The following is a 225,950-nucleotide window of genomic DNA, read 5'->3' on the forward strand; positions in this document are numbered from 1 at the left end:
CTTTTAATTTAAACGCAGCGTTGGGTTTAAGCCCATCCAGCAGTCCTCATAAGAGCAAAATGAACTAGAAGAATGAGGAGACTAAACCCCCTACGAGAAACCAACCTAGTTCTTGCAAATTTTTCAAAAAAAAAAAAAATTCCAATCCAAAGACTCAACCCCAAAAAAAGGTAGAAACAGAAACACAAGGCTCTTTCCTTGATAAACCAACGTACTAACCAGTTGGATTGCAGGCCGTCCATTGGAACATATAACATTCTTTACTAACTAGTCACGCAATGCCTTACTAACAAGTCACGCAATACCTTAATAACAAGTCACGCAATACCTATCAATTAGTCACGCAATGCCTTATCAAAAACTAGTCACACAATTCTCAAAGTAAGTCACGCAATATCTTATCAGAAACTAGTCACGCAATGCCTTATCAAAAACTAGTCACACAATGCCCAAAGTTAGTCACGCAATGCCCAAAGTCAATCACGCAATGCCTATCAACTAGTCACGCAATGCCTTATCAAAAACTAGTCATGCAATGACTTATCAAAAACTAGTCACGCAATACCTTATAAAAACCAAACACAAAGAAGATGGCCATGTCTTGACGGTATCATGGATTTGGCAATGCTAGGTACGAGTTCTGCTGCTTTCAGCATTTCTAATTGGATAGAACTTGAAAACTATTTGATTACCCATATTTTGTTGAGGGAATAAAAACCAAAAATTGCAACACCAAAAATTACAACCAAACACGCAGCGTTTTATTTCATCACAATTACCTATGCCTCTTGTTAAAGATTAGCTCAGAAATCCAACCTCTCTTGCCGATCAAGGGCCAAATTGTTTCAGTGATAAACCCTAAAATATAAATATGAAGAAAACCCAAATTAACAGAAAAAAGTCAGATTAAAGAATACAAGAAGAAGATAAAAAAAAGGAGAAAGAAAAAGAAGAATAGGAGATTTCAACCCACAATTTCAAATGATGAAGAAGCAGAGCTAGAAGAAGGAGGAGCGATTTTAGTAACATGGAGAAGAAGCAGCAAACCCTCAACCCCAAAAACGATGCTTTGCTTCGAATTGTGAGTAATTTTTTAAAAAGATGATGGGCAAAAATGTTCTTAAAGCTCTTTTGTTCCCCAAGGAACCTTTTCCTGGTTTCTATAATGAAATCCTATTAATTTTCAAAAAAAAAAAATTCTTAAAGACATTGTGGAGTGCAATATAATGTGATTGCATTGGTTTTGGACTGCAATCATATTACATCAATTGACTACAATGTGATTGCATTGCAATCTTATATTGCAGTGGTCTGTTATAAAACAAACACTGCAATGTAATTTAATTAGGTACATTGCAGGAAATGTGACTTTACATCCCTTATACCAAACGCACCCTAACATCTTAGCTTCTCACAGAGACATGTTCATCAGTAGATGCTGCTATTTCATCCTTGTGTTAACATTTTTTATATTTTTAGAATGATGAGCCATATATCATATTTAAAGTGAAAATGTCTATTGCCAGGCTCCAAATACTTGTAATTTACAATCGGTATAAACATAGTTTTACTGAATTTTTCCTTGCCAGAAACAAATTTGATCCTTGCTTTTTGGAAAACTGTTACTTATGTAATAGACAACAATGACCAAAAACGAGAACCGGCGAGCTAATTCAGAGCTGACTTGCTGATCATCAATGGACTCGGATCGAACATAGCCAATCTGAGAAGCTCCTCATCACGTTCAAGTATTGCCATGTCTTGTTCATCCAAGGTCACCCATGCTTCTATGCCATCGCCAAATCGTGTGTCGACCAGAATGATGAGATTCATGTACACCGAATTTTCCATCCCAAAGCTACTGACCCATGCAGGTTTTCCCCACCCAAAGTCAGCTTCGTAAAACCCAAACTTACACCAACTGCTAAATCCAAAATGGTCCAACCCCTCTTTGGAGACTAGATCTCCTATTTCTCTGAGAGTTTCACACATCAGAGATTTCCCTTTATCATCTCCTAGCTTCTTTAGAAAATCACCATCAACTCTTGATATTGCTTCCCTCACCCGTCCTACCAAGTCAGGCAAATCCGACTTGTTCTCAACCTTGCTTTTAGCAGATGCTATCCAGAGGAGATTTCCAGTAGAATTCTCCGTGGGCTGCACCATTCTTCTCCGTAGATTTACAAGGTGGGTTAATAAAGAAGGCCTCTGAAAACCATTTTTTCCTTTGGAGGCATCCATGGTGCACTTCCATAAGAAAGCTGAAACAGCCTCAACTCGAGTAGGGCACTGGCGGCCTGGGATGGTAGCTTGGGCCTTGAGAGCGGCTATTGATGAAGTACCGAATATCATTCTCCGAGTAATGCTCTTACCTTTCCTAAACAAAGAACCCCACATGACCAGTGATGAATCTCTAAGCCACAAATCATCTGTGGGGAAGAGAGACGTAGCGATGAAGTTGGGATATATGGCTTCCTTACAGCCACGAGCTGTTGCAGTCCATGCTTTGAGGAAGGTGCTCAGGGCAGCACCGTCAAGAATCTTATGTGAAATGCATATGCCAATAGCAATACCACCACACTCGAACATGTTCACTTGAATATTGGTTACATAAGTTCCTGCAGTTGGCTCGTCCAAAATGAACTCACGGGGAAGGAATCGAGGTAAAAAGAGGAGGTCAGGTTGATTAAGAAACTCGTTGAGACGACAGTTTACTCCAGCTTCAACATAATAAGCTCCTTGATCGCTACACTCGATGGAAAGATCATTTCTGATCTTTCCTGCAAGAGGGTAAAAGCTTGTTAAGGTGTTTGATAAAGATTTCTTCAGCAGCTCTAATCTTCTAGGAATCTCAAGATGGCTAGTTGACTCATCCGTAGGATAAAACAGGATGATTGGAGCATATGGAGAAGGAATAAACTGGTCCAAAAGCGAGAGCTTGAAGATTTTAAGGTGTTGAGGTGTCAGAGAGGATGGTTTTATGTGTTGTGTGGAAATGATTTCCACTTCCATTTCACAATATTTTACCTTACTCCCACTTTGATGAAAGGTTAAACAGGTTCAACCTGCTTTATATCTCCGAAGAGGAAAGCTTTTTTAGTGTCAGATTAAGCACTCACTGGAAAGATTCTTCTGTTGTCGTCTACTCTAATTTTGTAGTCGAGGCGAATCCTTCAGTGCTAGATACCGCTCCTTCAGAAATTGGCATATTGGGATGATCCTTTCCTACCCTTACTCATTAGCATTCTTAATGCGACTGAGGATTAAAAACTTGTAGTCGAACTTATCAAATAAAAAAAAAACTAGAACTACCTCAAAAGCTGATCCCATAGGCTTTTATAGTTTGATGGAAATGAGGATGAGATCAAGGCTGCCGACCGGACACCAACATGCTGACAGAAGCGTATGACTCTTACTCAAATTTGCGGTTACCTACCGGTGATAGAGACCCTTTGATTATCATAAACTGTCACCCTCAGACTCTGAAGCTGTTGCATTGAGCAGTGCCAGTTGTTATATGACAAATGTACCGTCCGAATTTGAGAGCATTATAATAGCAATGGCTATCAAGGGATATTTTAACAGCAAATTTTATTTCGTTGTGGAAAGAAAAGGCACTAAAATGTCTTTTTTTTTTTTCTTTCATATAAAGATGAATTAATTCCTTATTCTGAAATAACAAGGCAACTAAGATAGTTTATTGAAAAGTTACTGATTGATGCTTTCTTTCCCCACCATTTGTTGTTACGAGCATCTTTATCCATAAAAGAATTATGCTTGAGAACTCAATTTCCTAGAGGACTTTGTCCTAGACCGATGATAACAACTTGGCTATCATCATGCATGAGATATTATATTTGCCATGTGAAAAAATAGAAAAGAAAAGGCGCTTTGATTATTGGACTTACTGTTGTCTTGGTGCAAGGCCTAGCAATCAAATTGCCACATGATTTTTATTGTTCTGTTCGGTACAAAATTGGTAGGTGATTTCGAGAAAATTAACCATCCTAGTTTTACCTGCTATAGGAGCAAATAACTCAGTAGGAGCTGATTGGAAGTAAGTGCATGTCTTTGCTCAGTCTCAGACAGCTCAAAGTGAACAAACTGCCACGGTTGATGCATTATCTATCAGTACAATATTGGTTCCCCCAAACGGCTTCATAGTCCCTAGGACCATAAGCTACAAATAGCTCTGCAAGAAACCAGTTTTTCCTTCTAGAATTGCATCCCATGTCTTTGCATAGTTGATCATTACAGTATATTTGTAGTGATGTACTCACACAAGATCTTCTATAGATCTCTTTCGCATCACTTCTCTTGCATTTTTCCCACTCCATAACCTCCTCTTCCATCTTGCTTATCCTCGGTAACCTGAAGTATCCAGCAAGAAAATGTGCTAGTCACTTGCTTCTCATTTCAGTGGAATACAGGATTGAAGCACTATCTGCATATCCAAGTATTGCTAGGTGTGGGATTTGAGGATGAATGCACTCCCTGAAAGAACAAAAATCTATGTGATATCTTCAATATTTTTTAAACAAAGAGATTTACTTTGTATACTACACGATTTCCTAGGGAGTAGGGAGTGTCCTAGCTGCAAAGTAAGAAAAAAAGATACCCGTAGAATGGAGCTGATGACCGAGCAATACATTTCTGGTAGAAAGTTGACTTGAAAATGCTCTTAAGCTTTTCGTCAACCTTATATCCAGTTGCAAAAATTACAATATCAGACAGCAGAGGACGTCTAAACTCGCCTTCTACCATCAAACCATTTTCGCAAAAGCTGAAGCTCTGTGATTTCTTCAGGAAAAGACTACCATCTTGACTCTGTCATAGAAATTAGCTGGCAAAACTGTGAACATACATGAAGAAATTTGTTTGACGAATTTATGCACTGGTACCATGTTGTATTTCTTCAATGGATACACCCAATTGAGATAGCACTCGATTAATGTTGAAAATATTCAAAGCTGGAATGAACATAACAAGGATCAATTGCATGATTGCTAATGATTACTTAATAATTTTCTCAAAGCTCTAACTATGGTTTCGAATTTCAATTGCTTTTTTTTTTTGTTTTTTTGTTTAAGTGGTATGTATAGTTAAAAACTTAATCAATTTCACTTGAAAAAGCTATATGCAAGTTTTGCTAAAGGAGTATCAAAGAGAGAATATTACCAGAGGTGAAAGCAACAGGGCTAGGAGCCAAAGGAAGAATCCTTCTCCTTGTTTGTGGACCATTAACTCTGTAAATCGGTTCAAACCTCGGAAGGCAAGTGAGAGTAAATGTTCAGGAACAGTCCAGTGGACCGTCTTAAACAGCAGCGTACATGGGTGACTTGCTCCTGATAGCAACAAAAATAAGATTAAATGCCAAAACATCATGCTTTGGGGGTAAAGAAAAAGGATTCCATCTCTTGCTCATCTACTACTTTCAAATAGTTACATAATTGTTTGATCCTCGTGCCACAAGTATTCAAAGTTCAAACATCGACATGTTTCATATTCGGTTAATTAATTGCATGGGAAATCTGGAGTTCCGTAGACCATGATTAGCAAATTTAACTCATCCTGTATTCAGGTTGGCGTAATTTAAGAATGCAAATACTTTAGTATTCCTAGAGAAAGAGGCAAAAGCTTGCACCGTTTTTACTAGCAACTTCTGCTGCTATATCCACTGCTGATTTCTGAAATACAACGACCGTGACTCGCTTTTCTTTGATTAGTTCAGCGGCAACATCATTATCCATTGCAACATAATCCATGGAATGCAACACCTTGTCATTAAACACTTCGGGTCCTTTGTTCAATGGAAAATCAGGATTGTTTGGCAAGTCACTGTACTTTCCTATGCATAAAATCACAAAATCCACTTGGTACACCTGCTTGGCAGTTACTACGTGAGCGAGTGTTAGACTTTTCCAATTAATTAAGTTGCAGAAAAAAGGAATTGTTTCGATCTTCTTGTACAAAACTGTGATTATTTAATCTATCTGCTTTATATGCAAAGCCAATTTTAACTAGGAAATAGGATTTGAATTGATTCTATTTTCTAGTTTTCTACCTGTTGGAAACTATTATAAAAGAAGATTAATAGAAATACCCAGAATAAAAAATTTGGAAGAATTTAATTGAAAATCTAGCTAGTAGATGCATCTTTTCCTCTGCTTGTTTGGATTTTTATTCATGTTTGATTCATTAATTACTAGTATTTCGTCTAAATTCCATCCACTTGAAATAAAGCCTGAGCAATTGTTACCATACTTATACATAAAGTTGACACATACGACAATCCTGCCACAAGGCCCTACAATCCAATCAATGGCGACCTACAATTTGCTCTTGCTTTTGGAAATGCTTCCCATTGCCTTGGCCTTCTCCCGCAGAAGATATTTCTGCGTCTTTCCAGTTGAAGTCTTTGGCAAATCCTGGAAAATCACAGTTCGAGGAGCCATGTAATGGGGCAAATGGCTCCGACAGTAGTTGATAATTTCTGCGGCACTGGCATTGCATCCATCCTTCAACTTCACAAATGCACAAGGTGTCTCCCCCCAGTAATCATCTGGTCTTGCCACCACAGCTGCCTCAAGCACAGCTGGATGGCTAAAAAGCGTTGATTCCACTTCAATTGAGCTGATATTTTCTCCCCCAGAAATGATTATGTCCTTGGAGCGGTCCTTGAGTTCTATATAGCCATCCGGGTGTCTCACTCCCAAGTCCCCACTTCGAAACCATCCACCGTGGAAAGCCTCCTCTGTTGCTTTGACATTTTTAAGGTATCCATTCATGATAGTGTTGCCTCGAAACACAACCTCTCCTACACTCTTTGCATCATGCGGGACACTCTTCATGGTAACAGGATCTTTGACATCAACTTCCTCCATACCGAGATGATTCAACCCCTGCCGAGCCTTCATCTTGGCCTGTACATCTCGAGGAAGGGAATTCCATTCTGGTTTCCAACTGCCAATTGTTCCTGGACCATAGGTTTCTGTCAAGCCATATGAGTGAACCACTCTGAATCCCAGTTCTTCCATTTTGTAAAGTACAGGTGCTGGTGGTGGTGCGGCACCTGTCATGACCACAACCTTCCCTGGAAGACACCTTTGGTCACTGGCTGGAGCATTTATTATCATGTTCAAAACCGTAGGTGCACCACCCATGTGGGTCACCTTGTGCTCAGCAATGTTGTGAAATATTCCTCCTGCAGAGACATTTCTTAAGCATACATTTGTACCGCCTTGAGCAGCAACGCCCCATGTAAGACACCATCCATTGCAGTGAAACATGGGGACGGCCCATAAATATACAGGCATTGAGGTCATCTCATTGAGAAGAACTGTTGCTAGAGAATTAAGATAGGCACCTCTATGACTATATATAACACCTTTTGGGCTTGATGTAGTGCCAGAAGTATAATTAATTGAGATAGGTTCCCACTCATCTTCCGGTCTTCTGATCTCAAAATCTAGTTTCCCCATTGCTAAAAGACCATCATAGTCCAAGTTTGCAGATATTGGGTTGCTGTTGCTAGTGGTGGGAATTTGCTGATTAGACTCTTGGATTAAGACTAGATGGGGCAGCTTAGACCTTGTATTGGATAGTATTTTCATTGCTCCCTGAGCAATATGGAGAAATTGGTAATCTACAAAAAGCACTTTGGCTTCCGAATGCTTCAGTAGCACTGCCACCATAGCGGAGTCATGGCGTATATTGAGCGTACATAGAACTGCACCGGCCATTGGAACGCCAAAATGTAGCTCGTACATTGCTGGAATATTTGGGGCTAATACTGCAACCTGCTCAAACAAGCAAAGATTGGCCATAAGCCAAAAAGAAAGTCGAATGCATTCAGGCAGGAGATTCACAATACCTTGGCATCTAGAAAGAGAAAATGAAGTCAAGTTTGAACAGTAAAGTGGGCTAAAATATTTAAGCAAATCCATTTATAACAAATTATACTAAAATTCTCAGCTTTTCCTTTGTATATTTTAACTGATAAATGAGTTCATTAAGAATAATTTCATAAATCTCTGCAGTCTTTGGTTGTTTCAAATAACAAGTTAGATAACAATGGAGAAAGTCGACCTCATTGCCCATTCGCCCCGGCTCTTTGATTAGGTGTGCAATTATTAAACAAAATTTAAAAGCATAGGGCACTACAAAGACTAATAGAAAGTAGCCATGATCCTAATGAACATGAAGGTTCCCCTCTATTTACCAAAACATAAAGATCTCCCTCTACCATCATTCTAGCTCATTAATAGCCACCACAAAAAAGTTAAGACTTGATTCCTCGGTTCTCTGGTCTCATTAGGAGCCAACTCGTTACACACATGTCTGTAGACTGCTGGTGCAGACTCAAGTTATGTAACAAGGGACCCACTCTAAGAGTAAGTATGACTATTGACCATCAAACTGAAGAAGAGCTATCGTACAAGTATTCATTTTTTGCCTTTTCGGGATGCATGGAAGCTTTTCTTCTCTCTTTTAGGTTCTTCAGCAATTTCTGCCTCTTGGGAGCAAACAAAAATTTTGTACTATAACCTGCAGAGCGAATCCGAATGTCCCTCTTCATGTTTGGTAGTAACATTTACACTTTCTCTGAGATTATTTGAACGCCGAGAATCCAAGCTTAGAAAGTACAGAAACTTTTTTCAAAGGACTATTCCATACATCCTATTCAGAGACTAGGCCAACACCTCCAAAAGCAAGTCAATCTGAATATAAAAGGACAAATCACCATTGAACTTGGATTCTTGGGAGGCATGAAGACGACGAAATGGGAATGCAATTTCCCAACTTTGGTTCTGAAAATAAATGCCAAAGACCATGCATTTAACTATTTTTAAGTCATGGGGCTACACAAATTATTCTGAAAATAGCACAACAATACCAGAAAGAAAGCCAAATGATGAAGAAAACTAAGCTCACAAAGGAGGAGAAAATCAAAGTAACTCGAAAAAGACAGCAAAGACAGAATTACTAGGAAAAAAAAAAGTAATATACTATCAGACAGAAAATTAAACGAGAGTAGAGAAAGAAATGCGAGAGTCAGTACCACATCTCGACGGGAAATCCCAAGGTGGGCAAGCGCAGAAGCGAGACGGACGCACCTCTCGCGTGTCTGTTTCCAGGTGTGCTTGACATCACCGTGGACAACAGAGAGTCCGTCACTGTAGACAACCGCGGAGCGCTCCAAGAAGCTGATCGGAGTCAAAGGGACGTAATTGGCAGAGCACTTTATCATACCCTCCATCTTCAACGACTCCGTTGCTGTGAGGGATTGCAATATGACAAGATTAGATTTAGGCTTGCGATAAGAGAGGGCATCCAATTTGTTCTTTTACTATTCTAACATGAAACTGACAGCTAGACTGCCAAGAGCATTGATGCTAAGTTTACCACGCTTAAAGCCAAAGCAACGTGCCCATGTGTCTGTAAAGTGTAGCAAAAAAATTGTAGCAGCTAGCCAGCTACTAATGCGAAGCAATACCCAAAAACAGAAATTACGTTCAATTCAATCTGAACTTTGAAGCACAGCCATACACATCTCAGCTGAAATTTGAATTTAGAATCTTGCAAAACTACAAGTTCAGAAGCTTTAATAATATTCAAAACCTTATCTTGTTTTTCCATAAAAAGACTCTTTTGACGTGGAACTTATCTTCAATTTTCTTCCTTTAAAGGGTTGGTGAGGTGTAAAACTGGTTACTTCAAATGCCTGTTTTGGTCTGATTCTTTTTTTCATTTATTTATCCTTACAAGTTAAAATCAAATTAAATAAAATTTTTGAAAAAATTATAAAAAAAAAGCTTAAAGAAAATTTTTTAGAAAATATACCAGTTTTTTAGAAAATATCTATTTCTCTCAATCAATCTCCCTCACTTCTCTTTTTTTTTACAAATTATCATTCTCCAATGAAAAATCATAATCTTCCTCTTTTCTATCTCTCTCTACAAAAACTACTAAAAAAATAAAAAATTTAACAATAAAATAGTAAAATCTAAGATTTTTTTATTTTTACAAAGATTAAGAGAAAAAAAATAAAAAATTTAAAACTGTATTTAAGTACTATTTAAAAGTTTTTTTTATCGAAAAATTAATGCTATTATTATACAAATTTGAAAGTTGTTTCATTTTTTTATGAATTTTTTTTTATTTTTAACATTTAAAATCGTATATAAACTCGAAATAGATTTGTTTCACTTTAATTTTTTAAGTGATTGAAGATAGTAAAAATATAAGTTATGATAATTTTAATCAAAATTAAAATTTTTATAATTTATTTTAACAAATAATTTATCAAATAGTTTTAATTTTATTTTAAATATTATTTTTTTATAAGAACTTTTAATGATTTTTTAGTAAAAAAAAAAATTAGACCAAGCGTCAAATATGAGCAGATAAAAAGCATCAAATATGAACGGATAAAAAGACGTGAAATTTTGTTGGGTTTGTTTCCAGGGTGAGTGGGAGAGTCAAACCGATGGCTTTTTCAACAAATGGGTTCACTCCTGCAGCTCAAGCCCAAGGAGACTGCTTGAATAAGCCCGGATTAAACGGCCCAAACAGGTATGAAGATAGAATTTACTCTCTCCATTCCAAAGAGGGCCAACGCGTCGCCTTTCTAGTGGATTGTATTCAACGTACTAATTTTACTGGGGTATTTTTAAAAATAAAATGTTTTTAAAAATAATTTTTAAAGATAAAATGTTTTTAAAAATAATCATTTTTATAATTTTAATTATTTTTAATTAAGTTGAACAAAATTACTTTTAATAAAATTACACGTTATGATGTTACACGTCATGTACAAAAATATATTACACGTCATGATTAAGTTGTTATACGTCATGTGCAAAAACATATGATATGCCATGGTTAAGTTGTTACAAATCATGTACAGAAACATGTGACACGTCATGTACAAAAACATGTGACATGCCATGATTAGGTTGTTACACATCATGTACAGAAACATGTGACACATCACGTACAGAAACATGTGACACGTCATGTACAGAAACATGTGACACGTCATAGTTAGGTTGTTACACACCATGTACAGAAACATGTGACACGCCATGGTTAGGTTGTTACACACCATGTACAAAAACATGTGACACGTCATGTACAGAAACATGTGACACGTCATGGTTAGGTTGTTACACACCATGTACAGAAACATGTGACACGCCATGGTTAGGTTGTTACACACTATGTACAGAAACATGTGACACGTCATGGTTAGGTTGTTACACACCATGTACAGAAACATGTGACACGCTATGGTTAGGTTGTTACACACCATGTACAGAAACATGTGACACGACATGTACAGAAATATGTAACATGTAATGGTTAGGTTGTTACACACCATGTACAGAAACATATGACACGTCATGTACAAAAACATGTGACATATCATGATTAGGTTGTTACACGTTATGTTGAAAAAAATACTGTTGTTACACGTCATGTATAAAAACATGTTATACGTCATGGTTAAAAAAAGTTGTTACACGTCATGTTGAAAAAAAAATATTATTGTTACACGTCATGTTGAAAAAATATTATTGTTACACGTCATATTCAAAAACATTTTGTTACACTTTAATATCTAAAATATTATTGTTACTTACGAATCAAAACTTCAAATCCTCTCAACTCTTTTCATTTCTTTTTGTTTTTTTGATAATTTGACACCGATTAAAGTGTTTTTAACATATTTTCATAAATCAAAACATAAATTGTTTTATCCAAAACACCTATTTCAATTAAAAATATAAAAAAAATTCTTTTAAAAACTTAGGTTTATAAATTTCAATTTTTTAGTTTATTAGTGTCTAGGTCTCGAATTAATTCAATTAAAAACTATTTCAAACATCTATGATCATTTCTATCGTTTTAATTTTACCCAAAATATTTAAAAATCAAAATTTCCAAATAGACACCCACTCAAGCACATCAAAATCATTGCTTAGTGTTTTGAAAGCATAAGAAAAAGAAATCTGAAAATGTAAAAGAGAGAAATCGAAAGCATAGTAAATAAATGCTGAAGAGAGAAATCAATAAAATTTGAAAGACTGAAATGGTGAGAGAGAAATCAGAAACACAAATGGAGAGAAATTGTGATAAATTGTTTAATTTATTTAAAATAATTTCAAGAATATTTTTATCAAGTCATGACTAAATATAGTTAAAAACAGTTATATTTATTTTGATGATTATTTTTAAAATATTCTTATCAAAAAGGACTATTCTTCATAATTTCCTCAACTTTAACTTTAATTTACTAACACTTAAGAAAGGTCCAAACGTGGCCAAAGGCATGTATTTGAGATCCCATCCATAACATCTATGACATAAACCTTTCTGCTTAGTTTCCACGGAGGAAACTCCTGGTTTCTGTTTCATTGTGGTTGCAGCTGAGGCTGCTTGTGAGATATCTTAATTACACTATCTTTTAACTATATATTATTCTGTCTTTACCTATGAAAAAAATATGTAAAGAGTAAAACTACTTTGTTTCATCAAGCAAAACAGGCCGTTCAACCATGAGGACTGAGGAGGTTCTTGAAATAAATGCAAGCCAATCCACACACATACTATTTAGACCATTGTTCCATCAATGAATCAGATAGATCATTCAAAACTTTCAATAATCCAGGTGCCATGAAAATGAAAAGAAGAAACCCATATATATATATATATATATATATATAGTCATATTGAGAATATGTACCAAAAAGAAGATATTGAGATCTGCTGGACGGGAATTGTGTTAAATGGTCCTGTCACAGGCCATATCAAAGGGGATTCTGTCAAAAATTAAGTTCATAGTCATAGAGCAAGGTGTCTGGCAGATTCATAGGAATTCTAGAGCCAACTAAATACTTGTTATTTTCCTTAAATCTCTCTCTGTACATAAACTTTATTTCCTTTTATGTATTACTGATGTAATGTACAGGGACGCAATACAACAATGCTGTATGCTTTTGAGCCCAAGAATAACCCTTCATTCTCTTTATATATACACCAGTATATGGAGTAGTATATTTTGCCACTCTTATTGGTGTTATATTTTTATGTCACCGTACGTATATATATTAGATATTCAATGCTCAAGTAGTTATATTGATCATTGAAAGTGAACACCTAGCCGAACTATGCAGAGAGAGAATTAATATTTAGATAACTAATATTTACAGGATAGTACAGTCAGGCGTTAATAGCAGCGGAAGAAGATAACAAGGCTAAACCCCCCCACGAAATGCTCTAGTACTTACATGCTCATCCGTACAAAATATATTCAAGGACAGAAAAAATGCGTTATAATTAATCAATATATTTATATATTTTATTTTATATCAAATGATTTCTACAAGCTGAAAAACTGTTGAAAGTCACACACCAACAGTTGATATGATCACCAACTTGACTGCGGTACTTAAAACACAAATTCCTAATATTTATAGCAGGCGAATCAGTTCTACTTAAGACAGTGAACTCTGGGATGTCCACTTTATTCTTCTACATCGAATGTCTAACCAAGTTATGCTTGTTTTTCTGAAACTTTAATGTAGAAACCATTGGTAAATCCCAGAACCGGTGCACGAACCACATCTCCTCCCTTGATCTTTGACCACCTAGCCAAAGTTCTACAATTCTTTTGTTGTCGGTTTCAGGCTGATATGCAATTAAATTGCTCTTTAATGTGTGTGAAAGTGAAAGCGAGACAAACATTTAAGAACGGACCTGTATTTGGTGACCAAGACATGTAAAAATACCGCCATCATGACCTTGCTGAACTCCGCTCCTGCACATGTCCTATTGCCTCCTCCAAATGCTATTGCTGTTACATTGCTTCCATTATTCTTTAATTAAAGATCAGCAGCAGAATATCAGAATAGAAATGTCAAGCAAGTCAAAGTCAATCAACTGTAGCAGAAAATTCTTTTGTTGTTTCTATGATTTAGGATCGAGTGCTTATGGCGGTTGTTCTCATTTATCTGGACTTCCTCTTTTGTGCTGGTTTTTTTATCTTTAATTTAAACTAATTAAGGATTACGTGCCTAAGATACTTGTGCACGTAGGCCGTAGCCTTTTGCTGCTGTTGTTTCCGTGCGAAACAGCTCGGCGAAGGAATCCAGGTACCACAGCTCAACAAATTTTCCATCTTGTTTCAACAAGAAATAAATGAAGTCAGGGTCCGACGTTATCACAATCTAACTTGTTTTGAACAACGGACAATACATATAACACAACCGTTTGAAAGATCAAGACCTTAATCTTTTTTTTTATGTTTCTCTTTCAGCATGTTCTGGATGATGGTATTGATCGTATATCCTTACCTTTTCATTCTTTCCTTAACAAAAGGATGGATGTCTATATATGGACTTGGCTGGGACAAGAAAACTAAGGGTCTCCCCTAGAAGTGGGAGTCCCATCGAACCTGGCGGAAGAATGCCTTTACATTCAGGGTTCCACCACCTGTAAATAAACTTTGTCACACCTATGGCAAGCAAGGAGATGGCACAAAGCCAAACAGACCACATCATCTCCATCATCAACTCAAATAGGAAACTCCTTGCACTATGGGATTCCTGTGTCCTCTTCCATTGTCTATATCTAAAAAGAAAAAAAGTAAAAGCCTTTGATATTTTCTCACTATCTATAATCTAAAACAGAAAGAGAAGAATAATTAATTAGCACTACCACATTACTATATGTAAATGTTACGTTTTTTTTTTTTTTTATCAGAACTCCTTTAGGAGAGAGAACAAGCTTTTTCGGAGAGAGCGAGGAACCTGGGGCTGGGTGAGTCATGAGTTGGGCTTAGCTACCTATTTCTTTGGAACCTTTTTGTTTAGTTGTACTTTGGATGTGGGCTAGTTGGGTCCAATATGGGGCATTCTGTATAACAAGTAAAAGTTCAGTACCAATACTTAAAAAAAGGTTAACTAAAGAAGATTTTCTTTGACCATAAAAAAGGGGAAAGATTTAACTAGGAAAAGATTCAACAAAATTCTGGACTGATAATTGGTTGAGCTGTGGACCTTTAATAAACTATGTTAGTGCAGAGATTTAAGCTCTTGAAGCAAAATTACCTGTAGCAAGTTTTTTGCAATGAGGCTGGCAATTGGGATTTTGATATACTTACGCTTTTGCTTCTTCTAGGAATTGTCTCCATGATCGCTGCTATCCTTATATATACAACTAGTGAGGAAGAAGACGTTGGCTTTTGGTTGGAAACAAGTAATGGAGTTTTCTTTGTTAAGTCAACCTATACTCTTCAAATGAAGAACAATAAATCTGATATGAATTTTTGAAAACAAGTATGGCAGATCAAAAGTTCTAGTAAGGTCGAGTTTTTCTATGGAGAGTACTTCATGACTCTTTACCAACTTCCTCGTGGTTAGCTAAATGGAACTTGTATTCATCTGTTGGTTGCATCCGTTGTGGTAGCTCTAATGAAGATATACTGCATGTGTTAAGGGACTGCAATATTTCCATAAATGTTTGGTTGCAGTTAAGAGGAATTTATCTAGTTTTGATTTTTTCAGTCACAACTTACAGCAATGGTTAGTGAAGAATATGCAAGATAATGTTGTTATTGATGTGTTGCCGTGGAGTTCTATCTTTGTGTATATCACATGGCTACCTTGGTATTGGAGGAATCTTCCCATCTTTGATATCTCTTTTACATAGCCTCATAATTCACAGCGGCAAATCTGGACAAAAACTAAATAGGCCTTTGACATCCTAAGCAAAACTCAACAAAGGGTGAAACATGAAGTGTTGATTACTTAGAAAAAACCGAGCAAGACATTTGTTAAACTAAATGTCGATGGGAGTGCCAGAGGCCAACCTGGTGAAGCAGCGGCAGGTGGAATTATCCATGATGACAAGGGAGAATGGATACTGGGATTCATTCATAAATTCGGTATAACTTCTTCGCTAAATGCTGAGCTATGGGCATTATTCTAGGGCTTAAATTTGTGTTGGAGAAGGAGATTTAGGAAGGTTTAAGTAGAGTCTGACTCCCTCCTTCCTATACAAAAGTTGTCGATGAAAAGTAATATTTTAGACCTGAATGTGCATTTGTTAAAGAACATTAAAGAACTACTCTTACAAGATTGGGATTATAGAATATTTCACATACCTCGTAAAACGAACTAATGTGCCGATTAGATGACCACACATCATGATAATCTACCTTTAAGATTTAGTGTTTTTGAGTCTCCTCCTTCTAGCATTCCTTCCCTTTTACTAGATGGTGTTTTAGGCGTTACTTGACTTAGAATGCTGTAATAAATTATTGTATTTTCACTATATATATAAAAAAATCGAATGAATTCATTTAATTTAGTTGAATTTGTTCGATTTTAATTTATATTGATTATTTTAATTAATTTTTTGATATATTATGTATTTCATATGATAAAACCGATTAAACATATCAAGTATAAAACGATTTCAATTATTTTGAGTTTGGGTTATAATTTAATTAATTTAATTATTTCTTACATAGAAATTTAATCAATTAATTCGATTAATTTTTTGAAAAATTCGATTGATTTGATTTTTAAAATTTTAAAACCAAGCCAATCGACTGCTTTGACAACTTACACAAGATAAACCCGTAAATGTAATCCCTCAATTAAGTAGAAAATCTGGGCCTTTCATGGAAATTGGAAAGGTTGTGCTGTCAATGAGACCTAACCTACCATTTAAATCTGAATTAATCGTAGACCGTCGGATCAAAGATATGACCGTTTGAAACGCTCCCCTCCTCTCTCCTCTGCAAATTCAAAGTTTCAAACCTTACATCGTTGTCTCATAATAAAATAGACAACATTCTGAAAAAGTTGAAAAAAGCCGAGCAACCAAACCTATGCCAAACAAAACAAAAGTAGAAACAGTCACAACAATTCAAACGTAGGTTGCTCTCTAAATCTTTATCCTTAATCTTTTTCAACAACATTCTTCGTTAATACTCTGTTTCTCTATCTTTGAACCTCCGCAGTTCTCTTTAAGAACAAAAAGGAAGAAAAACTGAGATATCATGTCTAAGATGAAATCTGATCGTAAGCCTCCGCTTGCTAAATCGCCTATCCGCCTACGACCCCGTCGCGTCCTTCGATCAAACTCAACCTCCCTGCAAACCCCACCAGGTATATCGGGTTATAAATTCATAACAACTTTCGATTTTTATCGTAAACAGTGAAATAAATCTTTTCAGTTTGTATTTTTTTGTTGTTGTTTAGTTTGTTTTTTTTTTTTTTTGTTGTTTAAAGGTTCTTTGACGAAATCCCAGAAGCCTATCCGTACTTGGGCCGTTGAAGAATCTGAGATTCGACCAGAGTATCGCTCTATTTCTTGCGAGTTACGGGCTCTGGCGAAGATGGTCAGAGATGAACTCGGAAACGGGGAACCCGAAAAGGCTGGTTTTGGTGAGACTAGTCTCAGCGCCAACTCCACTCCTCTGTTTGAGAGGGGCCGGTTTTACGATGAGTACTCAGCCAGGAGAAACGAGAGGCTTAAGAGAAAGAAAGGAGGCGAAACCGGCGATGACTCAAAGGCTGGGCACCATCTTGGAGTTACAGTTGAATCTTCGAAGAGAAGAGACTCGAAGAAGCTCTCGAGCTTGAGGAAGTCAGTGTCTGCTGCTTATTCCGCGGAGATGAACGAGACTCAGACTCCTAGGTACATGCTCAGAAGTATGAGCAAAGAGAACAAGAAACCTCCTCTTGCTGTCAACAATAACAAGTCGTCTGTGATTGGCAGTGAAAGGAAAACTGGGGCTAGAAGGGGTAAGAGGATCTGAGAATTGGAAATTGGGTTTTCTATGCAAGTTTTTTTTCTTGGATATTTCTTTTTAATTTAGGAAAATTGGGACTCTGTTTCATTTTTAATGCATTTTTATCATTATGTTTCGTTCTGGTTACTCTACCAGACGTTTGATGCTGCACAGTATACATTGCCCTGTCTTGTTTTTGTTTCTCAATATATAGATAAACATGAGAATGGTCAAGTATTCTCGTATTCAGCTTTTACATTTTCTTTGTTCAACTATAGAAAGCAAAAAGAGTTTGCTGAATGAATGAAGTTTCCTACTTCATTATTCGTCTGAATATTCAGTCTCCTGTCGTCTCCTTCTTCTTCATTTGACAAGACCAAAGTAAGTACAAGTTACTGTCTTTTGGTTTAGTAAACTGCCTAAACTAACCAAAAATGACTACAACTGGCAAATTTACAGAAGAAAAAGACAGTTGGCAAACAAGCTTTTGCCTCTTCATTTCCAGTGACAAACATTCCCTAAGTAAAATACTTTTTGAGTTCTTCAACCAAATTTGCCATCAAAAGTCAGGTTACATAAGGTAACTTCTAAGAGCAAGCCATAAAAATTGTGTACCGTGCAGAGTCACCACTGCAAATCTCAAGCAGTCACTTCTTGTTATCATGTTGGCTATATTTGTAGGAAGGTGTCATGTTGTGACCAAAAGATATGCAAGGCCTTTTAGATACTCTACAATTTCAGATCCTCCGAGCTTTGAACTTCCAAATACTCTATCAACAAAAGTTATTGGAACCTGTAGACAATAGAAAAAACCAAATCAACATAAATGTGAAGGATATAAATTGTTTAGCTACATGAAAAATTGATGTTTGAACAGCACACAGCTTAAAGATGAAGTAGGGGATGAGAAGAAACCATATGATCAAAACACCGATCCATATAATTTCTGTACAATAAATGCAGGATAGAACATTCAACTGTAAGGGTTCAATGTATTCTCCACCACAAAATCCCATTCACAAAGCAAAATAGGAAAATTATCTTCACAGAGATTAAGTTGAAAGAATAATTTGGGTACAACAAACTCAGCATTCAAGTTAGGTGTGGAGGTTGCAAAGGCAGTAGCACTGAAGTCCAATTTGTAGTCTTGGGTTTTTAAAATGAATTTTATCGGTATTTAAAGAGATAACAAGAACTTTGACTCTTACATGTCATTTACCAAGTACTCAGCCTAGCACAAACAAGTCAAAGATAACAACAGTTGACTTAAGGTTAAAATATCTATCAGTTTATTCATATGCAACTATAGAAATGAATTATACCTCTTCAATGTGGTAGCCTTTTCTTGAAGCCCTAACAATCATCTCCATTTGAAAGACATATCCCTTGCTAACACAGGAGCTAATGACATCTTCAAGCACTGATTTCCTATAAAGCCTTTACAAGAGAAGGAAAAGGAAACATTAGCCCTAAAGCTATGACAGTCTGAAATAGCCCACTTCTATTAATTAGTTCTTATACCTGAAAGATCCCGTTAAGTCCGACACACCAGGCCACAAAAGGGTCTGTGCAAGAACATTGGCTCCCCTACTTGTTAGCTTGCGCATCAGATTCCATCCATGCACGCCCCCACCTTTAACATACCGTGTTCCAGTAACTATGCTGGCATCAGTTTCCAGCTGTTTCCTAATAAAGATGTCAATGATCAAAACATTATGAGGATTTAAGTAAATCAGGCATAATTGTACACCCTACAGAATCAACCAGAAGATATCTTACTTGATGAAGCTTGGCAAATATTTTGGCTGCAAAACAAGATGAAGAGATCATATAAGTGAGAGAAAACAGGAAGTGAAGTGTTGTGATTTAACTGGCAGAAATAGGCTACAAAAACACCATCACACTTACATGATGTGATAGATCAGCATCCATGATTACAACAAAATTTCCAGAAGCATGCTTCAAACCATGTACGTAAGCAGTTCCTGAAACCAATAACAGTTCAAAGGCCAGCACCATCTATTATTCCTGACAGGGAATAATTTATACTTACCCAATCCAAGCTTCTTAGGTCTAGGTCTTAATAGCTGCATCATCAAAGAGACAGAAGTATAGGTAAGCATAGGCATTGATCAGCAAAACAGATTACATATAGATCCAATTTTGTAGGTATATTAGCATGGAACTTACGATACGATCTTCACCATACAGTTTCTGCAGTTGTTTCACAACTTCTTGAGTACCATCAGGGCTCCCATCATCCACCACAATTATTTCAAAATCTACCTCCCTACTCCAAGCACAAAAAATTACAACAGCTTACACAAGCCAACATATTGGGAGATATCACAATATCAAAGGAATTGGTTTTCAAGAAAGGAAACTCGAAACTTATCTATGTTAAACTTATCATGCCCCCTATTTAACTCAGAATTTGTTGAGTGTAAGGCAGTTACATTTTGATGAAAAGACCTATACTAAGCATCATGATCGACATGAAGCAAAATCACATTGCAGGAGAAGTGGAATGAATCATATATTTTCCCTTCCAAGATATCAACTCATTAGTGGTTAGAATTTTGCTTCCAACAACACCATATATGTGGAATTTTAACATACAGGTATTTGAACTTACAAAGACTCAAGAAAACTGCTAAATGGACAAAGACAGGATCATTGACTAAACTCTGAGGTTCAATTTCACACAGTTGGATTAAGTATGTAAAGAACAAGAGTTTTTTCAAAAACAACATATGCTTCAATTTATTTCTCGATAATTATTCCAGAATAACGGAGGTCTACTTTCTAAAACAGATTTACAAACTTTATCTAGATTCATCCAATTCAAAACATTTTCATAATAAGAAAACTATACGATAAATGAAAACAGACAATTCTAATACCGTATCAGACGCACATCATAAATTCGATCAGGACAAAGGGGGCACAAAGAAAAGAACGCGAATTCAAGAAAAGCAATCAGATCTCGACGGAGCACCTCCAGATACTAAAATTACGAGTTCAGCGATCAAAGAAAAACATAAATATCATGTACAAAAACAAAAGACAAAGAGAGATTTGGAGTTGGAAATACCGAAGATGCTTGAAGATGAGATAGACGATGAGAGCAATGTTGAGGCGTTCGTTATAAGTTGGTACTATCACGCTGTACTTATTCTTCTCCTTCTTCTGCTCCATTTTTCTCTTTCTGCCTCCCCCGTTTCTCCTTCTATGGGAACAGCAAGTGTTTTTCGACGCAAAAGACCAAGCTGATTCTCTTTCCCCTCGCCTTCCTTCTTAATTTTTCATTTTTGATTTTTCAACGATGCTTCCTTAAAATTGGGCCAAGAGCGAAGCAGGCCGCTTCGATCGAGGTCGCTGTGTAAACTCAATTGGGCGAAAGTCATAGCAGGCCTCGCAAGCAGGATAAAAACAACTGGACTAATCCAAGACAAGACATCCAAGGTTGGGACCGAGGTAGGGATAATTTAATTATGCAAGATTAGTCTAGCTCAGGTAGACCTGATAATTTTATATACAATACAATAATATTATATAAACATGATACAAGTTTAATTGAGTTTGAATTTAAGTTAATTGTGTTGCGTGTATTAATCATGTCGACACATTAAGACACAAATAAATCACATTTTAATCGTTCATGTCTTAACCGTGTTAAATCTGCTTAACCCATTTAAGATATAATTAGTTAATCATGTTATAGTGTATTCGTATAACCTATAACCCGTTTATTACCTATTTATTTAATCATGTTCACGCGTAGTGTAAACACGTTTAGCATACGGTTAAGACTTATTTATTGATCTATATAAATGTTAACATTTTTATGATGATTTATATTTAGTATATATTATAATATTTATAATTTTTTGTTGTAAATTTGAATAATAAAATCATATTTTACTTGTACATATTTCAATTTAATTATTCTAATTGTGTTAATCATATAAATTGTATATTAATTATATAAATTGTGAAAACAAATCATAAATCAAATAAATTTTAATCGTGTTAATTGTGTCGTGTCGTATAAAATTTATTTTGACACGTTTAATAAAAGTGTTAGTTGTATCGTGTTGTATTACATATTTATTAAATATATCTATATACGTGTTCAAAAACCTGACATGATTAATTAATCATGTCATGTTTGTGTTTATTCGTATAACTATTAATACTTTATATTTACACGACACGATCAAAACACGAATACACAAATTGTTAAGTCTAAGCTCAAGTTGGTTTTTAGATTATTTTTAAAAAAGTTTTAGGGTTTCAATTAATTCAAGGTTTTAGCCTACTTTTGGGTTTCACTCTATTTTAGGGTTTTAATTGGTTTTAAGGATTTAGCTAGTTTAGGGTTTTGACCAATTTAGAGTTTCGGCCGATTTCAGAATTCCAAAAATTCCGGTTTTAGGGTTTAGGGCTCCCAAAACCCCGGTATCACAAATTCTGGTTAAAGAATGCACAAAAGAAAAGGAGAATAAATGAGGGCACAACGCCCCAAGGACACCGTTTGGCGCTAAGAAGAGAGACGAGATGGAAAAGGGCGTGGGCTACAGAAAGAAGAGGAAAGAGATGAAAATGGAAGTGGGCTATTGGTGGGTAGACCTAATAGATTGATAGGGCTATGTTCATCAAGATCGGATGAGATGATGCTACATGCTGAAATTTTCTCTACAAACTATTTAACCACGGCAACTGCTGCCATGGGAAAAACAAATAGCACCCACAGTGGATTTTTTATTGAGGGAAGGGTATTAAAACATAGAGATCATGTACATCAACAAGTCAAATGCTCAGATGCACTTACTGTAGACTAGATCTTCACAACTCTACAGATCTTATTGCCTACGATCAGTGGACTTCGGTCTTCCTACAGTGATGACTAGCACCTAAGCAGACTATATTATTCTCTGCCTGAAATCTACAAACAAATACAAAATTCCCTGGTCACTCCTCACACTACTATTATTCACAAAACAAGCTAACACGAATAGGCTTATACTCTGTTTGATTTGCACCGGAGCTGAAAAGCTTAGTCGTCCAATGTTCCATCCTCCCTCTCTTCCACTTCAGGAGTATCTAGCTTAGCAGCAAAACTTCTATCTACCACAGAAGCTCGTTCTTCAATATTTTCCTGCTTTGCTCCTTCTATTGGCAACCTCTCATCAACACCGGCCAAATTGTCGTCGTTTGTTTCTCCTGGACTTTCTTCCACTCCTGGACTTTCTATAGATACAGGCAGAGATTTGGTCTCCATGACATCTACCACTGAAGCTGATTCTTCAGTATTCTCCTGCTTTACTGCATCTACTTGTAATGTCTCATTGGCACTGGTTAAGTTGCCGTCATTAATGTCTTCTGGATTTTCTTCCACTCTATAATAAACCTGGGAAAAGTTTGTAAGAAATCTGTAAATCCTTGCTTTAACTTCGAAGAAAGGTTCAAGGACTATAGAAACAGGCAGAGATTTGTGATGCCACCCAAAGTTCCAAAAGCTATAAGCCTAAGGGCTCAAAAATAGAAGGAAAAAAAATACCAAATCACAATTATCAATGTCAAGCAGTGGTTAAGTAGGAACTTGGGTACATTTCCATGCCTATAAAGAAAAAGTGACAAAAAGTACCATATCAGTTGCACTAGAGAAATTACATCATCAGAAAGACCAGGACGAGATGTCATACCACACACGTGCGAGCTGGCGAGAGTACTATGAAAGAATTAGGACGATTGTTGAAATTAGTTTCAGGCACACCTGGTATTCCTTCGGGAGATGTGAAATGATCCACATCATGACCCACCTACCAGAAGAATTAATTATAGCGTTACCAGGAGAGTAAAACAATTCATAGAAGAGGAAGATAGGCTTTTAGATGCAATTGACTTCATTAGTTCCCAGTATCAGGTAAATACACTGAAGTTACCAACTTAGAGGACCAGTGGCCACTCCGAGACCTAAGGAAACAATCAGCTGTTTGTTTTTTGTCATTAAGTCCCGAGAAAACTCATAAAAAGTAGCTGTAAAACCCCAATTATATTGCAAGAAATCTAGCCAGAAAACAACATCATTCTTTCATCAATAGCAAAAGGCAAGCATAATAACAAAAGCAGGAGTTCCTTACTCTTCCATGCCCACCAAATTCCCAAGCATCACTATCCAGAGCAACTCTATACTTCCCTGGCAAGTCACACCCCACTTTGTACCTGTATGTTTTACACAATAGTCACTCAAAAAGTTTTAAAGCGCAGGTAATTAATTACAATGTCACATAGGCCTTAGCTGATTTCATTTAAACTTTCTAGCATATTTTCACAATTTACAGCATACATACCCATCATATGTATTCTTGGGGTGAAAGTTGAACACAAAAACCAGATCTCCCCGCTCAAAGACAACAACCTAAATTGAGAAAACATTAATCAAAGCCTTGGTGATTGTTCTTAAAGGAAACTGTTAAAACTACATCCACCAAAACTAAAGTGGTTAAAGCCACTACAAGGGAAGGTTATAAGGCAGAGGACAACAAAACAACGGTGGGGTTCATTATCTCTATCAGTTTGGGGATAAAGGGAAGAAAGAAAAGTACACTAGCATGATGAAAAGTACAAAGAACCTTCAAAACAATTTACCATACATGTTTGAAATTCAAAGGAAACACGTATATCTTGTTTGCTAGCCACTGTGGTCTTTCGGTTTTTGGATAACCATACAAAAGAGTGATGGATGAACAATTTATTATTTCTAATAATAAAAGTTTCAACTATAACAATGTCAAATAACTTTCATTATTAACAATATGCATGCATGTTGCATCACGAATTAGAGGAAAAGGGGCAATGCTCTAACTCTAACAGCCAACTGCCATTGTAGATTTACCTGGTCTTCTTCACTACAGCTGCTCAGTATCTGTTTTGTTGATGAAAGGAATGAAAATTTATCATCAAGTGCATTCATAGCTCTGTCAAATGCATTCATGAACTGTAAAGCTCAAACACGAAGAGAAAAAACTATGTAAGGAATTGCATATCAGGAGCAAACCCTCCTCAATAGAGAAAGATGAAAATAAAATAAAACAAAGATTAGGATGCAAAAATAGAGAAGGAAAATTATATCCAGTTTTTGTAAAATAGATTATACAGGTGCCTTCAAAGTTAAAAATGCAGCTGAGCATTATCAGTGTGGTCGCTTGGCCCATATTCACAAACTTATGTCCTAACGTTAAAAGTTCAAACAATAGCAAATACTCCAGTTGCCCACAGGATTAATAAGAGATGGGTCGGGGATAGAATAAAGCAAAGTAACTTTAACAAATACTTAAAAATAAAAAAGACCTCAGACCTTGTATCTCAAGTGTTCAGTATCCACCAGGCTCCACTGTCTTCTGCATTTTTCATAACTCCACCCGTTGCCTTCTCTTGGGAAGTCAATCCATTCAGGATGTCCAAACTGTACAAACATGCAGAAGAGATATCAAAAGAAACAGGAGACAGTACTTGCCCTTCCAGAGATGGCTCTCTTGTAACCTTATTTGTTAAAAGAGAGAACAAACCCTTATTTAGAAAATTGCCTCCAGGCAGATATAGCCAATCACCTCTTTACTTTTTAATGCCTTCTACCTAGTTATTGAACATATTCATGTATTTGTGACTTAAAGTGCCTTGGCTGATCTTCATCCATACGAATATTCTAACAGTCAAAATCTTCTTGCTTTCTAGACTTCAAATTTTCTCTAATATCCATCCAAACAAAATCTTAATGCACTGTGCAGTACGATCAGTCAGCACTGATTGCTTACCTCGTTTCCCATAAAATTAAGGTAGCCCTCTCCTCCTAATGCCATAGTAATAAAATGTATCATCTGCAAAAGTAATTTAAATACAAAAAAACAAAAAAGAATGTGAGAGAGAGTGAGAGAGAAACAATGAGAATAATGACTGAATAAATAAAGATGATCTATGCAGAGGCCAAACAAGAAGGCTAAATAAAATAATCCAAGTTCCGTATGTGCTGTTATTTTAAAGCAAAAGCAGTTTCCAAGCTTACAGAGAGAGAGAGAGAGAGATTCATGGTTGCTGTCATGCCATCAACAAAGTAAGAAATTAAGGAAACCACGAAGAGAGGAGCCTCTAAGATTTGAGTTAGCACCAACCTTGTGAAGTGCAATCCCTCGCTCAACTGTAGGAGAAGCATCTGTTAAACATGACATGCCAGAGTACATTTCTTTATCCATTATCAAGAATGCAATTGTTTTATCACCTACAATAGCCTGCACAAACAAACAGTAAAATCCATGAAGCATGACAAATAGCAAATATACAAAGGTTAAAGGGAGAAGGCAAGATTAAGAAGTATTAATATGATATTGGATTCGGGAAAGGAGCTCTGCCATGATATTAACCATTTAACAAGTATGTCCTCTTATTCTTTGCGAAGGGATGGGGGAGACAGGAAGAGGATAGTAGGCATTTTATTAATCGAGCTTTCTTTATGCTATATCTCTTTCTGTCATCATCCGAAAGTGAGTTACCAAGCCAAAATTGAGACATTTCCAAGCAGAACAATTTCTCAGTGCCAGAAAGAAATGATTTAACCAAATTAAGAAATAAATTGGTGAGAAAAATAACTTTTCATAGTTTATACCTGATCATGACTCTCAGCATAGGATATGCACTTCTCAGTTTGTCTCCTATTTGTCAAGCTCCGGGATATATCCTTCATTGACCACTCTTCATCGTTCTTATTTTTCAAGTAATCAATCCACTTGTCAGGGATAGCCATCGCCAGGCGGTAGTCAAAACCAGTCCCCCCTTCAGAGACAGGCCTACCAAGTCCAGGCATACCGGAAACATCTTCAGCAATTACAGTTGCATCCGGCAAGATGCTATGTATCAGAGAATTGGCCAGCATTAAATAAACAACAGCATCAACATCAGTTGCTTCACTGAAATACTCATTATAATCCCCTGTGAATCCCATGTTGATACCATGGTGATGATATAACATTGACGTCACTCCATCAAACCTAAAGCCATCAAATTTGAACGCCTCAAGCCACCACCTCAAGTTTGAAAGAAGGAAGCGAAGGACTTCCCAATTACCATAATTAAACAGTCGGCTATCCCATAACTTGTGGTAACCGCTTTCTCCAGAGTGAAAATATGAGTCTTGTGAACTTTGGCCAACATCAAAGCCATTGAGTCCATCAGTGACATTGTTACTTGCATGGCTGTGAACAACATCCATCAAGACCTGTAGACCTAAGCTGTGGGCTTTATCAATTAAATATTTGAGGTCCTCAGGAGTTCCAGATCTACTGCTTACAGCAAAAAAGTTTGTAACATGATATCCAAATGATGCATAATAAGAATGCTCCATTACAGCCATCAATTGAACAGTAGTATAGTTATTTGCCCAAATACGAGGTAAAACATCATCAGCAAATTCTCTGTATGAATTAATGCACGGTTCTGAGCTGCTCATTCCAACATGAGCTTCATATATTCTTGGGGCTTTGGGTTTTGGAGGACAAGGGTACTTAAATTCATACCTGCATTATCAATGAAAGAATACATTAAAAGTCACAATTTCCCAATCATATATACTAAAAGCAGAAAATTACCATTGCTTTAATTTTGATGAAACTGCAGTGGATAGTGGCAGCAAGTTCCCATCTCAAGCAATATCAAACTAATTTTTTAATTAACATGTTCCAAAATGATGAGAGAAATTGTAATTCTGGATAAAAAAATGAGTAAAGATTAAGATACCCGAAACCCTGCACCGTACAATTGTTGACTAAATATATTTTTTCTACATTTGTGGAAATATCATCACTATAAAAATAAATCAAGTAAAATATGAACAAATTGCACCTTTCTGAAGGTGGAGGGTCCCAATGCACAGCATCATATGGTGCTCCAAATCTAGTAGAGTCTACAGTGGCATACTTAATCCAAGCAGGAATCCTATCTACCCAAACTCCATCACCATGCTTGAATCTGAACTTGACTCTTGAATTATGAGGAATAGCTGGATTTCCCCCAGAATCGGGAATTTTAATACTCCAAACGCCAAATTGATTCTTTTCCATCTTGTGGTTGGAGCCATCCCATCCGTTAAAGTCTCCAATAACTTGAGCTTCCCTACATGATTCAAAAGACTCTGTCTAAGCAATTATAGGATGACAAAGTTAGTGAACTTGTATTTCAGAAACCCAAACTTACTGAGCAGCAGGAGCCCACTCACGGTAGACAATTCCACCTTCTTCTCTGTTGAATCCAAATTTCAAATAACCTATAAAAGAGGGTAAAAGACAGATTGTTAAAAAAGGGTTGGAAAAAGAAAAAAACTTATCTCCTTTGAGCATCGTCATATAAATATCGATTTTACTCTTTAGCTCCTGAGGAGCAAGCAATTTCATCATTGAAGCAGCCTTTGATGTCAGAACATACAAGCAAATTCAGAAGCGGGTAGCATTGATGATAATGAGAAATGAAAGTCACCTTTAGCAAATTCCTCTAGGCCTCCCTCATGCTTTTCAAAGAGATTTTTCTGATCCACGTATTTCTTAACTCTATATAGGAAGTGATCCTTAAATGGTTCGAGGGCAGAATCAACACCCAAGATGCCGATGTTTTCAGCGTCTTCCTCAGACGATGTCATTGTTGAACTATCATCAACCAGAACAGCTGAGATTAGGGAACCATGACTGACCTGGAAGGGAAAAATGAAGCAGAGAAGATGACTCAGTCAATACCAAAAATACTTACAAATTCATATTTAACACCAAACATAGCGAAGATTTCAACGAATATTATATCTGATCGTGTAAGAAATATCTTCAAAAGAAAAATTTTAAAAATTCATACCTTTCCATACACTGAGTTGAACGGAAATACATATCGCCCGAGCAACTTTCGGGATCCACGTCTAGATTCAACTGCTAGTTGTTTGGCAAGTTGATGATTACTTGTGGAACTCTGATGATTAAGAAATTCATCAGAATCTTTCGTTCGAAGCTAAACGACCAACCCAACAAGTAGAAACAGAATGCATGCAGATTCATCATCAAGAAATTTGATTAGAAGTTCGAATTACCAAAGTGCGGGCCTTGTTCGATGAAGGCGAGAAAGAATCGAAAGCAAAAGGCGTGGCGAGGAGACCCAACGAACTCAGCATCTTCCTTTCCCGGATTCAGCTTCTCAGCTCCATTTTCCTCTTCCAGCAAGCAAGACATTTTAAACACGGAGGGAGTGAGCTACTGATTGTCCTCTAAAAATGATTAGCGCCATCTATCAAGAAATCTAGGCCGTCGGACGCTGGGCCCACTTTTCATTTCAAAATTATGTGCTCTTAACTTTAATTTTTTCTTTTTCGCTGTGAATTTGATTGCCTTTGGAAAAAAACAAAGCAGATGCCCCTCGTTATGACCCAGCTGCCCGTTAAAATTCGGGCATTAATAATTTGTGAAAAAGCATGAAGATAAATCAGATTATTCCGCTTTTCTACTGAAGCCAAGAGCAAAGATGATCTGACGGTTGTCAATCGATGTTACAAGCGTCTCGAAATCAATCAAAAATATGTTCCCCGTGACAACTCAACCGCTTTATCCCTACTTAACCTCATCCACACGTCAATGTTGCTTTTTTTTTTTTTTTAAATTATACATTCTAATATCTCTTATCGGGTAATTATACATTTATAAAGTTTTTCTAAAGGAAAACTTCCATATGTCTTGTGAACGAGAAGAAAGGAAAAGTTTGTTAAATAATAGGTTTTGGTCTTTTCATATGATAAGATTAATGTTTGCTTCTTATTCGGAATAAACTTGAAAACATTTGATATCACTAGTAATTACTACTTTTTATTTAATTTATATGTTTTGTTTAATTATACGCTCTAAATTCTGACCTTGCAAAGTGAGACAAGTAAAAAATAAATGATTTCTTTTAGTACCTTAATAAATGAGCACAAGATTTGGTGGTGATTGAAGTGAAATATGAAACACTCAAAAGATTTAATTAATTAATAAAATAAAATTACAAATCTTATGTATTTTTTAATGAAATTAAAAGTATAAATATAAATGATAATCAATTACATCTCATATGTACATTGAATAGACAAATTAACCAATCAACAAATTAGAATATAATTAAAAAAATCAAACATGAAAATAAACTAAATTCAATTTATATAAAATTTCAAAGTTTCAGAGTCTCTTTTGTTATTAAAATAAAATCTCATTAACTAAAAGTTTCATATTAATATAAAAAAATACACATTACATTTAAAGTTGAAAGAATCACGTTATCTCTTTATATTAGTATTACTATTTATAAATTTCATAAACCAATCACATTTAATAATCATCCTCTATCTATAGAACTTATAAAATAAGTAAATATGATGAAAAACCAAACTAAGTTGATATATAATTGTGACACATTTTTATCTCGAGATGTAGATTATTATAATTAAATAATCTCTTACTCAGATCTTCGGATTTGATTAGAAAAATTAATACTCTACATCATTTGAAAGTTTGGGAACATCAACTATTTAATGTGTATGTCTCTTAGCTTACTGAATGATAATTATACCTTACATTTGCCATAAAAAAGGTACTCGTAGCAATTTTTGTGATTTTGAGGGGGGAAAAAAAACCAGTTCTCCCCCGGCCACGGTCCGCAAATTCACGGAGTCGAGTATTCAACCAATACATAGAAGTCAAATAATCCAACGGCACAGGATTGATCATAAAAAGAAGGAAGGGCCCTGATTTATTCATAACTAGCGATGGAATTCTCCGAAGTTGTCCTTACTATATGTAGAGAATTACAAATATACCCTGATGATTTGATTGTGAAATTTTATATACAACTTGAATTTGGTCGAGCACTAGGGTTTTAGGATTTGTACGAGAAGCATAGCGGGCGAGCGAGCAAGAAAGGAGGAAAAACAACAGAGAAAAGGAAAGAAGGGAGGGAAACAATGAGCCGGAGCTTGGGCATACCGGTGAAGCTGCTACACGAGGCGTCGGGTCACGTGGTAACGGTGGAGCTCAAGAGCGGAGAGCTTTACAGAGGAAGCATGGTCGAATGCGAAGATAACTGGAATTGCCAGCTCGAGAACATCACCTACACTGCTAAAGTACCTCTCTATTTCCGACTTTCCCCCCTTTTTCTCTATCTTTAACTGCTGAGTAATGAGTTTGATTTGTCCAATTCTTCTTGGATCCGAGGAATTTAGGGTTTATGGTTCATGCGCAGTTAGTGATAAACCCTAACATGCTTCAATATTTGATGTTATAGTTTAGGCAGTGGATGCCGGAACTTTGGACTTAAGTTTATGAACGGGCTAATAGGAGAGAAAGGAAGAGATGGATGGGGTTTAGTGTTTGAATTTCAGGATATGACTCAGCAATCACTCGCTGCTATATCTGAATTTGTTCTTGGTTTGGATGTTTTATTTATTGTTGTGTCTTCCTAGTTAGGTTATATGTATTTTTGTGTCTATTCCAATCAAATTTAGGCCTGAAACCACAATTTACTACAAATGTCAGGTACAGACCCTAGTCGATGAAGTATTTCTCAGACTTATTGTATCATGATTCTTTATTTAATATATCTAATTTCCTCGCCATTAAAAGATGAGAAATCAGAATGCCACTCAGTTTTGTATATTCTGATTTTATTTCTGAGAAAATTCATTCTGATATTAAGTGAATATTCCTCTCATCCCCATTTTAAGAAGTAGATATGTTTTTGAAAAGCATGCTCAGTTCCCTTTTGGCTCTAGCTTCTCTGTCTTTCCTCTCATTTACTTGCAGTTGTAACTGATTTTAAGATGATTGGTTTGGCTTGGCTTCAGGATGGAAAGGTATCACTGCTTGAGCATGTTTTCATTCGAGGCAGTAAAGTCAGGTATTGCGTCTCTCTTTCCACCCTGTCTCCTTATTTTTAATGGGGTTGATAGGTGGTACTTATTTGCTGGTAGTAGGGTGTGGTTATGTTTAGATCAGACATTCTTTGTTTGTATGTTGAAAGATTGTATTGTTTTGACAGGTTTATGGTCATACCTGACATGTTGAAGAATGCTCCTATGTTTAAGCGTCTGGATGCTAAAATCAAAGTATGTATCTTTTTGCAAGTTATCAGTTTCGTAGATTATGCACTTGTTAGACAATGTCTGACTTCCTTTCGTAACTTCTTGAAGGGTAAGAGCTCATCTTTAGGAGTTGGCAGAGGTAGAGCTGTTGCAATGCGAGCTAAAGTAAGTTCACCTATCCTGTAATTAAGATGGAACCCAAAGAATGTTGCTTTTGTTTGCTTATTTATTTATGCCCTTAACTTGTTTGTGAGCATCGGTTCCTAATTTTTAAATTCATTTTTTTGTTTTACAGGCTCAAGCTGCTGGCCGGGGCACAACAGCCGGTAGAGGTGGTGTGCCATCTGTTCGTAGGTAACTTTGTCCTGTCAAATGGTTTCTAGTATCTTATGTCAGGAGCAGCATTCATCATTGTAGGCCACCTGAGAGGCCTTGAGTTTAGTAACCGAGCTTGTAGTCCTCATATTTGATGTAAAAGGTTCGACTCTTTTGTTATGTTGAGGAAAAAGAAATTAGATGGAGGTGAAGTTATTTGGCCTGGATCCAAGGGACTGCTTAGTTTATGAATTCATGTATTGAAATGCCAAAATGATCTTATTATTTCTACTGGCCTTTTATTCATGATGCACGTACTTTGTGGGAACATGATAAGCATGCACTTATGATCCTAGAACTAATAGTTTGGTTTTTTTGAATTTTATACCTGTATTGCTGTTTTGTGTTTGTACGGAAATGCAAGTACACCTCCCACGCCATAGGCCGTTTGGAATCCGTATTCCTCTGTGCTCAACAGCCTTTTATATTCATTTGACATTGGTAAAGTTAACAATGATAACCGTAGTAGTCTTAAACCTACACAAACTTACAGAACTGTACCTCAGACGGGTATGATCCTAGGTTACATCATTGGTGTTTTTGTATTCAGTTTGTAGATGCATTTGCCTTGTGCATAGAAGGTATGGGAGTTATGGTCCTGTGGACAGTGACCAACACGTATATTCTTGAGCTAAATAAGTTATACTAAATAATTCAGGGTCTCTAACTTATCTTCTTTTAAGGGGTGAGACCGAGATTATAGAGCAATCAAGTTTTTCATCTAAGCGGCATGAATTGGATGAGGCAAATTCTGTCCTCAACTTCATGAGTTTATTGATGACACTGTACATGGAGGTTAAACAAAATCAACTTGAAGGAAATGATACTAATCCTATTCAGCGGTAGTAACCATACAGCTCCAGGAAGCAAATGCAGAAGTTCCAGGGGTGAGAAGAATCTGTTGTTGGACCAGTAAGTAGAACCCTGAAGAATCTAAATGGAAGCAGAGCATTTGTTCCAGTTACAGGCCATGATGCAAACTGACCGGGCTTGCACATTGTTTGGTCATTCTCGTGTACTCTCAAATCTATCCAAGATCTTCCATCCACAGAACCCTGGAAAGTTGAGGAGTGTTACTTTAGAGTTTGCTTCCATTGTTAGAATTCACTAATTCCAGCACAAATATCTAAGAAACAATTAACTCAATATCTTCTTTACCTGAATTTTCCAACACCTTATGTAGGCCCTGGAGCCATCCTGTCTCAATGTGTAGTAGTTGCAAATAAGCTGCATTAATCACATTTGCTCATCAGAAGACTGGTATCAGATTTCACTGAAAGTAACACTTAAACTGAAATTTTTAATACAGCTTAGGACAGAACGAAATTATACTCAAACATGCTATGACTGGAAGAGACAAGCAGACATGAAAACTCAATTGCACCTGAAACTTCTTTGCTACTGAAGTCATAGACCATATTTTCTTCCAAAGACACTTAAAAGTTGGATGCATATGATGCTAACATCATTTATGGTTATCGACAACTAATTTAACCAAATTAAAGTTTCATTAGTATAAGAAGGTAGCAGGGAGTCCTGAGCAGATACCTGATGATCTTGGCCAATGTCAATCATCCACCATGCACAGATACGTCCGCCTTCCATACGAGGCCCAGCAAAACATGTTCCCTGAAATGGGACATCATTTGATTGTCACTTAGTTCAGCTAATAATGCATTAGACTTTAGATATATTATATAGAACTTTGAAAGGTTTCGATTCATCATACCTGGTAAGTTCTTGATACCAAAACCTTGGGATCAGTGTATCTTGAAGTGGGGCTACTAGCTGTAATAGCAATTCTCTGAAGCATGTAGTTAAAGGGGGGTAAGGAAAAGGTAATTGGATTATGAATGAATAAAGAAAGAGGATTGAGAATTTCACCTTAGACAGTACAGGGTTAACCCATGGATGTTCCCCATATGATGTCCCAGCAAAGTACAGAATTCCATTGCTATCCCCATCACATATATACTGGAGCTCCTTATAACTAGAACGTCTATGTTGAAATTTTACACTAAACCAAGACAAAACAATGTTAGCCAATTCATTGCTCAAGAACATTGCACATCTTTGGAAATGCATTTCAAGCAGAATGCAGATATATCTAAAAGATCTTCCATTAAATAAGTCTAGCATCATTCGGCAAGATCTAGATTAGCTCTTTTAGACGAAAAAAATGAAAGATGACAAAGGAACTGCCCTGATGGTCAGAGCAGTATTTGTATCAATGATGAGAGGTTAAAGGCAAGCAAGCTAAACCCTAAGAAAGCGAGGAGATTATGGAGGGCTTGGTTTCTCTTCACTACAAGTATCGGATTTTCAATTTTAACTGCCATTTTCTAAGTAGTGAAAATGACATTTCAATTCAGAATGCAAGCCCCTTACGAGCAAGATATCAAGATGTATAAGCGCAAAAGAACAAACACTTACTTCTGGTCATTTCCATGTATCGTCACTGTGCATTCTTTATAATTAATGGCTTCCGTAACCTATTTCATTAACATAAAGACATTAGTGTTGCACGAAACAATAAGTAATCTGTGTTCAAACACATTTCCAAAAGGTTTCTTGAAGAGAAACAACAAACTTACAAGATCACCAAAAGCAGAAATGTGCCTGCTTAGACTGGTATTTTCCAACTGCAACATCATTGAAAATAATAGACGTTGATAGTTGGACTATAGTCCTTTTCTTAGCATTCTGCTTGATAGATATCTGTATATGCAGGGATTTCTTACCTTCTTAATCAGGGGATATGGCAATAAAGAAAACCGCACTGATGGAAGCAAGTCATCAACTGACTGAAGCCTTTCCTTGAACAGACTTTCTGAAGTTGAATTTATCATTAGCTCATTCACCAACTCCCACCCACACAATTTCTCTGCTTTCATGCACCACATCAAAATTGCATCGAGAACTCTTTCTTCGGATGTTACTGTTAGATCTGGATGCTGCGAGGAATTCATAATTTATCATAAGAGATAAGAAAACTTATCATGCGGGACACTTCATATGTAACTCTAAATCTAAATTATAACTTGCATAAACCAACCAAAAGATAGGTCTGATTTATGATTGCCCCAAATCCAGCAATCAAATAAGCGAAAGAACCATTGACCAGCAATATAGATAACTTCAGCATACATCTTTAAGTTTCTCCATCTCTATCTATATAACTGATTTGCCACTTTGGTCCAATTTATTAAATAAAAAAACACTAGAATGTAGCAGCATAAACCACTGCTCATCACTGAACAGCTTCTCACTATTCAAGTTGGAAGTTATACTATTCGCATAGAGCACTTGAGCCCCATCCTAGTTAAGAATTATTGGAGAATTTGTGGTTTTAAAACGAGAACACACTGTAGTGTATTTATACTACCCCATCCACTCAGTTATTAGCCCCAAAACAAGTTAGCCAAATAAGCATATGAATTTGACAAGTGGAAACCCACCTGAATAATATTCCTAAAAGTTGTCTCGTCTAAAGAGATGAAATCAAGGCTTGCAGTTGTGCAGTAGTCAAAGTGCATTGCAAATTTCCTTTCGCAAGTTTCTTCGATAAGTTTACATGATGGGATTGATGCAACCACTTGGAGGATTGGACAGACAGAGCCCTGCAACAAAGTTCAACAGTTAGCTTCACAAGCAACAGCCCAATTACTTTGCCAAATTTGTCTGCTTCCTCGTCCATTAAACTTGTGCATAATAGAAAAACTCTTGTTGTATGACCCTCTTCCACTAGGAGAACTCCATCCCTGCATGTAATATGTACACGAAAGGTATCAATATTTAAAATTCATTACTATAAAAGGGGTCTCTTCTTTTGTTTTCAGAACTCCGATACCGCAAGTCACTTCCCCGTTCTTTTAATTCTATTCATACAAAAATCATAATGAGACAGTGGCGACAAAAATATATGCATGGCTCGAACAAAAACCACCAAATCAAATAATTTCAAAAGCTATAGATTACTAAAACTACCTCTGAGAGGCATTCTAAAAGCATTTTGCAGCATTCCTGATGAAGAAGAGAGATTCCAAATTTGTCAGACAATAGAAGAAGCTGGAGTAACAAGGTACCAAAGTCCTCAGTATCCTCAATACGGAGCTCCCCACTGTACATGAATTCAAGCATAGCCTTCAATGCTTCTGAAGACACATCTTTTAAACAGACCTCAGGCGTGTTGCTCTCACACATTCCATTTGTGAACATCTGCATGACAACTGATTATATTAGAGGCAAATCTTGTCGACACAACCAAACTGAGAACCAAAAAATTGATGAAATTGAAGAGAAGACATGAGCCCCCAATAATAACTTCCTTTTATACATAAACTTGAAGCTATTTGAACTATGGCAAAGCAGAAAAAGCCAAACAAGAAAAATTCTTTAACCAATAACTTCAACCTTAAATAAATAATAATGAAAAGAAACAGATCCTAGTACAAGTTCAGTCAAGTTTTGATAATATATTCAATTTGAAACTAAAATTTATTTCATTTAATAGACTTCAATTTCTTGTGGTGAGATCTCATAGCTGCAGAAGAGAATTGTCTATAGTTTTAATTTTTGTTGTACAATTTTCTACAGCATAATCCATAGGAGGCATGAGGTGCTCACCTTTGCAAATGGGACACTATAGAAGCCAAGAATAACTTTATGAGCCCGAGCAATGAGACCTTGACCTTCAATGTAAATGTTAATGTCACTGTACTCGCCTGTTGAATGCAATTGTTGGAGCCTCTGCATGTTTATCGGGTGCCCTGAGGAGAAGGTTCCCCCAGAATGGGGCTGAGAACTTGCATATGATAACTCCACATTCTTTCCTGAGTCAAACAACTTTTTATTTACTTTAAACCGCTCCATTGCTTCCTCACATTGCTTCACTAATGGCATCACTTCAAACTGTAAGCTCAGAGCCCACAAGGGCCAAAGTTGTGCCTCTGAAATCTATGTCAAACAGAAGCAAGAAATCAGAAAAACTGTGACAAGAGAAACTGGAATAAATCTTTTGAACTGATAGTGAATGCCAATAACAGTGGACTCCATAGAGGAAAAAATAAAAGATACCTGTGTTTGGCCTGCATATACATATTGAAGAAGCGCATGAAGAATTGGATAAGCTACATGCTGTAGCTGAACTACATCTCCATCTGATGAGCTCAGAGAAAAGTTTCCAGATGCTTGCAATATAACCTTATGAGCAGGGACAGCCCTTTCCTCCTCACCAACAATGAAGAACATATCAGATAATTCCCAACTCTCAAGAAAATTTTCAAGTCCCCACTTCTCATAGCCCATTTTTTCATTTTCCAACTCCTCATCACCATCATCCTCGCCATTATATTCACCACAATCCACTTGCTTCCACAGCAACAAATGATTTTGCATCAAGGGCAACACATTAACATTTCTATAGCCTACATGTTTATCCCAGCTACTAAGGCCAACATACTGAACACTACAATTTGGATTTGAATCTAGCCACTGGAACACAAGATTCTGAAAAGGGTATCTTCCTTTACCGATACTAATCAATCCATCATAGATACTAATCCAATAACTCTGAAATGCTGAAGAACAACATAGGCCAACACCTGCTGCATCAACCACAGTTTTCCCATCCACCTCAATTTTCAATCTACGATTCCGATGGCTACCAATGATTACAGTATAATGAGGACTGTTATCCCTCTTATAATGGTAGTGTTGACTTCCTACATTCTCCCTAAACACCACTGTAACATCATTGTGTGCAAACGCATCAAATGCTACACACCCTCTGCCAGCTTCCCGGAATTTCAAATCCTTTCTCCAAGCACACTCAAAAGGAGCTACCGTGAGGAACTTTTTTTCTTTCTTTTCCATAATCTTTCCTAATAGAAAACCAAAACTTTTCACTCACTTGAAACTCAAGCTAATAAATCAGCCGTATTTATAGGAACCTGAGAGAGTGAGGGAGATATCACCACCTTCTTTTTATCTGACAAAAATACAAAAAAGGAGAAGCTTACATCAAAGCAAGAAAATAACAATCTTAGGTTGTAATTAATCAAACTAAAGCACATTAGAATACAAATTCGAGACTTGAATTCCTCCAAAAAAGATGCTGACAATTAATAAACTTTGGGGGTTAAAAGTTAAAACTAAATCAGTGAAGGTTCAACCATCCCTATCGGAGAGGTACCCAGAAACTGCTGGAATCGTCCAACTTGACAAAAAATCCAAACCCACCAGCTGCTTTGAGGTCGCAATCAATCCTACACCACATACTTATCCAAGTATAAGACCAATACGCAAAAATATCTCCAAAGATAACCTTAAAAATAAGCCCACCCACGAAAGTCCAAAGAACAGACAAATACAGGACATTATGAGATGGGAAGCGACGGTAACAGCTTTAGCTTTCAACAGAAAAATATCAGGTTTTTACAACGTATTCACGGTGGGTATTTTTTTTCTGTTATTTAATTTACCTGCAAGAATATTCGCAGGACCATAAAACGAAGGGAGATACTTTGGATCAAATGAAAATGAAAGCTGATCGTTTAAAAAATTCGTAGGGGGCTGTTCTTAATCTGGCAAGTTGGTCTTTTGAGGATCTGATCTTGTTTCCAAGGATTTGGAAATGAATTGAATTTATGGCTCAAATTTGGGGTTGGTGATGGATGTTGAAACGTGGCAAAGAGTGCGTGGCAGCTGTGGATGTTCTGTGACATCGACAACAAGATTTTTTTTATCTGTCTGTCTGCTGACGACGTCAGACCACATTAGGATCGTTGCTTTCTTTTTCACTTTTTTCTTTTCTCATTCGTTGTTTTCTGGTAGTAAGAGATTTTATAGGTATAGTTTGTAGTTTCAATTTGTGGACCAATAAACTGTTTTCATCCAATTTTTTCCCACTTTTAATTTAATGTCACTTCTTTTGTTTAATCAGAAAGTATTTTGATTTGAATAAAAAACTACTCATTTCATGATAGATAAAAGGTATATAAATACGTTATTAAAATTGAAGCAAGGGAAGGTTACTAGCACATTGAAGCATCTGGTTTTATGGATTAGTGTATGAGAAATCAATTAATAAAGCATCGGCATACAATTTCAAGTCCGTTGTAGTCTAGGTGGTTAGGATACTCGGCTCTCACCCGAGAGACCCGGGTTCAAGTCCCGGCAACGGAATATGTTTTTTTTATCAATTTTAATTTCCTTAGTGCAACATTTTGCTTTTGGAAAGTAGTTGTTTTCCAATATTTACAACTAAAAGAAATAAGTGCAACTAAAAAGCTGCTTTACCATCAAAAGAAATCCAACAAATGAAATATATATAGATTTGGATGGAACAGTTTTACAATTATTTTACTCTACAGGTAGGAGAAAAAGAAACAAACATCCTCCTCCTGCTATGTTCAAATAAAATGTAAATCGAAAGGCAGAATTCAAAGGGCAAACACCAAGTCAGTATTTATATATCCCAGGGGCAACTTTGTGTTGCTCAATGGCATCCCTCCCCCCCTCAGGTTCCTAGTTAGTAGGATTTGATCAATCATTGCCTTTTCAGCAGTGCTAGAATCTAGCCTCCAAGAGAAAAGTTGCTGGCTCAGTTTTTGCAGCATAACCATACTTAGATGTACTGTACTTCCTGTGTACACCTGTAAGTTTCCCTGTCCCGGCCTTCTGATGGAAAGTAACCATCATTCTTGAGCAATCCCTTCACAAACACAAGAAACAACAGTAAGTTTTAACTGGGAACAAAACATTTGCTGCAAATTCAGCAGAACAAAGAAACTAAAAGACTTACGTAAGCTGCTCTTCCGAGTAGGCAGTATACCACTCACTGGTCTTGGTCCAATTCTTAGACCCACTAATAGTACACTGAGCAGTGAAAATAGCAGCAGCAGCTAATAAAGAAGGTGGAAACTTGAGCATTTCATATTCAACTAGGCAAAGCTCGATCATGAAGAATGACAGAAGCTCAAGCTGGTTCAAAGTCACAATTACCGTCATCTCAGATTCATTTAACAATATTGCTGGATAATAAAGACAAGATGGCAATGTTTTGTTGTCACAAACCTTCTTGTTAGATTGAGCGGCTTTGAGAAATCTCCTCATAAACACATACGGTGTAGGAAAAGATAGATTGAATTGTAAGGTATTGATCATCAGTTTCTCCTGCAAATCAAGAGGCAATACATGTCATTCCTATTTCTGATTGAGTGATGTTAAAAAAATATGGGTGAAATTATGAAAACTCAATGTTGAATTGCAAACCATATCAAGCACTTCTTTCCTGCTGTAGGCCTTGTCAGAAATCAGAATCAGATCCTCTACAACAGGAACAGAAACTTCTTCATATTTGCAGGCAAGAAGCATGGCTGTTACTCCAACCAGCTGAAGTTTCTTTCTCACTACTTGTTGAACTGCTAAAAATCTATCGATTAGATTTACTGTCAGATATAAGGTCTCCTCCATCAGTTCAAACTTGTAGTGTACCTGTCATTCCATAATGCTCATTAACGATGGATTTTCAATTACCAGGATTCTACCTAATTCACTTCCTAACCCAGATGCAAGTCAATCAATGCAACAGTTTGCATACCTCTATCAGCCAGTCAATAAGGATACCTCTCATCCTCTCGTTAATGTCACATTGCAGCGCCATATAATTTGGAGGAACACAACCAGTACACTGCAAAAATTACACATACAGGTTCAGAAAATCAACCCTCCAAAAGAATTGACGAATAAATGTTTGCAATTGAGCATCAAATTAGGTAGAACTAAAAATATTAACTAGCAAAAAGAAGGCTTCATCTCTCCCTCTTTCTGTTCAAATAAAACAATGAAAATAGAAAGCTAGTCACCTCTGCTTTCCTGTAGAATTTGTATAAATCATCAATGTACTCAACAACTGCAAGGGGATTCTTTTTGTCACAAATATCAATGTCCAAAAAAGGCTCTTCATCCACGTCTTCCATCTCAACCTCCTCCTGCAGGGGAGACAAAGAATCAGTGCAATTCCGAAGAAAAGCATGAGATTGATTGATGGATGAGTTTACAGTAAAGGGGGGTGTCCTATACCATCCGGTCAATCTCCTCCAGCATAGCTTCTGTGTGTTGCACAAACATTGGCACATCGGAGTCACTACTTGCCTTAGGGTCGTCCACATCTATAATGGTGCAATCTTCAGATTCATTTGAAACTGGTACTGACTGGAGTGACTTCTTTACTTCCTGTTAATGTAATTAACCAATAATTTAATGTTACTGAATAATTGAGGATAACACCAAATTCTTTCATTGTAAAAAGCGGTACCTCAGGTTTGTTTTGCTGCTTGTTAGCCATCTGGGCAGCAAACTTTCTGAATAGAAAAAATCATAAGCAAACGGATCATGAAGAAGACATATTTTGGCATTCAGAGCAAACATCATAAAACTAAAGAAAAAAGTTACCGACCTAGTAATTGGTCTATGCGCAGGTATGGGTGGGATCTTATTACAGACTGCATTTCTTCTGAATTCAAAGAGAAAAAAAATGGAAAAAGAATATCAAAACTTTGCCTTAATAATAAATCTTCAATTTCTTGCTGCTGAGAAAGAGAGAAATAGAAATCTATTTTTAAAAAATGAAGAAAAAAGTCTCTTTTTTGGACCCATAAATACCAAGACAAACCCCACTCTTCATACACATAATTTATTCAATCTCATTCAGGAATCAGAAACAAAACCAACAATAGCTAACTCAAAAAGATCTACTTTCTTTTCTTTTCTTTTCTCAGCAACCAAACAGAGAGAGGATTTAAGAAAGTACGCACTCAGATAAAGGTCTCTTGTTCACTGCACAAGGGTAAGATGGAGCTCCAATTACGTTCCGATTAATGGTGCTCAATGCTCTTCGATTCTGCCCAGACGCCGCCACAAACTTCCCACCTTCTCTGGCACGCAAACCCCCTTTCATTGCAAATTACAAAGAAAAAACATTTCTTTAATACTTAAATTTCAAAAATTTATCTAAATATAAAAAGAGGGGTTACAGAGATGGGTTTGAATTAAGCACCTTGAAGATGTGAGGGTCCGATGACTCCAGGATTGTTCTCATCCGATCCAGCCATTTCTCCCGTATCTACAAACAACAGCTATAAACAATAAGAATCCACTTGATATAGACATCCCTGAACTTCAGACAAAGATCATCAAGACCGCCCTTCAATCAAAATTAAAAATTAAAAAAAAAAAACCATTTTTTAAAAATTTTTAAATTGAAAGAATTGGCAAAGACCCAATAAAGAAAGACGATCAACAGATCATTAAATTAGGATAATTTTCAAGAACCTTTCACAAAAGAGTTTCCCCGTTGATCTCTCCCCGCTCCCAGATTCCAAAACCCCGTTTCCTTGGATGTTTCACTTCACTGAAAAAGGAAATCGAACAGAGAGATTACTCAAGAGAATGACATTTGAGGCTTGAGCAGCGATCGAGTGATCTCTCTGTCTCCCTCTCTCTCTTTCTCTTCTTGTTCAGGCTTTTTGGGGGGTTTTGCACAGAAAAAGACGAAATTATGAAGGGAAAATTGAGACGCAAAGAGCGGATATATGTCCGCACATGGCCTTTCTTCATTTTTAAAACTAACGGCTAGTAAATCCTAGCCGTCCGATCTTATAGATGGAAAGTCGCGTTCTTCTGTGTGCGCTTAACGGCTACCTTACCATGTGCTTTCAAAATTTTCCTTTTTTATTTCTATTTTCTTTTCTAGTAGGAATAACATTTTCCCTTCTACCTAAAAAGCTACCCCTTTGTCGCTTGATTACTAGTCTTATTCAATTCTTACGGATAACATTACCACTGCTTGCTTTACCTTACTTCTCTATGACGTACCAGTAACATTCTGCCACGTTGCCTGGAAGTGTATATCAACACTATTCTTCTCCACCGTTTGATGATTTGATTTTGTTATTATCAGGGCTACACTTCCTTCTATCCATGATGGGAAATCCATGATCATCAATCAGGGTCCAATCAAGAAACCCACAAAACCCTCCCACATGTTATTATAGAGTTGACTTTAGAGCTAAGCAGAGAATTCAGTTGAATTTGAAATAATCGATTCAATAAGTTTTGGTTCTTAAATTGATTAGAGAAATCGATTTTTTTTTCAATTTATTTTATTGATTTTTTATATTCAAAATTTACTATTGAATCGATTGAACAAATCAATAATTAATAATATACTTTTTTATTATATATTTTAATATTTTAAAACAATAATATTTTTGTAAGTTAAATTTATTTATATTAAAATGTAGAGATAAGTAATCTTACTTATTTTTTTTAAAAAAATCGTTATTGTAAATATTGTTGAAAATTATTAAAAAAAGTAATGATAAATATTATAATCAACGGGTATTAATTGATTTCTATTATTTTATTTTTAACATACATTTTGATTAATTTAATTATTTTTTGTGAAAATTTGGTTTGTTTGATTTTACAAATGCGAACCCATTCAATACACGTCGAAACAATAGTTGAATCAGACGGACAAGAGATAAAAAGAGTAGGAGATTTTGTATGTGATGAGAAACAGTGAAAAGGAAAGACTCGTGATTATGCTGAATGATTTGGTCTTCAATAATCTGAACAGTCATCCGACAATGAGGAGGGATGGCAGCCTGGCACTGGCAAATTTTAGCAGTCCCAGTCCAGTGCTTATTGTTTCACAAACAAATAAACAGAGATTTATTAATTATAAAATGGAAATAATCGAGAAAGCCGTTGGCCTTGCCCAAAACCCTACAAAAGTTTCCATTTAATAGGAGGGGTGAGCAATAATTTATATGCGCCTTAAGGAACTTCAACTTTGAATGATCAACCTTATTTTTATTTAAATTAATATTTAGGTAGTGTTTGGTATTTTATAATATTATGTAATTATAGATAATGTAATTATAAATAATACAATTATAAATAATGTGATTACAGAAAAAATAATATTACAGTGTTTTGTATACAAGTAAAATAATGATTAAAATATAAAAAAGTTAACATAATAGAGTTTGTTTACAAATATTTTATTAGGAATGTAATGTTAATTTTCAGAATTACCCTTATTTATTAAAATGCAAGTTTAATATACTTGTATTTTTTATTGTTAATTTTTATATAATATCATCTCTTAAATATATTTTTATTGTCATATATTTTATATTTATTTGTTATTATAATTTTATATATTTTATTTTTATTTTTAATATAATTTTTATATTATATATTTTATTTTAATTTCTTTAACCTATATTATATAAATTTTAATTTCTTATATTTTATTTCAATTTTTAATTCTTATATTATATATTTTCTTTTAATATTTTTTATTTTAATTATAATATTACAAAATATTTTTAACAAAATAATAAAATTGAAGGGTAAAAATATATTTAATAACATTACAGAGTGCAATGTAATGTGATTGCATTAGTTTTGGACTGCAATCACATTACATCCCTTAGCTGCAATATAATTGCATTGTAATCTTACATTACAGTGGTCTGTTGCAAAACAAACACTGCAATGTAATTTAATTGGACGCATTACAGAAAATGTGCTTCCACTTCCCTTATATAAACGCTACCTTATATATATATTTAAACTGAGCATTTGGTTTTTGGAGGGGGTACAGATGGCAAGAATATTTTAAGCCTAATTAAATACTATATATGTTTATTCCTTTGTTTGAGGAACAAAAAAACTACATATTCTATTATAGGTTAATAGTCATTAATATTTGATATTTTGACTCAATACAAGCTTTTTTTTTTTTTGTTTTTTTTTGCCTTTTACTAATTACATTTAACATGGGTGTTTAATTTTTAATATTTGATATTTTGATGTATATATATAATTGTGATACCAAATTATTATAGGTAAAATATATGGAACAAAAGGTGTATATATATAATATAAGTATCGATATCTTATGTCATAATTTGTTTCTTTTCGTGTTGTATGTTGTATAATTTTTCCTTCTAAACTCATCACTCTCCCTTTTTTTATTTTTTGATTTTTATTGACTGAAGTTGGAAGTAATTAATAGTAAAGGAGTCATTGAACACCAATTGACTAATTATCTCCTAGCTAATTTGAATTGGAAAAAAGGGTCATGGAGGTTCTTCAACAATGTTGCTATTCTCTTTGTTTTTGTCAAACATAAACAAATTGAACAAAGGAAAGATGAAGCTACCAGTTTTGTTGACGATATGCGCCATATCATGCTGTAGCTTATCGTATAACTTAATTAAGCTTTGCATGCAGAGATGAATTTGGAAATGATTCGATCATGAATTTTTTTTTATGATGTATTAATTTGAGTAATAGATGTGAAATTGATTTGTAATGAAAGGGGAAAGAAAGGATTTCAATAGTTAAAATATGTGAAAATGAAGAAGAAAGAATCTTGGTTTTCATATTTGGCGAAGGTTGTAGGAACGTTGAATGATTTACATGTGTGATTCTCTGAGATCAAAGCAAACTATGGCTGTCCATGAAAGGGTAACAAACTTTCAAAAGGGTTTCTATTTTAAGAACCAAAACCCCGCGAAGTTTATTGTAACAGACCCGGAAAGCACGCAAAGAGAGTACAGGGACCAAGAAACACAGGGAACACCAGCATTCATGGAAACCGGGGTTAGGGTTTTATGTTTCTCTGATTTCCCCCAACCCTCTTCATTTCTGCAGATGATTCACGTTTAACATTTTTCTTTTTTGAAGCCATAACTGGAAATATCTAGTCTGCAAACAAACATCTTGCAAAGAGAAAAGCCATAGACAGTCCCTCTAGTTGTCCAGGGAGGGGGACAAACTGCAGATGGCGATGGACGGAGAGAGAGATGGAGATGGTGAAGATGGAGGCGCGGAGACCATGGAGGAAGAGAATGAACCGAATTCACCAAACGCGCGAGAGGAAACTGTTGATTTGGTTCAGGAATCAGTGAGCCTGATTGAATATGCTGCTCGGTTTGGAGATTACCGAAGGACGCAGAGAAGAGAATGTTACAACCTCGTCAGGCGTATGAAGATTTTGTTGCCATTATTCGATGAGATTCGGGACCTTGGTTCCCCGATTACCCAGAACGGCATCGTTTCTTTGTCAAAGTTGAATAAAGCACTTCGTTTGGCAAGGAAACTACTGAAAACTTGCAATGAGGGTAGCAAGATTTATCTGGTGAGGACCTATGTTTGTACATTTGATATCAAGATAAAGCAACCTATCCACTTCAAAGAGCTCAAGATTCAATTCAAAACCAAAAACCTTGATTCCTTATTTTTGTTATTTCTTAACTTTATATCAAATAAGAGATGTTGATGATAAACTACAATTAATTTAAATTTTAAACAAATTCAATGGATAAGCTAATTTAATAATTTCGTTTTGAATCTTGAGCTTTTGAAGTAAATAGGTTGCTTTATGTTTCACATTTGGAGTCTCATTTTTTATATATGAAGAACTCAGAAATTCTCATTAATTGTTGCTTATTTTAAGACTTTTCCTTTGTCATTAAGGCGTTGGAGACTGAGACTATGATGATCAAATTTCACACTGTTTATGAAAAATTAAGCCAGGCTTTGGATGAGTTGCCTTTCGATGAACTTGAGGTTTCTGACGAAGTGAGGGAACAGGTACGAAAATTTCCTCTTTTCTTGTCTTCGAATGATTTTTCTGACAGGAAAACTGTATTTGATGCCTTCAGCCATCTTAATCTCATAGCTAAAAAAGATAGACGCAACAACAGTTGCCCACAGTTGGCATTTGAAGTATAAACAAGTCAGGGACTCAACTGTGTACGGTTGGATCAATTAAGTATCTAATAACATAACATTCGGGAACACAGGAAAGTTGGCAAGGCCTTCTGCCATTCCAAATCTTATTTCATCAGCAGGTTTTGGAACGAAACTGGGGCGTTGACATGTATGTAATATAGACGAAGATGTTAATTTGAGAGCCCTATAATCCTGATGGGAAAATTTGATAGGATAGGTTAAATTTTTTTTCTTTTGAAAAACCAAATTTCTTTATAAAAAGAATAAGATAGTGCTGGATGGTACAAAACAATGAACAAAAACCACTAAAGATGAAAATGGCTCCAAAAGTAACCAATTGCCAGCATCATATCTTGTTGTCTTTTAATGTCAGCTTTGACTGTCTGAGGATGAGTTGAATTTGTCATCTTTTCACGCTTTTAGGGTTTCAATGTGTAAGATAACATCACTTAGCCTCCACGGAATAAGATAAGTTACTATTCAGGGTTTTAAAGATTTTAATTAATGACTTTTTGCTCTATTCAAACATCATGTTTATTTAGAATTTATTAATTACTCTAAGAATTTTTGTCTTGCGGTTGTTATTCAGGTTGAGCTAATGCAAACACAATTAAGTCGAGCTAGAAAGAGAACAGATACACAGGATATAGAACTTGCAGTAGATTTGATGGTGGTATCCTCAAAAACTGATGAAACGAATGCTGCTGATATAGCCATAATAGAAAGGCTGGCCAAAAAGCTAGATCTGCATTCCGTGGAGGACTTGAAGATAGAAAGTATATCTGTGAGGAATCTTGCTAAAGAAAGAGGCCAAACTTCAGAGTCTACACAGCAAATCATAGAACTTCTCAACAAATTCAAGCAAATATTAGGCATGGAAGTGACAAATATCCTTGATGATCCTGTCATGCCTAAAATGTTGGTGAAGTCCCAATCTTTAATAATTCCTCCTGAGTTCCTCTGTCCAATCACACTTGAATTAATGTCAGATCCTGTTGTTGTTGCAAGTGGACAGGTAATGTGATATCCATGCGCTAAATTCAAATTTGTACACTGGTTCTGGGGGACTAAAGGAAAATTCACTTAAGATATGAATCACACACGGAAAAGAATTATATACATACGATCTGTACAGAAAGATACGTACAAGACAACCCACATGAAAAGGGTCCAATATCTTAAGTTAATTCTCCTTTATCTTGTATTTTTTAGAACATAAGTGAGCTCTTTTATAGTTTCCCTTAATGTTCTTTTATCCTGAATTTCTTTATGTCATTCACCTTACCAGATCATGATGTTATGCGATTGAAAAACTGGTTAATTTACTCTTGTTTCATTGTTTTCCATCCAAATTCAGACATTTGAAAGAGAAAGCATACAGAAGTGGTTTGATTCTAACCATCGCACCTGCCCAAAGACCAGGCAGACTCTAGATCACTTGTCACTGGCGCCAAATTATGCCCTCAAGAACCTTATCACCGAATGGTGTGAGAAGAACAATTTCAAGGTCCCCAAGAAAGAGGATCTTGCATCTTCCGAGGGCTCGTCTGCAGAACACATAGAGAAAATCACATTTTTGGTTGGGGAACTATCTTCCAGTCAATTAGAAGTGCAGAGAACGGCAGTAAAGGATATTCGTATGCTTTCCAAAGAGAACCCAGAGAACAGAATTTTGTTTGCTAAATGTGGAGCGATTCCACCACTGGTGCAGCTGCTGTCCTATCCAGATTCTATAATACAAGAGCATGCTGTGACAGCCTTGTTGAATCTATCCATCGATGAGTCTAATAGGAAGCTCATAACTAATGAAGAAGCAATACCAGCTATAATCGAAATCTTGCAAAATGGAAGTATGGAGTCAAGAGAGAACTCTGCAGCAGCTTTATTCAGCTTGTCAATGCTTCCCGAAAACAAAGTAACAATAGCTCTGGCAGGTGGCATTCCCCCACTGGTAGATTTGTTGCAGAACGGGACGATTAGAGGTAAAAGAGATGCTGCCACCGCACTGTTCAACTTATCTCTCAACCATGCAAACAAGGCCAGGGCCATTGATGCTGGTATTGTACCACCTTTACTGCTGTTTCTCGAGGACAGGAACCTGGACATGGTTGATGAGGCCCTCTCCATCTTCTTAACTCTTGCAGAGCACCCGGAAGGGCGACATGAGATCGGTCAGCTTTCATTCATTGAAACTCTGGTTGACTTCATCAAAGATGGCACCCCTAAGAACAAGGAGTGTGCAACCTCGCTTCTTCTTTCGTTGGGTTCGAGTAATTCATCTCACACTCTTGCAGCCCTTCAGTTTGGTGTGTACGAGCATTTGATTGAGATCTCCCAGAGTGGAACAATAAGAGCACGGAGGAAAGCAAATGCGCTTTTACAGCTTATGAGCAAGTCTGAACAAATTCCATAAATTTTTACCACTGCAATCTAAATTCTCAATTAATTGTTGATTATGCTTTTCATTTCATTTTGGGGTCAATTCGCTTTGCTCATGTTGAACAACTACGGAGATGATGGTATCTGTTCATTGATATCAATTCACTGTGGTCGGTACGTAATTTGGAGCAAGTATCCTTTGCTTGTACTTGCTGCGTATTAGTCTTTGATTTTCCTAAATTTTTCCCATTAGTTTCTAGTTAACGTTAGAGTCGTAAACACATCTTATCGCTGAATTACTAACGCTTATTACAACTTTTTTTTGGGTAATTATCTCAAAATTATATTTATAAATTTATTTTCATGATTTCGTTTTCTTTCATATTAAAAAATTTAATCAAAATTTAAATTATAAAAAATTTAAATTTAAATATAAAATATATCAAAATCAAAATTTTTATCATAATTTCCATAAAAATATAAAATAAATATTTTTTAAATACGGAAATTTAATATTGAAATTGGTTGAAATGAGTATTGGCTAGTCTAAAGTTTTGAACTTTGAAGTACAGTGACGTGCACAATCTGCTCATTTATCAATTAGAAAACTCCCTTCAAAAGGGTAAGATTTTGTACTTCTTTTTCCATATCAGAGCATTACAGGTCATCAAAATATATCGAAAATAGGTGTATTTTGGTTGTTCAAACCTAATCGAAAGGGAAAAAAAAATTAATTTGCATTCCCACATCGGAAACCTTCTGGACTTCTCTGAAGAATGATCACAAATCGAAAAATATCAAGCATCATTTAAGGAAAACAATGCACAAAATATCAAGCATTGATAAAAACCCAATCCCCTTTCCTCTTTTCTTTTTTCACTTAAAAGGCGCCAAAAAAAAGTGTGATTCTTTCAATTACACGTGGCATAAAAGCATGTAAAAATTTGTAAATGACACAAAATCTTATGGATATGTTTATGAATGTTTAACAAAACTTTCTTTTCTTATTTCTTTTTTTCCGAAATTCTTTGGTTTAAATAACAAAACAACTCCCTAATTATATCAACTTATGTAACTGAAATTCTTTATTTTTATTATACTCAAAAAAATCTTTATTTCTTTATTTATATCTCTAACTCTTTTTTTATTATACCATATAAGCTCTTAATCTGTAATAAAAAATTATCGAATGTCAATTAGTAATTTTTTATCTGATTAGATTACGTAATCACGTGATAACTAAGGTGAAAATTTCACCTTTCATACTTGCCATGTCATATGCTACATAAATAGAAAAATGTCAATTAAGATAGAGTTTAATGATCTATTATTTTATTTAAAATTAAGAATTTATACGAATATGATAAATAATAAAAAGCTTTTTGTATATAAATCAATATGTAAAATATTTTTAAATATAATAAAAATATAAAAATTCAGTTACATGAACGGACATCATTTTGATTTTTTTTTTGTTATTTAAACTAAATTCTTTTTTTTTCTATTATATGTGGGCCCATAGAGGCAGTCTTGTGGCTAAGATGAGCTCAAAGGCCCAGTGAAATCTTATCAGCATATTAGCAAAGCTTAGCAGCTTCCACACTCTCGTAAAAACCTCCAAAAAAACCACACAACTCTTACAAAACTCTATCCGGGCACTTGGGGGGGCTTCAAGGCTTTTAAGGCAGAGGGCACACGTTTCAAGGACTTCATTGCAGACGTGTCATCATGCAGTGGTCATGTCACCTTCTGCCACAAGTGGTTGCGCATTGGCTCTAGGAAAAATCCAATCCCTGGATAAGGATCCATCAATTCCGGACGTTCTCAATTATTTAATTATTTTTTTTTACTTTTCTTGCATTTCTTGCCATAAATAAATTCAATGATATCTCTCTCCGGGCCCCAGCTTCTCCATCTTCATACCATAAATATCGGCGGGGATTCCAATTTCTCGGCCGCTCACGATAATTTGTCTTGTCCCAAATGTTTGAAAATATCTCAAGATTTTTTTAAATATTACTATAATTATATTTTAGTTACATTTTGACAAATTAAAATTTGATGGTATTAATATTTGATTGAAATGGAATTTGTTCAAAACTTATGTTAGAATAATAAAGAATATTTAAAAGTCAATTATATTAGCTTAATTTTTTATGATAAAAAATATAAATATATAAAAACATTTAAGAGATGAAAGTTTTTAATTAAATTCAATTCTTTTTTTTGGAAAAAATCATACATAATTTTCTATTTAGGTAATATTAAACTTATATGCAAGTTTGTTATAATATAAGTAATAGAAAAGTTTAAGAATCTATTTGTTCACGAAAAATGATTATGAATCTATACAATTATTAATATCAATTATGAAATTTAATAATTTATTTTTTTAAATATGAATATTTATTTTTTCTTTTATCAAGATAATGAGTATCAAATTTTAATTATATCTAGAAAGAGATAAAAGTCAATGAGTATTTATAGACATTTGGTAAGGTGATATTTATAAGAAAAAATTTATAATTAATGCATCATTCATTTTTTTAATTGATAAAAATAACATATTAAATAAAAAATTAACTATTTTTAACAAAATCCATAACTAGGTGTTAACAATACGATTATATTTAGAAGGAGATAAAAATCCAATAACTATTTATAGACATTTGTTAAGGCAATATTATAATTAATGTATCATTTATTTTTTAATTGATGAAAATAATATACAAAATAAAATATATTTTTTAAAATAAAAAATTTTAACTAATCTTAACAATATCCGTAAACACATGTTAAAGATAAGATTATATTTAAAAAGAGATAAACATCAATGACTATTTACAGGCATGGTTAAGGCGTGATTATATTATTTTTTAATTAATAAAAATAATATATTTATAAAATAAAATTTTAACAAACCTTAAAAAATATCCATAAGTACACGCTAACAATAAGATTATATTTCGAAAGAGATAAACATCGCCGACTATTTAAGGCGAGACGTGAAACTGGGTGAGAACATTGTAAGAATATCGCGTGGCAAAATAAGCACTGCATTTCCAGATGACGGGGGAGAAAAAATAGAATCGCGAGCCACGAACGCCTATAAATAATCGCCGAATTTAACCGGTCTGCCTCTCCGATTGGCGCACACAAACGCTTCTCTTTTCCTTCTTTTTCGTACCAAACTCTCTCTTCCTCCTGCCGCTGCATTTCCCTTCACTAATGGATCCCTACAAGGTACTCTTTCTCTTCTCCGATTCTAATTATAATTAATAATCGTTTGCTGGATTTAATTCGACTTTGTATTTGTTTTTGACGAATTATTTTCTTCTTTCAATCAAATCTTGCTGAGGTTCGTTTTTGATTGATTCTGTTTCCTTCTTCTTCTTTTTTCCTTTTTTGTTAATTGGATTTCTGTAACGTGGCCTTGTTTGCTTCGATTAAAGTTTTCTTCAGGATGTTCCTAATCGTTTCTTACCTTAAGCTATTAGATGAGAAATCGCTTTTTAGGGAGAAAATTATTTTTGACTTCCGAAGACTGAAGTACTAAAAAGCCATTTCAAATAAGTCTCTTTATAATAATAATTTTGATGAATCGAGTTGAATTTCTTTCTTTTGGTTTTTTTCATTTTTCTCTGCGATTACAGTTCGTTAGTGAATAATCATTCTTTTTGGGTATTCTAAATTGGATGATGCAGTACCGCCCATCAAGTGCTTTCAATTCCCCATTCTGGACAACTAATTCTGGTGCTCCAGTTTGGAACAACAACTCATCACTCACTGTCGGACCCAGAGGTATATGATTTTCTCCCCCTTTTTCTTTTGTTTTTATAGAAATACTACTTGTGTAACTATAATGAAAATCATCCGCTACTGACTGCCAGATTATTAGTCATGATTTTTCTTGAGCACTTTCCTCTTGAGTTGATATTCATTTTGGCAATACTTATGATTATCAAGAGCACTTTATCATTATAATTTGTGCCGCGATCAGCATTTTGTTGTTATAGTTTGCTTAGGTTGTTCCTATTTGATTATATATCACTATCACTAATATAGTAGTCTTATGCAATGCATTCCTGTAACTATTAGACTGAAAACCATCTTTTCCCATTTTTTTTATTAGCTGGGTGGGGGGCTGGGGTTTGCACTTGGCATTTTGTGTCAATCAAATTGTAAAACTTGAAGACTATGTTAATATTCTTTGCGGGAACAATTTTCTTTTAACAAATGTTGTTGATAATTTGGAACCTACATTTCTATTTGACAGGTCCAATTCTCCTTGAGGACTATCATCTGGTGGAGAAGCTTGCCAACTTTGATAGGGAGCGGATTCCAGAACGTGTTGTCCATGCTAGGGGAGCCAGTGCAAAGGGTTTCTTTGAGGTCACCCATGACATTTCTCACCTTACATGTGCAGATTTTCTGCGAGCCCCTGGAGTTCAGACCCCTGTTATTGTACGTTTCTCAACTGTCATCCATGAGCGTGGAAGCCCCGAAACCCTGAGGGACCCTCGTGGTTTTGCAGTGAAGTTTTACACCCGAGAGGTGAGAGTTTACCTGCCACCTCCTCTGTGTCACTAATCTGGTTAGATAATTTGATGGATGCATTTGGTGCCTTCTAATTTTAAAAGGAAGAAGTTTAGAGCACCTGTAACTTTGGTAAAGTCGTTAAAACTTGCTTTGAAGATTTTTTTACTCAAAATTGTATGATCATACTTTTTTATTGGGTTTAAGGTTTATTCATGAATATAATCCTGAGTTTATTATGCATTACTTTGTTGAAATATTGGTTTGATTTTAAACTTGTTGGTCTCTTCATATTCTAAACTTTTCATGTGAACTCAGGGTAATTTTGATCTTGTCGGAAACAATTTCCCTGTCTTCTTTGTTCGTGATGGAATGAAATTCCCTGATATGGTCCATGCTCTTAAACCCAACCCTAAGTCTCACATCCAGGAGAACTGGAGGATCCTTGATTTCTTCTCGCACCATCCTGAGAGCTTGCACATGTTTACTTTCCTCTTTGATGATTTGGGTGTTCCACAAGATTACAGACACATGGAAGGTTCTGGTGTGAACACCTATACTCTGATCAACAAGGCTGGAAAAGCACAATATGTGAAATTCCATTGGAAACCCACTTGTGGGGTCAAATGCTTGCTGGAAGAAGAGGCAATCAAGGTTGGAGGAGCTAATCACAGCCACGCCACTCAGGATCTCTATGACTCAATTGCAGCTGGAAACTATCCTGAGTGGAAGCTTTTCATCCAGACAATGGATCCTGACCATGAAGACAGATTCGACTTTGACCCACTTGATGTGACCAAGACCTGGCCTGAGGACATCTTGCCCCTGCAGCCTGTTGGGCGCTTGGTGTTGAATAAGAACATTGACAACTTCTTTGCCGAAAATGAACAGCTTGCATTTTGCCCTGCCATTGTGGTTCCTGGAATCTACTACTCAGATGATAAGTTGCTTCAGACTCGTATTTTCTCCTACGCTGATACCCAGAGGCACAGGCTTGGACCAAACTATCTGCAACTCCCACCCAATGCTCCCAAGTGTGCTCATCACAACAATCACCATGAAGGTTTTATGAATTTCATGCACAGGGATGAGGAGGTACTGCACCGATTTTCTATTAATCTCTCCTAGCATGACAATTGGTTCCTGATTGTGTAAATGGGTTGAACTAAATGTATATGTTTGTTTTCAAGACACGCATAGATTAAGACATGCATGCTTTAAGTCATGGTGGCCAGTGTTCTGATCAGATGCTATGATGCTGTTTTTCAGATCAATTACTTCCCTTCAAGGTATGATCCTGTTCGTCATGCTGAGAGGTTCCCTATCCCTCCTGCTGTTTGCAGTGGAAGGCGTGAGAAGGTCAGTTCCTGTTACTTCTTCTGTCTGATTTTCAAAGTGATGTTTGTAGTTTCAACCAAGTTTAGCAATGCAGTTCATGTTTGTCCAATTACATGAGCTTATATGTATGTTTTTGCACAATCCAGATCTAGACAACCATTTGCTTGATTTTGACATTTAAATTTTGATATAAAAGCTGCAAAAGAAGCATTTGAAGTAATTATTAATTTCCCACCATCCAATGTTGAAGCAATAGTAAACAGCATGTTTGTCTGATTGCTATGTATAGGGAAGAGGGTAGGGGATGATATTTACTCTCTTTCTTTATGGTTTCTATTTAGGTTTTCAAGCTTTGCGGTGTCTTGTCTCCTTTAAGTTTAGCACACAGCTTCCAAGATTATCTACAAATCGGTATATCTTTGGTTGGTGAGAGTAATGTACTTACTAAGTCTTTTGGTTGATGCAGTGCATTATTGAGAAGGAGAACAACTTTAAACAGCCAGGAGAGAGATACCGATCCTGGGCACCAGACAGGTATCATTGGGTTCTAAGCTATTTTTAAGTTTTAAATTAAAATAAATGGATAAATCAAAATATCAGTCTCATTTTTCCTTTTATTTTGCTTTGTCTTACTGCAACCAGGCAAGAACGATTCATCTGCCGTTGGGTTGATGCCTTGTCTGATCCACGTGTCACTCATGAAATCCGCAGCATATGGATCACATACTGGTCTCAGGTTAAACTCTCTTCCTCTCAATACTTCTCAAATCATATCAGTGTGAGCTTTATAGGTCTGATCTTTGGAATTAACTTACTCATGTGGTATCAATGACTGACATGTGATACAGGCTTGCAAATCTTTGGGTCAGAAGCTAGCATCTCGTCTCAATGTGAAGCCAAACATTTGAATAGACTATCGACCTGGATGCTTGGAGTTGCAGAGGGTGATGAGCGAGGACCGAAATATATTGGTTGTTTGGGAACCATAAACTTACTGTTGATCCTTTTGTTCTCTGCCATATTGTAATATGTACTAAACAAACCTGCATGTATGTATGTGAGTTTTAACCTGATCGTCCTATTTAATAAATGCTGTATGCATAATATGTACTATTTATTGTCTGACCTGTTCGAATTGAAATTGCACTGCTGCATTGCTTGAGTACCATGCATATTGATAGATGCATGCTTGTCGCTGTGGTATCTTGGCCCTACCTCACGCATTACTTAGCATATTGTCTCAGTCATATCTGGCTTCATGCAGCCAGAAACGGCAATGTCCGAGCGGCAGTGCGGCACTAAACCAAAACTAGAAATAAAAAACAAAATACTACCACTAGCACATTTCTCTTTCAACTCTGTGGGCTTTGCGTCCGCTTTGTTTACTCATATGCATGAATCAAGGCCCGTATGATGGAATCTTCTGCTTATTCTGATCTGAAAGCTTGGCTATCTTCCGAACTTTTAAGAGGCCTGAACTTGAGCATATTGGACCAGAAACGAGTTCGACATCTACTAATCAGATAAACTGATCGAACGACAAATCGGACGCCAGATTCTTTTGTTATGGATAAGTTCATAAAAAAAGAGAGAATAAGAAAATAAAAAAAAAATCAATGGACAATGAACCCTGAAAAAACCGAGGCAAGATCCATTCGGCCCGTGTCCTGAAACCGAGGGTTGTTGCTTGCAGTGGCCAGCCTCGGGTATCTCATTGGAACCAAGGGCTATCTGTCACCCTCCCATCTCGCGCTCGGAGCGTTGCTTCCAAGTTGCTCCTCTCAACTCAACTGGTCGGCTACTCCCTTCCTTTCTCGTCCCCAATCACAAATATGCTGTCCTTGCCAATTATTTTAATTCCTTATCTCTTGGCAAATGTTAATAAATAGTATTTTCTTCGTATTTCAATTTTTTTTTTATAAATTTTATAAAAAAAATTAAAATTGTAATTTTGAAATTTATTAGAATATATATTTAATACTTTTTAATATGAAAAAAATTTATAAAAAATAAAAATATTAAGTGTGAAAAGAGAGAGAGAGAGAGAGAGAGAGACGGAAGGACCAATGGCTTTTAGAAAAAGTTTCCCTTGAACAATCTTTTTGTCATTTTTGGTGGCTTTTGTTAACAATAGTTTTCAGGATTTTCAAACTAATGATGTGAGACAAAGTGCTTAGAAAACTCTCCCCTTCTTGTACAACGTGATTTCAATTTGAATTTTGTTTCTTTGTTTCTAATTCAAACTTATGGCATTTTAAGTTTAACTGCTCCTGAAGTGTTTCCACTAAACACCGAAAGAAGTGAAAGGCAAATCACAATTTCTTTTCCTCCACTCTGTTTTTTTTTTCCTTCCAATCCTTTGCATTCAAACACAGAATTAAAGTAATATTAATGTAAAGGTATACAGATTAGAACCGTGCTATCACCAACGTTGATGAATTAAGATTAAAAATCCTACAACATGCTAGCATTAAATGAATTTAATAATGAAACTAGAATCTTCTTACCTCATAATCAATCCCACCATTACCTTTCAATCCCTTTTATGCACTGTCTGTTTTACACATAAATCTTAAGTCATAACCTTACCTAAACTAAAGATTGCGTACGTGCACACGTTATAAATACTATCCTCTCCGTCTCTATCTCTTTTTTTAGATATCCGAAAGTAAAATTATTTTTAAAACACTTAATATTCTTTTTTTTATGTTATAAATGTATTTTTTTATGATTTTTATACATTTTTTTATTAAAAATGATTGAATATCGTTTATTTTAATTTTTGTGAAAGTCAAAGGAGAAAATATGAAAACGGACAGGAGGATTAATATTTATTTTTTAATTACCTAATGTATTTTGTTTTTTGTGAATTAAATCTTATCAAGTTCTGAGGTTGATATCGGTAATAATGTATTCACATTTCTCTTGGCCCTCAAATTTTGGTCTATATTAAAAGGTCTTGCATGATTGAAACGGTTGGTGCTGGCAGTACACTTTTAATTTTTTTTCAAAGGCGGAGAAACAGTTTTCGGGGGAAAAAACAGGGAGAAATGAAAGAGGAAAAGGTCTACCTACTTTGCGTGGAACGTTGTTGAAATGATTGAGGTTTGTCAAGTTAATGGAGAGGCTGCGGCTCACACTGCCCACCCTTGGCCTCTTGACCAGCGTGGTTTCCTCACGCCAACTTGCCTTGCAACTAAACGTCAACTGTTCTTGACAACAGCCTTTTTTTTTCTACATTAGAATATGCCATTTTACGTTGTTCACATCACAATTTTGATTGTTTGTAAGGCCTAAATAGCAAGAAAAATTCTTGAATTATGATCATCTTTTCAACTAAATTTTTTATCTTTTGCTGTATTCAACCGAATTCTTAATTTATATTTAAATAAATTTTTAATAAAAAATTAATCATCATATTTAATATTTGTTGATATTTTCTATTTATTTTATATAAAAATATGAATTTATATTCGATAGAATGATAATTAATTTTCATTAAAGCGAAAATGGGGAATATAGTCGTACTAGCATTGAACGATTTGGCACTTTTGGAACGTTGTTAAAGAAATGGGGAATATAGCAGAAAATAAGGTACACAGCAGCATGGGGAACACAGAATGATTGACAGACACAAAATCGTTAGAATCAAAGGATCCAGCAGGCAGAAAAAAAAAAAAAGAAAAAGACTTTTAACTTGTGTAAAAATTAAAAAACTGAAGATTTAACTTTTAAAGTGAAGGGGGGAAGGTACCTGTCTGAGTCTGACTCAGGCTGGCTTGGAGCCGGCCATCGTGCACCAGTTGTTTGTTGAATATTATAAATAAAAATAAATAAAATAAAATAAGATTTGTTTGTACTTGTGGAATAAATTAATAGAGAGAGAGAGAGAGAGAGAAGGGAGGGAGGTGGGGTGTGTGGAAGCTGCTGTTGCCGAGGAGTGTGAGTGATGGGGGGGGGGAGAGAAGAGCATCTCGAGACTTTCTTCAAGTGGCACACACTCAAGAAAGCAACCCCATTTTTTTTACCACTTGAAGAAACCTGATTCCACTTATCATTTTAGTAATATTAGTATTACGTAATACAGCAATACCTACCATATTTATATAACAAAGCACAGCAACAGCAAGGCAGATAAATTTGCCTGGTTCTTTATCCAGGTGGGCTGCAAATAGTTGACTTTGTCCACCTAGAATTTCCAAGCCCAAGGAAGGGAGTTGTTTATGCGTGGCGTGGGGCCAATGCTTGAAAGGCAGAATCTTCATTCTCAGTAACCTGGAATCATAAAAGTCTGAGTTTTTCTAGAGTGGGCGCTGATAATAACTATGAGAAGCAACTGGTCATATCCTGTGGAGTTGTGAAGAGAGACAGCCTGTTTCAAGCTTTTATGAGATCTGTCTTTGTTGCTCACGTTCTTGTTCCTGCTTCAGGTTTTTTTTTTTTTCTCTTTGAGCTATTTCAACTTTCAAGAAAAAAAAGTATAATAAAATAAATACAAGGAGAAACATAAAACATAATATAGGTATAGTACCGGTTTCAGATTTGGGGTATCTTCAAGAATCTCCACATAGTACATAGTGAGGTGCTGTCTTTTTTTTTTTTTTTTTGAAAGAAAATGAAAATCTCTTGCGTTTAATGATTAGTGTTTTGGTTTATATTAGTACATAAACCAGATTAGTTAGCTCTGGTAATAGGGATACTTACTTTCATTTAAGCGTATTTTCTTTATTCCTTCTGTTAAAACGAGAATCTTGAATCACAGGTGGTAAAGGTATCAGCTGACCAACTTGGGAAGAATCTGTGGAAAGTGGGATTTTATTTGTTTGTTCTTTTGTTTTCGTTTTCAATTTGTACCGTGAAAATATGGTGCTTCTCAAATTGAGATTTATCCATTGATTGATTCTCGTCTTCCTTGCTGGTGATTTGCATCTTTTCTTTTTCTTCTTTTGACTCATATTTGATGCGGAATAGCGAACGGGAAGCCTAATCTTTATATGATACTCGTTATTTATTCCCTATCCTTTGCCTTGAGCTTTTAGTCGATTGGCTTTGCTGTTTCCGATTCTCTGTGGAATTTCATTATATTCTCATGATCTTATCCAAGTTGGTGTTCCTAACGAATTTGATCCGCCTTGTTTGGTCAATATGGGCAGATTATCTTTTGAAGACTGGAATTCATCCTAGAAGTTATTCTTGTCAAATTTATAGTTGACATTAGATCATCCTGAGGGACCTTGGATTTCTAAATTCAGTGGGAATAAGGCCACCATGGAAGATACCGTTTTCTCACCAGGCGCCATCCTGGGCGGGCCTTCATATTCAGCAATGGACTTTGATTACATGGATGAATTGTTTTTAGATGGATGCTGGTTGGAGACAGCAGAGGGATCCGAATTCCTTACTCTTAGTCCGTCCAGTTCAAATGCTTTCTTTGATCCTGCATTCATGTGGCCTACTTCAGAGTCTAACACTGGTGATTTGGGTGCTGGCCTCTCTCAAATACATAATCAAGGAGAGAACCAGAGATCGTTGTTGCCTGGGAATTCACATATGAATGGGACTCAAGCTGAAAGTTTGGTCAGTCCTCAATTTAGCCACATGGCTGATGTTGACAAAAGTCACAGTCCACATGGTTATTGTATAACTGAAGGTTCTGAGCTGAGCAAAAGGTGGTGGATTGGACCCAGAACTAGTCCAGGTCCCGCAACTTCTGTAATGCAGAGGTTAATTCAGGCACTTGATTACATTAAAGATTTCGCAAAAGAAAAAGATGTCCTTGTACAACTATGGGTACCTGTAAATAGAGGAGGTAGACGTGTTCTAACTACCAGTGAACAACCCTTTTCACTCGATCCCAACAGCCAAAGGCTTGCAAGTTACAGGAACATCTCCGTCAAATATCAATTCCCAGCAGAGGAGGATTCCAAGGACGCAGCAGGACTGCCTGGTCGGGTTTTCCTGAGTAAGGTTCCAGAGTGGACTCCTGATGTCCGATTCTTTAGAAGTGATGAATACCCACGGTTAGGTCATGCTCAACAACATGATGTCCGTGGAACCTTTGCCCTTCCTGTTTTTGAACAAGGTAGCAGAACTTGCTTGGGTGTTATTGAAGTTGTGATGACTACCGAGAAAATCAAGATTCGTCCCGAGCTCGAAAGTGTTTGCAAAGCATTAGAGGTTCTTTTCTTTGCCTGTTTTATGTTTTCCTTTTTGAGAGGTGACGGAATTATGTACTTTTTTCTTGTTCAACAAGTTTATTATTATAGACAGGAATTCTTAATGAATATTAATTTACCTTTGGTGCAAGTCTTGGTAAATAATTACTTGAAATTGCATTTGGAACATGGTCAATCTCATGCATGGAACTAATGATTAATTCATAATGAAACTTTTCTCTTTTTGCTTGAAGAAACATGTTGAGTTTTTAGTGGTTGTCTCATATTAAACTTGTCATTCCTTGTGTAAGTTTGCTTATTGATGTTTTCTTCTATTCTTATTATCTCTTTGGCTATCACATATGAGTAATTGCAAATATTGTTGATGCTGCCACGTTGTTAAATGCATCAGTTTTAAACTAGCTATTGGTAGGAATCTTGTGCTAACACACTACCCAATTTAAGGACAACAAATATTTAAAAGTTCTATTTATTTCTATTCTTGTTTTCATGATTTTTCATTTATATTGAAATAGGAACTACGATTTATACTCTGTCATAGGCAGTTTTGATTAACTTTGTGCTTATAGTTGCATTTTGGAGCAAGCAGTTTGCCAATCAAGTCTTGAGAATGCTCATTAATCCTGTTTTTCTTTACAAGCAGGCTGTCAATCTTAGGAGTTCTATAGCTTCCAGCACTCAAAATGTAAAGGTAAATTCTCTCAGCTATGGAATAAATTCAATTGCTAAGGAGTTCAAAACTTGTTCTTGCACTTATGGGTTAGACTCCCGCTTTATCAGGCATGCAATAAATCCTACCAAGCTGGCTTACACGAGATCAAAGAAGTTTTAAGATGTGCTTGCGACACGCACGGATTACCCCTGGCTCAGACTTGGGTTTCTTGTATCGAGCAAGGTAAAGAGGGCTGCCGGCATTCCACTGATAACTATGTTCATTGTGTGTCTACTGTGGATGATGCTTGCCATATAGGTGATCCTAATATCCTGGGTTTTCATGAGGCTTGCTCCGAGCATCACTTGTTAAAAGGTCAGGGTGTTGCTGGACGAGCATTTATGACTAACCAACCATGCTTCTCAGCTGACATAACTTCCTTTAAAAGGACTGAATATCCTCTTGCTCACCATGCAATGATGTTTAACTTACATGCTGCTGTTTCAATTCGTCTGCGATGCATCCACACTGGTAATGCGGACTTTGTATTGGAGTTCTTCTTACCTACAGACTGCAGAGATCCCGAAGGACAGAAGAAGATGCTTAATTCACTATCCATCATTATACAACAAGTATGCTGTAGCTTACGGGTTGTAACAGATAAAGAGCTAGATGAAGAAACAGATTTGGCACTTAGCGAAGTTATAGCCCCTTCGGATGGCATACCTAGTAGAGATCAGTTATCAAAGGAGCAGTGCACTCATCGTTCACAAAAGCGTTCTTCAGAAAATTCATCTTGGACTGCCAGTCTCACTGAGGTTCAACAGAGCACTAATGCTGCCTTGGGACTTGGAAAGGAAAAACCAAGGGCAATGTTGGATGAAGAATTGTCTGAGTTGAAGCAGCATCATGAACAAGTTGGCCTAAGAGAAAGTGTTGAATGTGGAGATTCCACTTTCAATGAGATTAGCTTTACAAGTTTGGCTATGGGAAAAACAGGAGAGAAAAGGCGTACCAAGGCAGAAAAAACAATCACTTTGCAAGTTCTCCGCCAACATTTTGCTGGAAGCCTCAAAGATGCTGCAAAAAGCATTGGTGGTAAGTTTTATTGCAATAAAGATAAAATTCATTGAATGTTTTGGCTGAATTGTAAGTTTGGTAGATATATAGTCTAATACTGTTTTCTGAAAAGAAGTTATTGTTGAAAAATGGAGAAAGAAAAAGGTTAAATGTTTGAACTAAAGAGGTCTGTCTGTTACTGTAATGGCTACTATCTTTCTGGTTCATGGTATGTGTTTCAGAAAGTATCCTTGCTATATAGCATGGTATGCTAATGAAGATAAATGTATATTTTTCTCTATTATTTCTCTATAATTGATGTCATTTCCTAATTTTCTTCTATTTTCAGTGTGCCCCACAACCTTGAAAAGAATCTGTAGGCAACATGGAATAAAACGCTGGCCTTCTCGAAAAATCAAGAAAGTAGGACATTCCTTACAGAAACTCCAAAACGTCATTGACTCAGTACAAGGTGCCTCTGGTGCATTTCATATTAGTTCCTTCTATTCAAACTTTCCAGAGCTGGCCTCTCCAAAATTATCAGGAACCAGTACATTATCAACCACAAGGCTGAATGATCAGCCAAAGCAAACAAGCATACAGCCTGAGGGTGATAATTTCCTGCCCCAAGCTGCTACTTCAAATTCACCTTCATCCTCATGTAGTCAAAGTTCCAGTTCAAGTCAATGCTACTCCAGTGGAACACATCAACCTTCTAAAATTTCTGGTAATGAAGATCTAACAATCGGAGAAAGCTCTGGGGATTGTGAGCTGAAAAGGGTCAGAAGTGACGCGGAGCTGCATGCTGTAAGTAAAGAAGGACCAAAGCTGTTCCCAAGATCCCAGAGCCTTCGATCTCTCAATGAACAGCTTATTTCTGACAGTCTTCAACCCATATCGAAGAATACTAGCCAGATTGCTCAAGATTTGGATGCTCAAAGGATCAAGGTCACATATGGAGATGAGAAGATCCGACTTCGCATGAAGAATAAATGGCTGTTTAAAGATTTATTGCATGAAATTACACGACGATTTAATATAGATGACATAAGTAGATTTGATCTCAAGTACTTAGATGATGATTCTGAGTGGGTCTTATTAACTTGTGATGCGGATTTGAAGGAATGTATTGATGTATGTCAATCATCTCAGGGCAACACAATTAAACTCTCACTGCAAGTTTCTCATCATCACTTGGACCGTTCTTCAGGTAGCACTGGTCCTTTGTGATCTAAAGTTGTGATGCCAGTGGGTAGTATTCGTAGGAATGCTTTCTCTCATTGATTCAGATTTCAATATTCTCAGGCAACACAATTAAACTCTCATTGCAAGTTTCTCATCATCACTTGGGACAGGTCTTCAGGAAGCACTGGTCTTTCATGATCTAAAGTTGTAGTAACAGCGGGTAGTATTCATATGTATGCTTTCTCCCATTGATACAGATCATGGCTCAAATCTTGCTTGGTAAGTAATGAGAAAATCGATCCTGGCAGCAATCTGTGAAGCAATGTTTTTGAGAGCAGAAATCTTAATCCTCCGTGGTAACAATTACTGTTGTTGGAATGCTGTGTCGAATGAAACAATCGTTTCTTGGCCTAGCTGAAGAAGTTAACTAAAAAGAGAAAAGAAAAATTTGGAAGGAAATAATTCTGACAGGATTCAGGGAAGTAGAGTTTGACGACTGTTTTCTACTGGAGGAACCAGAGGTGGTTTTAAGTTTTAAAAGTTTCATTCAATACCATGAACGCCATCTTAAGCTACCTCTCTGTTTCTGAGGCAGAGGCTTGAGTACATGAAATTGGTGCACTTGGAATCTGTTTCTCTTTTTCTAGATGAGATTTGCTGTATATTTAGTCAAAACTAGAGCAGTAAACTGCTATGTCAAGTGAATTAATCGGAAAAAAAGAAGAGATTTGCTTTCCCAGTTTTTGATTCTTTAGAATATGCCTTACAGATATAAATGTATATATTATCTGTAAGTTAGCTTTTATTTTCTTGATAACAGAGTTTCACTGTAGGCGGTCGGAGCCCAGGGAGTTCATTTCCCTCCATGTGTATTTGTTTTTTTACAGTAACTAGAAAAATAGTAACGGTATTACGAAATGAAGCAAAGAAAGGAGACAATGATTAAGTACTTGTGGAGAGAAACAGTAATCTATGCTGTGTGTATAGCTGTTTCTCTCGGTAAACAAGTTATTAATCATAGTACGAGTGCAGAAAGAGATACGAGTTTGAGATGGAAAATAATGAATCAGATTGTTGGCAGTGAGTAAGAGTGGGAGCTAGAGGCTTTCTGTATTTACAAATCCCCATTCCTCTGCAAAACCCACATACAAACATTGCCTGAAAATATCCTTTTCTGGTCTTTGATTACTAAAATGCACTTCTATATGAACTCAATATGTCCTCGTGATCATCATCATCAGTTTCATCAGACTTAAAAGTACTACGGTCTTCAGCAACATCTGCTTGTTGATCTCCAACTGCTTCATCCTCATCCTGCTCAGCTTTTGTTGCTTTCCCCTGCAATCACATATGCCAATGAAGATGCAAAATTCAATTAGATAGCTACAAAAGGGGTAGGCAGTACGTACCCAAATGTTCATCCATCTATAGTTCCCTTATCAAACAATCATGACAGTAATTATCCACCACCATCCAAAGAAAACAGAAAAACATGGTTGCGGTTAGCATAGCATGCAAGACAAATGTGAGGCATGGTGTGAAATACATGAAGAGACTCAGACTGAGTCCAGTTTCAAAGATTTCTCCAAGCATCAACATAGTTGGATAGTTTTGGATTGTTTTATTGTTTATGACCTATTAATTTCTCAACAATTCAGTAATAGGTAAATATTCCCAATGCATGTAGCAATTCCCACACAGATTTATGTCCTTATGCAGGAGACGTCTCCTCATCAACATGTTCACCACATGTTATGTGATCAACATTGCACCATGGCAAATTATCAACAATATTGAAAACAAAAAATAAGAAAAGAAAACATACATTAGCTTCAGGAGTCAACTCTGCCTCTTCACGTGTCAAATCCATTGAAACATCTCCAGTAGACTCCCGCTCTGCCTGTCCAGCAACTTGCTGCAACTGTTCAATCACCTTCTCAAAATAGGAATGATCTGCAGGATAGTAAAATGATATTACACCTAAGTGTGGCACGGCTCACAATAAGTAGACCAGTGGAGCTTCTGATAGCAAACACAATAAAAACGGAATCCACCTTTGGTACGACTTGCTAAAGCCTCAGAAAGCCTCAATGGATATCGACGCTCTTCATTCTTGAATTTCAACTTAATCTGATGACGACTTCTTCCAGGAAAAAGTTGTTGTATCAATGAAAAATCAGGCCCAAACTGCCGAATGGCCTAAAACACATTAGAGCATACATCAATTGAAAATCAGACCATAAACTCACTGTAGAAAGTGGTGAAAGAGTCCTAAGATGCTAACCCCTCTCTTCATAATACTAAAATAAGATTCACATTAATTTTACCACATCAATTCATTGACACATCCACCGGACACACATGCAAACTAAGATCCGGACAGAACAATTTTTGCAGTACTAGAAAAGATATTTTATGCATTTTTCTTCGACCACATTGCAGATATAAAGAATACTTGGTTTCCAATTGAAAGAAAAAAGATTTAAAATTCTTCATGCACATACCCCATAAAACAATTCTGTATCTTGTTTTGTCCATTTTGCTCTGGGTTCTTTGTCCATGTAAGACTGGTAATTTAAGAAGAAGGAACTCGATTGAGCCCCACCACTCATTTGATCATCTGTAAATCCTTGGTCTTGTTCTGAAGCAATAGAGCTTTCTTCATTATGAGCATTTTCCTCAGGAAAAGTGTTTTTGGTACTGCACAGAAGATTATATAACCAAAAACATAAATCAGTGGACTGCACATTATGTCAAAAATGAGAAATTATTACAAAAATGACAAACTCACAAGCGAGCCAGTACACTCAGTGATGCAGTGCGGAAGTAGAAACAATAAAAAGTAAACTAAAAAAGTGAAATAAAACTAACAAAGGTTAAAATTGATGTAAAATCAAAGTTGGAACAAAATAACTAGATAACTAGGGTTTAGGGTAGTAAAACCTCTAACCAAATATATTCCAATATAATATGGCTAACAAATGTGTCTCAAAGACTATTTATACTAGGTTTACAGCAGCTCTTAATCCTAGCCCTTCATAAAAATTAAAAGATCACATGCTAATCATATGACCATATAAAAAAAATAAAAACATAAACTAACCATAAACCAAAGACAGTAAAAACAAAATAACATATCAAAATAACTAATTTAAATAAGTTCTAGAATGCTCCTGCATTACTCTGTTTAGTATGTGTTGTCAACAAAAGAAATATCATAACCTCAATGGAAGCAATTGCTACCCAAAGCATGGTTAGGTTTTGACAGCATAATTTCAACCTACTCTAACAACACTTCCACAGAGACTAGCATATGAGAAGTAACCTATTGGGTGAGAGGGAGAGAGAGAAAAGTGTGCCATTAAGATGCCAAAACATAAGTTCACAATAAAAAATGCAACGTATTGATTGAATTGAGAAGCATTACATGAAAAGTATTGAAAATGGAAGAAAATAAACACAGTTTTACCAGGATGCAATTATAGTTAAAAGATTCACATACCTTTGATTGGTCAATGGTATTTTTGATGCTTTTGCCTCTTTCTTCTGCATTATATGAACATTTAGGTCAGGGAATGGCAATAGAAATGGATAATCAAACATAGTATAAATGACTATTCTAATGTAAAAGTCCTTTGCATAGTTGGGGTGGAAGCAAGGTAACTTCTATAGAAAAACAGAATAATTACTGCTATTCGCTCCTTATAATCTGCAAGCAGAATAATATCCTTCAAGGCCACCTTTGCAAAGTCAATTTCATCCTCTGGGGTGTGAAGCAAAGACTCATCCACTACAAAAGAAAAAGGAAATGATTAAAAAATAGATAAAGAATAATGTCTCACAAACTTTAATTTGTAGTAGTAACAACCAAATCTTCTCTTTCTACGAGTTGAATGAGAAAACTTCCGGGGCTGTTCTTCTGTTGGCTGATCTGATGCTTCATTCACTTTCTTTTGCTTTTCAACTTGTTTTTCTTTAGCTGTCTTACGCTTTCGAGGAGGTTTTTCATTTTCAGCCATCGGTTTCTTTGACCTCCTAGAAGTTCTCCTCTTTGAAAATGCACTCTCCGCATTATATTCATCATCGTCATCACCATCATCTCTATCCTCATCTATAGCAGAACTAGTGGGAGGTTCAGTGGCTAGGCCCTCATCATTACAAGTCCCATCCTCATGATCATCAACAAGCTTAGGACTAGTTACCTGCTTTCTCAACCGCTTTGTTGCTTTACCATTTTCATTCCCCCCATCACTAGCAGAAGATTGTTTGGACTTTTGAGAAGGATTTGGTATCGGAGAGGCCTCCCTTTTCCTGCTATTAGAGCTCTAAGAACCAACAGGAGAACATAATCAGGATAGCATCAGATAATGCAATTTCAGAAAGAGTTTTATCCAAGTCAAAGATTAAATACAGGAGAAAGTTATGCATAAACAGATTTACCAGTTTTCCAGGCATGCTAGGAAAATCTCCAGAAAGTGTAACACCTGGGTTAGAAGCTTCTGTGAGGTTTGTCAATTCCTCATTCACTGGGAACTCAGAGGTAGAAGGATCTGGAGGAATAAAAGCACCTAAATCCATGGGTGAGAGATCAGGAATGGAGTTCTCCACGCTCATAGTTTCAGAAGGAACAAACGGAGAGTTTGGAGGATGCATAACAATATCAACCACAGCAGGTTGAGATGGGACCACACTAGTTTGTAACCTGGTCTTGGGTTTGAATTTTCCAGCATGCCGTCCTAAAAGTAAAAATGTATTTGAAATACACACAAAAAAACACCTTGAGATTAATATAGGAGCTACTCTAGCACATACCAGAAGCAATGGTTGCACCAGACATGATATCTTGAGTCTCCACATCAGGGAAAGCCCCTGCTTCCTGAAATTAATCAATATTAAACACAACTATATAAGGTGGCAAATAAAAACAAGAAATTCAGTAATTTTTATGGAAGTACTAATCTTCACCTGTGCTCCTGTTCCTTCATCATCAATCTGAATACCTCCATTATTATTAGAAGATTGAGTAAGAAATTGGTCGAGACATTCCAACCCAGAAAATATATCTGCATTCTGAAAGTAACATCAATGTGTTAACTTTTCTTTTGCTTTTTTCTTCCTTTGGATGGAACCAATTTGTCAAATTGTACTGAATGATCTGTAGCCAACAAAGAAAAATGTACTGCATACACCAATACCATGAAGGAGATATAACATTTTTTCTTTTACCTCCCCAACTGATCTTCCAAAACTAGAATGTGAATCATGACAACCATTGGAAACGGCAACCTCTGAAAGCAAAGAATCTGTGACAGCAACTTGAGAAGAGGTCATTACTTCTGAGCTCCCACAGTCATCTACAACGCCATCAGGGTCTACAATACAAGCTGCATTGGAGCCCATTAATGCTAGAATAACAGTCTCTTCCTTCTTAACATTAGAGAGTTCTGAAGGTATTGAAGTAGAAGAACCTACTTTACCTTTAGGTCTAGTCTTGGGTTCAAACTTGCCACCAGCTCGACCTGCTACAGAAATTAATGTCACTACTCTGTCACTCAAGTATAATTCTCTGAACAATATGAAGTAATGACAAGAATCAACTCACCATTATTTGTGACTTGGTTTGCAACATCATCAAAGGGATCCAAATCAAAATCTACCTAAAACCAAAAAAAATTCAGAAGCCAATAGCACTTATCAATATATAGCTTGTCATAAAGAAACTCAAACACAAAAATCAAAGACCATTACATCTTTTGCCCATATATTAGGAACAGAATGGCTATCATGATCATTGACAGTCACCGGAATATCAGATCTAGGTGCATCAATGAAACCAACATCATCTGCTTTGTTAACAGCAATTTGGGATAAATCCTCATAATTGGTTTTCAAGGATTCTTCAGTTCCAGATGTTGTTGATGTATCTACAGACAAACCTCTTGGACTTGTCAATCTATTGTCCAAACTAGACAAGGATTGTGTAACGACCTCTTCCTTTTTATTACAAGGAATTGATGCAACATTTTCCTTTCTAGACTTTAGTTTGGCTCTGGGTTGAAACTTAGCACCAGCACGAGCTGTCAAACAATTCAATATTTAATTTAAACAGCCACAAAAATAGAACAACTCAGGGAAAAGAAAGAAAAAAGAAATTTCTGAAGCTTTCCTTACCTTGGGTTACTAGAGACTTATCTGAAAATATATCAAAATCGTCCATATCAAAATCTTGATTGAAATTTCAGGATTATTCCTTTGAAACACTCGTCCCTAGTTTAGAAGATGTTGACACAGTAACACCGTCTAGATGCCTACAAAAAAATGAAATAGGATAAAGAAAATTTTAAAATCACATAAATGAGCTTCCACTACATTCAACCAAACAGAGAACAACGAACAGCTGAAGATTTAACAGTAAGAACAGATAAGACGAACAAAGGCAATGGTGCTGTCGGAAGAAACTGCAGTCAGCACGGCAACAAGGGGCAACAAGGGGCAAGGACTTTGGTGGCAGGAGCGACGCCTCTAAAAACTGAAAAGATGGGAAAAGAACAAGGGACCAAGGGCCACGAAACACCAACAAGATTTTGGTCGCGTAGTATTGAAAGTATTTTATATATTAATTCGATTCTTTGTATTTTACCCTAGTCATATGCTTTGTGATTTAGTTTGTATTGGACCTTTATATTCACATAATATGCATTAATAAGAATTTCATGAATTAATTTACAAAAAATAAAGAGTTTCTAACAATTTTAAAAGAAGGGAAAGAGTATGCTATGCAACATTCACAAAAAATAATAAAATGTTTTAATTTGATATGAGTAAATCTAAATAGAATATATGTAAATGGTCATCTTCTAATATTGACGTGATGCCTAAGCCAAAATGAACTTACATGTCATGCCGCCATCATCACAAGAAGATTTTGTAATCCCCACTCTAGGGCGAATTTCACAAGAAGGCTAATTTTACTATAAGGTCAATTAATATAACTTAAAAATAATAATAATAATAATTTGTTTAACAGGTAAACAACACAATTAATTTATAAACTTATCCATTTTATGTTAACAATAAGTTTTAAATTTATCTATTTTATTTTAAATGATATTTAATTTATTTGTATTCTATTTTTACCCTAAAATATAAGAATGTTATTCTTTTGGATATGAGCATTATATTTAACTAATTTAATTCAATTAAATTTATTATTATGACTTGATATTTTAAATCTCACATATTTATGTCAATAGTTTAACCATGTTTGTTTCATCTTTATAATTTTTATATTAATTCTTATAGATTTATATCAAGATTTTTCAACTACTTTCACTATAATTATTCTTAACCTTACTTTATTCATTTAATGATTCTTATATATTTATGTTAACATTTTAACAATACTTATTTCATTTTTATAATTTTTTACATTAATTCTTATATATTTACGTTAAAACTTTTCAACTTTTGAAAGTTTTTTATAAAAGAGTTTGTCAAAACTTCAAGGGCTTTTTCGAGGGTTTAATCTTGGAATTGCCATTTCCTTTCACCATATTTCATTGAATTGCATTTCCTTTCAACATATTGCTATATAATCTTGTGAGAATACTAAAAATAAGTTCATAAAAGATTGATCTATTTTGTTTAGAAAGTCTTTCTGCCTTTATTCACACGGATTATAGCCGACCATTCTGACAATGTGAATCTTTAAATTAAAACAAAGAAAATCGGAAAGAAAATAGAAAACGAAGATTACATAGGACAGGGTCAAATTCTTGTATCCCCCGAACATGTCTCTAGAGACAGACAGTCCTCAGAGAGTGCGACTATCATTCCATCACAAGTATTAAACTTAGACGAATCAGCTACCTTAGAATATTGACAACAACAGCTGGCTAAATGATTTTCCTATTTGCTGTTTCCTCCTTTCTTTCTCTAAATAAAGCTTTACATGTTGGGGTGGAAGCTATTCTGTTTCGCCGTCTGTTTTTCCGTTTTTTTTTCATTTTGGTGGGTGATTTGCTCTGGTTGTACATGCGGTTTCTCTCTGTCAGGAAGCAGAAACAAAAAGAGTTATGTATTGTGATGAATTATCAGGGCTGCGATGAGACTGAAGGCCGCTCGTCTTGCTTATCAGCCTGCACACATCTCGAAGGTGGACCGAACATGCTCAACACCACCTGGAAACAGAACAAAAGCCATGTCAACGCCACGAGATCGCCAATGTATACATAATTAAATTTGAGTGTTTCCCTTGCAAGGGTTTCTTGTGTTGGAAGGACTAGATGTTGAGAAGCATAAGAACAAGTTCGTGAAACAAATCAAAGACAATATCAATACTGCAATTATAAATATCAAGTGACTGATGGTGGATATGAAAGCAGCATATTACTAACCAAAATCTTAAATTCAAGATTCTCGTGAATCACCATAGATGGTTAGTGCTTTTCTGATGAAAGTAGTAACTTACTGGTCCTTGGCTTGCTTCATTATTTCATTGTCCTCCGTAAAAAAGGAAAATGGAATAGTTAAGGAATCACTATTTTGACTTACCGGTAAAAATACAAGTCCATGTAAGAAACCGAGGAGGACTAACGCTAGGTACATCTGGAAGTAATAGACCTACGAAACACAAGAGGGCTCTGAATATAAAATTATTGGAAAATTAATGCTTCCATAATTGACAAGTCAGTGTACGAACAGAGACCACAAAAACTTCTGTCCTTGAGAAGCAAAGAACCAGCACCCCAACTAGCTTTGTCAATGTGATTCCACTGCACAAATTACATCAGATAATGACAGTTAAGCAGGATAGATGCTCATAGATGGTGTTTCTTTTTTCATTTATCACCACGACATAAAGGGAAGGGAGTGGGGTGGGGCTCATAAGAGAAGCAAAAAAACCTGAAGACGGAAGCTCCCATTGTACCCAGAGCCTCCTTTACCCGTTCATCTTTATTTCCACTGCTTACCTGCTAAGAAACTTGTAAGCATATAATACAGCAAAAACACTGATGAATATGGTAAATGTCCACACAACAAAGCACTATGGTCTAAATTATTTATAGGTGTATACTATTTGTGTTGTTGTGGTGGTCCAAAAATCCATATGACCACCTTCAGAAAAGGAGGGAAGGAGGGGGGGAAGAGGAGATGTACACCCCATCAATTAATTCTGAGGCCAAAAACATAGATCAAAGGAAGAGTTGAGTGACACTAACTGAAAAAACATGTGTTATATGCACACAGAACTCAACAGCAATGCCCACTGCCATAACAAGATTAACAACAGAGACTGCATTCAGTTGGATTCCGAGAATTGCCATCACACCCTGCAGAGTTTAATTTTGTAAGAGGGAATAACATACGGAAATAGAACACCAACGTGAAATTAGTTCAAATGAAAGAAGTTTTGTAGTAACTGTCCTAGAATAAAATACCATGAGATCGACAACAATCATTGCCAACACCAGCAAAATGATTGCTGAGCTCCACAAACTACATTTGAGGGAAAAAGTGTCAAGTAATTAGTATTTTGGAACAGTTGAACCCATCACCTCACATCTACTTCTAAAAAAACAGGATAATGAAGACTAATTTAAATCAAGGGACAAAATTAGAAAGCTAACCTGCATGTAATAACTAAACAAACAATAAATACCGCACCTGGTGGCAATCAAATAGAAGAGAATAGGATTGACAATTAGATATAACTAAAAAATGACAAGCCATCAATAAAATGCTGCTAAATACCAAGTCAACTACAAATCTCAAATTTGGGTACAACAAAAATCACAGAATAGAATTAAATAACATCAGTAGATATCTCTCAATCACTGATGTCCTGTGAACCCAAATTTTGACATGAATCACAGATCTGAGCTCACTCAGGATTGCTACTTTTTAATATTGGTAATCATTTTTTTATTCAGTTTAAAAACAAATGATGCAGAAATATTGACATCAACTCAGAGGGATCTTGCAAATTTAGAACAAATCAAAATGGCACTGGATGAGATATTGATGTTCCAACTGCCACTTTGAGTTACAAAGAAATAAATTATGTAATATGTTAAGAAAGCAGCGTTGTCACCAAGATCTATCAGGGGTCAATGTTTAACATTACACATGTACCAGAAAAGCAATCAAAACAAATGTTTCCTGGAAAAAATGTGTGTATTATGACACCTATTGAGTAGGTTTTTGCAAATTACTAACCAATAGCTATTGCAAGGTTGATCAGTGCAGTCCTCCATATATCAAGGTATTGCTCAAAGAACATATAAAACACAGAATATGGGAAGATCTCCATCTGCACCAGAAAAGATCATGTTAAAGACAGACATTATCACATCACTTGCGTACAGTAATTCTCCAACCATCACAAAACTGCTTGCATGAAAAGCTCAACAAGTTCTCATGCCATGCTGTTGTAGGATAATTGATGAGGATCATAAAGTTGTAAGATAAGGACTAATAACTTATGCCATGAACCAGAAGAGAAAGATAAGGATACCAAATTAGGCATAAAAATCATGTTTTTCTACTAAAGTATAAATTCTATAGGAGCGAAATCATTTAGACGGGCAATCAACATTGATTTCTTACCTTTAAAGAACCCGAAACCCTCGAAGCAAATTCTCGAGCAGCTCTCATTGAGTTAACATAATCAATCTAGGACAATTCACAACCAATTAGTGTGCAAATTGCTGCCATACAAAATAAGATAGACAAGAAAAAATAATTAACAATCGCCACCACACGAGCAGTAGTTCTACCTGCTTATTGAGGGGTGTATGGTAGGTACGGAATGATGATGCCCGAATAACACCATTTTCATAGCCTGATAACAAAAATAAAAATACATATTATTGTGGAATCTATCCCAAAGTAAAACAGGCAAGTGAAAACTGCGTAAAAACACGAAATTGGAAACTATAATAAAAGATCCATTCTTAAAAACCTTTCAGTTCCACACTGCTAGTGTAAGCACCATGTCCCCCTTTAGAACAATCTGCAGAGGGCAAAGCATCAAGGAACCATGGAAGTTTCTCCTTAAATTGGGCTGTAGATGGGCGATCGTTATGTAAATCTGAGTGACGGAAGCACTGAAACATTCCATTAATTGTTAGTTGCTAGAACTGCTTAACTTCACATTTGACAAATACTACTGCAGTGCCAAAATATCAGGCAGAAAATTCAATTGTATAAGGGTGTACATTACCGTGGTGCAATCCTTGCAGACTTCACTCAGGCCACAAGAACTGTCACCGGCAGAGCAACAAGGAGGCTGGAAGAAAAAATATTTAACTTCAGTGAACCGAATAGCATTACATTTACCAATAGACCAACATATTGGAAAACTTCAAGCTAATGTAGGTGAGATATTCAGGAATAATATGAGAAACAAGGCAATGAATTCATTGCGATCTTCTCTACAAATGACAACTGTTAAGCATAGCTAAGTATGAAAAGGGAAAATAGAGAAATCTGTTTGTTCCACCCAACAATGGAGGTGCATTACCAGAAAATGCTAAGCTGTGAAGGAATTAGATCCATTGTCTTGAAATTAGTTATAGCAGTATACTGCTTTTACAGAAACTCTAATTTGAGGCTCAAGTGTTTCTTTTTTTTTTTTACAAGCAAAATATAAACGAGGCCCAACAGATGAAGTAAGCCCATAGCTATTAGAAACCACAATTAGGAGGGGATAACTTATTGTTGGAAATGAGATCTTTTTTTTTTCATTATAAAAAGTTGCTTCATTTAACAGACTCAAATAGTATAATAGCATATTCCAGTTGGGACTGAAATAACCCATAATCTAACTTGATTTGCAATGCAATCCAAGTTGGAAATGAGATCTTTGGCATATTATCAGGCATTATTGAAGTCTAACAATAAATACCAAGAATAAAAAGATCATAACCTGATCATCAGGGGGGCAATAAGTCCCATTAGTAAACTTTCGACAGCAACCAAATGCTTCTGGAGATATCCATACAAGAAAGTCATCAAGCCATGAAGCAGCTGGCTTAGCAATATAGCTTAATTCTGGTGTCAAGGATGCTCTTGCTATCTACAGAGGCAACAAGATTAAACGGTCATATTAAATGAACTCCAAATAGCAACAACTGAGGGTAAGAAGTAGCAAGAGGCATAGATTTGTTGATCTAATATTGAAGCAGTTCAGAACAGAAAGGGGACTTAAGTTCACTAATAAGAAAAATCCTTCTGACTTTATCCTCAATGAAAGGCTTGCATGTATGAATGTGCATTTCATGAAACTGACAAATTGTGGATTTAAAGGACTTTTTCGACAAAAGCATGCTCAGGTTATTTACTCATCTTGGTCCAAAGACTTTGCCGATGCAATTGACAGCCATTTTGATGAACACACTAATCTCTAAGCACACTAATATATTGAGCTAATTATGACATCAAAAGATCTTGCACATCACTGAGCTTTTCCTCCCACATGTTCTGCAACCGCTAGATAGAAGCATAACTTAGCATAAAACATACATGTAGGTTTTAACCAATAGTGCCATAATCATATCAAAAGAAGTTACTGGTGTTTATATAGGAGATCTATACACTGGATAAAGCCACATAGCATTCATTCATCTTAAACGCATTGATCACTAGATGCCAATAAGACCTATAGTTTTTTTATCTACTTATAAAAGATCAGTTCAAAGGAGAGGGAATATGAAAATAACAAGCCATAGAGGCAAAACGAAAGAGAAATAGATCTGATTAAGTAGACAGAACAGGCTGAAAACCAGTAGAAACACCAAAATCAAACTTAAAAATGCAACCATGCTTCAAACTGAACAGAAGAGCAAAATTCATTAAGAAAAATCTAATATCATGAATGGATACTGAGTTTACAAAAAAAAAAAAAAAATTTACCTCATTCAAAAGAGAGTCTGAATTACATTGGCTTATGGAGCACAGCTGATTCGTATCTATTGATTCAGAACTGAGAGATAGAAAAACATCCGAATGAAAAGCATCTTTATCAACAAAATCAATTAAGATAAAAACTTGAATAACTCCACCTTTCTTTTCCGACTGACCAAAAAAGCTTCACATACTTCTTGGAAAGCAAGTTTTTCCTTCTTAAATGATAACACATAATAATACCTATTGTTATGTAAAATACTTAAAAGATAATTATACGTGGAGTTCTGATAGAATGTCAAGCTACCTATTATAGCTTCTTTTTTAGATCAGAAGAAAATAACTCAATCTCATATTACATCGTTGCACATTTTCTTGTTCAGATGTTGAAAATCATTCAAGATACATTTTAGAAAAGAAAAATCTAAGCTTCTAGAATGCATATGGCTCACCATGTACCCTGGCAACATAACAAGAATGACAACAACCAATACTAGAAGCACAAGTGCATATCTCTTCATACTTTTGACCAGTTAAATGTCCTTTTAAGTATCAATCAAAAAGCCAACACAAGCATCGATCAAGTGATAAACAGAAGACGAAAAAAACATAGATAGTCTAACAAGTAATTTAAGCCTTTACTATTTTTCTTGTTTAGTTAGGAGTCCCTCATAGGAATCATAGGTATAATAGAATTTTCTTTTATTTAATTTACTTGTACTAGGACTTTAAGATAGTCATGTTCTAATTAGGAATAGAACATTTATTTTATTTAAATCTCTTGTTTACTACTCTAGTTGTATTAGACAATCTAAAGTAAAGTTTTAGTAAGACTTGGGCCCATAATGCTATAAATAGAACCCTTAAACTTAGTTTTTTAATCATCAAATAACATTACAGATTTCTTCTCTCAACTTGAGTTTAAGTTTCTGCATTTGAAATTGGGTTATCAACCATAAAGGGTCATTCAAGTGCTAGCTGTGTTTCCACGCTAACTCACCATATCAAAAGGAAAGTGAAAATAACATGGAAATACCTATAATTATAGTTCTTCACAACAAAATACAGTGGCGGTCCAATTCTGAGATAGTCTGAAACATTATTGAAATAGCCCTGCAGGAAAACTATGCAACAATGACACACTGATAAAAGAGGATATCAAACAATTCAATTCTCCATTTAGAAAAAGTGAAACAAAAAATTGAACCTGAAGATATGAGTCTTGGGGAAGAACAATCTTTTGTTCCAAACCAGGCTCAATTCGGGTGGACAATGCCTAACAAATTTGCAAGCATAAGAAGTTTACTTCAAGTGATAGGCAAAAACAGATCAAATAGATCAACTAAACAAAGCTAAAGCAACTTACAATGCTAGCCAATGCAAAAGCAACAAACGTGGAAACCACTATGATTTTCACTCCCCAAAGATTGAGAATGGGTGCATGCACCTCCTAAAAGTGAAAAAAAAAAAAGAAAAAAAAAAGCAAAACGCATGAAGATTGTTTACAAAAAAGTACAAATCACCTTGTTAAGAGTTAGCAAATACAAATGACTTAAATACTAAAGAAAGTAAAAACAATTACCTTCATATATCGAGCCAACAGTCCAGGTTTTCTCCCACCAATGCCTAAACTTCCAAAAGAAATTCTTAGTAAGACTTCATGACAGCTTTACAAATAAATGAGAAAGAGGTTTCAAAGTATTAAATGACTATGAAAATTAGTTCTAACTCGATTGGTACAATGAATCAAGATTATGCATTTAAAAGTTTATAATAGATGGTTCATCAATCATACTACTCCACCAATTATACCTTTCTCAGATTCAGCATATGTCGAAGATACTTTTATACACGGAAAACAATCAATTCTTCTACTATCAGCTCGCAAAAAGTCGAAAACTATCAGAGAAACAAAAGCAGTGACCTGGAGAAGGAAGTCCAACAGAACGGCCAGTGCTGCAAAAGAATGCATGAATGTTAGGTCAATGACAGAAGTAACATAAAAGAAGAAGCCTTTTTCTCAGTATATCAATACAAAATGGATAAACGGATAGACCTGCAAACATGGAGAACACTCGGCAGGCTGGCATAGGAATGAAACTTCCAACTGCAAAAGCTAAAACCTCAGATAGACTAGCCAGGGTTATGGATGGTCCAACTTCCACAAGTGCATTGCTTATTCTTCCTTCTAGAGGTAAATCCAAAGCTTGCCGCTTAACAGCGTGCACCAATATGCACATATTATCCACCCCAACCTATTACAGGAAAAAGACTTCAGAATGGTGAGCCACAACAGAGCTTGATGACAGAGAGATGATACTTGCAAACCAAAATGCTCGGTGTAATTGTAATATTAAACATCAAGTCAAGAATATGATAGTCGCAAGTTAGCAAAAACATCACATGAAATTTAAAATATGTTAAAGGAGGGCACTTACTGCAAGAACAAGAAAAGGAATAACTTCCATTATGATTAAGGTAGATTTTACTCCAATAGCACTGAAAAATCCTACTGATCCAAGAACTGAGAGCATGACAAGAAGAACACCAGCAAGGCCAAGCAATACCTGGAATTCAATCAATCATACAACACAGAAAGAATGAAGATAAGTAACATAAATGTTTCGGACATTCATCCAACCCCTGGAAGGGCACTTGATCTTGTTAACACAACCATGGCAGTCCAAGTACCATAAGTGTGTTTATTTATTGCTCCATCAAAGCATAACCTCAATTCATCAGATAAAAGCATGAATTGAAAATTTTCAAAACCAAGTGAAGCATGTTTATAAGATATGGTCCCCTAAAAGCAGGAATAGCGACACTTTTGCTTAGGTAAAAAGCAAGGTTTGAAAGAAGTTTCTGAAAATTGGAAATAAGATATAACAGGGGTTCTAGGAAAAATTTCATTCATATAAGTTGGAGGGAAACTAGGATTTTCTAAATATATAACCTCTCTATCTCATTTGCTTTGTCCTTTCCATTCTGATGTTAGTCCACTACATAAGTAGGAAAGCCTCTACTGTTAATAAAAACAATCATCATTAAAGGTAAACTTCAAAAGTTGTTAAAGTAAAAATGCATTTATGACTGTTTGCTATAACTTGTGAAGTTAAATATGTCAAGAATCAGCCAACCTAAAAGGTTAAGATGTTATGTGAGAGTCCAAGAATAGTTTTTCTTCACAAGCATGCCCCATCAGGCACAAGCCAGAGGGTAGAAAGTGTGGACAAAGAACAAGCCATTACATACCTTCTTCTAAAAGTTTTAAAATTTAACAGCATAGAAACAGCCAGATCTGAACTCTGGACCACTTGATCAAAGAAGTTGTTACAAAAATGTCCAGAACCCCTCAACATAAGAGCTTAAGCTACAAGATGAGGTTCCAAGAATACACACCCAAAGAAAAATCATAGTTTCTGTAAAGAATAATCATGAATGAGATCATTACCTTCGATGTAATGTAAAAGGACGGTAATCGAGGTGTATCACCCAAAGTCAGAGATATGTAAGCAAACATCACAAGATAGCTTATCTGAAATGAATTAAGGCAGAAGACACAAGAAAGCAGTGTGAGTAAACCTACAGTGAAAAAAAAAAGTTTCAAATGTTAAACGATAATAATTTTATTTTAAAACAAAGCAATGGCTGGGCTTCTTAGAAATTTCATTTGTCACAAAGGTTAGGATTCTTGATGCAGGACTCAAATATCAAGTGCACACCATCAAAGAAAAACCTTACCAATATGGTTATTACATCTGCAGTGCTTTCTCTTTTCAACTCTTCCTCAATGGAGCTTTCCGACGAAAAAGAAAATGTCAAATTTTTAGATTGAACCATAGGCAACAACTCATCCTGTTCCATGGCATAGGATTGCATATTAAACTCCCTTATATGAGAGAAATGCCAAGACAAGTACAATCACAAGACAATAAACAATCATTGACATGATGCAGGTACAAATACCAAACCTTTGCTAATCGAATAAAGGCCTTCTCCCAAGCCACTGCCTTTTCAGTTTCATTCCCTTCTTTGTCAATAGCATTGTTTACTGGGTAAGTTATTATAAATGCAGAAGCCTGTATAATAAATACCATTTTAGGTTACTACATGCAATGATCTGACTGGATTGGCAGCTTAGAAAAGTAAAATTACCTCAGTATAATTGGTCCCAGAGAAACCTCCCAATATAGTGCTTGGATCTAGTGGGGCTTTAAAAGCACTCATACACGATTCTGCAGAGGTATAATGCTGAGAAAATACACAGGATGTAAACATTAAAAGGTCAATTCAGGCAACAAAAAGATTGAGAGTGAAAGAGAGGAAGAAATGTGAGACAAAAAAGAAAAGAATTAATATTCAAATTCTTCTCATCAAGATTTATAACAAACATACTTGTAATAGAGGCAATTAGTATTCAAATTCTTCTCATCAAGATTTATAACAACTATACTTATAATAGACGCAGATCAATAAAGTAGAATTCTAAAGAATTTAATTACCTTTAAACCACATGAACATGGAGGGATTAGAATATACCTGAAAACAATACTTCACATGTTCCAGTCGATCATCAGCATTGTAACTCGGATCCATTTTGAAATACTATCAACAGAAACATAATAAAATTAAAAAAGAAGAAAAAAAAGGATTAGATAGGAAAAAATGTGTAAGGTGCTCTAGCCATTCATCGATGAGTTACTTAGTCGTGAAAAATAAAACACAATGAAAATAACAGATATAATTATCAATAACAGAGAGATGTCAAAAATAACAAAAGAAGCATGGATTATCATAATAGTAACAAAAAATTAAGATATTCATATCAGAAACGTTTTTAATACTTAAATATGCATATAAAAATCATGAATTGTCTATATGAATAATTATGAGGCACATAGATTTTTGGTTGATATTCAGAGGTCCATGAAGATAAACAATTCCAGTTCTACTTCCACACTTTTATATTTCAATTGGAAAACTATATGCCTCAGTCAATTGCAGAGGCCAGCCAAGCAAGCTACCTGCATAACACTCTGTGTAGCACAATCCTGCCCCATTGGCTTCATGCAAATATCAGTCAAAGTTATCATTGAGCCAGAATAATTTGCCCGGATTGCATCAATCTGTTAAGTAAACTAAAATTGTTTAAGTAAGACCTTTCAAAGAGAAGGTACTATAAAAATACAAATATATCATAAGCCAACCTGATAAACCAAAGCAGAATCAATACCTTCTTTTGAATTTCAAATAATAACTTAATATTTTCCTCTGTCACAATGCTGGGTGATTTATCATGCAAGGCATCTGGAATTGTTGCTAATATTAGCTGAAGGACAAACGTAACATTAGTAATACCGAAGTAATATAATAAGACACGTAAAACTACAAAATCAAATTCTTTGCTCAACCTAATGGAGATGAATTAAAACCACTGGTTCATACATAATAACTCATTCTTGAATTCTAGAATAAAGAAAAAACAGAAAGGAGAAAATGATGCTATGAGGAAGAGAGTTACATAAACCTAATTTCATTTGAATACACAGGGAAAAGGAGATTGGAGAAGATAAATAAATGTTAGAAAGAGTGCTATTAAATATGGAAATTATGCTTTTAACTGATGGTAGATCCCTTAGGGAAACAAGAACACACTCCCAAAAATACTTAGCTGGAACATTTTACTCCAAAAAAGCATGTAAAATAACAAAAATAAACAATTTGAATCACAAAATGGTATGCCATATAACGAGAAAAGTTTACTGAGCGGACCTCAAAATCATTCTATCCCATTCTCCCTCATAACAATCAGTCAACAAGAAGGGAACCACATAAACTGACAAATAAGGAAAAAATAGAATACGATAGGGCAAACCTGCTCAATTCTGTAAAAAGGAGCTAAGTGGCTGTCAAAAAACCGTTTCTCTTCTGCAGCTTTACTCCCAGGTCCTACCCATAGCTGACATTGTAACAGATATTTAGATAAACAAAAAACGAACAAAAAGGAGCATGCAGTTATGAACATCAAATTCAATGCTCTGATCTCAAAATGCTTGACAGATAATAATGAACATCAAGTGGGCAAGCAAAGCTTATTGGTGTCCTTGATAACATTAACTATAGGACATGATCTGAATTTTAAACATCCAATCATACAAAGTTATGTTCTGCTCAATTTTATGGCATAACCATTATGATAAGTTTTGCCATACATCATGCTATAAGGAAATGAAGACAAGCAGACAGAACAAAGCATCATATACCTTAATAGTTCACAACAATGAGCAATGATAAGTATGGATAGGTTCAGTTTATATAAGATACATCTAGCTATGTAGCAATCAAATGATACCTTCTCTGGTCGTGTTTCCACCTTGAAATGGATTAGACCCAAGCAAAGTAGAAGAACCATTCCCACTGACAAACTCAATACAAGGGTCGGATTTCTAGCAACCCATCGTCCATACTTCCTGATCATAAGTATGTTAGCACAAAATCAGAGACCTTTGCGTTCAAGTGATGTAAGCCTTAAAGACATGGACAGTTAACCTGTAAAAGTTTGACATGTATCCTTGCACAATAGAAAGTTGAACCCCACTGCTATTTTGATTAGCATCGTCTAGCCTCTGATACAAACCATGAAGCATAAAGAAACTCATGTGACAAATTACTTAGTAGAAAAATTATATAACTACACTTATAACAAGTAGAAGATAATGAAAAAAACCAAAGTGAAAATAATCCAAAAGAAATATATTGTGGAATAAGAAAAAATTTTGTAAGGCTCTTCAAAGCCAGACATGAAGACAATAGTATAACCAAAAAGATCAAGTACGAAATTGAAGGTCAGTTAATTTAACTATGAGATGACATGCCAAAACTGGCAGTACGTATGACTAGATAACGTACTATTTCTTCATATATGCATCTTAGTTTCGACTGGAAAACTAGAAAAACTTAAAGAATTATTTTGTGAAAGCAAAACTGTTTAATACATGAGAAGTGCTGAACTAATCCAAAGGTGAAGATATTTGATTGGAGTCATTTAACTCACAAAGGCACAGCTCTGCTCAAATAAACAGAATCAAGCTTCAACTCTAAAGTTGAAGGTTAGATTAACACAAGCAAGCTTCACCTCTAAAATTGAATAGTTAGGTTAAGGTGAAATTTATTTTTTGTGCATAGAATGCACGCATACATACACACAAATTTAAGTACTAGACAGGGATGGCAAATTGGTATGCACCTGCATAGGGAGGTTCTCAGCTTTTTGCATATTTACAGAAGATTCACCACCATCTGCTGTATTCAAAAATGGTTTCATTCGAAAAGACCTTCTTTTTCTTGTCCGATGAAACAAGCCCCATCCAAAAAACATAGAAACCAATACAATATAGAGGATTGCTAAAGCTAAGTCGACACATTTGGCCTGTAGATTTTCAACATTGAAACTAAATTAGCAAAAACTGTATTGTGGCTCAAATTAGAAAACCAACTGCGCTTTGGTATGCCTTAAAACAGCTAAAACTGAAACAAAGCAAAACAAATCCCTAACCTTCAGAGATCCAATTCGAACTGAACATTTATCCCCTTCATGAGGAGGTGGAGCTGTATTAGAGCAGACAGGAGATGAAGGGCAATCACCACAAGAACAGCCTAGTGAAACATCTCCACATGAATAAGTAGATACATTCATAGGTCTCATCCCAAGCGATTCAGGAGCAGTTGGCTGGAACTGAATGGCATATGGTGAACCTGGCAGGTCAGGTTCTGCTTGCTTACCAATAAAAGCAAACCACTCTGCCAGAACAAATCAGGCACACGATGAGATTGAGACATGCGCACACAAATCATATAATGCAAACTTAGAATTATCAATTCACCTTTAAAATTTTTAGCACCAGAACCAATTAATTCCAGAGCACGCATATTCATAGTACCAAACTTGACATCCTTGCATGATTCATACAACCCCTCACCAAATGCATCAGTTATGTAAAAGTCAATTCCATCCACAGTCAAGTTGTTTTTAACCTGCAAAAGGAATTAAATATCTTAAGCAATTTATTTTCTTTGATATAAATAACTATATCTCCTATAATAAGTGCAGGACCACCTGTTTCAAGCTTAAGATATTGAGCACTGACTATAGTGAATTCAATTTCACATCTATCGCGATATTATTTGAAATGAGAATACGATGAAAGAGCTAGTTCTGATATACAAGGCAATGTATTGCATGCATATAACTTCCAATGCATAAGAAGAATATCACAAACCCTAAGCTATATCCTAACCCAATGTTGCAGATCAACCCTCAAATTTTAAAAGGGATACATTCATTCTTCTTGCAAATCAAAATAAAAGGGAAAAACAACAAAAAGATAGATTCTTCCTTTCCAAATATCAACCAATAGAATTTCTCAGTTTTTAGAAGGCAGACACAAATCCACAATCATATGACAAGATATAAAATTCTCTTAGAACATGACTGTAGAGGATTAGTCAGGATTCCTGACCTTGGATACAGAAGTCACATTGATGAACAAACTTTGGTTTGGAGAGCAGGAAAGCTCACAGAACAGATTTAAAAAGTTTCTCAAGCATGCTGGACAGCCTACAAGGAAAGGAATTGCCTGCACAATGTACACAAAAAAATAAACCATATTAGGAAAAGATAAAATTAAGGAGCATCAATCAAGTAGCACCAACTGATCAGAGCCAACAGAATAGGCCCAATGTTCAAATGAAAACAGCAAAATAAGTGACCAGTTGGCTCATTGCATAAAAGAGAACAGGGAAAAACAAACAAAATATTTCAAAGGAAGTATCAAAGCATGACATTGACAAGCATATTATACAACAGAGACCATTCATTGTTTAAAAAAGTTATAAACTTCCTAGGTAAGTAACAATTATATGCTTCTGATCAAACTAAAACGACATACACAGTCATAAAATCAATTATGAGATATGAAGAAAATAAGTAACTATGCCAAATAACAATATAATGATATCAAATGCCACACCTAGCATAAGAAAAGCAGTAATCATTCAACCTCACCCTAAGAAATAAATGTCTCACAACACAAGTCAGCATACCAATAGTAGAGGTCAGCTACAATGCTTACTTGCTGGACTTGTGTCCGTAGTGTATCAAATTGAGCTTCTGTACAACAAACATTTTCCGTAATTGTCGGGCACAAACTTTGAATCTTTGATGAAAGTAACTCATCTGGCTGAGAAGCATAATAAGATGTAGACGTCAGATAAAAACAGATATAATTTAAAACAGATTCTTCAAATACTTCAAATTCAAAATTACACCATGAAATACGATGAACAGCAGAAGAAAGCAGCAAATAATTTTAAAATTCTTAAAATAAAAAGAGAGAAAAAGTTCTGGATATATGATTCATACCATATGACAGTCACTGCTGGATATAATTACTATTAACCATAATTAGTACAAAATTTACGTGAAACAGTTAAGAGCAATACTACCTTTACAGCTGGAGAACCATAAGGACAGTTCAACACTTTTCCATCACTTCGATTTCCACAAATATCATACATTGCACAATATCCTTCAGAATGTCTCTGCCTAAACATAACAAAAAAAAATGATTAATTTTTTAAACAAGATTAAGAAAGTTAACATATCTCATTAGTTATCATGTAGGTATAGGCAGAAAGAGCAAATTCAACCGCTGAACTTGGCGCTATTAATGTCCACAAGAAAAAAAGTACAATTCACAGTATTAAATGATGGAAACGTACCCGATTAGCGGTAAATGACACATCAAAACAATAAATTGAGTTGCATTGAAATTTATTATATTTGTATTCTGCGGAAAAGCAGATAAGCATCGACAAAAGTCTTACCTCAGTTCATTATTTGTCGTTTGTGCAACCACCACTGGCACAATAAATAAAACCTGCGTACAAAGAAAACTGCAAAAGTCAGCTGAAATTAACAAGAACTATAATCTCAAACGATGACACTGTACATGACGTCCATGGCTATGAACAATTAAAATATGCACATTAATTGTGATCTTTTTTTTCTTTTCTTATGAAAGATTATGACCCAAAAAAATGCAAAATCCTTCAAGTTTCATTTTGATTATAAGAAGCAGAGGCAAAATATAACTTGTATTCTACATTTTCTAGCTTGGGTTTGTTTTAATTTTTCAAAATGGGAAAAAAAAAAACTTCGTCAAGTGAAGCATGACAAGTTTTTGACCAAAACAAGAAGAATGAAACCCAGGATTTGTTTCTCTCTTTTGTTGTTCTCCCAGAATTCAAGCGTCGAGAAAAGAAAGAAAGCGACATGTATTTTCTTTTAAAATCAAAAGGAGAAATCGAACGCCTAAACAAGTCAGAAGGAAGTGCAGATAAAAAGAAAGAAAGAAAAAGAAAAAAAAGAGCGGGAGCAGAGGACAAAAGCGACGGAGCCGCCTGCCTGAAACAAAGAAATGGATGAAAGAAACAGTAAAGGAAGCCCCATTCTTCGGCGAGAGACGTCCATTTCTACTTGCCAAAAAGCTCTGCAGCTTTGAGGGGGAGTTCGAGAGAGGAAAGCCTAAAATCTAAAGCTGAAGGCCTGAGGCTGAGCCCCTGAAGCCGTTACGCTTTTGTATAAAGTGATGAGTGCGTGAGGGAGAGTCAAAAAAGAAAAACTCTATTTATAGTTACTGAGCAGTGAGTTCAGATCCTCTTGACACTGCCTGCTTTACGCTTTTCAAGGGCAATTAAATTCCCTTCTCAAACAACAAAAATGGAAAAAGGAAAAGCAACTAAACCCAGGGACGCTTAGGGAGACGCATTCATCGTATTTACGACAACACCCTCACTTTCGGTTGGCTTCATGCTTAGGAATTTGTCGGGTGGTTCCTTAATACAGAAAAAAATCAAATTTTCTCGTTGAAAGTTTATATAGACTAAATTCTCCCTGTATTTTTTTATCATTTTAATTTTTTTATTCAATTTTTTAATTAAATTTTACGAATAAGTTCTACTTAAAAAAAATTATTTAATTTTATACAATAAATTTATCAAAATATTTTTAATTTAAAAATTAGTTTATTTGTTTATATTTAAAAGTGTTTTGATAATTTTATTATAAATCATATAGTCCATTTGGAAAATAAAACTTATCCATAAAAAATTAATTGAAAAATACAATAATTTTTATCTAACAAAACTATCAAAATATCCTTAATTCAAAAATGAATAATTTTATTTTAAAAATAGCAATATAATCATTTTAAAAGTAAAATTTATTGAAAATTTTACAAAATGTTACGTTCAAAATATTAAAAATTGAAATTACAACAAAAATTGACCAAATTTATCCTAATTATATTTATATTATGGGGATGAGGGTGTTATTGGAAACTGAAGGTGTCTAATTGATAATGATGGGGTGCAATTTGATTTGGTGAATGAGCCTAATTAGGTTGGGGCCCAGAGGGAACAGAGAAATATCCCATACGGTTGTGGCCAGTGGGAACTGGCTTCCCCTCCTGAGCTTGGTGTAGGATTCAGACGAGGTTCCACTGACAAGGAAAAACGCTTCTTCTTTGGAAGGTTTTACATTTTTTGAAGAGTGTGGACCACCGCGGCGCACGAGGACCATAGGGGGAGGCGTCAATGTTAGCGTAAGTTGTTGAGCGAAAACGACTCAACTCTTAATCCATCACTCCAATTTTATACCTAAAAAACATTTTTTTCCCTTTCTTATTTTGCAATTTTCTACTGGATTCTTCTTTAATAATAGAATAGAAATCTTTCTATCTCACTCTTCCGTGATGTTTTGTTTTATATTCTTACATTACATGTCGATTCTATGAATAAAAACAAAACACAAAATAGTTTTGATTCAAATATTCTTTCCTTAGTTAGATTAATTTGGTGCCCGTGGGAGAAAAAGACTCCACGGGTCCATACCAATTGCATGAGATGAGTCCAAAATTAAGATTAAAAACCTTGGTGCCACTGAAAGTCTTGAAACTCAAGCCTTTTATCTTAGGATTACAGCGAGTTATGGCGGAGGGAATGGGTCAGTAGGCATCTAGTTTTTTTTTTTTTAATTTTAAAATTTTATAATATATTTAAAATTTTTATTTTTATTATTTTTTTTATTTGATGAAATGTTCGCAACAATTAATTAATAATTAATTTAAGTAAATTTAGAGACTAAAGATATCTCATCTCAATATAAGCAAGAAAGGGGGCTAGTAAAGGCCATTATCCGAAAGTTTTTAAAATTTATAATTTTTTCTTGTTTTGTTTTAAAATTTTATAATATTACTTTAATTTTTTAAAAAAATTTATAATTTTACCCCCAAATATTGAACTTCTTATTTTTCCTCCCTCAAATATGAAATTTTGACTTTCTTATTACACCTGAACTTGTAATAATTGTTAAAAACTGTTTCTATTTTATATTTATCATGTAGTTGAAATTATTAAATATTTTTACATTATTTTTGTTAAACATTAAACCTATAATAAGACTATTTTATAAATATTATTTTTATTTCAAAACGTGAAATATAATTCCATCATTAATGATTAGGGAATATCTAAAATAATAAAAAGACTAAGAATTTGCCCCTAGCCTCGTGCATGTATTACATGGCAGAGGGATTAGAGACGAAGTAGGTCACGTTGTCGTAATTCCCATTTATCGGAGAAGTCGGGGAAAGGTACAAACTTCCCAACCACTCCACTAAATCGTGTTAGGAATTGTAGGAGAGAAAAATATTGGAAGAAGTAAGAACATGTACACTCGTTTTAACTTACAAAAAGAAATATATTTTTCCTTTGTTTAATATTTTTTTAAATGAAGTTTTTTTTAGATGTTTAGTATTCTTTCTTCTTTTAAAAAAAATATTAAACATTTATATTATAAAAAATTCAAATTTCAATATAAAATATATTAAAGTCAAAAATTTTATTTTAATTTTTGTAATTAAATAATTCTCAATATAGTAACATTTTGGAACAATTACATTTAGAAAAAGGTACAATATATACATTAATATTATCTAACTTTCTCTAAAAATTTAGGGTGACATGTATCATTGCCATTCATATTTAGCATCGTGTAATTTAGAACAAAAATAAAGTTGTACTTTGGGATTTTTATACCAGTTGAAAAGCCGACGAAGCACTTAAACCCTACCGTATGTGTAAAATCAAATGTCAAAAGAAAAATCATTCGTCGTTGTCTTGGTCTTCGAAAGGATTTAACTCTGATTAGACCATTTGGACTTGCGTTGTAATAAAAGATTCTGGTTAGTATATCTCTGGATGTGACAATGTTGACTTGAAATGCCACTTAATGAACATCACTTGCACGCAACCATAAAATTGCCTCATCAATTTGGAAGAAGGACGTTGGAGACGGGCAGACAGTGCTAGATATCGTTGCAACACCCCCACCCCCACCTCCATCTCTATTTTTTATTTTTATTGTTATTATTATTATTATACAGTTTTATTGATATTAAGATATAAATTTTGACTTTAATATAATTTATGTTAAAAATTTTAAATTTTTGATAATATATATGCGATTCTTTTTTAATTTAAAAAATAAGAAAAAAAATTATAATATAAAAATAAGAATATTTAGTATTTAAAATAACTTTTATTTTGAAATATTTTTAAAGAAAATGAAAAAAAAAGATGGAAAAAGTATTCTTATTATTTATTGTCATTATCAAGGAAATCAAATAGAAATAGACATTAAACAATTAAAGAAAATTGTATTTATAATTTAATTATCATTTATATAAAATATTAAAAAAATAAAAATGAATATATAAAAATATACATTAATAATAATAATGATGTTATTTATATATATGACTGAAAAGAAAATAAAAGTAGTTACTCTCACTCTTTGCACTCGAGAGTAAAAAGAGAAAACAAATTTTCAAGTTTAAATGAATTGTTTTTTTATTTTATGTGTTTTAACTCTCTTATTATTTTTGATTTACCTCTTTAATTGCTAATTAACATATTAACTTATTAAATTGAACTATTAAGATATAATATGTTATGATAAACAATTAAGTTAGACGGTTAATATATAATATATTATGATAGGCTTAAATTTATATTAAAACTTAAAGAATTTAGATTAATAGACTCACTTTTATATTTTTTTTAATTTTATAAGGTTAACATATTAGTTTAGAATTTATTTGTTGGACTTAATTAACAATATGCTAACCATAATAACAATGATTTAATCAAATAGTTTGAAGAATAAAATTAATTATTAAATAAAAAAATTATTTTGAAAGTCATTAAAAAATATATAATAAATAAAATTATATTTTAAAAAATACAATTATTTAATTATATCAATTTATATATATATATATATATATATATAGCATTGTTATTTAAAATTTGTAACATACATGCTAGAATGTATTGATTATTTTGAATAAAAAATGATATATTGATAAAATTATAAGCAACAGTGTAATACTGTAATTTATATTTAAAAATTATATAATAATTTATTTATTTTTAAAAATTAAAATTATAAAAAATAAAATTTACATAACAAAAAAAAAATGACAAGTAGAACATGAAATTTACATATGACATAATAAAAAAATATGATTTATAATTCGTAAAAATTTATAAAATAAAATCTATAAAGATTTAGAACATGTAAAGAAATAAAATATAAATAAATAAATATAATATAAATTAAAAAATTTTAAAAATTGAATCAAGTATATAAAATTATTTTTTATTATTTATTTATATTAATTATTAAATAAAAAATTATTTTAGAAATTATTAAAAAATTTATATAATATGTAAAAATTTTGGTGGGACCATGCCATAGGAGGCTCCGCCCCTGGTCGTGTGTCTATACCTGCCTTCATCTCTCTCTTCTTAACTGCACCTAACTGCGTTCAAGTCGTTGCAGAATATGTACCAATAATAAGAAACATAATGTTTCTAACATCATTTCCAAGAATTCTTCAATGAAACTCGTTGAGAAAAAAAATTTAAAAAATGTATTTAATTGAAAAACGAATTAAATAGAATCTTAAATTGCAAGCAAGAGTTGAAAATTAATTAGCTAATAAACATAAAAAAATAAATTGGAAAAACAAGATAATTGCCATACTTTTTTTGTTAAATACTTAAATTCAAATAAAATACAAATATTCAATCGTTAAAAAATAAACAAGAATCATTTTTAATTGAAAATTTGACGAAATTCCAGAAAGAAAGAGTTTCATATACGAATAACTGCCCGGAATTTCGGAAAAACTCAATGACGAATCTCACAAAAACAAAATGTCAAAGCAAGAATTATCATAGCACGATCATGATTCGTGACAGCTTTTGCTCGATCAGGCGCTTTGTGATTCCAGCAATGTATCCTTTTCATTCTCGCCATGCTCAGGAGAAACAATTATTCGCATTAACCATTTCTTGGTAGCAATTTTAAAAAACCAAAGGTAAACTTTCCGTTGAGATCTAATCCAAGAGAGGTTTGTGTGGTCACGGATAATAATTATTAATTTGGAGAAATTTGGCGGGTCCACATTTTCTTTATCAGTAAAAAGATAAAAGGTAAATTTTATCTAATTTTTTTATGGTTTTTTTTTAATTAGTGGATAATTTTTTTTCATGAAAAATTAAAACTGTTAATTTTGTTCTTATCAAGATGTCAATTAAACATTTAGAGTATTTTTATAGTTTTACTAAATAAAATTATTAATTTAATTTTTTATAAAAACACTAGTTATTCATAGAATAATACTAATTAAGAAAAATATATTTTGAGTGTTATATGAAAAAAATTGATATCATAAAATATATATTTATTTAAAGAAAATAAAGACAAACTCTAGTTAATATACAATTATTATTATTGCCTTAATTACAAAATAGAGGTATATTCAATTATGGTCGATGGGTAATGCTTTGTTTAGATTCGTGCAAATTAATTCATCATCAATGTGCACCTCACTTTTTTCTCCTTCATCTGTCTACAAAAGTACGAAAGAAATTAAAAAAAAAAAAAAAGAAGAAAGGTGAATGCAGCTCCATAAATGATCTGATTGACTCAATTGACAAGTTAAAGATTAACTGGCAGCCGGGCCCAGCTTGGTGCAGCCGTTGAGGGTAGTCTACACTAGAGTATTTGGTCAAATTAGTCCCTACATCATAATCACAGTCATCCACACCGCAAAAGATACTGCTGGCTTGAGCTTGCATGGTGGTGATTGGTGATGGTGGGCATTTCCGTGAAAGAAAGGGTTGATATATGGCATTTTGGTACAGGAGTACTTGTGGCGGTGTTTTGAGAGAGAAAGGTCAGGGTTTAATGCAATGAGCAGTCGGGGAGGGGAGGGGTGTGGGAGTAATGATGTGAGGGCGACTGTGGGGGGCCCCCTGCGGAGTCATCGAGCAAGAGATTCTAGAGACGTGGGGCCAGACCTCACAACAGTTTCACCAAGAAACACCAGCGATGGAAACAAACGCCAGGGCACAAGGGGCAACTTTTGAAATTAAGGCCCCATTCTGGGCAATGATTGCTGCTCGTCTGAGGTAATCATCACCCTCGGCGCCACGCCTCGATCATGCAAAATGCAAATTACCCACACGCCACACGGACATGGGGGAACTCCTCCCTCCCCCCCCGATCTTAACCCCAAACATGCCCTCACAAGCTCAGAAGCCAAAAGCAGATTCCTTAAACTCAAAATTTAGTAAGCTTTCACACAGGGAAAGTCAAAAAGTGCTAATTGCCGGGTGGATTGTTGTACGTTATTCTTTTGTTTATTTTGGGCTTTCCCATGCGGATCGTCAATTGTGTCTGCGTGAGCAACCCCTGTGGCCCCGTGCCCCAACCTCAGCTTTCAAGTTCCACGTGAATTTGACGACAATAGAACTTTGATACTGCGCTTTTAGTGGTTCGATAATGTACTATTAGCATTTGGCAATCAGTTAATGTTTTAAGCTAAATGATTCATTCACTTTCTACCTATCACTCTTTATCATTTTAACTATAGAACTTCACGAAATGCTTTGCTTGTGAACGAGTGAATCTATACAAATTTTTATGTTTTGGGTGACAAAATCTGCTACCAAATGTGGTCCATTCTTCACTGGCGGGCGGGGGGGCCCAGGGTAGGTCCAAAGTCTCTACTGGAAACAGCGTCCCCGTCCATCGCGGTTGGATGATATGAAACAGGAGCAGCAGGCTCTCATGAACGGGAGCAGCCTTCCTTCGTTTTCAAGCGTTCAGCTCCTTTGCAGCCCACTTGACAATCAGTTCCGCTTTTGGTAACGATTGAAAGTTGAAACATATCCTAGCAAAAGGTTCCTCTGTGATTTTTGACAATACATATCTCTTAATCTTTGTCCAATTCTTGATGATTACATCCGAGTTGATTTTTAAGCACTGAGAAGGATTTTATAATAAAGAAATTATTAGAAAGACATGGTCTGTAATTAACAGTTCTTTTTTCTATTTTTGCTCATATATGTACAATATCAGAACTCTCATCAAATGATACAAAACTATTCATCCCCTTTTCTCTCACAAGGAAATACTAGTTATAATATATGGAGCCCAATTTGATGGGGTACAGTCACATCAAAGAAAAGAACAAGTAGTAGTAGTATTAAAATTGGTATGATCCCATTAAATTTTTAGCTCTGGAATCTGGATCAGTAAAGCGTGCTTGCTATCAGAAAGAGTGCAAAGGAGTGGGCCTAGTCTAAGCAGACTCTACAAATGTTTGTTTTTTAAAGTTTTAGCTAGGGAGGGTGTGGTCCTGGGAGAGTTTACAGTAGATCATGTGTTTGTTCTCTGCAGAACTCTGCATGATGCTGTTTCTAGGGATCGAAGAAGTGGGATCTTGTGTCTCAAAAGTTTTTGAGATGGGATGGGATGGGATGGGCCTCCTGTACTTCTCGAGCCTTCATCCCATTTCATTACAACAGTTGCAGAGGGGGCGGGGGGGAGGGCTCAAAGCTATTTCACAGTGATCCATCTTGAATTCTTGAATGCCCCTCTTTAACACTCCTTGCAGATGATTGTTTCTGTCCAATCCCAAAAAGCAGAAAACAACGTAAATTGCTTTCATGTTTTTGGGTTCATCATTTAACTGTAAATATATATATATATATATATATATATGATGTAAAAAAAACTCATTTGAAGAAACTTTTTAATGATTTATGATTATGCATTTGACTGCATTGTCTGATAAAGATACCATCCATTTCATGAAATATTATGGCAGCTCCAAAAGTGAACTTAGGAATGATCAGGGATTGCATTTAAATATGCAAAACAAGAAAAAATATAAAATGTTAAAAGGAAACAGAAGTTTCAATTAAAAAGCATACTCCATTTCCATGGCAACTTCAGCATCATTTTATGAGCCAATATGCTTCAAGGCTTTCAAGAATTATGTCATTCCTTCTTAATTATTCTAAAGAACAACCAGCCTAGAAGTCTGAACCCAATCAAAACACCCATCAAAAACTTTTCCTACTGATCGAGTACTGAACAAATCGCCGCGCCTGTGTATGTACTGTCAACACATTGTTCAAATTCAGCAGAGAGGGTGAAATCTACAGAAAAAGAAAACCAGGGGAAAAAGAACTCTTGTTGCCATTCTAAATATAATATATGGTGCCATCAATTCTTCATGATACAATCATGATTAGTATGCAATGCGCCGCCCAGTGGTTCCAGTGTTGAGCCACCCGATGGGTCCACATCAGCCAGCCCACTAGGAAGATCATCAAGATCTTTCAAACTCCATTGGGCATCAGGCATAAAGAAAAAAAACATTCTTCTAAAAAAGTTGGTCAGCAGTGGAGAGCGTGCACCATGTGGAATCATATTCCTAAACTGTAATTAAACCTGTTTTAATCATAATTGGGTTTGAAAATAGCTTGCGTAATCTATTCATCACTTGCAGCTTTTGGCCTTAAAACTCAACAATCCATTTACTGCTATTATAGTATAATAAATTTAGAGGGATTTTTTTTTTTTAACATATGGCTTTAACAGAATATATCAATTAGTATTAGATTTCAGGGCTGTTAATATTTCGTTGAAGTATCTTATTTGTATGAATAGCAATTAAAAAAATTATTTGAATTAAGAAAGACTTGGTCGCAAGTAAACAAGTATCAGAAGCTTTTTTTATTCATGTGCTGTCTAAGGGTTGTACGCTTTTTGTCCTTCTTTATTCTTTAAATCATTGAATTTTCTTAGGTGGAACCATGGAAGCATGAAACTGAAGGAGACATGGTCATAACTCATAAATTCCGCCCGGCATTATTGTTTTGCATACCTATACGGTTAGGGTCTGGTGGGGTAAAGCAATCCATTGTCTGCAATTTAAAAATGAACCCAACTGTCGCCATCAGCTCACGTAGCATGTTAATAAATCCACGAATCCTTTTCTTCTCCATTTGACGGATCTTCTTTTTCATTACTACCAGTACTAAAAGATATCCAGAGAATTGCCCAAGTTTTTCCCCATTAGATAGAGAAGTACAGACAGGAGAAAATAGGCATTTGATCGTAACTTGATTGCCCCAGGCCAGTAGGTGGTCATGAATTTTCTATAAGTTTTGACATGGCCAGCCTAAATCATGGGCTGCCATTTTGATCCACGAGAAACTCGATGCTCTATCATTGCAGTTGACAATAATCTTTTCATTAGTATCTTTTAAATAGTTCCCAGTGTCTGTTAATTATCAAGAACAAACGGTTTCGAATCAGTGAAAGGTGGGCTTGCCACTTATTGTAAAGATCAACAGATGATGGTCCATTTTGGTTCAGGGATGGTCTGGCTTGGTATGACCTGCGGTGAACAGGATGGCTTTGGTTTTCAAATAAATAATTTCTATCCAGATAGAGATAGGGTGTTGGCCTGTCTTTAGTTGGAGTCAGTTGTATGATTTCGGCCTGATTAGGTTTGGATCAAATTTGTTACTGAATTTAAGAGCGAGTATTAATGGGCTTGTATGTAAAACATCATTTAAATTGATTGAATTCGATGTTGATTTTTTCGGTTCCAGAAATAAAATTAAGTTACCTTTAGTCGGACTCAATTATGATTTCGACTGACTTAGTTATGTTTGGGCCAAATATTTTAATAAATTTAAAAGTGAATATTAATCTGTTCAAATTGAAATAATCAAAATAATAAAAATTATTAAATTCTCAAAATTTTTAAATGAGGTTACCGGTGGCTCGATACCGCACCTATTCGAAGCCCAAAACACTTCTTGGGTTATAAGTATTCCCTGGTGCATAAGGCCCAACTCAGGAACGTGAGTTAACTGGTGAATTTTTGCTTGGAGAATGAAGGCAGGACATTTCTCGTTGTGATTAACAAGGTTACAAACATACATGCTCCTAATTTTGGCATCAAACTGGGCCTCAAGTAAATCCGTATTATACATATTCTTAGCTGCCAGTGAGTCCAAAAATAGTGTACAGAGATATAGTGGGAAAAATTTGATTGAAGTTAAGCTTTATCGGAGTAGGAATGATAACAATATGTTACATGCACATTTGTGGAACCATTATTACCGGCGTGACCTAGCTGTAGCTGTGGAGGGGCGTTGGTTTTTTTGGATTCCTGTGCCAGCACCACCGTGCCTTGAATGAACCGGAGACCGATGATTGTAATGGCTTTGTTGTTCCTCTTGGCATATAGCGTTTCGGTGCGACGTGCTAGCTTTGCTATCTTTAGGCTTTTCATTGATGGCACTGATCTTTTCTAACGTCTCCAACACCTCTTCCATGGATGGACGATTCTTGGGATCAGATTCCAGACACCTCAAAATGAGCTCACCAGCTTGCAATGCGGCTTTGAGAGGGTATCGTTCTTCTAGCCTTGGGTCCATTATTTTCTTGAGCTTTTTCTTCTGAGTCAGGGAGTACTTGGCCCATTCCACCAAATTGTGCTCTCCGCTCGGACGATTTGTATCCAGGGCCCTTAGGCCTGTTAACATCTCCAGCAGCACAACCCCGAAACCATACACATCACTTTTCACATACAAATGACCTGCAAATTTGTGTGCAATCTATTGTGTCAGTCTCTCATGTTTCTCTAACTCCCATTCGTGGTAAACATATTCTACTGGGATATTGGTAGTTTTACCATTTTCGATCACAAATTGTTTTAGGAGGAAAGGATTGATTTGATTGCTAATAACTACCTGTGGCAACATATTCAGGAGCTGCATAACCGTAAGTGCCCATGACCCGTGTGGTGACATGCGAGTTGCCATTTATAGGACCCAACTTTGCTAACCCGAAGTCAGAAAGTTTAGCATTGTAAGCCTGGAAAAAAAGAAAACGGAAGACAAGCAGCTTGTTTAAATAGTAGCAAGTTGATACTACGTGCAAAAACAATACAGTTGGAGAATGATTGATGCACTAAATATGTAAGTAGTCCCTGGAAAGCTAAAGCCATGAAAAAAATTTAGAGAGGAGCCTTTGTTTTACCCCATCCAGCAAAATATTGGAGGCTTTGAAGTCCCTGTAGATTACACTCTTCTCTGATGTATGCAAAAAAGCCAAGCCCTGAGCAGCCCCGATGGCTATTTTGAGCCGAGTTTCCCATGTCAGAGGTTCTGCTCCTCCCACTGCAAGAATAAATTTATATACGGCCTTAAGTTTTCTTGGGTTCCGACTAAAATTGAAAGAAGGCATAAGATTTTTGTTTCCGAAATGATACGTTTCTTACTTCTGAAGAGGTGGTTTTCCAAGCTCCCCTTTTGCATGTATTCATAGACAAGGAGGAACTGGTTCTCCTCCCAACAGTATCCCAAGAGCTTCACGAGATTCGGATGGCAGAACTTGCCCAAGAATTTAACCTCTGCCTGAGCTCACAGATTCACGAAATGTTTAGCTTTCGGCGCGGATTCATAAGATTATTATACATACGCAATACCAAAATGACGAATGTTGAAAAATCCTATGTAAAATGCAAACGTCTTAATTATGTCAGCCTAGATGTCATGAACCTTCAGAAATTAATGTCAAAAAAATACTACTAAAAAACAATAGTTCTCCACCAATATGATTTGTTAGGTGTACTGGAAGAAAAAGAAGGGCAGAAATTATAAATTTATTTCCAAAACATAATCGTATGTAGCGGGCTGTAGCCAGAAAATAAACGTAGAAAAAGTATTCATGCATGACAGCAGATAGATATAAATACGGCGCCGTATAGTTGGAAAACGTATGCACTTTGGATTCTCTGCAGCGCCGCCAGTGCGTAGACCATCATGGAATTGAACTCTTCAATCTATAATGAAAAATTTTGAAACATTCCCAAGATGCTACCAGCTTAAGTTATTACCTGCCATTCCTGCAACCCTTGAGAGCTATCTGGATTTGATTTCTTGACGGCGACAGCCATGCCAACCCCGACCTTTGAGGGAGCGTATGTTTTCTCATCAACCCAACCCTTGAAGACTCTACCAAAACCTCCCTCCCCTAGCACCGTGTCAGGCCTGAAATTCCTGGTGGCGGCCTTGAGTTCAGCTAGAGTGAATATTTTTAAGGTCGTGCTGACAATCTTTCCGCTTGCGGGCATTGTTTCTTGCTCCTTGCTTCTTCCTTCCCTTGCAGTCCCGTTATCTTCAGCACTCTCGTTGTTTCTTGTAGGTAGCAATCCATTTGGTTTGCTGTCTTTCAATTTTTTCGTTTCTTCTGCATATGTGTATAATCAATCACATACGATACAATTAAGTTAAGATTGGGAATTTGGTTATTCATCTTCAAGTGAAACTACTGGCAAAAGTTTCTTAAAAGAGAGAACTAAACAAGAAAAATCATGATCAGGGTCCTGTAGGAAATTCCAAAGAAAGTTTCAGGATACGTACCTGGGCTGGAGGGCTTGCTGGTGCATTGGCTATTGTGATCAACTGGAGTTCCAAAGCAGTTCCCCATATCTGATAACTCTGTCTTTTGCAACTTACGATCTTTGGCAATGAAAAGGCTATATAGATGAAGATATTGATATTGACTTTTTAAGTTTTTTTTTCCAGGTTCCAGGAAGGAGAGAAGAAAGAGCAAAGAAACAACCAGCCAGGAAGAGTAAATAGTAATAAGAGACTTGTTTGCTTGGACTTTTTCCTTGTTTTTTCTTTCAAATAATAATCCTCTCTCCCCTGTCTCTCTCTTCTCTCTCGTTAACGTCGCTTCTTTTTCATTCTCCTCCTCTATATTCCAAACTCCCTTTTTGTACTCTTTTCTTGCCCTTAAGATGTGCTAAATAATTGAAGCAAACAAGGTGTAAAATGTGGAACAAAACAAGAGCTAATTTTCTTTCTTTTTCTTCTCTGGTGAATTAAGATTCTTAAAACAGCAATATAAAAATGGATGAGAAAATGAAGACCCAAGAAAGTCAACGGTAGCTTCCCCACCGCCTTGAGCTTCTGGGACCCTCATTCAAGTTGCAGACTGATAGATAGAATTTCGTTTTCCATAACATAATGATTTTTTTTTTTTTGCTCAATTCAACAGAAATTCCAGGGGCAGGGATCATAAATTTTGATAGACAGAGATAGGCTTTTATTTCCCATATTTCCATGAGAAAACAAGACCGGCCTGACTGCATTTATTAGAACGAGAATCACTTGGGACCAGTCCAGTGCCTTTGATCGTGGAATACAAGTTCTTTCTGATTCACACTCGTGTGAAAAAGCATACTTCGGACAGAAGACACAAGTTCTTGCACTTGAAGAAAACTTTCGTAGTTTATCTCCTTGGTTTCGTATATATATACGTCTAAATGATGTGTTTAGCTAATAATTCTTCAGGGTTTCTTTCCTTTTTGCCTTTTAGTTAAGTTGTTTGGAAGCTGAGAAAAAGATTCCAAGACCCTGCATGGTTCGATATCACACACCATTTTCTGGTAATTGCCCAATGATCAAACTGATTTTTTGCTATTGAGTATTGATGGATGACAAAAGTAAAAAAGGCGAAATAGACCACAACCATGAGTAAGTATCCAATTAGTAATGAACAACCGAATGATATCCTTTTGATGAATATTATTTTTTTTTTGTTTTCTAAAAAATGGGTGCCTCTTTTTGTCACTAAGAGCCATGCAATTGATTAACATAGATGGGGAGCGAAGCTAATAATTAGTCAACATAAGCTGTGCAAATTCACGTTGCGAATCCCAATCTGGATCTTGGGCGTCTACCTTTTCATACGAGAAAGCAAAGAAAAGGAACAGCACCAAGGACACGGTATCCATGACCCGGTCTTACTAAGACTAATTCCATTTTGTCTATTATATAAAGCAGTAAAGTAAATCCTGCTACAAAATATGATACAATCTTGTTGTTTAAAAATTAGAACTATAAGATAAAAGAAAATGTAGCATAATCATCACATAAAGGAAATCAAAATAATGCCCCACTGAAGACATAAAGAAGAATTTGCTGAAGCAGAATCTTAGTACCATCCTCCATATTTTCTGCTATTGCGTTCCCTGCAAACAGCATAATTAGAAAGCACATCGCCAGCACACTTTTAACCCAAGATTTCTGCAAAATAGCACTCCATATTTGCTTTAGTAAAAGGACAAGTAAAGATGATATAATTCCTACAATCTTCATCGCTTTCCACAGACAAAAAACAGTTTATATTTTGCAAAGGAATTCCTAACGGTTCAATCTTACCAAAGTGGGGAGCTTGTCCAGTACACATAGCCAAGCAATGATAGTATGCCTGGAAATATGTAGTCGAAACCTAAGTAACTTATGCCCATTCAACCGTAGATTGTTTGTGCCTAAGCAACTTCCATGTATCAGCGACCTTACATTTACTAGAGCCAAAGAATAGTATCTGCCTACAGGGATTAGGACTAACAATACCATCAACAGCTGCAATAATATCCAAAATGGCCCTTGGTCTAGTCTTGGGCCAATCCTTGACTTTTTTATGAAGTCCAGATGCCATTATAATACTACTAGAAAAACGGTTCAAGAGCGGTCCATGAGGGTGACGGTAGTCAAGCCAGAGGAAAGTATTCCTCCTATCTCTAATTTCATGCTTATTAAGTGCTAAGGCAGAGTCCCTTAGTCTTAAAATGTTTCTCCAACACCAACTACAATTTTTGAGGGACAGGTATATGACAAAAGTTCCTGCCTCTAATCAAATATTCATGAACTCAGGCAACCCAAATAATTGCAGGTTTAAAATAAACAGTCCGAAGTTGTTTGACTACACAGGCCCTATTCCAAATGGCCATATCCTGTAAGCCTAAGCCACCTTCAGCCTTAGGATGACCAGAGATAATGCCAACTAACTTTGGCATCCTTTCCGTTGCTCTCCTTACCTTTTGATGAGAAACCAGAGCATGGTTGATTAAACTTGTGAATAACCCTCTTAGGCAATAGAAATATATCACACCAAAAGTTGAGGATGCTAAACTAAACAGATTCAATAAGTTGCAAACAGCCAGCATAAGATGGATTTCTAGAATCCTATCCATTGATTCTACTAGAAATATTCTGAAACAAAAGGAAAACAATTTTTATCATTCAGCTTGCAGGAAATTATGAGGTACTCCCGAATACCCAACAGGAAGCTGACCAACAGAAAAGCAAATATCCATTATAATTTCAACAACAACATCATCATGGGACAAACCAGCACAAACTAGCTCACTTTTTAGCCTGATTAAGATGCAAACTAGAAATAGAACAAAAGCTTTGCAGAACATTCTGTATACACAAAATGGATCTCTTAGTGCCATCATCAAAAAAGACCATCAAGGTCATCTGCAAAACATGAGTGCCACCTTGGAGCAAAACGACACCCTACAAGTGTTCGGAAATTTACTAGTGTTATAGAAAAGGGTTTCAAAATGCAATTAAAATCACATGTGTAATATCATCAAACATATGGGTTGAAAAAAAGGAAATACTAGCATGCGGAGCGAAATTCACGGCAATCTATGCCATAGAATTTCTATGACAATTGACATGGCTACCTTCGTAGTTGACAAATACACTAAAACTTGGAATGCAAAAACAGAAGATTGGGGTATCTCATATATGAATAAAATAAATCACCCGACCCCAGTTCTTAATTGTATAACTTTCGCTGCACCCAATGGCAGGGCCGAAGACTTCGTAAAGTATAAACCTCTTAAATCATATACGAACCGGGCTTCATATTATCATAAAAAGTGAAATTATGACAGTCAAACCTTGCTTGATGACTCCGAAATTTGTTTTGCTCGGTCAAGATATAGGATATCCAATTTGTGCCGCCGGCCTGGAATTACAAATAAAAAAACGTTTAGGGTTACAATGGAGAAAATAGGGGAGGGGGGAAAAGGGGGACACCTTCTGCTCTGAGCAGGTTAGATTTTGCTTCCTTCCTCTCATGGATGACGTGACGTTGACAGCCGCTAAAGACAGTCTCGAGGATGACTATAAACAAATAAACGATGGAGAAATGACGTGGGTTCTTCGCTATTCTCTGGACTGTAGAAAGGGTGCAGGATTGGGGTGGGAGGGGGTCCATTTCCATTGAATCTTGAAAACAAAAGGATTGAAAATTGGGGTAAGTTTTTCAACGAGAGATATTCCGAGTATCCTTCCCAAAAGATGAAACAAGTCCCTTTTGACGTTTACAGCATTTGCTATAACATTTCCAAATGCATGCCAGCTGTTCAGTTTCTTCCAAGGTGAGGCCTTGACTCTTGAGAACTGGTTAGGAACGAACCTAACGGCTTAAAGTTGGTCGGCGACTTGCCAACAAGACTTTTAACAGTTTCAATCGTCCCGCCAAATCCGAAATGTGTTCATCGTGTGGGCCACTAGCCAAAACACGAACGACTCAAGCGCACATCTTGCTTGACGTTTTTCTCGGTTCTCAAACAAGAGAGCATCCATGGCAACTGATTTCCTTCATTTCTTTCTGAATTGGGCAACTTTTTCTAGTTACGTTTCTGATCGAATTCTTACAGTATATTTGGTTCGTGAAATAAAATTATTATTATGTGAAAATAAAATAAAATAAAAATAGAATAAAATAGTTATTATTTTATTTGATATTGTGAATGAAATAGAATAAAAATTATTATTATGACTTATTAAAGTATTTGGTTGGTAAAAATATGATTAGAATAAGAAAGAAATAGGTGGTAAAAAAATAAAAATACCCTTGACCATATTAATAATTATTTTCATAAAAAAATAAAATTATATTTATTATCTTTTAAATACACATTTATCTCAAAAGATAATTATCTATCATAATTATATTTTTTTTTAATTATTAAAAATAATTATAATTCAGTCACATATTTTTATAAATAGATAATTATTTAAAAATATAATTTAATTATATTATATTTTATTCATCATAATCAATTAAATTTATGTATAGATGTTTATTTTTAGTCAATTCTTCACATATTATGAATCATTTACACTTGTGTTTAGAAAAATATTGAAAAAAAAAATATTTAGGAAAAAAATAAAAAAACAAGTAGAAATAGAAAATCATGTTTTTTGATATATTAAATAAATGCTTGTCTTTGAAATTAAAAAGATAGTCTTTCATTTTTTTTAAAAAAAAAAGTAAATTATGTCTTTTGATATATTAAATAAAAAATCATATTTCTGAAAATAGAAAGATGACCTTCAATTTTTTCTTAAAAAAAAAATAAATTATGTCTTTTGATAAATTAAATACAAATTCATATTACCTTTTAAAAAAAGAAAAATCATTTCTTTGAACCCAACATGTAATAAAATAGGGAAGGAATTACTCTAAATGATTTATTTTAATGTTTGATTGATGAGAATAACTTTGAAATAATCTAGGAATAAATGATAAAATGACAAAACTATCATTTTTTATAATAAAGTTTATTTTCATAAAAAACAAAAATAAATTATATTTTCGTTATATATAAATAATTTATTATTAATTATTAACATAAATTATTAATATTTTTAATTTATTATTAAATTAGTTGTATGATTTTTAATTTTAACAATTTGACCCATTTTTCTCTATTTGTATTTTTCATGTCTTAATCTTTTAATTTATTACATTTTCATTAATCATCAATAATTTATTATTAAATTATTTTTTAATCTTTTAATTTATATTTTCATTAAAAATTAATAATTTATTAATTGATATAATTTTTATTTTATTTTTTTTCTCATCTTTCCTTTTTCTCTTCGGACGTTTGAGAGCTAATTTGGCGTTGGCCCTAGCTATATCTAGCCGTTGAAGCACCGACCTGGCCAATGGAGCCACCAGATTTGGCACTTCCTGTGACCAAATTAGCTCTCCAATGGCTAGATTTGGCTACAACCATCATCAAATCAACACTCCAACATCACCGTGGTTTATTTGATGGCCGACAATAGATAACTTGATGATGACAACAGTGGAGGACAATAGTGGCTGTGGAGGAGGACGGTTGCAAACTTGCTGAGAGAGAAGGGAAGACGAACGGGTGAGAGAGAGAAGGGGTAGACAGGGGAAGACGGACGGGTGGGAGCGAGGGGAAGACCCATGACTGAGAGAGAGGAAGACGACCAGTTGAGAGAGGAGATGAAGACGGAGGAAAGACGGCTAGCTGAGAGAAGAGATGAACACGGGGGAAGGGCGGTTGACAGAGGAGAGGAAGACGGTGGGCTGAGAGAGAACAGGCTTTTTGGGGGAAGGCTAAAACTGTTGAGGAAGATGGGGAAGGAGGAAGAGAGAGAAAAAAATTACTTTTTATAAGGATAAAGTGGTGATTTTATTAAACAGTTGAAAATATTTTAGTCAAATTACAATTTAAACTTATTCCCCCGATCACGGAATAGATAATACCGAGGAGGGGACGGGTATTAGCCATTCCCACCCCAAAACCATATTTGAGGAATTTCTATTCTTCCGGAATACCTATCCCGCCTCCTTGTTTGACAACCAAACAAGGAAAACGAAATGGCATAGGAATAGAGGGGGAATAGCATAGTTATTCCCCCAACCAAACGCGCTGTTAGAGAAACCTAAAGACAAGGATCATGAAACAAAATCCCATGAAAGAAAATATGTTAAAATCCAATGCAAGACAACTTCTGATGATGAAAACTAAGACTATTATCTTTTCCAAAATTAATCTGCTATACTTGTACATGTGCTTGAAAATTTGCTGCTTAAAACACAGATGGTCACTTTTATTTACCAGAAATTAACAACGATGGGACAATAGCTATTCCCACTTGGCCTTTCCGCAGTGCAGATGATTGGACAATGCTGGGATCGGGATGCAAAGGAATATCCCTACAACATCCATGTGACAAAATAATGTTTCCCTGCTTGGATCGGAATCTTAATGGCTAAACTCCAAAGTGAGTGGGGGTGGGGGCAGGAGACAAACACTGGTCTAGAATTAATATGCGAAAACTGCATATTATGCCCCACATTACATATATATATATATATAGAAAAATTAATTTAACGGAAGACTCGACCAAAGCAGAGTTCATCTAAGTAAGGAGAAAACTTGTGCATTCCATGAGTGTTCTAAATAAAGATGACAAGCGTCCACAGTGCTTCCCACACAATGCAATAACTTATAACTTTTGGCAGTTCTACCATGTTTTCATGGAAGAAATGCCAATCCTTCAATACCCTAATTTACATATTAAAATGTACCCACATATGTACGCATTTGTTGGTGTCTATAGAGTTTGGCAAGTCTTCCTTCTACACTCCATGAGGTAACTGCAATCATACGAAAATCCATCTCAGTCAAAATGCTAATTCTATCATTCTTTTCCGTTTGATTAAATCAAATGAAGAAAAAAGTTAAAAACTATAAAACACCAACTTTCAAAGAGAAAAGAATCTAAAAGGAATCAAACCAGCTCTCTACTATGTTTCAGAAAACATATCCTCAAAAAACCATATGAAAAAGAAAAGAAAAAAAAAAACGAGTTTTGTGTGTTTCTCTTGACAATGAGAAAGAAGAGAAGCAAACTGCAGAAAGATAGCATTCTTTCCTAAATACTTTAAAATTCTGACTGCAAATTGCACTCACACCACCTGTTGTCTGATACCAATCACCAACCTAATTCAAAATCTAAACTAAAAAGGAATGTGGAAAACTACTAATTGTCCAAATTATTTGAATTAACAAGGCCACCAGTTCACAAGCGAAATCTGCCTTCCGAGCTTACTTCCAAATAACAAATACTTAAATAGTGTTTGAATTTAACTTTTTATTAATTATTTTTTTTTCAAATTTGACCACTATATATTTATAAATCATGATTAATTATTTTAAAAAATTTTGAATAAAGTAGTTTTCAAATATATATTTACTAAAATTTGATTTAATCAAATATTTAAAATAATTAAGGTCAAAGTTAAAAAATTTGACTAAAAAAAGTCGAATTAGGACAGCATTTATGTGATGGAAAGAGCAGATCTTTTGCCAATTACCAACAAATATGAGTTCTCCCCTCATCCATTATAACAAAACAAAGCAAATATGCATCTCCAATAAAAAATGAGTTGTAGCTTACATGATTGAAGTCTCTTGACAGCTCTTATCGAACAACTTCAAACATAGGCCAAACTCCTTCTGGAATTAGATTGATGATGGGTACCTTTCCCTGTTTGCATTGGTGAGGTTTGTGAGGCACTGCGAACCTCAACATTGCGTGATTCAGGGCTCCAATTCTGACTCTGAGAAGCCAAATATTCAAGAGCCACAGCAATATCACCAATAAGGGGGCGGAAGTTGGCTTCTTCATTGAGACACATAGCAGTAATTGCAATTGCATAGTTCAAGCAACGGCGAGGATAACATCCTCGAATTAAAGGATCAACCAATAGGCCAAACTTCTTCTGGTCTTTCAAAAGCGGACGGGACTGCAACACACAAAATTGTAAAAAAAAAGAAAGAAAGAAAGAAGACTTCAAAATGCGGTGATAGAAATACAAATTCCACTATTCGTTGTTACTTATTAAAGACTGAAGATATTCTACAGGTCTAAAGGGAAATACAAACTTCGAAGGAAAGGAACAAAAGGGATGGTGCAAGAAAAATAGCATAAATATGAGATACAGCCCCATGGAGGAAAGGAGAGGGAGGTAAAGGGAAATGAAAGGAAAGAAGTCAAACTGCATTGAAACAGTAAAACTCAAAGGGGAAAAGAGATATAAATCAAACGATAAATTACCCATGAAACCAAGTTCTGCTCTGCATGCTTCTTATTGGTATCTATTGCCTTTCGTCCAGTTATCAACTCCAAAAGCACCACCCCAAAACTATATATGTCAGACTTAAGAGTTAATTTACCACTCATAGCATATTCTGGGGCACAGTATCCATATGTTCCCATTACCCTGGTTGAAACATGAGTATTGTCACCCACAGGACCCAATTTTGCTAAGCCAAAATCTGAGAGTTTTGGGTTGAAATCATTATCCAGCAAAATATTTGCAGACTTCAAGTCACGATAAATGACAGGTGGATTGGCCTTGCAGTGTAGATATTCGAGTCCTCGAGCAGCACCAACAGCAATCTTTATTCGTTTATTCCAACTCAGAGGCTCTTGACCAGGTTCTAGATCTGAAAACATATTTAATTTGTTGGCACTTGAGACATGAGGAATAGTTACAACATTTGGAAGAATTATTATTAGGAAACAAAGAAAAATCATTCAATGCTTTTTTAGACTAACATAGTGACCCTCAATTGACCGTCTGGAATCATAATGAAACCTAATTTCAGTATTATTAATAGTAGAATCTCCCAAGTCCTAGATCAAAGTACAAAAGATGAAATCTAGAATGCGATAAACAAGAGGCTTGTTAAAGTTGAGCATACTATAAAACAAAAGGAAATGAGCATCTGTGAATAAATGTTCAGAGATTTACAGCACAGAATTTTCACATACAAAACTATCAGAATCTTTCCCTTATATACAAGAATGGTCTGATTAACACTACATGAAATCATATGAATAAAGTGGTACACGACCAAGCATTCAAGTAAAAATACATTGAGAAAAACAAGGTGGAATACATCCCACTTGGTGCCAAATTATGAATATTTACATTTCCAAGTGCTATGCATATTTAATAGGAAATATGAACACTATTCCAGCAAGCAAATACACATCATTTATCAGCTCATTTAGACAATTGCTTGATCCACAGCCATGCAAAGCACAAATTAGCTTTAGGAGTTATAAAATTTTCAAGAATGAAAATAAAAATTGGCTGTCATCAATTCATCTAATAAGTGGAAACTTCATGGACCAAAAGGGTAAAACGCTTAAACAAATTATGGGCAATATTACAATTAAAACAATACCTAGTGCCAAGAACTTAATAAGTAATCAGGGAAGCAAAAATTATTAGTTAATTTGAATTTCTCCTGACATAGCTCCAAGATCAACAGCAAAATCCTTACGTGCAAATTAGAATTCTGCGTCATTAGTAAGTAAAGCATGCCCTAAAGACGTATTGTAAAGCAAAAAGTCTACAAACATAACAAGGGACACTATTAACGAAAGGAAACAAGAAACAATAGATAAGGTGGAAGTAAAACCGCTATTCAACAGAATTCAGCACTTAATAGATATTACCAAAAAGATGATCTTCCAAACTGCCCATCGGCATGTATTCATAAACCAAGAGCCTCTGATCTCCAGCAGTGCAGTAGCCAATCAAGGTGACCAGATTAACATGGTGTAACAAGCTCAGCATAAGAACCTCAACAATGAATTCCTGATAGCCCTGAAGACCGTCATGATTAAGTTGTTTAACAGCAACAATCTGCTTACAAGAATCAAATTACCCAAGTCAAATTTGAAATGTCCAAAGAGATATATAAAATGCGAAATTTATACAATTTAAGTGATAAAGGCAGACAAAGATAAGGAATAGTGAAACGCAGCAACTTGCCTCCCCTGTCTCCAATCGACCTTTGAAAACTCTTCCAAATCCTCCTTCCCCCAACAAATTGGTTTCTCTGAAATTGCTTGTTGCTGTTGCCAACTCTCGAAATGTGAAACTACGGGCCCCGCTGCCTTTGGAGTCCTTCCTTTGATCACCTCCTTTCTTATGCTCTGTACCGAAATTTCACAAAGAAGAAAGAAAAAAAGTTTGGGGTCAGGATTAGCAGTTCAGCACCAGCGAAAACAATCAAATCCAGAGTTTAAACAAAAAGAAAGAAGCTTTCTACGAAATTGGGTGTCAAAATCTTAGCATTACCATCTAGACTTGCCTTTCCCCTCGTACCGCCGGAAACTGGTTAAAAAAAACAAAGAATTTAACAAAAATGCAAATTATACAAAAATAAAAAGAAAAAAATTACAATGAGAACCGAGAAAATAAAAGAGAACCTGAGGAATCAGCGGAATGGCGAGAAGTCGTTCGACTTCCATTATCAATGTCGATCCTTATATCCTTAGAACGAGGATTTAAGCAAGGAAAACAACTCATCCTCTTTCTGCTTAACCCCACAATTATTGCAATTAAACAACCAAATTTGAACACTCGCAAACAACGCTACTTGTAATCCATCAACCAAAATCTCCCATTGTCTCTTTCCTTGAACCAACTCCACCTTTCTACATGTACAGAAACTTTTTTTTCTTTAAGAGAAAACAGATTCCTAAAACCAAGCTGCGGAGGAAAGAAGAGAGAAGAAACAGAAAGTCTCTTCCTTTCTCTCCAAACAAACCACTAGCTCTGCCCGCAGCCTAATGCCTTTCAGATCCTAATCAGCAAAACGCGCCGCAATAACTGTAATCTCTATATAAAAAAGACCCAGAAAGGAAAAAAAAAAAACAAACCCCGAGAATTCAACCAATAAAAAAAAACCCAAATATCTAGTACGAAAATCAATAAGAGGAAGAGAAAATAATGTACCCCAAATGAAAATTTTAATAATTGAACAAGAAATTACTGCCGCTACAAGTCTGCCAGAGACAGAGGAAATTTGAAAAAATGGGAAGGAAGGGTAAAAGAGAAAAAAGAAGCGAGGTGGAGCATTAATGTGTTAAATTTAGTGAGAGAGAGGAAGAAATTAAGCGCCAGATTTAGCGGCAAACAATAATGAGTTTGCCTTTTTGTTTCCTCCTTTAATGTTTCTTTTTCTCCTTTTAATTTCGCAAAAAAGGAAAAGAAAAGAAAGGGAAAGGAAAGAAAAATGGATTGGAGAAGGGAGTGTGTGGGCCTGTTTTGTTTCTGTTTTTATGGATTTTTCTTTGCATTAATGTTGGTGCATGATTGTTGCAGGTCGCTCTCCATCCTCCTCTCTCTCTCTCTCTCTCTCTCTCTCCCTGTGCTCCTCTCTTTTGCGCTTCTCCTCCTCTTGCCTTATTTAAACGTTGCGCTCCGGGTGGCCCCATCTTTACCGTTTTGCCCTGCCTCTCCTCCCCTTATTACGGCTTCTGACACTGGTGATGAAGTTGTCACGTGTCCATTAATTAGTTTCAAGAATTCTAAAAATGATAATTTAATTCATTAAAATATATTTGAAAATTCAAATACTCGAAATAGAATTATATTTATATTTATAAGTATTTTTTATCACTGTATTCTATAATTTTCAATTTCACAATGATATTACTGTTAAAAATATTAAAATATATATAACATATTTTGATCGATTGAATCAATCAATTAAAAATTTAAAATATAAAAATTAGATTATATAAATAAAAAAAATTATACTTTTAATTAATTTAAAACTAAAATTAAAATAATGAAACAAATCAATTAAGTAAACAGCTTTAATCGATTATGCACTTAACTAATTTAAAATTAAAATCAAAATAACTGAATCGTACAATTAATTCAATCGATTCGATCAATTATTTCGATTTAATCTATTATTTCGATTTGGGTCGAATTCAACTAAAACTCTAATTACTGTTAATTGTCCGGTGATGGGACCCGAGGCAACGCGTTTGGCAATTAGGGAAACGGCCCTGGATTCGTTCAATCACCGGGGCCCCATTTTGCATCCCGCGTGACGGGCTGAACCCCTTTGTCTTATGCACTTTAATCCGGTTTTAGTTTATTAATTAGTCAACAGATGATGATCATTTAGTACTAGTTTATTTTGGGAGCGTTTTGACCGCAAAAAACGACAAATTTTGGGACAAATGAAACGGAGCATTATGTGGCGTTTCGGGAACAAGGAGATTGTCCCTGCCTTGTTTTGGTCTTTGGGTGTGTCATGTGTGAGTTTGTTTAGGAACTTGGCAAGCTCAAAAACTTGTGTTAGAAAAAGAAAGTGCATCATGCGATGTTTCTAAATGAGACAAAATCTCTCCATGAATTTAGTTCCAAATCCAATCTCACGCAAACTCTCATTTTTTCCTCTTTTCTTATTTTTTTCTCTTTTTTTTTGAAAGGATATTTTAGATTACTACTTTTTCAGATCCAATTCAAAAATTCACTCCTATTTAATATCATTAATTAATGGAATTTTTTTCCTTTGAGACAAAATAATTAATTTATTAAAAAAAAGAGTCAAAGAGAGGGGAATTTAATAAATAAAATTAATAAAAATCAAAAACAAAAAAAAACTCTCCAAAATCAGAGCCATTGACTTCCGGAACAAAGCAACGGTGGGAAATGGATTCCGTCAACTATTTTCCATTCATTTGTGTGAACACAGGAAAAAAAAAAGGTGCAGCTGTATCTTGACCAAGATCCCAAGAGCGTGAGGAAAGCTGAATCTATGACACCCTGATCCACACTCTTCAATTTTATTTTATTTTTTATCATCGTAATTTATGTTTGGCCTCCGAGAATTACTGCTGGCAATGTTTCGAAATAATACGTGGAGGAATTTTCTTTCTGCTGTGCAAAAAATAAGCTAAGAAGGCCCCAACTTTTCTTTCTCTCCAAAAAGGAGGCCCAACTCTCATTGGTTCTGGGTTGGATTTTTGTTCTCTCTCTCTGTTTCTTTGGTTCGGATTAAAGTTTAGTCCAGGATTTGTTTGGGCCACTGGTTAGAATGAAGACCAGATACACTTTCACTTAGATGCTTCCTTCGAACACAGCTGATAAGCCCATATAAATTGATTGCCCTTGTTATTTTAACTTCAGTCTAAGTTAGGAGTCCGTTAGTTCTTAAGTATTTGAATTCGAATCTTATTAAAATTAAATTTTTTTATTTTTTATTTAAATTTGATTAAAAATCAACTCTTAATATTTGAATTTGATTATTAATACTTTTAAAAATATTCAAACTTGAAATATAAAAAAATGAATTTATATATATGCTATTAATAAAAATTAAATTAAAAAATTAAAGTTTAAATTATATTTAAAATACTAATAAATTTTAGTAAATGGAAAATTAATTATAAGTAATTTATAAAACAAATTCATAATTTTTTAACTTAAAACCTAATAAAATATAATATAATATAATATAATTCAAGTAAATAATTATTATTTGAACTCGTGGCAGATAATAATTATACCACTCAAATCTTGTTTGATCTCGATTATAATCCCCCTTAACATTCTTAATATTTTATTCTCCCTTTTCCTTTTCCGGTACCTGAATACATGGCCTAAATGTTACTCATGTCTATGGACAGAATTTATAGAATATAGAAGTATGCGTGTTTCATTGACTTGATGGCATCAACGTGTTAGCTTTGAGATCAACACGTTAGCTAACCGTGGCGTGTTAGCCAACTATAAAAATTAGTTTTTATTTACTTTTATAATTATTTACATGATTTTTCTTTTTTTGAGTAAAAAGAGATTCAAACCTTACTCTGTTTACACACCAATCAAAAAGGCTAATGTTCAAGTGCATTCAATTATTTACTTATAAATTAATTAATCAGAAGATATAAATCTAATTATATTGAAAAGAATGTGGATTAAATTTCCTCTACTCATTAAACATTTGTTAGTCAACAGATATCTAACTTCAAATTATATATATATATATATATATATATATATATATATAAACTAGTATTATATATTATTAATTTTTCTCATTAATCATTTAATATATTTTACATTAAAATTTAAAATTTTTTATAATATAGATGTTTAATATATTTTCATATGAAAAATGAAAAATAAATTTATAGTATAGAAAAAGTAAGAATTAGGTCTTTAAAAAAGAAAAAGAAAACTGCATTTTGGGATATCTTAAAAAAATAAATATAAAAAAGGGACGGATATAATATATTTTTTCTTTCTTTTTGGAAATATATTATATACTACAAATTCTAGATATAGAACAATATATATAGTTAATTAATAAATATGACCTATCTTCCATCTTTCAATATATATATATATATATATATATATATATATATATATATATATATATATATATTCTAAATACATTCATGGCTTTGGTTAGATTCCTAAAAGATAAAAAACAAATAATTGCTTAATTAAAAATAAAACAAATTGGGGGGAAAAAAGGCAAACACGTGAGCTAACTTTTGAAGCAATCAAAGGATATAATAAATTGGCAAACAGAGAAAATGTGCAATGGGGGCATAAAGTTGAGAGAATTGAGAGCAAAGAATGCAACTTTGTGTGCAATTGAAGTACAACCTTGGCTTACAAAAGTGCATGAGATGTTTATAGCTGTAAAGCCATGCCCTTGGCTTCTCTCCTCAATCCTCACTTGTATTATTGCTAACTCATTTTCTAAATTAAGAAAAAAGAATTTGCATTTAAGAGTTAATTATCATTTCAAGAAAAGGAAACAATTATACAATCTTAAATTCGGCTAATTTTTTTCCCTTACATAAGTATTTTATTTAATTAGTTTCTTTATCACCGACCATGCCAAATTTTAAAATTTTTATCTAAATTTCACTCGATTTTAAGTTCAAATGAGAATATTTTAGTAGACATAAACTACTCGTAACCCAAGATGGATTAATGATTAAGTGGTTAATTAATTATGATCATTATAAAAAAGAAAAAAAGAAAGATGTTTTGATTAAGGAAAGAATAACGATAACACATGATTGATATATATAGTTGATTTGTTACTAACAATGTACTATGATTGTTTTTCTTTTTATTTTAATTTTGAGATCACTCAATTTTTTTCTAAAAAAAATTTGCATTTGTTAGTTTGTAGATTTATTTTTTTGTCTGAAAAAACACTTGTTAGAATGTTAATATTAATATAATATGATAACATCATAGTACAAGTAAAATTCATACAAAATAGGTAATTAATTAATTTAGATAGAGCATCCTTCAAGATAAAATTAATTTAACTAGTTAACCAAAAAAAAATCAGATTTTGGTAGTGAATATTGGGATTTGGGCAAGCTTTTTTTGTGAATAACAATTTTTAAGCCTTTTCCCCTCAGTTAAATATTTAATTATAAATTAAAAAAATTCTGAAAATCACTAACCTAATAACATGAGCAAAGTTAACTCAATTGGCTATGGGAGAAATTGGTAATATTGTCGCGATAAAACGGATTTTACTCACTGAGTCGCATCTTCTACTCCTTAATTTACCTATGGCAACCTGTTTGACCGTAATTGTTGACTGTTTAGTTCTCTGGGAAACAAGTTTCCACAAATTACATGAGGTATTAACTGAGTCATTAAACCAAGTTTGACGGTAATTAATGAAATACGGAGCCAACCCAGTAATTAACTTGCATGGAAAACTTCAAACTGCATAATCAAAGAAGAATCCCGTAACAAGTTAGAAATCTCAGTTCTCTTAGTAGTATCTTTCAATATCTAAAAACCCTTTAAAATCGAGACTTTCCTCCCAACAAAGTAGCCTTCGTGGAAATATACGCAGACTTGAAGAACAAGTGAAGGGAAAGAGTTGATCAAAACCCCGTCGTCCCATGTTTCAAGCTCTGAACCATAGCAAATACCATTGATATTCTTCCGGTTTCGATTCCATTCATGGTAAATGAATCAGAGATTCACAGCTCTGTTTCCGTATATTGGAGAAGGTGAGAGCTACCAAAGCTTTAATTTGCTGTTGACAGCTGAAACGTTCCATATACAGGTATGCTCCAAATTGTTTTTGTTCCTTTTTGGGGACAAAACACAAACCTAAAATAACCGATGAGTTTTCCTATAAAGAAATCCCCATCTTCCCCTTCCCTTTGTTTACTTTCTTTCCCTTTAAGTTTCAGTTCCAGCTTGAGCGAAACCATGCGTCGCAAAGCACCCACCACCCTCCTTCTTGTTTTCTTTTGCGTTCTTCTCTCCGCTTTCTATTCTCTCCATCTCTCCCGCGATGCCATATCCCATTCCCTTACGGAGCTCCGGTTTTATCCCAAAAACCTCACCGCCTCACTCAAGGACCCGGGTTCTTACAACCATGTCATCAGAGAAGAAATCAAGGAGCTCACTCACCGGACTCGACGCGTGTCCTCCATTCAAGGACCCGTCGATTCGGTTTCGGTTCTTTTGCCTAACTGGGAGGTCCTCGTCCTCGTCTCGGCCGGCAACCCCTTGACCTCACCTTCCGAGGAGAGTTTGTATTGCCTTTTCCCCAACGGCGAGGCTTCTCCAGCCAATTTCTCGGGGGTCTTACCTTTCAGTAATGCGACTGCGTTCAAGTGCATTCTTCCTAAGGGAAACCGCAGACGCCAGCCGTTTCACCGGCCTGTGCTGACCAGTTCGCTGGAGAAGGAATCGGCAGTTATCACTCCGGCGCCAGTGATGCCACGTTGGGGCTTCTTGGTTTACGAGTCGTTCTCAACTGAGACCGACGTGATTCTGTTCGTCAAAGGCGTTAACAACCGTCAGGGTATCAACAGGCCTCCAGAGGAATTCAGTTGCGTGTTCGGTGACGAAGAAAACAGCGCCGTTAGAACCCCTGTTACCAGCTCAATGCAGGAGGTGTTCAGGTGCCAACATCCGAATTTAACGGCGGTAAATATTCCTATCGCAACAGCCGAAAGAATCAAAGTGTCCCTCGAAATCAACAGACAAAAGGTGGTCATCCCTTCGGTTGCATATTACAGTCCGAGTTCCAGGCGGACGCCGGCGAACCCAAAGCCGAAATCGCTCTTGTGCGCCACCACCATGGTTTACAACGTGGCGAAGTTCTTGAGAGAATGGGTGATGTACCATTCCAAGATTGGTGTCGACAAGTTCTTCATATACGATAACGAAAGCGATGATGATCTAAAGAGGGTGATAAAGGAGCTTAACGAAGAAGATTATAACATCGAAAGGATTTTCTGGGTATGGCCGAAGACTCAAGAAGCCGGATTCTCTCACAGCGCGGTTTACGGCAAAGATTCATGCACGTGGATGATGTATGTCGATGTCGATGAGTTTATATTTTCACCGTCATGGCTTAAAAATTCTTCTCAACCATCCAAAGCCATGCTTCCATCTCTGTTGCCATCGTCCACCAACCCACCGATCGGACAAGTTTCGATCAAGTGCAACGATTTCGGACCGTCGGAACAAAAGGAGCATCCGGCGGAAGGGGTGATACAAGGTTACAACTGTCGTAGACGAGTCGAGCAAAGGCACAAATCGATAGTTCTGTTAGACGCCATTGATTATTCGTTGCTTAACGTCATCCATCACTTCGGTTTGAACAACAGTTACTACAGCTGGCAAGACTTGCCACTGGACGTGGCCGCGTTGAACCATTACAAGTACCAAGCTTGGCCTGAATTCATGACCAAGTTTCGACGAAGGGTTTCAGCTTTCGTTGCGGATTGGAGGACAGGGGTGAATCCAAACTCTAAGGACCGGACCCCGGGGTTAGGGTTCCAACCCATCAAACCAGAAAACTGGGAAAATATGTTCTGTGATGTGAAAGATGAACGGTTAAAACTTTTGACCCAAAGATGGTTCACTTCTCAAACGCCCGAGGGGTTAAAAATGGCATGGCAAAGATGAACAATTTAGAGCCATGGTGATAGAGAGAGCCACACAGCCATAGCAGTAGATTCAAAATTTTCCTTCTTTTTGGCGTAGATTTGATTGGGGGGGAGGGGGCGGGGGGGGTGACAAACAGTGTAAAATTGTTGTTAATAGTTTGAGGCTTGAACCAAGTTGGTTTTTTTTTTTTTTTACTCAATTTTTTATTCCTTTCAAGGTAATAATAAGATCAGAGAAAGGAGTTTTTTCCCCCTTTTTTGGGGACAGATAGGCGCTTCGATTTTGTTACTTTTCTGATTGACCCGAACAGATCAAAAGAATTTCTTTTCTTGAGGATGTCTACTTGCTTTCATTTCATAGTTAATTAATTTAAATATTAATTGTACGCAAAGAATCTGGCTTGATTGATACTGCATCCCCATTGGATTAAGCTCATCCATCGATCATGATTTAATGATGGTGGAAAGGGCAAAGCTCTTAATGAGTGTTGATTTTCAATTAAGATAAAAATTTTAAGTTTGATACGTTTTATATTAAAATTTAATTTTTTAATATTATATACATATTAGATATTTTTTAATTTGAAAAAAAAATTAAAAATTAAAAATATGAAGTATTAAGAAAGAAAAATTCATTTTGAGACATCTCAAAAAGAAAAGTACAGAATACTAAGTAGGAAAAACAAATCGAGTGTATTGGAGATGGAAGCTTAATGTTACCTTGAATCGAAAAATTTGTATTAGAAATTATTGTAATGTAGGATAAAAAACGGGAAGGCGTTGGTTGGCTTCCATTGCTGCAAATTAATTTGAATGCTACTATCAATTTAACTTAGTTTATAAAGCATGATAACCACTCCCCGATGTTGTTCTCAATGTGATTGGAAAGAGGTGACCTGCAAATATTGACCCAAGTAATTGGAAAATGAGATATGTGGAGGTCTTTTCCCACCTTATCAAGACGGTGGATGATGATAACGTTATTAATCAGGCTGGACGGAGTCATGTCCTTGGGGGAAAATTGGAATGAGATTACGAGTTGAAAGCTAAGCCAAAAAATGATGTTCCATCAGGCTTTTCAATTTGGGTAGCATTTATTTTTCATTGGAATTGGAACGGAAGACATGGATGGATGCAACCGCAAGACCTCCAGATTGGGCATTAACGATGGTGCTTTCAACGTCCACGACTGTTTTGCTTTTAAATCATTTCCTCAAGTTTAAACTAAATTTTACGTTTTTTTTTTTTTGTTTGAATTTAAAAATTATATTCGAAAAAATAAAGAACACTGCAATCACCTTATGTCAAATCATATGGAAATAATGCTGCCAATTATCAGAGTTGCAATGCTAAATCTGGGTGCTGGGGTGAACCATTTGGTACACTAGAACTAGGTGAACCTGGTGCCAGGAATCTCACATTAAGATCCGGGGTAAATGGAAGGAAATCTTGTTTATTATAGGATTTCCGCAGAAGCCCAACATTAGTTGCCGTATGTGAGGCCAGGTCAGGGCCTACAGCCATTGTATTTCCAGAATGTATAGTACCTGAACTACCTGCAAACTTAGCCTCGTTTGAAAGAAAATCACTTGCAGGCATCGGGCACATGGCGGAGCTGCTACCCGAAACCATGCCATGTGTTGGATAAGGCACTGAAGTCTTTTCAGACAAGGGATTCCCAGGCTGTGTTACCAATCCCATTTGAGGAGGATAACCAATCCCGAATCCACCAATAGAACCATTAATACCCGAGTGCGATAAAGGTCTGTGCTGAAACTGATGAGGAGGTGCAGACTTAATGCCACCAACTTTGGTATAAAGTGAAGTGAGGTCATTTTGCGAACTTAGTCCTCTGACAGTTTCTGCGTCTTCTCTACCTTGCAAAGGAAATCTACTTCCAGCAATAGAGTTTGAACCAGAAGTAGCTGGAGGAGAAAAAGGCCTGCTAGAATGGTGATCAGAAAGAGAATTTGAAGATTTCTGCTTTTCAGAAAATGAAAAAAGTTGTGGCTGCTCTACTGTCCTGTTTTCTCCTACCCATCCAGGACCAAACTTCAGTCCACTAGGCAAAACACTTTCGATTTTCTTTGAAGCAATTTTCCAAAGAACAGGTCCAAGATATGCAGCAAAACGTGCCAAGCTTGCAGCATAACCATTTTCTACACTCAGACCAACCTGATACACATTGGAAAAGGGGAAAAGAAAAGGTTATCAATGGGTAAATTTTGTCATTGATAAAGAAGTTAACCAAGAAAATAAAATTGAGGAGATAAAAACCATTAGTCAGTGAGATTGCCATGATTATACAAGGTATCAAGTAATATATTCTACCCATGTGATCCTGATTGTTTGCTATCATTACGCAATTATCCTGATTTTTTTCTTTCCAATCAATATGATATGTTAGAATGTTCAAAACCATTTTGGCTTTATATATAGAACATAAAATAGGGTCAAATTTACCCACACAAATCTAGTTATTCTTGCACCAGAATTCCTTATACAATTTATTATTCATAAAAGTAATATTAGGATTCTTTTATTCATACTTGACGAATTTAAGGTTGATCAGACATTCCATCTATACAACTCTTTATATTAATGTAATCTTTTAACTAATGCATTAATGGCAATAATTGCAGCATAAACACACACAAAACACACCGGAATAAGTTGCTTTAATTCTTCATCCAAGGTGAAAAAGATAGGCTGCTCAAGTTCGCAAGTTGATGAAGGGTTGTAGGTGTCACGCCTGTTCTCGTCTAATGGAAAAAGTTTCTTCCCATACTTCATCACAGCCTTGACAACAGAAGCTGCAAAGTGAGAGAAAATTAGCTCCATATGCATAAAAAATATGTACCAACTAGATTTTACTTTAAAAAGTAAAGAATGAAGAATATATTTAATGTAACAGACTATTAAACACAAACCTGGAAATTCGTTCCCCCATTCAGGTGACCAGCTGGCATGATTTTCATTGCTATGAGAACCCCAGGAGGGCCTGACTAATGTATCGGCAGGCCGGAGCTTAAGTGAACTAGTTCCTTTCCTTAAATTGTATGTGTTTGAAAGGCTTGAAGCATCTGGTCCTGTAGCTAGAGTTGCACCTGAAGAAAACTCAGAACCAACACGGTTAAAAGAAGATGACTCCGATGACTTTTTGAGGCTCTTTCCAGGTGGTCGTCCTCTCCTCGCGACCTTCAGTTGTGGTTCACCCTCATCTCTATCTTGCCTCAAATTCTCAAAGTCCTTTTTAGCTAGCTCTTGCATTGATCGTGCCTAACCAACCAGCCCAGATGATTAAAATAACAGAAGCCAGAGTACCAAAACAAAGGAATTAATACAATGGGGACCTAGCCAAACCTGTCGAAAGTAAATAGTATCTGGTGCATTAAACTTCATTGCATTTGAGCATATCAGAAAAACATCTTTCTGCATGAATCAAAGTCACGAGTTTCAGATTCCAGTTGTAGCAACATCAAGTATCCTTGGAGAAAAAGCATATGCAGGAAACTAAATCCCATATAACAAAGTTTTGTCATTACAGTGTTTGTGAAATTAAAGCACTATCCTGACTGGTCAAGTCCAAAGCATACATATCCACTTGAAAATAATATCATCAGGATTTTAATCTTCCCAGTTAACCTCAAAAAGCAACTCATGGCATATAAAGTTGTCCGCTAGGAAATGAGTACACTGTTATGATCCCAAACTAAACAAAACAAGTGTCACTATCAAATTCCACAAATCCAGGGCAAATCATTGGCAGCAGAAATGAACTATATGTTATATGTAAAAGAAGAATTAAAAAAGTCAAGGGCAAGTAGAAACATGATCCATCTTCCCAAAACCAAATTAAAAAGTCTTTCACACTTAACAGGCCAAATGGCTACCCAATGATGATTAACCCTACTGGACTTAATATGAAGTACTAAAACATTGTAGTCAACATCACCACAGTAATCTCAAAAGTCATAGTGTACCTCCCTATTCTCCTAAGACTTGTTTGATCGGCAGCAAAAACATGACTGGGTTTATACAACATTTTTGTGAAAACACACAAACCAACAAGATAGATCCAGAAAATATGAACAGAAACTTAATCGTCATTGAAGCTTAAGCAGTCAAACAACTTAATCAACTGTCCTGTCCACTTTGTCCCAGGGTAGACAGACTGATGGACATTGGATGCACATAGCAAAGAGAAAGCTTGCAAAACACACCTCAAATTGTTCCAAGGTTGTATAAGCTCCCCCATCAAGTTTTTTCCTGACTGTCTGAAAGTCCATTGGGTGTGCAATAATGTCAGAGTAATCAGGAAGCTGTATCAAATCAATCCAACATCATCTCATGAACTGGGATTTCACTTTTCATTAATCTACATTTATGCAATAATTAAAAAGAAAGTGCACCTCTTCAGGATCCACTGGCTCAGAGAAAACCCCGTAAGTGTCCTTCCTGCAAGATTAAAGAGAAACAATCAAAACCCAATAAAAAGAAGATATGATAAAAAAAAAAAAAAAAGAAAGGAGAAATCGAATGAAGCGAAAATAACACATACTTTTGCAGCTTGTCAAGAATGAACACCAACAACTTTTTGTCTGGCAAAGGTGTCGTGGAGCCAGAATCCACCGGTGACCCTGTCCACGTATAAATGACATAAAATTAATTTAATTACCAAAACCCAACACTTATTTTAAGAATTCCCAGAAATGTCTTTTCATGAAAACCGAGATTGATTTATACCATGAAGAGTCTCTGTCGCTTTCGATACCTTTTCTCCCTGTATGCAAGATAAACTCTCTTATCAATTACAAACATGTACTATATATTTATTTAACTCCCAAAATAAAAATTCTAGGTGGAGATATTTGCTTTGGATTTCGAAGAATCAGTGAGGAAAGTTACAGTAAAAAGTTACAACAACGCAAAGCGAGTACAAGAGAAAAAATAAATAAACTTTGAATTATTATTATTAAAGAAAATAAAAGACAAATTAAAGCTTTTCAGACATGATGGTCTGTGCATCCATTATTTTGCACATAAATAAAGGTCAGATTAAACACAAGACAACAAAAACAAAATAATAATGGAAAATTCCTAAATTAGGAAATAAAGAAAGCAGAACTGTGTTGAACACAATTTCAAGGTTCCCAAAAATCCAAAAAGTTAAAATAAATATCCAATAACCCAAAACAAAAAAAAGCACATGACTTAGTCAAACTCGGCCATCCATCTCCGATCCCATCACAAATATTCAATTGACGCACGAAATCCAAAAGTTCAATTTCAAAAAATAAATAAATCAATATCCGAGTACAAGGAAAAACTTTTTTCTTTCTGTTTCTAAAAAAAATTCACTTTCAAAAACCCACGAAAAGCTATTTCGACTCCAAAAACTTATATATTAATGGATAATGAATCACCATTTGATCAGATCCAGGACGGAAGGAGGCAACTTTGCGGCGCTTGAGGGGCACCTCAGGATCCTCACTATCCGCATTCGAATCAGAACTGTAGGAGGCCGTTTTGGGCGCCGAAGAATTCGGATAATGCTGACGATTACGAGAAGAATTGAGGCCAAGCAATAACTTATGCTTCTTCTGTTGGCGCTCGTCGTCGTCATCTTCCCCTCCGTCAATCCATTCGGGCAACGGGGAGCCTCCATCAAGATTGGGGTTCCGTCGAGTGGATCGGCGGCTCGAATTGGTAGAAAAATTAGGGTTTATGAGATTAGGGTTTTTTTGTTGGTGCGATTGCTGCTGCTCCTCATCCTGTTGTTGTTGTTTGATAGAGCGTTTCTGGAGTTCTAAGTGAGAGGGTAGTCCCTCCTTTTTCTTCTTCTTCGTCATTGTCCCTGCTGCTATCTCCCCTCCCATTTGCTTTTTCTCCTTTATTTTTTTTCCCCATTGTTTTTTTTCTTCTTTTTCTAAACAACCTTTGAATTTTTTTTATTATATATGGTTTTTTTATAATATCTTAAAATTTTTTAAATAAAAAGTATAAATTTTATGAATGTAATAAAAAATAAAATTTTATTTAAATTTTTGAAAATTATATTTTTTTTTATTGAAAGGACTACAGTGGGGAGTCGCGGGGAATATTGTCCAAGCATAATTTATTTGGCTTAATTATAGCAATTTATTTTCCCTTTTACTGACTATACAGGCAATGGATTCAAAGTTCAGCCATATCTATAGAAGAAACTGACCTTTGTGTAAAAGCAAGATTCCAATGGATCCCTGTTATGTTGCATTTCCCTTTAATTGAACAAAATCAGAACTATGCCTTCATTAATTAACAGAGGGTATGATTCGTCAACATCAGTTTACTTTATCATTTGATTTGATCGTAAATTATTATTGATTGATTTCTGACCTAATTTGGGTTTATCAATAAATTTTTGAAAAAAATCTGTCAATAATACATTTGAAAAAAGAAATGGTTTTGATAAAAGATTCTTTCAACCAAAAAAATATTGTTTTCTTGTATTAATTATTGAGAAGACAAGCTAAGTTTGTAATTATACTCTTAAAACTAAATTAGCTAACATATTGTAGTCTTAATTTTGAACCCATTTTCTGCAACATCGAGGTAAGTCTGGATTAATTATGAACATGATATTATATTTAATTAATGGGATGTTGTTGTAACAAGATTTTGGAAGGTCGGGGTATCCACAATTAAGGCCCAATGGATGAAATAAATACAGAGGCCCCCCCTTGTATATGGAATGTGATGTGATCCAATGCTTGCGTGTGTTAATTTGAGGGATTAGTATTTCAGCCGGCTATTAATTTTTTTGAGGTCATATTTGGAAAAAGATAAAAATAAAATTATGTAACTATATCGACCTGATTTCATAACTTGTGTAAAAATCGAAATATGATAAGATTTTGTATAATTAGATAAGATAGAATATTATGTATCTCACATTAGTAAAATATGGTGTGAATCATGAATTTATTAATAAAAATATTCTTCCTTTGGTCATAAAGGACCGTAAACGTAGAAGGCAAAATAAGGTTTACCAATGAGAATGTTCTGTGACATTAAAATAGGGACCGTGGCCAAAAAAAAAATTATTGTAGTTATATCTTTACTTTAAAAAGGTAAAATGATTACTATCTAAATATAAAATAATAGATAGATCATAGAAAGTTAGGGCGTGGACGTATCTCTAGTCACTAGCTCCTAACGCCGCCCTGCCAACTTAAGGTACAATTTCGAAGCCTCCAAAATGGTTGGCCGAGTAATTAATTACTTTTTTTTATCCTCATTTGCCATAAAACTAAAAGGCTACCATTACTCTTATTATTTTTTAATTATATTTAAAATAAATTCTTATTTTAATTTAAACCAAAATAAACTTTTATTTTAATAAAAAATTAATCATCGATAAATAAGAACCCCAAATATTAGACTAATTCAATTCAACATGTTACAAAAAAAATTATTACTGGTCAAATTTTAAACCCAATCTTATGTGATTTAAAATTTTAAAAATTGAATTTAAGTAACCTTATAAATCTCGAGTTTATGTTTTTAACTTAAAAAACATATATCATTAATAATAATAAATTAATATTTGTATTCTTAATATACATCTCATCTCTTATTGATTTAAAATTTTTTTAAATGAAGAATGCATGCTCCTAGCTTACTTACTAGTACATTTTTTTCATTTTTATGAAATATTTTAAAATAATTATTTTTAGATTTTTTATGATAAAATGTATGGAATAATTACATGATAAAAATATTTAAATTTTAATATAAAATATATCAAAATCAAAAAAAAAATTTAAACATTTATAAAAATTTTAAAAAATAAGAAGAAAAAAACAGTAGAAATAAACACTACTAACTCCCCTGTTCAGGCCCAGGCCCTATAGCTATTGCCATTGTAGAACTAGGTTTATATTTACTACCCACTACCTAGGAAGCCGGTCACCGCTCTCTCTTAAATGCTGTCAGACGTGTAAAACCATTAAAGATGCAGTAAGAGTTTCTTAACGCTAACCCTGCAATTTGATTGGAGGAAATATCAGTGCTTTCTCTTCGCTCTTTTCCGTTGCAATAATTTCCATTCATACTAATGTTCCAAACATTGATCGCCAGATCGGGCATTCACCGGGCTTAATATTTGATATGCGGGTCCAAAAAATGTATATTCCAAGTTAAGTAGAAACTATAGATAGAGATCAGTCAATCAGAACAAAAAGAAAGATAATAACATATAGAAATTGAAAAACAGTCGAAAGCTGATAAAAAAGTTAATTTTTTTTTTCCAGTCGAAAATAAAGTAAAAAATGCTATGCTAATATTAACTTGTAAGGAGTCATTTACTATTGCCGTTCGAGTTTAATTTTAGCACTTAAGTATGGAAAGGCATGGTTTGCATCCATTCAGAGTAGGCTTCGAATGAACATTTAGATGCTTGGAACCCCGTATCCATGGCTAAATTTCATTATAGAAGAAGGCTATGACTTGATATTTACCAAACCAATTTGTGAACAAAAGTTTTTTTTTTTTTTTTTTTTTAAAAAAGCTTTATGGTTATGAGAATAAAATCAAAGGTCATGCCAGATTACGATCTAAACAGAACGAAGACCGTAAGCCTTTTCTCTGATATACAACATCAATTTTGTGCACCTTGAACGACCCCCAAAGAATTCCAATGAACATCTCACTGACATACATCTTCAACAAATGCAAATAAACAGTGGGAATCATCAAGTTAACAAATTAACAGTCTGCTCCACTTTTCTATTTTTGAGCTACTATATTTTCATGTTCCTGTTTTCAACTGAACAACTCAGAATATCTAAACATCGAGTCAGATGTCACATATAAATCTGTTGATTTTTTTTTTTTTACCTTTTGAAAAATTTTGATATATCAATCTGTACAAATTTTTCCTACCATCTGATCTTACGACTTCTTGAGGAACTCCTACTCAGTGAACCATCCAATGAAAAATGTGATAAATTCGGCTCCATATTTTCATTCATATACAGGCGAAGACCTAACACTGCAATTACCTTATGTCAAATCATATGGAAATAATGCCGCCAATTATCAGAGTTGCAATGCTAAATCTGGGTGCTGGGGTGAACCAATTGGTACACTAGAACTAGGTGAACCTGGTGCCAGGAATCTCACATTAAGATCCGGGGGAAATGGAAGGAAATCTTGTTGATTATAGGATTTCTGCAGAAGCCCAACATTAGTTGCTGCATGTGATGCCAGGTCAGGACCTACAGCCATTGTATTTCCAGAATGTAAAGTAGTTGAACTATCTGCAAACTTAGCCTCGCTGGAAAGAAAATCACTTGCAGGCATCGGGCACATGGCGGTGCTGCTACCTGAAACCATGCCATGTGTTTGAGAAGTCACTGAAGTCTTTTCAGACAAGGGATTCCCAGGCTGTGTTACCAATCTCATTTGAGGAGGATAACCAATCCCGAATCCACCAATAGAACCATTGATACCCGAGTGCAGTAAAGGTCTTTGCTGAAACTGATGAAGAGGTGCAGACTTGATGTCACCAACTTTGCTATATGGTGAAGTAAAGTCATTTTGAGAACCTAGTCCTCTGACAGTTTCTGCATCTTCTCTACCTTGCGAAGGAACTCTACTTCCGGCAATTGAGTTTGAACCTGAAGTAGCTGGAGGAGAAAAAAGCCTGCTAGAATGGTGATCAGAAAGAGAATTTGAAGATTTCTGCTTTTCAGAAAATGAAAGTTGTGGCTGCTCTATTGTCCTGTTTTCTCCTACCCATCCAGGACCAAACTTCAGTCCACTAGGCAAAACACTTTCAATTTTCTTTGAAGCGATTTTCCAAACAACAGGTCCAAGATCAGCAGCAAAACGTGCCAAGCTTGTAGCATAACCATTTTCTGCACTCAGACCAACCTGATACACATTAGAAAAGGAAAAATGAGAAGGTTTCCAATGGGTAAACATTTTATAATTGACATAGAAATTAACCAAGAAAATAAAATTGAGATAAAAACCATTAGTCAGTGAGATTGCCATGATTATATAAGGGATCAAGTAATATATTCTACCGACGTGATCCTGATTGTTTACTATCATCAGCCAATTATCCTCATTTTTTTCCTTTTTTCTTAGCAATCAATAATTGGTATGTCAGAATGTTCAAAGACCATTTTGGCATAATATATAAACATAAAATAGGGTCAAATTTACCAGCACAAATCCAGTTATTCTTACACCAGAATTCTTTACACCATTTATTATTCACAAAAGTAATATTAGGATTCTTTTATTCGTACTTGACAAATTTAAGGTTGATCAGGCATTCCATCTATGCAACTCATTAGATTAATCTTTTAACTAATGCATTAATGATTGAAGCATAAACACACACAAAACACACCGGAATCAGTTGCTTCAATTCTTCATCCAATGTGGAAAAGATAGGCTGCTCATGTCTGCAAGTCGATGAAGGGTTGTAGGTGTCACGCTTGTTCTCATCTACTGGAAAATGTTTCTTCCCATACTTCATCACAGCCTTCACAACAGAAGCTGCAAAGTGAGAGAAAATTAGCTCCATACGCATAAAAAATATACCAAACTAGATTTTACATTAAAGAGTATAGAATGAAGAATATATTTAATGTCACAGACTGTTAAAGCCAAACCTGGAAATTCGTTCTCCCATTCAGATGACCAGCTGGCATGATTTTCATTGCTATGAGAAACCCAGGAGGGCCTGACTGATGTATCAGCAGGCCGGAGCTTATGTGAACTAGGTCCTTTCCTTAAATTGTAAGTGTTTGAAAGGCTGGAAGCATCTGGTCCTGTAGCTAGAGTTGCACCTGAAGAAAACTCAGAACCAACACGGTCTAAAGAAGATGACTCCAATGACTTTTTGAGGCTCTTTCCAGGTGGCCGTCCTCTCCTCACGACCTTTGGTTGTGGTTCACCCTCATCGCTATCTTGCCTCAAGTTCTCAAAGTCCTTTTTAGCCAGCTCTTGCATTGATCGTGCCTAACCAACCAGCCCAGATGATTAAAATAACAGAAACCAGAGTACCAAAACAAAGGAATTAATACAAATGGGGACCTAGCCAAACCTGTCGAAAGTAAATAGTATCCGGTGCATTATACTTCATTGCATTCGAGCATATCAGAAGAACATCTTTCTGCATGAATCAAAGTTACAGGTTTTAGATTACAGTCATAGCAACATCAAGTATCATATGCAGGAAACCGTTTTCCCTTAAAACAAAGTTTTGTCATTACAATGTTTATGAAATTAATGCACTATCTGGACTGGTCAAGTCCAAAACATGCATATTGACTTGAAAATAATATCATCAGGATTTTAATCTTCCCAGTTAACCTCAAAAAGCAACTCATGGCATATAAAGTTGTCTGCTGGGAAATGAGTACACTGTTATGATCCCAAACTAAACAAAACAAAACAAGTTTTACTATCAAATTCCATAAATCCAGGACAAATCATTGGTAGCACAAATGAACTTCTATATTTTATATGTAAAAGAAGAATTAAAAAGTCAAGGGCAAGTAGAAACATGATCCATATTCCCAAACCAAATTAAAAAGTCCTTCACACTTAACAGGCCAAACAGCTAGCCAATGATGATTATACCTGCTGGACTTAATATGAAGAACTAAAACATCATAGTCAACATCACCACAGTAATCTCAAAAGTCATAGTGTACCTCCCTATTCTACTAAGACTTGTTTGATCAGCAGCAAAAACATGACTGGGTGTATACAACATTTTTGTGAAAACACACAAATCAACAAGATAGATCCAGAAAATATGAACAGAAACTTAATCACCATCGAAGCTTAAGCAGTCAAAACAACTTAATCAACTGTCCTGTCCACTTTGTCCCAGGGTAGACAGACTGATGGAAATTAGATCCGCATAGCAAAGAGAAAGCTTGCAAAACAAACCTCAAATTGTTCCAAGGTTGTATAAGCTCCCCCGTCAAGTTTTTTCCTGACTGTCTGAAAGTCCATTGGGTGTGCAATAATGTCAAGGTAATCAGGCAGCTGTATCAAATCAATCCAACATCATCTCATGAACTGGGATTTCACTTTTCATTAATCTACATTTATGCAATAATGAAAAAGAAGATGCACCTCTTCAGGATCCACTGGCTCAGAGTAAGCCCCATACGTGTCCTTCCTGGAAGATTAAGCAGAAAAAATAAAAACCCAATAAAAAGAAGATAGGATAAAAAAAAAAGAAAGGAAAAATCGAATAGAGCAAAAATAACACATACTTTTGAAGCCTGTCAAGAATGAACACCAACAACTTTTTGTCTGGCAAAGGTGTCGTGGGGCCAGACTCCACCGGTGACCCTGTCCACATATAAATAACATAAAATTAATTTAATTACCAAAACCCAACACTTATTTTAAGAATTCCCAGAAATGCCTTTTCATGAAAACCGAGATTGATTTATACCATGAAGAGTGTCCGTCGCTTTCGAAACCTTTTCCCCCTGCATCCAAGATAAACTCTCTTATCAATTACAAACATATACTATATCTTTATTTAACTCCCAAAATAAAAACTCTAGGTGGAGATATTAGCTTTGGATTTTGAAGAATCAGTGAGGAAAGTTACAGTAAAAGGCTACAACAATGCAATGCAAGTACAAGAGAAAAAAAAAAACTTTGAATTATTATTATTAAAGAAAAGAAAAGACAAATTGAAGCTTTTCAGACATGATGGTCTGTGCATCTATTATTTTGCACATAAATAAAGGTCAGATTAAACACAAGACAACAAAGAATAATAATAATGGAAAATTCGTGAATTAGGAAATAAAGAAAGCAGAACTGTGTTCAAAACAATTTCAAGATTTCCAAAAATCCAAAAAGTTAAAATAAATATCCAATAACCCAAAAAAAAAAAAAAGCACATGACTTAGTCAAACTCGGTCATTCATCTCCGATCCAATCACAAAAATTCAATTCACGCGCGAAATCCAAAATTTCAATTTCAAAATATAAATAAATCAATATCCAAACGTACAAGGAAAAACTTTTTTGTTTCTGTTTCTAAAAAAATTCACTTTCAAAAACCCACGAAAAGCTATTTCGACGCCAAAATATATATATTAATGGATAATTAATCACCATTTGATCAGATCCAGGACGGAGTGAGGCAACTTTGCCGCGCTTGAGGGACGCCTCAGGATCCTCACCATCCGCATTCGAATCGGATCCGTAGGAGGCCGAATTGGGCGCCGAGGAATTTGGATAATGCTGACGATTACGAGAAGAATTGAGGCCAAGCAATAGCTTATGCTTTTTCTGTTGGCGCTCGTCGTCGTCGTCGTCTCCTCCGTCAATCCATTCGGGCACCGGGGAGCCTCCATCCAGATTGGGGTTCCGGCGAGTGGATCGGCGGTTCGAATTGGTAGAAAAATTAGGGTTTATGAGATTAGGGTTTTTTTGTCGTTGCAATTGCTGCTGCTCCTGTTGTTGTTGTTGTTTGAGAGAGCGTTTTTGGAGTTCTAAGAGAGACGGTCGTCCCTTCTTCTTCTTCTTCTTCGTCATTGTCTCTGCTGCTATCTCCCCTCTCATTTGCTTTTTCTTCTTTATTTTGTTTCCCCTTTGTTATCTTTTTTCTTTTTCTAAACAGCCCTTGGATTTTTTTCCTTTTCTTTTCTTTATTATTTAATTTATTCTTTTTTTAATGAGAATATTGGGGAATGGGGTCGGTACGTGCGAGTCGCGGGGCTAGGATGCCAGCGTGGAGGGAAAGTCACGTGAAATGGATGGATGTGCCGAGCTCTCACGCGATGTGACACGTGACACGAATTCGCTTCATTGCTTGTGTGAGATATATTATTATCTATATTCAAATTTCACAAATATAATTTCATTTACCACATACATTAATTTACCCGCTAATTTTTTTTTTTATTTTTCAATATCTTATGAGATAAATAAGAATCTTTATAATTAACTTATGAAAGTTTAACTTTAGTCAATTATTTGAAGAAACCAATAATACTAAATTTGTCTCACACAACAAAACAAATAAAGGTAAAAGTAGTCAAAACAATCTTATCCTAGTTGAATAATGTCAAAATTTTCATTATAAAATACTCCTAAAGGTAAGAAGAATTCTTCCACATAAAAAAATTCTCAAAGGTTCTTATTTATGTCTTACTAGTACTATTATAAATTTAAACTAATTACGCGAATTTACTCAATGCTTAACTCGTTCGATTATTGGAATTTTAGATAACCTTTTCGAAACATCTAATTAAAAACAAAATATTAATTAATATATATATATAACCAAGAAAATTACTAATAGAATAATTTTGCAACACTCAAACAAATTTTATTTAGAAAAAGGCTTTGGATTGAAGCATATGCATGTTTTTCATGCACCCACAACAGGCTTGGCAATTGGAATCCCAAAACCCAACTTTATTCTTTTCTTGTCTGAACCCAAAGTTACTTTTCCTCGTTTTTCTACTTTATTTTAACACACACACACACACAAACCAAAAAAAGAAAATACTACTATTGCAAAAATATATTGTCAAAGCATAATTTCTTTGACTTAATTAGAGCAATTTATTTTCCCTTTTAGTGACTATATATGTAATGCATGCAAAGTCAAGCTATATGTCTACAAGAACCTTACCTTTGTATAAAAGCAAGATTCCAATGGATCCCTTTTAGTCTGTTTGGTTAAAATCTTTAGTGGCATGAGGAGCTTGGTATGGGTAAGATTACTAAACATTTACACAAAATATCGTTGCAACAATGTAACATTAGAACTCTAGGATCCTAATTAAGCCACCACTAAATGAGAACTATACCTTCATTAATTAACAGAGGGTCTGGTTGGTGAACATCGGTTTAATTTATCATTTGATTTGACAATAAATTATTATTAATGGATTTTCGATTCAATTTACGATTTAAATTAATTTTTTTTGTAAAAATTTGGTCGACAATACATTTGCAAAAAAAAATCGTTTTTATAAAAGATTCTTTCATCCAAAAAATCCTTGTTTTCTTGTATTAATTATTGAAAAGAGAAGGTAAGTTTGTAATTATACTGTTAAAACTAAATTAGCTAACGTATTGTGCTCTCAATTTTGAACCCATTTTCTGCAACATCGAGGTATGTCTGGATTAATTATGAACATGATATAGTATTTTCATTAATGGGGTGTTGTAGTAGTAAGATTTTGGAAGGTTGGGTTATCCGCAAATAAGGCCAAATTGATGAAATAAATACAGAGGCCTCCAGCTATGTACGGAATGTGATGTGATGCCATGCTTGCATGTGTTACTTTGCGGGGTTAGAATTTGAGCCGGCTATTAAATTTTTGGAGGCAATTTTTGTAAAAAACAAAATAAAATTATGTAGCTATATCCACGTGATTTCATAATTTTTTTTTACAAAAATTCATACCTTCTTTAATATGTGAAATATTTTTTGTGAGACAAAACTATAAGACTCAACGAGTTAAAATGAAAAATACTTAATGTAGACCATAAGAGTTGATATTATAATATATTTAATTTTTTATTGATGTGGAAGCCACTATAAGAGATATTAAAATTGAGGTAAATTTATACTAAGGTACGATCTCTCACCTCTATGAGTAAAAGAATTAGTGCAACCAAAACATTGTATAATTAGGCAAGATAGAATGAGTAAAATCCAAACCCCCCCCCTCAAAACACTTCAAAAGAATACGTTGGTCCATCTTGCTTCAAAATGATGTTTTTAGTCCATTAACTGTTAACACCATTACTCAACAATTAAAAAATATTATACTTAATATTACATAAATTTTTAGAATACCAATACCTTCTTAAAAAAAAACTATTTATATTTCCTTTCAAAACTTAAGAGTGAGTAAAACTAAACCAAACCAATTATACACTCAAACCAAATGTGATTTAGATAAAATGGTTCAATTTAATTTGTCCATTAGATCAATTGGTCTAAAATTTTTGATCCGGTTTTTTGGTCAATTCTCAATTTTAAAATTTTTATATAAATCCACCCAAAAAATCAACATAATTTTACATATATATATATTTATATATTATTATATATAATATTTTTTATACATATTAAGAAGAATTGATAGTAAACTTAATTAATAATATACTTAAAATATATTAGTTTATTATATATATGTATACAAATTATAATCATAGTAATTTAATTTTAATGATATATATTTATTTATTTATAAATCTGAATTAATATAAAATTATAAGTTATATATTTTAAACAATATAGCTTATATGTTAATATTATAAAATATGATAGTAAATATCCAACACATTAGTATATTATAATTATTACACTTTGGTGTTGTTTCGTAATATAAAATGTTATAAATATATGTATAATTGTATAAATATTTTTTATATATATTTAATTTATATATAAACATTACTATAACTTACAAAAAACCTTATTTATATGATTACATTTAGTAACTTTATTAATTATCACCTAAGTTTTTATAACATATCGTTTATAATTACTTATTATTTATGCAAACTTTGATATAAAACATTGTAACATATAAGTTGTGTTATTAATTTCGTATATACGGATAGGGTAGGGTTCTGTCTATGGGGTGATACATATAGAACCCTTCTCTTGTTTCTATCCTGTTTTTGAGGGGCAGACTTTTGTTAACTTTCTTCTTGAATACAATTCCTACTTTTCAAAAAAAAAATTCATATATACATAATAAAATAATATTATATATATATATATAAGCATTACTGTAACTTACAATGAACTTTATTTATATGATTACACTTAATAATTTTATTAGCTATCACCTTAATTATTTATAATTAGTTATTATTTATACAAATTTTGATATAAAAATTAAAACATTATAACATATAAATTGCATCATTAATTTCATATATTTAATAAAGTAATGTATTATATATATGCATATATTTAATTTATACATAATTTGTATATTTTATAATTATGAATGAAGTTTATAAGTTCTCATATTGTAATTTGTAAAAAAAAGTGATAAAATTTTAATCAATTGTTTCAAAACCAAACCGATCAAACCAACTTTATATTTGGTTGGTTTGGTTTTTCTTTATATTTGGTCAATTTTTTGAAAATGTTCGGTTCATTTGGTCTTTAGGTATGACATATCAAACTACTTAATCCACTTATTTACTCAGCCTTACAAGTTAGAACTCCACCAATATATGCGGTACACAATTTAATTAGGTGAATTAGGAATTTTGATGTACTTGTTGTCACAAGTTCATGTTTTCCATCCAAACAACATGTTTGTTAAATGGATGAATGTTTGTTTCTTACTCATCTTTTACTGATACGAGATACATAACATTCTATCTTATGTAAAATCCAAAAGATTGTCTCAAAACACTTAAAAATGACACTTTGATCTTGTTTCAAAATGATATTAATATATATTAAAATTTAATTTAATTTTTTTGGTGAATTGGTTTAAAAATTTTAAAATCAATAACTGATTAAAAAATCAATTAGACCAAACATTTTGAACTAATTGATTTAATGAACTAATTAGATCGAACCGTTTTACTTAAATAGTATTTAACTTGAATGAATAATCAGTTTGATTTGATTTTACTTACCTCTATTAATTTGTGCATTTAGCTTTTGCATACTATTAAATTTGAGTATGTCTACATCAATGTACATTATTTATCTTTAAATAAAGAAACAAACAAATGGAATCCGATTGAAAGTTGGGGTTAGCACTTTATAGATAAGGGTAGATCTGATAATTTTGAATACGACACGTTAACACGACATAAGAAGATACGGGTTAAATATGTTTTGGGTTTAGTCTTAACCTGTTTCGTGTCTAATCATGTCAGACACGACAAACACGTTTAAAACACATTTAAATACGTTTACTTAATCGTGTTATCGTATTTAAGCGTGTATACGTGACACTTTATTAACATATTAAAAATTAATAATTAAAAACTATTTTAACCTTATATAAGTAATTTTAAATAATTATTTTAATAATTTTTTTTAATTTAATAAAGATATAATGTAATTATACATGCTCAATTCTAATTTTTAACTTTTGATGATTATTTGATATTATTATTATTTTTGTTTTGTTATAATTATTTTTATAATTATAGATTTTAAATTTAAATAATACAATTATATTTAATTGTAAATATTTTTATTTAATCGTGTTAATCGTGTTAAACGTGTTATTAATTGTGTTGTGTAGTATATTGACATGTTTAATAAATGTGTTAATCGTGTCGTGTCGTGTTACACGTATATTAAACGTATATGTATACGTATTTTAAATTTAAAATATGAATATTAAATGTATCGTGTTGTGTTACACGTATATTAAACGTATACGTGTATATATTTTAAATTTAAGACACGAATATTAAACGTGTCGTGTTCGTGTTTAACTTTAACGTGTTTTATATCTAATCGTATCTGACACATTCACAACATGTTAACACGAATTGTCAGATCTAGATAAGGGGTTTAATCCTTATATATGCATATATATAAACCTTCCTCAATGCTTGTTAATGAGTGGTTGATTCCTTAAAAATTAATGGAACTCAGGCAGAAGTTGATCACAATTTGTTTCAATCTTAAGCTAGCTAGCTTTGAAAGATGGTAAAATTCAAGTTCAACGTTATTAAACGAACAAAATTTAATTCGAGCTCATTAGCTAATATGAGTATATTTTCAATACAAGAAAATGTTTCATAATAAATGAACATAATCAACCATAGACCTGCAAACATAAAATAAAAAAAATTAATTAACAAAATCATACTCCATCAGTGTCCTTTTCTAAAACCCATAAAACTCTTACTTTTTTTATATTAATTAAATTATTTATTCATTATTTTATTATTTTTCATACAAAAAATTTGAACATCTATATTATAATTTTTTAAAAATTTTTAATATACATCAAAATCTAAATATATTGTCCAAATTCAAATATATTTAACTTAATACTATTTCTTTGGACACTTTTAACTATACAGATATATATTTATTATAACACAGAAATGGCATAAGAGACCGAAAACGTAAAAGGCAAAACAAGGTTCCAATGTCTACCAATATCAAATACCAATGGGACTGGGAATGTTATGTGACATTAAATTAGGGACTGTGGCCAAAAACAAAAACAATCATTGAAGTTATATCTTTACATTAAAAGGTAAAAATGATTATTATCTAAATATAAAATAATAGATAGATCATAGCAAGATAAGACGTGGACAAACCTCTAGTCACTTGCTCTTACGCCGCCCTGCCAAATGAAGGTACAATTCGTAAGCCTCCAAAACGGTTGGCCGCTATTGCTGAGGTTCGAGTAATTAATTCCCATAATTAATTACTTTTTTTTATCCTCATTTCCCAAAAAAATAAAATGACTACTATTATTATTTAATTAAATTCTTAATTTTTTACTGTATTTAAATGAGTTATTATTTTTTAATTTATACCAAAATAAACTTTGTTTTAATAAAAAATTATTCCTCGATAAACATGAACAAATTGTGGACTAATGGTCTAATTCACTTCAGCACGCAAACAAAGCTCCTATTTTTACAATGGCGGCGCCTACGGTTTCTAAATAGAGAATGCATGCTACAGGCCTACTTACTACATTTTTCTCATTTTTTGGAAATATTTTAAATAATTAATTTTAGAATTTTTATAATAAAAAGTATCAAGTATTTATCTCATCAAAAATTTAAATTTTAATACATAATATATCAAAATTGGAATTTTTATTTTAATATTTATAAAATTTTTAAAAAATAACTGAAAAAAAAAACACTATAAATAAATAGTACAACCCTCTGCTCCGGCCCAAAAGCTAGAGCTATTGTAGAACCGGGATTGTATTTACTACCCACACTACCTACGAAGCCGGTCACCTGCTCTCTCTTAAATGCCGTCACACGTGTAAAACCATTACAGGTGTTGTAATGCTAACCGTGGAATTTGATTGGAGGAAATATTATTCCTTTCTCTTCACTCTTCCTGTTGTAATAATACCATAATAATTTCAATCATACTTATGTTGCAAACTTTGATCTTTATCAATATTATTTAATGTCATCCTCTGCGTCTGCTTTCTAAGGACGAGTAATACATCAATTTAATTTTAAAATTTTAAAAATCAAATTAATTGAACTGTTATTAAAAATAATTCAAAATCGATTAAATTATATTGTAAAATTCATCTCGATCAATTTTAACTATTAATAATATTAAAATTCATTCAGTTTCGATCAATTAATGTTTCCAATCTATCTAGTCTTCCTTTCTTACTTTATATGGTCTAGGAAGGAGTCTGCGTCACAAACCCAAAAACCCAAAAAGGGCATAAGAAATACCGAGGAAGAAAATTTTAAAATCTGTAAAAAAAAAAAAAAAAGAAAAATGAAAGAAAAAGAACTATAGATGGTTCAGCTTTGGCGGCCAGTTAAAGATTTCTATCCTTGAAGCAGAAAGGTTTCTTGCAGGGGATATTTAACCATTTAACATCCTTATCAACAAGCAACCATTGTTGGGTTCGGCCACTTGTTTCTTTGAACCACCAACGCGTATCAATTTGATAGCTTCCTTTCCATATTGTTATCCAAAAAAGAAGACATGAAAAAGGGGAAAGGAGAAAGGATAAAGACAGGGTGATGTAGAGTCTGTGTGCGTGTATATATATACAGTCAGTCCGACCCTGACAATTGTCAAAGCAAACCGCATGCAAAATGCAGTTCTAATCTGGCTTCTCTTCTCTGCTCATTTGACAGTCTTCCATCGTTTTTGAGTTTCAGAACAAGCCAAATCCTTGAATTGAATTCTCTTTTCTTTGGGAATAGGAACCATGTGTATTGCTGCCTTTGTTTGGCAAGCTCATCCGCTCTATCCTCTTCTTCTGCTACACAACAGAGATGAATACCACAACAGGCAAGTTTTCATTTCACTTGAATTCTCTTCTTTTCTTTTTTCTTTGTTTAACTTGCCTTGTTAATCGATGGGGATTTGTTATGGTATTCTTTCAAGGCCTACAACGCCAGTGGCATGGTGGGATGATGGTAGCGGGATTTTGGGAGGAAGAGATGAGGTTGCAGGAGGGACATGGTTGGCATGTTCAAAACAAGGCAGGGTAGCTTTTCTTACCAATGTGTTGGAGCTTCATACCCTACCTGAAGCAAAGAGCCGCGGGGATCTTCCTGTACTTTTCTTGGAGGTAATGCAATCTTTGTGAGGTTTGTTCAAGTTCACCTGACAAAAAAAGGGGTTGCGTAAATCCAATGCGGTCTTTGTTATTTCAGAGCACAAAGAGCCCGATGGAATTTGCAGAGGAACTAGTGAAAGAGGCTCATCAGTACAACGGATTTAACCTGATATTGGCTGACATTCCTTCCAAATCAATGGTTTATGCCTCCAATAGACCAAAGGGGGAGCCCGTTAGCATCCAACAGGTTTCTCCAGGCCTTCACGTTCTTTCAAATGCGAAGATCGACTCACCCTGGCATAAGGTAGATATTATACATATCATTTTACGTAGAAAACAACAATGAGAGTGTTGATCCTTTTCTTCCCCCCTCTGCATGCAGGCTCAGCGGCTGGGTAAAAACTTCAAACAAATGCTCAATAAACTTGGTAAAAATGAAGTAATCGTGAAAGAGATGGTTGAAAAACTTATGAAGGACAAAGTTAAAGCTGATAAAAGCAAGTTACCTGGGATTTGTGCTCTTGACTGGGAGTTCAATCTTAGCTCCATATTTGTCGAAGTGGACACCCCACTGGTAAAAATTTCAACTATAAATTCTACTCAAAATGTGGAAATTTGGGTAGTTTTACTTATCCATCTGTTTTCTGGAATATAGGGGCTTTATGGCACAAGAAGCACCGCAGCATTGACCATACATGCTGGTGGGGAAGTTGCCTTTTACGAGAAATATCTTGAAAAGGATATGTGGAAAGAGAGAACCATCAATTATCATATCCAGAAGGTCAAGTAGATTGAGGTGGTAAACCATCCTTTCCAAAAAGAAGAGATTTAATCGTCACAACTTTTATCTATTTTTGTGTGATATCAAGAATTTTAAGCTTATGTACTTAGACTAATTTAATGATGCAGGCCTGATAAGGCACAATCAATAAAACAATGGATGAACATGTATCTAGTAATTATACTTGGCAACTGCAAAATTTCCTTCCACAGGGAATTACCATGATTGATCATGCTCTATGTTATTGCCACTGCAGAAGGTGCAGTTGGATAGAAAATGACAGCATTTAACTAGAATACCCAAGAAATCAACCAAATAAATACTTCCAATCTCATTCAAAGAGATCGTCTCGATCAAGAAATCCTCCGAAACAAGGAGAAAAAAAAACAATACAAGACGTCCAACTTGAAAATCCTAAGTACTAGAATGATACCAGTTACGGAACCTTCCGTTTAAGGTGTAAGTTTAAATTAGGTAAATGCATCTGGCAATCACAGGAGGCTGAAAAATTAAAAAGGTTTATGGAACCTCCCTGTATGGTGTAGGTTTGTTTTTTCATTTTCAAATCCTTTCATGTCCAAAACACAGGTTGCCGGCAAGGGCATGTGTGTTATGTCTTGAGCTTCATTGGATTTAAATCACTATATACAATACAGTTAAAAAGATTAGATCTTTAAATTGGATATAAAGAGACTAATAACTCTAGATATCAACATGACAATGGTGAAGCAAACACCTCCTATTCATAAACCTAACCTCATTTCTTTCTCAAGTCGTGACAGTTGTGCTAAGGTATGTTTGTCCAATGAAAATCCTGCCATCTCTGCCTCCTTGCAAACCTCCTTACACTTGGCCAGTCTCCCGGAAACCATATAAATACTAATCAAGTCCCGATAGATGTCATATGTTGGAGAGAAACCTGCTTCCTTCAGTTTCGAAAAATATCTCACAGCTCTAGAGAGATCATTCAGAGCAACAAAAACCTTTATTGCTACACGATAAGCTGGAAGATCAAGGAGACATTCCGAGGCCTCCATTTCCCAAACCAGAGCTAATGCCTCCCTGTATTTCTTCTCAGAATAACGACTATGAAGCAGGGTTGTGTACATAACCACAGTCGTGTCACGCCCAGATTGTTTGAACCAGTTAAACAAGCTCTCCACTGTCTCGAATTTCCCAAGCCTAATGCAAATCTTCATGATGGCAGTACAGTCTTGCTGACTTAAATTCAAATTCTCCCTTTCTCCGAGATCATCCAGTAAGTCCTCTACAAGCGTGTGCTTATCTGGATTCTTACCAAGCTCCAATATTAGCTTTGCATAAATGCTTGGATGCAGCATTCTTTTACTTTGCTTAGCAACTGAAAGAAGCTTCCAAGCAAGGTTCAAGTTTCCACCTTTGATGAACCCCTTCACCATCGCCTCAATCAGACTCCGATTACTCAAGCTAGCGAACTTCTCCAAGTTGACTGGCAATTTTAGTTCTCGGTTCCTTGCCAAGACCTCAACAGTTGAAGTCAAAACCCTATCATCCGGGAATAATTGAGGCTGCTTCTGAGCCCAACAGAAAGTTTGCAGAGCTCGTTGTGGAAGACCCATGTGACCCAATTCCCGAATTGTCATTGACAACGAACCCTTGCGCAAAAAACGAGCCCACTTATCGAGAACTGCAGACACATCTTCATCGGAATCAAGGTCTTTAATCTCTCTGGCTAAGCCGATAAGAAAGCTTGGGTTCTTGTATAACCGTTTTGATACAGACGCCCTAGAAGAGATTACCCCAGGAGAAGTCAATTTAACGTGTTTCTTTGGCGTAGGAGATCCCAGTGGCCGTAGCTTGTAAGGAAGTGGGAGAGGTAGAGGCCTCTTTCTGCCTAATTTTCCTGGCTTCTGAGGAATTCTTCCCTGAAAGAGTGACGATATGGCTTCGACCTCATCTGATTCCCAAACAACATAATTCCCTTGATCTTCTACTTCTTCCTCCTTCCCCTCACTTTCTTCTTCTTCTTCATTGCTGCGACTGGGAATTGAATCCATTTGTTGAGTGTCAGGGGCGGTGTCGGTTCCAGTTCTAGGCTCCTGCAAGAATAAGTTGACGCCAAAGTCAGGAGGAAGCTTGGTGCGACGCGGATAACGGTGGTTCTTCTTGGGTAGCTTTCTATAGCAAATTCTTGTGTTGGGATGTGCCATGGAAGTTACAGAAATGCTCTTTACTACTTTTCTTTTCAACGGTATGACAGGATGTAGGCTAAAGGATGAGACCATGCAATCCATTTTTTGTTTTAACCGTTCTGGAATGGAACTTGCGCAGCATGAAGGGATGGTCATATGATTCAATGTCTAACACGAATTTCCTCAAACAGTTTATCTCCGTCAGCGGTTATTACCTGACAACTTGTTTTGGATGTACGATTGTCTGTCACTTGAAAGTTGAACGAAGGAATCAATCAGGAAAGCTATTAAGGAGGAGCCCACCAACCAATCATCTAGGCCTCGCCAAGAGCCTTAAGATGTAAAAGCCACTTCCAACACCCTACGTCCTACTCGTCATTGGGCTGCAACTCTTTTTTCTTTTGGCAATGATTGGGCTACAATTTGGTAAAACAAAGTCGACAATTGGTTTGGATGCCCCTGCTTGAAGGAACCCGAAAACCATTGAAGAAATCCCAAGATTGTACGTTGTTACTACACCAAATACAAAGCCGTGATATAAATACATCATCGAAGGAATCCACAAACCATTTAGTTTTACCTTTTTAAATTATGTATTCATTTGACTTCCATGTAGCAGGTAATCATATGCATAAGGTAGCCAAATAGAGAAACGTTGAACAAAAGAATTATTGCTATCTGAATATCATTCATCTTATGTACAATCCCTTACTTTCCCCAACGCCTTATATACACATCTCTCCCCCATCCGCAAGGGAAAAAAGCAAGAAACTGTAGTGCGCCCTACCTAGCCAATAAATTTTTAATATGCTGAGTCCTCAGAACTATACATCATCTGCGACAAATATTCCTTGCGCTCCTCAGCTGGGCAACCAAACAAGGCTCTCACCCTCGCTGCGTTTGCAATAAGGAAAGTGTAAGCCTTATGGCGTAACTGTGTATCCACACCTATGTTCACTAATTCTGCAAAAACTTCCTGCTCCGAGTAGTAAACACGTGGTCGTCCTCTCTCAGCTATATAACATTTCCCTCACTAATTGCACCTGCAACATCTTTAATTGCTTCCCTTATGCTTTTAAACTCTCTCTGAAATACTTGCAACTCCTGGAGCCTTTCATTTTTTCCCTTTAAACGATGTTGCAGACTGGGATGGCACTTGAGAAACGACTTGACTGGTATCATTCATGTCATTGTCCTCCATGGTCAGACCAACTACATCTTGCAAAGGAATACCATCAAACAATACTCCGCCAATTGAGCTGGTCCATTGACCCCCTTTAGCTCCATCCTCCTTTTCTCTATCGTTTGCAAAAAGCATCAACAACTTATCGTAATTAGAAATTCTAGTAGTCATCCATTTTTTTGAATCAGGTTTTGACTGAGATACAAAAAAACCACAATACAAGATGGAGATTAGTTCCATTAATATAAACATGCTCAGATGGCAGATAATTTAAACAGGAATATATTGGAAGGGGGGAAAAAGAAAAACCAACCTTTGCCAGAGCTTTCCATAATTCAGGCTTAGCAGTCCACATTTTAGTGTCCAGACCCCAAGCAAAACCGCCTCTGCCCTTGAAAAGGTTATAAAACTTGTTAAAATTATGCTTCAGAGTTTTTATACAATTTTTCAGGTGACCTTTTCAATTGGCATCCCAATCTTTTCATGCAATTCATTCACCATATTCTCATATGCCATCGTAGTGAAAACCTTATCAACCCTGTTTCCCAAGCTCTGTTGGTGCAAGAGCACATCAATGACGACATCATCCATAGGCTGTGTCCACTTCAAAACATCCCTGCACATTATCAATAAGATGCTAGCAATGATAGTAATCGAATGTGTTATGCTTACCTAAAGATTGGAAAGAATCAACTGTAACCAAGGACTTAACAAGGGCCTAAGATCAGTCATTCAGTTTAAATAGTTATTCACTAAATAAAAAAACGAAAACGTAATCGAAAATAGCAACTGGTGGACGCATATGAATCAAAAAAGAGAATGACCCAGATGGCTATTCACATTGCCTAGTTGCCCTTTAACATAAACTAAAGTGCACCCTTAGAAACAGGCAATTCCAGGATGTGTATTCTGTGTATTTGCAATCAACGTTTTTGCTCATGAATGGCTCTCACCCTTTCCATCTTTCAGCAAATCTACATATTTACATAGTGAATGGTGGCACACATGCACTTTGTATAGCACAAGTTGAACAACAGTCATTTGTAGCTTCATTCCGCACTCCATGTATCTAGCAAAAGCGTATAATATGCTACTGGAGAAAATAATTAATATACACAAACAAAATCTGAGTGACCTAGCAATCTTTTATATGATTATTTAGATATCAGGGTAAACATCAGATAAACCACAGCCTATCAGGCCCCCAACAAATTCTACCAAACATAGACGAAAAAGCTCCTCCTATGCATGCGTATAAATGATATAGGGGTCATCTTCCTCATCATTTAGACAGCTCAAGGGTTCAGGTTTTGCACAACAAGGCACACACCAGGGCACAAAAGAGATCATCCAACTTATTTCTCTTAAAAAGAAGAAAACAAAAAGACTAGAAAGACAAAGGAAAATGTTATCTTGTAATACAAGGTGCAATGAAAAGGGCATCAGCACATAAACTTGTCAACAGGTGAACTTACCTGAAGTTCAGAGATCAAGTGTATAACATCATGTGTCCTAACTTTGCACCGCAATTTAAAAAGCCATAACAACATTTTATATGGACTCCACCGAAAAACTACATGGAAAAAGTCCCAAAACAATCATGACAATCAAAAGATGGCATTACTGAAAGCCAGAAGCCAGAAAATATGAAAAAGACTGACCAATTACATGGTAAGATTGTGAAAAAAGGCAGTTCAATAAACAACACAAGGTTCATGACGGGCACTATTCAAACATCGAAACTTCCTTCCTCCCAATCTTTCTTTCTTGCGAACCAAAAGGAAGAAGCCCAAATCATAAGCATTTAGAGATTTCCCTAATTCCCAGAACACATAAAAGAACCCTAAACCTAGACATAAAACTTACTGAGAGCAATGCCCTGATGAATAAAACAAATTCAGTAATAAACAAAGAAACAGCAAAACATAAAAATAATAATAAAAAAAGGATTAATTTATAAAAAGGAAACCTGTTGAGGAGATTGCTTGGATATCATCGGTCTCGTCTTCGTCGATTGGAAATCGAAGCCGGGCACCCGTTTAGAACCGGTTAACTGTCCATTACGGGCCTTTCTATCAAGGAAGGAAATATCATGACGGCCCCTTGTATGCTTCTTTGCTTCCCTTTCCCCGGCCCATTACTCTCAACCCATTTTGACGATTTTGTCTTGCTACTGAAAATTCCAAAATTTGTTTTTTCAATAATTAAATTAATAATACTCCTCCTTTCTTAAATAGTTAGCGTTTAATATAAATACTTCATATTTTTAATTTAAAAATAAATTTGCACTGTTAAAAAAAAAAGAAAATTCGTTATGAGTAATCTTAAAAAAAAAAAAAGATAAATGGGAAAGAAACTAAGAAAGAGTTAAATACAACAATTGAGATATTAATGCTATACATTTTTTACTCTCTTTTTTTCTATAAGTTCAATTATTACCAGAAAAAATATTTATTATACAGTCGAATACTACGATAAAATACCATTTAAAAATTTCAATTGACTTTTTCAAGGAAACGTGATAATCGAAATGCTATATGCTTAACATGAGAATATAGCAAGAATCAATAATGTATGCTTTCAACATTAACAAATATTAAACCAATTCAGTTCGATACGTTGAGTTTTACTAAATTATTATTATATTTAACCCTTTTGTGCTTACCATAGCGTAATTTACTAATTCAATTGACTCACTCCTCCAACGCTACATTGCCCCGGTAGGGAGGGACTCGACTGCCTTTTCAAAACCAATTGAGTAATTATAATAGGATTGGAGGGCATATTGGAACCATTTGTCCTTTTGGGTTCGTATCAGTCTCAACACTTTATTGTAACTTTAACCAAGCATGAAATCTAACTTCAATCTTTGACCAATATCCAATTGTCTAAGCATCTGGATATTTAAATACAATTATCACCAACAATTCAACATGAACCATATCCAAAAGGTCAGCAGTCAAAAACCCCTTTCATAGTCCAAGATGTGAATTGTCATTAGAGATTTCAGCTCAAAATTCGATGGCAAATTTGGAGACAACAGCATGACTCGGATACGAAGGAATTTTGAATTACAGCGTCAGGATTTACAGCTGATTTAATATTAAAACCTATAGTATTGCCACTGTTATTTGCTAAATAACAATCAACACATGGAAAAGAAAGCTTGAAAACTTGAATTCAGCAACCAGAATTACAAACCCAAACAGCCAAATCATCACTAGCGCGACCTCAATCTTGTCCACGTTCATCCATTATTATTATTATCGTTGTTGCCCAAAACTAAAGAAAAACAATTAGGCAGGTGAGCTGTTCAAGGTCGAACATCTACAGAATTCAGAATTTCAGATGCTTTGTCACAGGAATTAATGAACCAGAAGCATTGAAGCAAACAGTGAAAGCATACCAACATGCACGTTAGGCTAAAAAGGCTATAGGGTGGACTAATTCTCTACAAAGATTTATCTAAGCCATTCAACTTTAAATCAAAAGTACATTATAGCAGCAGCAGCAAATCTCCCATCTACAACTAATAATTTCTGAAGGTCAAAAGAAACCAACAGGATTCAGAGGTACATTTCCCTTAGATGACATGTGCATCTAAAAGAATAACATGGAAACATCAAAGCATTAACATAAGATGATCAAACACTATCACAGCCTACATTGATTATGCTATCCTCCGTCGAACTTCCTACTCGTCATCGTCTTCCTGCAAAAAATGAGAGAACCAATTCAATAAGATCCCCACAATAAGCAATAAGATCAGTTACATGTAACCGAAACACTGCATCATACCTCCCCACTGCCTTCTTCATCATCCTCCTCATCGTTAACCTCAGACACAGACTTTTCAGACTCCTCTTCATCATCAGCTTTGGGACCCTCAGCCTAGTATCAACAAAAAAAAAAACAAGCTCGTGCTGTTAACAATCCAAATTGAAATTGTCTCTGCTCATTAAATAAAGACAGTTAAATCAATTACCTGTCTCTTATTGTAGGCTTTCATGTTCTTCTCATACTCCACCTTTCGCTTCTCTGCCTTAGCAACAAAAGGTGCTTTTTCCTAAAACCATATGTTTGAAATCAATAAGAAAAACATAATGGCATGTAATTTACAGAGATTTTTAACTCTTAAAACAGCCAAATACTTACAGCTTCAGACATGCTTTTCCACTTATCTCCACCAGCTTTGCCAACCTAAACAACCCGAAAGAGATATACGAATAACAAAATCAAATTAAACTAAAAGGAAAGGAACCTAATAACAAACAACAAAAGACATTGCTACTACTTACAGCAGCAACGGATTTGTTTTTAGGATGATCCTTCTTGTATTGCTCACGGAACTCCTCCCTTGGATCACAAAAACAACATTAACAAATTAGATTGAACATGAAAAGTAAATCTACAAAATGATTCCTGGAAGCTCAATTTTTCTTTGACCATAAAAAGATACGTTCAATTCACCTCTTCAATTGTGGTTTTTACGAAGAATATAAACGCCAGAGTTTTCCACGGAGCAAACAGAACAAACCAAAAAATTAAAGAAAAACCCACAAATACAGGAGAGATTCGTGAGTGATTACATGAAAACGAAGAAGGCACTGGCTGGCCTCTTTGGCTTGTTTGGATCCTTGACAGCCTTCCCCGATTTCCTTCCACCTTTCGTGGCTGGTTTCTTATTCACAGAGAGCCTATCAACACAAATCACACAATCAAGTCAAACAAAACATACATAAATCCTAATCTAGATCTGAGATCCTAGAACACGCGATCTGAACAAGCTTTCCAAAATACCGAACAGAAAATGATGAGAAAAACTTACTTGGCGCTCTTAGTATCTGACTTGGATTTACCTCCCTTCATGTCGAATCCTGACATTAAAATCGCAGATCAGCCAAAAATACAGAAGAAATCGATAGAAAAACGCGAAAAATCGCGGAAAAACGATGAAAATCAATGGAAAATACCTGGTTGGTGAGCTAGGGTTAGGGTTAGTGTTACAGAGAGAGAAAGGGAAAAAAGGAAAAGAGAGAGAGAGAGAGAGAGGAAAGATATGTGTGAGATTGAGGGGTGAGCTTAGACGCCGAAAGGCGGAGATATTAAGTTGGGGAAATTGAAATTCAATTGCGCACGAAATGAAAATTGGGGGGTTTAGGCGGGATTTGGAAATTTCATGCCAGGTCAGCGATCTGTGTGCTTTTACACCATTGGCTGCGTGACTTCTAAGCTTGGCCTTTCATCTCCCTTTTGTGTTTCCTTTGTGCTTCTTCGCTCTCACTGGGGAGATTGGTTCTCTTTTCTCCTTCCCTTTTGTCAACGTGTAAGTTTACATTTTCCGCAATACTGTCTCACAGCTGGGTTGGCCATTGGGCTATATAGGTAAATTCCTTCCCCCCCACAAGATTGAGATTCAATGGGCCGGTTTCCACTCGATCTAAGCCCAATCCATTTAAAACAAAAAAAAATTATAATGGGCCAATGAGCCTTTAAGTTTTTGTCCATTACCAAAAATTAAAAGAAAAACTTGGCCCAAACCATTTCCATTTTCTTTTTGTAATGAATAAATTAAACAATAGATTATAAATTTTCTATTAAATATAACAATTTTTTATCCTATAGTTTTTCTCCATAAAATAGAGAAGAAAATAGCATGTACCTATATATTAAGAGTCGTTTACAAAAAGAAAATTTAATTCCTAATTTGTAATAGTTAAACATTTTTCTCTTTTTTTATCCAAAAATTGGAATAATAAAAATACAATGTGAACTTAAGTGCACAATATGGTTCCAAATTAATTATCAAGATTATTGAAAAATTATAGACAGCTTTAATAATATTTCGTGGATATCTTATCATCCCATATTTCTTATCAGTTTTGATAAATAAATACTCCATTTGTTCCATTTTCTTTTATTTATTTTTAGTTCGAAAAGTTCCAAATGGAAGGTAAATATTTTTACATTTTCTATATTACAAATATAATTTTCATATTTTTAATTTGTTTCATATTAAAAAATATTAAATATTTATATTATAAAAAAATCACATTTTAATATGAAATATATCAAAATCAAAACTTTTATCTTAACATCCGTAAAAATCAAATAAATACAAACATTTAGAGATGGAAAGCAACAATTGAACGTGATGTAGAACCACATGTTTTCTGAAAATGAATAATAGTTATTGCAATTTGCACCAATGGAGTTTCTTTCCATAGTACATTATTGGTTATTGTCTATAAAAAGAAATTAAATGGTTTAGTTATCAGTTTCAAGAAATGGATAGTCTGTGTAACCAACAACAGGATCATGCGTGTAAAAGGTGTTTCTATCATACTTGTTAAGCACAGCATCGAGCTCAAATCTCCTTGGTAAGTCAGGGTTAGCCAGGAACAAGCGTCCGAATGCAACAAGGTCAGCACCATCCCTGGCAACCACAGCATTCCCGTCTTCTCTGTTGTATCCACCGGCCACGATAAACGTTCCTTTGAAAGCCTTTCTCATCGGCAAGAGACTGTCCTTGGTGTTTTGGCTATCAAATTGGGTGACCATCCTCGGCTCTATCACATGGCAGTACAAAATTCCGAGTTTGTTCAGGGACTGCGCCATGTAAAGGCCGAGGGCTTCAGGGTCTGAGTCGCCACAGTCATTGTAATCAGCAAACGGGGAGAGTCTTAGGCCGACTCTGTCAGCTCCAATCTCATCAGCAACTGCTTTAACTACTTCTAAAGGGAAGAGGCAACGATTTTCCAAGCTCCCTCCATACTCATCTGTTCTATCATTCACTTGGTCCTTCAAGAACTGATCGATCAGATAGCCATTAGCTCCATGAATCTCTACTCCATCAAAACCTGTAACTTCGAATCATTAATTCCCAGGACATCGATATGATAGCCAGCTGAATCCATAACTATTGCAATCCGGGTAGGCAAATTTTTGCAACGGGTAGATCAAAATGAGCGAATGACGGGGAAAAAATTGATAGTTCTATGATAGGAAAGAGTTGGCCCTGGATGCCCGGGCTCATGCAAAATGTGTAATCCAAAGTCAAGCTGCAAAGAAATATTACCAGCTTCCATAGCATTTCGAGCTGCCTTTCTGTAGTCATCTACGACTTGGGTTATCTCATCGACTGTCAATCGGCGAGGAGCTGGAAAAGCTGCAGGCGTTGTGCCATCGATGTGAGTCTTAGCTTGGATTGGTTTGGACGTACAGGAGATCGGGGGCTGACCATTAGGTTGGAAAGCTGTGAAACAAGCAATTGAATTTTCAGTACTGCACGAAACTATTCAGAATTGATTCTGCTCTCGGAGATGAGGAAAAAGCAAAGAATTACAATGATCAGAAGCCCTGCCAGCGTGCCATAATTGACAAAAGAATATTCCCCCCTTCTCATGAACAGCATGCACAATCGGTTTCCATGCATCCACTTGTTCTTCTGTCCAGATGCCGGGAGTATTTGGGTAACTTCAACCAGATGCCAGGGAAAAATGAAAAAACAAACCAAGAATCAGAGGATGACTGTGATTGGATACAGCCTCTTCTCTCTCGCTCTCACTCCAGAAAGTAGACATTGTTAATTAACAATATGAAAGTGTAGAATTTTTATTTGAAACAGAGTAGCAGAGGTTGAACTCTAGCAGAAATCATAAGATTTTCTACAAAAAAGATGATTTCGAAATCCTGTAGGAAGGTCTAACATGTACCCTTGAGCAGTTTCTGAAATACCGGAGGCTTCTCCAATCAAGAAACCACCTTGGGTTGTTCTCTGGGAGTAATATAAAACAGCATGAGTTTGAGAAACAAACTCGTAAGATCGCAGTCTGGACATTGGTGCCAAAACTATCCTACACAACAATCAAAAGAATGTACCAATTATTAACATATATGCTATCTAAATCGAATATCCATAGAAATATCATAGCATCTTAATCAGATAGATTGAAAGTTTTTAACATTTAACTATGTCCTGATCAACCTGCATGCATCCCTTGTGGAGATCATCAGAGACTTGGAAAACAAAAGTCTCTAGAATTATAATAGTAAAAATCACTTAGAAGTTATATCCAAATTCATATACAGAACGTTGGACATGGCACACTCAACTCCTCCGTACGTTTAAGCTCATGGCATTCCGTAACTAATCTTCCATTTTAAAGGTTAGCTGAATCTGATTCGACATTGGAGACTTCTTATTCGATTACAAGAGCTTGTGCCCTTTGTGATCCATGTTGATACTGAATATATATAGCTGGAAGGAGGAGTATTCCGAAGCATGAAATTTAGAGTTCAATTTTTTGGCGACCCCTGTATATGTGTGGGATATGCCCACAACCTTAAAACGAGGTATACCCCAGCCAGTATCCCTTTGAAACATATAACCCTGTCTGCCATCAACCCAGCTCCCAATCATAGAGCAAAACAGAAAAAACCCAAGATCAACCCGAAAGACTTCTTTCCTGCTTACAAAAAGCATGCAGGAGTAACAAGATCGAGGATTCAAATTAAAGTTTGTGATTTGAGACTTGGAAATCATACTACTACTTAATGAAGAAGTTCCGATATCAGAATAAATACTACTGGTCATTGTGTCCTGTTCTGTACTTTGAAAAGTGAATGTTCCACTCCATTTCTCTAATGAAATCTCATGAATGCTTTTAAAAAAAAAGTCTAGTTCTAGTACTATATATATAACTTGAGGGAAATCAAGGTACGTGGGTTCAAACAGACCTGTGAGAGAGACTAAAACTTCCCATCTTGTACGGAGTGAGGAGGGGAATAACCTCCATCTTCTCGTCTGCAGTCATGCCTTCCCTCTTATTCCCTTCCAAATAAGCTTTGTAGCAAGGACATGGGAACAGAGAAGCTTGTGTTGTTTTAGACTTATACGACCAAAAACAGAGTAGATACCATGAACCACAAGCGAAGGATACGAGGAAAAATAACAACTAGTTTACGAATTATCCTTGGTCAATGAAAAAGACTTGTGTTTAAAAATTCACATTTAGCCCAATCATGGACGAAAAAGGCAACCCAATGTAGAATCGTGTTTGGGTTTGTTTTGTCTTTCATTCTTACTTCTGAGAAAAATTTGTCTTTTATTGAGGCAGTTGACATTAGCATGGCACGCAACTCAAAATTATAAGATAATAACCTTATTCTCAACTTTTATTTTTCTTGTTTTGGTTGGTGATGAGAAGTTTTTAATTGTTGGTTGCGTAGGAAACTTGAGGATCTCAATAATTGATAAATGGCAAAGGGTGGGGTTCAAAGAGCCCAGAATCTGTTGTGGATTAATTGGTCTGAGGCTTAATTGTTTTAGCTTGCTTCGTTTTTTTGTGGAAAGAAGTTGATTCCTTGGCTTTTTGTCAAAGCCTGGCATAGCAGGCGTTGAGTCATTTTTTTAGTACGGGCTTGTCCTCTGCCCAGTATGTGCTGGACCTAAACGGGGGCTTTTCTTGCTGTTTGTAGGCAGCTCTTTTTTTGTTCATTAATAAGGGACTTCCGTGTGAATCCCTTGCTTGTGAGTGAATATTTATTTATTTTTAAATAATTGATTCTCTATCTAATTAATTAATAAAGAGACTTGGCACCCGAATATTTAACTAATTTATTGATGTATAATCTCTATTTAAAGAGTATGATTAGAATTTTTTTTTCTCAATTAAAAAAAATTAATAAAAAATCTTGAAATGGTATTAAAATTACCTTAATTTAATTAATTGTTGATGTACATATTTATACACAATCGCAATCTTTGACATTACTTACCAGAGATACATGGAATCAAATAAGACACCAAGAGTTGATTTGGAAATCATAAAATGTTTTCGAAATGCTATCAAAGTTTGATTGAGGGGATCAAGTGTGATTGTATCACTGTTAACTTGATCTTCAATTGAGATTCTCTCCACACCTTGTTGAAGTTTCTGCTACTGATGTGTCTGCAATTGCTGTTGCTCGAATTGCTGCTGATGTTGTGGATGTTAGCTGCTGTGCATTGCTTGTCTGCTTCTATTATCTGAACAGGACTCAGGAGACTTGGCTAGCTGCAGGTTTAGCAACTCGTTTGAGTTGGCTGCACACCTTGTTGAAGTTTTCGCTTCTGTTATGGATGTTAGCTGCTGTTGCTTGAGTTGCTGCTCTTGTGCTTTGCTTCGAGCAGCTTCTGCTGTAGATGTTAGCAATTCGTTCGAGCATTGCATGTCCGAAATCAATGGTCTTTGTTTCCTCTCAAAGCTCGCATTGTAGAAACACATTACCTCCAAATAATACTCTAAACAAAATGCTAGGCCACGACGAATCATATCGTTCGTTACACTCACAAGGAGACAACCAATCCTTGCAGAAAATGATAAGCCATACATTTTCACCCAATCATATCCATGAATACAGTGGAATTGCAAAACCAAATCATGGAAGATTTCATTCCAACGAAACATTTTGTCGTTGGCTAAGTGGTCTGATTAGGCGTACCAACTTTTGGCTTTGACCTCCAACAAGATTCGAAGAATGTCCCCCTTTCTTTTCCTATGCTTGTCTCGCCACTGTGAATCAATCTGGATCCATTCATCAGGACCCAAGTCTTTGTTTAACTCGCTTGTTTGCTGCCCTGAAATCAGCTAATCAACTCTACAAAAGTGAATACAACCCCCTCTAAATTAAGCTTGCAGTCTCTCTATGTTTTTAGTCGATAATTATATGGAATTTTCATAAATTAAGATAAACGAATTATTTTATTATTTTTATTAATTTTTTATATTTAAAATTTATAAATAAACGGATCGAATCGACTACCTAGTGGAGTTATCCTTTTTTATTTCATGGGTGTTTTAATTAAATCAAGTTACCAAAAAGTTAAAAGAAAATTCAAATTTCAAAGCCCAAAGGCCTCGTTCGTCATTTAATTTTACTCGGAAATTGAAATTCAATTTCAAACGTAGTTGACGGAAATACCCTTCAACGGCTACCAAGAGTCGTGATTAGGCAACTGAAATCCAAAAAGAAGATAAAAAAGTTCAATAATCAGGCACAAAGTTACCCGCGCGACCCGGCACTCAAATGCGCTGGGGCTATGCCAATGACGACGACCCTTCTCTGCTAATTTACGCATTTTTTTGCTCCCTTAATTTCTCGGTTACTACTTTCCAGTCAATTACTATTGCATATACAAGCTACTTGCCATCTTTGCTGCTGGTTTCTTCCTCCATAAATTGGAAGATAGATTCGAAGGGTATGACTCTTTGTAGAGAAAAAGTGATTTGGTGAAGGCAAAAAAGCCTGACAGGATAGGGGAGAGGAAATGGAGTGGCAAAATCAAGAAATGCAACAGCAAGAAGAAGGGTATCTGCAGTATCAATTTCAGAATGGGGTTTGTGGGAAGGTGATGACTGATGAACAGATGGAGGAGCTGAGGAAACAGATCGTTGCCTATGCGGTTATTTCTGAGCAGCTGGCTGAGATGCACAAAGCCATGTCTGCCCATCAGGATTTTACTGGTGGGTTGTCCCTTTTCTTTGCTCTCCCTCCTTTTTATGTGACTCTCATCCCTGTTTGTGGTTCGATTGATGTTTCTGTTCATCGACTTTCATCAGATTGCGTTAAAGGTGTTTCTGTGTGTGTGTGTGTATCATACATATAAGATTTTATGTATGAAAAAAAATTGTTGGCATGGCTCTATCTTTATGGATGAATAATCAATTTATTTATGCAACATAAGACAACAGAAATGATGCTTATTTACCCGAAATGATTTATAAACTGCGAGTGCTTCTCAATTCTCACTGCTTCTAGATGTTACATTGATTTCCCTTTGTTTCAGGAATAAGGTTGGGAAATTTCTACTGTGATCCCATAGTAGCCTCGATTGGCCACAATATCACTGCTAGACAGCGATGGACTCCAACATCATTGCAGCTGCAAATCCTGGAGAGTATATATGATCTAGGAAATGGGACTCCGAGCAAGCAAAAGATCAAAGAGATAACAGTTGAACTGGCACAACATGGCCAAATTTCTGAAACAAATGTCTATAACTGGTTTCAGAACCGGCGTGCTCGTTCAAAAAGGAAGCAGCAGTCCTCTGGTTCAATCAATGCAGAACCAGAAGCGGATGCAGAAGGTTTGGGTACAAAAGAGAAGAGGACCAAACCAGAAAGTCTGAAATTTATTGATATCCCTGCACAAGGAGTTGAAAGCTTCTATTTCCAAAATCCTGATACAGGTGCTTAAATGATCATTCTCTTTTGAATACTTAAGATAGTGGTTTTGGGAAGATGAAGCAGGTGGTTGTAGATCAATACTGTGTTACTTCAGCTTTGTTTTTACATTTTTTTTTTCTTTGTGAGCAGGGATTGATCAGTTTACTGGTAAAGTGGAATCGTCAGGAGGCTACGATCCTTATAATAATCTAGTCGAACAATTTGGCTTGCTCGGATGATGCCTTGGCAATCTCTTGCCATGCTTAGACTGAAGCTGCTGGAATTGATAAAATAGATATACGTTTGGGAGGTCCTTTTAGAAAGAAGTGTATAACCCGCAGAGAATGCTCGACTTGATCTAATTACAGTATATTTTCTTTTTCTAAGCAAGGAAAAGTTGTGCTTGTTTTAGGAGTTCCATGTTGATTTCACCTAACGACAGAGTTCATATACTAGACGACATTCTCTTTTCAAAAAATTATAAACGCAAGATTCTTCTCTTATTGTACTTATCCAATGTGAAATTTCATAATATTCTCTTAATCATATTTCTCATTTCTGATCACCTGTTGCAGCGCCTGACATGACATTAGAATCGGATCCAAATTATTCTAACATCACTGTCATAACCATTACCATTTCCCTGTAACAATTAATTTTTGGTTTCTGGGATTGTTCCCCGCCTGGTAGGAAGCATTTAACCATAGCAACACAGCCTGTTGATTAATCTAATCGAACATTTTTACCGACTCCATTTATCAATTAATTAGTTTCACAAGAAAACATAAGCAAATACTTTGATTTCAAATGACATTTACACCTTCAGTTGATGAAACAATTCATCTTGCATTCTAGTGGCCTTGTAAATCATTTCTATATATACAAAACAAAAAACCCCTTACAGAAATATACAGGTCATATCCATTCTGGAACTACAAAACTATGAGAACAAAACCAAAACACAACAAATGTCCTATCAACAGCCTATCAACAGATAGCAACCTCAGCTTCATAAATTAGGCCGGGAAGAATACCTCTGTTGCTGCAGGTGGTTTTGCTCTAAGGTATCAAAATTGGACTGAGATGGTCAATCCACCAAAATGTACATCTTGCAAGAACCAACATCTCATTAAGTGAGGCTTTACCAAAAACAGAAGAGTTTAGTATGGTAAAGCTATCATTAACCCCTCCTCTTAGAAAGTTTTAGCTGCGAGATGATGTAAACAGAAATGTTAGGTTTTGGAGTGGACAGAATGTCTTGTGATTAAAAGCTCAAATCATTTCTTTGTGTCTAACCTTTGATTTTGTAGTCCTCCACCCTCCCAAGTCTGGCTGTTTAGGGGAATATGCAAACTTATCAATGGAATTTAAAATGGCAGTCTTGTCCATGGTTGAGGCATCAACCTGCGACAAATCCTATAACCATGTGCTAATGTTACTGTTTTTAAATAAAATAACAGCAAAAGCAACTTCCGTAATTGAAAATAACCTTCAGTTCAATCCTATAATCCTATGGAACAATTGTAGCAAGTCCAGTCAGTAGAATTTTAGCATTCAAAATTTTGGAAAGTATGTAATATAGGCCCTGAATTGAAAAGTTCTTGTCAAATGTATAAGTAGGTCCTCTTTTGCATGACAGTTAAGTGGATAAAGGAAAAATATAAAATTTCTCCATTCTATTATTAACTTTCAGCATTATAACAAAAAGGGGAAGCTGTCTTAGTGTCATGACATGTGGAGAAAAAACAAGGAATCAACAGAAGAATCATTATGCCTAATATTACAACTTACCTTATCCTTTGCTGCCTTGTCCTCTGCTGCTTCAGAATTTCTAATTTCCACACAATCAGTGAAAAGCAGTATCTGCAGATGAAAAAGTCAGTCGCAGATAAGCCTTTTTAAAATACAAAAAGGGGTAAGGCATTATTAGAGGAATCACAAAAATGCAAAGTTCTGAGACACTAAGGTTTAAATAACCAACCTTGTTTAGCCACTTAACATTGTTTTCATCAGCCGCTTTGATTTGCACACCAAGACAATTGTTACGGCTACTGCAGAAGGGGCAAAAGACATTTTTGAATACACACCCATCATCTTCATGCCAAATGCCCTGTCCTGTGTCACCTTCAAGAGTTCTATTGCAGAGTCTTGGATCAACTGATGAAATGTCAGTTATTATAACTGGTACGGTTGTTAGTGTATTTGAAGAACAACAAATGAATTTCTCTTTTATAAGAGATAACAGGTAAACTTTTGATGACACAGTCAACGAGCAACTGAGATACAGATGATTTTCAGGGCGGCCTAAAGGGCTTCTGCAGAGTAAACAAGAAATTTGTAATCTCTTATCCATAGCAGGACAAGAATTGTGAGTTGCCAACGACTGAGGAACATTTGATTTCTTCTGTTTGTTTTCTACTGAACAAGGCTCAAAACCAAATTCAATTCTGCGCCTGTTCGCTAGTAAGTTATCCTTGAAACTCATAGAACCAGGAATTTGCGCAGGAGTATCAGATCCTTCTTCATTAACAAGGTTAATGAAAGGTGAACCCATGGATTCCCTCCTTTTATGAATATAAGAACAAACACTAAGATTCGAAGGTGATTCTATTTTTGGTATCAGGCTGGAGGTGTTTTGATTGACGTCTTTTTCAGGGGTGAACATTGTCACAGATTCATAAGAGGAAGGAACTTCGTTCAGGCTTGTTGAAGACATTGGATGAATTAAAAATTGATCCAAAGACTTAGTTGAGGCCTGAATTATAGTTGAACCAGAGTTCCCATCCTTAGATAACGAACCAGGACTAGCTAGAGAGATACTGGAATCCACAAGAGGTGTTTCCTTGACCATGAGTAAATCTGGATCTTCATTGGAATATGTCATAGATAAAGTCTCCAAACACCTGCAAGAAGATGCTTCCAAGCCAATTACACCAGTTTGATATTTCAAGTTAAAAAAAAGAAAAAAACCTAGTTAGGTACTGCTAGATATAAGAAAGAATATAAAAAATTCCAGAAGCAAGCAAATAATCCAAACACAAATCTCCAAAAGGATGCGGCCAGATATTACTATATCATGATTCACAAATGAAGTGACATGCAAGCATAAAGTTTCCTTTCATTACACTCACAGTTTCAGCTTCATACATTATAGAATAGAGGTGTTGGTCATTTACCGGGAATCTTTTGGAGAGCTACATTCTAGATCAATATATTCCTTGCATGTCTTCTGGTCCTTATCTACTTGCACACTTGTTTGAATTGCAAGATCAATTTGAGGCTTCATCTGGGGAAAGGTGGCATCATATTTTGCCAAAGGAAGTAGTTGCTGTCCACAATGATCAGACTGTTTAAGTTTCAAATTTTCATTTCAGTAATCCTTAGCTTTGATACATAGAAGGGGCCTCATTAGAGTTATTCAAGTTCAAGTTACAAACCTTGTTCTTGCTAACCAGGTCCTGCAAACAGGTGAAGCAAGAGAAAAGACCTTATTTAACACCATTCAACCACAGCCCACACACGAAAATGAACAGTTTAAAGAAAAGGAACATATGCTAATAAAGGAATTCAAACGGACCTTGACATCTCTGAAAAAGGATCTTAGCTCCTCTAATGACTTCTCAAAACTTTCGTAGCTTCTAACGGATGGCCTTAGCCACTTTGAAATGTAAGCTCTATTCTTTTCTTCTTGAAAACGTGAATCTGATAACCAAAAATATTTTCAATTCTATGAGCATTAAAAAAAATGTGAAGAAATTACTATCTACAATATTATGAAAAATACAATCTCAAATGCAGCAAAATGCCACAAGCCAAATTGTAGTTATACAATTAAATGGTATCAGATCTTACATCGCTCACCTTTAGTAGGAAAGCATCTAGTAAAAGACTGCAGAATCACGGCTATTAAGTAATAGTAACATCTTCACAGGTGTAGGAGCATTGTTTCACATATTTAACATAAAAGTTTGATGCAGTAGTGTTACGAAGTGTAGTTAACAAAATTCTCCTCACAGGATAGAAAATTGACAATTCTACTCCGAAGATAAAGAGTTGTTTTGCTTGCCTTGCGAACCTCATCCTTTTCACAAAATGCACAAAAAGACCCAAAACTCGGTGGGAATAATACGGACCTTTTATTATCCATGAAGTACCTATCTAGCAATTAGATATCCAGATGCTTAAAGCATTTCAGTCAAGGCAAAGCAATAAACCATCAATTGGCACTCTGTTTGTGACATAGATTTTCCTAGTCAACATCCTATCCTAGCCATCAACATTTTCAGGATAAGATCATAGCTAACTTTCAAATCTCCTCAGTTACCATGACTAATAGCTTTCTAGATGCATTTTTAGACTCACTTTGAAAAGCCTAGATGTATAAAAGCCAAAGAAACTAGAACTAACACAAATTCATGGCACCATATGCAGTTGCATCAATAATTTTCTGAAGACAAAAACAATCTATAGGAATGATGACATGTAACTCCTATAGACCACACAATATTGCTAATTTAGCTAGTTATGTGTATATAAAGATTTTCCCTTCCTCTTTTCATGGTTCATTTATGTCATGTTAGCATCCACTATTCATAAACTTGTGTAATAATTAAAACCTAGAAACATTTTCACAAAAGAAATAGAATATAAGAAAATGAGATTCTATACCACAGGAAACCACATGGATCACCAAATTCAAAATATTACCTAATAGGATGATGGCTCCATAATCAAATTTATGACGTATACAGCGTCCTGCATAGTAAAAGGCAGTTATCAAATAGTACCACTTTGAAGTACATAAGGATTAGGAAGGTTTTTTTTTTTTTAATAGGAGATTTAGGGAGAATATATGCTTAAATTACATAATCAACCATATGTATAAAATAAAAATATTTTGCAGATACTTGAACTTACTGTATATCAAATCACCTAAGAAACAAGTACCAGAAGAATGAGCAAATATATAATTCTCAAGGTTGGAAATACACAGGGCATACCAAGAGCTTGATTTAGAGCTCTGAAGGCTTGGTGGCAGTACCACTCACTTCCACTGAGAAGGTTTTTAGATGATTTGTAAGTGTTATTATATTTCTTCTTTAAAGCAATCTGAATATCATTTCTGCAAAGACCAGAGGGGTCAGAAATCATGACAAATGACTTATTTATGTTTGAAAACATCATCAACAGGTAAGAGCACATACATATTTGGAAAGGGAATGCCAACAACTATCTTCGATAGTCAAGAACTCACAATTAACAGTTAAGAGTCATACAATGGAGTGCTCTTAGAGGAGTAAGCAAATAGCAGTTATTTAGAAGGAAAATAAACACAGCTGATATATCCAGAGCTACGAACTTCCAATTTTCCATAACAGATTTTTTATGGCCTCAAAAGCACCAAGTTAATTACTGAAATGTAAGAAAAGAGGCACAAAAACTTCAAAGTGAGCAAAAGGATACCACCACTCTAGCATTATCATCAGAAAAATCTATGCCTTCTGAGACCTGCAAGGAAAATGTAGGAATCAACTTTTAGTGAAGCACATAAATGTATTTCCACCATTAGAAGTACCACAAAGTGAGAAGGAAAACATTGATGCAAACCTTTCCTCGGAAAACTGCAAGAAAAGCAGCACCTTCATGGTTAGTAACTTCTGTGGACTCAATTGCATTGTGATCTGCTTTTTTAATCCTTTTCTTTCTCCCAAGACCAGGTTCCTTGCCTCCAGATACTGAATCATAATAACCTTTCAGAACAGTGTCAAATTCTTCCTGATTACCTCCTCTTGGCTCTGCACAAATACCACCAATCAGAATTTCAATCCAACAAGAAATATCCAAGCATGAACAATATGAGTTATAAATACTGAGCAAATCAGGCCATCTTCAACATCAATACAAAAGTCCAGCCAAATATGCATAGAAACATAAGTTTTAAATAGCATTTCTGACAAGAAAATCAACGATATGCTCAACCACATGAGATCTAGGAAAGAGGCATAAAGTGTCTTACCAACAAAAAGGCGCTTTCTTGCATTAAGCCGCAACCATTGGCCTGTTTCACGCCAACGCTTGCAAAGTTTCTCCATCAGCTTGTAACTAGGGAAGAAAATCAGAGAGCCTCCTGGAACAATCTTGCAAATTTCTTCTAAGGATTTGCCGAGTGCATCCTTCAGAACGACAAATACATATATGCAAAGGTCAAATAATAATTAATTCTTGATGAAACAAAAAAAATGACTCAAAATACAACATACCTGGAAAGCATATGTATCTGCTGTTTTGTAACTTGCATCCAATCGATAATTACCTGGACCATGGGAGATTATAGCAGACCACACCTGCAATAGAAAAGTTGATACTCATAACCAAAAAAACAGTGGAATTAAGAATTGATGAGCATCATAGGCATGAGGAAAATAAAATTTGTACCTGGGATTTAACATCAATAACATGAGGAGCCTCCAAACAGTTTCCAAACTGAACTCCAAGTTCAGATGAGAAGGAATTCATTGGTGACAATGTCCTAGATTACAGAAAATTGTTAATGAAATTACTAGTCAAAAACACTATATGGAAATGCAAGTGAGCCATAGAAACCAGTGAATGGAAAAGGACATAAGCAAAAATATGAAAACCTTCACTTAAGTGCAGCTCAGTATCAGACATCATAAATGGCAACTTTCTTCTTAAAGGTTGGCACACTGATGGGATAGCAGAATATATTATGTGCTATCAATCAGATTACAAGGGTACTTTCAGGAAAAGATATCCATCCAGATAGCTAGAAGTAGTTAATGGCTTTATTACTTTGACTTGGTTAATGTGACTTGCTAGAAAAGTTTTGGATACAAGATAATAACAGCTTGCACAAAGCTGCAAATACTTCTTTATGATGTAGAGAAGGTTCATTGATGCAAGGCCAGCAACTGAAGTATTCAAATAAGGACCATTCTTACCCAGATGTTAAAATGACAGACAATGAAAGTTCAGCAATGTCTCTGAAAACAACCGCTGGATTCAAGCACCACAAACTTAAAGAACATGTCCAATTGCCAAAAGCATTTTCTGTATGCAAAACACTATCAATAACCTTTCTAGTTTAATCAAAAGAACAGAAAACACTATGGCAATAACCAAAAACTGAGTTCTATAGTGAAACTATTTTACTCATAGCAATGAAAGGGAAAAAATAACAATTGAAACCAATAGCTAAAATGCCAACCTATTGTTATCATATCCAAATTCTTTGTAAGCTAAGCAACTTAAATCTGATTAGATGTTGAAAGCCCAAATATCACCTATCTCATACACTAATATTAACACGGCTAAAATTTTCTTTGAAAGTTTACTCACAGAACGAGAAAGGCACTGTCTACATGAAAATGACAGAATAAAAAATAGTAATAAATTCATTAACCACTCACCGCCATCCTTTTTAACATATCTTTGTAGAGCAAGCTGATAATCAAATATATGAGAACCATTCCTTGAGAAGAAATATGTCAGTGAAGAGAACAGCCCTGTAATGCATTTGTTGATGTAGTCAATCACAATATTAAGACTTCAAGGGTTATTAATTAGCTTGGAGTACATACATCAAAAAAATTATGATTGTACCTTCCAATGTTATGACAGACATGCCACTTAAATGAGGTGCATCTGACTCTGTATCTGAAGCAGCTTTGATTGCCTTGAATATAATGTGGTTCATAATCAGTATAAAACGGTAAGAATCAAGACTCAAAATATTGTTGAGTATGGTACCTTTGTTGCACAATCTAGCAAGATGGGGAAGCATTGCTGTGAAATGTTAGCTTCTTGGAGTTGTCTTAATGCCTTGTCACCGGTCCAGCTGTAAGATATGATTATAGAAACATAAAAGACCATGGAAATCAAATGCTAACAGGAACAAACATAAGAGTCACACCTAACAAAAATTACTTTAAAACTTTCAATATTGTTTGCAGGAAATAAGGTGAAAACTGCCATAGTTCCCTTGATTTCTTTATTATAAAGAAAACATAACGTGTCATAAGAGGAAAAACATATATCATCCCCAAAACTGTTATCTTACGAAGACGGTGTCTTCCATTTAAATAGTATAAAAATGAAAAAAAAAAACTTCATTAGTGGGAAGAACAGAGAAAAGAACAAATAGAAAAAGGTTCCTGTACACAAGAACAGTGACTATAAGAAAGTATAATTTACCAATCTAGTTTCAATGTTGATTGCAGAAATAATGCAATTTACAGAGTACATCAAGCTTAGAAAAGCTCAGGCATTACATAAAATTAGTCCAAGACTGTCAGATCTTAGAGTAGATGTTACCAAGAATGTAAAGAGTGCTAAACGGAAAGATAAAGGTTATTTAATTATCTTTGGCCAAAATGGCACTCCCACAAGGAGAGATAAGAATAACTACAACATAAAGAAGCTCTTTGCAAAACTTACGAGGAGAAGTAGTGCCGAAATTCATGCTTTTCTAACGTGCTTTTCCTCTGCTCAATCCAACCCATTAGGTCCTACACTTCCACAACACCAATTATTGTAAATGAAAATTAACTAATGTTATGTCAGACCTGATTGTTGCACAAGAAATGACGTTCCTTACCTGTATCATTTCATACAGTGGTTGGTAAATTGTGGCATCAATCATGTAGAGCTGCTCTAGCTCCGTCTGCAATTCTTCCATAATGTATAACTGCTATAAGAATTAGAATCCTCATATGATAAATTAGAAGCAAAAGTTTCTTAACGTACTGAGCAAAGCATCTTCTTCAAGATCCACACTACCAGCATCACGAGCAATATCCTCTATATTGCTGTAACGGGAGAAACTTTTTTGATATCAGATCTTGCCAAACAATTCATATACACAAGGAAATAAAATCTCAGTCAGTCATCCAAGATGGGATGAGAGTTCATTTCTAAACTACCTGACTTTATTTACACATCTAATTTGGCAAGCAAATAGGCATCCACTGACTTTTATAGACAAATCATTCTCCAAAACTTCAACGATGCTAGCACTCTAAAGAGATCTTTAGAACGTGCCTTGGGCTAAACAAAATCAAATCTATTACATCTTTTTATTTAGATGTCAAAAATGAAACACAACATCAACTGCAGCATGAATTATTCACCACATAATCATCAGGAAATCATAAACTTTAACTAACTGATTTTTTGCTAGTGGCACTGAGATTGCAGATTCTGGAGGAGTTTGTGTACTACAATAAGAGAAAGCAAGGGGAAATAAGGAGAACCTTCATCTACCTTATATTCCCACCAAGAAAGAAGTCTATGACTGGATAATTTGGATATCACCCACCACCTCAGTTCCTAGGCTGAGGAATTAGCAACCTTTCTTTTTTATTGGAAACAGTTGCATGATCACTGCTCTGTTAGGAAATTATAGAAGAAAGATCTACTACCGATACGGTTACTACAAAAGAAGTAAAAATGAAATGTTGACATACTTGAGCCTTTCCTTAACCATATAAAAGCACTGAAAGGTCAGAGATAATGTAACTTTATGGTACATCAAATGCTTTCAACCCACAAAAAACGGAAATTCAACTACCCCAACTCAGCCAAATTCAAGTGCAGAGCAAATTCATAGAAATAATTAATTGTTTTCCTTATTCAAAAACTAAATTGATAATCTAGAATGTTTGCTTCTGCCAAAATTTATCAGAACTCAAAGAGATGTTCATCAGAAAACGAATGAGGAAGTTAGCAGAGACATACTGAGCTTCATCAAGAACTATAATGGCTCCTTTAATGTCTACATCCATTGCTCCTCGAATAACAGGATTGATGATGTAGCTATACGGGCAAAAAACTAATTGCGCATCATCAGCCATGGAACGTGCAGCATAGTATGCACATCCTGGGAAATGAAGAGAACCCTCAGAATGATTTTGAAGAGTGACATAATGGCAGAAACATCTCTTTAAAAAAAGAAAAGAAAAGAAAAACCTTTAACAATTTGTCCAACTTTGACAAGATCTTCAATATCATGGGCCTCGTGACAGCCTCCTTTCTGAAGTGAGGGATGACATTTGACTTTATGCATATTTCTGCTTGTAATGGGTAATTTCTTATGGTTATACTCTTACTTCAAGATTGACAGTGAAATCATGGACAAACAAGGCCAAGTCACAATAAATGGATATTGAACGGAGAAACAACTCACTTAAATTCAAAACATCCTTCCTCTCGATTGCTCAAAAGCAGCTTGCTGCCAAATTCAAGTAGCATCTTTAGTAGGAAAAGTAATGGAAATCATAGTGGGAGAAGAAAAAGAGAAACCAAAAGGAGAAAATAAAAAGAAATTTTAAGGTCCAAAAACTGCACCATTCTTCATCAATATTCTGCTTCCCAAGAACATGTGGATTTGTGCAATAATTTTTCCTTGAGGCCTGAGAAATTTTTAAATGAATGGAAAGTCAACAAAAATTTCCATAAGTTTGAATTATAATGCCTAGAATAATGGCATATACATAGAAAGTTTTTTTGAAACATGACAACTAAAATCATGTTTGAAAAAAAACCTCTATCGATGAAAATTTTTTCCTACTAAAAAAAAGAAGAAAAAGTCAATGAAGATTGGGTAAAACATACCAATACCGCCATTTGCACTCGGTAAGAAGTTTTCCTGTATTCACGAATCACTTGAGAAATTTGTGAATGTGTCCTCCTGATATTAATGGGAAACCACAGTATTTAAGTACCAATTCCACATCCAATTGTACAAGTTCCTGTAGCTCTTTATATTGATCAGTGCATTAAGAATGTTGGCTCAGTTATCAGAGATTATAAGAGCTTAAACCATCAAAAAGTCCAAACATAATACCAACTCCAAAATTAACATTTTATATCACAAAAAATGAATGAAATAATCTATAGTATCCCGTTTACTCGACATACACCATCTATCTTTATTCCGTTACTGCTGCTAGGTAACAAATTTTGACAACAAGTACTAATTCAGATTATTTGAGAGCCATATTCATATTTGAATGATGGCTTGATACCAAGAAATGAAAAGAAAGAGAGCTTAAATGGCAATGGCCTCGGAGAGAAACCATTTTAAGACAAATAAAATAAAATAAAACTTACGAAGCATAATATATCGTAGGAGCCAACTTTTTCTTCTTATTCTTGCTATTTGCTGATTGTTGAGGTGGCTCTGAAATCCCTGATGGAGGAACGCCTAAGACATAATCAAGGTCCATCATGCAATGTTCAATATTAACGAACACTACTGATTATCCGAATTCAAAACCTGAGCAACACCGGAGATCATGCTGAGAAAAGAATGCAAAACTTACTTGAAGGTTGCGTTTCAGGGATAAAACCACCGCCGTGACCGAGAGGATCGGTGATGGCCTCCGGTGCAGGTGTGGAGTGAGACAAACAGCCTTGGAGATTCTTGAGCTTATACTTCTGTTGCCAGGCCAGAGTGGAGCAAAGAAGCGATAGCGATTTGCCGGTACCGGTGGGCGACTCGAGTAAGGTGTGACAATGACCGTCTTTCTGAGCTCGATCCAGGGTTGATATGACTCTGTACATGAAGGTGAACTGCGTCCCGTACGGCTTGTAGGGGAATTCCACCGGAATTCCCGCAATATGATACACAGTTTTAGGATTGATGTTGGCCCCGGTTGCTGCAGACGTCATTTCTTTTGGTTCCAGAGAGAGTGGATGGAAACGTACATGGACGTTTAAGACTAGGGATTTTGAAGTGGGAAATGAGTTTTTGGCGGGAGTTTTCGGCGAATTGCTTTCGATAGTGGCGCTTTCTCTTTTTTCATTCCTGCTGCTTTTTGAACAAAATAAAAAGGGACAGAAATAAAATCACCCTTCGCCAGTCAGCCCGTGGTAAGCAGAAGCCCATCGGGTAGTGAAAAGAGCCTAATTTGGAACTGGACCTGGAGAGGTGGGAGCACTAGCTTTTTCATCACGCTCAATTCTTCGCCACGTGTCGTTATAAATGTTTAGGCCTCTTCTGAATTAAAGATCGGCCTATATTTTTTCTCTCTTAAAAAAAACTATATTATATTATATTATATATTTATACATATTGATCTTCTGCGTGTTGAAAGTGGTTTTTTTCAAAATAAAAGTCATAAATAAAGGTTAAATTAATTTTGGTTGCTAGATAATAACATTTTCATAACACAATGAAAAATATAATAAGTTTTTTTTATCTTACAAATAGAATAAGCATAGAAATAATTATAGACATAATTCGTAAAGAAATCCTTAAATTATTTAAAAAAATTTAAATGAATATTTTTTATTATATTTAATCAAGTTATTATATTTTTATTTAAATTAAATAAAATATTACAATTAATTATTATTAATTAGAATGTCATTTGTTATTTTGTACTATATAATATTATTATAATATATTAATATGTTATAATAAATAATAACATAACATATTAATATGAGATAATGACATGATCATATGATATTTTTTATTTTTTACGTAAATATTATATAGATATAAAATGACAAATGATATTTTAAATAACGATAATTAATTACTTATTAGTTACAATGACTCATTTAATCAAAATTAAAAATATATGAGCTTGATTAAACATGATAAAAATTTAAAAATTTATTTAAAACTTTTTAAATAAATTTAAAATTTGTTCCAACCATTATGTTATAAATATACTGACATATTATATATGGAACATAATACAAATTGGATGGCTAGATGTAGAAAATCAAATAGGAAGTTAGATGTATGGTAAAGTAAAGAAATTTTAAGAGAGAGAAAAATAAAAAGAAAGGTCATAGAACCTAAAAAATTTATTACCAGAAAAGAGAAAAAAGAAAAAGAAAAAAAAAAAGGGTCGGTTGGCTAAATATGCCACGCTCAACCTCGTCTGGTGGGTGCTGTATGGCTATCAAGACTTATGGGCGACATAATTTGTGGAACTCGGGTTGGCTCGCTTGGCCGACCATTTAAAAAAAAAAAAAAAAATAGAGAACATTGACTGGAATGAAAATATATTGAAATTGAAAGTAGCATATGGTGCATGCCAACTGCAGGAGTAGGCCAACATTGAGCAGATGAAAACTCATATGAATGGAATTTCACAAATAGAGCCATTCCAATTACACGCCATGTGTTATGCAATTGACAAATTCGGATGGTACTTAATTGAAGCCCATAGGGAAGATTTTTCTTATAAAGCTATAGATGGAATAAGAAATTGATAATTTTTAGTAAAATACCATTGTCTTTCAAGAAAAAGGAAGGAAGGTGGTTTGAGCCTTTAATTTCGACTTAATTGAACTAGTTTCGGTCAAACTATGTCCGTTCTGACATAGTGGGAGCGAAGGAGAAAATAGGAAAATGATTTTTTGGGTTGAGCGTACAAATGCACGTAAAATAGATGTGGATCTTATCCACCCTGTTAAACCCCTTTGCCATACTCCAACCAAGCACGAAAGGTGAGGATCCTTTCAAACTTTTAGCTACAGAACAAATATAAAGGCCAATTTTGCACAATTTCCTACCACATTTTTGCAACCTCTACCTTGTTACTCCTTTGCCATGACTCTCATCCCAAGTTCTGTCCGTTTTGACTACTCCTACTCTAAAATATGGTCATGGTTAAGCAAGAATACCAACGGAATTGATGATTTCTCACGCCTCTTCTTCACCCTTGTTGGTGTTTTTGCAATTTTTTGGTATACATGGATGTACATCAAATCTAACAACAAGGGGAAGCCAACATCCCCACCAGGCCCTCGCGGCCTCCCCTTGGTGGGAAACCTTCCCTTCCTTCAACCTGACCTTCACTCCTACTTCGCCGAACTAGCTCGTACCTATGGGCCTGTCGTGAAACTCCAGCTTGGGTGCAAGATTGGGATCCTGGTGACCTCCCCATCCACCGCCCGGGAAGTACTTAGAGACCAAGACATCGTGTTTGCCAACCGTGATGTGCCTGCGGCTGCTATGTTAGTAACGGGCGGGCGTGATATAGCGTGGAACCCCTACGGTCCTGAATGGAGGATGTTGAGAAAGATTTGTGTACTCAAGATGCTTAGCAATGCTACTTTGGACAAAGTGTATTCGCTTCGCCGTAGAGAAGTACGAGAAACCGTGGGTTATATACACAGTAAGACCGGATCGCCTGTAAACGTCGGTGAGCAAATGTTTTTAACTATATTGAATGTGGTCACCAGTATGTTATGGGGTGGGACGGTGGAGGGTGACGCCAGGGCGAGCCTCGGTGCGGAGTTCAGGCACGTCATCTCAGAAGTGACAGAGATATTTGGTCTGCCGAATATTTCGGACTTTTTCCCAGTCCTGGCCCCCCTTGATTTGCAAGGTCTAATCAAACGTATGGGAAAGTCAGTGGAGAAGTTGAATGGGATCGTTGATAAAATAATTGATCAACGGCTGAAGGTTGAGAGAGAAAGTGGGAGCACAACAGTGGAATTTAAGGACTTTTTACAGTTTCTATTACAGTTGAAGGATGAGGAAGATTCCAAGACACCAATGACCATGGACCATATCAAAGCATTGCTCTTGGTGAGTATTAGACATTTCTAGTTCTTACTATGAACTGTTAGTTGTTGACTGTACACCATCTGATATATCGAATTATTCACATTTTAAAGTGACTTTTTTATAATGGAATTTTTTGTAAGAAATGCCTTTTTCCAATAGAATTTTCACAAAAAATTTTATAGAAATTTTTTTTTGTAAATATCTAAATTGATAATACCTTTTCTTTAAAATGAAAAAATTTTAGTAATCATCGAATGTTTATCAATGAAAAACTATTCTTAATTGAAATTTTTTTTTCAAAAATGAATTTGGTATTCTAGGTGTTATAAATTTATAATATTACGATAACTGCAAAGTTTATTGACAATTTGTCGAAATTTTTTAATTTTATTTTATTTTTAATATTTTTTCTAATTTATTTATTTATTTTTAAACTAATTAGATAAAAATTAAAATATACCTAAATAGATAAAATTCTCTATTTCATTGGTACAAGTAATATTTTAGAAAAAAAAAATCATGATTTTTAATTACATGTGAAAACAAAAAAATAGATACAATAATACAACTTTCCTAGTATAAAACCACAGTGATCATAGTACAACTTCCTCAGTATGATCTCCTATATTAATGTTGTATATACCAAAGAAGGGATGAAAAAAACAAAGCCAGCTTATTGAATTTTTTATTTGTCAATTTTCATTCTCAATTTTTTTTAAAAAAACTAACTTGTCTGTGACATTCAGTCTCATTCTCTCATTTCTAGATGAATGGGTAATGATGAAAGTGAGAGCTAGAATCGAGGAATGGCTGTGAAAATATCAAAGCCCATTAATGTAAACTTGGAAAGGTGGGGGACATAGCAATATATAGACTTTTTAATACTTTGGAGTTTGGACAGGATATGGTGGTGGGAGGATCAGACACATCCTCTAACTCGATTGAGTTTACACTAGCTGAAGTCATGAACAAGCCAGAAGTCATGAGAAAAGCACAGCAAGAATTGGATGAAGCAGTTGGCAAGGAGAACATTGTGGAAGAAACCCACGTTCACAAGTTACCATATCTACTTGCAATTATGAAAGAATCATTGCGTTTGCACCCAGTCCTCCCTCTCCTAGTCCCTCACAGCCCGAGTGAAGACTGCACAGTTGGCGGGACGCTATCCCTAAGGGTTGTAGGGTGTTCGTCAACGCCTGGGCAATTCACAGGGACCCTTCTGTCTGGGAAAATCCGTTGGAGTTCAACCCTGACAGGTTTTTGAACAGCAAATGGGATTTTAGTGGGAGTGACTTCAATTATTTTCCATTCGGGTCTGGCAGAAGAAGCTGTGCTGGAATAGCAATGGCTGAGAGGATGGTTTTATATTCAATTGCCACGCTCTTGCATTCTTTTGATTGGAAAGTGCCAGAGGGTAAGAAGTTAGATACTACAGAGAAGTTTGGGATTGTTTTGAAGTTGAAGAATCCACTGGTTGCAATTCCAACGCCAAGGTTACCGAATCCAGCTCTTTATGAATAAAAATTTTAGATTGGAACCCTTCACTTCTTGTACTAATAAAAAAGAAAGTAAAGTTAATGCTAAATATGTATAAAATAAAAGTGCTGTTCAACATAATATATTATACTATCTATAGCTTCTCATCATTAGCCTTGAGTCCTTGATTATTGGCCAAGTTAAGGTTGATTAATTGTTATAATTATGATATGAATTGTAACTTAATTAATATGATATCTTTGTGAAATTATACACATGTACCTTATAGAAATCTGCCTACCATTGACAAATGAAAAATCCAATACCTTTAATTGCATATTAATTTGAAATTATCGATTTTTCGTTCACAACTTAACATACACATGGCATGTTTAATTTATTCCAAAACTGAAGATTGAATGTTTTTGTATGGTAAAGTCTTTTTGTTGCACACAAGTTTATTTTTTAATCAACAAACAGCATCGAAATTGTTGCATTGGCAAAATAAATTTTTTATTGTAACTAGTAATTTTTCATAAAATATATTTGTTGATAGGATATGGTATAAGAATTAAATAATTTTCTCTTTTTTTTTTTTTATGAATGAATTTGAGAATTTTGTGTCGATGAAGGGTTTTTATAAAAGAGCCCAATACATCGGGGGGCCTAACCGACCCAATGACTACTAGGAAAGCTGCTATTTTTTGAAACTATATGTGGAAAGGGCCTCACGAAGTTTTCGGCAAATGAACCAAATGGCCCAAATTAATCTGGCTGGACTCTGGAACTTTGACTATCAATAAAAGGGTCAAAATAAAAAGGAGAAGGAATTGAGAGAAAAAATTTCTTAGGTGAAGTATGTAAAGTTTATATTTTTGAAAGATTGAATTAAAAATTGAAACTAAAAACTGATAAATTGACAATATAACATGTAATAAGTAGATTAATAATACAAAAAAGAAGCAATTAGTTATGTCCAATATGGGAAATTTTGAATATATATATATATATATATCAATTGTCAAGTAGGCTTTCAAAAACAAAAAATTTATCAAGTTTTTTAAATTTTAAGTGCTTTCAAAAAACATTTTAAATTGGGAGTCCGTAATCGGCCTGGTACACTTATTTATTTATTACTTTATATATTTTTAATATTTTAAATTTATTTTAAAGCTGAAATAAATTGTTAGTTATATAATAATTTAATAGAGATTATGATTTAAAATCAATTTTCCATTTCGGCCCCAAATTGGGCTGGACTTGTGGGCGTGGGACGGTAGTCCATTGGACCCCTATAAGTCATGGTGGCAAAGAAAAAAAGGTGATTTTTTTTTGTTATTTTTTATTTTTGAGACAAAAAAAAAAAAAAAGAACTGGAAGAATTTGTTTGTCAGACGATCAAAACCAGCAACTCTGATTCTCTGAAGAGGTTTTCCATGGCGTTTCATTTCCATCACCTCCACGGGGTGTCTTTGAGTTTTAACAGAGCCAGGAACCATTTGCCCTGCATTAATTCGTTCTCTTCTGCATTTTCATTTTCAACTCTCTCAGATTCCTCCATAAAGGAACCGTCGTTTAATCAAATAAGCAACCAGTCTACCGTCGACGAGCGTCGCGTTCTTGGTGAACTCTCCGACTTGTTTCAATTTTCTCATAGCAACGCGACCGTTCCATATCCGTACAGGGAGAGTTATCCGCCGAAACAAATAGAAAGTGGAGCTGTTGATGAATATTTATTGCCTGAAGAGAAATTGCGAGGGGTTTTTCTTCAAAAATTGAGGGGTAAGACTGCAATTGAACATGCATTATCAAATGTTCCCGTGGAATTAAGCATCGATATAATCGCTAAGGTCGTGAATATAGGAAATTTAGGCGGTGAAGCTATGGTTTTGTTTTTCAATTGGGCAATGAAGCAGCCGGGAATAGCAAGAGACATCCACAGTTACTACATAATCATTAAAGCACTAGGTAGAAGGAAATTTTTTAAGTTTATGATTGAAACTTTGCATGATATGGTGAAAGAAGGCATAAAACCTGATGTGGAGACACTGTCAATTGTAATGGACAGTTTCATCAGGGCTCAGCGTGTGCAAAAAGCTATAGAAACGTTCGAGAACTTGGAAGAGCTTGGATTGAAGCGTGATACTAAGTCTTTGAATGTGCTTTTACAGTGTTTGTGTCGACGAGCTCATGTAGGTGCTGCAAATTCGTTGTTCAATGCTGTAAATGGGAAGGTAAAGTTCAATTGTGATACATACAATATCATGATAAGTGGGTGGTCAAAATTAGGTAGAGTTAGTAAGATAGAGAGGATATTGAAAGCAATGATAGCAGATGAATTTACTCCAGACTGTTCAACTTTCAGTTATCTTATTGAGGGCTTAGGAAGAGCAGGAAGGATTGATGATGCTGTTGAGATTTTTGATCATATGAAGGAGAAAGGATGCATTCCAGACACTAGAGTTTACAATGCAATGATTTCTAATTTTATTTCTGTTGGGAATTTTGATGAATGTATGAAGTATTACAAGGGTTTATTAAATAGTAACTCTGACCCTGATGTGGATACCTACACGAAATTGATTTCTGCTTTTCTTAAAGCTCAAAATGTGGCTGATGCTCTTGAAATTTTTGACGAGATGTTAGTTCAAGGGATTGTTCCCACTACAGGGACTTTAACCTCTTTTGTTGAACCTTTATGCAGCTATGGTCCGCCCTACGCTGCTATGATGTTCTATAAGAAAGCAAGGAAATTTGGCTGTAAAATATCACTTAGTGCCTATAAGTTATTGCTCATGCGGCTATCCAGATTTGGTAAATGTGGAATGCTGTTAAATATATGGGATGAGATGCAAGAAAGCGGTCATACTTCTGATATGGAAGTTTATGAGCATGTCATTAATGGACTTTGCAACATAGGGCACCTTGAAAATGCAGTGCTTGTTATGGAGGAGGCTTTGCGCAAGGGGTTTTGCCCAAGCAGAGTTTTATATAGCAAATTAAATAACAAACTACTTGCTTCAAACGAAGTAGAGAAGGCTTACAAGTTATTTTTGAAGATTAAAAATGCTCGCCGTGATGAAAATGCTCGAAGATATTGGCGTGCTAACGGCTGGCATTTTTAAGTTGGCACATTTATCCGTGACTAGGGCAAGTAAAGTCTGCCTTTGTGCTTATCCTATATTATTCAACTAGTTTGTATCACTTAGTGGTATTCTTATAGTCTGTATCTGAGGTTTCTCAAACTATTCTATTGAGTGCAGGTACATGTATTGATTCTATGATTTTTTGGTTTGCATGCGGATTATCCAAAAAGCTTGTGAGCTCCTTGGTTTCATGATGGCTAAACTCAAGTTTGCCAAAGCAAGATATATATATATGCATGATTCTGTGACGGGCCTGGTAAGATAACACCATATTTCATTGGAAGGAGTAAATGGCTTTATTTATCTTCTATTTCTACTCGGTAAGGATAGTTGACCCCTCAATTTGTTGCGTTCTCTCTGGATTTATTTCCTTCAACTTTACAGTGTTCATTCTCTAGATTGAAGATAATTGGTCTTGGTAGCACTATCTGCTGATTCTTGCTGCTTATTTAGCATGTTGTCCTTGTAAATTTCTGGGTTTCAGAACCCACTTAAGTCATTGGCATTGTGAAGTATTGTGTTACTAGGGAGAATTACACCTGATATCTTCACCAAGTTGGCTGCTAGGTTTGCCATTCATTTGCAATGCCATTTCTGAAGTCCTTGTTCAGTTTATGAGGCCTTTCTAGAATCCTTGCTTGCTCTCTCTCTTTTTCAATTTTTTAGACTTTGTCCTTTAAGCATCCTGTTAACTTTAGTACTTTGATTTTATGATAGTAATAATTATTAAAGTTTTTTGGTTCCTATCATTGCATCGACAGTTAATATCTCAAATTGTGTTTTTCTGGTTAATGTGCTGGATAGTATGTAGTTTCACGGTATTAAAATGCTGGACGATAATTCTGAAATTCGAAATTGCTTTAAAATGTCACTTTTATTAGCACATTTGATCTATGAGGAATGTACTTTATAGAATGCTTCATCCCACATTTTATTTGTCATTTTATAGTTGTATATTTGTTTATACACCTAGTCTTTTCTCCTCAATGTAGAATCTGTTGTGTCTACCTGCATTTGGAGTTCAACTTGAAATTCACTATTGGGAAGCGTTTCCTTTATCTTTATGTGAGTAGTTCATCTCATGAGAAAAATTTCCATTTTCATAGTTTGGAATTAATACAAGGGAATTGTTACTATATTTTCAATATACTTGCATTGAAAGCTTAATATGTAGTAGTTAAATTATGTTTGAAGAAACAATCTCTTGGAAGTATCCAGATAAAATGTTCTGTTTCTTACCTGTTACGTCTGCCCAAAGAAACAGTCAGAAGAGTTAAAGCAGCTTAAGAATTGAAATGTTTGTAATTGCTTTCTTCACTTGCATGAATGAATAATTTTTGGTAATTTATGGGGAATAATGCATATTTTGGCCACTGAGCTGTCTTCAAAATTTGTTTTCTAGTCACAAAACTTTTATTATGTACGAACAACACCCATTGGATTTTAATGAGATAAACTTTAGCTCTTTTCTGGCATTTTCCCGTTTCATTTCATTCGTTTAATACTTTTCAAAATGATTGTTCTTAGTCTGCAGTGAGGGATATGTTCGCAGCTTTGTTCCTGGACAAAATCTTGATACCTATTCTGATTGAGCATGTGACTCCATTCATGCATGCGATACTGGAGCCTGGCTTTGGTTATTTGTTGCAGAGGAGGTAACATCCGCGGGTGAATGTCTACTATAAATGGATTTTAGCATCTAAATTAGATAGAGCATGATAGGCTTGTTCCACGAGAACATGATTCTTGAATGGCTGTACTTTTAAGGAGCTGCAGTAACAATCCTGTAAATTGGAAATAGTTGAAACACTTAAATTACTTGCTAGATGATCCATGGGCTTCTAGCAAATGAACGTTAACAAGAATTCTGAAGGGAAAAATACATGACAGCCAACAGAGAAAAAAAGACGGCTGAAGGAGTAGTTAGTAGTTACCACTGTCAAATCCCTTGTCCCAACTTCTCTTGATTGCTTTGGGGAACTTATTTTTTCGCAGGAAGCACAAATTAGTGTTGGATTCCATTTTCCAAGGCCTTGTCTGCTGCAATTGGAATAGTCAAGCCTCGTTATCGGTCTTTTTGAAGATGAGAATTTAGCACTATTTAGAGTTTTTGATTTAAGGGATGTTTGGGTCATGATGTAATGCAACAGTGTTGTAAAGAGAAACTAAATTAGTTTTTAGCAAGCTTAATTGCGAAAAGTGTTGTAAGATGTAGAAAACTATTTGATAATATTTTAATTTATTTTAATAAATAAAAAAATAACTTTATAAACCAAATCATAAGTTTTAAAATGAAAATAAAATAAAATAAAATATTTTTTTATTCATTAAAAAATAAAATATAAAAATCAAATCAAATAAAAAAGATGTATGTGAAAAAAATATAATTATTTGTTAAAATTTTATGAATTATTTAAGGATGAGCTGAGAGTATGAAAAAATCTCATTAAATATTCGTTATCACAAATGAGAACTTTTTTAAAAAAAATTTGTCTAGAAACTCAAATAAACTTTCGGTATAAATTAAAAATTTTAAAAGTTCTATCGTTACAATAGAAAAATTTCTCCACACGGCTAAATAGCGAATGAGTGGCAATTGGAGGATGGGCCTTTCAGGTGGGATCTTGGGTTTTGATCCTAAATATTTTGGGCCACACGCCTGACCCAAAATCCGCCCCAAAAGAAACTGGAGCGCTTCTGTAGCAGTCTCAGTTCCTGGCGATCGAGCGAGAGGGAGAGCCCACATACTCATATTTGGAGGAGAACAAAAGCTTCGTCATCATCTCTGTCTCTCCGATCCCCGTATCTCGAACTTCATCTCTCAGTGCTATTCCTTCCATGGCCTCACCCTCCTCGATCTAACCACCAAAAAGCCAAATTCCCAATTTGTCCCGACTGTCTCATTTTTCTTTACCGACTAAATTCTTTATACCTTTTGTTGTATTTCCTTTTTGTTTTTTTTAGCATCAATTGTTTCGATTCTTTTATAACCTGTTGTGATAAATGATATACTTGTAGAATTCCTGTGCATTTGAGTTTGTGATCTGCATCTGGATTTGATTTCCTTGTCTGATCTAGGAGAGTGAGATAGCTAGTTTAGAATTCGCTTGATTCTTTGTTTGGGGCGTTGAAATGGCGGGGCCAAATCAGGATCAATTCGAAGTGTACTTCAGGAGAGCAGATTTGGATGGAGATGGCAGGATTAGTGGAGCTGAGGCTGTTGCTTTCTTTCAAGGATCCGGTTTGCCCAAACCAGTCCTCGCCCAGGTTCCTCTCTCTCTCTCTTGCAGTTCATTTCTTATTAGAATCGGAATTCCACAAACTCACTTTTTCCCAATATAGTTTAGATTGAATTTGGTTGTAGCATGGTGAAATGTCTCAATAACTCAAATGTAATTTGCCGGTGTTTTTCTTTTGTACTATTGTCACTGTCCTACTTTAGGTGTCTCTTAACGAACTTGTCCTTTGCTCTTGTGGATTTTGTTCCTTGCACGTCAAGGATTTATCAAGTAGTTAGGTTTTCGATAGTCTCCTTTTGGACGGTGTTACTATTAAGCTTGGAAAGTATTGAAATACATGTCCTGTTGGCTCTAGTTGCACTTGAGAGCACAATGTTATATATCCTGAAAGTGGTACTTATCTGGTGTTTGTGACTATGTTTCTTATGGATGCTTTAAGTGGTTAAACTCACCTTTGTAAGCTTCTGAACCAGTCCCAGTTATTTTGTTCTAGATTCTGTTAATGCACTGTCTGTTACTCTGAAACAAAGCTGGTGTAAAACAGGCTACATGTTGATGAATAGTAGATCACTATATTTATAGTTTCATAGAGAAGAAAAAGTGATTTGATTTTGTGATACACTAAGAGATGCCATGCCTGCGGCCTTGGGGGTACTTTCAGTAGCATTTGGTGGCTGATGGTGGATTTCATACGAGGAATGTGGTGGTGTTAGGGGATTGGAAATTTTGATTTTCGGGCCTTGGAGTTGGCTTGCTACAGATGTGACTTGTTATATGTTCTTTGTTGTGACTCATGTTTCCTTTACACTATCTTTTTTTATTCTGTTTGTCTACTTGTAACCATGTAGGATCTTCTTTTAGTATGGTAATATGACACTGCATTAATTGAGTACACAGGCGTTTCCTAGTGAAAAAGTTATTATGCTGCCTCTGCAATGTTGTTTGATTATGTGTAGTGTCCTTACATTATGAGGTATCAATTGGGAGGTAAGTCCTGTTGGATATTTAGTTCATTTTTGGGTCTTTTGCTTAGTGTGTGTGCTAGGGGAGAGGGGGTTCTTTGGTGAGTGGGAGAAAACGGAGAACTTAATTAAGCAAGGCATTTGATGTTACGGATCCATTTAGATCAATTCATCCTATGACTGCAGATATGGATGCATGCTGATCAGAGCCATAGTGGTTTCCTCAGTAAGCAAGAATTTTATAACGCTCTCAAGCTCGTGACTGTAGCACAAAGGCGTGAATTGACACCAGACATTGTAAAGGCAGCATTATATGGTCCGGCTGCAGCAAAAATTCCAGCACCACAAATTAATTTTCCTGCCACATCTGCTCCACAGATTGGTGCAGCTGTTCAAACAGCCTCTCCAATTCCTGGGTTCAGAGGACCAGGAGTTCCAAATGCAAGTATGAGCCCGCAGTATTTTCCTTCTCAACAAAATCCATCAATGAGACCCACCATGCCTGCTGGTACTGCCCCCCGTCCTCCTCAAGGTATTGCAGCTCCAGAGTTCTCTAGGGGAGGTAGTATAGTTGGTCAAACTCAAGGCATGCTGGCTGGTTCTACTGCCCGTCCACTTCAATCCATGCCCACTGGTGCTACTGGTCCCAGTTTCACAAATCAAAACATCTCAAGCGATTGGCTTGCTGGAAGGACAGTTGGAGCTTCAACTGGGCCACAAGGGGTGACCCCGTCAACACCTTCGGCTGCATCAAAGCCGCAAACTGTGTTTTCAATGTCTTCCCTGTCTGCAGCTAATGATTCTAAAGCATTGGCTGTTTCTGGAAATGGGTTTGCTTCTGACTCAGCATTTGGAGGTGATGCATTTTCTGCAACCTCATCTGCGCCAAAACAAGAATTATCTGCACAAACTTTTTCTTCTAGCAGTGCACCTGCCTCATCAGTGATTACACCAGCTTCAAGTGGGGCCCAACCCATTGTTAAGTCCAACTCACTTGACTCATTGCAAAGTGCTTTTTCTATGCAGTCTGCAGGCAGTCAAAGGGCACACTCATCTTTGATCCCAGGTCAACAGGTTTCATCCCCAAGTTCCTCCTCTATTACGTCATCTGGGATTTCTGTGGGAACTGTGAATGCTGCTTCAAACAGTTCCCAGGTTCCATGGCCAAAAATGAAACCATCTGATGTTCAGAAATATACAAAAGTGTTCATGGAAGTGGACACTGACAGAGATGGAAAAATAACTGGTGAGCAGGCAAGGAATCTATTTTTGAGTTGGAGGCTACCTAGAGGTATGGTTCTTTCCTATATTGTCATCATTTAAATCACTTGATCACGTATGAATATGATGCATGACCTGGATGGTTCATCTATTTCGTTTGTAATTTTTTGCAATTTTTTTTAAATATTATCATAGCATTTGAAATTATATTAATAAGAGCTTACTTTTAATTATGCTGATTATAAAGATTTTTGGTCTGATAGGTTTTGGGTAGTGAACTGGAGTTTTCTATTTGTGAAAAACTGTGAGGTCAGTTATTTGGTGATTGACTAGCTTTACGATGCTGAATTTTTTGAATATGAAGGGAAAGTTGGTACAAATTTTTCTTTTTGCTGCTAGGGTGATGATTCCTTTAGATTTTTTTTCCCAAATAGTGTATGTTTCCATAAATCCTTGTTGCAATAACAATTTCTTGGCATGGTTTGCACATTGTTTGGCATCTTACTGATTAAGCTTCATGGATGCTATGTTTCTTTGAAAACTTCCAGGATTGATCTTACTTGAGACCTTTGTTATTTGGGTAAACATGTTAAAACTTTTACTTTTGTCTTTTGTCTTTTGTCAGAGGTGTTAAAGCAGGTTTGGGACTTATCTGATCAGGATAGTGATAGTATGCTTTCTTTGAGAGAGTTCTGCTTTGCTCTCTATTTGATGGAGCGGTACAGGGAAGGTCGTCCTCTTCCATCTGCACTCCCTAGCAATGTTATGTTTGATGAGACACTTTTGTCCATGACAGGCCAACCCAATGTTTCATATGGAAATGCAGATTGGGGTCCCAATCCTGGTATTAGTTTGGATTGTTTCTAATATCTTTATGTATCTCTTCCTTTTCATTGTTGTCATCCAAGATTTCTTGATAAATGACAATTTTTCTGTTAGGTTTTGGACAGCAGCCAGGGATGGGTGCCCAGCCAATGACTCCTTCAACTGGTTTCAGACCTCCAATTCCCCCCAATGCCTCAGCTGATACTACTGCAATGTCCAATCAACAAAAGTCAAGAGCACCTGTTTTGGATGATTCCTTTGCAACCCAACTTGATAATGGCGAGCAGAATTCAGTGAATGGAGCAGCCCAAGGTGCAACGGCTGATGGAATAAAGGCATGGCATCTTCTAGAATAAAGCTCAAATACTCTCTCTCTCTTTCTAGTGACACACACACATGCGGGTGTGTGGCCCCTTTTATGATTTGTCCTTCTCTATTTTTCCTCCAGTTTGGTGAGAGTTTGAGGACAGCTTTTTATTCACTTCTGTAAAGTATTTTTTATCTAACCTGGCTTTTTAATTGTTTATATTCTTTTCAGCAGGGTAATAACAAAATTGTTTCTTTGACATTTTGGCAGGTTGATGGAACAGAAAAGGTGATTTTGGATTCCAAGGAGAAGCTTGAGTTCTACCGCGAAAAAATGCAGGAACTTGTGAGTATTTTCTTTTCTCATTCCTTTAATTATGGTCTTCTGAAAATCAAATATGTATTTAAAAATCTCAGTTTGTTTAAAAAATGCTGAATTGATCTCTGCTTGGTACTGATGCAAGATTAAACCTGCAGTAAAGCTGCTTATCATGGATCTTATTCAGAAACTAGAATGACTAGTTTAAGCTCCTAGATAAGACGCTTGTTAGGTTATGTTGGCCTACTGAAAGGTTTTCCTTTACAAGTACTGCATTAATAATTCAAAAATTGTTCTCATTGAGTTTGAATGCCTGTGTTTAAATCTTTCCACATTCAAGGGCTATAAGTGGTGAGTTAAATTGTACACAAAAGCTGGGATAATTTGGTACTTCATAGCACAACCATTCTCATCCAACTTTCATCTTCCTTACATTCTTGCTTTTGTCAGGTCCTGTATAAAAGTAGGTGTGATAATAGACTAAATGAAATCATGGAAAGGGCAATTGCTGATAAGCGTGAGGTATTGTCGAAAATCTGAAGAAGTGTTCCTCTCATTTATATGGATGTGATTTTCATTGGTTTCCGGCTTACAATTTACATTGCAGGCTGAAATATTGGCAAAGAAATATGAGGAGAAATACAAACAAGTTTCAGAAATAGCTGCCAAATTAACAATTGAGGACGCAAAATTTCGTGAGATTCAGGTAATGGTTACTTTTTCTTTTATGGGAAAATGACCTTGAGTTGGTTTGGAGGTTTTGAGTTTTCTGGAACCCTTGAAAACAGTTGTGTTGGTTTTAACATTACTTTGTTGTACAGAGGGTTCTTCCCATAAATTTTCCCTGCCTGAAGATTTTTTCCTGTTGACTTCCTCAACTTAATGTCTTAGTGTTTGTCAAGGCATCATCTTTTGCCAGGATGAGAGAGATGACTTATTTACTTTATAGCTTTGTTTCACATTTCTGATGTCATATTTCTCTTCCTTTTTTCTTCATTTTCATCCTAAATTTATATGTGTTTCAATCTGTTTTGTCTTTCATCCATTCTTTCCTTAAATTAACCTAGGGCTAAAGCCTCTTGCCTACTGGCCATTTGTTACCATGTGGTGTGCTGGTCTTACAACCCCTCAGCAGCCGCCTTTTCTTATTTCACCAACTTTTGCAATTGTCATGTGATAATTGTCTTGTTTTTAGGAGAGGAGGAGGGAGTTGCAGCAGGCTATTGTTAACATGGAACAAGGGGGCAGTGCAGATGGTATCCTTCAGGTAAATATAAACTGATCAAGTATATGAAATGTTTGGAGAATCGAAGTAAAATTCTCTAACACCGAGGCATTTATGGCTTGTATAGGTCCGTGCTGACCGCATACAATCAGATCTTGAGGAGCTAATGAAAGCCCTGACTGAACGATGCAAGAAACATGGATATGATGTTAAATCAACTGCAGTAATTGAGCTTCCCATGGGTACCTTTCACTCTTTTTGAACCTTTTTTTTTTTTTAAAAAAAAAGAAAGAAAAATGTTCCTCTACACAACTCCCATTGAGTACAAACCTGTTTTGTAGCATAATGATCTTGTCATCATGTGTTGTGTTTTCCCATGCACTTTTACTCTTCGGTTCAACTTCTTGAAGTATATTATAGCATACCTTCTGTTTCAAAGTTCAATGCTTCCTTTCAAAAGTTATTTAGCGTGATAGACTGAGTGAGATATTATTTTTCTCGAGCATGTTTGTCTCTGTGTTTGGTGATCTATTTATATTGATCTTCATGGTCATGTCATGATATATTACTTCCTTTATTCCTATGTTTGTGTTTGTTCTATGGCTTGTGGACTACATGGTTACTCCCTCTAAGGCCCTATCCACAATTTTTTGCTTTTCCATTTTAGTCAAAGCTCCTAATTAAAATAGTACCATGGGAAAAAGTCAAGATCATTTCACTCGTAACTTTCCAATGTGTACCCTTCCGCTTAATAATTTAAAAGCAATAGGATCTGCTAAAGAAGCAATTTAACACTGTTTTTCCATATTTCTCTTTTTGCTTTTGACTTCTTAAAGCATGTGTTTAGTTGATAAGTGGCAATAAAAATAGGTGGGGAATGGACGGTTTACCTCATTTATAGCCTTTCAGAATTTGGAGCGAAAAATTTTACACTTTCCACTGATCTTCACAGTCATTTGGGAGGCTAATGTCTAATTAGATTCTCTTTTGGCATGGAACCGTGAGGGACTGAGGGTTTAATTTGTCATGTTGTTTTTGATCTTTATGATTTCTCTGGTTGCTTTAGTAGAAGGACAGTAACTTCTGATGTATGTTAATTACTATACCAATTATTTTTGTTGTATTTGGAATGACACTTTAGTTTTTCTTGAAATATAAACAATTCGATTTACTAATTAGAGATCTTTTCGGATATTTCACATGCAATGCCTATAAGGTTGGCAACCTGGAATTCCAGAGGGAGCTGCTGTCTGGGATGAAGAGTGGGATAAGTTTGAAGATCAAGGTATTCCCTTCTATTGCTGTTGTATTTGCAGTTGAAGTTCTACATGATTTGACAGGGATCTGTAACAATTTTATTTTTCTGACATTCGTTTCAATTTGCAGGATTTGGCAATGAGCTCACTGTTGATGTGAAAAATGTGTCTGTCTCTCAGAGAGGAAAAGCATCTCCAGATGGTAGTTTGACCCCTGATTCCTCTTCCTATGTGGATGAAAAAGCTGCGAATCTCTTCAGTGCTGGTGAACGTGCCCTTGAGAGTGAGTCTGCATACACACACAGTGAAGATGAGTCAGCCAGAAGTCCTCATGGCAGTCCTGCTGGAAGAAACTCTCTGGAAAGTCCATCCCAACAATTTTCTGATGACCATTTTGGAAAGAGTACTGAAGCAGATGCAGAAACACATCGGTACGGCACTTTGAATTTTTATTTGTCTCTCACTTTGCTATTGACTACTTCTCATTTGATGGTGCTAAACTCATTCATTTTTTCTGGACAGAAGTTTTGATGAATCAGCCTGGGGAACCTTTGATAATGATGATACAGACTCTGTGTGGGGGTTTAATCCTGTTAATACCAAGGTGAGACTGAAATTCTTGAAGCACACATCTGTTTTCAGCATCTTAATAATCTAGGTTACATATATTTGTCATTTGTGTAGAATGCTAACTCAACTGGTGTGTCGACTGCCCGGTAATAGGGAAAAGAACACGTAGTTGCTTGCCAGTTCAAATCTTAGTGGGATATGTTGTTGGTTTGTTTAAATTTCATTGATGTCTTAACAAAGTGTGAAGTTTTCTGCCAAGACATTAAGGTGGATGATAGGGCTTTTGGTGGTGGGGGTGGGAAGATTGCAAATTTTGCATCCCCTTCTGATTGAAATCCAACATGCATAGTTTGCTCATGGCTTACGCTAAGATCTCCATGTAATTGTACATATTGGCAAGCTTTTACCAGAAAATTATGTGCCTCTTACACATGCATTACGTTCATAGAAGTCAATGACCTGTGCAAATATATATCTACCACTGAGACAGGATGGAAATTGTTTCCTCCAATAATTGGCACTAGATAATTCCATTCAATAGGTTTGCTGGAATTTTCAGTTCAGACAATGATCTGAATTTGACCCAGAAGCTCAAAACAACCTAGTAGTTAGGTACTTTGGACTTGACATTCTCATGTCCTTGAAGTTGTAGGATATCCACCCTTTTATAACTGAAGTCATATGATTAATTTATCCACACTACCAAACCCATATATATAGGTGGTGCGGTTGGGGGTGGGGGTGGGCAAAAGGCTCCTTCCTGTTTGTGGGATCTGGGTAGAATCAACTCTGCTTTGCTGAAAGGTTGTTTCTGCAACTTGAACCTGTGAGTTTTCTGTCCCAATGTTGAGACCTTGCTGTTGTACCTGGCTCATGCTGAGTAAACTCTGATTGGTACGAGCATAAAATGTTTTGATGTGCTTCTTATGACCCTTTTTGGGTCTGATAATATTAAATAATACATTGCAATACATGTGTCATTACTGCATATTGTACTATTTATTCTCAATCTATAATATCTCATGGCAGGATTTGGACTCTGATAAGCACAGAGAATTTTTTGGATCAAGTGATTTTGGTGTAAACCCAACAAGAACAGAATCCCCTAGTGCAGGAAGCTTTTATGATAAGAAGAGTCCATTTACATTCGAAGACTCTGTTCCCAGCACTCCTCTCTCAAGGTTTGGAAACTCTCCACCAAGGTTTAGTGAGGCATCAAGGGATCAGTTTGACAGTTTATCCAGGCTTGATTCTTTTGGCATGCATGAAAGTGGATTTTCACAGCAACCTGATAGGCTCACAAGGTTTGACTCCATAAATAGTAGCGGAGACTTTGGCAGTGGATTTTCACATCAACCTGAGGCGCTCACTAGGTTTGACTCCACAAATAGTAGCAAAGACTTTGGCCATGGATTCTCTTTTGATGACACCGATCCTTTTGGCTCCAGTGGTCCATTTAAAGTTTCATCAGACCATCAGAGTCCAAAAAAGGGTTCGGACAGTTGGAGTGCTTTCTAGCCAGGTAATTCCAAAGCAAACAGAAGAAAAAGAGAAAAAATTTTCCCTTCGGCTCTTGTAGTCAATATTTTCTTTTTTGTTTCAGGGTTTGTTGATTGTCTACCCATTTCTTTGTGCTGTATATTTCACGACATAGAATTGGATTGTTGTAAAGTTGTTCGGTGTGGCCTTGCTGTATTTATATGGTGATATTATTTTTTGGGTTGGCATGCCAGAATGAGAAAAAAGAAACACGCTTGTTATTGAAGTGCCGTATTATTGACTGGAAAATAAAAACTAAATGAAATCCAGTTTCTTTGCCGTTTCTTTCAAGTCTTTGATTACTGTTAGATTTGTTTTCTATTTTGCCTCGCTTGTTCAGCGGTAATGCTTTACTGTTTGGATAGGATAATTTTGTTTGCTCAGCTGCTTTTGCTGGTGCAGGAAACAGAACTGCCGTTGTACTTGTTTGCCAGCCTAATGATATCTGATGATTTATCATATTGTCTGTAGAGGAAATAAGAGCTTGAATGTCTTCTTTAGAAGTCATTCAGTTGTAAGAGCACCTACAAATCTGCTAAAGCCTTTACTCTCTAGTCTCCATCATTCTTTGGTATATTCATCAAGGCTACATTTCAGGTATTGATATATTCAAACTTTCAAATGGTGAGCAAATTCATAGAGATAAAGCCTATGAATAGGGTACCCCATGACAATTAAAATGCTAAAGGAGACATGATGAGGAGAGAGTGCTTTACAAAGTAAGAAGACCGAGAAAAATAAAAGGCTGAAACAAGATTGTAGCTGCTAATTTATCCTTACCTTAATGTTGAGCTCAGTGAACAAAACTTGCTCGTATGATAGAATGACTATACAATATGAAAACTAAGCCACCAAGAACCAGACACATTGATATGATTTTACACTAAAAGTGAAGGAAGAAACCCCCAAGGAAGAATTCTTCACTGCCATCCGGGACATGCCCAAAAACGTATTCTGATGATTAAGTAATTCTTTAAGTCATAAACCTCTGCGATGCATGCAACGTATCAAAAATAGACAGTTAGAATTCATACATGTAGACCAAATTTTCCGACAAGGAAATGGAAAAGAGTAGTGTTTTACATCTAATTACAAATGAATAAGCACAAAGTGGAGTTGTAAAATGCACGAAACCCCTTCTAATATTTAATTGATGGACTCGAACATGCTCCCAACATTCTATAAGAAAATTTAACATGCATAGAATAAAATTCTGTTATGAGATCATTTAACCCCCAAGACTATACATACAACTCTTTTTTTCTGAAATATTAGCATGTATATCTGAATTCTTTCAGTTCAGAACAGAAAACGTAGAGAAGGGGAGGAGGGAGAGTATAGAGGGGAATTTGCATTGAGCAGAGTTACCAGAATAAATCAACTCTTTTTCACCCCTTGCTGCCTCCCAATTTCTTGTTAACTTTATCAAAAGCACAGAGCACTGCTGAACGCGTGTTTGCTATCTCTACAAGTGTCTCTAGCGCTGCAAGAGATGTATAATTCGTAAGGAAGGTCTCATCTTGAATATGTTCCAAGAGCATTTGCTTAAGTGCGCACCTGTCTCAAATGATAGCTGGGCTGCTCGAAGCTTTGGAGAAACTAGAGTTCCAAACACTGACAGTGATTTAGATCGCTCTTTTTGAACCTAAATCAGAACGAAAAAAATTTCCAACATGATTGCAAGTAATTTTTTCTATATTCGGTTCCATGTCAACAACCAAAATGAACAGAAAAACCTTTCATAAATAAGCCTATATGCAACAAATAAATCATAGAAAAGGATCTCTCCAGTTAGCCCAGGAAACAACTAAAAGAGAGATGGCACAGCTACTTTCAAATAACATGGATGAGCAGTCTCCAAAATTGGGGAACTGAAATCAAAGAAAAAATGGCGCTGGATTGAGAAAAAGACACCACAATCCAAAGGCTAAAGTAGGGATTTCCTTTTCCAAATAAAAGATTAAAACCAAACTCACAACAATAAGAGTGGCAGCAGAATACTTACTTGGTCATCAACTTCATGGGAAGCTTTATACTCAGATGATGTCTTCTCCTCTTAACACAAGTAAAAGAAAGTAGAAAGTGAGAAACATCTCATTAGGAGGATACCATGACAAAGATGACTGGCAATTCAGATACATAAACTTACCAAAGAGTTACAGTAACAACAATGGTTCCTAAACTTGTGTTTGCAAATAGTTTCAGACTTGGTTGTAGGTCTGTTTACTCTAATTAACGGCCAAAATGAGTGTCTACTTTCTACATACAGGTTGATAAACATACCATAAAGCTGCGAACTGGCCCTATGTCGTAGCTGTGGATGCAACTTGTCCTGGCCAGATTTTGCCTCTCCCAATGAGCACTTTTCATTACCAGAAGATGCCCATTTGCATAATGTAAAGTGTTGTTTCATGGAGTCAACTATAACAGATCATATATCAAATGAGTTCCCTTAGAGCAAAAAGGTAGAAAACAAATAAAACGTGTAAAAAAAATATTTATATATGAATGAGAATTATGTAACAAGTGGCTTTAGACCTAGCTGTCTGAAACCAAAAACAATATTCTTCAGTATTCTCATACAAGTTCCCAAAACCCGTTGTATTCCACATCCAACTGCCACTAGAATAATCATGCGTGTCCATTGCTACAATATAACCTTCTCCAGTCTATTTTGCAAAGGTCGTTTGTCACAGGAAGTTTTCTGCTTATCATAATAAACTGATAAATACCTTTTCCCTCATCTTGGGTTACAAGCAATGTTGTAGCAGCAGGATGAAATTTGTGGTCCAACAAGACAGTGTTGACACGTGAAGCACCCATCGAATGTCGAGCACTCGCTAGTTCCAGCCATCCCTGTATTTGGTACATTGATTACTTGACTGACTAAAATCCTATAAGAAAAATTTGTAGAAAAAACAATACTAGAAAAGATCTTTGCTGAGCCGACATAAACAGGGACTACAAGTAGAAAAAACAATCATTTTTATTCACTTTGGTAACAAACCCAACTCAGATTACATGAACAAATACTCGCATTTTCATTGTCAAAGCATTTCTGACAACTGAAGAATGAACAAGATCCAATTAAGTTAAAATTCTATCATTCATCGGTCCAAATCGAATACATAAACACAAACTAAACTGATGGAAGCAATTTAGATCTAGTACTAAGACTCAGAAAAAAAAAAAGGAACAATCTTTTACCTGGCGAAGTGTCGAAGATAAAGAATGAATAAGGGTCAGATAAGCGTCCATGGAATCCATAAATTGCAAGACATTTGCATTCTCTTCTCCTTCCTCTACTTGTTGTTGCTGTTCTTCCTCTTCTTCGACTATCACTACTTCTCCTTCCCGTTGTTTTTCCTGTTGTCGTGCTTGTACGTTCTCCAGGCTTGGCTTTTCCTGTTCGACTTCCATCTTCCAAACACCCTTCCGTATCTTTCCTCTTTCTTGCACTTATTAGTCCCAAGTCCCAACTCTTGACCAGTCTCAACTTGGAACTCAAATTACATCAATCCAACCCAAGATCGCCTTGGCTGCTGGGCCAGTGCAACTCATTTTTCCTTTTAAATATAACCCAAGGAATTACATGACTCCCCTGGAAGTCATCGTTCTTTTACAACAAGAAAGTAGAGGGCCTTCCAAAGACATTGGAACCATTCACAATTTTCCCCTTTTGGGTCTACAATCCACCTAAAATATTGGGCTTATAACCCAAATGACTGGGCAATACGTATTTTCTTTCCGGAAAATACTGAAAAGGACCGAAGACTAAACTTGGAAGAGATTAAGTCAAACTAATGGTGTCAAGAGTAAAGGGATTAATAAGATTTCAAATCTTATTTTTCCTTTGAGGTGTAAACATCAAAGACTATAAATTTACAACAACATAATGTCAAGATCAGTAGAACAATTATATTGTGGGGAGACATGGAGTTTTGAATCATTCGGGCTCGTAAAGGTTAGGAAAAATGTTTCCAAGATGTTTTCAGCCTAGTCAAAAACAAAATGAGCAAACTTCTGGTCACCACCCTCTGGCAGTCTTGCTTCAAGTTTTGATTTTTGCAATAAGAGGATGATTCAAGTTTTATTACTTATGGCTTCAAAGTTTCAATTCCCATATGAACAGCACAATGAGTTACGGGCATAAGCCATAACCCAATGACTTGACATAATCTAGACACCTGCCCTTATTGTGGGAAACATGGTTCTAGCCAAGCTAGCAATGCATGGTTCCTATATTCATTCAGGATGATTTTTTGTATGTGGGGATAATTCAGAATTTTTGACTTGTTCTGGGAAAATAAAAAGCTGTAGTTTTCATAGTGAAATTTCAGTTTTTAGACTGCTTTGGGGACCAAGACCAAGTATTCATACGGTCTTCATCTAAGATCATGGGGTCCAAGTCTTACGCTAAAACCGTGTGGTTTACCCAAATTGAAGGAACTAAACATTGAAATTTTTGACTTAGTACCCTTTTGAAATTTGAGTTTGTCTGTCAACTCAAAGGCTAAATCCACCTCTCCCAACTATGAAATGGAAATTTATGGTGACCCACCTGATAGATTGACGTTGGAATGTGGCAAACGCAGGGGTTTGAAGCTACCCGCCATTTCTTTTCTTTGTTAACCGGCGACGGCCGGTTCCGTTCCCTCCTGGCTGTTGCTGCTGTTGCGGCAGTGATATTTTAAAAATAAGCCAATAAGGAAAAAGAAAAGAGCAAAAATATATCATGTTTGTTGAAGCTTTGCGTGGGGTCACCGGAGGTTGAACGATGAGTTGGTGCCTCCAAACACACACTTTCTCTCTCTTTCGTCACTCTTTCGCTCTCTCTCTCTGGCTGATGACTATACGTTTGGAGTCAACCTTTTCTCTCTTCCAACTTCCAACTCTTATGTGATTGTTTTCAAATCACGTTTTTTTTTTCTTTAATTTAATTTTCTCCACTGCTTCTTTTGTTTGTTCCCATTCCTATTGTTGTCTTCTCTCTCTCTCTTTCTCTTGGCCCATTTCCTATTCCAAACCCCATCATCACTTCGTCCGAACAGCAAGAAGCAAACCCTAAATCGAATTCCTTCAAAAGTTGGGATTTTTAATCATTTCATGGAAGTAAAAGAACATATGGGAAGAATCTACCTGGCTCCGGTAATCCGACGAGAGTTTTTCTGGGAATCTTTAAACTAGAACTAGGGGTTTGCCTGGGCTTTTCGTCGTATTCCTTTTGTCTCTTTTCTAAATCTCCAGGGTATGATTGTTACCTCTTATTCTTGTTTCAATTCTTTCTCCTTTTTATCAGCTGTGAGTTGCATGGACGAGAAGTTGCTTCTTTCGAATCTAAAATTTTGTGTTTTTGTTGGATATTTGCTGTTGAGTTTCCTCGATTTCAAGACTTTAATAGCTTGCAATTGGATTATAATCTAAATCCGATGCTCACCCGACTGACTTAATTTAGATTCGTAAACTATGCTTTTGGATTGAGATGAGATCTCTTCTTGAAAGTGTTCCATTTTTCATGCCTCGATGGTGTTCTGTAATGCTTTATTTCCATGAGTCTAGAGAAATATAAGTTGGCTTCTTAATCCTACTGCAACCATTTCTGGTTGTTAATTTAAATTTCCCTAGTCTTGTGCATCACCTTGGCAAGCTAAAGGAGCGTGAAAATGGAATCATGTGTATTATACTCTCCTTTATATATCAAAGCATAGTTGAACCCTTGAACTTTGCCTGTGCTGTTTTTAATAGTCTTCTGGCTTCCTTCTCACAATTGTTATCTCATTGGCTATTGCAATTACTATTGTCTCTATTAATAGTACAAGTTTTATTAAGTGGGTTTTCAATTAAGGAAGCTTACATTTTTTGCAGTGACTATTAGTGGGATGGCTGGGAGCTGGGACAGAAGTTACGACCCTGGCAGCCAGTCAGATGATAGCCATCATTTCGAGAGACTGCACATAGAGCCCATTTACGATGCATTTGTTTGCCCTTTGACAAAGCAAGTTATGCGTGACCCTGTGACACTAGAAAATGGGCAAACATTTGAACGTGAAGCAATTGAAAAGTGGTTCAACGAATGCAAGGAAAATGGAAGGAAGCTGATTTGCCCAGTGACCCTAAAAGAACTACGAAGCATAGATCTAAAACCTAGTATTGCTTTGCGGAACACCATTGAGGAGTGGACTACTAGGAATGAAGCTGCCCAGCTTGATATGGCTCGTAGATCATTAAATATGGGCAGTTCAGAAAATGATGTACTGCTGTCTCTGAAGTTCATCCAACATATCTGCCAAAAAAATCGATCCAACAAACATGTTGTACGCAATGTTGATCTAATACCTATGATTGTTGACATGCTAAAGAGCAGCAGCCGTAAAGTTCGGTGCAGAGCATTGGAGACACTCCAAGTAGTGGTCGAGGAAGATGCAGAAAATAAGGTTGTTCTAGGTTTTATGTTTTCCTGTACAGTGACAATGACACCATTGTCATGTATGCATCCAGGACTGGATATTAAATATTTATGCATTCTTTTTCAGGCTATATTGGCTGAGGGGGACACCGTGCGTACAATAGTTAAGTTCCTGTCCCATGAACAGTCCAAGGAGAGGGAGGAGGCTGTCTCCTTGCTGTATGAACTTTCAAAATCTGAAGCCTTGTGTGAGAAGATTGGTTCAATTAATGGAGCAATTCTTATATTAGTTGGAATGACAAGCAGCAAATCTGAGAATGTTTTGACTGTTGAGAAGGCTGAAAAAACTCTAGAAAATCTGGAAAAGTGTGAGAACAATGTCAGACAGATGGCTGAAAATGGTAGATTGCAGCCTCTTTTGACCCAGATTCTTGAAGGTGCTTCTCTCTTTTCTTGATATTTTTATGCTTTTCCTAACTTGTTGCAAGCTTACTGGTCCTCCATCGTTTATGTGTGCAGTCATGTACTTTTGGCTTTGTCTTTGTTTCATTGTAAATTTTACGTTCCTTTTTTTATAATATCCTGCTAACATGCCCATCGGTGTGCTATTTGTCAGTTGACTTTAGATCTTTTTATTTAATAGTGATTGCTTTCATAAGCTGATATTAAAGAAAAAAAAAGAATTCAAAAAATCAATTTATACCTCCTCTGTTCATACATAGTCCTTAATTCATTTTCTCCTGATGCTGAACTTGCTAGTTATTTCTTTGCTGCTAACTCTGGGATGAAATATTTGCCTGCTTTTGAGGAATCTTTTCCATTTTATTTTTTAATTTTGTTTACATTTTAAATCATGAAGTTGTGAAAATATCTGTCCAGCTCCTGACAACTGTAGTTTGAATATTTTCATATACTAAACCAAGTATGTTGCTTTGGCTGAAATGCTAAATGACTTTCTAAATTGGTTTTTGGTGTTAGCTTAAATTGAACTTTTTCAACATTCACTATGTTGTCTATCCCTGCAAAACCTTGGCCTCTCTAGTTCAGGGGATATTTCATATTTGTAGTAAATTTCAGCTGCTTCTGTGTACTAGCAATAGTAATTTTCCCAATTGGCTGACACCAGGGAGCAGGATTTTGTTTTTGTCCTGAGCTGGTAGTCCTTCATGTTTGACCTCTGAAATTTCCTTCCTAATCATGTATACGGTGTTACTGCAGGCCCACCAGAAACAAAGCTTTCCATGGCTGCATATCTTGGTGAGTCAGTTTTGAATAATGATGTGAAAGTCCATGTGGCAAGAACTGTAGGTGCATCTCTAATCGATATCATGAAAAGTGGAAGCATGCAATCAAGAGAAGCTGCTTTGAAGGCTCTTAACCAAATTTCATCTTATGAGGCAAGCTCCAAGGTGTTGATTGAGGCAGGAATACTACCTCCTCTTGTCAAGGACCTCTTTACTGTTGGTGCCAATCAGCTTCCCATGCGACTGAAAGAGGTCTCAGCCACAATTCTGGCCAATGTGGTAAACTCAGGATATGATGTAGACTCCATCCCTATTGGGCCGGACAACGAGACTCTTGTTTCAGAAGACAATGTCCATAACTTACTGCATCTAATCAGCAACACTGGTCCACCAATTGAGTGCAAACTTCTTCAAGTTCTTGTTGGACTCACTAGTTCTCCGACAACGGTTCTGAATGTTGTTGCTGCGATTAAAAGCTCTGGGGCTACCATTAGTTTGGTCCAGTTTATTGAGATTCCCCAGAAGGATTTGCGTATGGCAGCCATAAAACTTCTCCAGAACCTTTCTCCTCACATGGGTCAGGAATTAGCAGATGCACTACGTGGCACAGTTGGCCAGCTCAGCAGCCTAATTAGAGTCATATCAGAAAATACAGGAATTTCTGAAGAACAGGCAGCAGCTGCTGGCCTCTTAGCTGAACTCCCAGAGAGGGATTTGGGCCTTACACGTCAAATGCTAGATGAAGGTGCTTTTCAGTTGATCATCTCTAGAGTCATCAAGATCAGGCAAGGAGAGATTAGGGGCACCCGCTTTGTAACACCATTTCTTGAAGGACTTGTACGCGTTCTGGCAAGGGTTACTTTTGTCTTGGCAGATGAGCTTGATGCTGTTGTCCTTTGCCGTGAGCATGGTCTTGCAGCGTTATTCATTGACTTGCTTCAGGCCAATGGTCTTGACAATGTGCAGATGGTTTCTGCCACAGCATTGGAGAACTTATCTCAAGAATCCAAAAATTTGACAAAATTGCCAGAGTTTCCAGCACCTGCCTTTTGTGCCAGTGTCTTTCCATGTTTCAGCAAACAGGCTGTCATAACAGGAATGTGCCGGGTCCACCGGGGAACATGTTCACTTAGAGAGAGCTTTTGTCTTTTGGAAGGACAGGCTGTGCATAAGTTGGTTGCTCTCTTGGACCACACAAATGAGAAGGTGGTTGAAGCAGCACTTGCAGCAATTTCTACTTTGTTGGATGATGGGGTTGATATTGAGCAAGGAGTGACGGTTTTATGTGAGGCAGAGGGAATCAAGCCAATACTCGATGTGTTACTTGAGAAACGAACAGAGAACTTGAGGAGAAGAGCAGTTTGGGTAGTTGAGAGACTTTTAAGGACTGATGAAATAGCCTATGAAATTTCTGGAGATCAAAATGTGAGCACTGCACTTGTTGATGCCTTCCACCATGCTGACTACAGAACCCGGCAGATTGCTGAGCGTGCCCTGAAGCATGTTGATAAGATCCCTAACTTTTCTGGAATTTTTCCAAACATGGGATAGAATTCTTGCACACGCCTTATTCATAATCGGGTGAGCATAGCAACCTGTATGTAGTTCATCCTTTGCCAAAAGCTGTCTCAGTCCATATATGGATTTGTTTTGCAAGGGCTTAAGCTGTGGTTTGCAAGGGATTAAGCTGCAAATAGATATCACTGTATATGGATTTCCCACTTGTAGAGGTTTTCAAGAAATCGTTCATTTGTTCTTAATGATGTTATTTTCATTGATCTTCATTTCTTTATACGAACTCCTATTGTTTTGGCATTGAGTGGTATCGGCCTTTAGTTCTAATAATGCCTTTTCAGTTTCTGGATATGACAATCGTGGCGTTTTATCATCTGAAACTCTTTGCTTCAAACAAAATTCTATGGTGGATGGTCATTAGCAACTAGTAATGGACTACAGCATGTACAACTTTGTCGAACAAATGCCATTCAGATATCCATCATGGCACAGGTTCAAGACCCCCTTTGTCGAATGAATGCCATTCAGATATCCATCATGGCACGGATTCCATATCCAGGGTTCACTATTTTAGCAGGATTCAAGTATGATGTTTTCACAGATTCACATCAGTCGTGTGTACTTTGATTCAAAGGTGAAAAGGATTGAATGCATCCTCATTGTTCACAGTACCCAGACAATGGGAGGGTGATGTTCGTTCCAGTACATTTGGTTCGAGTTATCAGCAGCATTTCGTTTGTACAAGTTTAAAAATCAGAACCAACCTTTACCACACATTTGAAAGGTGCTTTCAAAGGCTCGTTCTTGACAAATTTAAGAACTTTCTACATTAGAAATTGGAATTTCAGTCTGTTTTCCCCCCTTTCCTAGAAATGAACTTGATCAAAGAAAACAAAAGCCAACAAAATGAATTAATGAACGAGGCAGGCATTTATCATAGATGCAACAGAAACAAGATGGAAAAATACATGATCAATTTATGAACAGTGGAGAACAAATTACAAGACTACAAGTGACAATACCTCTGGCTACGACTGAATAAGAACTAGAAACCAAAGGTTGTCGCCATTCTACAAATTGTGGAAATTCAAAGAAATAAATATGAAATTTGCAGGTTGAAATGTGTGCTCAAAATACCCCAATGAGCAATAATGTTCTAAAATTTTCTGCATGAATTATGGTGTATTGCAAAGACATTATAGATGTAGCACGGCCATTGTCTTAGTCATGCAAGAAGAAGCATCTAAATCATGAGCCATGTGATTTCTAGAAATATGGTTCCATTTCATCCCCATATCGGACACATCACACACAGTGAAGAAATCCAATACCTGACCAAATATTTTGAACATTTCAACCCCAAATACTAAGTTCCTGTCAGCAACAAAAGCAGGGTTCCAGTCCATTGGAGCATCAGGATGTATGGAGACCTCTGTCCATGTAAGATACATCTGATCTAGCTCCCACAATTTTCTCACGGCCTTGTTTCTGCGACCAATTTGCCCATCTCCTTCACACCAAGAGACAGAAAGCATTAGCAAGCGACCATTACAAGATACAAGTTTCGGGGAGTACTCATGAACACGGGGAGGAAATGTGGAGGTTTGGATTCCAATCCAGAAGCCTCTGTCTATGTCATAACCTGCTAACTTGTCATTCTCTGAACAAACATAAAACATCCCATTGCAAACAACTCCAGCACAAACAACCCCAAAATCTATAGGCAGTTTCTGGATTTCAGTCCATTTATTTGATACAGAATCATAGATTTCTCCAGAATCTAGTGGCTCATCCCAAGACCCAAGACCTCCAACAGCAATCAACACAAATCTTTTACAACCCTTCGTATTTGATTGTTCACTTCTTTGTCTAATAAACTTGTATGATTTTCTATTAGGAAACAATGAATGCTCATTTTCATCAAAAGCATTTCTGTATTGACGTCTGAGTGAAAGCCTGTGAGGATCCTCGTAAACATCTGACACCCCACCAACCCGTGATCTGGGAAACCGCCTATCATGTCGATTCTGATGGCTTTGAATGACCAAGAATTCTGAACTGACCTCAGATATTCCTAAAATAGGCATTGATCTAGCATACCTCATAGATGGAGCTTTACGCCAAGATTTGGTGAGTGGGCTAAAGACCAACACACCTTTGTGTGTCTTGAATGAGCTCCTATCCACCCTCCCAAAGTTGGTTAGGCTTGAACAACCTCCAACAATATAAACATCATCCTCGATACTGGCAACAGAGAACATGAACCTTCCTATGAGGATATCAGCACCAATCTTATGCCATTGATCTTGAGACACATCCAGTGCATGTATCTCCCCAGAGCAATAGCCATCTTTCACAGCACCAAAGAGAAACAACCATGGATTCTGATATGAACCTTCTCGTCTCATCTGCAAAAACCTAGGAGTTGTAGTCAAGTATCTCCATTTCTTGCACACAAGGCGGGCATTCATAAGACTGGTCAATGGTAGTCTCACCAAGCACATCTCTAAGATGTCATCTGGAAGAAAGATATGCATCCTGCTGTTTCGTACTGATTCCTCCAGTTCTAAATCTTTTCTATTGTTTTTCTTCCAAAACTTCTCCTTCACCCCATATGAAAAGCAATCGAAGTTATTCTCCTCAGTGCCACAGATTGTTTTGTACACCTTTCCCTCTTCACTGGCACTTGACCTTCTCCTACTACTTGGATCACCAAATTCCTCACCCGTGTCAGCACCTACTTTGCAACCACCACCTCTACCGTATAGAGTAAGACATTTCAATGAAATCCCTCTCACCTTATCCTCTTCCTCCCCTTCGCCTCTATGGTTTTTTTTCCTCAACTTCTGGCTAACACTCCTCACAAGCCGTTTCGACACACTCAGAGCCTCAAAATCCTGACGAAGCGATCCCTCCCCACTCACATTCTCAGCAAACATTATGGTCTCCTCCTCTGGGCATGCAAAGGTGCACACCCATTTCTATCTCGCTAGCTGCATTCTGGTTACTTACACTCTTGCCATCTACAAGAAAAACGAGCTTATGAGATTGCAGCCAAGCATGCACGCAAAAGAAAAACATATATATATATATATATACAAAGCTATGAAATAACAATTCTAAAACAAGACAGGATGAAACCCTTGCCTGCCTAGACTGTTATTGAACATGTTAACGGAGAACAAAGAGTCAAGCAGAAAAAAAGTTTCGAGCAAAGATAACATAATTCCGTGACTTGATTTGAATCACAAGACTCTTTAAAAGAAGGAAAAGACATATGAAAGCAAATCAAGGAGAACCAAATTGAAATTGATGATGCAAAAAGCAAAAACAAGAACCATAATGATACCATTACATTGTACTTCCAGATATACATGCTGAAAGCAGTACATTAACGTAGAATTAACATCAAAACGAAAAATTTTCAAATAATAAACAGCTTAAACGAACAAATTCTCGTCTACAGATCCGTAAAGTTCATTTTCTAATTAGAAGACTCAGTGCACTCGTCTTGAATCAGACCCTAATGAGCAAGGATGGAGAGGAAAAAACAAACAAACAAACTGATTAATCAATTTGTTTCAATCACAAATTCCAGAAACGGAAGTCAATTGCAGTATAAAAATAAAAACAAAAATGGAAATAGTGGGTCATAGTACGATTCACCGACAACGAGACAAGGGACTTACATTGCAGGAAATGGAAAACCGACACCGTCCGAAGAAGAATTCCAAACCCCGAAAATGCGAAGATGGAAAATAATTAAACAGAAAGGGATCGATGATTAGAAAAAGCTTTTAATCCACAGAAACTTGATCGACAAAAATGAGTGTTTGGTTGGTCGGGGCTGGAATTGGTAAAGCGACTCCGCACTGATTGAAAAAGCGACCCATCAGCTCTTCGCTTTCCCGTTTGGCATTCTCTGCCTCTCTTTTTTGTAAGCATTCTCCTCTTACCCGGTTCCCATCTTATGCGACCCCCCCTTTCCCAACGCTTATCGTGCGAGCCGCATCACAGCCGTCGATTCGCCACGGGCACGGATTTCGGATATGAGCTTGGTGGGCTCGGGTCTCGATGACTCAGCAACTGTGAGGTTTCCAAGGTAACAGCCGGTGACGCTTTTCTTTCTTCAAGTCTCCCTTTTTTAAAGTTAACCTCGAAACAAAAATTTCTTTAAAAAATCGGTTCGGCTGCTTTAATTAGGGCACGTTGGGTGCACGTGCGAGGTTTGGTTTTGCGGTAGTGGGTGAGTAACTAAGCGGAAAGCTCGGCGGGAGAGTGGCGGTCAATTTTCTACGGTGGTTAGCGGTGTGGACCCAAGTGCCGTCCAAAGGAGTCTTGACTCTTGGCTCTTGATGATTATTTTTTTGCTCATAAATATATGTGTCCATGGGCCCAAGTTACAGGGTTTTTTTAAAGTTAATTTGAAATATTTCATTTTATAAACTAATAAAATATTATTTTAATATATTTAAAAATATTTAATAAATAAATTAATCAATTAAAGTGGATTGAGTTCGAATAAAATAAATTATCTTCAAACTCGATTCGTAATAAATGAATATAATAGACAACTTGATACGTAGATTATAAACTGCACTTAATTAATATCAATTATTTTTATCTTTTACATAATATTTTGAGTTGAGGATTGAATTGTATTTGTCTTTAAATTTAATATTTAATAAAAATATAATATTTATAAATAAAATAAGTTAATCAACTTGGGTCAAATTGTACCCCAACTTAAAAAATCTATACTCAAATTAAACTTGTGACATACTGGATCGTCAACATGAACAAGTAATCAACTCGTAGATATCCCTACTCACAGAACTACACTTATGTAGTAGTTGGGTTGGGTTGAGCATTGAATTCTACCTTTATTTAAGTTTAAATGATTATTTTAATAATTTAGATAATTTTTGACTAACTTTAATTATTAAATTGAATATTTTAATTATAATTTGAATACTTAATCTGTAATTAAGTTATATGTATATATATGCATATACACAACTATATATCTTTAAGTATTAATAAAATGATTAGAATCAATATCATTTAAAAAATAAAAAAAAAACAAAAGTAATTAGTACCTTTAAAATGTGATATAAATCAGTCACTTTAATCATCTTTAAAATGGGCATTTAGTAACTAAAGTGGGAATATTTTCACATTATAATTTTATACATGAGAATCGGAATTTAAGAATGCAAAAGGATTTATGGAGAAAATTCGATTTTAGTTAATTATTTTTAATTATTTTAATAGATATATAAAATATGAGTTTATATTTGATATTTTGTTGATGTATAATATTTATATTATCATATAACTATGGAAGTAAAAAAAATTAAATTTTTTTTAACATAAATATTTTAAAAATCATGATAATTTATCTTTAAATTTACTTTTTAACTGGATTACAGATATTTAATAAAGTGATAGATGGGATCAAATATTAACTCGGATCGCTGCCCCGACATAGGACCCTTTTTTCTGGTAATGGCCCGAACCCGGATCCAGGCTCCTCAAGTAGCTCAACATGACCGTGCGAAAGGAAAATTCTAGATTCGAAAGAAGAACAGGGCGGAGATGGCACGGTCCTTGTTGTGGCTCGTTTCCATATTCTCCACTTTCTCCATAGCCTATTGCATCGACGACAAGTGTGCTGCTTGCAATGCCGTCGCGGTAACTTTATAGTTATAATATTTCCCTCTCTTTCTCTCCTCTCCTAAGTCCCATCCCATCGTTACCATTTCCAACTCTGCATCTGGAAATAGCAACGGAAAGCGTTGAGAAAATTTTGCTGTTTCAGTCACCGATCGTTTGTTGCTTGAGAAAAATTAAGATTTCCAACTAGACTTGTTCGTGAAATAATCAGCTGATCGTTTTGCTTTGTTGGATGTTTTGCAGGCAGAACTAGAGATTCAACTCTCTAAGGTAAGGACTAAGGACTAGGGGCTTCTCTTCTGAATACATTTACCTCTAAATCTATGGCAGTTCAGTTAATTTCTTGAACGAAAGCGAATTCAGCAGTAATTTGGTAATGCTATTACATGTAGGAAAAACCAAGGAATCATTTGGATATGAGGCATCGTTTGGACTCTAAAGGTCAACGCCAGGGAAAGGTCATTGATTACAGGTATAATAATATGAACTCTTCCTTTCAATTTTCTGGGAAAACCAACTTTGCGAATGTGCTTACATTAGTCTGGTTACAGAGTTTTAATACATAATTGAATTAGCAATTTCGCTTTCTTTGTTGGGTGTTGGAATTAGGATTGATGATTGATCGCCAAAACAAATGAAAGTGTAGCAATAGAAACAAAATGAGTGAAAGATCAAACATAGTAAGAGAAAGCAACAGAAATAAGTGAAACGTTGAACATAAACTGATTAAGAGAGAAATCAGCTTAATAGAGATCACGCAACACAAACTTATGCTGAAAATAGGGAAGAAATTGATAATGCACGTTTTGACAAGGGCCGGTAGTTGACATTTGATGACATTTCATTTTTGGTACGAAAATCACTAATTGTTGTTTGGATATTCCCAATGGCCCAGCTCTGTCATTTGAGATTTGTATTATATACACCCACTAAAATCTAGAATGCTGGTTTTAATTGCTATAATTCCTTCTGTGTAATGAGTTTTAAATGTGAATTTTTTGGTCTAATTGGGTGGGACAAATTCATTGCTGCTTAGATCTTTCTGATCATTGACTACTAATGCATAGATATGGCATCTGAAGCAGGAATACTTACTCTTCTTCAATGGTTGATTCCCCCATAGAAGTGATATCTCTTTTAAAAGTTTTATCTTTGTTTTAATCAGGATGAGTGAGCTTAGAGCTGTTGAACTTTTGGATGGGCTTTGCGAAAAAATGCAAGATTACACTCTTGAAAAGGTATCTCCTACTTGGACTCTATTTCTTCATCATATTTATTCAATTTTATTTTTGGAGAACAAATCTTTAAAAGGATTATATGCTTGATTTATGTTTTCCTCGAAAATTAGCAGGATAGTAATCAAAATATCTTGTGGCAGCTTTGACATAATATGCGAATTTATAGTTTCACTATTGTGTTTGCATGTAACTTGTTAATATTCTCTGGCAGCTGTTTTTTGGTTGATTGATGCTTTGTGACATAGCTGATCTAGGCATGTAGGTGCTAATATGTTCAATATCTGTTTTTACTTTGCTTTGCAGATAGATTCATCTCGACAAGAATGGATCAAAGTGGATAACTGGGACATCCTCACTATTGGTATGCATTCTTTTGCTTTAATAGCGAGTATAAGTAATCTAATTGTGGTTGTTGCATCATAAAATGACTAGTAAAGTCTTTGATCAATCATAACCACTAAGAGAATTTGAATTCATATGTTCCCCTGCAAATGTGATTTGTCCCTTATTCAGATTTTGGACACTTAATTTCAAGTGCTTGATCTTTGTTTGGTCATACATATGCAAATATTGTTAAGCTATGAGGAAAAAGTTGCTTATCCCATCTCTCTGAGGATTTTGTTTGATATCTTATAGAAATTCTGTATTTCTTCCTAATTATTCACTCAGCCATTTTTGTTTTTTATACTTTCATGTGAATGCCTGCCTCTACACGTAGCATGTTTGTAGAGATACACTTAGTTTCTAATTCTTTTGTTTCTGTTATGTTTCATTAAGTTCTAAAGTGTTTCCCTATTTTTGCATTTCACTTGATAGATAAACAAGAAGCTAAGGCATACTCAAAAGATATATCCTCTTATTGTGGAAGGTGAGACTGCATGTAGTTTGCACTATTCCTCTTATTATGCATCATTTATGGATTTTAATTATTTGCCAGTAGTTTGTGTGATATAAGATTATTCAAATGCTAGCTACATTCTATTAAACAAGTTTAACCCTTGTGTTTGTTGTGGTTTAGGTTACTGGAGGAAACTGAAGATGAGGTGAATCCTCAATGTTGCTTGTGAGCTTATACATATGTGAAATACTGACTCTTACATTGATATCAAACTTGTGCAGTTGACAGAATTGATAAAGCAAGGATCCATTAAGGGAGGAGATGTAAGCAAAGTTCTGTGCCAAGATTTGAGCAAGCACTGCAGCAGCTTAAGGTATCCATGATCTTATTTGTTATTCTTTGCCCTTTCTTTTAAAAAAAGGTAATTGTAAAGTCTACATTTTGACTCAGCCTTAACTGATGCAAGTGGGGACTTGGGAGCATGTGTTGCCAGTAAAGGGGGGATATTTGTTCAGTAGTTCTTCTCAATCATTACTGCAAATGTTTCATTCCCTGCTTGTTACCAGAAACCAGTTTTTGGCCATATACTATAGCTCTATGTTATTCTGATTTTATATAGATACTTTCCTGCTTACTTTTGTTGCACTTGCAAACATAATTGGAAGGTTTCTGGTGTTCTGACTTCTGTACCACTCCTTGTCTATGCAGTGGTAGCCATTTGGTAGATACTGATGACGATGACGATGAACTATAAATTATTAAAATCATCATGGTTCAGCTGGAGAAGAGTTTCTATAAACCAATTAATTTTTTATGGAAAAAGTTTCCTTGTGTTGCAGATTCCTGAAAGTAGTGTAACTCTGGTTAATTGAGGCTTCTTTCTGTAACTTAAGCAAAATTTTACTCTTTGGATCATGTATCCATTGCTTCCAACTTTAAATTTGTTACCCGTGTGACTCTAACAAACGTCAACTAATCAAATCATTTTTGTTTCCTTCGTACCTCTACGATAATGCTTGTTAATTGAATCTACACCAGGTGCTGCTTAATTTTCCAAAGCCTCCATTTAGAGCAGCCTCTTTGGTCTTGGTATTGGTCCTGCGGGAACATGGTTCTTTTCTTCTCTGCACGAATGACATATGCTCTGCTTGTGAATTTATTCGGCTTCTTTTTCCGTTCCAAACCCTTTCTCTAGATTCTTTTGACAAGGTGGAAATGTTAGGCGTTCACATTTTTAACTCAAAAGAAATGCTTATTAAGTGGAGGAAAGTTTTGCTTATAAATTTAAGACTTATCTCTTTTAGAGATGTGAGATACGTGACAAACAAATCCTCTCATGGTTGAGAAACAGTCTGAGATGGAAAAATTAGGACATACGGGTAATTAAAACGAACTATTGTATCATTCCACCGTTTCATGAACCCTATGAAAAACCAGGAGATGAGAAATCAGATATGCATGTGGCTAGTTGTTATGGAAAATCCTTCATTGAAAAAATGCGCAGGACACCCAGATAGCAATAATCAGTAATGTAAACAATGGTCAATGATAGCAATTATTTGATTTAGTGAAGAGTGCTAGAACATATCTCTCAAGACTCAGTTTCGGTTTATTTACACAGGAGTGAGCAGATGAAGAAGAAAGAAAGAAGGGTTGAACAAGGAATCCTGCCAATCGGTACAACATTAGTTATCTCAGATGTACAGGATTTAGAAACTCAAAAAGAATCATATTCTACATGACAAGGACGTCCCTGACTGAGGATGAATGTCAGCCACGGTGAAGGTGCAGCTACTTGGGGGAAAAATGCCACGACCATTTCATCCTCCAATGTGATTATGCACAACCTCTTTCAACCATCCCCTTTTCCATCAGCTAGAATCCAGCACACCTTTTAGTAAATTCAGCCCTTCTGCTGATATGCTCCTCCGAACACGGGATTGTGGTATCTCTATTCGAGGGGGAGGATCAGCAGAGAAACATACCACAATCACTGTTAAATTATCACAAGTGTTGCGCTTCAGTGCCTCCCTGACCAGCTCTCTTGAGCATCTTTCAGGATCATTATGAAGCATCAGCTCTTTCCTTGCCATAGTCACAGCACACTGGCTGCTCATAACATCCCACAGCCCATCGCAGCCCATTATCAAAAATTCATCCTCCTCAGTCAGGTCTGTCTCCTGCAGCTCCGGCTCTGCACTTAAAGGACAGGCAGATCCTTTGGGGCCCTTCATGTGCCAGTCTCCAAGAGCACGTGCCACAGATAATTGGCCATTGAGGTAGCCATCATAAATGACGCCACCAAGTTTCTCAATTCTTAGTCTTTCAGATGAGCAATTAGGTTTGTGGTCCTTGGACATTTCAATTGCCCTACCTCGCCTCCCCAGCACAGCTCGGCAATCCCCAGCATTTGCGATTATCAAGGTCCTATGAAGAGAAGGTAATATTAGAGTCTTTGAGGTAGTCAAATCCTGACTTTCAGAATGCAGAACATCTAAAGACTACTAGAAGACCTCAAGTTTAGTTTCAACCCATGCACAATCTTAAACACAACAGTGGCTAGCTTATCCTGAGGATGCTCAAAGTAGAGTCAGAACCAGATGTTTAATTTCTCCTCTACCTCTAACTAGCTTTTACTAGGCAATTAAAATTCATTATATTATAAACTTGTTTCCCACTTAACCTCAAATGATGAACCCTATATTAAGTTTCTAAGATGAATAGGACAGATTCAATTCAACATGGCATGCAAGTTTCAACATACTTGAACTTTTACAGCATTGCCTGCATTGTTAGAGAAGAAAACTCTTCAAATCTTAGCCTTCTGTCCCTGCTTCTTCTACATTTTACTTACAACTAATTCTGTCAAACAAATTTGACAAATGATAATATACCATTCCTTGTTTCAATGCAGCATCTTATGTCATTGTCAATGACCCAATGCACAGCTTGTTAGGGCATCTCAGGCCAAAACAAGGCTGCTAGAAGAGGATTTATGGAAACAATGTAAAAAATGAACATTACTAGTGCAGATCTGTGGTTCAGTTACCTTCCAAAAATAAGTGCAGTTAATGCAGTGGTGCCGGATGATATATCAAGAGAACTAGCATCTGCAAATGCATAATCGGCTTTGAGAAAAGCACACTTGATTGCCTTCTCAACACAAATTGGAAAATGAGAGTCTTCAACTATGAATTTAAGGATATTTTTCCTAATAAATATGGCTGCATCTGTTCCTCCATGACCATCAAAAACCTGTCCACGTGTATTAGCAAGAATCAATTCACAAGTATGGCGAACTATGTTTCCTAAACCTCCTTCAATGGTAATTGTACATATAATAAAACTAACGTGTGTTGACACCTTGAGCTTAGCCATGAAGTAGCAAGTTATATGGAGGCAGCAGATCGAAGAGAAAAGTAATATTCATCTATGGAAAAGGAATCATGCAATGTTCAAAAACTCATGGGATTGCTACCATAAGATCAGGCGGCATTTTACATTGTCAAAGACAATTATGCCCTTAGTTCCTATATCTTTTTTTTTTCCTCTTTTTGGCCTAAATAAAATCTCCAGGTTCACTTTCCTTAAATTAGAATGTGCTTCAAACATCACAGCTAAACCTTCCTCAATACTAACCACCCTTAGGTAAATATATTGAATGATATAGGCAGAAGTTATCTATGAGAACACATGCTTTTCACTACTGACTAACAACCATGCCAGACAGTCTGAAGTAAGTAAATAAATCAAATGCCACATGATTAGACAAAATTCACATTTCAACAAAAGTTTACTTATTAACCACCCTGGGCGGGTCATATATGGTAGATTCTAACATGCATACCCCGTAAAAAGCTCCTGGAGGAGGGAACTCAGCAGTTGCCCCCAGATGTCCAATAAGATCATCTATACAAATGTGTTCATCTTCCATATACTGTTTGGGTCCTATTTCAGCACAGCTTCCTGATCGCAACACAGGCAAAAACTCGGTTTTGTCATCAGAAGATGACTTGTGGACTACAATACCAACATCCAATTCCTAGAGAAGAAAAAGTAGTAGTTAGTTAAAGCATATCAGAAAATGATGCGTGAGAAAGCAGAAATACTAAATTTCTTTATAACTACAGGAAAATGGAAAGAAAAGAATGTCTGGAATCTGGCAGCTACTTAGATTAAACTGTTGGCTACAACTTTATATTCTGATTTTATCTTTCTGTTACTTTTAATGCAACAGAACATCAAATAAAAAAAAATCTTGCTCAAGGTGATGATTTCAACAAAATATATCAGTTTTAGAATTTCTCCAGAGGATAATCCTTATTTTCACCTAAACAGTCTATCAAATTGGAGATAGTGATAAAAGTTTATGCAGCTCAAATGCAGGTGTACAAGGCGTTTCAAATGCCACTTCAGGATGATATCGTTTATTCAGAAAAAGAGTCAGCAGGTTTTTATAAGCAAAAAGAACCTAGATCATCAGGATCCAAATGGAGCACAATCACTTGTTGATTTCCCAAGAAATTTTGAACTAATTAATAAGCTGTATGATCAAGGTTTCAGATCTTACACCAATTTAGTATTCCCTAAAGTTCAGGATCCTAAAAGTCCATAATAATGGACAGAGGGATTAGAAAAGATCATACATACCAAATTAGCCTCTGCAATCAGCCTCGCTGAACTCACACAATGGCGCATAACTGAGAGGTGGCGTGGAGGTTTCCCAAGTGAGACTTGTTTTACATTATCTAAATTTTCCCTTTCCATGTCTGCTACATTGTCCTTACTGTAACCACCTTCTATGATTGTAAATGGAGGGGAAAAATCCATACCCGCAGCCATATTCCTTTCCCAACCATAAATCAAAGACCTTGAAGTACCCTTCCAAGTTTCAAGTTAAAAAGAACAACCCTTTCGCTAAAATTCTTAGGGCAACTTCTCAAGAAGGTCCAAAACAACCAAATTCTAAAGCAATCAGCTGAAATTGTCAAGCGAAATGTTCCAAATAAAGCTTGATGATTCAAGAAACTGCCGAAATTAAATTTCTTCAGACAAAAACAAAGGCCCACGGATATAAATAATAACGAATAAAAATCAGCAAGCAATCAAATAGGTTCACGAAACCCCAAACTGACGGAATCTTATATTGTGCGCATCAAAGTTCCTTGACAACAATTCAAAAATCTGGGAAAACCAAGTAACATTCAATTCGTTGCGGGAAGCTGTAATTATTCTAAAATATCCAACAGCAAGGAACCGGAGTCAACTCCACAGATCAAACTACCCCTACCCAGAAATTATCTAAAAAGAAAAATCCAAACTTTTTATGATGACTAGGCCTTCAATTACCTTCGATCAAGCAATCCCGCAAACCCTCTAAATACTGGATTTTTACAATAACTTGAAGCAGTTGCCTAATTTAAGAACCCCAGATCGTAACTCGAAAAATTCCCACCAAATCGGTGAAAACAACAAAGAACATCAGAATATTCAAAGGGAAAAAAAAACAAAAGAAGAAATGAAGGAATAAAATAACAAAGCTCCAAGGATAGGAGGAAAGTTCTGAAGAAAAGCAGAGAAACTCTCACAGAGGTAAATATGATGATTCTTTGTGCTTTGCCTTTTCTCTTTCTTTCCTTTTTTTTCTTCTTTTTTAGTATTTCTCGTAAGATGATCCAAGAAAGAAAACCACCCAAACACAGAGAGAGAGATTTAGAGAGAGAGAGAGAGAGAGAGAGAAGCAAAAGGTGTTCAAAAAGAGAGAATTGGACAATGAAAAAGAAAGAAACTTCTTGTTGTTGTTGTTGATGTTGTTGCTATGTGGTTGGCCACCGGCGATTCCAGGTAATCCGGTGGATCTTCTAAGCTGTCGCGGGACGAGGATGGCGTTAAGCCACGTGGCTTTCAATCATTGGTGTGTACCCTTAGTTGACCCGATGGGTTTTTTGTTAGTTGCCGCCACTGCTTCCCAGCCGTTGGATCTGTGTCCCTGCCTCTTTAACGCTTGAGAGGGATGAGAGATTAGGTTCGTTAACGTCCGTTAATAGAGCCTCGGATTCCCGGGGTACACGTGGCGGTCTTTCATTGGAAGGAAGTTGTTATTTTGGCTAAGATAGAACTGGAACCAGAACAGTTGCTTTTTTCCACTCCACTTGAATAAAAAGATCGCTGATGTGATGATGAGGAGGCGATTGAGACCGACGCCAAACATTCTTCCATCCCTGCAACCATCTCTCATCACCGCTAATTTGTTTTTAGATTATAATTAATCCGTATATTGTAGTACTATCAATTACGGTACGGTCGAGTTTTCTTCACACTCTCCATGCTATGTATACTTTGACAGGTTGTTATTGATTATGATTACTACATTTTATTTTATTGTTTTTTCATTTTGGCTCGCAAAATTCAATTCAATTCAATTAAATTAAGAGGTTTGTTTTACGATAATCATCTTTTATCATCTCAATTTAAATTGAATTTTGATATTTAAAATTTAAAATCAAATTGATTATAAATAAATTATTAATAATATATATTTTTACATAAAAATATTAATAATGAAAATGGATCAAATCTATTGATAAAAATTTATTTAGATAATTTTTTATTTTAAATTATAATTCGATCAAATTTAATTAAATTTTTTACCTTGATGTATTGTTTATTGAAAGGATTTAAATTATACGCGGTAACGAGTAAGTAAAGCCATTTCCAAACCATTTACTCCTTTAGGCGGCGCGGATTTTTTATTTAAAAAAAAAAAGGGCGGAGAAGGAATTCTGTGGGCGACGCCCTTTGGATATTGCCATCGGATATCAACACGCTTCGCCGTTGATGATTAAGTTTAAAAACAGATTAGATGTATTATATGTCTTTTTCCTTTATTATAATTAGCTGGTGATTGTTACGTCCCACGTGTCATAATCAAAGCATATAGTTTGTAGGTATATGAAAATGCTCATTGATTAATGAAGATTTAGCTAATTTATATTTGAATTTAACGTTATTATCTGTTAATGTAAAGATTTGTAAGAATTTTCTTCATAAAAGAAAATTACTTTGGGAAACTGAAGTGGGCCTTGTACAAAAAGAACTGATTTGGGCCTGAATGGTGGGTACAACCCATGGATAACAACTCTTATCCCTGTAGGCAAATTGGGCCTAACTGAACTTCAGCCCAACTTCACCCGATTTGCGTTTGTGGCAAGGAAAACTGGCAAATTGTTTTACTTTTTTTGTTCTTTAAACCTTTAAGCACTAATTAAGGAAGTCAATTACAGTTTATGAGTAGAATGAAGATGTATTCGGCTGTAAGGACAGAAGGTTAGCAAATCTATTCCTGATGGAAAAGCAGAAGAAAAGGAAAGGAATGAGGAAGATGTTGGGATGGAAAATTGGAAGTGACAATAAGGGTGGAATGTATCAGGAACAGCAGCCAATGGCTGTGGATGGTGGCCTGTTTGATTATATAAATGGCTCAGAAAATTAGAAGAAGATGGGATTGGGAGAATATTTATGGGACTGTGAGAATGGGAGGAGCCCAAAGAAGGTAGGACCACAAGTTGCATGGCTGTTGCCTGTTAGGTTGCACGCTCGCTTTCTAAATCCTCATCTACTTTATTCCTTACTTAACCAATTCAATCAGACATGTTTTTGTATCATTTTTCCATCATCATACACATGCGATCCTCATTGATCAAGCAAGTGATGTGTACGCGCCTTCTCTCCACTTGATGCTGCGTGGCATGTAGATCCTGCTCTGTTGTTTCTTTCGCTTTCATTTTTCCTGTCTGAATTCGTCAACTTGGGATTTACTTCCCCAGGACAAAAAGCAACATTGTTTTTTTGACCTTCGCAGCAAGCCAAGGGTCCTACAAGGCTACAACAATTCTCATTTGTCCTGTACGGGTTAGCCCCATCCGGCCATCCCCCCCAGTCATCATCGCTGTTCTATTTTCAAGTGCCGGATCTTCTCATGTTTGGTAAAAGAGATTGGAATTGGATATGTCACAGATTGAATAATTATATTAATAAACTAATCATAATAAGACTCATTAATTTAAGTTGTGTTTCTCATGGGAAACATTGTCAACTTTGTCACTACTATACTGTAAAGATAGTGCCAATTCTTTCTTCTTTCCTTTCCTCATCACTGTTTTTCATCTAACATTTTAATATTCTTAATGTTTTGATCTCCTTCACATTCATGGTTTTCTTCATGTTCATATGCTTGTATCAGACAAAGAACAAAACTGAGCGATCCTAATCGATGATGTATGACTTTTTGACTTATGCCTAAAAAAATACTTCCAAGTTATAGTGCTCATGGAACTCGTGGCTCTTTGGTGAGTCACCACCTTCTGAATAGAAGTCAAGCGGCCCAATTCACTGTTGCATTCAGGAAAGAATAAAGGAAAATTTTTTACTTCAAGTTAAGACCAAATAGTATTTTTTTTTGTCTTTTCTCTGAATAGTTACCATTTTTTAGGAATGGGAATCTAACCCATCACACTGTAAGATGGGAAAAGCAGACAGCAACTGTTGGAAAATGAATAGAGAAGTCAAGTCTTTTAAAGGGAAAAGGAAAACAGAGGCAGAGAGATATTGCACCGTATGTAAGAAAAGAAAAACATATTATGTACACAAAAGGGTAGTCGATGACTTAATTATAAGAGTAGATTAAGAGTCAATCAAGATAATTATGGAGATTAACGAATTAAAGGGCGGAAATTGCTGTCAAAACCCACAAATTATTGTTTCTAAAAGCGAACAAAGAAAAAAAAATGAAGGATGTCAAGTCCTGGTAAAGTACTTTAGTAATGCCTTTTAGGACAGAAAAATATCGTGAACAGCAGGAAGCATCGCTTCCTCACAAATAATTCTCAAATCTTTGTCCAAGTTGGTAAACAGGAAGAGGCCTGGAAAGTTGCTTATACTAAACCAAGTAAAATCCCATTTCTGCTTCACACGTGAATTTCCTGTTCTGAATGTTTTCTATTCGAGCCCCCAACTGCTTTTTATCTCCCTCTGTCTCTCTCTCTCTCTCTCTTTTCCTCCCCACTGTTGTAGGGCTGGTGGTTGGTGAAATATTCAATTCTCATTCTTAGATTTAGATTTTCAGCTTGTGAGTTTGTCATCCGGCTCTTTGTAGCTTCCTGATTAATTTATTATAACTAGTTATTATTGTCTTTTTCCTTTGCTTTTCTTTCTTTATTTGATTTCTTGAGTTGTGAGATAAGGAACTTCACTGCATTTACTTAGTGGGGTTTCGTTTTCACGCACTTAATAATGCAAGACTTGCACTTGGCCTCATGGATGTGCTTTTCTTGATGGTTTATTCTGCTCTTTATTATTGGGTTTGATTTGATCTAGGAATCTGATTCTGGTTTCCACTAACTATCATCTTGGTTTCGTTGCCTTCATATTCTTTCTTTTATCTGTCACATTTATTCTGTTTCTACCGTCTTTTTAGGTATTATCATAGCTCCCAATCAATTTATGGAAACCAAATGAAGCACTCGGGTTAGTAGGTAAGGTTTAATTGATAATTTTCTTCTTAATTATAATAGACATGGCTTTTCCTTAACAATATTAGCACTTGGTTAATCATTGAAGTTCTGTGCCCTTTCATGTTCTGTTGCTACTGAAGCTTTCTGGGTCTTGCATCTGTAACATAGTATTTGCATAATCTTTTAATAGTTTTATCTCAGAAACTTTTGGTTTGTGTCTCATATGTAGAGCTTCCGAATCAATTGGAGGCAGCAGTGGATACATCTTGTACTGCTCAAGTTGATTTTGCAGTTGACTAAAATGAACGCAGCCTGGTTTCTTTTGTTGCTTTCTCTCCATTTCGGAGTGTTCAAAATTGGGTATGGTAGAAATGCTTCTACAAGACCGCCTGTTGTAAATATTGGAGCAATATTTTCATTTGACACTACCGTTGGAAGGGTTGCCAAGATTGCTATCAATGAAGCTGTGAAAGATGTCAACTCCAATTTAAGTATCCTCCAAGGGACAAAACTTGCTGTAACAATGCAAGATTCCAATTGCAGTGGGTTTGTTGGCATGGTCGAAGGTATTTTAGAATCTGTTATTTGCTATTAATTTGGTTTTGGTTATCACTTGTTTTTCCTATGTAGGATGGTCGAGAATATTGTTTGAATTAATGTCTATAATTGATCCTAATAATTTTGTACTCCAATTTGTATGTTGAATAACAGCTTTGCAGTACATGGAGACTGATGTCGTTGCCATTATAGGTCCACAATGTGCTGTAGTTGCGCATATTATATCACATGTTGCAAATGAACTCCAAGTTCCTCTACTATCATTCGCAGTTACAGATCCCACCCTTTCTTCCCTTCAGTTCCCTTTTTTTGTTAGGACAACTCAAAGTGATTTGTATCAAATGACTGCTGTGGCTGAGATTGTTGAACATTATGGTTGGAAGGAGGTCATTGCAATCTTTATAGATGATGATGGAGGGCGGAATGGTGTGTCCGCCTTAAATGATAAACTTGCAGAGAGGCGCTGCAGAATCTCCTACAAGGTAGGTATTCCACCAGATTCTGTAGCGAATCGGGGTGCCATCATGGATATTCTTGTTAAGGTTGCATTAATGCAATCTCGAATTGTTGTCCTGCATGTAAATTCTATGATAGGTTTTAAGGTTTTCTCTGTGGCAAACTATCTTGGAATGATGGGCAATGGGTATGTGTGGATAGCTACAGATTGGCTTTCATCAGTTTTGGATTCTGATTCTCCTTTGCCTTCTGAGACCATGGAAACAATACAAGGAGTTCTAACTTTGCGCCCACACACCCCTGATTCAGATCGAAAGAGAGCCTTTTTCTCTAGGTGGAATAAGATAACTGGAGGTTCTCTGGGGTTGAACACTTACGGGCTGTATGCTTATGATTCAGTTTGGCTGCTTGCTCATGCTCTTGATGATTTTTTTAACCAGGGTGGGATTATCTCATTCTCTAATGATTCTAGGATTAGCTCTGTGGCAGGCAGTACTCTCCACCTTGACGCAATGAGCATTTTTGATGATGGAATGCTCTTGCTGAAGAACATATTGCTGAGTAATTTTGTTGGTTTGACAGGTCCTCTTAAGTTTAATACAGACAGGTCACTTATTCTTCCAGCATATGATATCATTAATGTGCTTGGAACTGGGTTTCGACGGATCGGGTACTGGTCAAACTATTCTGGTTTATCCACTGTATCTCCCGAGACACTTTATACGAGGCAACCGAACCGTTCAAGTGCAAGTCAAAAACTATACAGTGTTATTTGGCCAGGGGAGACATCGTCCAAGCCTCGTGGATGGGTTTTTCCGAACAATGGAAAGCAATTGCGAATTGGTGTTCCCAATAGGGCCAGTTATCGGGAATTTGTATCACGAGTGCGAGGAACTGATTTTTTCAAGGGATTTTGTATAGATATATTTACAGCTGCTGTAAATTTGCTGCCATATGCTGTTCCATATAAATTTATCTCCTTTGGAGATGGTCGTAATAACCCAAGCTATACAGAGCTTGTGAATAAGATCACAACGGGTGTGAGTAGCTCTGTGACTACCATGTTAATTTGTCCTCAATAAAATTTTATTTTTCCTGCCAGCTAATTGTCTCATTTTATTTCTGCAGGACTTTGATGCTGTTGTTGGTGACATTGCCATCGTCACAAATCGAACAAAGACAGTGGATTTTACACAGCCTTATATTTCATCTGGACTGGTTATCGTTTCTCCATTTAAGAAGCAGAACACTGGTGCTTGGGCTTTTTTGCGGCCGTTCAGTCCGCGTATGTGGATTGTCACAGGTTCCTTTTTTCTCGTTGTTGGAATAGTTGTGTGGATCCTGGAGCACAGGATCAATGATGATTTTAGGGGCCCACCTAAACATCAAGTTATAACCATTTTATGGTGAGTTACTAAGTTTAAAATCTTCTTTTGATGCTGACCTAACTTATTTACAGCTTCAATATGTTTGAAAGTAAGACTGTTCTTATAGGGCATCTAACCCTTGGTGTGAGGGAGTTTGTTGTGTTGGGTCAAGAAATATCATTTTAAGTAAAATGAAAAGCACGAGGCAAAATTTTTCTGTCAATCTTGAAATGGCACTGCCAAGAGAATGGATTTTTGAGTGCTCTGCCAGCTTTGTGCAGTTAAAGCTAGTGACAGCACAAACATCCCCCCCTCCCCTCCAGACACACACAACCACTAGTTATTCCTCTATAAATAAGACTTTTTGTTCGTGTGTATATGCATGTCTTTCTAATTTATTTTCATTCATAGAACAGAGTGTCTTGTCTTAGTAAAGTTACTTTCATGCCTTTCAGTTATCTCCTGGGATATGAGATAATTTGCAACTTGTTTGGTAACCTTGCAGGTTTAGCTTCTCAACTCTGTTTTTTGCCCACAGTAAGTGAAATTCCCACTATTATAAAAAAAAAAATTTGTTCTTATGGCAAGGCAGGTGTGGTATGATAAATTTGATTAAGCTGGTCACTTTATTGCTTTTGCAGGAGAGAATACTATGAGCACCCTTGGCCGTCTAGTGCTAATTATATGGCTTTTTGTGGTTTTAATAATCAACTCGAGTTACACTGCAAGTCTGACATCAATCCTCACAGTTCAGCAGTTATCTTCTCCGATTAAAGGAATTGACAGCTTGATAAAAAGTGATGAGCCTATTGGATTTCAAGTTGGTTCTTTTGCTGAACATTATCTAAGCCAGGAACTTAACATATCTAGATCTAGGCTTGTTGCCCTTGGGTCACCTGAAGCATATGCTTCTGCACTCAAACTTGGTCCTGAAAAAGGAGGTGTTGCTGCTGTGGTTGATGAACGTCCATATATTGAACTTTTTCTCTCGAGCCAATGCACATTCAGGATTGTAGGTCAAGAATTTACCAAAAGTGGCTGGGGTTTTGTGAGTATTTATTTTCTGGGTTACTTGTCTTTCTGATTTTAAGAAGTGATCATTACGAGTAGATAACATGCATGTTAGAATCTCTGAACATTTTTAATTGTCTGTTCCATGACATCTGAAGGCAAGATTCTATCTACTGAATGAGTTAACTACATATACCAATTCAAACTTAATAAAAATTTCAATCCACCCATTTTAAATCCTACAGATTAAAATCCAATGTGCTTGGTTTTTTTTTCCCTAATATTAGAGGCTAACATCTTTTAAGCCCCATAACCTTCTGACTAGTTCTTCCTTTGCTTGCATAATTTCTTCCTAGGCGTTTCCTCGAGACTCTCCCTTGGCAGTTGATATGTCAACTGCAATTCTAGCACTTGCTGAGAATGGTGATCTGCAGCGGATACGTGACAAGTGGCTTTTGCAAAGCACTTGCAGTTTAGAGAGTACAGAGATAGAATCAAACCGACTTCATCTGTCGAGCTTCTGGGGCCTTTTCCTTATATGTGGGATTGCTTGCTTCATTGCTCTCTTCATATATTTTCTGCAGATATTGCGCCAGTTACGCAGAGTTCCCCCTCCTGAATCTGCTTCAACTGGTCAGGGTAGCTTACGTTCTGGAGGGCTTCAGAGGTTTTTGTCACTAATGGATGAGAAAGAAGACCAATCAAAAAGTGGGCAGAAGAGAAGGAAAATAGAAAAATCATTATCTGACAATGATAGGGATGATGAGTTGGGGAGGAAACCCAAGAGGAGAGAAACAGAAATGACCAGGAGCGATGTAAACTCAGGCAATTAAATCAGTTCTCATTGGACATACCTAGCTGTGCCATTTCATGTGAGTCACATTCCAAACTCTACGTTAAAGCACCGTAACTGTTTATATGTGTCCAAAGCATTACTTCTACAGGAATATATTAAAAGTACATTTTCCACCACTAGATTTTATTTCAAACTCGTTCATTCATTCAGATGATAATGTAAACCCAATGTTGAATATATCAATATTTTAGCCAGTCATCCTTGTATAAGTTGCAATTCAATTATCAATATATAAATATATGTTTCCAGCTTGGTACTGTGTTTATATCATACGTACGCACATAGGATTTCAAAACTTGTTTCTTGCCATGATATGTTTATGGTCAAATGATCAGGCTACAATGTGCATGCTTTTCCTCTTTCCTTGTTAATCCTTTCTGTTTCTTATGTTCCAGGTGATCTACTTTCATTATGTAAATGTCCTCAGCCATTGAATGATTATTTGTATAGGCTAAATGCAAAACGGACAGAGATATTCCTTAATGCAAGTTGAATAGAAAGCTTCAACTAATACAGTAGGCGAAACTTGGATTTCATTTAGTTCCTTCTTCCCTAGTGCATACTGGCAAGGAAACCGCTTTTGCCATCATTCCTCTTCAAACGAAAGGATCTTAGAGAATTCTAGCTTGCGGAGTTTTCATTTGGATCAATAATTCAATAAAAACAACCACATATTTGAATCGATTACCATAGTTCTTGAATCGAAAGAAAGGTTCCTAAGACTTTAACTTCAGCTTGCAACACATTTTCATTGTTCACTATAAGTCTAGCTTTTTATGAGTGTTTTCTACTGTAGAGATGCCAAGCTACTCTCTTCCTCGTGTTCCATGAAGAAATAAAGTAAAGCTTTATTAGCTTGCCATAACCATTGATGTCTTACTGGATTCATGATGATAACTTGGACTCTCTACCCTCAGAGGCAAAAAAAATCCTTTGCTCCTAAGTCCGGACAAAGGGTACGTGGAAATTCTGGGTCTGGCTCAGGATTCATGGCGACCCTATGGCCCATTGTCCCAGTCTCCCAGACGGGTCCACAGGCCTAGCCAAGATTCCCGCCCCAAGAAAGAGGAAGAGCTTTGTGAAGTGGAAAAAGCCTTCAATTGTGGAAGCACTGAGCTTTAACCATGTGCAAATGTCATACCTTATTCCGTAAAAAGACCCTTTCCCACACCCTTTTACAAACAAATCGACCAAATATTCAATGTTCCTTCAGAAATTCAATCAATTTGTTTTTCGGCGGCCCACTAAACCAAAACTCATTTCATAAAAGTGAACTTATCTCACATGCTAACATTGCTTGAATTTCAAATCAACAATACTAGCAATCAGTACAAAGAGAGCTGTCAACCACATATAGCATTTGCCGTTGCTTTGTGCATCACTGTTGAGGATACCGGCATGTCCCATAACCTGACCAAGAAAGCGAAACAAAAATTAAAAATAAGAAGATGGTATTAAATTAGAGAAACTAATTCACAGGCATGGCTTGAAACTAGCACTTTAAGTCAATGGGAAAAACAGAAAGATTATCTGAAAAGTGTTGCCGTGTTTCAATGAACTTACTTGGATCACTGAAGGTGACAAGCCCGGTACCCTTGAAATCGCAGTTCCAATAATTCCTTCCGTGCATCTGATAGTAAGCATTCATGGCATGAGATGCATGAGCATGAAGCTTGTCGGGTTGAAAACAATTACCACTTTCATAAACTTCCCTGCAGTCCACTCCTCCAGGGCCGCAGCAGAAATCCAACACAGCCTGAAGCACTTTCTCATCTGCGTGTGGCTTAGCCACGCACCAAACTGACGGACCCCTTGCTCCACTTGTTGACATCTTCTCAAATGTACCCCCATTGCTGCAAAATTGGCAGCTCAAGTCCACATCGTACACCTTAGACCCATCCCCATTGAAAATCCCAAAATTCCTCTCACTGGCACCCCCTTGTTTCTTGTTCTCATTAAACAAAGCAAACACAAATATCTCTATCTTATCCTTTGGCTTCATTGGCGTCCCTTTGTTAGACTGCGCTCGTTCAATCAACCTGGTATTGTAAGTCTTTGCATGATCCGGAGTAGCTGCAGTGTCTCCGGGATCTCCTTTCGAGGGCCACCCAGATTCTGACACTGTAATCTCTATAGACATATTACCAAACCCAACAGCATTGATAGCTGACCTAACAGCATCAATCTGCGCATCCAACATATTATGATACAGGTAACCCTTAGGGTCATGGACCCCTGTCGAATTCCCTAGCAATGCGTACTCTATATCAACTGTGCTGGGGTTATCCCTATATGCAAAATAAGGATAGGCATTGACCATGAAAGGCGCACCAGTATCAGCCAAAAACCCAATTATAGAGCTCATGGTGGGAAGAAGCTTGGTAGCAAAGGTTGAAGCTGAGGGTGGAAATGAGGAAGCAAGAACCGCCATGCTATGTGGGGTGCTGACCTTGATCTTACGGTCCAGACCACGTTTTAATAACACGGCATGTAAGTTCTGCATGGCTTGGACTAGTGCATCAGGGTCGAGATGTTCATCTGTGGTTAAATACTCGTTGCCTACACAGATGGCTACGATGGAAGTGGCTGGTATGAAGGGCACCACACGACTCGCGAACCATTCGTCGGTTGCGGCCACGTCCTTGCTGATGTTTGTGACGTGGTAGTTTTCAACGGCAACAATAAGGTCTATTCCGGTGTTGGAGAAGGCTTCAAGGATTTCAGGGTTGGTGTCATAGATTTTAACTTTATCTATGAGCGTGGATTGGAGGAGCTGGGCTACTTTCTTCGGAGAAGGGAGGTTGTTTCCTAGAGTACCATAATTAATACCAACGCTAGAAACGCAAGATAATGGGCTGAGAATGAGGAAGAGGAGGAGGGAGAGCGGCAGGACATGGATGAGGTAGAGAGGAGCCATTAATCCTGGTTCCAAGGGAGTGTTGAGTGACTGCTTTTGTTGCTAATGAAGTGAAGATATGTATCGTTTACTGGCACGAAATGCCACTGGTTTTCAAAACAATTACACTACAGGTTTTACATTAGTAGTGGTACTTAATGCTGGTACCATGCAATAGCTGGAGCAGGTAGCTTTTTGAATTACTTTCATGCCCCTCCCACAGAAATTTGGACCATGTATGCCAGAATATGTTGGGATAGAAGAGAGGCAAATTTCAAACGAGGATCAGCGTTTTCCACTTTTCTACTGATCGGTGGGTCCCCGTTTGAGTTGGTGGCTGATGTTATAGGGTTCATTGGGATCCAACCATATAGCTAGTATCCAGGAATCAATGTGTTTCCAGGTCTGAAACACCTCAGGATCAAGTTTATCTTCGTACTAACGCAAGATAATTCTGTAAACTAATCATATTTCTAAATAAAAATACAAAAAAAAAAGGAAAAAGAGAGAGAGAAATGAAGCCAGAGTTGATTTTTTGACCCCTCGATCTCTCTAAAGTCTGAATCAACTTCAATTGATGGACTCGTAATTTTCTACTCCTTTAGCTGTCACCCTTTAAAAAAATCAAAAAGCCCAGCGTCAGGGAAAAAAGGTTAAAAGTAAAAGCCTGCGTTTATTTCTCCAAAGTAAAATTTCATCAATCAACTCTCTGTAGTATTAAGATAATCAAAGGTATATTTATGGTTTGTCGGATTAACCCAATATATACAAACTGCTTCATCACGGGCTGAGGAATCATTCAAGAATCTTTACAACTTGCCATTAAAATTTCATAAAGAAAAACACTCATTCTACAAGTGGGAGTAGTGTTTTTTTGTTTAGATTTGAAGTTGTAGACAAATTAGCAAGGTAGTTCACCTGGACCGGACTGGCTCTCTTCTTGCAGCCTATACTTTTACCATAATTGGCAGGATATTCTATTGCGCACGGAATGTGACCAAAGGATCGTTTTGTAATAGTACTTTGAACTTAGAACTTAAAGCAGGGTTATTGACTCCCAGGATCTCAAGACTTCGGAAGGCACAACAAATCCTCGTCTTGGTAAAAAGAAAAAAAATCCAATAAAATCCTTCAGAGAAGACACAGGAAATGTGTGAGCTTTGGGTTTTTCATCCATTAGGTAACTTCTTAATATGTTCAGACTTGCATCTCTCTCTCTCTCGTTAAAAGTTTTTGAGGTTAGAAGACCTCTTCCTTGCCTGCTATAATAGGGAAACTTAGCACATTGTTCTGCTGTGAAAATATAGTTACCAACGAAAGTAAACAAAGGAACCAATTAGCAGCACCAGTCATCCACCTGAAATATGATACAATTTCTATTTACAGATGCTAAAATTCTTGTATGAGAAGAACAGCAGTCAGCTGGAGATGTACAAATGACAATTAGATCAGATTGCTCCTTATATATTTCTGGAAGAATTTCTCCTCTTTGCAGTACTTATAGAGTACCTTATAAACCTCAATCAAGAGTTTTGGAAATCGACTGTAGAAATAGCTATCAAATCCTTCAGGAATTGGCCCTAATAATTCTTGGATTTCTTGAGGAAGTTCCCTGTAGTGATTAAACTTGTTCCTTATTACCCGCAACAGGTCACGAACACTATCAAACTTATATCTCCTATACCGACCAATGTTATTAAGGAATGCAGTTTCCATCTTTTCATCCCATTTCCCACCCAAAGCCACTGATGCAGTACTTTCTAGTGCATTTAATAGATCTGATTCATTCTCCCTGTCTTCCAATTCAACGCGATCACTAGCCTCTCGAAGAAATGAAAGTCTCACCTCAGAACTCCAAAACAACGGATGATGCAAAACATCCAGTGCCTTTGGCCTGCAACATGTCACAAGCAATGCCGTTAAAGAAGAGATATTGTGTACAAGTACCAGGTACATTGTTACAATTACGTTTTAAGTCTTTAGCAATAGATCAAGCTAAAAGGTTTCCTCCAATACCAAGCTCACAAGAACAGAAAGAAAAGAAATAGACAACTCTGCTGGGGCTATAAGCATATAACCAGCACAAGTAACTTCCTGATAAGACAGCTGAAAATTTTTCAACCTGTAAGATTTCAGGATGCACTTCACATGCCTGTATATGTGCAGGTGGATAAGAAGAGCTGTGCTAAGGTGTAAAGCCCAAGTATATTAAAGGAATGCATAACAATAGGATCATCAACATTTGGTGCAAACTCAGAGTGAGGATAATGAATTACCTCATTTCTGGGTTGGGATCCAAGAGATGAGAGAAAAGATCCATTGCTTCTGGTATAGTCTCTATTAAGAAGAGGTCCTTTCGATCATTCACAATATTTACATCACGTTCAATACTGTCCCCATAAGGGTGTTTACCACCAGTGATGCAAAAAAATAGAACACAGCCTAAACTAAATAAATCCACAGCACGTGTTTGGCGTCCTTGACGAAGTTGTTCAGGTGCTTGCCAACCTGAACTCCCATAACCTACATTGAGAAGCAATATAGAGAATTAAATCACTCAAATCTTTAAGCAAGCAATGTATACTGAAAATATAGCATAAAAGCTGGATCATCAGTCAAAATAATCAACATTTTCCCGGTAGGTTCCTCCAATCCTGCCAAAAGAACACCACGGAAATGCATGGTTTAAGTGTTGCAGAAACGTACCAGATAAAATGATAAAGAAGCTTACCAGTAGCACTTCGGGTTAAGGAAGACATGTCCCCAATCAAGCGCTTGCTAATGCCCATGTCTGAAAGCTTTGCACATAGGGATCTCTCCTTGATTATCAAAACATTTTGAGGCTTTAGATCTCGATGTATGATACCAAGTTCATGTAAATGGGCAAGCCCAGAGACTATGTCTCTGCATAAATGATAACAATATCAAATTCTGATCAATCACACACAAACAGACACATACACATTAAAGGATATGAAACTTACCTCATCAATTTCAATAAATGGGGTGAAGGGCACCCATTAGGCTTCCAAAGTTCAATATCCTTGTTATTTTCCATCACAGTACGTAATTGAACATTATACTCATTGAATAATTTTGAATCTTCATCCTTGTCAATTGTTTGAATTTGAAAAGATTTGGAGTATACATAGATCAGATCATTCAAGCTACAAGTACAACGTTCTAGAGAGAGATAAACAAAATCCTGATCAAACTCTACCCCATACCAGCGAACAATATTTGGGTGTTGATCAGAAGCGATAAGATTCTGAATCTCTTTCAAAGCCACATCATGATGTGTCTGCACAAGACGTTTAACAGCTACTGGACGGCCATCATAAATCCCCTCAAGCACAATGGTACCATTGCTTCCTTTAGCTATTTCTTTGTTGGAAACAAGTAACTTACCAATTCTACGTCCATCTACACGACCATCAACAAGATTGGTAAAGGTCAGCGATGATTTGCCTTCATTCTCTTCCATATATGGAAGTCCGTTGGTGTTTCCAACTGTATTCTCCTCTTGGACAAGTTTCTTCCTTTTCTCATTTTTGGCACTGTTCTTACCATTCCCAGATCTCTTAGGTTTTTTCTTTTTATGTGCTACCGCTTGCAATTTAAATTCCTGATCTTGCTTACTCCCTTTACCCTGTCTTAAACGGTAAAAGGCTATGCCTATGATAGTCAACATGGTAGCAAGGATGGTGATGAAATATTTTATGCTGGATCCTGCCATCATTTCAGCAGACCTCCTCGTGATGTTCATATTACTATTATCGAACATAAGAGGGTTTTCCATCTCAGAAGCTGGCAACGCAAGCCATGGTTTATCACTAGGAAGAGCCAGTGGGAAAATATTAGCAGGTGGCAAGCGAGGATTTTGATTTGAAGCTGGCAAAGGGATTATTCCATCTAGCCAGTCAAAGACAGGGAGAGACTCCAACAATTTGTGATCACGAATTTGGATAACAAAAGGCTTCATCTTACAAGGCAATTGCAACTCAGAGTCGTGCATGTAGTCTACAGAAAATTTATTCTCTGACCCCAGACATCGAAGTTCAGCATCAATTTTGGCAAATGCTACGTTCCATAATACTTCACCAGAGTTTGGAGAATAATACTGCAGCACATAATCTGTCCTCATGATGTAGACAAGCCGCTGAACTGTTGTTGAGTTAACAGGACCAAACTCCATCAGTGCTTCAGCATCCTTTGTCCAAAGAACTGTCTTTCCTGCATCATTCTGAACATCTAGTGTAGGAGGAGGATCATCTAACCTATAAGTTTGAACAATTCTTCCAGAGTTAGCATCAACAAGGTATACAGTGGTCTTCTTTACTCCCAAAGTGATCCCTCCATCCTCTGCTATGTAGGGTGTTCTTCTAACATATTCTTCAGCGCTCAGTTCAAGTTTTTTCTAGAGTGCAAAACAATGAGATAATAAGACACTATTACCGTAGATGGAAATGATGAAACAACGCATATCCACGGGACCTACCATGTTACTCAATCAGTCAAATACATACTTATTAGACCATATTGACTAAGAAATCCCAAAATTAGTACACACAACTTTAAGAAAGAGACGTAGGGTGAGTTTTGGTACCAATCTTCCTTGGCGCCAGCTATGGACATAGAGCTGCAAATCTTCCCCACAATCGACAAACAAGTCACTGTTTGGCCCAGATGCATTAAGCTTATCGTTGTCGTGGTCATGGAAGGCCTGATATGATGAATAAATCGGCCTTCCTGATGCAATTGACCAGTGAACTTTCCTTGATACTCTGTCCACTAAATGCATTGTTCCGTCCAGAGTAACCACCACTGCAATATCATCGTCACTAAATAAAAACACCAGAAACAATTATTAAAACTGGTTTTAGGCTTTTAAGCTAAATCCAGATAGCTCGCTGCAGCTATCATACATGGACGGAACCAATTAACGTGCAATTCAGCAAAATTCGTAATAATTAAATAAAAAAGACTTTTTTTTTTCTATTATTGATCCCATGAGAAGAGCAAGTTTAAAGAGCGATCTTTTGCTACTTACGGAGAGGGCGGCAGGAAATGATTGGAAAGAGAGGTTTGGGAGATCTCCGAGCAGAAGCAGCCGCGTATTGATGGAGAAAGTAGGATCATTAACAGCAAAAGGAATAGCGCAGATCGTCTCATTTCTTGCCAGATTGGTAACTTACTTATGACAAAATTTCCGATCTTTATGTGTAATTTTGGAAATGCGAATTTAGGGTTTTCGAATTGGGAGATTTTGCATAATGCCGCAATCGAAGGGAATCGGTCAATCGGGCCTTGCCTTCTTTTCTATCCAGCCCTCCACCTCTTCCGTTTGTTGGATTTGTCACGCTGGGTCGTTTCTGTAACCAATGATATCGTGACAAGTCAGACTCGGCAACGAACTTGTCCTGCCAAACTAGGTAGCTAGTGGCTGCGGGTACTATTTTCAATTCAAAAGGGGTAAAAAAGGATTTTTTATTTTATTTTTCCCCCCTTTTCTTTAGTTATTTGCTTTTTTACCCTACTACAATTAAAATTTCCTCCAAAATAACAACAAAATGAAAAAATATTGATTTAGTTACTGCATATAACAGCAAAACCATCCTTCCTTGTTAATCATATGAAAGGCTACATATTTATTTTTGATTTTTTTAATTTAAAATGGCAACTGCGTGGAGCATAATTAAGAGTGTTATTCAGTCTTCTAAGCATGTTTAATGGAAAACAGAAAATTCCATCCTGCAAACAAGCTAAGACTCCCATCATGCATTACTGGAATGGAGTTCATAGAA

The 225,950-nt window shown here is 35.8% G+C and overlaps 33 protein-coding genes, 1 long non-coding RNA gene, 3 other non-coding genes and 3 pseudogenes across 64 annotated transcripts; 15 read left to right on the top strand and 25 right to left on the bottom strand.

Annotated features, from left to right (window-relative positions):
- Window positions 1–1,549: 1,549 nt before the first annotated feature.
- LOC108663104 (epi-neemfruitin B 7-O-acetyltransferse L7AT pseudogene) lies at window positions 1,550–3,012 on the bottom strand (annotated as a pseudogene).
- A 1,109-nt stretch (window positions 3,013–4,121) lies between these two features.
- On the bottom strand, window positions 4,122–6,262 carry LOC18591695 (putative flavin-containing monooxygenase 1; annotated as a pseudogene).
- On the bottom strand, window positions 6,212–9,501 carry LOC18591696 (butanoate--CoA ligase AAE1). The gene is made up of 2 exons (XM_007017953.3): window positions 9,062–9,501; window positions 6,212–7,799 (listed from the first exon to the last, which is right to left on the bottom strand). Exons 1-2 carry the CDS (start codon window positions 9,257–9,259, stop codon window positions 6,330–6,332), a joined length of 1,668 nt encoding a protein of 555 aa, XP_007018015.3. The 5' UTR covers window positions 9,260–9,501; the 3' UTR covers window positions 6,212–6,329.
- Window positions 9,502–16,839: 7,338 nt separating this feature from the next.
- LOC18591698 (uncharacterized) lies at window positions 16,840–18,062 on the top strand. 2 transcript variants are annotated; one of them, XM_007017955.3, is made up of 3 exons: window positions 16,840–16,944; window positions 17,033–17,180; window positions 17,304–18,062. In XM_007017955.3, exons 2-3 carry the CDS (start codon window positions 17,072–17,074, stop codon window positions 17,831–17,833), a joined length of 639 nt encoding a protein of 212 aa, XP_007018017.3. In that variant the 5' UTR covers window positions 16,840–16,944; window positions 17,033–17,071; the 3' UTR covers window positions 17,834–18,062. The 2 variants fall into 2 exon arrangements, with proteins under 2 accessions (XP_007018017.3, XP_017981810.2); XM_018126321.2 differs by having other exon boundaries at window positions 16,842–17,180.
- Window positions 18,063–18,097: 35 nt separating this feature from the next.
- DPMS1 (Nucleotide-diphospho-sugar transferases superfamily protein) lies at window positions 18,098–21,110 on the bottom strand. Its single transcript, XM_007017956.3, has 8 exons — window positions 20,901–21,110; window positions 19,997–20,096; window positions 19,860–19,893; window positions 19,715–19,791; window positions 19,586–19,611; window positions 19,328–19,492; window positions 19,129–19,243; window positions 18,098–18,599 (listed from the first exon to the last, which is right to left on the bottom strand). Exons 1-8 carry the CDS (start codon window positions 21,002–21,004, stop codon window positions 18,495–18,497), a joined length of 726 nt encoding a protein of 241 aa, XP_007018018.3. The 5' UTR covers window positions 21,005–21,110; the 3' UTR covers window positions 18,098–18,494.
- Window positions 21,111–22,514: 1,404 nt separating this feature from the next.
- On the bottom strand, window positions 22,515–29,089 carry LOC18591700 (1,4-alpha-glucan-branching enzyme 1, chloroplastic/amyloplastic-like). Of its 2 annotated transcripts, none has more exons than XM_007017957.3 (14): window positions 28,929–29,088; window positions 28,700–28,810; window positions 28,334–28,544; window positions 28,055–28,124; window positions 27,704–27,973; window positions 26,472–27,378; window positions 25,981–26,097; window positions 25,627–25,689; window positions 25,170–25,277; window positions 24,708–24,809; window positions 24,163–24,230; window positions 23,953–24,034; window positions 23,515–23,631; window positions 22,515–23,219 (listed from the first exon to the last, which is right to left on the bottom strand). In XM_007017957.3, the coding sequence occupies exons 1-14, from the start codon at window positions 29,007–29,009 to the stop codon at window positions 22,866–22,868; spliced, it is 2,661 nt and encodes an 886-aa protein (XP_007018019.3). In that variant the 5' UTR covers window positions 29,010–29,088; the 3' UTR covers window positions 22,515–22,865. The 2 variants fall into 2 exon arrangements, with proteins under 2 accessions (XP_007018019.3, XP_007018023.3); XM_007017961.3 differs by having other exon boundaries at window positions 23,052–23,219; window positions 23,483–23,631; window positions 28,929–29,089.
- A 1,628-nt stretch (window positions 29,090–30,717) lies between these two features.
- Window positions 30,718–32,561, top strand: LOC18591702 (Small nuclear ribonucleoprotein family protein). Its single transcript, XM_007017966.3, has 5 exons — window positions 30,718–30,983; window positions 31,704–31,756; window positions 31,898–31,964; window positions 32,049–32,105; window positions 32,236–32,561. The coding sequence occupies exons 1-5, from the start codon at window positions 30,825–30,827 to the stop codon at window positions 32,296–32,298; spliced, it is 399 nt and encodes a 132-aa protein (XP_007018028.1). The 5' UTR covers window positions 30,718–30,824; the 3' UTR covers window positions 32,299–32,561.
- A 489-nt stretch (window positions 32,562–33,050) lies between these two features.
- Window positions 33,051–38,352, bottom strand: LOC18591701 (BTB/POZ domain-containing protein). 2 transcript variants are annotated; one of them, XM_018125885.2, is made up of 12 exons: window positions 37,392–38,352; window positions 36,942–37,271; window positions 36,303–36,533; window positions 35,774–35,935; window positions 35,057–35,269; window positions 34,910–34,957; window positions 34,749–34,807; window positions 34,200–34,332; window positions 34,045–34,119; window positions 33,864–33,944; window positions 33,474–33,542; window positions 33,051–33,370 (listed from the first exon to the last, which is right to left on the bottom strand). In XM_018125885.2, exons 1-12 carry the CDS (start codon window positions 38,187–38,189, stop codon window positions 33,152–33,154), a joined length of 2,418 nt encoding a protein of 805 aa, XP_017981374.1. In that variant the 5' UTR covers window positions 38,190–38,352; the 3' UTR covers window positions 33,051–33,151. The 2 variants fall into 2 exon arrangements, with proteins under 2 accessions (XP_017981374.1, XP_088665037.1); XM_088808911.1 differs by lacking the exon at window positions 33,051–33,370 and having other exon boundaries at window positions 33,479–33,588; window positions 37,392–38,293.
- A 1,075-nt stretch (window positions 38,353–39,427) lies between these two features.
- TRNAE-CUC (transfer RNA glutamic acid (anticodon CUC)) lies at window positions 39,428–39,500 on the top strand. Its single transcript has one exon. It is a non-coding gene; the product is annotated as a tRNA-Glu (tRNA).
- A 249-nt stretch (window positions 39,501–39,749) lies between these two features.
- Window positions 39,750–42,887, bottom strand: LOC18591703 (cyclin-B2-4-like). Of its 2 annotated transcripts, XM_007017968.3 has the most exons (12): window positions 42,651–42,887; window positions 42,376–42,441; window positions 42,134–42,269; window positions 41,776–41,832; window positions 41,635–41,680; window positions 41,400–41,552; window positions 41,183–41,308; window positions 40,918–41,007; window positions 40,590–40,811; window positions 40,392–40,490; window positions 40,120–40,298; window positions 39,750–40,029 (listed from the first exon to the last, which is right to left on the bottom strand). In XM_007017968.3, exons 2-12 carry the CDS (start codon window positions 42,428–42,430, stop codon window positions 39,885–39,887), a joined length of 1,308 nt encoding a protein of 435 aa, XP_007018030.3. In that variant the 5' UTR covers window positions 42,431–42,441; window positions 42,651–42,887; the 3' UTR covers window positions 39,750–39,884. The 2 variants fall into 2 exon arrangements, with proteins under 2 accessions (XP_007018030.3, XP_088664895.1); XM_088808769.1 differs by having other exon boundaries at window positions 40,120–40,490.
- A 3,292-nt stretch (window positions 42,888–46,179) lies between these two features.
- On the top strand, window positions 46,180–49,545 carry PUB15 (Plant U-Box 15). The gene is made up of 4 exons (XM_018125416.2): window positions 46,180–46,536; window positions 46,875–46,991; window positions 47,722–48,147; window positions 48,490–49,545. Exons 1-4 carry the CDS (start codon window positions 46,180–46,182, stop codon window positions 49,543–49,545), a joined length of 1,956 nt encoding a protein of 651 aa, XP_017980905.2.
- A 2,989-nt stretch (window positions 49,546–52,534) lies between these two features.
- LOC18591705 (catalase isozyme 1) lies at window positions 52,535–56,498 on the top strand. The gene is made up of 8 exons (XM_007017972.3): window positions 52,535–52,754; window positions 53,216–53,312; window positions 53,788–54,065; window positions 54,366–55,142; window positions 55,317–55,406; window positions 55,852–55,919; window positions 56,028–56,121; window positions 56,234–56,498. The coding sequence occupies exons 1-8, from the start codon at window positions 52,740–52,742 to the stop codon at window positions 56,291–56,293; spliced, it is 1,479 nt and encodes a 492-aa protein (XP_007018034.3). The 5' UTR covers window positions 52,535–52,739; the 3' UTR covers window positions 56,294–56,498.
- A 2,794-nt stretch (window positions 56,499–59,292) lies between these two features.
- LOC18591706 (Plant regulator RWP-RK family protein) lies at window positions 59,293–65,196 on the top strand. 2 transcript variants are annotated; one of them, XM_018125859.2, is made up of 5 exons: window positions 59,293–59,815; window positions 60,148–61,562; window positions 62,205–62,252; window positions 62,342–63,311; window positions 63,622–65,196. In XM_018125859.2, exons 2-5 carry the CDS (start codon window positions 60,654–60,656, stop codon window positions 64,500–64,502), a joined length of 2,808 nt encoding a protein of 935 aa, XP_017981348.2. In that variant the 5' UTR covers window positions 59,293–59,815; window positions 60,148–60,653; the 3' UTR covers window positions 64,503–65,196. The 2 variants fall into 2 exon arrangements, with proteins under 2 accessions (XP_017981348.2, XP_017981349.2); XM_018125860.2 differs by having other exon boundaries at window positions 60,539–61,562.
- A 306-nt stretch (window positions 65,197–65,502) lies between these two features.
- Window positions 65,503–71,078, bottom strand: LOC18591707 (Homeodomain-like superfamily protein). 10 transcript variants are annotated; one of them, XM_018125863.2, is made up of 16 exons: window positions 70,890–71,078; window positions 70,629–70,765; window positions 70,206–70,534; window positions 70,060–70,114; window positions 69,935–69,979; window positions 69,684–69,829; window positions 69,423–69,527; window positions 69,270–69,333; window positions 68,898–69,193; window positions 68,326–68,782; window positions 68,147–68,247; window positions 67,960–68,003; window positions 66,962–67,157; window positions 66,512–66,656; window positions 66,283–66,410; window positions 65,503–65,795 (listed from the first exon to the last, which is right to left on the bottom strand). In XM_018125863.2, the coding sequence occupies exons 2-16, from the start codon at window positions 70,672–70,674 to the stop codon at window positions 65,646–65,648; spliced, it is 2,307 nt and encodes a 768-aa protein (XP_017981352.2). In that variant the 5' UTR covers window positions 70,675–70,765; window positions 70,890–71,078; the 3' UTR covers window positions 65,503–65,645. The 10 variants fall into 10 exon arrangements, with proteins under 10 accessions (XP_017981352.2, XP_017981350.2, XP_017981353.2 ...); XM_018125861.2 differs by having other exon boundaries at window positions 69,684–69,841; XM_018125864.2 differs by having other exon boundaries at window positions 69,935–69,976; window positions 70,890–71,077.
- A 1,017-nt stretch (window positions 71,079–72,095) lies between these two features.
- LOC18591708 (uncharacterized) lies at window positions 72,096–88,228 on the bottom strand. Of its 3 annotated transcripts, none has more exons than XM_088809084.1 (39): window positions 87,829–88,225; window positions 87,249–87,301; window positions 86,868–86,967; window positions 86,495–86,602; window positions 85,883–85,999; window positions 85,247–85,397; window positions 84,919–85,163; window positions 84,610–84,792; window positions 83,913–83,989; window positions 83,716–83,833; window positions 83,239–83,322; window positions 82,597–82,692; window positions 82,388–82,489; window positions 81,903–81,968; window positions 81,519–81,614; window positions 81,335–81,442; window positions 81,105–81,218; window positions 80,815–80,898; window positions 79,802–79,930; window positions 79,420–79,618; window positions 79,176–79,319; window positions 78,946–78,989; window positions 78,730–78,813; window positions 78,571–78,639; window positions 78,400–78,476; window positions 77,373–77,442; window positions 76,387–76,536; window positions 75,682–75,747; window positions 75,421–75,565; window positions 75,236–75,300; window positions 75,066–75,131; window positions 74,676–74,769; window positions 74,087–74,123; window positions 73,898–73,955; window positions 73,679–73,789; window positions 73,362–73,432; window positions 73,165–73,231; window positions 73,011–73,079; window positions 72,096–72,637 (listed from the first exon to the last, which is right to left on the bottom strand). In XM_088809084.1, the coding sequence occupies exons 1-39, from the start codon at window positions 87,892–87,894 to the stop codon at window positions 72,551–72,553; spliced, it is 3,870 nt and encodes a 1,289-aa protein (XP_088665210.1). In that variant the 5' UTR covers window positions 87,895–88,225; the 3' UTR covers window positions 72,096–72,550. The 3 variants fall into 3 exon arrangements, 2 of the variants coding, with proteins under 2 accessions (XP_088665210.1, XP_007018039.3); XM_007017977.3 differs by having other exon boundaries at window positions 73,362–73,429; window positions 87,829–88,223; XR_016027946.1 differs by lacking the exons at window positions 72,096–72,637; window positions 73,679–73,789; window positions 73,898–73,955; window positions 74,087–74,123 and having other exon boundaries at window positions 73,362–73,429; window positions 87,829–88,228.
- Window positions 88,229–97,753: 9,525 nt separating this feature from the next.
- LOC18591709 (putative serine/threonine-protein kinase PIX13) lies at window positions 97,754–100,694 on the bottom strand. The gene is made up of 6 exons (XM_007017994.3): window positions 100,290–100,694; window positions 99,764–100,116; window positions 99,146–99,281; window positions 98,905–99,044; window positions 98,616–98,739; window positions 97,754–98,461 (listed from the first exon to the last, which is right to left on the bottom strand). Exons 1-6 carry the CDS (start codon window positions 100,354–100,356, stop codon window positions 97,980–97,982), a joined length of 1,302 nt encoding a protein of 433 aa, XP_007018056.1. The 5' UTR covers window positions 100,357–100,694; the 3' UTR covers window positions 97,754–97,979.
- An 890-nt stretch (window positions 100,695–101,584) lies between these two features.
- LOC18591711 (uncharacterized) lies at window positions 101,585–104,080 on the bottom strand. The gene is made up of 3 exons (XR_016027855.1): window positions 103,773–104,080; window positions 103,634–103,701; window positions 101,585–101,908 (listed from the first exon to the last, which is right to left on the bottom strand). It is a non-coding gene; the product is annotated as an uncharacterized LOC18591711 (long non-coding RNA).
- Window positions 104,081–106,929: 2,849 nt separating this feature from the next.
- Window positions 106,930–111,723, bottom strand: LOC18591713 (putative serine/threonine-protein kinase PBL21). Its single transcript, XM_018126125.2, has 7 exons — window positions 110,802–111,723; window positions 110,671–110,706; window positions 110,362–110,525; window positions 110,043–110,232; window positions 108,630–109,021; window positions 107,970–108,318; window positions 106,930–107,166 (listed from the first exon to the last, which is right to left on the bottom strand). Exons 1-6 carry the CDS (start codon window positions 110,899–110,901, stop codon window positions 108,007–108,009), a joined length of 1,194 nt encoding a protein of 397 aa, XP_017981614.2. The 5' UTR covers window positions 110,902–111,723; the 3' UTR covers window positions 106,930–107,166; window positions 107,970–108,006.
- Window positions 111,724–116,514: 4,791 nt separating this feature from the next.
- Window positions 116,515–118,401, top strand: LOC18591714 (glycosyltransferase family protein (DUF23)). Its single transcript, XM_007017999.3, has one exon. It carries the CDS (start codon window positions 116,515–116,517, stop codon window positions 118,315–118,317), a length of 1,803 nt encoding a protein of 600 aa, XP_007018061.3. The 3' UTR covers window positions 118,318–118,401.
- Window positions 118,402–119,597: 1,196 nt separating this feature from the next.
- On the bottom strand, window positions 119,598–124,246 carry LOC18591715 (uncharacterized). Of its 2 annotated transcripts, none has more exons than XM_018126394.2 (9): window positions 123,725–124,246; window positions 123,045–123,081; window positions 122,860–122,938; window positions 122,711–122,756; window positions 122,522–122,575; window positions 121,662–121,730; window positions 121,229–121,577; window positions 120,963–121,111; window positions 119,598–120,473 (listed from the first exon to the last, which is right to left on the bottom strand). In XM_018126394.2, the coding sequence occupies exons 1-9, from the start codon at window positions 124,175–124,177 to the stop codon at window positions 119,634–119,636; spliced, it is 2,076 nt and encodes a 691-aa protein (XP_017981883.2). In that variant the 5' UTR covers window positions 124,178–124,246; the 3' UTR covers window positions 119,598–119,633. The 2 variants fall into 2 exon arrangements, with proteins under 2 accessions (XP_017981883.2, XP_007018062.3); XM_007018000.3 differs by having other exon boundaries at window positions 122,522–122,620.
- Window positions 124,247–126,888: 2,642 nt separating this feature from the next.
- Window positions 126,889–131,968, bottom strand: LOC18591716 (uncharacterized). The gene is made up of 9 exons (XM_018126249.2): window positions 131,451–131,968; window positions 130,774–130,810; window positions 130,589–130,667; window positions 130,446–130,491; window positions 130,257–130,355; window positions 129,403–129,471; window positions 128,969–129,317; window positions 128,704–128,852; window positions 126,889–128,216 (listed from the first exon to the last, which is right to left on the bottom strand). The coding sequence occupies exons 1-9, from the start codon at window positions 131,898–131,900 to the stop codon at window positions 127,380–127,382; spliced, it is 2,115 nt and encodes a 704-aa protein (XP_017981738.1). The 5' UTR covers window positions 131,901–131,968; the 3' UTR covers window positions 126,889–127,379.
- Window positions 131,969–139,671: 7,703 nt separating this feature from the next.
- EMB975 (Tetratricopeptide repeat (TPR)-like superfamily protein) lies at window positions 139,672–142,852 on the bottom strand. Its single transcript, XM_088808959.1, has 2 exons — window positions 141,129–142,852; window positions 139,672–139,885 (listed from the first exon to the last, which is right to left on the bottom strand). The coding sequence occupies exons 1-2, from the start codon at window positions 142,697–142,699 to the stop codon at window positions 139,825–139,827; spliced, it is 1,632 nt and encodes a 543-aa protein (XP_088665085.1). The 5' UTR covers window positions 142,700–142,852; the 3' UTR covers window positions 139,672–139,824.
- Window positions 142,853–143,198: 346 nt separating this feature from the next.
- On the bottom strand, window positions 143,199–145,684 carry LOC18591719 (uncharacterized). Its single transcript, XM_088808958.1, is given in 5 exon segments — window positions 143,199–143,561; window positions 143,564–143,647; window positions 143,649–143,921; window positions 144,040–144,188; window positions 144,191–145,684. Coding segments are annotated over 5 exon segments (882 nt in total). The 5' UTR covers window positions 144,351–145,684; the 3' UTR covers window positions 143,199–143,345.
- LOC148761114 (small nucleolar RNA snoR101) lies at window positions 145,165–145,228 on the bottom strand. The gene has a single exon (XR_016028140.1). It is a non-coding gene; the product is annotated as a small nucleolar RNA snoR101 (small nucleolar RNA).
- Window positions 145,685–147,173: 1,489 nt separating the features above from the next.
- Window positions 147,174–149,074, bottom strand: HMGB2 (high mobility group B2). Its single transcript, XM_007018006.3, has 8 exons — window positions 148,700–149,074; window positions 148,555–148,603; window positions 148,316–148,423; window positions 148,025–148,082; window positions 147,882–147,926; window positions 147,712–147,792; window positions 147,525–147,617; window positions 147,174–147,438 (listed from the first exon to the last, which is right to left on the bottom strand). The coding sequence occupies exons 2-8, from the start codon at window positions 148,593–148,595 to the stop codon at window positions 147,421–147,423; spliced, it is 444 nt and encodes a 147-aa protein (XP_007018068.1). The 5' UTR covers window positions 148,596–148,603; window positions 148,700–149,074; the 3' UTR covers window positions 147,174–147,420.
- Window positions 149,075–149,895: 821 nt separating this feature from the next.
- Window positions 149,896–152,651, bottom strand: LOC18591721 (putative 12-oxophytodienoate reductase 11). 2 transcript variants are annotated; one of them, XM_007018007.3, is made up of 5 exons: window positions 152,466–152,649; window positions 151,442–151,582; window positions 151,072–151,202; window positions 150,805–150,981; window positions 149,896–150,586 (listed from the first exon to the last, which is right to left on the bottom strand). In XM_007018007.3, the coding sequence occupies exons 1-5, from the start codon at window positions 152,540–152,542 to the stop codon at window positions 149,994–149,996; spliced, it is 1,119 nt and encodes a 372-aa protein (XP_007018069.3). In that variant the 5' UTR covers window positions 152,543–152,649; the 3' UTR covers window positions 149,896–149,993. The 2 variants fall into 2 exon arrangements, with proteins under 2 accessions (XP_007018069.3, XP_017981222.2); XM_018125733.2 differs by lacking the exon at window positions 151,442–151,582 and having other exon boundaries at window positions 152,466–152,651.
- Window positions 152,652–154,639: 1,988 nt separating this feature from the next.
- Window positions 154,640–156,500, top strand: LOC18591723 (WUSCHEL-related homeobox 8-like). Its single transcript, XM_007018010.3, has 3 exons — window positions 154,640–155,233; window positions 155,557–155,958; window positions 156,086–156,500. The coding sequence occupies exons 1-3, from the start codon at window positions 155,038–155,040 to the stop codon at window positions 156,172–156,174; spliced, it is 687 nt and encodes a 228-aa protein (XP_007018072.1). The 5' UTR covers window positions 154,640–155,037; the 3' UTR covers window positions 156,175–156,500.
- A 220-nt stretch (window positions 156,501–156,720) lies between these two features.
- Window positions 156,721–167,632, bottom strand: LOC18591724 (RAD3-like DNA-binding helicase protein). 4 transcript variants are annotated; one of them, XM_088808859.1, is made up of 29 exons: window positions 167,278–167,632; window positions 167,066–167,159; window positions 166,568–166,643; window positions 166,301–166,365; window positions 166,140–166,184; window positions 165,923–166,023; window positions 165,692–165,833; window positions 164,702–164,763; window positions 164,553–164,626; window positions 164,393–164,463; window positions 163,706–163,793; window positions 163,559–163,631; window positions 163,366–163,461; window positions 162,898–163,006; window positions 162,371–162,464; window positions 162,196–162,279; window positions 161,952–162,108; window positions 161,543–161,730; window positions 161,399–161,443; window positions 161,140–161,168; window positions 160,936–161,057; window positions 160,643–160,690; window positions 159,513–159,637; window positions 159,373–159,393; window positions 159,112–159,263; window positions 157,917–158,838; window positions 157,727–157,798; window positions 157,232–157,339; window positions 156,721–157,142 (listed from the first exon to the last, which is right to left on the bottom strand). In XM_088808859.1, the coding sequence occupies exons 1-29, from the start codon at window positions 167,624–167,626 to the stop codon at window positions 157,116–157,118; spliced, it is 3,639 nt and encodes a 1,212-aa protein (XP_088664985.1). In that variant the 5' UTR covers window positions 167,627–167,632; the 3' UTR covers window positions 156,721–157,115. The 4 variants fall into 4 exon arrangements, with proteins under 4 accessions (XP_088664985.1, XP_007018075.3, XP_017980836.2 ...); XM_007018013.3 differs by having other exon boundaries at window positions 157,232–157,351; XM_018125347.2 differs by having other exon boundaries at window positions 159,112–159,281.
- A 1,179-nt stretch (window positions 167,633–168,811) lies between these two features.
- Window positions 168,812–168,931, top strand: LOC148761115 (U11 spliceosomal RNA). The gene has a single exon (XR_016028141.1). It is a non-coding gene; the product is annotated as a U11 spliceosomal RNA (small nuclear RNA).
- Window positions 168,932–169,461: 530 nt separating this feature from the next.
- Window positions 169,462–172,135, top strand: LOC18591725 (carnosic acid synthase-like; annotated as a pseudogene). The gene is made up of 2 exons (XR_016027986.1): window positions 169,462–170,510; window positions 171,391–172,135. The product of XR_016027986.1 is annotated as a carnosic acid synthase-like (transcript).
- Window positions 172,136–173,312: 1,177 nt separating this feature from the next.
- Window positions 173,313–177,321, top strand: LOC18591726 (Pentatricopeptide repeat (PPR) superfamily protein). Of its 4 annotated transcripts, XM_088808776.1 has the most exons (5): window positions 173,313–175,115; window positions 175,229–175,431; window positions 176,104–176,176; window positions 176,639–176,766; window positions 177,107–177,321. In XM_088808776.1, exon 1 carries the CDS (start codon window positions 173,402–173,404, stop codon window positions 175,088–175,090), a length of 1,689 nt encoding a protein of 562 aa, XP_088664902.1. In that variant the 5' UTR covers window positions 173,313–173,401; the 3' UTR covers window positions 175,091–175,115; window positions 175,229–175,431; window positions 176,104–176,176; window positions 176,639–176,766; window positions 177,107–177,321. The 4 variants fall into 4 exon arrangements, with proteins under 4 accessions (XP_088664902.1, XP_088664901.1, XP_088664900.1 ...); XM_088808775.1 differs by having other exon boundaries at window positions 173,313–175,119; window positions 176,639–177,321; XM_088808774.1 differs by having other exon boundaries at window positions 176,639–177,321.
- A 502-nt stretch (window positions 177,322–177,823) lies between these two features.
- Window positions 177,824–186,856, top strand: LOC18591727 (Calcium-binding EF hand family protein). 2 transcript variants are annotated; one of them, XM_018125704.2, is made up of 14 exons: window positions 177,824–178,378; window positions 179,499–180,603; window positions 181,159–181,377; window positions 181,473–181,693; window positions 181,936–182,010; window positions 182,434–182,505; window positions 182,591–182,689; window positions 183,179–183,250; window positions 183,336–183,450; window positions 184,425–184,493; window positions 184,595–184,895; window positions 184,987–185,068; window positions 186,064–186,556; window positions 186,638–186,856. In XM_018125704.2, exons 1-13 carry the CDS (start codon window positions 178,244–178,246, stop codon window positions 186,550–186,552), a joined length of 3,054 nt encoding a protein of 1,017 aa, XP_017981193.2. In that variant the 5' UTR covers window positions 177,824–178,243; the 3' UTR covers window positions 186,553–186,556; window positions 186,638–186,856. The 2 variants fall into 2 exon arrangements, with proteins under 2 accessions (XP_017981193.2, XP_007018083.3); XM_007018021.3 differs by having other exon boundaries at window positions 177,825–178,378; window positions 184,990–185,068; window positions 186,064–186,856.
- A 463-nt stretch (window positions 186,857–187,319) lies between these two features.
- LOC18591728 (coiled-coil protein) lies at window positions 187,320–190,379 on the bottom strand. Its single transcript, XM_007018023.3, has 7 exons — window positions 189,781–190,379; window positions 189,306–189,429; window positions 188,857–188,994; window positions 188,579–188,628; window positions 188,131–188,218; window positions 187,942–188,056; window positions 187,320–187,561 (listed from the first exon to the last, which is right to left on the bottom strand). Exons 1-6 carry the CDS (start codon window positions 189,991–189,993, stop codon window positions 187,962–187,964), a joined length of 708 nt encoding a protein of 235 aa, XP_007018085.3. The 5' UTR covers window positions 189,994–190,379; the 3' UTR covers window positions 187,320–187,561; window positions 187,942–187,961.
- A 1,085-nt stretch (window positions 190,380–191,464) lies between these two features.
- On the top strand, window positions 191,465–195,983 carry SAUL1 (senescence-associated E3 ubiquitin ligase 1). Its single transcript, XM_007018024.3, has 4 exons — window positions 191,465–191,821; window positions 192,439–193,007; window positions 193,107–193,416; window positions 194,198–195,983. Exons 2-4 carry the CDS (start codon window positions 192,453–192,455, stop codon window positions 195,772–195,774), a joined length of 2,442 nt encoding a protein of 813 aa, XP_007018086.3. The 5' UTR covers window positions 191,465–191,821; window positions 192,439–192,452; the 3' UTR covers window positions 195,775–195,983.
- Window positions 195,984–196,695: 712 nt separating this feature from the next.
- Window positions 196,696–199,702, bottom strand: LOC18591730 (F-box/kelch-repeat protein At5g42350-like). Its single transcript, XM_007018025.3, has 2 exons — window positions 199,428–199,702; window positions 196,696–198,761 (listed from the first exon to the last, which is right to left on the bottom strand). Exon 2 carries the CDS (start codon window positions 198,675–198,677, stop codon window positions 196,935–196,937), a length of 1,743 nt encoding a protein of 580 aa, XP_007018087.3. The 5' UTR covers window positions 198,678–198,761; window positions 199,428–199,702; the 3' UTR covers window positions 196,696–196,934.
- Window positions 199,703–201,270: 1,568 nt separating this feature from the next.
- LOC18591731 (TLR4 regulator/MIR-interacting MSAP protein) lies at window positions 201,271–204,484 on the top strand. The gene is made up of 9 exons (XM_007018026.3): window positions 201,271–201,432; window positions 201,658–201,684; window positions 201,807–201,886; window positions 202,580–202,652; window positions 202,956–203,013; window positions 203,469–203,520; window positions 203,671–203,695; window positions 203,772–203,863; window positions 204,199–204,484. The coding sequence occupies exons 1-9, from the start codon at window positions 201,337–201,339 to the stop codon at window positions 204,242–204,244; spliced, it is 549 nt and encodes a 182-aa protein (XP_007018088.3). The 5' UTR covers window positions 201,271–201,336; the 3' UTR covers window positions 204,245–204,484.
- Window positions 204,485–205,022: 538 nt separating this feature from the next.
- PP2CG1 (Protein phosphatase 2C family protein) lies at window positions 205,023–209,268 on the bottom strand. The gene is made up of 4 exons (XM_007018030.3): window positions 208,141–209,268; window positions 207,338–207,532; window positions 206,540–206,745; window positions 205,023–205,917 (listed from the first exon to the last, which is right to left on the bottom strand). The coding sequence occupies exons 1-4, from the start codon at window positions 208,330–208,332 to the stop codon at window positions 205,362–205,364; spliced, it is 1,149 nt and encodes a 382-aa protein (XP_007018092.1). The 5' UTR covers window positions 208,333–209,268; the 3' UTR covers window positions 205,023–205,361.
- Window positions 209,269–212,281: 3,013 nt separating this feature from the next.
- On the top strand, window positions 212,282–217,502 carry GLR3.3 (glutamate receptor 3.3). The gene is made up of 8 exons (XM_007018033.3): window positions 212,282–212,437; window positions 212,966–213,023; window positions 213,232–213,568; window positions 213,714–215,056; window positions 215,145–215,422; window positions 215,889–215,920; window positions 216,025–216,431; window positions 216,751–217,502. Exons 3-8 carry the CDS (start codon window positions 213,304–213,306, stop codon window positions 217,225–217,227), a joined length of 2,802 nt encoding a protein of 933 aa, XP_007018095.1. The 5' UTR covers window positions 212,282–212,437; window positions 212,966–213,023; window positions 213,232–213,303; the 3' UTR covers window positions 217,228–217,502.
- An 860-nt stretch (window positions 217,503–218,362) lies between these two features.
- LOC18591734 (glucan endo-1,3-beta-glucosidase 12-like) lies at window positions 218,363–220,484 on the bottom strand. The gene is made up of 2 exons (XM_007018038.3): window positions 218,814–220,484; window positions 218,363–218,660 (listed from the first exon to the last, which is right to left on the bottom strand). Exons 1-2 carry the CDS (start codon window positions 220,165–220,167, stop codon window positions 218,629–218,631), a joined length of 1,386 nt encoding a protein of 461 aa, XP_007018100.1. The 5' UTR covers window positions 220,168–220,484; the 3' UTR covers window positions 218,363–218,628.
- An 885-nt stretch (window positions 220,485–221,369) lies between these two features.
- On the bottom strand, window positions 221,370–225,499 carry LOC18591735 (serine/threonine-protein kinase/endoribonuclease IRE1b). Of its 2 annotated transcripts, none has more exons than XM_018125748.2 (6): window positions 225,197–225,499; window positions 224,753–224,970; window positions 223,131–224,563; window positions 222,878–223,050; window positions 222,423–222,669; window positions 221,370–222,040 (listed from the first exon to the last, which is right to left on the bottom strand). In XM_018125748.2, exons 2-6 carry the CDS (start codon window positions 224,945–224,947, stop codon window positions 221,590–221,592), a joined length of 2,499 nt encoding a protein of 832 aa, XP_017981237.2. In that variant the 5' UTR covers window positions 224,948–224,970; window positions 225,197–225,499; the 3' UTR covers window positions 221,370–221,589. The 2 variants fall into 2 exon arrangements, with proteins under 2 accessions (XP_017981237.2, XP_007018101.3); XM_007018039.3 differs by having other exon boundaries at window positions 224,753–224,987.
- Between the last annotated feature and the right edge of the window lie 451 nt (window positions 225,500–225,950).

The sequence above is a fragment of the Theobroma cacao genome, chromosome 8 (assembly GCF_053813885.1).
Source record: "Theobroma cacao isolate CCN51 chromosome 8, ASM5381388v1, whole genome shotgun sequence".
NCBI lineage: Eukaryota > Viridiplantae > Streptophyta > Magnoliopsida > Malvales > Malvaceae > Theobroma > Theobroma cacao.

Coding starts and splice junctions, on each gene's coding strand:
- LOC18591721 (XM_007018007.3), bottom strand. CDS start 152,542: ATGACTGCAGACGAGAAGATGGAGGTTATTCCCCTCCTCACTCCGTAC. Junction 151,203..151,441: donor ATTTCAGAAACTGCTCAAGG/GTACATGTTAGA, acceptor ATCTGGTTGAAG/TTACCCAAATACTCCCGGCA. Junction 150,982..151,071: donor TGGCAGGGCTTCTGATCATT/GTAATTCTTTGC, acceptor CTTGTTTCACAG/CTTTCCAACCTAATGGTCAG.
- LOC18591724 (XM_007018012.3), bottom strand. CDS start 167,626: ATGACGTCTGCAGCAACCGGGGCCAACATCAATCCTAAAACTGTGTAT. Junction 163,794..164,392: donor TTTCGGCACTACTTCTCCTC/GTAAGTTTTGCA, acceptor CATATCTTACAG/CTGGACCGGTGACAAGGCAT. Junction 161,169..161,398: donor ATGATAATGCTAGAGTGGTG/GTATCCTTTTGC, acceptor TGACTATCGAAG/ATAGTTGTTGGCATTCCCTT.
- LOC18591700 (XM_007017957.3), bottom strand. CDS start 29,009: ATGCTGAGTTCGTTGGGTCTCCTCGCCACGCCTTTTGCTTTCGATTCT. Junction 25,278..25,626: donor TTAATTTTATGGGAAACGAG/GTAAGCAATCAG, acceptor ATGTTTGTACAG/TTTGGACATCCTGAATGGAT. Junction 24,035..24,162: donor CCCAAGAATACATATGATGG/GTATGTATGCTG, acceptor TAAAACATACAG/GTACAAAGTGGGGTGTGACT.
- DPMS1 (XM_007017956.3), bottom strand. CDS start 21,004: ATGGAGCAGAAGAAGGAGAAGAATAAGTACAGCGTGATAGTACCAACT. Junction 19,493..19,585: donor TATTTGCCAAGCTTCATCAA/GTAAGATATCTT, acceptor CATCTTTATTAG/GAAACAGCTGGAAACTGATG. Junction 18,600..19,128: donor AAGGCTACCACATTGAAGAG/GTATAATTCATT, acceptor TATTGTCTACAG/GTTCCAATAACTTTTGTTGA.
- LOC18591708 (XM_088809084.1), bottom strand. CDS start 87,894: ATGGACGTCTCTCGCCGAAGAATGGGGCTTCCTTTACTGTTTCTTTCA. Junction 86,603..86,867: donor ATGGTTCTCCAGCTGTAAAG/GTAGTATTGCTC, acceptor TATGCTTCTCAG/CCAGATGAGTTACTTTCATC. Junction 73,956..74,086: donor TGTTTAGTTATTACATGCAG/GTTAGCTTTCTA, acceptor CCTCAAATGTAG/TTTGTGGAGCTCAGCAATCA.
- LOC18591728 (XM_007018023.3), bottom strand. CDS start 189,993: ATGGAAGTCGAACAGGAAAAGCCAAGCCTGGAGAACGTACAAGCACGA. Junction 189,430..189,780: donor TATCTTCGACACTTCGCCAG/GTAAAAGATTGT, acceptor TACCAAATACAG/GGATGGCTGGAACTAGCGAG. Junction 188,995..189,305: donor AACCCAAGATGAGGGAAAAG/GTATTTATCAGT, acceptor GATCTGTTATAG/TTGACTCCATGAAACAACAC.
- LOC18591698 (XM_007017955.3), top strand. CDS start 17,072: ATGTCTAAGATGAAATCTGATCGTAAGCCTCCGCTTGCTAAATCGCCT. Junction 17,181..17,303: donor CTCCCTGCAAACCCCACCAG/GTATATCGGGTT, acceptor TGTTGTTTAAAG/GTTCTTTGACGAAATCCCAG.
- LOC18591731 (XM_007018026.3), top strand. CDS start 201,337: ATGGCACGGTCCTTGTTGTGGCTCGTTTCCATATTCTCCACTTTCTCC. Junction 201,887..202,579: donor GGAAAGGTCATTGATTACAG/GTATAATAATAT, acceptor TGTTTTAATCAG/GATGAGTGAGCTTAGAGCTG. Junction 203,521..203,670: donor ATATCCTCTTATTGTGGAAG/GTGAGACTGCAT, acceptor GTTGTGGTTTAG/GTTACTGGAGGAAACTGAAG.
- LOC18591715 (XM_007018000.3), bottom strand. CDS start 124,177: ATGGGAGGGGAGATAGCAGCAGGGACAATGACGAAGAAGAAGAAAAAG. Junction 123,082..123,724: donor GTCCTGGATCTGATCAAATG/GTGATTCATTAT, acceptor TCTTGCATACAG/GGAGAAAAGGTATCGAAAGC. Junction 122,621..122,710: donor AGCCAGTGGATCCTGAAGAG/GTGCACTTTCTT, acceptor GATTTGATACAG/CTTCCTGATTACTCTGACAT.
- GLR3.3 (XM_007018033.3), top strand. CDS start 213,304: ATGAACGCAGCCTGGTTTCTTTTGTTGCTTTCTCTCCATTTCGGAGTG. Junction 215,057..215,144: donor TGAATAAGATCACAACGGGT/GTGAGTAGCTCT, acceptor TTATTTCTGCAG/GACTTTGATGCTGTTGTTGG. Junction 215,423..215,888: donor CAAGTTATAACCATTTTATG/GTGAGTTACTAA, acceptor GTAACCTTGCAG/GTTTAGCTTCTCAACTCTGT.
- PUB15 (XM_018125416.2), top strand. CDS start 46,180: ATGGCGATGGACGGAGAGAGAGATGGAGATGGTGAAGATGGAGGCGCG. Junction 46,992..47,721: donor CTGACGAAGTGAGGGAACAG/GTACGAAAATTT, acceptor GTTGTTATTCAG/GTTGAGCTAATGCAAACACA. Junction 48,148..48,489: donor TTGTTGTTGCAAGTGGACAG/GTAATGTGATAT, acceptor ATCCAAATTCAG/ACATTTGAAAGAGAAAGCAT.
- LOC18591727 (XM_018125704.2), top strand. CDS start 178,244: ATGGCGGGGCCAAATCAGGATCAATTCGAAGTGTACTTCAGGAGAGCA. Junction 183,451..184,424: donor AGTAATTGAGCTTCCCATGG/GTACCTTTCACT, acceptor AATGCCTATAAG/GTTGGCAACCTGGAATTCCA. Junction 184,494..184,594: donor GGATAAGTTTGAAGATCAAG/GTATTCCCTTCT, acceptor TTCAATTTGCAG/GATTTGGCAATGAGCTCACT.
- LOC18591703 (XM_088808769.1), bottom strand. CDS start 42,430: ATGGCTGGATCGGATGAGAACAATCCTGGAGTCATCGGACCCTCACAT. Junction 40,491..40,589: donor GGAAAGAAGTGCTTGATATG/GTTTGCAATTCA, acceptor CTTGATTTGCAG/GAGAAACTGATGATCAATAC. Junction 40,030..40,119: donor TACTCGGAAGAGCAGCTTAC/GTAAGTCTTTTA, acceptor GTGTTTGTGAAG/GGATTGCTCAAGAATGATGG.
- LOC18591734 (XM_007018038.3), bottom strand. CDS start 220,167: ATGGCTCCTCTCTACCTCATCCATGTCCTGCCGCTCTCCCTCCTCCTC. Junction 218,661..218,813: donor TGTCACCTTCAGTGATCCAA/GTAAGTTCATTG, acceptor TTTCTTGGTCAG/GTTATGGGACATGCCGGTAT.
- PP2CG1 (XM_007018030.3), bottom strand. CDS start 208,332: ATGGCTGCGGGTATGGATTTTTCCCCTCCATTTACAATCATAGAAGGT. Junction 207,533..208,140: donor TGATTGCAGAGGCTAATTTG/GTATGTATGATC, acceptor TTTCTTCTCTAG/GAATTGGATGTTGGTATTGT. Junction 205,918..206,539: donor ACTGCACTTATTTTTGGAAG/GTAACTGAACCA, acceptor TTCTCTTCATAG/GACCTTGATAATCGCAAATG.
- HMGB2 (XM_007018006.3), bottom strand. CDS start 148,595: ATGAAGGGAGGTAAATCCAAGTCAGATACTAAGAGCGCCAA. Junction 148,424..148,554: donor TCAGATACTAAGAGCGCCAA/GTAAGTTTTTCT, acceptor TTGTGTTGATAG/GCTCTCTGTGAATAAGAAAC. Junction 147,793..147,881: donor GGAAAAGCATGTCTGAAGCT/GTAAGTATTTGG, acceptor ATATGGTTTTAG/GAAAAAGCACCTTTTGTTGC.
- LOC18591709 (XM_007017994.3), bottom strand. CDS start 100,356: ATGGGGAACTGCTTTGGAACTCCAGTTGATCACAATAGCCAATGCACC. Junction 100,117..100,289: donor CAGCAAGCCCTCCAGCCCAG/GTACGTATCCTG, acceptor ACACATATGCAG/AAGAAACGAAAAAATTGAAA. Junction 99,045..99,145: donor GGAAAACCACCTCTTCAGAA/GTAAGAAACGTA, acceptor TTATTCTTGCAG/TGGGAGGAGCAGAACCTCTG.
- LOC18591730 (XM_007018025.3), bottom strand. CDS start 198,677: ATGTTTGCTGAGAATGTGAGTGGGGAGGGATCGCTTCGTCAGGATTTT.
- LOC18591705 (XM_007017972.3), top strand. Junction 54,066..54,365: donor TGAAGTTTTACACCCGAGAG/GTGAGAGTTTAC, acceptor ATGTGAACTCAG/GGTAATTTTGATCTTGTCGG. Junction 55,920..56,027: donor CGATCCTGGGCACCAGACAG/GTATCATTGGGT, acceptor TACTGCAACCAG/GCAAGAACGATTCATCTGCC.
- LOC18591713 (XM_018126125.2), bottom strand. CDS start 110,901: ATGAGTTGTTTTCCTTGCTTAAATCCTCGTTCTAAGGATATAAGGATC. Junction 110,707..110,801: donor CCATTCCGCTGATTCCTCAG/GTTCTCTTTTAT, acceptor TTTTTTAACCAG/TTTCCGGCGGTACGAGGGGA. Junction 109,022..110,042: donor TTTGGAAGATCATCTTTTTG/GTAATATCTATT, acceptor ATATGTTTTCAG/ATCTAGAACCTGGTCAAGAG.
- LOC18591726 (XM_088808775.1), top strand. CDS start 173,402: ATGGCGTTTCATTTCCATCACCTCCACGGGGTGTCTTTGAGTTTTAAC.
- LOC18591723 (XM_007018010.3), top strand. CDS start 155,038: ATGGAGTGGCAAAATCAAGAAATGCAACAGCAAGAAGAAGGGTATCTG. Junction 155,234..155,556: donor TGCCCATCAGGATTTTACTG/GTGGGTTGTCCC, acceptor CCTTTGTTTCAG/GAATAAGGTTGGGAAATTTC. Junction 155,959..156,085: donor TTTCCAAAATCCTGATACAG/GTGCTTAAATGA, acceptor CTTTGTGAGCAG/GGATTGATCAGTTTACTGGT.
- LOC18591735 (XM_007018039.3), bottom strand. CDS start 225,318: ATGAGACGATCTGCGCTATTCCTTTTGCTGTTAATGATCCTACTTTCT. Junction 224,564..224,752: donor GCTGGCGCCAAGGAAGATTG/GTACCAAAACTC, acceptor TTTGCACTCTAG/AAAAAACTTGAACTGAGCGC. Junction 223,051..223,130: donor CATTTATTGAAATTGATGAG/GTAAGTTTCATA, acceptor TCATTTATGCAG/AGACATAGTCTCTGGGCTTG.
- LOC18591714 (XM_007017999.3), top strand. CDS start 116,515: ATGAGTTTTCCTATAAAGAAATCCCCATCTTCCCCTTCCCTTTGTTTA.
- LOC18591707 (XM_018125861.2), bottom strand. CDS start 70,674: ATGGACGATTTTGATATATTTTCAGATAAGTCTCTAGTAACCCAAG. Junction 68,783..68,897: donor CTAGCATGCCTGGAAAACTG/GTAAATCTGTTT, acceptor GTTGGTTCTTAG/AGCTCTAATAGCAGGAAAAG. Junction 65,796..66,282: donor AGTTGACTCCTGAAGCTAAT/GTATGTTTTCTT, acceptor ATGTGATTGCAG/GGGAAAGCAACAAAAGCTGA.
- LOC18591702 (XM_007017966.3), top strand. CDS start 30,825: ATGAGCCGGAGCTTGGGCATACCGGTGAAGCTGCTACACGAGGCGTCG. Junction 31,965..32,048: donor GTCTGGATGCTAAAATCAAA/GTATGTATCTTT, acceptor AACTTCTTGAAG/GGTAAGAGCTCATCTTTAGG. Junction 32,106..32,235: donor CTGTTGCAATGCGAGCTAAA/GTAAGTTCACCT, acceptor TTTGTTTTACAG/GCTCAAGCTGCTGGCCGGGG.
- SAUL1 (XM_007018024.3), top strand. CDS start 192,453: ATGGCTGGGAGCTGGGACAGAAGTTACGACCCTGGCAGCCAGTCAGAT. Junction 193,008..193,106: donor AGGAAGATGCAGAAAATAAG/GTTGTTCTAGGT, acceptor ATTCTTTTTCAG/GCTATATTGGCTGAGGGGGA. Junction 193,417..194,197: donor TTTGACCCAGATTCTTGAAG/GTGCTTCTCTCT, acceptor GTGTTACTGCAG/GCCCACCAGAAACAAAGCTT.
- LOC18591706 (XM_018125859.2), top strand. CDS start 60,654: ATGGAAGATACCGTTTTCTCACCAGGCGCCATCCTGGGCGGGCCTTCA. Junction 61,563..62,204: donor GTGTTTGCAAAGCATTAGAG/GTTCTTTTCTTT, acceptor CTTTACAAGCAG/GCTGTCAATCTTAGGAGTTC. Junction 63,312..63,621: donor TGCTGCAAAAAGCATTGGTG/GTAAGTTTTATT, acceptor TTCTATTTTCAG/TGTGCCCCACAACCTTGAAA.
- EMB975 (XM_088808959.1), bottom strand. CDS start 142,699: ATGACCATCCCTTCATGCTGCGCAAGTTCCATTCCAGAACGGTTAAAA. Junction 139,886..141,128: donor CGACTTGAGAAAGAAATGAG/GTTAGGTTTATG, acceptor ACCTTATGCCAG/GGTGAGTCGATCTTCGCATT.
- LOC18591716 (XM_018126249.2), bottom strand. CDS start 131,900: ATGAGAGGGGAGATAGCAGCAGAGACAATGACGAAGAAGAAGAAGAAG. Junction 130,668..130,773: donor AGCGACGGACACTCTTCATG/GTATAAATCAAT, acceptor ATATGTGGACAG/GGTCACCGGTGGAGTCTGGC. Junction 130,356..130,445: donor AGCCAGTGGATCCTGAAGAG/GTGCATCTTCTT, acceptor GATTTGATACAG/CTGCCTGATTACCTTGACAT.
- LOC18591696 (XM_007017953.3), bottom strand. CDS start 9,259: ATGGAGGGTATGATAAAGTGCTCTGCCAATTACGTCCCTTTGACTCCG. Junction 7,800..9,061: donor GGATTTCCCGTCGAGATGTG/GTACTGACTCTC, acceptor TTGTTTGAGCAG/GTTGCAGTATTAGCCCCAAA.
- LOC18591701 (XM_018125885.2), bottom strand. CDS start 38,189: ATGGAAAAGAAAGAAAAAAAGTTCCTCACGGTAGCTCCTTTTGAGTGT. Junction 34,120..34,199: donor TTAACCCTGTACTGTCTAAG/GTGAAATTCTCA, acceptor TACATGCTTCAG/AGAATTGCTATTACAGCTAG. Junction 33,371..33,473: donor TAAGGTGTTGGAAAATTCAG/GTAAAGAAGATA, acceptor TCAACTTTCCAG/GGTTCTGTGGATGGAAGATC.